Source organism: Nycticebus coucang, chromosome 14 (assembly GCF_027406575.1).
Source record: "Nycticebus coucang isolate mNycCou1 chromosome 14, mNycCou1.pri, whole genome shotgun sequence".
Taxonomy (NCBI): Eukaryota; Metazoa; Chordata; class Mammalia; order Primates; family Lorisidae; genus Nycticebus; species Nycticebus coucang.
In genome coordinates, this window is record NC_069793.1 from 7,956,996 (window position 1) to 8,228,349 (window position 271,354).

At 52.1% G+C, this 271,354-nt stretch overlaps 17 protein-coding genes and 2 pseudogenes across 53 annotated transcripts; 14 read left to right on the forward strand and 5 right to left on the reverse strand.

Moving 5' to 3' along the window:
- Positions 1–1,965: 1,965 nt before the first annotated feature.
- Positions 1,966–4,866, forward strand: LOC128564836 (E3 ubiquitin-protein ligase RNF181-like; annotated as a pseudogene). Its single transcript, XR_008374162.1, has one exon. The product of XR_008374162.1 is annotated as an E3 ubiquitin-protein ligase RNF181-like (transcript).
- Positions 4,867–12,742: 7,876 nt separating this feature from the next.
- STIP1 (stress induced phosphoprotein 1) lies at positions 12,743–29,298 on the forward strand. Its single transcript, XM_053560677.1, has 14 exons — positions 12,743–12,888; positions 17,269–17,478; positions 17,937–18,078; positions 18,390–18,531; positions 20,228–20,396; positions 21,793–21,919; positions 22,001–22,103; positions 22,349–22,469; positions 23,539–23,635; positions 23,774–23,898; positions 27,126–27,162; positions 27,394–27,497; positions 27,711–27,883; positions 28,827–29,298. The coding sequence occupies exons 1-14, from the start codon at positions 12,880–12,882 to the stop codon at positions 28,897–28,899; spliced, it is 1,632 nt and encodes a 543-aa protein (XP_053416652.1). The 5' UTR covers positions 12,743–12,879; the 3' UTR covers positions 28,900–29,298.
- A 1,684-nt stretch (positions 29,299–30,982) lies between these two features.
- Positions 30,983–56,478, forward strand: FERMT3 (FERM domain containing kindlin 3). 2 transcript variants are annotated; one of them, XM_053560674.1, is made up of 15 exons: positions 30,983–31,111; positions 31,691–31,867; positions 35,363–35,596; positions 35,778–35,894; positions 35,990–36,158; positions 36,348–36,450; positions 53,182–53,289; positions 53,456–53,590; positions 53,674–53,723; positions 53,812–53,936; positions 54,150–54,256; positions 54,381–54,614; positions 54,961–55,085; positions 55,671–55,812; positions 55,909–56,478. In XM_053560674.1, the coding sequence occupies exons 2-15, from the start codon at positions 31,708–31,710 to the stop codon at positions 56,086–56,088; spliced, it is 1,989 nt and encodes a 662-aa protein (XP_053416649.1). In that variant the 5' UTR covers positions 30,983–31,111; positions 31,691–31,707; the 3' UTR covers positions 56,089–56,478. The 2 variants fall into 2 exon arrangements, with proteins under 2 accessions (XP_053416649.1, XP_053416651.1); XM_053560676.1 differs by lacking the exons at positions 30,983–31,111; positions 31,691–31,867; positions 35,363–35,596 and having other exon boundaries at positions 35,778–35,878.
- Positions 56,420–62,825, reverse strand: TRPT1 (tRNA phosphotransferase 1). 6 transcript variants are annotated; one of them, XM_053560685.1, is made up of 8 exons: positions 61,770–62,825; positions 59,209–59,289; positions 58,909–58,990; positions 57,365–57,534; positions 57,108–57,282; positions 56,852–56,908; positions 56,666–56,728; positions 56,420–56,553 (listed from the first exon to the last, which is right to left on the reverse strand). In XM_053560685.1, exons 1-8 carry the CDS (start codon positions 62,079–62,081, stop codon positions 56,474–56,476), a joined length of 1,020 nt encoding a protein of 339 aa, XP_053416660.1. In that variant the 5' UTR covers positions 62,082–62,825; the 3' UTR covers positions 56,420–56,473. The 6 variants fall into 6 exon arrangements, with proteins under 6 accessions (XP_053416660.1, XP_053416658.1, XP_053416657.1 ...); XM_053560683.1 differs by having other exon boundaries at positions 56,666–56,776; XM_053560682.1 differs by having other exon boundaries at positions 56,666–56,788.
- A 7-nt stretch (positions 62,826–62,832) lies between these two features.
- DNAJC4 (DnaJ heat shock protein family (Hsp40) member C4) lies at positions 62,833–66,732 on the forward strand. Of its 8 annotated transcripts, none has more exons than XM_053560692.1 (6): positions 62,833–63,451; positions 64,717–64,828; positions 65,197–65,381; positions 65,472–65,605; positions 66,352–66,438; positions 66,532–66,732. In XM_053560692.1, exons 1-6 carry the CDS (start codon positions 63,321–63,323, stop codon positions 66,714–66,716), a joined length of 834 nt encoding a protein of 277 aa, XP_053416667.1. In that variant the 5' UTR covers positions 62,833–63,320; the 3' UTR covers positions 66,717–66,732. The 8 variants fall into 8 exon arrangements, with proteins under 8 accessions (XP_053416667.1, XP_053416672.1, XP_053416666.1 ...); XM_053560697.1 differs by having other exon boundaries at positions 62,837–63,451; positions 65,472–65,633; XM_053560691.1 differs by having other exon boundaries at positions 62,838–63,451; positions 65,469–65,605.
- Positions 66,733–67,024: 292 nt separating this feature from the next.
- VEGFB (vascular endothelial growth factor B) lies at positions 67,025–70,401 on the forward strand. Of its 2 annotated transcripts, none has more exons than XM_053560701.1 (7): positions 67,025–67,329; positions 67,879–67,921; positions 68,212–68,408; positions 68,615–68,688; positions 68,883–68,918; positions 69,115–69,350; positions 69,963–70,401. In XM_053560701.1, the coding sequence occupies exons 1-6, from the start codon at positions 67,270–67,272 to the stop codon at positions 69,326–69,328; spliced, it is 624 nt and encodes a 207-aa protein (XP_053416676.1). In that variant the 5' UTR covers positions 67,025–67,269; the 3' UTR covers positions 69,329–69,350; positions 69,963–70,401. The 2 variants fall into 2 exon arrangements, with proteins under 2 accessions (XP_053416676.1, XP_053416677.1); XM_053560702.1 differs by having other exon boundaries at positions 67,032–67,329; positions 69,216–69,350.
- A 3,244-nt stretch (positions 70,402–73,645) lies between these two features.
- On the forward strand, positions 73,646–76,462 carry FKBP2 (FKBP prolyl isomerase 2). Of its 6 annotated transcripts, none has more exons than XM_053560706.1 (6): positions 73,646–73,797; positions 75,048–75,216; positions 75,529–75,641; positions 75,780–75,826; positions 76,183–76,218; positions 76,311–76,462. In XM_053560706.1, the coding sequence occupies exons 2-6, from the start codon at positions 75,052–75,054 to the stop codon at positions 76,370–76,372; spliced, it is 423 nt and encodes a 140-aa protein (XP_053416681.1). In that variant the 5' UTR covers positions 73,646–73,797; positions 75,048–75,051; the 3' UTR covers positions 76,373–76,462. The 6 variants fall into 6 exon arrangements, with proteins under 6 accessions (XP_053416681.1, XP_053416683.1, XP_053416685.1 ...); XM_053560708.1 differs by having other exon boundaries at positions 73,647–73,797; positions 75,021–75,216; XM_053560710.1 differs by lacking the exon at positions 73,646–73,797 and adding an exon at positions 74,183–74,201.
- A 358-nt stretch (positions 76,463–76,820) lies between these two features.
- Positions 76,821–79,203, reverse strand: PPP1R14B (protein phosphatase 1 regulatory inhibitor subunit 14B). The gene is given in 6 exon segments (XM_053560711.1): positions 76,821–77,153; positions 77,244–77,276; positions 77,576–77,659; positions 78,763–79,044; positions 79,046–79,152; positions 79,155–79,203. Coding segments are annotated over 6 exon segments (609 nt in total). The 5' UTR covers positions 79,189–79,203; the 3' UTR covers positions 76,821–77,084.
- A 3,781-nt stretch (positions 79,204–82,984) lies between these two features.
- Positions 82,985–102,660, forward strand: PLCB3 (phospholipase C beta 3). 4 transcript variants are annotated; one of them, XM_053560649.1, is made up of 32 exons: positions 82,985–84,534; positions 87,197–87,274; positions 87,520–87,588; positions 87,675–87,815; positions 88,009–88,088; positions 88,169–88,222; positions 88,310–88,385; positions 88,489–88,589; positions 89,427–89,593; positions 89,667–89,813; positions 92,179–92,419; positions 92,599–92,683; positions 92,763–92,949; positions 94,127–94,332; positions 94,945–95,041; positions 95,126–95,210; positions 95,470–95,594; positions 95,882–96,036; positions 96,114–96,275; positions 96,881–96,980; positions 97,057–97,161; positions 97,385–97,476; positions 98,783–98,936; positions 99,026–99,061; positions 99,147–99,339; positions 99,684–99,885; positions 99,969–100,045; positions 100,159–100,248; positions 100,340–100,397; positions 100,705–100,791; positions 100,868–101,085; positions 102,053–102,660. In XM_053560649.1, the coding sequence occupies exons 1-31, from the start codon at positions 84,436–84,438 to the stop codon at positions 101,069–101,071; spliced, it is 3,753 nt and encodes a 1,250-aa protein (XP_053416624.1). In that variant the 5' UTR covers positions 82,985–84,435; the 3' UTR covers positions 101,072–101,085; positions 102,053–102,660. The 4 variants fall into 4 exon arrangements, with proteins under 4 accessions (XP_053416624.1, XP_053416626.1, XP_053416623.1 ...); XM_053560651.1 differs by having other exon boundaries at positions 99,732–99,885; XM_053560648.1 differs by lacking the exon at positions 102,053–102,660 and having other exon boundaries at positions 100,868–101,451.
- A 625-nt stretch (positions 102,661–103,285) lies between these two features.
- BAD (BCL2 associated agonist of cell death) lies at positions 103,286–114,122 on the reverse strand. The gene is made up of 4 exons (XM_053560656.1): positions 114,043–114,122; positions 113,552–113,746; positions 104,490–104,677; positions 103,286–103,788 (listed from the first exon to the last, which is right to left on the reverse strand). The coding sequence occupies exons 2-4, from the start codon at positions 113,736–113,738 to the stop codon at positions 103,663–103,665; spliced, it is 501 nt and encodes a 166-aa protein (XP_053416631.1). The 5' UTR covers positions 113,739–113,746; positions 114,043–114,122; the 3' UTR covers positions 103,286–103,662.
- A 746-nt stretch (positions 114,123–114,868) lies between these two features.
- Positions 114,869–118,945, forward strand: GPR137 (G protein-coupled receptor 137). 3 transcript variants are annotated; one of them, XM_053560652.1, is made up of 7 exons: positions 114,869–116,228; positions 116,306–116,355; positions 117,212–117,437; positions 117,549–117,698; positions 117,835–117,963; positions 118,093–118,211; positions 118,497–118,945. In XM_053560652.1, exons 1-7 carry the CDS (start codon positions 115,872–115,874, stop codon positions 118,654–118,656), a joined length of 1,191 nt encoding a protein of 396 aa, XP_053416627.1. In that variant the 5' UTR covers positions 114,869–115,871; the 3' UTR covers positions 118,657–118,945. The 3 variants fall into 3 exon arrangements, with proteins under 3 accessions (XP_053416627.1, XP_053416629.1, XP_053416630.1); XM_053560654.1 differs by having other exon boundaries at positions 118,120–118,211; XM_053560655.1 differs by having other exon boundaries at positions 118,120–118,211; positions 118,603–118,945.
- A 1,430-nt stretch (positions 118,946–120,375) lies between these two features.
- KCNK4 (potassium two pore domain channel subfamily K member 4) lies at positions 120,376–130,060 on the forward strand. 6 transcript variants are annotated; one of them, XM_053559860.1, is made up of 7 exons: positions 120,376–120,760; positions 122,262–122,375; positions 127,201–127,324; positions 127,451–127,611; positions 127,801–127,987; positions 128,435–128,574; positions 129,407–130,060. In XM_053559860.1, the coding sequence occupies exons 1-7, from the start codon at positions 120,563–120,565 to the stop codon at positions 129,785–129,787; spliced, it is 1,305 nt and encodes a 434-aa protein (XP_053415835.1). In that variant the 5' UTR covers positions 120,376–120,562; the 3' UTR covers positions 129,788–130,060. The 6 variants fall into 6 exon arrangements, with proteins under 6 accessions (XP_053415835.1, XP_053415831.1, XP_053415834.1 ...); XM_053559861.1 differs by lacking the exon at positions 120,376–120,760 and adding an exon at positions 120,878–120,986 and having other exon boundaries at positions 122,110–122,375; XM_053559856.1 differs by having other exon boundaries at positions 127,201–127,611.
- Positions 130,061–130,385: 325 nt separating this feature from the next.
- CATSPERZ (catsper channel auxiliary subunit zeta) lies at positions 130,386–133,373 on the forward strand. The gene is made up of 5 exons (XM_053559862.1): positions 130,386–130,450; positions 130,653–130,986; positions 131,866–131,945; positions 132,152–132,218; positions 133,073–133,373. The coding sequence occupies exons 1-5, from the start codon at positions 130,400–130,402 to the stop codon at positions 133,180–133,182; spliced, it is 642 nt and encodes a 213-aa protein (XP_053415837.1). The 5' UTR covers positions 130,386–130,399; the 3' UTR covers positions 133,183–133,373.
- A 623-nt stretch (positions 133,374–133,996) lies between these two features.
- On the forward strand, positions 133,997–142,252 carry ESRRA (estrogen related receptor alpha). Of its 2 annotated transcripts, none has more exons than XM_053559864.1 (7): positions 133,997–134,219; positions 135,636–135,972; positions 139,477–139,593; positions 139,756–139,884; positions 140,258–140,425; positions 140,525–140,756; positions 141,233–142,252. In XM_053559864.1, exons 2-7 carry the CDS (start codon positions 135,648–135,650, stop codon positions 141,255–141,257), a joined length of 996 nt encoding a protein of 331 aa, XP_053415839.1. In that variant the 5' UTR covers positions 133,997–134,219; positions 135,636–135,647; the 3' UTR covers positions 141,258–142,252. The 2 variants fall into 2 exon arrangements, with proteins under 2 accessions (XP_053415839.1, XP_053415838.1); XM_053559863.1 differs by having other exon boundaries at positions 133,999–134,219; positions 140,525–140,794.
- Positions 142,253–142,339: 87 nt separating this feature from the next.
- TRMT112 (tRNA methyltransferase activator subunit 11-2) lies at positions 142,340–143,120 on the reverse strand. The gene is made up of 4 exons (XM_053559868.1): positions 142,990–143,120; positions 142,800–142,901; positions 142,567–142,656; positions 142,340–142,477 (listed from the first exon to the last, which is right to left on the reverse strand). The coding sequence occupies exons 1-4, from the start codon at positions 143,065–143,067 to the stop codon at positions 142,370–142,372; spliced, it is 378 nt and encodes a 125-aa protein (XP_053415843.1). The 5' UTR covers positions 143,068–143,120; the 3' UTR covers positions 142,340–142,369.
- On the forward strand, positions 143,086–146,854 carry PRDX5 (peroxiredoxin 5). Of its 2 annotated transcripts, XM_053559866.1 has the most exons (7): positions 143,086–143,224; positions 143,803–143,947; positions 145,197–145,331; positions 146,038–146,169; positions 146,242–146,280; positions 146,430–146,491; positions 146,611–146,854. In XM_053559866.1, the coding sequence occupies exons 2-7, from the start codon at positions 143,933–143,935 to the stop codon at positions 146,714–146,716; spliced, it is 489 nt and encodes a 162-aa protein (XP_053415841.1). In that variant the 5' UTR covers positions 143,086–143,224; positions 143,803–143,932; the 3' UTR covers positions 146,717–146,854. The 2 variants fall into 2 exon arrangements, with proteins under 2 accessions (XP_053415841.1, XP_053415840.1); XM_053559865.1 differs by lacking the exon at positions 143,086–143,224 and having other exon boundaries at positions 143,715–143,947.
- Positions 146,855–158,499: 11,645 nt separating this feature from the next.
- Positions 158,500–173,254, forward strand: CCDC88B (coiled-coil domain containing 88B). Of its 2 annotated transcripts, none has more exons than XM_053559869.1 (27): positions 158,500–158,602; positions 158,898–159,049; positions 159,718–159,820; positions 159,905–159,974; positions 160,054–160,112; positions 160,194–160,277; positions 160,374–160,517; positions 160,746–160,891; positions 161,042–161,123; positions 161,241–161,426; positions 161,960–162,106; positions 162,556–162,664; positions 162,827–162,963; positions 163,057–164,166; positions 167,651–167,778; positions 167,864–167,981; positions 168,755–168,865; positions 168,940–169,080; positions 169,265–169,521; positions 169,789–169,932; positions 170,109–170,295; positions 170,416–170,561; positions 170,667–170,765; positions 170,961–171,127; positions 171,627–171,833; positions 171,994–172,062; positions 172,869–173,254. In XM_053559869.1, exons 1-27 carry the CDS (start codon positions 158,543–158,545, stop codon positions 172,922–172,924), a joined length of 4,419 nt encoding a protein of 1,472 aa, XP_053415844.1. In that variant the 5' UTR covers positions 158,500–158,542; the 3' UTR covers positions 172,925–173,254. The 2 variants fall into 2 exon arrangements, with proteins under 2 accessions (XP_053415844.1, XP_053415845.1); XM_053559870.1 differs by having other exon boundaries at positions 161,268–161,426; positions 168,770–168,865.
- Positions 173,255–175,143: 1,889 nt separating this feature from the next.
- RPS6KA4 (ribosomal protein S6 kinase A4) lies at positions 175,144–187,078 on the forward strand. Of its 4 annotated transcripts, none has more exons than XM_053559871.1 (17): positions 175,144–175,260; positions 175,347–175,418; positions 176,122–176,340; positions 176,433–176,548; positions 177,063–177,170; positions 177,393–177,473; positions 177,563–177,666; positions 177,772–177,922; positions 181,039–181,203; positions 183,642–183,770; positions 183,946–184,079; positions 184,208–184,301; positions 184,719–184,892; positions 184,974–185,168; positions 185,471–185,630; positions 185,785–185,948; positions 186,171–187,078. In XM_053559871.1, exons 1-17 carry the CDS (start codon positions 175,206–175,208, stop codon positions 186,342–186,344), a joined length of 2,295 nt encoding a protein of 764 aa, XP_053415846.1. In that variant the 5' UTR covers positions 175,144–175,205; the 3' UTR covers positions 186,345–187,078. The 4 variants fall into 4 exon arrangements, with proteins under 4 accessions (XP_053415846.1, XP_053415847.1, XP_053415848.1 ...); XM_053559872.1 differs by having other exon boundaries at positions 183,964–184,079; XM_053559873.1 differs by having other exon boundaries at positions 183,967–184,079.
- Positions 179,434–181,030, reverse strand: LOC128564375 (40S ribosomal protein S26-like; annotated as a pseudogene).
- Positions 187,079–271,354: the final 84,276 nt, after the last annotated feature.

Below are 271,354 nucleotides of genomic sequence, written 5' to 3' on the forward strand. Positions count from 1 at the left end.
GCCTATGAGAAGTGATTAAGTTAAAAGAAGGCTGTAAGATAGGCCCTAATCTAAACTGATATCCTTATAAGACGAGGAAATGTCACACGAGACATAAGCATAGAGAAAAGGCTCTGTGACAACACACGGCTGTCTCCAAGCCAAGGAGAGAAGCCTTAGGAAAAATCAGACCTGCTAACATCTCAATCTTGAACTTTCAGCCTCCAGAACTGTGAGAAAATACATTTCTGCTGCTATGCCCCCCCCCAGTCCTAGACTAATAAAACCTCCTATTCTCAGGCCATGGGGGTGGTTTGGGAGACTTTTTCATGCGTGTATAATCACTTATAAAAATATACACACATTTTATTTTATAAAAATGTATTCAGTCATAAACACTGTTCCATAACTACTAGGGTCTGATTTTTACTCATGTTACTTCTGACACCAAATTTGTAGGTTTTTTTTTCCCCCTCACACGGACCAATTCTGCAACATTAACTGGGTCTTCTACAACTCATTTCCATTCTGATACTTCCAACATGGCGTTAGCATCAGATCCCACAAATCAATGGCTTAGTCCCACAAGAGTGCCTCCACTACGGACGCCAGTAACAAGTCCTGTGTACTCCCATACTTCTGACAAACTGGCTACACATTTGGGGCCCCCATGACCACAACTGAGGAAGACAGTTTATTTGCTATTACTAGTTGATTATAAAGGATACAATTCAGAGGCACCCTGGTCTCACACCTGTAATCCCAGCACTCTGGGAAGTCAAGGCTGGAGGAACTCTTGAGCTCAGGATTTTGAGACCAGCCTGAGTAAGAGTGAGACCCCTGTTCCTACTAAAATAGAAAAAGAAGCTGGGGGTGGCGGCTCATGCTTATAATCCTAGCACTTTGGGAGACTGAAGCAGGTAGATTGCTTGAGCTCAGGAGTTCAAGTCTAGCCTGAGAAAGAGCAAGACCCCATCTCTACTAAAATTTAAAAAACTACCTGGGTGCAGCTCGCCGCCTGTGGCTCAAGCGGCTAAGGCGCCAGCCACATACACCTGAGCTGGCGGGTTCGAATCCAGCCTGGGCCCGCCAAACAACAATGATGGCTGCAACCAAAAATAGCCAGGCGTTGTGGCGGGTGCCTGTAGTCCCAGCTACTTGGGAGGCAGAGGCAGGAGAATCGCTTGAGCCCAGGAGTTGGAGGTTGCTGTGAGCTGTGATGCCACAGCACTCTACCCAGGGCAACAGCTTGAGGCTCTATCTCAAAAAAAAAAAAAACTACCTGGGTGTTGTGGCAGGCACCTGTAGTCCCAGCTACTCAGGAGGCTGAGACAAGGGGATTGCTTGGACCCTAGAGTTTGAGATTGCTGTGAGCTATGATGCTACACCTCTCTACCTAGGACAACAGAGTGAGACTCTGTCTCAAAAAAATAAATAAAAACAAATTAAAATAAGAATAGATAGCAGTGCCCGTAGCTCAGTGGGTAGGGTGCCAGGCACATACACTGAGGCTGACGGGTTCAAACCCAGCCTGGGCCAGCTAAAACAACAGTGACAATTGCAACAACAACAACAAAAATACCTGGACATTGTGGTGGGCACCTGTAGTCCCAGCTACTTGGGAGGCTGAGGCAAGAGAATCACTTAAGCCCAAGAGTTTTAGGTTGCTGTGAGCTGTGACGCCATAGCACTCTACTGAGGGCGACATAATGAGACACTGTCTTAAAAAAAAAAAAAAAAAAAAAGGGGGTAGGGTGCCAGTCCTGTATGCTGGAAGTGGCAGGTTCAAACCCAGCCCCAGCAAAAAATTGCAAAAAAAAAAAAAACACAAAAGAAAAGAATTCTATTGGGCAGCGCCTGTGGCTCAAAGGAGTAGGGCATCGGCCCCATATGCCAGAGGTGGTGGGTTCAAACCCAGCCCTGGCCAAAAACTGCAAAAAAAAAAAAAAAAAGGGCGGCATCTGTTGCTCAGCGGGTAGGGCACTGACCTGCCAAGGGTGGCAGGTTCGAATCCAGCCCTGGCCAAACTGCAACGAAAAATAGCTGGGCATTGTGGCAGGTGCCTGTAGTCCCAGCTACTCAGGAGGCTGAGGCAAGAGAATCACTTAAGCCCAGGAGTTGAAAGTTTCTGTGAGCTGTGACACCACGGCACTCTACCGAGGGCAATAAAGTGAGACTCTGTTTCTAAAAAAAAATAAAAATATCAGTGGAATGTTCTGACAGAGGCTGGTAGTCCCAGCTACATGGGAGGTAGAGGTGAGGTGGCTGTGAGCTGTCATGGAACTCTAGCCTGGGCGACAGAGTCAGACTCTGTCTCAAAAACAAAAAAAGAATACAACTCAGTAACCAGGTAGAACAAGTGGGCGAGGTGTGCCTCCCTATCCCACATAATTGCAGAATCTCTGGGACACCACCCACCCTGTACCCACATGCTGTCACCCATGCAGCAACTCTCCGAACCCTGTCCTGCCTTTAGGAGTTTAATGGCAGCTGCATTACATAGGCATGATTTGCAATCATTGGCCATGGTGATTAGTTTAATCTCTATCCCCTCCCTGGATGTGGAGCAGACAGAAAGGTGCAGCCCTTTAGCCACATGGTTGGTTCCCCTGACTGCCAGCCCCGTGCTCCGACAAGAGTCACGTCATTATCAGGAACTCGGGTGTGGTGGAAAGAGGCGTACTATGAACGATAAAGGACACTTTTCTCATCTGGGAAATTTTAGAAGCTTTGTGCCAGGAACCCCAGGGAAAGCCCAGATCACAATATCACAACCTCTAACTTTCATCATTCCACCGTGTATCATCAGCGTGTCCGTATCTACCCGAATGTTGGGTTTCTTAACACTGGCTAATATTCCATCCCGCGCAGGCAGCTTCACGTTTCCCAGAGTCCTCCATGATTGGACATGCACCTTGTTCCTATTCCCTTTGCCGTCACAGAAAGTGCTGTTGTGTATATCTTGTGCCATCAGGGTGGGGTCACCTGTGGGATAAATTGCTAAGAGTGGAAACACCTTTTGTGTTTTCAGTAGCTATTGCTAAGTGTGCCTTCCCACTGACAGCATACGAGAGCCTCCTCCCCAACACACAAATGCACACTCCACCACTTGGTGTTTTTCAAGAAATAGATGCTGGAAAGCAGATGGTGGGGTTGGGATATTTGGATCTGAGGGGATCCAAAAATTTGGCCCAAAAAAGAAAAAGCAGAATAAGGAATGAGGAAGACCTTCTGGGAGAGGCCGAGGGGTCAGGAAAATGGCGTTCCATTTGCTCACTCAACAAACACTCAGCACTGCCAATGGCCCAGAAGGAGCCCAGCACTGGGCTGAGGATGAAATAGAGTCACTGCCCTCAGGCTGACACATTGGAGAGAGTGCTAAGAGCTGGGAAGATAATGAGTTCTGGGAGCAGAAAGGTTCCTGAGTGAGGCCTGCGGAGTTCCTGGTGTTTGGATTTGGTATCAGATGCAATGGGGTGGCCCTGAAGCTTCTAATGGAGGGAGTGGGTGATCTGATTTGCCAAAGGCTCCTCTGACTGGGGGAGCAGGGCCTATGAGTCCACCAGAGACAGCATGGCTTGGACAAGGCCGGGGAGTTGCACGGTAAGGGCAGGAGAAGAGAAGGTGGAACAAGCACAACACTGGGGCTTGAGAATTTCTAAGAGTCTCTACCATCCTCAGAGAAGGGAAAGTACAGGAAAAAGCTCTTGGGGTGACTTTCCTGGTCACCGATTGCGTGTAACAAACTACCTTTTATGGCTGGAAACAATGGCCATTTGTTCCATGTCACGATTTTATGAGTCAGGAATTTGGTCAGGTCTCCATAGGTGATTCTTCTGTTCTGTGTGTCCTCACTAATGACTGTCCTCTCAGTGAGATTCACTGGAGGCTGGGCTAGGCTGGAGCCCAAGACTCTTTCCCTCACAGGCCTGGAATAGCAGGATTGCCATTGGCTAGCCTGGGCTTCCTCACACTATGGTGGCCTCAGAGTGATCGGACTGATATGGCAGCACAGGACATCTAAGAGAGAGGAGAGAGTGTCCCTAAAAACTGGAAGTGGAAACTGCCCGTTTTACAAAGCTTGGGAACTGGCCCCAAGGCACAAGGAATTCCCAAGGCAAGTAGCCCCAAAGCACAAGAAATTCCAGGGGAGGAACATAGACCTCCCACCTTGCAATGGGAGAGAGGTGTCAATGAATTTCACTATCTTTCATTTCCTACAGTGACCCCTGACATCCTTCTCTTGGCAGTGGGTGTCATATTATGTACTGTGGTCAATTTAACCTGGCTTTTCACGTAGCATGTTACGTTCTCAAGCCCTAGGCTCAAGGAAGAAATGCCACTTTCCTGGAAGCCATGGCATCCTATTTTGATGAACATGACTGTGAATTGCTGGATGTCGAGCAAGAGACACGAACCAACACGCTACTGGAGCTTGCAAGGTCACTTTTCCATAGTGTGGACTTTGAAGATCTGGGGTTGATAGTAGATTGGGAACACCACCTGCCTCCACCTGCTGCCAAGACTGTGGTCCAGAACCTCTCCAGGACAATTATCAGAGGCCCTCAGGCTAAGCTCAAGTGCCGTGTGTCCCTTTTGGAATTCAAGGAGGAGGAGGAGACTGTCATTGAGATGCCTTGCCATCACTTCTTCCATTCCAGCTGCATTCTGCCCTGGCTAAGCAAGACAAATACTTGCGCCGCCATGAGCTGCCCACTGATGATGATGCTTATGAAGAGCACAGACGAGATAAGGCTCAAAAGCAGCAGCAGCAGCAGCAACTGGAGAACCTCCATGCAGCCATGTACATGTGAGGAGGCTGGGGCTGAGCACTGGCCCTCTAAGTCTTCCTCTTGTACCTTAAGTCCTCATTAAAAGTTTCTCTACTAAAAAAAAAAAGCCACTTTTTTCTTCAATCCATATTGATTTATTTATGGTCAGTTGATTTTAGTAAGGGTGCCAAGACCATTGAATGTGAAAAGAAGTCTTTTCAAAAAGTGGTGCTGGGGGCTGGGCACGGTGGCGTAGGCCTACAATCCCAGGACTTTGGGAGGCCGAGGCAGGAGGATCACTTGAGGCCAGGATTTGAAGACCAGTCTAGACAACATAGTAAGATCTTGTCTGTACAAAATATATTTTTTAAATTAGCTAGGCCCATAGCTGGGCGTTGTGACGAACGCCTGTAGTCCTAGCCACTTGGGAAGCTGAAGCAAGAGTATTGCTTGAACCCAAGAGTTTGAGGTTGCTGTGAGCTATGACACCATGGCACTCTACCAAGGGTGACAAGTGAGACTCTGTCTAAAAAAAAAAAAAAAAAAAAATTAGCTAGGCATGGTAGCATGTGCTTATAGTCCCAGCTCCTCAGAGGCTGAGGCCGAAAGATTGCTTAAGCCCAGAAATTCAAGGTTTCAGTGAGCTATGATTATGTCACTGCACTCTTAGGTGACACAGTGAGACCCTGTCTCTAAAAATGAGGGGGAGGCCGGGTACGGTGGCTTATGCCTGTAATCCTAGCACTCTAGGAGGCTGAGGCAGCTGGATCACCTGAGCTGAGGAGTTTGAGACCAGCCTGAGCAAGAGCAAGACCCCATCTCTAAAAAACAGCCAGGTGTTGTAATGGGCACTTTTAGTCCCAGCTACTTGGAAGGCTAAGGCAAGGGGATTGCTTGAGCCCAAGAGTTTGAGGTTGCTGCGAGCTATGGTGCCACAGCACTCTACCAAGGGTGATAAAGTGATTCTGTCTCCAAATAAATCAATAAATAAGGGGGAAAAAGTGGTGCTGGGACAACTGCATATAATACCCACAGGAAATGCCACTTATTAACACTTCTATAGTTCCCTTGATAGTTGAGGCCCAGTAATTGTGGGGAGCTGCCCTGTGCTCCCTAACTGCAGGATGTTCAGCAGCATCCCTGACCACTACAGCTTATCCACACACCATCCCAGCTGTGACAGCCAAAAGTATCTCCAGGGCGGCGCCTGTGGCTCAAAGGAGGAGGGCGCCGGCCCCCTATGCTAGAGGTGGCGGGTTCAAACCCAGCCCTGGCCAAAAAAACTGAAAAAAAAAAAAAAAAAAAAAAACACACACACACACAAAAGTATCTCCAGGCATTGCCAAATGACACCTGGGGACACCCTGGCTGAGGACCATTGCCTTAGATCAGTTTATTCTGCCTCTAAGCCTCCATCCTACCCAGCTGTCAGGGAATTTTGCCCCAGGAAACTGGGGCCCCTTCCCTATCCAAATTGTGACAGCACGTGGCACTCTAACTCAGGAGCGCTCTGATGTACTGTCTTCCACAGCTGCTGCTGAGGCCCTCATCGGCCCCACCTTGATGGTCCCTTGAATTACGTGCTCTCCTCCCTTTCCTCTTCCCCACACCTCACGTAGACTATGACACTGAGTGCCCAGGCTGGGGGCCCCTTGCAGGGTATCTTACAAGATTGTCCCCTCTAACTCTGGATACCTACTAGCTCCCAGAGCACTCCAGTCCTGCCCCCAGCCAGAGGTGGGGATGGCTGCAGAGGGGGGTGTGAGATGGGAAAGAGAAGAGTCAAGACAATTCCAGTTTCCAGCCTGAACCACTGGAAGAAAAGTGATGCCACTGGCAAGAAGAAAGTTAAGGGAGGAACAGGTGTTTCAGAATTATGGGAGTCAGCCGAGGTGGTATTTATAGCTAGGAGACTGGCAGAGATCACCAGAGAGGGGGCGTGGACAGTGAGGTCCCAGCCTGGGCTCTGGGGCTCTCTGATTAATAATTATTAGATAATAATTACCATCATTTTAGTCCTTGAAGCATCTGGCACAGTGCCTAGCTCCCACACGTTCACTGATGTGAGCAGAACTCTGAGGTCCTTTGTCCCACACTCTCCCCGCTGATCAGGATTCAGATTCCATCTCAGCAGAAGAGCTGGAAATTGGGCTCCAGTTTTAATTGTGAATTTAAAATATTCTCTAGGAGTTTCTTGGAACCCAGAGTGAAATTTTGCTTTCACTGGAAGGAGACCCAAGTTGTCTTAAATTGCCACCCCAATAGTGAGAGTTTTACAAAAGCAGAAAGTCCAGGTTCCACAGATCCCAGAATTCTGAGCTGTACCTCGTCCTTGACCCCCAGTCTCCAGCTATGCCAAGCTCCAGCTGTTATTTTTCCCCACACTGAGAGATCTTTGAAGTTGAAAGTTTGCTCTGCAGAGCTGTGGCTACCCTCACTGGCCCTCAGGCTCCTTCATGCAGGAACTGGGCCTCAAGTGGACTCCACATACAGCCCTCACCATGCCTGTCCCCACCCCTGACAGCAGCGGCCCTGAAATAGCAACCTGAATCAGTGTGTGTGTGTCGGGGGGGCTGTCATGTGATGTACAGGCCAGGACTCCTCCTCTGGTGGCCCTCCTGTGCTCCAGGGATCTGGGAAAGGGTCACTGACCAGCCTGAGGCACTGCCTCCCTGCCCTCACTTAGGGAGAAGACTGAGTTGGTGGGAATTACACTATAGAAGCTTAAGCTTCAGGTTTCCCCATTGGCACCCCTTATTTTTCATGCGTATGTTTCTTTCTTCAAAGCAAGGCATTTACATTTTTGTAAGCTTCAGCTCTGACAAGAATGGAGTCCACTCCTGGTGGATTATATTGTTCAATCTGTGTGGTAACCTTGGGAAGTCCCTGGCACATCATCATCCCTAGCCTACAGATGAGGACACTTACAGCACAGAAAAGTCTTTTTTAGATTTCTTGAAAAATCCTAAATTCTGGCCAGGCACAATGGCTGACACCTATAAATCCTAGCACTATGGGAGACCAAGGAGGGTGGATTGCTTGAGCTCAGGAGTTGGAGCTCAGCCTGAGCAAGAGTGAGACCTATCTCTAAAAATAGCCGGCATTGTGGCAGGTGCTACTCAAGAGGCTGAGGCAAGAGGATCTCTTGAGCCCCAAGAGTTTGAGGTTGCTATGAGCTAGACACCACAGCAAATCTACCAAGGGTGACAAAGTGAGACTCTGTCAAAGAAAGAAAGGGAAGGGAGGGAAGGAAATATCCCAAATTCTCAGCCTCCGACCTGTCAGCCTGTCTGGAACTGTGTCCCAGAGGCCTTCACTGACCATTTACCTCCAGGAGCACCTTCCTTCCCTGCTTCTTAGGCCTTCTCTCTGCACCTTGGCTTTTGGTCTTGCCACAGCACTCACTCAAGAATTATCATTATTGGGCGGCGCCTGTGGCTCAGTGAGTAGGGCGCCGGCCCCATATGCCGAGGGTGGCGGGTTCAAACCCAGCCCCGGCCAAACTGCAACAAAAAGATAGCCGGGCGTTGTGGCGGGCGCCTGTAGTCCCAGCTGCTCGGGAGGCTGAGGCAAGAGAATCGCGTAAGCCCAAGAGTTAGAAGTTGCTGTGAGCCGTGTGAGGCCACGGCACTCTACCCGAGGGCGGTACAGTGAGACTCTGTCTCTACAAAAAAAAAAAAAAAAAAGAATTATCATTATTGGCTGGGCGCCGTAGCACAGTGGTTATGGCGCCAGCCATATGCACCAAGGCTGGCGGGTTCAAACCCAGCCCAGGCCAGCTAAACAACAATGACAACTGCAACAAGAAAATAGCCGGGCATTGTGGCGGGCGCCTGTAGTCACAGCTCCTTGGGAGGCTGAGGCAAGAGAATCACTTAAGCCCAAGAGTTGGAGCTGAAATGAGCTGAAATGCCACAGCACTCTACTGAGGGCGACATAGTGAGACTCTGTCTCAAAAACAAGAAAAAAAAATTATCATCATTTGTGCCGCAACTACTCTGCTGTCAAAAACTTTTTTTTTTAGTCAGGGTCTCACTCTGTTGCCCAGGCTGGAATGCAGTGGCATCATGATAGCTCACTGCAACCTCCAACTCCTGCTGGTCTCAAGCAATTCCTCCTGCCTCAGCCTCTTGAGTTGCTGGGACTACAAGTAAGTGCCACCACACACGGCTAGTGTTAAAACTTTTTGTCACCATTTTAAAATGGAGGCAACTGAAATGCATAGAAGTTAAGGAAGTTGCTTAAAGTTACACAGCTGATGAATTTAAGTATCATCTGTCTACCTTGCTAGGAGATAGGGTCCAAGAAAGCAGAAGCTTCCTCTTGGACTGCCATTGCTCACTACTGGCACCTCTGCACCAGACAGTGCATCACACGTAGTAGGACCATAAGAAAAGGTATGTAGGAAATGAGACTTGCGCACATGCAGGGAGGAACAGGAAAGTAGCCCGGAGAGAGGCAATGGAAAAAGGATGGAAGGGGGCGGTGTCCATAGCTTAGTGTCTAGGGCGCCAGCCACATACACCGAGGCTGTTGGGTTCGAACCTAGCTGGCGCCTGCTAAACAACAATGACAACTGCAACAAAAATCAAGTAGCCGGGGGCGGCGCCTGTGGCTCAGTCCATAGGGCGCCGGCCCCATATACCGAGGGTGGAGGGTTCAAACCCGGCCCCGGCCAAACTGCAACCAAAAAAAAAAAATAGCAGGGCGTTGTGGCAGGCGCCTGCAGTCCCAGCTACTCGGGAGGCTGAGGCAAAAGAATCGCTTAAGCCCAGGAGTTGGAGGTTGCTGTGAGCTGTGTGAGGCCACAGCACTCTACCGGGGGCCATAAAGTGAGACTCTGTCTCTACAAAAAAAAAAAAAAAAAATCAAGCAGCCGGGCATTGTGGTGGGCATCTGTAGTCCCGGCTGCTGGGGTGGCTGAGGCAGGAGAATTGCTCAAGCCTAAGAGTTTGAGGTTGCTATGAGCTGTGACGCTACGGCACTCTACCCAGGGCAACATAATAAGACTCTGTCTCAAAAAACAAACAAAAAAAAGAATGGCTGGAAAGGTCACTAAAATGATCTGGGGACAGAAGTGGGACTGGAAAGAGCATCGTGGCCTGAAGACAGTGCCAAGAAAAAATGAAAGGTGTCACTGATGGATTTGATCTACCAGATGAATGAGAAAACCAAAGCCTCAGAGACACCCTTGACCTCCTTCCTCCAGCCCAATGCACCAACAAATCCTATTGGTACCTCCAGAACACACCCAGAATCCCATCTGGTCATCCTTCCTCTGCTCTCACCTGGCCCATGCCACCATCCTGGCTCCCCTGGATTATTACAACAGCCTCCTACGAGGTCTCCCTGCTGTCACCCTTCCCTCTTCAACCACACAGCAGCCAGAAGGATCCTGATAAAACTAAGTCAGAGATTATAATTCTGCTCAAAACCTGCCAGGATGTTCCTGGGTGACAATGGTCACTAGCCCTACAGGACCTAAGCCTGCTTTCCCCTCCCAGCTCTTGCCATTCTGGCTACCACCGGGCGGCTCCCACCCCAGGGCCTTTGCATTCGCTGTTCCCTTTACCGGTGAGGTTCTTCTCCAGATTTCCAGGAATCTTATCCCCTCACTTTCTTCAAGTCTTTTCATGTATTAGCTTCTCATTGGGGTTTGCCTGCCTCCTTACTGAAAATGCAACACCATCCCCCTCACCCAATGCTCTTTTTACCCCTTTCTTGCTTTATTTTTCTCTAGGGCACTTAATCAGACATCCTATTACTATATACTTAAAACTTAAAGTTTGTCTCCCCCATTTGACTGACGGCAAATGATTTTGTGAGTTTTGTTCATTCCATTTTCCCAGTGCCCACAATTACACCTGACACATAATAAGGCATTCAATAGCATTTGATAAATTAACGAACCCCTATTTCATGCCAGACACTGCAGGCAATGCACCTGGATCCTGAGGACAAAGAAAAGCAGACACAAGCCCTTGAGGCCCACACAGAATGTGGCACCAATACCAGTTATTTATTTGTTTGTTTTTTGAGACAAGAGTCTCACTTTGTTGCCATAGCGTCATAGCTCACAGCAATCTCAAACTCTTGGGCTCAAGTGATTCTCTTGCCTCAGCCTCCTGAGTAGCTGGGACCACAGGCACCCCCTCCCACGCCCTTGTATTTTTTTAGAAACGGGGTCTTGCGCTTGCTCAGGTTGGTCTCCACCTCCTGAGCTCAGGGGATCTACCCACCTCCCAGAGTGCTAGAATTACAGGCCTGACCCGCCCGGCTTTACCCCAAGTCACTCATTTAATTTGTAACTGGACATGTGCAGAACTTACAGTGCTGTGAAATCAAGTGGACAGGTGTGAGACAGCTTGTTAGGGGCAGGTTGTCAGGGAAACTTTACAGCACATTTCAGCCTCCAAGATGGGATATTAGCCTGGTAGAGTTGGTGGGAGAGGGATGCCAGCAGCAGGAAGAGTGAAGGGGCCAGCCTAGCTCACGGAGGAGATGTTAAGTGTGGCTGCAGTTCGGTGCTGAAGGTGGGAGTCTGGGCAAAGGTGAGAAAAGCAGGTTAGATAGGCCCTGAGCCCAGCCCTACAGTCTAGAAGGAGGATGACCAGGTATGCGGATCAGCTGTCACTTGGTTGCAGTGTCCAAAATGAATAAGAGATGGCTGAGATGAAGCTCCTGGTATAGAGTGGGCACTTTAAGCAGAGGGAGACAACATGACAGGGGAGAAGAACGAGGAATGGCAGGGCCCAAGACCCCAATTAATGGGACTTCTTTGCTCATGAATCACATGTCATGCCAACCGGGCAGCGAATGCAGCATTTTAATCCTGCAAGCCCAACTCTTTCTTTCTTTCTTTTGCAGTTTTTGGCCGGGGCCAGGTTTGAACCCGCCACCTCTGGCATATGAGACCAGCACCCTACTCCATTGAGCCACAGGCGCCGCCCCAAGCCCAACTCTTCTCTGCCATTCCCCCTCTCTGCCTGCCCTACATCTGACATTTGTGGCTGGGATTTAAGGCAGGTGGTCAAGCGCCTCATATGGCTCTTTGTTTCCTTTACCCCTTTACAATAGAAGGGCGGGAAGGACGTCTCCTCAATAAAGTGCTTCCTCGAGCTAAATAGTCTACCGTAAGACTCATCCTTGCCCTACATTACCAAACTATTTACCCAAGAGCTCAGAGAGGTGTGCGGCTCCACTGAGGCCACCCAGCAGCCCAGCCGGCCCTGCCGCGGTAGGATCTGGGCCTGGGCAGCCCAAGCCCCCGCACCTTCACAGCCACGCAGCGTTTTGGAACATGCTGAACCTCACAGCCAGGAAGCTGGGAGGGCCAGGGCTGAAGCCGGAGCGCTGAACAGCGCGGGCACTTGGCGGTCAAGCGCCAAGTAGCTCTCCTGACGCTAGTGGGGACTGTCACCCGTCGGCTGGGACCCCCAAGGCAGACCCAAAGGGGAAGGACCAGGCCATCTCGTTGGGAAGCAGAGGACCGCCTTGGCTGAACTCGCGGCACAGTAAGGCGGAAGCGGCCTCGCGGCACCCGGACCCCACATCCCCCGGAGCCACAGCGACACACCGCCGCCTGCAGCCGGGGCTGCCCGGAGCCCCCAGCGGCGCGAAGCCCCATTGAACGACAGCAATTCAAACCTATCAGAGCACAGTGTTGGCAAATCTCCGCCCAATTGAAATTCTCTTTATTCTGAGGGACGTTCGGACATGGTAACACGCAACCCAATGGGAGAGGTGGAAATTTCCAGAAAGAACAGGACCAATGGGCGCGGCTGGCGCAGCCACGATGGACGGACCCAGCGACCAATCCGTTTCTTAGAAGTCCATTCCTCCCTCCATTCGGGAGGCCTGAGATAGGCGGAGCTCGAGGTGCGGAGGAGGCAGGGTTGAAGGAATTACTCTCCGCTGTCCAATGAGAGGGAAGCAAAGATGATAGGCTGGACTTCAAGCCAATAGTAGGGGAGCACAGAGAGCCCCCTAGAAGTGTTCGACCAGTGAGGAGGCGAGGAAGGGGCGGGAGCCGGGGTCCCGGCAGCTTCTAGTAGGTTCCAGAAGGCGGCGCGTGCAGTTGGGAACGCGGAGCGGACGGATTCGATTCAACGGGGTTCCGAGCCGGGCTATGGAGCAGGTGAAGGGGGAGGGGCGGCTGAAAACCCCCGGGACCGCTCGGGGATCGGCCGAGGCTAGGCCGCAGTAGAGGGGCAGAGCGGGCATCCGATTGAGGCGGTCAGGGCGGAGTACCGGGCCGGACGGAGCTGCAGGGGGGAGTCGAGTGTGTGAGGGCCGCGGCTGGCGGGCCGGAGGGAGGTTTGTAGCGAGGCCCGGCCCCGGGAGCGCCCATCTCTTCCTGGCTCGGCGAGGAGGCCCCAGTCCGGCGTGAGCCTGCTCGGCGGGAAGAGGGGCAGTGGCTGGGCCCAGGAGGTGACCGAGATGTGGCTTCGGGATAAGCGGGGTCGGGAGGGGTGGAGGTGGGCGAGGGGCCGGAGTCACCGGGGCAGTGGCGGTCTGGGAGAGCAGAGACTCCCGACGGAGAAGCCTACTTGGCCAGGGTTAACTTGGAGGAATCCCGGGAGTGGGGGCGGTGATACCCTGGGAGTAGCTGAGGCTTTTAGCAGCCTGGGACTCGGTTGTGTTAAGTACTACTTTTCTGCATCTAGCGAGGTCGGGGTGGGAGAGTGTTGAGTGGAGGTTTGACGAGCAGCAGACCGACTTTTCCTGATGCAGAAAAGGGGAGGATACTGTAAAAGTCTTTGGAAGGAATTTCATCTCTGCCAGTGTTTTACGAATGTATGTGCTGCCCCTCCCCCTCTGAATGGGATCGTGTGATTGTAGAGGGACTGAGGACTGACGCTGCCGAAAGATCGGTTTCTGGTTACTTGGGGAAGAATTAGTGACTTTAAACAATTTGGATTCTATAGATGAGCAGCACGAAGTTCTGTGCGTCCGCTCAGCATTTTGAGGAGGCCAAGTTTGAAGCTGCTGCTGCTGCTTGCTTGCTCTCAGTGACTTAAGTATGTTTTAAGTGGCCTGTAGTTGTCAAAGGCCTACAGAGATTTTGTTCCATTGGAAGCTGTTATTGAGCTGTAATGATTCATCGGAAATAAAAAAGTTTACTTTTTTTGGTGTGATTTACAAAGCTGAACCTTTGCTGCAGTGTAGCAATGGCTCCTTAGGCAAAAAGCTGGGACCTTTCTGCTCACTTAAAGAGAGTGGAAATGGAGAGGTTAGTAAATTTTTTGTGCCCTTGTAATAAATTATATTAAACAGGCTATATAGTATAGGCAAAGCAGAGATTCTGGAATAAGACCTTGCTCTTCTGCAGTTAAGAAAGGGTGTTCCTGCTGTTACCAAAAATTTTTAAACTCCTGTTACAGAAATGATACGTTACAGGTCAGTGTTCTTTTACATAAGTTGTATGTTGTGTACAAAGTTCGCCTGCAAATTTAACATTTGTATAGGTGACCTGGCATTTAATCCCAAGTGCCTTAGACACTGTCTTGTACCCATTGCTGAAAATAAACCCATTGCACATACTTACTTCTCTACCTTTTGTTTTTATTTTCAACTGATCCACGTTCCAGTTTAGGAAATATTCAAGTTGGCCAAATTTGCATGTCCAAGATTGTATTTTTTTTTTAATAGGGGCCTTTCAAATGAATCCCACAATGCTACACGTTTTACATTTAACACAAAACAGACATGCACCTGTAGAACATTTAACAAAACAGTATTTGCTATTAGTACACAGTGTGCTGATATTTTCTATTCTACTTTTAAAAATGCTGGTCATGACCTACAAAATTGACTTTCTGATCCCTGCAGGTCAGTAGTACTCTGTTTAAAAAATGCTTTTCTGTAGACTAGGCAAAAACTTCAAGCTATTCTTCATCTGCCTCTTGATACCAGTTGAGTTTTGTAACTTTGTTTTCTGGGCTCTAACAGTGCTTCTTTATTTATTTAGAGACACAATCTTACTCTGTGGACCTGGGTAGAGTGTCTTGGCATCATGATAGCTCATAACAACCTCAGACTGTTGGGCTCAAGCAATCCTCTTACCTCAGCCTCCCAGAGTGCTAGGATTACAGGTGTGAGCCGTGGGGCCTGGCCAAGATTGCTTCTTTAATTTGGCATTTTCTGCTGCCTTCTTTGCCCCTTGCCTCTCTAAGATCTGTCTGGTTGGTGGAAGTTCCCGATTGGTGTGTCTCTGGGTTCCAGAATCACTTCTCTTGAATTCTTGCATCTATTTACTGAGTTACAGGTGGATGACAAATGCAACGAAAAAATGATTTAGTAACTTGAATGACGTATTTGAATCTTACAGAATGTTTGCATTCTCAACACGTTTGAAGCTTTTGAGGTATGACCCTTAATTAGGCTGGTGTGGGGCACTTGATGTTTTTTGGGTATCCCCAGTAAGGGCCTTGTTCTGATAGGGCCAACACCCACTTCGCTTTTTTCAACCCTTTATTACAATAGTGTTTCTTTATCTTCCTGTGTCACCTTTGTAATATTTAAGCATTGTGAGACCTTGTGGGGGGCTGCTTTACTTTTACCTATCAAGAAACAACATTCATCTATGTGGTGACATATTACCACACTGGGAAGTGAAGACTGGTTCTTCCTGATGGGACTAAATGGCAGCTGAGGCACAGGTGCACATGTTGCCATCCTAAAGCCTTTGGGTCCCTGGAACAAGTAGAACATGAAACGGTGCACACTTGAGCCATCGTTTTCCTGTGAGGAATAACTAGGAATGTACTCAGTGTTATCATTTGGATGCTTTGGAAATCTGTGATGAGTGAATTTACTTCTAAATGAAAGGAACTTGTGGGTATATCCTGGAGTGGCTTCATCAGTTTTACATGGAGACTTTGGAGGTTTTCGTTTTTTTTTTTTTTGTAGAGACAGAGTCTCACTGTACCGCCCTCGGGTAGAGTGCCGTGGCGTCACACGGCTCACAGCAACCTCTAACTCTTGGGCTTCCGCGATTCTCTTGCCTCAGCCTCCCGAGCAGCTGGGACTACAGGCGCCCGCCACAACACCCGGCTATTTTTTTTTTTATTGCAGTTTGGCCGGGGCTGGGTTTGAACCCGCCACCCTCGGCATATGGGGACAGCACCCTACTCACTGAGCCACAGGCGCTGCCCGAGGTTTTCGTTTTTTTATTTTTTTATTTATGATTACAGTTTTGTTATAAAGGGTACAAATCAGGACCAGCCAAACGAAGCGACATAGGGAAGGTCTCAAACACATGGCTTATGTGCCTCACCAGAGGAATTGGGGCATGTCACCCTCCCAGTACTCTGATGTGTTTACCAACCATGTTTTGTTTTGTTTTGTTTTGTTTTTGGCCGGGGCTGGGTTTGAACCGCCACCTCCGGCATATGGGACTGGCGCCCTACTCCTTGAGCCACAGGCGCCACCCTGTTTTTTTTTTTTTCTAAGATAGGTCCTTGCTGTCACCTAGGCTAGAGTACGTTGGCATGATCATAGCTTACGGTCACAGCTTACTGCAACTTTGAACTCCTGGGCTCAAGTGATCCTCCTGCTTCAGGCTCCCAAGTGCCAGCCAGCACTTGTATAGGTGCCCACCACTGCCATGCCTGGCCTGGAGTTCTTACTAATCCACAAAGGAGCAGTGGAGAGCAGAGAGATAGGCTTTTTGCTCCTGTTTATACTTTCTTTGCTGGCCCCCAAAGGTGGGGGAAATGTAAATAAATTAAGACATAGTTTCTCTCTTCTTATCTGTAAAATAGCCAGAAAAGATTGTCATCTAAAAACATGGGATGGGCTCGGTGTCTGTGGCTCAGTGGCTAGGGCACCAGCGACATACATCAGAACTGGGAGGGTTCGAATTCAGCCTGGGCCTGCCAAACAACAAGGGCAACTACAACCAAAAAAAATGGCCGGGCGTTATGTCAGGTGCCTGTCCCAGCTACTCAGGAGGCTGAGGCAAGAGAATCACTTAAGCCTAAGAGTTTTAGGTTTCTGTGAGCTGTGACACCACGGTACTCCACCTAAGGCCACATAGCGAGACTCTTAAATAAATAAATAACCTGGAATGGTACCAGGTATGGTGGCTCACGCCTGTAATCCTAGCACTCTGGGAGGCTGAGGTAGGTGGATTGCATGAGCTCAGAAGTTTGAGGCCAGCCTAAGTAAGAGTAAGACCCTTTGTTTTGTTTTTAAACAGCTGGGCATTGTGGTAGGCATCTGTAGTCCGAGCTACTGGGGAGGCTGAGGCAAGAGGATCACTGGAGCCCAAGGAGTTTGAGGTTGCTGTGAGCTGTGGCACTCCACTGAGGGTGATAAAATGAGACTCTGTCTCAAAAAAGTAAATAATAGGGTGGCTTCTGTGGCTCAAAGGAGTAGGGCGCCAGCCCCATATGCTGGAGTTGTTGAGTTCAAACCCAGCAATGGCCAAAAACTGCAAAAAAATAAATAAATAAAAACTTGGGATAAAATAGGCATATTATAGAAAAACTATGTGGGCTCCTTTTCTCCTTAGGTAAATGAGCTAAAAGAGAAGGGCAACAAGGCCCTGAGTGCTGGTAACATTGATGACGCCTTACAGTGTTACTCTGAAGCCATTAAGTTGGATCCCCAGAACCATGTGCTCTATAGCAATCGTTCTGCAGCCTATGCTAAGAAAGGAGACTACCAGAAGGCTTATGAGGATGGCTGCAAGACCGTTGACTTAAAACCTGACTGGGGAAAGGTAAGTTGCGGGGAGAGGGGGAATGAATCATCAGACCTTCCTCAGGAATGCCTTTTGAGAGTCACACTCAAGCCTCCTGACCTTCCTGGTTGCCTCTCCCAATCAACTGATAATCACCCACCTGCCACCTCCCTATTGATAAGAGTATACTCCTCAAAAAAGTGGCATGCTTCATTAGATCTGAGATGCAGCGTAATACAGGCTCCATTCGCTATACTACTGATGAAGAAAATACTGCCAAAGAAACTGACGCTACTTGATCAAAGGAATTGGGGAGGGAAGGCTGAATTCTCTGTCTTCTAGGTTGGCACTATATCCTACTCATCTCTTTTTTGTCATTGGCCTTCCTGTGAGTGTCCAATTTGGGCCCTGAAGTGTAGAATAGTTTCTTGAGTTCATCTTCTGGATTTACTTACATGTCTTTTAAAACATTTTGTGGTTTTCCTTGCTGGTTTAAGGGTTATTCTCGAAAAGCAGCAGCTCTTGAATTCTTAAACCGATTTGAAGAAGCCAAACGAACCTATGAGGAGGGCTTAAAACATGAAGCCAATAACCCTCAGCTCAAAGAAGGTTTACAGAACATGGAGGCCAGGTTAGCAGGTAGGTACCACATATACTGTCTTCTTTCTCCTTCCTCCCTCCCTCCGTCACCCTTGGTAGAGTGCGCTTAAGCGATCCTCTTGCTTTAGTTTTTCATTTTTAATAGAGATGGAGTCTTGGGTGAGCTCAGGCAATCCACCCAACTCGGCCTCCCCGAATGGTAGGATTACAGGCGTGAGCCACCACCCCTGGCCTGCTACTTTGTTAATGGCATTAATTTTGAGTTCGTTTTCCCAGTGTCAGTCTGCTAGGGTGCACAGTGATAAGAGTGAACCAATTTCACAGTGACATTCTTTCCTTTGTTTGGATAGAGAGGAAATTCATGAACCCTTTCAACATGCCCAACCTGTATCAGAAGTTGGAGAATGATCCTAGGACAAGAACGCTGCTTAGTGATCCTACCTACCGGGAACTAATAGAGCAGCTACGAAACAAGCCGTCCGACCTGGGCACGTAAGTAGAGGCAGTATGATGACTCTTTAGAAATTGGCAGGAACCTTATGCTGTGTTCCTGGAACCCTTTGGTAGAAGGTAAGGGTTTCCTGATCTAGATTCTGCCTTTGCTTTTCCTGTAACGAACAGTTGGAGATTGTATTTTAGTGCGTGTATTAGCATATGTGTGTGTATATTCCCCCCACCCCGTTTTTAGAGGTGTAATCTGGCATTCTTACCCAGGCTGGTCTTAAACTCCTGGCCTCAAGCAGTTCTTCTGCCTTGCCCTCACAACTAGTGGGATTATAGGTGTGAGCCATTGTACTATTTGCATTTCAGTCCCCTTCTTTTCATCCTCATAGGCCCTACTGTCTCTGTGGATACTTTGGAGTGAAAACTGGGTTGCAAAGAACGTCAGATATATAAAGACCTATCTGTAAATCTGGTGCTGGTATCTGTTTCTATCTGAATTCTTTGGCTCCTGAGATCAGATTGGGATGCATACTTACACCTCTGTATATTTGCTGGGCTCCAGGAATGAATTTGATCTCTGTGACTTCATTTTATTTATTTATTTTTTTTTTTAGAGACAGAGAGTCTCACTTTGTCGCCCTCGGTAGAGTATCATGGCGTCACAGCTCACAGCAACCTCCAACTCTTGGGCTTAGGCTGTTCTCTTGCCTCAGCCTCCTGAGGAGCTGGGACCACAGGCGCCCACCACAACGCCCAGCTATTTTTTTGTTGCAGTTTGACCGGGGCCAGGTTCGAACCCTCCATCCTCCGTATGTGGGGCCAGCGCCCTACTCACTGAGCCACAGGCACTGCCCTGTGACTTCATTTTAGATGGACTCTTGAAGGTTTGCTTATTCTCAGTTATAACTCATGGGTGGTGTAGAATCTAGCCACTTTTGGTGGTTGGGGAGCTTCTATATACAAGAATTTGACCTTTAGCAATAAATGAGCAGCAGAAAGGGGGTGTTTTAGGTTTTTTATGTTTGAGACAGTCTCAGTTTGTCACCGTGTGTTGAGTGCTATAATGTCATCATAGCTTGCAGCAACTTCAGTCTCTTGAGCTTAAGCAATCCTCTTGCCTCAGCCTCCCAAGTAGCTGAGACTACAGGTGTTTGCCACAACACCCAGATAGTTTCTCTATATTTAATAGAGATGGGGTCTTGCTCTTGCTCAGACTAATCTCAAACTCGTGAGCTCAGGCAGTCCACTTGGCCTGTTTGTTTTGTTTTGTAATGTTAGTCTTGCTCTATCTCCCAGGCTAGAGTGCAGTGGCTTCATCATAGTTTACTGCAGCCTTCAACTCCTGAGCTCACACTGTCCTCCTGTCTCAGCCTCCCTAGTATCTGACACTATAGGTGCACGCTGCCATGCTCACCTAATTAAAAAAATTCTTTTGTTTTTTAAAGTTTTTCGTAGAGGTCTTTCTCAACCTCTGTTCCTTGATGGGAGTGACCAGCTTTCAGTTCTCTTTCAAAGTGCTCTAAACTTTCTCTTTGTTCTTTCTAAATAAAATTGGGATGAGATCTCACTGTTGCCTGTGCTGGTTTCAAACTTCTGGCCTCAAGCCATCCTCCTGCCTCAGCCTCTTAAAGTGGTAGGCATATAGGTGTGAGCCACTGCTTCTAGCCATAAGTGAGAGTTTAAGATCAGTTGTGAGGAAGAATAATTGCTTTTTTTTTCTCTTTTTAAAAAAAATCTATACTAGGAAACTACAAGATCCCCGCATCATGACTACTCTCAGTGTCCTCCTCGGGGTTGATCTGGGCAGCATGGATGAGGAGGAAGAGGTTGCAACACCACCCCCACCTCCCCCTCCCAAAAAGGAGACCAAGCCAGAGCCAATGGAAGAAGATCTTCCAGAGAATAAGAAGCAGGTCTCATTTTCTTTTCTCCTCTTTTTTTGTGTTTTTATACATAACCATGGAAACTAAAAATTTGTATGTTGAATGAGAACATATATAGACTTTGGATGGCCATAATTATTTTTGAGTGCTTAGTACATCCTAAGCTTCTTGCTGTTACTAATTAGCAATATGTATGTTGTTTTTTTTCTTTTTTGAGACAGGGTCTACTATGTCGCCCTCTAATAGAATGCTGTGGTGTCACAGTTCACAGCAACCTCAAACTCTTGGGCTAATGTGATTCTCTTGCCTCAGCCTCCCAATTAACTGGGACTACGGGTGCCCGCCACAACAGCTAGCGCCCTATTCACTGAGCCACAGGCGCCACTCACCAGCTATTTTTTTGTTGTTGCGCTTGTCATTGTTGTTTAGCTGGCCAGACTGGATTCGAACCCACCAGCCTTGGTATACGTGGCCAGCGCCATAAGAACTGTGCTACAGGCACCGAACCATAACAGTATGTCAAAAGACTAAGTTCACAGAAGATTTCCTAGTTTTTGATGTATTTCAAAAACTTCTAGCAGCAGGACCTACCCTTCTGTAGTCACCGTAGCGGCTGCATTGCTGCCAGCAAGGGTACTGGTTAGGACAAGACAGTAAAGCTCATGTCTTCACCATGATCCAGAAGAACGTGGTCTCCATCAGTCCTTGGGCTTCCATCTCCTGGCTGGACCAATGCATAGTTGAAAGTTGTCACTTTAGCAGGGTTGTTCCAGAGCAGGAGGCATATGCCAGAACGATTGTATTTCCTTTCTTATAAATGGGAACAACAGATTGTTGCCAAATTTAGCACCTTTAAATGAGTGGGTGAGCATTGGTTGTTCAGGGTGTCTTAAAACTGGAAAAAGGCCCTATAGTGTGGGTGGTAGTGAGCTCTGCAAAAGACTCCTGCCACCACTACAACCCTTCTCTTCCTCTCACCACGCCTCTGCCATTATTCTCTAATAACTAAGAAGATACTGAGAAAGCCCCATTTCAGAAACTGGATTTGCTGCAGCCTCTAAGAATAAAACCTGGTCCACGGGGTGGTGCTCAAGGAGTAGGGCGCCGGCCCCATATACCAGAGGTGGCAGGTTCAGGCCCGGCCCCAGCCAAAAACTGCAAAAAAAAAAAAAAAACCTGGTCCAGAACTATACTATCCTCACAAGTTTCTTCAATTTAAAGGGATTTCTTCTCTCTCTCCCCTAAAGAAGTCTTCTACTTTCTGACAGAGATACAGGGGAAGGAAGGTTTCAGAGGCAGCAAAACATTCTTGACTATTTTAAGTCTGTAGCTGATTGGTGAAGCTTTTTGGATTTGGAGAGCTTGCTTTGCTGTCTTTGTCATCTGGCTTAGATTTGCTCCCTCACTTCTTCCAAACCTTGTCTAGGCACTGAAGGAAAAAGAGTTGGGGAATGATGCCTACAAGAAGAAAGACTTTGACACAGCCTTGAAGCATTATGACAGAGCTAAGGAACTGGACCCCACCAACATGACATACATTACTAACCAAGCAGGTGAGGTCAAAAAACAAGGGGCAAGGGATTTGTTAAGGGAAGAAGGACTTACTGTTTCTCCTTGACCATCCTGCCTTGCAGCGGTGTACTTTGAAAAGGGTGACTACAATAAATGCCGGGAGCTTTGTGAGAAGGCCATTGAAGTGGGGAGAGAAAACCGAGAGGACTACCGACAGATTGCCAAGTATGTGTGACCTTCCTGAATGCCTTGAGTAGCATGGAGGGTTTGTTGTGCAAGGCTTACATTTTCCTGCTCTGGGAGGAGGAGTGCTGGGTACAGAGCCCCTTAATGCTAAGAAGAGGCTGCAAAGGAGGTCACAGGAGACCAGACAAAAAGTATTAAAAGGGCGTAGTGCCCAGATAGTGATGTGGGCCTTGTTTTTAGTTGCAAATGCATTTTCTATATAGGATCCACTCTTGTCTTTACAGAGCTTATGCCCGAATTGGCAACTCCTACTTCAAAGAAGAAAAGTACAAGGACGCCATCCACTTCTATAACAAGTCTCTGGCAGAGCACCGAACCCCAGATGTGCTCAAGAAATGCCAGCAGGTGGGTAGGAAAATAGGGAGTGTTTTGTTGTTCCTTAGTAATTGAGCATCACTACTTACTTTATTCTTTATTGTAATCTTAACTGAAATCATCATTTAATAATGAGCCTTAAATTTTTCTAGGTAGTAGATTTGGCCATCTCATGTGATTCTGCCATTTTTATTATTTTGAGAGGGGGGTCTCTGTTGCTCAGGTTGGGGTACAGTGACATCACAGCTTATTGCAACCTCAATCTCCTGGGCTCAAACAATCTTCCCTCCCTCACACTCTTGAGTAGCTGGGACTACAACTCTGCACTGTAATGCCTTGCTAATTTTTCTTTTTTCTTTTTTTTTTGGTAGAGCTGGGGTCTCACCGTGTTACTAATGTTGATTTTAAATTCCTGGGCTCATGTTATCTTCCTGCCTGGGCCTCCCAGAGTGCTGGGATCACAGGCATCAGCCACTGTGTCCAGCCTCTTGTCTTTTAATGTTGACAATATGTAGGAAATGATCCAGCTTTTTTGTAGCTCTTATTTTCATTAGCCAAGATTTTAACCTTGAATGTATTAATATTGAGAGGACTAGTGCATTAGCAGTGTTATGATTCTTACTGTAACTTAACTTTTTTCTTGGGTGCTTTTTTTTTTTTTTTCGAGACAAGAGTCTCACTCTGTTGCCCTGGGTAGAGTGCTGTGGCATTGTAGTTCACAGCACCCTCAAACTCTTGGGTTCAAGAGATCCTCTGGCCTTAGTCTCAGAGTAGCTGGGACTGTAGGCACCCTCCATGACACCAGCCTACTTTTTCTGCTTTTAGTGACCTCTGCTAAAGACTCACTTTTGCTCAGGCTTGTCTTGGACTCCTGAGCTCAAGCAGTCCACCCACCTTGACTTCCCAGAATGCCAGGATTACAGGTGTGAGCCACTATAGCGGCCTAACATTTTTTCTTGTTTTTTTACAATCAAAGTGATATATTACTCCTTGATAGCAGTACTCTTTTTAAGAATTGAAGTCCTAATCTAGCTTTTTAGCCTAGTATTAAGATGTTTATGGGAGTTTAAATTACTATTCCAAGAATTATTTACCTTAGGCAGAGAAAATCCTGAAAGAGCAAGAGCGGCTGGCCTACATAAACCCTGACTTGGCCTTGGAGGAGAAGAACAAAGGCAATGAATGTTTTCAGAAAGGTACTGCCCCACAGCTCAGAAGGGGGACTCGTTGGATTGGGGGAGGGGTTCTCGCGCCTGACTGTAGGGAAAATAGGGCCTGCTAGGAGATGGGGGATTTTGGCCTTTTAAGAAATAGTCTTTGTTTTCCTTACTCAGGGGACTATCCCCAGGCCATGAAGCATTATACAGAAGCCATTAAAAGGAACCCACGAGATGCCAAATTGTACAGTAATCGAGCTGCCTGCTACACCAAACTCCTGGAGTTTCAGCTGGCACTCAAGGTGAGATCCGGGAATGTGGGGCAGCCGTGATGTAAACCAGCACATGATGAATGGGTTTTCTCTCTTCCTGTTCTTCGGTGATGTGAATATGTGCGAAATGTAGGACCTGTGTCTACCTAGTCCTGGCTCTTGGAGTTATTAGAGGTTGGGAATACTTGGGAAAGTGGATCCTCCACCTCCCCTGAGAACTCCAAACCTTTAACCTCCCCATTATCCTTCCTCACGTTTTAAGTACAGTTTGATGGCTTTAAGTGCGTTCACATTATTGTGCCAACAGCACCACCATCCTTGTCCAGAACTTTTTGTCTTCCCAAACTGAAACTCCATACCCATTAACACTGATTACCTATTTCCCTCTCCCAAATCTCTTGGTAACTACTGTTTTATCTGTTCCTATGAATTTGACTACTCTGGGTACTTCATATAAGTGGAATCCCCACTTATAACAAATATTGTTTTGTTTTCTGTGACTTTTTTCACTTAGCAAAACATCTTCAAGTTCTGTCCACATTGGAGCATGGATCTGACTTTTTTCCCTTTTTAAGGGTGTATGTTCTGTTGTGTGTATTTGCTATGTTTTGTCTGTCCATTCTTTGATTATTTCTCCTTTTTTTGTTTGCTTTTGTGGGGGGCTTTTTGTTCTTTTTTTTTTTTTGAGACAGAATCTCACTTTGTAGCCCTTGGTAGAGTGCTATGGCATCACAGCTCACAGCAACCTCTAACTCTTGGACTTAAGCAATTCTGTTGCCTCAGCCTCCCAAGTAGCTGGGACTATAGGTACCCGCCACAACACCCAGCTGTTTTTGTTTTTGTTGTTGTTGTTGTTGTTGTTGTTGCAGTTGTCATTGTTGTTTAGCAGGCTTGGGCTAGGTACGAACCAGCCAACACCCCTGTATGTGGCAAGTGCCCTAACCACTGACCTATAGGCGCTGAGCCTGTTTTTGTTTTTTGAGAGTATCACCCTGGGTAGAGTGCTGTAGTGTCATAGCTCACAGCAATCACCAACTCAGGCTCAAGTGATCCTTTTATCTGAACTTTTTCTGTTTTTAGCAGAGACTGGGTCTCACTTTTGCTCAGGCTGGTCTCGAACTTGGGAGCAATCCACCCACCTCAGCCTCCCAGAGTGTCAGGATTACAGGCGTGAGCCACTGTGCCTTTTACTTACGGATAATGCTGCTAGGAACATGGGAATGCAAATATCCCTGCTTTTAGTTCTTGTGGGTGTATACCCAGAAGTTGAAATGCTGGATCATACAGTACCTGAGTTTTATTTTCTGAGGAGCCACCATCTTGTTTCTCATAGCAGCTGTCGCACTCTCCTTTCTTACTGTTTCAGTTTTGTTTTTGTTACAGTCTGGCTTTCTCGCCCAGGCTAAAGAACAACTTCAAACTCCTACGTTCAAGGGATCCTCCGTAGCCTCCTGAGTAGCTGGGACTACAGGCAACCTGCCGCATGCCCAGCTTGTTTCTCTATTTTTAGTAGAGGTAGACTCTCCCTCTTGCTCAGGTTTGTCTCAAACTCCAGAGCTCAGGGAATCCTCTTGCCTCAGCCTCCCAGAGTGCTAGGATTACAGTCGTGAGCCACCACACCTGGCCGCTATTTCCGTTTAGGTCAACTAGGTGGTTCTGTCACATCAAGTGTGGTCAGATATGATTGTGCTTAACACTGTGGATGGGTTGTCCCGATTATTCTTTTGAATATGAGTCACTGTGCTTCTATCTTGAGGGTTTTTTTTTGTTTTGTTTTTGTAGAGACAGAGTCTCACTTTATGGCCCTTGGTAGAGTGCCGTGGCCTCACACAGCTCACAGCAACCTCCAACTCCTGGGCTTAAGCGATTCTCTTGCCTCAGCCTCCCGAGTAGCTGGGACTACAGGTGCCCGCCACAACACCTGGCTATTTTTTTTTGTGTGTGTGATTTTTTTTTTTGGCCGGGGCTGGGTTTGAACCCGCCACCTCTGGCATATGGGACCATTGCCCTACTCCTTGAGCCACAGGCGCCGCCCTATTTTGTTTTGTTTTTTACAGCTGTTTTTTGGTGGATATGCCTGGACCATATTGTGGGAAGGGGACAAAATGTGACCTATGTAGAGATACTCAGACCAGATTCGTGTTGGGGGTTTTTGTTTGTTTTTTGGCCCAGCTAGCTTTCTGTCTTTTCTAGGGATGGGGTCTCACTCTCACTCAGCCTGGTCTCAAACTCTGAGCTCAGGGAATTCGCCTGCCTTGGCCTCCCAGAGTGCTAGGATTATAGGAGTGAGCCACCAAACATGGCTGCCATGTTGGTTTTTATTTATTTTTTAATTTAATTTTTAATTTTTTTATTTTTTGTAGAGGCAGAGTCTTACTTTATCGCCCTTAGTAGAGTGCTGTGGCGTCACACATCTCATAGCAACCTCCAGCTCCTGGGCTTAGGCAATTCTCTTTCCTCTGCCTCCCGAGTATCAGGGACAACAGGCACCCACCACAACGCCCAGCTATTTTTTTGTTGCAGTCTGGCCGGAGCCGGGTTTGAACCCACCATTCTCAGTATATGGGGCTAGCACCCTACTCACTGAGCCACAGGCGCTACCCCAGTTTTTAGTTTTGATGAAACTGTCTCCTGGATCTGTATCAGGCCTAGAGACATCACTACTGCTGGTGGAATTGTACAGGCATAACACCAAAAACATTGGTTTATGAAGCAAATAATAGCAGGTTGTCAGTCACCTGGGAGGCAGGATGGCTCTTTGCCAGTTCTGTACCTGGGAAAAAGAATGAATGGAATTGGTAACAGTCATGACTTCATGGTGAAAGAGTTGGGATTAGGCCCAGGTGTGCTTACTCTATCCCATAGCATTTTTTCTCTTCATGATTTCATAATTTCCCATTTTGAAGATATTTAAAAATGAACCCCAAAGTGAAGGTCTGGTGTTTGTCCACCTCTGTTTGACAGTTAAGCTGCTGAACCATTGAAGGGTTCAGGCCATTTGTCTTGTGCGGGATGGTCCATAACCTGTAGTTGTCTGTCCTGGTGATGGTGCCTCACTTTGTCCTGTGTCATCCTCCTGCTTAACTAACCTATTCTTAAGTAACCAGATGCCAGAACTGAGAGGGAGGCAAGAAGAAAGCAGAGTCCTCTGTGGTGATGCTGGATGAGGAGTTTAGAGTCAGAATTCACCTAATGGGGCTGCCATATGGGCTCCTCTAAAGCAGTAAACCTAATACTTTTTTGCTGCTTCCTCCTAGGATTGTGAGGAATGTATCCAGCTGGAACCAACCTTCAGTAAGTGCCTTTCTGCTGCCTCTCCCCTGTCCCCTGCCCCCTGCCTCTGGCCAAAAGATCAGAGAAAGAAGGGGCAAACCCTTTGTCTACCTGCGTGTTTGAGGGCTTTGTTGATTTTAGGACCTAGCATTGGCAGAAGGGAAGGAAGGGTATTGGTGTGCGGTTGAAGAGGTGCAAGAAGCAGCCTTGAAGGCTGTGTTTTTGATACTGCCTCACCTCTCCTGTTTGTAGTTAAAGGTTATACACGGAAAGCAGCTGCCCTAGAAGCAATGAAGGACTACACAAAAGCCATGGATGTGTACCAGAAGGCGTTAGACCTGGACTCCAGCTGCAAGGTGGGCTGCTTCTGGTCTCCAGTCATCTCTCCCCTGCCTGCTGCTCCTTTGAGTCTTGTCCTTGTTCAGTCTCTACTCTTTCCATCACCTCCATTTCTCTTGAAGTCTGTTTTTCTCTTGTGAGCTTTCTTCCCTTCTTGGTTATCTTGGATCTACTGAAGCAGTGAGCCTGAAATGCTAATGCTCTTCTGCTTTGTCTTTTCTGCAACGCAGGAGGCAGCAGATGGTTACCAGCGCTGTATGATGGCCCAGTACAACCGGCATGATAGCCCCGAAGATGTGAAGCGGCGGGCTATGGCTGACCCTGAGGTGCAGCAAATAATGAGTGACCCGGCCATGCGGCTCATCCTGGAGCAGATGCAGAAGGACCCCCAGGCACTCAGCGAGTAAGTAGAGTTGGGAGGGGCAGCCTTGCAGGAAAATGGGGAGCAGAAGCAAATGAGAAGGCGTGAGAGTGGTAGGGGTATGGTCCTTCTGGCTGGAATTAAAAAAAACAAACGTGGCTTAGCGCCTGTAGCTCAAGCGGCTAAGGCACCAGCCACATACACCAGAGTTGGTGGGTTCAAATCCAGCCCGGGCCTGCCAATGACAACTACAACCAAAAAATAGCTGGGCATTGTGGCAGGTGCCTGTAGTCCCAGGTACTTAGGAGGCTGAGGCAAGAGTATCGCCTAAGCCCAAGAGCTGCAGGTTGCTGTGAGCTGTGACGCCACGACCCTCTATCGAGGGCGACAAAGTAAGACTCTGTCTCTAAAAAGAAAAAAGTGTAGAGTGGGTGGTAAGGTGGTAATTAGGGGTTTTTTTGTTTGTTTGTTTGTTTTTTTTGTAGAGACGGAGTCTCACTTTATTGCCCTCCGTAGAGTGCTGTGGCGTCACACGGCTCACAGCAACCTCCAGCTCCTGGGCTTATGTGATTCTCTTGCCTCAGCCTCCCAAGCAGCTGGGACTACAGGCGCCCGCCACAACGCCCGGCTATTTTTTGGTTGCAGTTTGGCCGGGGCCGGGTTTGAACCCACCACCCTCGGCATATGGGGCCGGCGCCCTACTCACTGAGCTATAGGCACCGCCCGGTAATTAGGGTTTTATTTGCATGTTAGTTATGATAACTTAGTGGTCCTTTGGAAAAGCCAGGACTTCTATATTGCTGGGAGAAAAAATTTGGCTTTAAAAGTGTGACTATAGGCTCAAAAGCAGGTGGCACAGCTCATGTAGGAGAGGCCTTTGCAGTGCCTCTGCGGGACTCCTTGACTCTGGTGCCTTCTGGAGGGTTGTGAATTGGGGCCTGCTCTGAGAGCAAGGTTAAGTCTCATAATGTCTCTATGTCCCTAGACACTTAAAGAATCCTGTAATAGCACAGAAGATTCAGAAGCTGATGGATGTGGGTCTCATTGCAATTCGGTGATGACTTGGTCACCCCCCTTCCCTTCATCCTGATGTGGAAAGAGAAGCTGGGACCGCCGCACGCAGCGCAGAGTAGAAGGGAACAAAGGGGGAGAGAACAGCTTATCTCTATATTTATACATACCACGTGGAAGATGCAGAGACTTGTACTGTCATTTGAGCAGCGCTGCCTTGGGCCCTCCCAGCACACGCATGGTCTCTTCACTGCTGCCCTCGAGTTCTGTGTCTCTTTCCCCTCAGTGGCTGCTCTCTCATAGTTGGTTATTTTTTATTTGGGGCAGTGGGCATATATGGGTGGGGGAGAGTGTTCTTCCCAGCCTCAATCCCCAGCTGTCTTCACATTGTTAATTCCACGTCCCCTTCTCCAATAAAGCAAGCCTGTCGGGCGTGGTTACATGTTGCTTTGGCCTTGAGTGATTTTTTTTGCCAAAAAACTGCAGGGATTGCACCCTGAGTTGGGAGAGGTGTGAACTGACCATCCTGGGAACCTGAGCCATCTCTCTGCCCTCTGGTGGGCCTTAGAAGTGGGATGGGTCATGTGAACACTGCAGGGCTCCTAGCTTTGCTGAGGTGCCCACTAGGTGGTGCTGTCACTCAACAGCTGAAAGGGACTGGGGGCTCCCCTGGAGTAAGGTTGCAGAGGTGCGAGAAGATTTGAGGTGATCCTTGTGCTGTTAAATATCCACACTCTAATCTCAAAGGTAGATCCAGAGATCACTAGGCCCAACCCTGAAGGATTCTGATGTGAGAGATGGTCAGACCTCTTGGGAGAGATCAACTTCAGTGTCAGCTGCTGTGTTGGATTTTAGGTGTTTTAAATAACTCACTGTTCTCATCTGATGGCTTAAAGTACTAAGCTTTAAGTATACCTAATAGCCAGGTGTGGTGGCTCAGACCTGTAATCCTAGCATTTGGGGAGGCTAGGCAGGAAGATCACTTAAACCTAGATCAACCTAGACAACATCTCTATAAAAAAATAGAAAACTTAAGGTAGGCATGGTGGGGCACACTTCTGGTCTCAGCTGCTCAAGAGGCTGAGGCAGGAGGACGGCTTGAGCCCAGGAGTTTGAGATTACAGTGAGCTATGGTGATGCCACTGCACTCTAGCCTGGGCAATAGAGCCAGACCTTGTTTCATAAACAAGGATAAATAATAATTACATTTTTCCATGGTTACAACAAATTTATGTAAAACTTCCTGCACTGAAGAGGCTTCTGGGTAGGAGTGAAACTTCCTCATTTGCTCCAAGAGTGCTCCTTCCTAGCTGGGATGGTCCTGAGGCTGCGGCTGGCAGGCTTTCTTTGCCTCTGAGCTTCAGCAGCCTCCAGCTTTTTTCCAGCAGGCCCTCCCCCATCTGGGTGGCAGGGTTGAGAGAGTTGCCCATCCAAAGGGGTTGGGTGGCCCCCAGCACCCAGTGTGTTCTCCCGGAAAGGCTGGTTCCTGTGTGCAGGAGCTGGGTGGGAAGATGTTGGCCACCAGAGATCCTCTGAGCAGGGACTGGACAGGAGTGAGCCTCATGGGCTCTCCAAAAGAAGCACAATGCTAGTGGAGGGGAGGTGGGAGGTGGAGGTGCCATGTTGGAAGCCATGAGCCCTGGGGGTGGGGGTGGGGAGGTCATGAATGATCAGAGCCAAGTCTATTCACTCAAGTCACCTGGGCAGCTCTAAGGTTGACCTAAGAGGGACTTGTTTCCTTTGGGAGGGCCCTCAGATCTTTGGTTGATGAGGGACAGCCCTGGCCTGAGCTGGTTCTTAAATAGCCTGAATTCAGTCCTGCAACTCCCTTGTTCTCCTTCTGGCACCCCAATGATGTTCTGTAGCCCCAAGTCCCCACCTCATGAAATGAGGCAATGGGAGATGTTTTCTACAGAGGCAGAACCAGCCCTGAACTCTAACTGGGGGCTTCTCTAGTATGAACTGAGCTTCCCCCAAAGAAGGGGATACTGTTTTTGTGGTCTTGGGTCCATGAGCCCCACTGTCCTTTGCTTCCTGTGCTCTGTGGTGACAAAGGCGGAGGCCCCACTGGAACACTCTGTGGGCTGGTAGTGAGCTTCCTGCACCCAGCACCAGCCCGCCCTAGGGAGGGGCCAAGCCGTCCCTGCTCATGATAAGGCGAGGCCAGGGCTGCCCTCTGAAGGAAGCTCCAAGGAGAAAGCAGAGGGCAGGAAGCACCCAGCACTGCAGGTAGCCAGACCCTGACCCTTTGCTGTCCAGGTAAGCCGTGGCCAGTGGCTGAAGACCCAGGAACCCTCCCCCACTACCCTCCTGCAGCCTCTGCCCAACGCCTCTCCATATGGCAGCCTGAACTTTCATCTACCCCAGAGAGACTTTGGCTGGTTTGGGATGTTTGGTCTGAGCCATGAACCAGGGTTGGAACTACTTTCTGCCCTGGGTTCATGGCCATTCGCCAGGTGGGCAGCTGCCCATGTGGGTCTGGGAATGAGCTGTGGGCTGGGAAAGCTGACCTGGGCTTGTGCCCAGCTCTAGCAACAAACAAGGTGATCTTGAGAGAGCACCTTGTGTCTGGGCCTCAGTCTCCTATCTGTAGGATAGGTGTAGATTTGACAACGTGGTCTCTGAGTGTACTTTCAGCTCAACCCTCTGTGATGGCAAGAGGGCCTGAGGTTGGCCTGAGACAACTCAGTATCCCGTGATGTGCTGCTGCCACAGCCATCCTGACCTGTGGGCTTGCTCCCTGCCCTCCCAGCTGTGCAGGGCACCTGCTCCCTCTGCTCAAACTGGGACCCCCCAGGCTCCAGCACCTTACCACCTTGCCTCCTTCCACCCTCACAGTAGAAGCAGCCACAGCCATGGCGGGGATGAAGACAGCCTCTGGGGACTACATTGACTCATCCTGGGAGCTACGTGTGTTTGTGGGAGAGGAGGATCCTGAGGCCGAGTCGGTCACCCTCCGGGTCACTGGGGAGTCACACATTGGCGGGGTGCTCCTGAAGATCGTGGAGGACATCAGTGAGTTCTCCACTGCCCCCACCTGCCAAACTCTAGGCACTTCCGGGCCATCCCTTCTGCGCAGCTCTTGATAATGGTGTCACAGTGACTCAGGCACCAGCTTAATCATTTGGTTCCAAAAAAGACATTTCCCCAACTTCCCCTCCCACCCACCATCTTCCCTCCCTTCCTCCCATTCTAGCTGATTCTGCTGAGTCCCTGAGGATGAGACGGGGGCCACGGTCCCCTGTTCATCCCCTTCTAAGGACAGAAGGGGTGGCCCTTGCCTGGGCTGAGCGAGGCAGAAGTCATGTTCCTGAGGTCTGAGGGGTAGTCAGGGGCTCCTGGTGACCTTCTCCCCCCAAGAGGAAGCTCTCAGCAAGCTGGTGACAGGCCCAGCCTGGGTGGGAAGGCCCTGCCCCCACAGGAAGTTACAGCAGGGCAGCCTGTGGTATCAGTCATGGGGAGTTGCAGGACCAGTGACATGGGGGCTTCTCATCATCCTTCCTTGCCAGGGTGTGGACTGCCCCTTCCTGGGAGTGCAGCAGGAAGACCCTGATAGCCAGAGCCAGAAGGCAGATCCATAAAAGCCCAGCCTGGGTCTAGGCTGCCCTGGGTGGGGTGGGGAGGCTTCCTCAGACCCAGCCAACCCTCCACGTGCAGTCCGGGGAGAAGGTCAGCCTGCGGACAAGATGGAGCCCAGGACAGCCCAGCTACCAGACTGAGGCAGTGAAGGAAACTTCTAGAGGCCAAAGAGGCTGTGAAAGCAGAAGTGGGGAATGGAGGGTCCCTTAGAGGACCGGGTGTCAGGCTGAGCCTGAGAGGAGGATGAAGAATGAGGGCCCCCGGACACGCACGTGGGGGATACAAGAGGCTTTGATGTGGAGTCAGACAGGCAAACCCAGTGCTCCAGCTTGTGCTGGGCCCCCACAGCAAGAGAGTCCCTCTGGCTCCATTCATAGAAAGTCCCTTTGGCTTCTTGGCCTCTGTAAGGGGGATGGTGTCCCTACCCCTGCCACTTCTACTCACTCTTAAGGGAATCAGACACCTAGGTGCTTAGCCAAGCCGGCCCCTTGCCGGCCTTGGCCTCCGGCAGCACAGCGCAGGTCAACTGACCCTCTGGGGGCCAAGCTGCCCACGAAGAGCCATCCTGGGATCTGGAGCCAAAGATGGGGCTGCCTCCAGCCCAGAACAGGGAGACTTCCTGGGAGAAGTCATTTAACATGAGTCCTGAGAGGTGGTCACAGGAGAGTGGGGCAGTGATAGTGGGGCATGGGGGTGCTGTAAACTAGGGCCTCTTGGCTGGGAGGATACCTGGAGAGTAGCAAAAAATGAAGTTTGGTGGCCCCCTGGCCAGCTCCACACACCCTTGAAGGGGCTTAGATGTCACCTTTGTGGGTGAAGAATAGCCACCAAAGAGTCTGGCAGGAGGTTGTCGTCCTGAGGCCCCCATGTAGGGGAGGTGCAGGAAGGGGGCCCTGCGGAGGCTGCAGAGGCCTCCTGGGGAGACAGTGAGGGCCCTAAGGTCAGGCAGGGAGGATGGAAAGGAGGGTAATTTTTGGAGGTACTGGCTACAGTGAAAGGGACGATGTTCAGGCTTGTGGTAGAGAGTCCTTGTCACCCAGCCCTGAGACGTGGGGGAGCTAGACAGGGTGCAAGGAGGTGTCTTTGTGCAAAGCCAGTTTAAGCTGAGCACCTCAAAGCTGGGATTGGGTGTCACCACATTTTTTGGTCCCCGTGCTGGGCACATGGCCAGGTGAGCAGAAATTTCTGGAAGGCAGAAGCCAGTGGACATGCCTCAGCCAGAGGCATGTGGGTTGCTGGCCTGGGCTCTGCGCAGGGTCTGGGTCAGAGGGCCACATGTGGGGGTTGGCAGAAGACAGTAAGTGAAGCTGCCGAACAGGGAGACCCCACGGAGAGGGCATGGCCAAGGAGGGAGAAGAGGGTCCTGTGCCAAATCTCGGAAAGGACAGGTGAGGGGCAGGTCAGGAAAGGGGGTCAAGGAGGACAAATGAAAAAGAGCAAAGTCAAGAGAAGAAGGGGAAGTGGGCACCACAGAGCCACGGACAGAGTGAGGGTACCAAGAGGGGAGGTCAAAAGAGATGAAGATGGGGGCGGGGGAGACTTTGGGGACACTCGTGACACTGGGGGAGGGGCACGAGTGGGAGTTGGGGACAGTAATCACACACTGCTCCAGAAAGGCTGGGAAGACTCAAGTAATAGGGACTTTGTAAGGCCAGGCACAGTGGCTCACGCCTGTAATCCTAGTACTCTGGGAGGCCGAGGCAGGTAGCTTTTGTTCACAAGTTCGAGACCAGCCTGAGCAAAAAGTGAGACCACGTCTCTACTTAAAAAAAAAAAAAAAATTGAAAAAAACCTGAGGCAAGAGGATCACTTGAGCACAACAGTTGGAGGTTGCTGTAAGCTGGGATGCCATGGTACTCTACCCAGGACAACAGCTTGAAAGACTCTGTCTCAAAAAATAAACTAAGGGCTTTGTACACTCTGAGGGCGTGCACTTGCAGGGCCGTCAGTCACCCTTTGTAGTGTTCATCTTCCACCAGGGGGGCTGCTGGAGAGAGCCCAGGAGGAGCCTTTGTGTCTTCCACTTCTGTGTCCCCAACTCCTAGCTGGCTGATGAGGGACGTATGTTTCTAACTGCTTGCTCATGGATTATGCGTGAGGATGCCACAAATGCTCAGCACTACCATGTAGCAGACGTTGTTCTATGTCCACAGAGGCAAAATAGTTATTAATCCTACACATGAGAAAAGGAAAACTGGGGGCTCGGCGCCTGTGGCTCAAGCAGCGAAGGCGCCACATACACCTGAGCTGGCAGGTTTGATTCCAGCCCGGACCCGCCAAACAACAATGACGGCTGCAACCAAAAAATAGCCGGATGTTGTGGTGGGCACCTATGGTCCCAGCTGCTTGGGAGGCTGAGACAAGAGAATCACCCAGGATTTGGAGGTTGCTGTGAGCAGTGATGCCACCGCACTCTACCCAGGGCAACAGCTTAAGGCTCTGTCTCAAAAAAAAAGGAAAACTGGGGCCCAGAGAGGTTAAGTGTCTTGCTTAAGGTCACACAGCTAGTGACAAACAAATATTGAGAGAGTAGCTACTGCTCCATGTCAGGCACAGTCCCAGTCCCTGAGGACATACAATAGAAAGACAGACATGGTCTTTGCCTCCTGGAGCTCCTGGGAGTGCAAAGCCAAGAACTCAGGAGGACAGCGGAGGTGCTAACCGCTGGAGAGCAGGAGGTGGGGCACTGAGATTGGGACACCCAGGCTCTGGGTTGGGGGACTTCCCTGAGAAGTGATGTAGCTGCTGAGCCCAGAAGGATGAGTGGTGTCCAGCCCAGAAAAGCCATTCTGCTGTCACCTTGGGGGCTTGGGCAGGGGAGGGGGCAGCCAGCACAGGCCCCTGATCCTGGGCTTGTGCTCAGGGTTGGGGGCAGCAGGAGGAAGGCTGGGCAGGGCTCTCCATGGCCGATGTGCACCATCTGCCCCACAGATCGGAAGCAGGACTGGTCAGACCATGCCATCTGGTGGGAACAGAAGAGGCAATGGCTGCTGCAGACCCACTGGACGCTGGACAAGTACGGCATCCTGGCTGATGCCCGGCTCTTCTTTGGACCCCAGCACCGGCCTGTGATCCTGCGGCTGCCCAATCGCCGTGTCCTGCGCCTCCGGGCCAGCTTCTCCCAGCCTCTTTTCCAGGCTGTGGCTGCCATCTGCCGCCTCCTCAGTGAGTCTCCTGGCTGGTCCCCTCCACTGGCCAAAAGGCTGCTGCAAGGGGGCAGGTCCCCGCCCTGCCCAGCTTGGCCATTGCCACACTGTCCTTGGTGTCTTGTTGCCACTCTATGAGAGAGGGGAGGCCCCAGGCAGGACCTTGACCCCAGCCTTGCTGAGACCCCAGCTCTCCTCAGGTATCCGGCATCCTGAGGAGCTGTCCCTACTCCGGGCTCCGGAGAAGAAGAAGAAGAAGAAGGAGAAAGCGCCTGAGGAGGAGGTGTATGACTTGACCCAGGTGGTCCTGGCTGGGGGTGAGCACAGGCTGGGGCGGGTGGGGCCTGGGCAGAGCCGGCCAGTTAGGCCCGGGCCTGGGGATGGGCCCGGTGACTCCCACCCTGCACCCTAGGCGTGGCGCCTACGCTGTTCCGGGGGATGCCAGCTCACTTCTCAGACAGTGCACAAACCGAGGCCTGCTACCACATGCTGAGCCGGCCCCAGCCGCCACCTGACCCCCTCCTGCTCCAGCACCTGCCCCGGCCCAGCTCCCTGGTGGACAAGACCCAGCTCCACAGCAGGTGTGCGGCGGCCCTGCATCTGGGCTTCACACCCAGGGCCCACCTGACCCTGTGTCCTTACAGTCCAAAATCCACGCTTCCTGCCTCCAGGTCTTGCCCATGCGTGTGTTGCCCCAGCCCCCGGGCAGCCCCCTACCCTAGCCCCTTGTGCCTGGCCGAGCCCTGACTCCTGCCTCTGCTGTGGCCCAGGTGGCTGGACTCGTCCCGGTGCCTCATGCAGCAGGGCGTCAGGGCTGGAGATGTGCTCTGGCTGCGCTTCAAGTACTACAGCTTCTTCGACTTGGACCCCAAGGTGGGCTGCGGTCAGGGAGACATGGGGGTGTGGGGTCTGTGAGACATGGCACCTGGGTCAGAGGTCTGGGCTCTGGGATGAGTGACTTGTAGGGGCCTGTCCATCTGCCCATTTGCCCGCCCATGTCTCTGTTTACGGACTGCAAAAACACAGTGCTGGGAAGACAAGAGACAAAAGTCTCAGGACGTATTTCTCAAGGAACTATCAGGGAGCTAATGACCACAGACTGGTGGAGACAGCAGTGGGTCCCCTTGGGAAGTATGGGGCTTGAGTGGGAGAGGCGCCAGCCTGCAAACTCCGGGAAGACTTTCCAGAGGAAGCAGCACTCGGACCTGTAGGGACTGGGAGAGGAGGAGTCTTTGTAGGCCTGCTCCAGGCTGTCCTGTCCACTCTCCCTCCCTGCCCACATTCTTTTTTGTTTTTTTTTTTTTTTTAGTGATTTATTTACTTATTTGTCTCTTGCCTCAGCCTCCCGAGTAGCTGAGACTATAGGTGCTCACCACGACGCCTGGCTATTTTGTTGTTGTTGTTGTTGTTGTTGTTGCAATTTGGCCTGGTCCGGGTTTGAACCCACAACCCTTGGTATATGGGGTTGGCGCCCTACCCTCTGAGCCACAGGTGCTGCCCCCTGCCCACATTCTTGATGGCTACTGGTGTGTTCCCTTGCATCCGTCTCAAAAACTGCCCAGGAGCTCACAGGCCACTCCCTCTACCTGTGACTCCACCTCTCTACCCCCTTCAATGCAAAATCAGGCAATTGTCTACAAAACACTTGCTCCCCGGAATTCTACCTCCTGTTTGCAAGCTTTCCGCGGGTACCCCTTGGCCCCTTCTTGCGCCCAGCTACATCTATTCTGGTTCCACATAGAAGTGCACCTGCTGAGGCCACTCTGCCTTCACACTGTCATGCAGTCCCTTCCTATCTACTTATGGCACAAACACAGCCGACTGCCCTCCCTCTGGAAATAGCTTCCTCTCACAGCCCTCAGGCTCTGCTCTGTCTACTCTCTCTCGGGTGTCCCCTCTCCCCAAGATGAACTGCTCCAGCTCCTTACCTCCACTCAGCCCTCCTCCTGTCTCTGCCCTTTCTTCCAGTAATCTCCATTCTCCTGGACTTCAACACCCTGGGCAATCTCTTTTTTATTTTGAGTCTCACTATGTCACCCTTGGTAGAGTGCTATGACGTCACAGCTCACAGCAACCTCAAACTCTTGGGCTTAAGCGATTCTCTTGCCTCAGCCTCCCAAGTAGCTAGGACTACAGGCACCTGCCACAATGCCTGGCTATTTTTTTGTTGTGGTTGTCATTGTTGTTTAGCAGGCCAGGCCGGGTTGGAACCCACAGCCTAATGTCTGGTGCATGTGGCTGGCGCCCTAACCATGGAGCTACAGGTGCCGAGCCTGCAATCTCTTTGTATGTACCAGTGTGTCTGCTGCAGTGCAGACATCTCTCCTGTAAGCTCTGGACTCAGGAGCCTTGACTTGGAACGGGGGGGGGTGGGGGGCTACACCTCAAACTTCAGCCTGCCCAGGGGATCCTGTTGCCATTCAGGGATTCATTGCAAAGGCCCTGAAGTAAAACCATTCGGGACCCTGGGCTTTCCCTCCTACCTGCCCCTCATCATGCCCAATGAATCCTCCCTTAAACAAAAATCTCAAATCACCCATTTTCTTTGTGTCTTCATCTGTCCTGGTCTGAGCCACAGGCATTCTATAGTGGGTCTGTCTCTGCAGCCTCCTCCTCCTGGACCTCTCTCCCCTTGGCCTCCCCAGCCTTGGAATAGACATTAAAAAAGGGCCCCCAGCTTGGTACCTGTATCTCAGTGGGTAGGGCACCGGCCACATACACCAAAGCTGGTGGGTTCCAGCCTGGCCCCAGCCTGCTAAACAACAATGACAATTGCAACCAAAACTAGCAAGGCGTTGTGGTAGGCACCTGTAGTCCCAGCTACTCGGGAGGCTGAGCCAAGAGAATTGCTTAAGCCCCAGAGTTTGAGGTTGCTATGAGCTGTAACGCCATGGCACTCTACCGAGGATAGTGAGACTCTGTCTCAAAAAAAAAAAAAAAAAAAAAAAGAGGCCCATCTGGCCCTACTATCCATGGCTCACAGGCCCCGCCTGCTTCTCCCCAGGTCGCCTCTCTGTCCCAGCTCAGACTCACTTCCCCCTGCAACATCTGCTCCTTCACGTCCTGTGCCACTTCCCTCCCTGGGGACTTTGTCGCTCCCCTTGCCTCTCTTCCCACTTTTCTTCGGATTGAGTACTTTTTGTGATTCCATTTTATCTCCTTTACATTATCTTATTAGATCTACTTTGCTTTCATTTTTAGTGGTTGCTTTAGGGTTTAGAGTACACATGCAAATTACCATCAAGTAACATTTTAAGGCTTCTGCCGTTTAAGGACATCACATGAAGATACTTCTCTGTCCGCTCTCTGGTCTCTGTGCTCTTTACTTCTAAGGGTGTCATTGTCGCTGCTATTGTTACTATGACAGCTTTACTGTGAAATCACTCACATACCATACAATCTACCCATTTAAAGTGCACAACTCAGCAGTTTTCAGTATATTCACAGAATTGTGCAACTATCAACCACAACACTTTACGATGTTTCGTCACCCTAAAAGAAACCCCATGCCTATTAGAAATCACTGCCATTTACCCCCAACCCCTCAGCCCCTGGCAGCTCTCATCTACTTTCTGTGTCTCAGGATTTGTCTATTCTAGACACTTCATCATATAAACCATCATACAACAGATGGCTTTCTTTCTTTCTTTTTTTTTTTTTTTGAGATAGTCTTGCTTTGTTGCCCCCTGTAGAGTAATGTGTGGCATCATAGCTCACAGCAACCTCAAACTCCTAGGTTCAAACGATCCTCTTGCCTCAGCCTCCCAACTAGCTGGGATTATAGGTGCCCGCCACAATGCCCAGCTATTTTTAGAGATGGGGTCTTACTCTTGCTCAGGCCTGCCTAGGCCTCACAGAAGTGCTAGGATTATAGGCATGAGCCACCCCACCTGGCTGGCCTTCCTTCCTTCCTTCCTTCCTTTCTTGACAGAGTCTTACTCTGTGGCCCTGGGTAGAGTACTGTGGTGTCATAGCTCACAACAACCTCAAACTCTTGGGTCCGAGTGATCCTCTTGACTCAGCCTCTGAGTATCTGAGACTTCCGTGCCGGCCATGGAGCCCAGATAATGTTTTTTTTCTATTTTTAGTAGAGATGGGGTCTGGCTCTTGCTCTAGCTGGTCTCAAACTCCTGAGCTCAGGAGGTCCACCTGCCTTGGCCTCCCAGAGTGCTTGGATTATAGACATAAGCCACTGTGCCTGGCCTTCGGCACAGTATTTTCAAGTTTTCTTCATGTTGAGGCACATATATATGCTTCATTTCTTTTTATTGCTGAGTAATATTCCATAGTATGGCTATGCCACATTTTATTTATCCATCCATTAGTTGATAGACATTTGGGTTTTCCCTCACTTTTGGCTGTTATAGATAATGTTTCTATGAATATGCATGTACATGTTGATTCATCATTATCTTTAAATTTTTGCTTTAACTTGTCAATTTTTTTTTTTTGAGACAGAGTCTTCACTTTGTTGCCGTCGGTAGAGTGCCGTAGGCAACACAGCTCACAGCAACCTCCACACCTTGAGCTTAGGCGATTCTCTTGCCTCAGCCTCCCGAGTAGCTGGGACTACAGGCGCCCACCACAACGCCCGGCTATTTTTTTGTTGCAGTTTGGCCGGAGCCAGGTTTGAACCCACTACCCTCGGTATATGGGGCCGGCGCCCTACTCACTGAGCCACAGGTGCCGCCCTAGTCGATTATTATTATTATTTATATACAACAAAAAAAAATTTTTTTTTTAAGAATTTTATTATTTTATTTTATTTTATTTTTTGCAGTGTTTGGCCGGGGCTGGGCTTGAACCCGCCACCTCCAGCATATGGGGCCAGCACCCTACTGCTTTGAGCCACAGGCGCCTCCCTATACAACAAATTTTTAATGATGTACTGAAAATAAATTATAGGAAATGATTTTAAAATGCAACAGAGGACAAAGTCACAATAAACATTCCCATTGAATTCCCTTGGGTGGGGGGGTGAGATTGCTGTGCTCAAGGAAGATTAAATATCACAAATATATCAAAAATTTCAAATTGTCAATGCATTCACACACTGACATGAGCCACAAACATTCTTTTCTTTTTTCTTTTTTTTTTTTTTGTAGAGACAGGGTCTCACTTTATGGCCCTCGGTAGAGTGCCGTGGCCTCACACAGCTCACAGCAACCTCCAACTCCTGGGCTTAAGCGATTCTCTTGCCTCAGCCTCCCAAGTAGCTGGGACTACAGGCGCCCGCCACAACACCCAGCTATTTTTTGGTTGCAGTTCAGCCGGGGCCGGGTTTGAACCCGCCACCCTCGGTATATGGGGCCGGCGCCTTACCGACTGAGCCACAGGCGCCGCCCCACAAACATTCTTTTCACAGGGACTGTACTTATTAATGCCTACCCAGAACCAGATTTTGCCACAAACTATAAAACTTTTAATACAAAATTGTATTTATATATTTCCTAGTCAATTGTATTTTATTAAACTTTTTATTTTGAGACAAAGTAGATTCATAGACAATTGGAAGAAGCAATATACAGAGTTCCTAGATACCCAGATGATCTTAAGCCCAGTTCTCCCCAGTGGTAACACAGTATACTGACACAACCAGTATATTGACACTGATGTAGTCAATATACAGAACCGTTACATCAGCCAATTACTATTTATTGTGTGTTTGTTTATTTGTTTTGAGACAGGGTCTCCCTTTATTGCCTGGGCTAGAGTGCAGTGACATTATCATATAGCTGACTGCAACCTCAAACTCCTGAGCTCAACTGATCCTCCTGCCTTAGCCTCCCGACAGGCTGGGACTACAGACATGCACCACCACACCCCGTGACTTTTTGTATTTTTTGTAGTGACAGTTCTTGCTACATTGCTCAGGATGGTCTCGAATTCCTGGCCTTAAGCAGCCCTCCCACTTCGGCCTCCCAAAATGCTGAGATTATAGGCATGAACCACAATACTTGGCTTAACTACTTTTCGAAGATATTTGTAAAAAATGAAATAAGTCTTTTATATTTGCCCACACACTAACCATTTCCTGGGCTCTTTATTCCTGTGTCTAGACGTGGATTTCCCACTGGTATTATTTTCTGTCTTCCTAAAGGACTTCTGTTAACATTTCTTCTAGTGCTGATCTATCGGTGATAAATTCTTTCAGCTTTTGTATATCTGTGTAAGTTTTCTATAGCCTTTGACTTTGAAAGATTTTGTGTGTGTGTGTGTGTGGTTTTTGGCCAGGGCTAGGTTTGAACCCGCCACCTCCAGCATATGGGACCGGCGCCCTACCCTTTTGAGCCACAGGCACTTCCCGAAAGGTATTTTTATAGGCTAGAAAATTCTTGGTTGACATTTTTTTTTCTTTCAGTACTTTAAAGATGTTGTTTTGGGGTGGCACCTGTGGCTCAAAGGAGTAGGGCGCCGGCCCATATACTGGAGGTGGCAGGTTCAAACCCAGCCCTGGCCAAAAAAAAAACATGTTGCGGGCACCTGTAGTCCCACCTACTCGGGAGGCTGAGGCAAGAGAATCGCTAAAACCCAGGAGTTGGAGGTTGCTGTGAGCTGTGTGAGGCCACGGCACTCTACCGAGGGCCATAAAGTGAGACTCTGTCTCTACAAAAAAAAAAACAAACCATGTTGTTTTGTAGGCTTCCGGCTTATATTGCTTTCAATGACAGGTCTACTGTCATTCATCATTCATCTGCTTATAAAGTGTTTTTTTCTTTTTTTCTTTTCTGGCTGTATTTATACTTTTTTTTTTTTTTTTTTGAGTCAGAGTCTCACTATGTCACCCTTGGTAGAGTGCCCTGGGGTCACAGCTCACAGCAACCTCAAACTCTTGGGCTTAAGCGATTCTCTTGCCTCAGCCTCCCAAGTAGCTGGGACTACAGGTGCCCACCACAATGCCCAGCTATTTGAGTTGTGTTGCAGTTGTCATTGTTGTTTAGCTGGCCCAGGCTGGGTTCGAACCCACCACCCTTGATGTATGTGGCTGGTGCCATAACCACTGTGCTATAGGCGCCGAGCCAAGGGGCCATTATTTTTTCAAATATTTTTTCTAAGGCCTAGTGCAGTGGTTCATGCCTATAATCCTAACACTCTGGGAGGCCAAGGCGGGAGGATCACTTGAGCTCAGGAGTTCAACACCAGCCTGAGAAAAGCAAGTGCCATCTCTACTAAAAATATTAATATTAGCCAGGCATTATTGTCCCAGCTACTTGGGAAGCTGAGACAGGACGGATTGCTTGAGTCCAGGAGTTTGAGGATGCCATGATCGAGGTTGAGGCCGTGGTACTCTAGCCTAGGCAACAGAGTGAGATTCTGTCTCAAACAAAAATATATGTATAAATTTTTTCTAGCCCTGTCCCCTTTGGTCCTCAAATTACATGACTATTGGACTGCTTAAAATTGTCCCACAACCCACTAATACTGTGGACATTTTTATTCAGTCTTGCTTTTCTATGTATTCCGTTTCTTTTTCAGCTACTCCATAATTGATTTGATATGTATTCCATTTTTGATAGTTTCTATTGCTATGTTTTCTTTTTTGTTTTAGAGACACAGTCTCACTTTATCACCCATAGTACAGTGCCACGGTGTCACGGCTCACAGCAACCTCCAGCTTTTGGGCTTAGGCAGTTCTCTTGCCTCAGCCTCCTGAGTAGCTGGGACTACAGGTGCCCGCTACAACGCCTGGCAATTTTTTTGCTGCAGTTTGGCCGGGGCTGGGTTTGAACCCGCCACCCTCGGTATATGGGGCTGACACCCTACTACTCACTGAGCCGCAGGCACCACCCTTTTCTTTTTTTTTTTAACAGAGTCTCACTTTGTCACCCATGGTACAGTGCCATGGTGTCATAACTCACAGCAACCTCAAACTCTTGAGGTTAAGTGATCTCTTGCCTCAGCCTCCCAAGTAGCTAGGACTACAGGCACCTGCCACAATGCTTGGCTATTTTTAGAGACAGGGTCTTGAACCTTGCTCAGACTGGTCTTGAACTCGTTAGTTCAAGCAATCCACCTATCTCAGCCTCCCAAAGTGCTAGGATTACAGGCGTGAGCCACCTCACCTGGCTTTTTTTTTTGGGCGGGTACAGAGTGGCCCCAGGTAGAGTGCTGTGGTTTCTAGCTCACAGCAATCTCAAACTCTTGGGCTAAGTGGTCCTTCTTGCCTCAGTCTCCCTAGCAGCTCTCATCACTACAGGCGCCAGTCACAACACCCAGCTATTTTTAGAGACAGGGTCTCGCTCTTGCTCATGCTGGTCTAGAACTCCTGAGCTCAAGCAATCCGCTAGCCTTAGCCTTCTATTTTTTTTTTTTTTTTTTTTTGTAGAGACAGAGTCTCACTTTATGGCCCTCAGTAGAGTGCCGTAGCCTCACACAGCTCACAGCAACCTCCAACTCCTGGGCTTAAGCGATTATCTTGCCTCAGCCTCCCGAGTAGCTGGGACTACAGGCGCCCGCCACAAAGCCTTAGCCTTCTAAAGTGCTAGGATTATAGGTGTTAGCCGCTGTGCCCAGGCTTTTTTTCTTCTTCTTTTTTTTTTTTTTTTTCTTGAGACAGGGTCTCACTCTGTTGCCTAGATTAAAGTGCAGTGGCATCGTCATAGCTCAAAGCAAACTCAAACTCCTGGGCTCATGTGATCTTCCTGCCTTAGAGCATCTGGGACTATGGGCATGAACCAACAGGCCTGGTGAAATTTTTTTTTTTTTAGAGATGGAGTTGCACTAGCTGCCCAGGCTGGTCTTGAATTCCTGGATTCAAGCAAATCTCCTGGCTAGGCATCTCAAAGTACTAGGATCACAGGACTAAGCCACTGTGTCCAACCACACTGCCACTATATTTTCAAGTTTACTAATCTTCTCTTCTTCCAGATATAATCTGTCATTCAGCTCAGGCCCAGAAGTTCAATTTTGACTTTTTTATAGTTTCCTTGTTTCTGTTTAACATGCTTATGCTTTTTTCTACCTTCTAGAACATACAAGACACACAGGTATTAATAACTGTTCTTCATGTTTTTGCCCACTAATTCTATCATCTGTGTCATTTCTGAATCTATTTTTATGAACTATTTCCTCATTATGACTTGTGTTTCTCTGTTTTCATGACTGGTAATTTTTTTTTACTACTTTTTTTTATTTTTTTTGAGACAGAGCCTCAAGCTGTCACCCTGGGTAGAGTGCTGTGCCATCACAGCTCACAGCCACCTCCAACTCCTGGGCTCAAGCGATTCTCCTGCCTCTGCCTCCCAAGTAGCTGGGACTACAGGTGCCTGCCACAATGCCCAGCTATTTTTTTGGTTGCAGTTGTCATTGTTGTTTGGCGGGCCCAGGCTGGATTCAAACCCACCAGCTCAGGTGTATGTGGCTGGCGCCTTAGTTGCTTGAGCCACAGGCGCCAAGCCTTTTTTTTTTTTTTTTTACGATAGAATCTCACTTGGTCACCCTAAGTAGTGTGCCCTGGCCTCTTAGCTCCCAGCAACCTCCAACTCTTGGGCTAAAGCGATCCTCTTGCCTCAGCCTCCCAAGTAGCTGGGATTATAGGCACCCAGCTGTTTTTTTAGAGATGGGGTCTTGCTCTTGCTCAGGCTGGTGTCGTACCTGTGAGCACAGGCAATCCACCTGCCTTGGCCTCCCAGAGTGCTAGGAGTACAGGTGTGAGCCACCATGACTGACCTCATGCCTGGTAACTTTTTTTTTTTGAGACACGGTCTTACTATGTCATCCTTTGTAGGGTGCTGTGGCATCACAGCTCATAGCAACCTCAAACTGTTGGGCTTAAGCAATTGTCTTGCCTCAGCCTCCTAAGTAGCTGGGACTATAGGCACCCACCACAATGCCTGGCTATTTTTTTGTTGCAGTTGTTTAGCTGGCCCAGGCTGGGATTGAACCCGCCACCCTCAGTACATGTGGCTGGTGTCATAACCACGGTGCTACAGGCACCAAGCCAAATGCTTTTAAGTTGATGCCAGACATTGAAATTTTGGGGTGCTGGATTTTTTTGGATAGTCCTTGAATATATGTATATATATTTTGAGACACCCAGGCTGGAGTACAGTAGGAAGATCATAGCTCATTGAAGACTGAAACTCCTAGCTTCTAGATTCTTCTGTCTCAATCTCTCAAGGAGTTAGGGCTACAGGTGTGTGCCACCATACCTGGCTAAGTTTTTTTCTTTTCTTTTTAACATTTTATTTTCTTTTTCTTTTTTAATTTTTTGCAGTTTTGACCTGGGCCAGGCTTGAACCTGCCACCCCTGGTATATGGGGCCGGCGCTCTACTCCTTGAGCCACGGGCGCCACCCTTTTTCTTTATTTTGTAAAGACATGGTCTAGCTATATTGCCCAGGTTGGTCTCAAACTCCTGGCCTCAAGCAATCCTCCTGCCTCACTCTCCCAATTGTACTGTGACTTACAAGTATGAGCCATTGTGCCTGCCCCCTCTAAATTATTTTAAAACCTTGTGGGGATGGGGGTGGTGCCTGTGGCTCAGTGGGTAGGGCGCCGGCCCCATATACCAAGGGTGGCGGTCTTGACCCGGCCCCAGCCAAACTGCAACAAAAAAATAGCTGGGCGTTGTGGCGGGAGCCTATAGTCCCAGCTACTCAGAAGGCTGAGGCAAGAGAATCACCTAAGCCCAAGAGCTGGAGGTTGCTATGAGCTGTTATGCCACGGCACTCTACCAAGGGCGATAAAGTGGGACTCTGTCTCTAAAAAAAAAAAACCTCATGGGGATGAATTCAAGTTAAAAACAGTCTGATCCTTTCAAGGCCTGCTTTTAACCTAAGTAAGCAGAGCTAGAGCATCCTCTAATCTAGGGCTAATTTACCCTGTCACAGAGACAATTTCCTTCCGAGCACTCTATCGATGCCTGTGTACTGGAAGTTTTTCTACTCTGGCTGTTGATGTGAACCACTCCCACCCTTGCGTGGTGAACGGTCCACCGCCTCCTTTGCATTGTTGTTCCCCAGCCTGGGCTTGTTTCCTTTCAGACATATCCTGACCAGAACTCAGCTAAAGACTTAAAAAGAACCCTCTGCATGTTACCAGGGCTTTCCTTCTAGGCATCTTTCTCCTCTCTAGCTCTCTGTCCTGTGAATTCTAGCTGCTTCGGAGTCCCCCAAATTCTCCACTTCATCTCCTCAACTCAGGGAACATGCCCGGCTCTGTTTGGGGTCCTTACCCCTGGGCTGAGACTCTCTCCAGGCTGTGAGCTGGGCTCTTTGGTCTTGTTCTTTATATTTGGTCTTGTTCTTTATGTTTTATTAAATTAAAATGTATTTTTAGACAAAGTAATATATGATGGCTTAAAGAGTTAGATAGTCCTAGCAAGTTGGTAACAACCGCAAGGGAGCAGTTCCCTGCCCCAGTTCTTATCCCTGATCTCCCACTCCTAGAGGATATAAATGTTAACTGTAGCCTTTTATTCTAGTATTTACTTTTACATGCCCATGCTTGCCTTGCTAGTTCTTGATTTTGCCATCTCATGTATTACCGATTGGCTTTGGATGAAAGATAGAGATTTTGCTGCCTTGCAATCTCTCCCCTCCCACGCAACACGCATGTCCTCATGTCTTTCTCAGGGAGTAGTATTTATAGTCTTTGGTTAAAACAGTGTGATGATGGTTGTAAATAGTAACACATATAAATAGTGTTCTTAGCTAAGCCACAGTGTTAGCTATAGTTATATTTCCTTTCTTGAGTCAAATCTTTTAAAATAAATTGTTCAGGGCAGCACCTGTGGCTCAGTCGGTAAGGCGCCGGCCCCATATACCGAGGGTGGCGGGTTCAAACCCTGCCCTGGCTGAACTGCAACCAAAAAATAGCCGGGTGTTGTGGCAGGCGCCTGTAGTCCCAGCTACTCGGGAGGCTGAGGCAAGAGAATCGCTTAAGCCCAGGAGGTTGGAGGTTGCTGTGAGCTGTGTGATGCACGGCACTCTACCGAGGGCCATAAAGTGAAACTCTGTCTCTACAAAAAAAAAAAAAAAATGTTCATAATTGCTATATTTTTATTTACTTATTTATTTTTTTTTTTTTTTGTAGAGACAGAGTCTTACTTTATGGCCCTCGGTAGAGTGCTGTGGCCTCACACAGCTCACAGCAACCTCCAACTCCTGGGCTTAAGCGATTCTCCTGCCTCAGCCTCCCGAGTAGCTGGGACTACAGGCGCCCGCCACAACGCCCAGCTATTTTTTGGTTGCAGTTTGGCCGGGGTCGGGTTTGAACCCGCCACCCTCGGTATATGGGGCCGGCGCCTTTCCGACTGAGCCACAGGCGCCGCCCTATTTACTTATTTTTTTTAAAGACTTATTTATTTATTTATTTTGCAGTTTTTGGCCAGGGCCGGGTTTGAACCCGCCACCACCGGCATATGGGGCTGGTGCCCTACCCCTTTGAGCCACCGGCACCACCCTTATTTACTTATTTTTATATTAATTGTCCAAAAAGGCCATCTAGGTACTCTCTATGTGGCTCTGGCTTGTCCGTGAGGGCCTTCACAGTGATCAGGGGGCTGGCCCTTCCTTAAGCTCCTCCAACATTCTACCCAACTATAATACTCCTTTCAAAATGGGTGATCACTCAGCACCTATAGCTCAAGCAGCTGGGGCGCCAGACACATGCACCGGAGCTGGCGGGTTCCAGCCTGGGCCCATGAAACAACAACAATGGCAACGACAACCAAAAAAAACCAAAAAACAAAATGGGTAATCACATTAGGATGTCAATTAATGTCATTTTGTTCTCCAAACCATGAATAACTCTAGGGTAGTGTTTTTCAACCTTTTTTTTTTCATCTCATGGCATACTTGAACCTATACTTAAACTTCCACAGCACACTTAAAAAAAGAATATACTTCCTGTGCTTTGAACTTCTTTTCATAATAATTTAATGAATGATCTTTAAAAATTTTCCCAGCACACTGCTTGAAAATCCCTGCTCTAGACGCACGCAAGTCTTGTTGTCTCAGACTGCCCTGCACTATTTTCTTGGGAATTCCTACATTGGATTTCTTGTCCCTGGATCCTTATGTTCCTCTTTCTTCACCGAATCCCTGACTTTTTTTTGTTTTTTGAGACAGAGTTTCATTTTGTCGCCCTGGGTAGAGTACGGTGGTGTCATAGCTCAAAGCAACCTTAAACTCCTGGGCTCACATGATTTACTTGCCTCAATCTTCCAAGTAGCTGGGACTACAGGCGCCCAGCTGTAGTCCAGAGATGGTGTCTCGCTCTTGCTCAGGCTGGTCTTGAACTCATGAGCTCAAGCAATCCACTCGCCTTGTCCTCCCAGACTGCTAGGATTATAGGCATGAGCTCCCGTGCCCAGCTGTTTTTTCTTGTTTGTTTTTTTTTTGAGACAGATTCTCCCTCTGTCGCCTTGGGTAGAGTGCTTTGGTGTCATACCTCACAGCAACCTCAGATTCTTGGGCTCTTGATCCTCTTGCTTCCCAAGTAGCTGGGACTACAGGCACCTGCCACAACGTCTGGCTACTTTTTAGAGACAGGGTCTCACTCTTACTCAGGCTGGTCTACAAGTCCCCATAAACCAAGGGTGGAGGGTTTGAACCTGGCACCGGCCAAACTGCAACAAAAAATAGCCAGGCGTTGTGTAGTCCTGTAGTCCCAGTTACTCGGGAGGCTGAGGCAAGAAAATTGCCTAAGCCCAAGAACTAGAGGTTACTGCGAGCTGTGATGCCACGGCACACAGGCATGTGAGGGCAACAAAGTGAGACTCTGTCTCTAAAACAAAAAAAACTTTCATATATAGAACTGTAATCTATCTGGAATTGATATTTATTTATACATGCTGTAATGTAAGGATCCAAATACTCTTTTTTTTTTGAGACCAAGTCTCACTTTGTCACCCTTGGTAGAGTGCCCTGGTACCATACCCCCAGCAACCTCATACTTTTGGGTTCAAGCGATTCTCTTGCATCAGCCTCCCGAATAACTGGGACCACAGGCACCCACCATAACACCCAGCTATTTTTTAGAGACGAGGTCTCACTCTTGCTCAGGCTGGTCTTGAACTTGGGAGCTCAAGCAATCCACCTGCCTTGGCCTCCCAGAGTGCTAGGATTACGGGTGTGAGCCACTGTGCCTGGCCCTCAAATATTCTTATATACAGCATGTCCATAAAATTCATGTGCAATTCAAAACTATTTTAAATAGTTTTTGTTGTTGTTGTTGTTGCTTTGAGACAGAGTCTCACTGTGTTGCCCTCAATAGAGTGCTATAGTGTCACAGCTCACAGCTACCTCAAACTCTTGGGCTTAAGTGATTCTCCTGCCTCAGCCTCCCAAGTAGCTGGGACTATAGGTGCCTCACTATTTTTTTGTTGCAGTTGTCATTGTTGTTTTTAGCTGGCCCGGACTGGGTTCAACCTGGCAGCCTCCGTGTACGTGGCCAGCGCCCTACCCACTGAGCTACAGGTGCCGCCTGACCCAGTAGCATTATTGAAAAGAGCATCCTCTCTGGGAGGCTAAGGTGGGTGGATTGCCTGAGCTCAGGAGTTTGAGACCAGCCTGAGGAAGAGTGAGACCCCATCTCTACTAAAAAAATAGAAAAACTAGCCCAGTATGGTGGCAGGTGCTTATAGTCCTAGCTACTCAGGAGGATCGTTGAGCCCTGGAGTTGAGGTTGCTGTGAGCTAGGCTGATGCCCTGGTACTCTATCTGTGGAGGGAGACTGTCTCAAAAAAAAAAAAAAAGTGCATCTTTTCCCCAGTGAACTTTGTGACCTTTGTCCTAGGTCAGGTGAACACATATGTGTGGGTCTCTTTCTAATTTCCATCGGTCAATTTTTGTCTCCTTGCCAATTCCACACAGCCTTAATTTCTATAACTTTATAGGTATAGTCCTTTAACAAATAACATGCTTGTCTTGTTACGCTCATAAAGCGTAGTGCTTTGTCTCTATAGGGATTTTGATAACAGTTTGAAGTTCTCTTCTGCCCTCTACCTGTCTTTATTTCCTCCAAGCTTTCTTTTTTTTTTTTTTTTGTAGAGACAGAGTCTCACTTTATGGCCCTCGGTACAGTGCCGTGGTGTCACACGGCTCACAGCAACCTCCAACTCTTGGGCTTACGCGATTCTCTTGCCTCAGCCTCCCGAGCAGCTGGGACTACAGGCGCCCGCCACAACACCCGTCTATTTTTTTTTGTTGTTGCAGTTTGGCCGGGGCTGGGTTTGAACCCGCCACCCTCGGCATATGGGGCCGGTGCCCTACTCACTGAGCCACAGGCGCTGCCCTTTCTTTTTTTGAGACAGTCTCAAGCTGTTGCCCTGGATAGAGTGCCATGGCATCATAGCTCACAGCAACCTCCAACTCTTGGGCTCAAGTGATCCTCTGTCTCAGTTTTCCTCTTTTTAGTAGAGATGGAGACTTGCACTTGCTCAGGCTGGTCTCAAACTCCTGAGCTCAAGCAATCCACCCGCCTCGGTGTCCTAGAGTGCTAGGATTACAGGTATGAGCCACCGCATCCAGCCTCCAAGCTCACTCTCTTTCTTTTTTTTCTTTTTGTTCATCTCAGTCTCTGTGGTGAATGCCAGCGCTATCTTTCATGATGGGCAACCCTTGCCTGTCCATTCATGATTAGAAGTGAAGTGTTACGAAGCCGATTGGAGCCCCTGAGTATATGAACAGGGTGAGAGGACCTTGCTGCTGCTCTTTGTGGGGTCTTTTTCTCTGACTGTTTAGCTTCTCAGCAGCAAACCCTCTTATCTTTCAATCGGGGATAAAAAGATCACTGGCATAATACCAGATGGGCTGGGATGTCTCACCCCTCAGAATGCCAACTTTAAAAAACTTCTGGGCCAGGCATGGTAGTTCACACCTGTAATCCTAGTGTCTAGAGAGGCTGAGGCAAGAGGATCACTTGAAGCCAGGAGTTTGAGATGAGCCTGAGCAAACATGAGACCCTGTCTCTATTGAAAATAAGAAATATTAGCCTGTGTGGTAGTACACATCTATAGTTCCAGCTGCTCAGGAGGCTGAGGCAGGAGGATCTCTTGAACACAGACATTTGAGGTTACAGTGAGCCATGATGATGCCATTGAACTCTAGTCGGGTTACAAAGTGAGACCTTGTCTCAAAAACAAAAACAGAAAAAAAACGGCCAGGTGAGGTGGCTCACTTGAGCTCACAGGTTTGAGACCAGCCTGAGTCAGAGCGAGACCCCACCTCTAAAAATAGCCAGGTGTTGTGGCAGGCACCTATAGTCCCAGCTACTCAGGAGGCTGAAGCCAGAGAGTCGCTTAAGCCCAAGAGTTTGAGATTGCTGTGAGCTGTGATGCCATAGCACTCTACCAAAGGTGACAAAGTGAGACTCTGTTTAAAAAAAAAGGAAAAAAAAAACTTTATCTGTTTTTAGCACAGTGCAGCCCCCCGACAAATGCGTACCAAATGCAGGGCTACCTCTGCTTCAGCATCCCAGAGAGTAGATCTTTGGAATTCTGCTAGATGCCAGCTTGCTGTCACTTTGTGGCAGATAGAGCTGGGGAGGGACTAGTCCTCACTTCAGCCTATGCTTGCCTCTCACTCAGAGGGGCCTATCCAGGGGTCTGCCATGAGAACTGGAGGCCTTTGTTCAGAACCATGTTCTTTTTGCCATATGCTTTTTGCCTATTCTCAAAACTCATTGGTAGCTTTACCAGAGAACAGGTAACGGAGAAAAGCGTGAGATCCTACCTTTTTCGTAACCTATTTTCTCCCTAATCCTTTCTTTCCATGTTCCAAAAAAAATTTTTTGACACTCTGCCCTGCTATAAGACCCCTTTCTCTGGGCGGCGCCTGTGGCTCAGTGAGTAGGGCGCCGGCCCCATATGCCGAGGGTGGTGGGTTCAAACCCAGCCCCGGCCAAACTGCAACAACAAAAAAATAGCTGGGTGTTGTGGCGGGCGCCTGTAGTTCCAGCTGCTCGGGAAGCTGAGGCAAGAGAATCACATAAGCCCAAGAGTTGGAGATTGCTGTGAGCCCTGTGACGCCACGGCACTCTACTGAGGGCAGTAAAGTGAGACTCTGTCTCTACAAAAAAAAAAAGATCCCTTTCTCTTGTTTGGGTTTAACTTTTTATGCCTCTTAGCACCCAACCCAGCTTTGATTAGGTTTCCAGTGAGTGTTGGTCTGTGGGGAACCGAGATGCCTTTCTGAGTCTCTGCCCTCCCTGCTTCCTCTCTCTGGAATCCTCTTCCTTCTCTCTTCATGTTAGTGGCTCATTGCCATCCTTCCTATCTCTGCTCAGCCTGTCACCTCCTCAGGGAGTCCTTTCCCAAATGCTTCCCTATGTTCATTCTCTCTTATCACCATCAAACTTTCCATACCCTTCTTGACCAAGGGCGTGAGTGAGCTTCCCCCTGGAAGCTGTCTCCCAGACAGTGTTTATCACACTCGTGAATTATTTTACTTACTTGTTGGTTTGCTCAGGCTCCCGTGTACCCCCAGCAGCATGCTGGCCCATAGCAAATGTTTGTATAACAGAGCAAAGGCAGCAGGGGGCTGGCTGGCTATATGGGCGGAATTGGGAATCTGCTGCCCATGTCCAAGGGCCATGCTTGCAGTAGCTGGGCCAGGGCAGTTGGCATTTGACCAGCCCCTCCCCTGCCCCATGGCTCCAGACAGATCCTGTGCGACTGACCCAGCTGTACGAGCAGGCTCGCTGGGACCTGCTGCTGGAGGAGATGGACTGCACTGAGGAGGAGATGATGGTGTTTGCAGCCCTGCAGGTGCCAGGGGGGCCTGGGCATCCTGGGGCGGCTGGGGTGCAAGCTAGTCCCAGGTTAGGAAGGGCATTCCAGACTGGGATCAGTCTCCGGGACAGCTTGGCTTAGGAGCACTATTGGGTGACTGGGCTGCCAGACTCAGCCCTCCCTGGCCACGTGCCCCACCCAGTACCACGTCAACAAGCTGTCCCAGAGTGGGGAGGTGGCCGAGCCGGCTGGCGCAGACCCCGGGCTGGATGACCTGGACGCAGCCCTGAGCAACCTGGAGGTGAAGCTGGAGGGGTCAGCGCCCACAGATGTGCTGGTGAGTAGGGACTCTGGCAGGCGCGGGGGTCAGGACCAAGCGTGGGGGACCCAGGTGCCCCTCTGACTCCTCTCCTGCCACAGGACAGCCTTACCACCATCCCAGAACTTAAAGACCACCTTCGAATCTTCCGGTGAGTGAGAGGCCAGTCCAGAGAGAGAGACAGGGAAGGAAGGAGGAACGTGGCCTTTCACAACTCCCACCCCCCACCTGCCCCTCAGGCCCCGGAAGCTGACCCTGAAGGGCTACCGCCTGCACTGGGTGGTGTTTAAGGAGACCACACTGTCCTACTACAAGAGCCAGGATGAGGCCCCAGGGGACCCCATTCAGCAGCTTAACCTCAAAGGTGAGTTAACAGGGGTAGGGGCTGGAGAAGTCCCCCCTGGCCCACATAGGGGTTGGACAGGTGAATGCTCTCACCAGGCCTCAGCTTCCTCCTGGGGACCGGAGAAGATGCCCTCTGTCCTGAGGTGGTGTATGGAGTGGCATGCACACAGGGACTGCTAGGGCAGCTCTCCTCCTCCTCAGCCTCTTAGCTCACCCCTTCCTTTCCCTCCAGGCTGTGAGGTGGTCCCTGATGTCAATGTCTCTGGACAGAAGTTCTGCATCAAACTCCTAGTGCCCTCGCCTGAGGGCATGAGCGAGATTTACCTGCGGTGTCAGGATGTGAGTGAGAGCCAGGCAGATGCTGGGGCAGGGGCTGGCACCAGGGCTGAAGGTGCACTAAGGACAGGGAGGGTGCAGGGCCAGAGCTGCTAACGCTGCCCTCTCCTCTGTCCCTTCTACCCAGGAGCAGCAGTATGCCCGCTGGATGGCCGGCTGCCGACTGGCCTCCAAGGGCCGCACCATGGCAGATAGCAGCTATGCCAGTGAGGTGCAGGCCATCCTTGCCTTCCTCAGCTTGAAGCGGACAGGTGGTGGAAGCTCTGGCAACCAGCCCCCGGGCCCTGACGCCTCTGCTGAGGGCCTCAACCCCTATGGCCTTGTTGCCCCCCGCTTCCAGCGAAAGTTCAAGGCCAAGCAGGTGTCACAGCATTTATCCAGCCACCCTTGACCCTTGGATCTTCACTGAGCCTTCCTTGGGAAAACCACATGCTCACTTGTTCCTTCTCCCTCTGTGTCCCTGAGACTGTGTGGCTGGTCCTCACCCTCTGAGAGGGATCACGTCCACCTCAGGGTCTGGCTAAGTCCACATTCGCTAAGTGGTGAGAGGTTGCATCTGGTGACCCTGCATGGGACACTGCCCCTTGGCAGGTTCAGCACCTTGTCTCCCTGACACGGGCAGGTGGGGCAGGGCATGAAAAGTTGTCTAAGAGACCTTGGGGGAAGGGAAGAGAGCCAGACAGCCCCTCACTAGTGTGGTCCCGCAGCTCACCCCTCGGATCCTGGAAGCCCACCAGAATGTGGCCCAGCTCTCACTGACTGAGGCCCAGCTGCGCTTCATCCAGGCCTGGCAGTCCTTGCCCGACTTCGGCATCTCCTATTTCACAGTCAGGTGCGATCCCCAGTCCCTCCCTGCCCCAGTGATACTATCTCTGCCCTTATCTGCTGCCCAGGGAGTTTGCACCCCATCTCAAGAGTGGGTCCTAGGCAGGTGCCCTGAAGCCTCCCGGCCTTTATCCTCTATGGGCAGACCTCACAGAGGATCCCCCCCATTCTGTACCCCCACAGCAAACACAAGAGACAGAGTTCAGGCCAGGAAAGCAGGAGACCTAGCTTCCGCCCTCCTGTGCCATGGACTATTCACTCTCTGGGCCTGAGCTCACTGGTCTGTAGGACAGAGCTAATGGCAGATACTGCTATCGTGTCCTTGATTCTTCTTCCCCAAACTGCAAAGATATGAGCAAGGCAACAGCTGCTGTTGCTGCTGCTAAATGCTGTTATAATAATTATATCAATTAACTCCCATTTTCCAGATGATGAACTTGAGGCCCAGAGAACCTAAATGGCTTGCTCAGGGTCACATAGCTGGTGAGCTGCAGAGCTGGCTCATGCTCTGTCATGCTGGCTCTGGAGCATAGCACCGTGCCCTGGACAATGTAGGGTGGAGCCCTTATTCACTGTCTCTCCTGGGGACCAGGTTCAAGGGTAGCAGAAAAGATGAGATCCTGGGCATCGCCAACAACCGCCTTATCCGCATCGACTTGGCTGTGGGTGATGTGGTCAAGACCTGGCGCTTCAGCAATATGCGCCAGTGGAATGTCAACTGGGACATCCGGCAGGTGGGCTCCGAGTGGGGGTTGGGATGGGACAAGTGGCTGGGCAGGGCTGTGCTGTTATCCCATCTACCTTATTCTCTCTGACTTCCCACCCTGCAGGTGGCCATCGAGTTTGATGAGCACATCAACGTGGCCTTCAGTTGTGTGTCTGCCAGCTGTCGAATCGTGCATGAGTACATTGGGGGCTACATTTTCCTGTCGACTCGGGAACGGGCCCGTGGGGAGGAGCTGGATGAGGACCTGTTCCTGCAACTCACAGGAGGCCATGAGGCTTTCTAAAGGCTGTTCTGCCCCTGCCCTGCTCACCATCTGCCCCAGCCACTCCCAAACCCACACCCACTGGGATTCACTACCCTACACCTGCTCGAGGCAGGCAGTGAGCTGGGAACATTCACCTGCTGTCACTGGCTTTGTGCAGGTCAGGGACCTGGCAGGGCCAAACTCTGCCATCACCCAGGTTGGGTACAGGAGGCCCTGAGCTTGGGCAGCATCCCCCTTCCCTTGTCTGAGGGGCCAAGGACAACACCCCTGGCCTATCTCTAGTCCTGGAGCACACACAGAAGACAAGATATAGTTACAGGATGACAAATCATGGTCTCAAACAAATTTCTTTCTTGTTACTTTTTAAAATTTCTTTTTTATAAATTAATATTTTATCGTTGGATCATCTTTCTTCTTCTAGAGCTGTGCTTGGGGCCCTCTGACCCTCTGTGTCTTTATCATCAGCCAAGGAGAGGGGCTTTCCTAAGACAGAGAAAGGGAAACCTAAGTCAGCCTGGTGTTAGAGGCTAGGAAAGAAGTAAGGGCAGAGGTCACAGGTTTCAGACACAAAGAATGGGGGGTGGGGCTTTCTCACGGGTAGGGCAGAGCTGCAGGGCCTCTTTGAAGTATTTGGGAAGCAGGACACCATCAGCATTCCCTGGAGTCAGGATAACCCCATTGGCAGAGCGGAAAAAGGGTATTCCATCTGTCAATAGGGCTAGAGAGGTGACTCATGCCTGCCTTGAAGGCCTATGGCAGTCCCTGCTGTGTCCAGACTCACCTGCCAGGGCCAGGGGTCCATTGATGAACACAGCTACTTCACAGTTTGACCGCATGCCTGCAGAGACAACTGGAGCTAGGGCAGGGTACCTGAGACTGCAGTCAGCAAACCTTGGCTGACTGGGATCCTGGGGTGGGGGACAGGGGTTGTTGCTTCATGCAGGGCATGGAGGGGCTTCAGACAAGGGAGGCTGTGACCCTTGGAGGGGACCTGGGAGGACATTGTGGGTGGGAGTAACTGGCAGGGGTGAACTGACCACTGATGACACCAGAGTCCCCAGGCAGCCCTGGGGCCAGGTGGATGTGTGTCCTTCCACGGCAGGACAGGCCCTTTAGCAGGATGGATGGCCAGTGCTTCCAGAATGTGCCATGGACTAGAGTCAGGGGCAGGGCTTGTGGTGTCTCTATGGGCATCAGCTCCAACTCAGGTACCTGGTTAACTGACCAGCAGTGAGACTCCCTTCCACAGGCTGGGTTCCCAGCTGGCTCTCGCCCTTGTCTCCTCAGTTCTCACCTGCAGAGAGTGGCCCTGATTGGCCCGGATGAGAGGGCCTGTGCTGGGATCTCCTGGCTGCAGGGCAAACCGCTGCTTCCCATTAGTGTCCACCACGCGCTGCACATCTTCAACTGAGAAGCTATGGAACTGGGGTAGCTGCAGGAGGGCCCCTAGGGGCACAAAGCCATCTGTGGGCAGACAGGGTACTCAGGAGATGATCTTACTCTGGCCTGGGCCAGAGTTAACAGGAGGTGCCACAGGCAACTGGAACAAAGCCTGACCTTGGGATCACACGGGCTTCATCTTTATGACCTTTAAAAAATCTCCTCTTTCTGAGCCTCAGTGTTTTCTTTTCTTTCTTTCTTTCTTTCTTTCTTTTTTTAGAACTCTGTCACCCTGATAGAGTGGTGTGGCATCATTGCTCAAAGCAACCTCAAATTCTTGGGCTCAAGAGATCCTCTTGCCTCAGTCCCCCAAGTAGCTGGGACCACAATGCCTGGCTAGTTTTTAGAGACAGGGTCTCACTCTTGCTCAGGCTGGTCTCCAACTCCTGAGTTCAAGCAATCTACCCGCCTCGGCCTCCCAGAGTGCTAGGATTACAGGCATGAGCCAACCCACCCGGCCCTGTTCTCAGTGTTTTCAACTTACAAGGAAAGTGGACCTGCCTTATGAAGGGTCACCAAGACAAAGGGTTTAGCACAGTACTTGGCCCAGACCAGACACTTGATAACATCGGATGCCAATACCCTCAGTGCGCACCATTGGGAAAGTGTTAAGCCTCTTGGTTACAGGGGACATTACCAGGCTTGGCCCAGACAGGGGCTCCTCTCCCAGTCTGCCATGGGCATGATACAGGGCTTTGGGCCTAAGTCGTCTTCTTCTTTTTTTTTTTTTTTATAGAGACAGTTTCATTTTATCGCCCTCGGTAGAGTGCTGTGGCGTCACACAGCTCACAGCAACCTTCAACTCCTGGGCTTAGGCGAGTCTCTTGCCTCAGCCTCCTGAGTAGCTGGGACTACAGGTACCCGCCACAACACCTGGCTATTTTTTTGTTGCAGTTTGGCCAGGGCAGGGTTTGAACCAGCCACCTCCAGTATATGGGGCCTGCGCCCTACCCACTGAGTGAGCCACAGGCGCAGCCCCCACCCCTTTTTTTTAAATTTAGAGACAGAATCTCACTTTATCACCCTTGGTAGAGTGCTGCGGTGTCACAGCTCACAGCAACCTCCAACTCTTGGGCTTAGGCGAGTCCCCCTCAGCCTCCCGAGTAGCTGGGACTACAGGTGCCTGCCACAATGTCTGGCTACTTCTGTTGTTGTTGTTGCAGTTTGGCTAGGGCTGGGTTCAAACCCGCCACCCTTGGTATATGGGGCCGGTGTCCTACCCACTGAGTCACAGGCGCCACCCTGGGCCTAGCTCTTCTCTATGCATGGGGAGGACTGTGCGCTGTGTGTCTTCTTCATGAGGCAGTGACAGGAGCCGTGAGGGAGGGGTTACAGACAAGATCACATTTCTCCCTGGATGCAAACCACTGCTTCAGCAGTCTTTAAGTCCTCACTTACCGGCTCCCATGGGAAGTCCCAGCTTCAAGGCCCCATGGCGCAGCACATAGGACAGAGCCTTGGAGAGTTGCACATCTCGGTCCTGAAAAAGCCAAGAGATGGTTCTGGTCTCCATAGTGACCCCATTCTGCTGCCCACCCCCATGCTCAACCCTAAGACCAAAGGGAGGAGTCCCAGTATTACCATCAATCTCCCACCTTCACCTCACTAACATTACCCAAGGAAGCCTGGGCGCAGAGTCAGAGAGTCCCCCTTCCTGTCCTCCCACCGTGAGGCTGGAAGGGGTGGGGAGGGGCTCACCTGTTCCCGTCTGTGAACTCTTCTGCCCCTGGGCCCTGCTGCTTCCTGCCTCCTTTCTCCAGAGGAGTTCATGGTCACAAACTGTGGGGAGCAGTGCCCTGTGGGGACTGCCTTAAGGACCTTCCCATAAAGTCACCTCCCCAGAAAATCACAAAGCCTCAGGATGTGAAAGCTGGTAAGGGAATATAGAGCTTACTAAATTCGCTTTCCACCCCCCAAATCCCTGGTGCAGATAGGGAAACTAAGGCCCAGCAGGCAATACTTGACCAAGGTCATACTGTTAGCCACAGAGCCCAGGAAAGCCGAGCTCCTGAGCTCCAGGCTCGCGGCTGTGCCCCGCAAGGTCTGCCTGGGGCGTGCAGACTAACCCAGCGGAAATGTCAGGGCCAGCCGGGACCCAAGAGCAGGCCACACAGACCACAGCCGGCGCCCGGCCCGGCCAATGAGAAGCCACGGAAGAAGGGGCAGGCACTTCCGCTTCAGGAAATGGGCGGAGCTTGAGAGACACGACTGCCGGCGAGTTGCAGTTCCTAATGGTGGCTGGAGCTTCCGGATCCTAGGGGCTCCCAGCGCGTCCCGAGTTGGAGGCAGGACCTCTGGGTGTGGGGAACATGGGCATTGGGGATGACACCCTGGGATCTCTGGGTGGTTGGGGTGCTTGGAGTCCCAGGGATTTCTAGCAGCAGGAGCCCGGGTACCCAGCGGGACTCAGAGCTCTTATGGGGATGACAGGACATTTTACCCCTAAAGAGTGGTCAGGTAATGAAAAAGAGCTGAGGAAAAAGGGCACAGGGAGCCAGCTGCTGGACCCAGGGGTGACTGTGTCCCCCTCCCCAACAGGGCTGGCTGTGCACTCCCGCAGAGCTGCCCTGACTAGACGATGGACCCTGAGGTAACCCTGCTGCTGCAGTGCCCTCCAGGGGGGCTACCGGAGGACCGGGTACAGGCGGAGATGAGCCCAGCCTACGACCGTCGCCCACTGCCAGGTGGGGACAAGGCCATCACTGCCATCTGGGAGACCCGGCTACAGGCCCAACCCTGGCTCTTTGACGCCCCAAAATTCCGCCTGCACTCAGCCTCCTTCGTGTCCACTGGCTCACGGGAGCCACAGGTGCTCCTGCGCCTGGGCCTGACTTTCTACAGAGACTTCCTGGGCACCAACTGGGCCACCTCGGCTGCCTGGCTGCGACAGCAGGGTGCTGCTGACTGGGGTGACAGGCAAGCCTATCTGGCGGACCCACTCGGGGTGGGTGCTGCACTGGCCACTGCTGATGACTTCCTTGTTTTCCTGCGCCGCTCTCAGCAGGTGGCTGAGGCCCCTGGGTTGGTGGACGTGCCTGGTGGGCACCCTGAGCCTCAGGTGAGGTGCCAGGTTGGGCACAAGTCCCAGACAGCTCAGGGAAGCTGTGGCTCTCAGCCCTCCCAGCTTTGGTTTTGTTACTCTTTAAAGAGAATATTGCCCTGGTGTTTGTCTGAAAGTTTGCTCAAGGCTTCCCCACTGACCCCTGCCCCAGACTTGGGGGAAGCTAGGAAACACAAGGTGGGGAGGGGGGAAGGGGACAATGGAAGAAGAAGATGACTCATCCCAGCCCCAACCCTGTGTGACCCATTCCTAGCCGGACCTTTGGTTGTCCAATTAGAAAAGGAAAGCCTGGGTTAGGGTATCACCAAGACTCTTACACTATGCCCACACCAGGTCCTCAGAGCCAGCAAATATAGGGGAACACAGGGCGGGAAGAGGTGGGGAACAGGGGCTGAGCCTGACCTCTTGCAGGCCCTGTGCCCTGGTGACAGCCCCCAGCATAAGGACTTCCCTGGTGAATTGGTAGTACGTGAGCTCTTCTCCAGTGTCCTGCAGGAGATCTGTGATGAGGTGAGTGAGAGTGACCCAGAGTTGTAGGCATGAAGGGAGGGGGTGGAACTTGTCCTAATTCTACAGGTCTGGGCTGGCAGGAGGGTCTGCAGGCATCTGGCTGGCATTAGGGAAAAGATTGGCTTTGCAGCTAGGCACACTCAGAAGGGAATTCTCGCCCTCAATACTCTAAGCCTCAGGTTCTTCCTATCTACAGTGGAGACAATGATAAATGTTTTGCCTGCTTTCCAAGTTTGTTGAAAAAGGAGTAAAAGTCCCAGTTGCTAAACTGACTTTTTGAGCCACCCTGGGTATCTTACTTAATCTCTCTGGTTTCATTTTTCCCATCTATAAAATGAATATGCTTAAGATCTGACATTCTCTGGTGCTGGGCACTTGATCTACAAACTGGAACATACTGTTCAAGGATAATGGGCTGTTTTCCATTGAGAGGGGCAGAGATGTAGAAAGTGGGCACTGACAGGTGGGACCTTTGGCCTCAGGTGAACCTGCCACTGCTCACCCTGAGCCAGCCTCTGCTGTTGGGCATTGCACGCAATGAGACCAGTGCTGGCAGAGCCAGTGCGGAGTTCTTCGTACAGTGAGTGGGCTCTGGGGCACATGATCATGCGGCTTGGGGAAATGGGTGGTGAGGAATGGGACTGAGAAAGCTGGTTCCACAGGGTCCCTACAGGGCCTGTTTACCTACCAGGTCACCTTCATGCTCTTGTCCAGATGCAGCCTGACTTCTGAGCAGGTGCGGAAGTATTACCTCAGTGGGGGACCCGAGGCCCATGAGTCTACAGGAATCCTCTTTGTGGAGACACAGGTGCGAGGAGGCAAACTGTATCTTGGTTGGACACCAGGGTTGGGGTCCACAAAGAGGCCTAGTGATGAAGGCCTTAGGGGAGGAAGTGGCTGGGTTGGACAGGGGACTCCCCAGGTTCTCAGAATTGTCTCCAGAGTCATAGACTTGCCCCTTGCCCAAAGGAAGGTCCAGGCCTGTTCGGCCCTTTAACATGTCTCCCTAGGGATAGTGCAGTGCAATGCAGTGCAGTGGGCTCTGAAGCTCAGGAATTCTGGGTCCCCACAGAAGATGACATCTGGGTCTCATTGTCTACCCACAGAAGGTGCAGAGATTGCAGGAGACAGAGACTTGGGCTGAGCTGTGCCCCTCCGCCAAAGGCGCTATACTCCTCTACAACTGGTCCAGGGATGTCACAGCTGAGTGGCCATAAGGTCTTCAGCCCTACCACCAGCGCTCTGAAGACAATAAAGGACTTTCTTGTTTGATTCCATTGTCATCTGCTATTTCTGTTAAGACAGAGAGGGATGCTGGAGAGTCCTGGGTGCATGAGGACCAATGACATGAAACATACACACACAGACCTGGCATGCCGGCTTATGCGTGTAGTCCTAGCCCTTAGGTAGGTAGAGGCTGGAGAACCTCTTCAGCCCATGAGTTGGAGACCAGCTTGGGAAACATAGTGAGATCCCGTCTCTACAAAAAAATTAAAAACAAAAATAAGGGCGTGATAGTACGTGTCTGTAGTCCCAGCCACTCGGGAGACTAAGGCAGGATGATCGTTTGAGCTTGGGAGTTCGACGTTGCTGTGAGCTATGAAGACACCACTGTACCCCATTAGAGATGAGAACTTTGCCACCCTTGCCAGGATCCAGGAAGGCTCCAGGGCGACTATAGGTGGAAGCACCTCTTGAAATGGGCCTTGCTGCAGGGCGAAGCAACAGCTACGTCCGCTGTTAGCCTCCGTGAACGCTCGGTTAAGTCCGGCCGCTTCCAGGTGGGCGCCGGCGAAAGTCGTCTGCAAGTCCAGAGGCATCGGTTTCCGTGGGTGGGTCGAAGGCCAAAAGCCAATGGGTGCGCGGAGGCGAGGTCGTCGCCGCATCTTCCAGTGTGTTGGGCGTGGCCTTGGCACCTAAGCCAATGAGGGGTGGAGGCGGGGCCCGGATGGGTGCCAGAAATGGCGGAGTCCGTGGGGAGGAGCCTGGCTGTGGCTCCTTCTTCACTCATCCCCCAATCTCTCTAGGAGGGGAGGAGGGTCGTAGCGTCAAAGACCGGTTACACAGATACCGAGGCCACTGTGGCCCCGATGCCCCAGTCAGTGGCGGGGGCGGGTCTAGAACGTGACGATCTGGCCCTGAGCAAAAAGGCCGCCGGGGGCCTGCTTCAGTCTTCTTCACAGGAAAACGGGGCCAAGCCCCTTCCCTGTGCCCTCGAAGTACTTGAAGTCTGGTCCTAATGCACTCTTGGTGGCCTCCTTTCCCCAGATGCCCGCCCGCCACCATGCCCTTCCTGCCGCCGCTGCGCCTATGCCGTCCGTGGCCACGCAGCCCTCTTACTCGGCCCCTTGGAGCGGCTGCCGGGCAGCGGTGAGTTGGGCGCTGGGGGCCGGGTTCGGTGGTTCAGTGGGTTTCTATTGCGGGCTGCTTATGTGCTGAGACAGGTGTGGTTTTTCCTCCGTGTCCCATGCCTTATAGCCTTGTGTCAGGTATCCTTCACCTTCAGGGCTGAGGACACTGAGAATCAGAAATAAAGTCACAACCCCAGGACCACCCAGCGATTTAAGTGGCAGGTCAGGAATTTGAGCCCAGGTCAAAACCAATGTTCTTTCCACAATTCTAGTAGTTGTCAAGCATCTCTGCGCATAACTTACTTGGGGGAGGATGTGAGTTACAAAAATGCACTTTCCTGGGCCTTGCTCTAGAGGTTCTGAACTGGAGGAAAGAGGTGGTTGGGACTCCGGAATGTTTTTTTATTTTTTAATTAATTAATTAATTAATTATTTTTGAGACAGAGTCTCAAGCTGTCGCCCTGGGTAGAGTGGCAGAGCGTCACTGCTCACAGCAACCTCAAACTATTGGGCTTAAGCGATCCTCTTGCCTCAGCCTCCCAAGTAGCTGGGACTACAGGCACCCACCGCAACACATGGCTATTTTTTGGTTATAGTTGTCATTGGTGTTTGGTGGGCCCGGGCTGGATTTGAACCCGCCAGCTCTGGTGTAAGTGGCTGGCACCTTAGCCGCTTGAGCTACAGGTGCTGAGCCCGGAATTTGTTTTCTTTTTTTTTCTGTAGAGCCAGAGTTTCACTTTATCACCCTCGGTAGAGTGCCGCGGCGTCACACAACTCACAGCAAGCTCCAACTCCTGGGCTTAGGCGATTTTCTTGCCTCAGCCTCCCTCCCAAGTAGCTGGGACTACAGGCACCCACCCCATTGCCCAGCTATTTTATTGTTGCAGTTTGGCGGGGCCAGGTTTGAACCTGCCACCTTCGGTATATGGCGTTGGCACCCGAACCTGTTTTTTTAAAGAAGTTTTTCAGGGCGGCGCCTGTGGCTCCAAGGGGTAGAGCGCCGGTCCCGTATGCCGAAGGTGGCAGTTTCAAACCCAGCCCCGGCCAAAAAAAAAGAGAAGTTTTTCAGAGGTTTCTGCTGCTAGTGGTGTGAGGACTACATTATGAGGGGTCCTGATCTGTGCTATGCCTGAAACAGTGGAAAAGAGAGTGTCAGTCTGGAGATAGATGTCTTGGGATCCTGTCTCAGCCCTCAGCTGTTGGTGACTGAGTTGAAAGATGTGGCCCAAGGAGGTTGGGAGGGGCAGGGCAGGGGTATCCTCTAGGTTGCCTCAACCCCTACAGATTTGGGACTTTCCACAGGTCCAGCCCCAGTAACTATTATGAACTGTTGGGGGTGCATCCTAGTGCCAGCACTGAAGAAGTTAAAAGAGCTTTCTTCACCAAGTCCAAAGAGGTACCAGTACCCCTAAGGTGGGAAGAGGAAATATGAGCCCAAGTTCCTAGGAGTACACTCTTGTCTCTGGCTAGTGCCACACCCATTCAGCATGCCTAGGGAGTGGGAGGCACTCAAGGGGCAGGGGCTTGGCCAGATGGAAGGAAAGGCTGGGGACAGGAGCTGGGCTCTGTACTCTTGAGGACTCTGGGCCAGAGTGTATTGTGAGAACAGGGGTCTGTGCTTCCTGACTCTCTGGCCCACTAGAGTGGTAGGCAGGCATGAGATTGAGGGTCACTGACCAGGCAGGGCCTCTGGGAATGATCAGACCCCTTGTGGATGGATGGGTCCTGGGAATGGGAGATAAACAGAGTCCTTCCCCACCCCAGCTGCACCCCGACCGGGACCCTGGGAATCCAACCCTGCACAGCCGCTTTGTGGAGCTGAATGAGGCATACCGTGTGCTTAGCCGTGAACAGAGTCGCCGCAGCTATGACCACCAGCTCCGCTCAGCCAGCCCCCTGAAGTCTCCAGAAAACACAGCCCACCCCAAGTCTGCTCGCCAAACACACAGGTACAGGAGTTCTGCCCCCAGAATGTCCCCAACCCCAGGTCTCTGGAGGAACCTCATCCCCGAACTATCCCTTCCTCTGCCTCCTAGCAGCTCCTGGGCACCCCCCAATGCAGAATACTGGGCCCAATTTCATGCCATGAGGCCACAAGGGCCCAAATCCAGGCAGCAGCAATATAAACACAACCAACGAGTGCTGGGATACTGTCTCCTGCTTATGCTGGCAGGTATGGGCCTGCATTATGTCGCCTTCAGGTACATCCCTGTCCTTCCCTGGGTTGAAGGGCCAAGGGCAGAAGGGTGGGTAAATCCTAGTGTGGTCAGCCATCCATCCACAGCATGCTGTGGCCTGTACTCTTGTGTGGGTTGTGTTTCTCAAGCAAAGAACTGCATAAAACCAGTCTCTGAAGCCTCTCCTTACTTGGTAAAGGCAGCGTTGCATGAAGGGGTAATGCTGTCATTTTCAGTTTTCATCATTTGAATATAAATCTTTTGTGCTGGCTGCCAGGGAGGGCTGTAGCCAACCAAAATCACGTACAAGAAGCAAATGCCAGGTAACTGGCCTCACTAGCAATAATCCTCACTCATTTGGCAGTTGGCTGTCTCCCTACCACTTTCTCACCTGATCTTTAAAGTAGATTTTCTACAACAAAGATATCTAAAGGCCAGTGCCCACTGGTAGCAGCTGCCTAATTCAGAGATAAGAGTTAAGTTTCTTTCTAGTTTCTAGTTTCCTGGGAGGAGCATGCCCATGTGCACAGCTACTGTTAGCCATATTCAGCAGGACAATCAGGGTTTGGATGCCAATGGACCCTGGATAAGTCAGGCCACTCTTTATCCTTTCCCCCAGGCTGGATGGGGATGAGGTCCCCACCAATGTAAAGCTGTGAGACCCTAGAGTGGGGTGGAGTGGGACAGGACTTGAGGGACAGCAGGGATTGGAGTTCCAGAGTTAATTGTAACTCCCTTGCAGGAAGTTGGAACAGATGCACCGGAGCTTCATGGACGAAAAGGATAAGATCATCACAGCCATCTACAATGACAGGAGGGCTCAGGCCAGGTCTGTCCTTGTTCTCTTCTGGCCCCTGCTCCCTGTCCTGACACCACCTTCTGGCAATCCCTGTCGTAACCTCTCAGGTGCTCTCTCCTCCAGGGCCAATAGAGCCAGGCTCCAGGAGGAGCAACGGCAGAAGCAGCAGTAGCCCGCAGCAACCGCCACCACCAGGGCCTCCCCAAGACCCTGGGATCATGTTTCTGAGGAGCTCACCCGGGTGGGACCTGCTCTGTTCCCTCCATACTTCCTTCCTAGGACTCCCCACAAACCAAAACTTGCAATAAAGTGATTTTCAGAGGTCCTGTTCGGCTCCATCCTTCTGGTCCATCGCCCGGTGCCCAGGCCTTGCCTTGGGGCGGAGCCTCGCCCTCCAGGTTCTGGTGGCGGCGACCCGGGAGCCCGGCCCCCTGGGCGGTGCGTCCCCTTTCCGTCCACTACTGCTGGAGGGTGTGTGGTGGGGGGCGGGCCCCGACGGCGGCCTCGCCCCCGCGCCGCTCCGCCCCCGCCCCACGGCCGGGTGGGGAGCGCCTGTCTGGGTCACATGAGCCGCCCGCCCGCCTGCCCCGGCCCGGCCCCCCGCCGTCCCCGCCGTCCCCGCCGCCGCCCGCCACCGCCGTCCGCCCTTCCGCCCGGCTCCTCTGGCCGCCGCCGCCGCTGCGCTGCGCTGCGCTGCCTGCGCCCAGGGCTCGGGAGGGGGCCGCGGAGGAGCCGCCCCCCGCGCCCGGCCCCCGCCCGCCGCGCCCGGGCGCGCGCCATGGGGCTCTGGCTGCCGCCGCCCCCCGCGCCGCCCGGCTAGGGCGATGCGGGTGCCCCTGGCGCGCAGCCCCCACGGGCACCATGAGGCCCCTGCTCCGTCGCCTGTTGCTCGCCGCGCTCCTGCATCTGGCCCCGGCCCAGGTACGTGCGTACCGACATCCCGCCCTCCGGCGATGCCCTCTCTCAAGGTTGGCGGAAGTGGGGAGGCGCTGAGCACCGTCGCCCGAGGGGGTCCGGCCTCGAATGCGGGCACTTCGGGAGCCTGCCCCAGACATTCCCTGAGAGGTGCCTCTCCCCGCCGGCCCGCCAGCCGAGCCCCGGGGCCACTCCTCCGCTCCACCCCGTCCCCTGGGCGCCGCCGGGGGCGGAGTTGCCTCAGTGCCCACAGGACCTGGTTCGGCGCCCACTGTGCCGGCTCCTGACCTGCAGCCCCCTGAACAAGCCGGGCCCTGAGGCTTGGAGATTCGACGCCGCCAGCAGAGCGCGCCTGTCGGGTCTCGGGCCAAGGCAGGTCCCAGGTGCCCAGGAGAGGACAGGTAAAGCTAGAGCAGTGGCCTCAGGAACAGAGCAATCTGGAAAGATGTCAGAGAGGTGGTGAAGCCTCCTGATGTGAGGGCAGAGCCGTGGGGCAGCGACAGGGCTAGCCCCTCCTAGAGTGTACCTTGGGTTCACATCTCTTCTCTCCCACAGGCCCCTGTCTCCCAGCTTGATGCTCCTGGCCACCAGAAGAAAGGTAATGGTTACAATAACTTGGCACTAGCCAGCACTAAGAGTGTTTGCCACATGCCCTGATTCTAGGCTCCTTGTTCCATCATCTTGTGTAAACACAACTCTCCTATAAGATGCAAACTATGATTCTGCCCATATAATAAAGAAGGAAATCGAGGCAATGGGATTACTAGGTTCTGGGTAAACAGGGCAGGGGAAGACTGGTTGGGAGGACAGAGGGGAGATGCAGGAAGAGGGCTAGGGGAGGGTGGCTGCAGGAGACCCGTGGACTAACCCTTACCCATTTGTCCATAGTGGTATCATGGATAGACGTGTATGCTCGAGCCACCTGTCAGCCACGGGAGGTGGTGGTGCCCCTGACTATGGAGCTCATGGGTACTGTGGCCAAACAACTGGTGCCCAGCTGTGTGACTGTACAGCGCTGTGGTGGCTGCTGCCCTGACGATGGCCTGGAGTGTGTGCCCACTGGGCAGCACCAGGTCCGGATGCAGGTACTGGAGCAGGTGGAGCTGCAGGATGGGATGGATGCTGGTGCTCTGGGGGCCAAGCCAGCCCAGAGACTGAGGCAGAGGAGGCTGAGGGGTCAGTGGCCAGGGTCCTGGCTGTTGGACGAGCTTCTCTTCCTCCATCCTTGGAACATTCCCCTCTGTCTCCTTTTCCCTTACTCTCTCTCTCCTCATTCTTCTCCTGAGCACAGATCCTCATGATCCGGTACCCAAGCAGTCAGCTGGGGGAGATGTCCCTGGAAGAACACAGCCAATGTGAATGCAGGTGCCAGCCAGGCCCAACTTCTGAGCTTGCAGAGTCCAGGCTTGGGGGGAGTCGGGTATGGTGGTTCACTGCAGTAGGGACCAGGTTTCTAAGAACAGAGCCAGAGGTAGGCCTCAGCTCTGGGGTGAGAGAGCAGGATGCTTGGATTTTCTGATCCTCCTCCTCTGTCTCTGTCTATCTCCCTTACTTTTCAGACCAAAAACAAGAAAGAGCGCTGTGAAGCCAGACAGGTGAGTTTCTTGACTCCAGCTAAGGGGAAACAAGGGGTGTATGAGTGAGCCAGGAAGTTGTGGTCCCTTCCCCTCCTCCTCCTGCTTCTTTTTCCTCCCCTTTTCTTCTGCTCCCCAACTCAGTATGCTGTGCCCTGACCCCAGCTCCTGGGAAGACTCTTCCTTCCCACCCCAGACATGTTGCTTCTCCTCCTAGGGCTGCCACTCCCCACCACCGTCCCCAGCCCCGCTCTGTTCCGGGCTGGGATTCTGTCCCTGGAGCACCCTCCCCAGCTGACATCACCCATCCCACTCCAGCCCCAGGCCCCTCTGCCCACGCTGCACCCAGCGCCGCCAGCGCCCTGACCCCAGGACCTGTCACTGCCGCTGCCGACGCCGCAGCTTCCTCCGTTGCCAAGGGCAGGGCTTAGAGCTCAACCCAGACACCTGCAGGTGAGAAGCCTGCTGGATGGCATTGGTTTGGGAAAGCATCAAGGCTTTGTTCCAGACCAGGTCCAGGGTGCACCTTCCAATGGGAGGAGAGTCAGTGAAGGGGAAGCTATTGAATGTGTTGAACAAATATTTACCATGAGTCTGCTGGCACTGAGATCAGTGTGAACAAGGCTCATCTTCTAACACAAAGTTGGACAAGAGGGCAAATGATGCCAGCAGAGGATGTCCATGGCTGTGGTGTGGGGCATCTGGCTTCATCTTTGAGAGGTCAGAGATCTGCAGGAAGTGACATTTGCCCATATAGAACTGAGGGAGACAGCTTTTCCAGTTTGCAAAGTTTGGGCCTTCCTAGGTAGACATTTGCTCTACCTTATGGACTCTTTGAGAGGCCAAAAGTCAGGGCAGAATCCTTGTCTGCCTTTGTCTATGGAGGTTCTTGCTACCCCTGCATCCCATGGATGAGGCCACAGGGTGACATCCTATGGGCTAGGCCAGTGGGGGCTTCCTAGGAGTGTTAGACAGGAATGGGGCTCACAGAAGTAAGAAGAGAGTGAAGTAAGAGGAACTGTGGCTGAGTTCAGCCAGCACGAACAGACTCCTTCTTCCCTTCAGGTGCCAGAAGCTACGAAGGTGATGCATTACTTTTCAGACTCAGCGTGGCCACTTGCCTCACAAGCCACACACCAGTGGGGGAAGAAAGGGGAGTGTGGTGAGAACAGTCCAGATCCCAAGATCTCTGCCTGGGTGGAAGCTGCTCCAGGACCTGGGCCTCTTAGAGGGCTTCCCGCCATCCTTTGTCTCTCTGAGGCAGTCAACAGGTAGACAGAGTTGGAGGAGGAGACTTGGAGGCAGCAAAAGGGGTCATATCCCAGCTTAGGGGAGAATGGGGTACTGTCTCAGTTTTTAACCATGCTATGTAAGTAGCTTTTTAGAACTGGCTCCTCCCTCCTCTTACTAAGAAGACCTCAAACCTCTGTGAATAATAGGATTTGGGCTTTGTTACAAGAACTGTGACCTCTTCCCCCCAACCCTGATAAAAAAGATGGAAGGAGATATTCTTGCCTGTATCACTATTTGTCACCATCCAGGCTAGCTGGTTTGGGTATCACTGCCTCTGAGACCCAAAGCTTGTCTTGATCCTTTGTGTGGATGGAGATGAGACCCAAGGCCCCACAGCAGATCCCAGGCAGCCAGAATCATATATTCATCACTTTCATGTTGTTATTGCAAGGCACTGAGGGGTCAGAGATAGCGCAGGCGATGCAGAGTATTTATCTCCTGTTTATCAAAAGAGTTCCTGGGCGGCGCCTGTGGCTCAGTCGGTAAGGTGCTGGCCCCATATACTGAGGGTGGCGGGTTCAAACCTGGCCCCTGCTGAATTACAACCAAAAAAATAGCCAGGTGTTGTGGCGGGCACCTGTAGTCCCAGCTACTTGGGAGACTGAGGCAAGAGAATCACTTAAGCCCAGGAGTTGGAGGTTACTGTGAGGGCCATAAAGTGAGACTCTGTCTCTACAAAAAAAAAAAAAGAGTTCCTGTCTAGGGCCAGGCGTGGTGGCTCACACCTGTAATCCCAGCACTTGGGAGGCCAAGGTGGTTAGATTGCCCTGAGCTTGCAGTTCGAGACCAGCCTGAGCCAGAGTGAGACCCATCCCTAAAAACTAGCTGGGCATTAGGGTGGGTGCCTATACTCCCAGCTACTTGGAAGGCTGAGGCAAGAGAATCGCTTGAGCCTAGGAGTTTGAAGTTACTGTGAGCTATGACACTCTACCAAGGGCAACAAAATGAGATTCTGTCTCAGAAAAAAAAAAATTCCCGTCTGGAAGGAGAGGGCCTCCTATGGCCAGTGTGCTTGAGATGGGACCCATATCTGCTGAGTGACCTTGGTTGTCATTACCTCTGTCTTTCTGAGCCTTTTTCCCTCCACATGTGCACACAGAGGGAATAGGTGATTGCTGTGGTTGGAGCACTTGGGGTCCAGAGAAATTTGAATCTGTCTTCATGTAGTAAGAAAAAAGTACCGGGGTGGCGCCTGTGGCTCAGTGAGTAAGGCGTTGGCCCCATATACTGAGGGTGGTGGTTTCAAACCCAGCCCCAGCTGAACTGCAACCAAAAAATAGCCGGGCGTTGTGGCGGGCGCCTGTAGTCCCAGCTGCTCGGGAGGCTGAGGCAGGAGAATCCCGGAAGCCCAAGAGCTAGAGGTTGCTGTGAGTCCTGTGACATCATGGCACTCTACTGAAGGCGGTAAAGTGAGACTCTGTCTCTACAAGAAAGAAAGAAAGGGCGGTGCCTGTGGCTCAAGGAGTAGGGCCCCAGTTCCATATGCCCGAGGTGGCGGGTTCAAACCTAGCCCCAGCCAAAAACCACAAAAATAAAAAAAAGGAAAAAAGAAAAAAATACCCATTTTCCCTGCTGGGCAGTACTATTTGTTCCCTGTAGCTTAACTCTAACCACATATGTCAGCTGGGTGCGGTGGCTCATGCCTATAATCCCAGCACTCTGGGAGGCCAAGGCAGGTGGACTGTCTTAGCAAGGCCAGACAGCGTCTTTACTAAAAACAAACAAACAAAAAAAAAAACCCAGCCAGGTATTATGGCAGGTGCCCGTAGTCCCAGCTACTCTGGAGGCCGAGGCAAGAGGATCGCTTGAGCCCAAGAGTTTGAGGCTATTACACCACCACACTCAACCCCAGAGTGACTGAGACTGTCTCGAAAAAATAAAGCTACATGCCTCACTCCTACCTCCCTGAAGAGGAAGCACCAAGTGTTTATGGCTGGGTCCCCACACCCCAGCCCAAGAGTGTTCTCCACCTTTACCTCCTTTGTGCTCTCTGGCTCCCCAGGTCAGCTGCTGCCTGAGCCTGGCTTATCTGACCCACACCAAGCTCAACACCCCCCTTCTCCCTGCATCCTCAGTGCTGGTGGCTGAGTGGTGAGGTGGTGGACAGAAGGCCAGCCTGGCACCAAAGCTTTACCCTGCTGAGGCAGGACGTTCATGGGCAGAGTTAACCCAAAGTAGCCACCCTACTGGAGGCTTTCCCTGAGGTGTTGGGTTGAAGGGTGTGGGCCCAAGGCAGGAGTGGGTTACACTGGAAGAGACAGTTTGGGATAGCAATTACTACTTTAAAATTATTTTCTTAGCCATGATGTCACTGATCATACCCTCAGCCAACTAAAGAGGCAGATGAGAGTTAGGCACCTCCCAAAGCCACTTAGCAATGCCAGACATGTCCAATGCTTCATGCACCCCCTCATTTCTTTGATCGCCTCCCTTTTTCAACTAAGGAAACAGACTCAAAAAGGCTAACTGAGGGGCCGGGCGCGGTGGCTCACGCCTGTAATCCCAGCACTTTGGAGGCCGAGGTGGGTGAATGCCTGATCTCACAGGTTAGAGACCAGCCTGAGCCAAGAGCGTGAAAACAGCGGGGCGATGTGGCCGGCATCTGCAGTTCCAGCTACTTGGGAGGTTGAGGCAAGAGAATGGCTTGAGCCCAAGTTTGAGGCTGGTGTTAACTATGACGCCACAGCACTCTACCAAGGGCGACAAAGTAAGACTTTTGTCTCAAGAAAGAAAAAAAGAGGGTGGTGCCTGTGGCTCAAGGAGTAGGGCGCCGGTCCCATGCCAGAGGTGGCGGGTTCAAACACAGCCCTGGCCAAAAACCACAAAAAAAAAAAAAAAAAAAAGAAAGGCGAACTGGCCTGGAGATTTGACATAAAGTCAGCAGTCTTCCTAACCCTCCACCTAGGTCTCTTCAGCTGCAAATTCACTACTTCAGCTGACACGTTCCGTGGGTGCTGGCACGCCTGAAAACAATAGTCCAATGAGGCGAACCTAAACCATTCCTATCATGAAGTGCGCACAGGGCCAAGTAGGCCTGGCTACCTGGGAGAGTAGCGGGCTGAAGCATCCGCTGTAGGCCACAGCCTGTCGGTGCACATCGTCTTGGTCCTACATAGGCCCTGTAGGGTGTTAGCAAGCCTGTGTTGGACGCCAAAGTCAGACAGCCAGTCAATTAATGGCAGATGTGGAATTCAAACCTAGGTCTCAGCGTGAAGTCCAGAGGCCCTTTCCAGAACTCACTAGTGCCTGGGCCCCTGAAGAGGCCAGGGGCAAGCAGGAGCATTGTTGCTGGTGGCAACAAAAAATGGCGCCTCGAGACCACCTCCGAGAACCCACGCCCACCCGACCCTACTGTCATCTCGGCCGGAAGTGCCTTTGACCCTTTTGGTAGTCACCTTTAAAGACTACCTCTCTGCCGGAAGTGGTGCAGATCACGTGGCAGAGCGAAGGTGGGGCTAAGGAAGAAGCCGCGACAGCGAAGGTGTGGCAGCGGGTTTCGCACGGTCCAATGAGGGAGGGCGGCGTGGCCCGGTCTGGTAGCGACGAGAACGCGCCTGCGCAGAGGCAGCAGCACTACCGGGGTTGACTCCGGGGGCGCGGCGAGGAGGTGAGAGGGGGCCACAGCCCGGGCTGGGGGGAGCCGGGGTTCAAGAGGGCAGGCTGGATCAGACCGGGCAGAAGCAGGCCGAGGCTCCAAGTGTCAAAGACAGCTAGGTGACGAGGAAATTGGCGGTTAGGGATCGGAGCTGTCTGGAGATGCCGCAGGGGGAGGGTCCTCACGCCGCACGGGGCGGAGTCCTTGGACTTGGGGCGGGGCGAGTAACTGAGACGGGAGGGACCTCCGAGCTCTTGCCAGTGGAAGGCGGAGCCTGGAGTCTGGGGGCGGGGCTAAAAGGGGTAGAGGGAGGAGTCTGGCTTGAGGAGGAGGGGCTGGAGCAGGTGGAAGGGGAAGCCTCGGGTTTGAAGACAGAAGGGGAGGGAACGCAGGCGCTGGGGGCGGGCCTTCAGCCGGTGAGTGGCGAGGCTACGGTTCCGGAAAAGGGGTCTAGCTCTGTCAGGAGCGGGGCTGCAAGGCCAGGGGCGAAACCACCCTCTTTAAAGGGCGGAGCCAAGGAGCCAAGCGGAGAGCTGGGCCCTAGTAATGGCCCAGGGCGTCCACGCGGGGGCGGTCTCCGTGGTGGTAGGGCCTGGGGACGCGGTAGGCCGAGAACTCCCCCGGGAGAGGTGGTATGGGTGGAGCGGGCTCGACGGCCAGCAGACACAGGGCCAGTCTGGGTGCCCCGGAGACCCCCAAGAGCTCAGAGCTGGGGAGGCGCCCCAGGTGGAGGCACAGGGCCGGCCTGGGGAGTACCTCCGGAGGACCCAGGCTCTTCGGAACCATCCAGCGGGGATGTATGGGTACCTCGGGGCCGACCCCCTGCAGCGGCCACAGAGGTGTTGGTGTGCTGGGCCGGGGGCAACTGGGTGTGGCGTGAGTGGGGCAGCCCAGTTAGGGCAACAGCTTCGCAACCAGATAGGGTCTGGACTTTGCGTAAAGGCACGAGTGGGAACTGAAGAGCGGAGGTGGGAACCGGGAGGGAGGAAAGATGTGGGGGTGAGCAAAGGGGCGGGGCCCTGGCTGCTGTGGCCTCCCCTGACCCCATACCCTCGCTGCTGGGGTCCTCGGCCAAGTCCCCTTCTCTCTGGACTGGTAAGTGTGGCCACGGAGCCCAGGGGAGAGGGCGGTAACCCGGGAAGAGGGGATCCCCAGGGGCAGGCAAAGTACGGTGGGATGGAATCTTCCTGGTACCTGCCCAAGTTCGATGCCTTCCCTGCCCTCCTCCCGGTCAGTCGGTCGGTCGGGGTCTGTGCCTGCAGAGACATGAGGCTGAGCTGGGTCCTGACAGTACTGTCCATCTGCCTGAGTGCCCTGGCTACGGCTACGGGGGCAGAAGGCAAACGGAAGCTGCAGATCGGGGTCAAGAAGCGGGTGGATCACTGTCCCATCAAATCTCGAAAGGGGGATGTCCTACATATGCACTACACAGTGAGTGATGGGGATGAAGTTTTTGGCGTGGGTGGGGCTTCTGGGGATCAGAAAGGACTTAAAAGCCGGATTCCTCCACCAACCAGGTCGGTGACCTTGGGCAATTCCTGTCTAAGCAATTTCCATTCCACCTTGCCCTTCACTGCCTACTCCCCAGCTGGGCATCAGTAAGCAATGACAGTGTGCTTTTAGCTGCCCCAAACTCTGTTCCCTTCAAGGACCACCGGTACTGAGGGGGCTAGCTTGATGGGAAGAGCAACTCAGTGAGGTTGGGGTGGTCCTCTCCTTACTGGCCTTCCCATGGTCCCACAGGGGAAGCTGGAAGATGGGACGGAGTTTGACAGCAGCCTGCCCCAGAACCAGCCCTTTGTCTTCTCCCTTGGCACAGGCCAGGTCATCAAGGGCTGGGACCAAGGGCTGCTGGGGTGAGTTGGGGATGGGATTAGGGGTGGGGTGTGCATGACCACGGTCCAGGAGGTGAACTGTGTGAGGCAAGCCTCAGAGGTGGGGCAGGAGCAGGGAGGCTATGTGCTGTCACTTGCTGAGTACATGTTATCCTGCAGGATGTGTGAAGGGGAAAAGCGGAAGCTGGTGATCCCATCAGAGTTGGGTAAGGGCCCTTCCCAAAGTGTGCAGAAGGCTGGGGTGTGACTGAGAGTGAAGGGCTGCTTCAGCCTCTCATTATTCTCCGCTCTATCCATCTATTACAATACTTGCCTCTTCCATGTCAGACAGTATCTAGAAGTGAGGATAGGGCAAGACCCTAGGGGCACTCTGCTGTAGTGCCCACTCTTTGCCCTCTCCCAAGCCTTTGGCATAACCTTCCCATCTCCATTTCTGCCCTTCTTCCTGGGGGGTGGGGGAAGCAGAAGTCTGGCTGCCTGTGTAATACTCGCCCCCAGCCCCTTCATTTGAGCAGCTGGGGGGGAGCCTGGCTATAGCTGTTTCTTCATGTATCTTCAACAGGGTATGGAGAGCGGGGTGCTCCCCCAAAGATTCCAGGTAATATTATACCTTCTTACCCCCCATCCCCAGCAGCCATCACACATCCTTGTGGCCCTGGCTCACATTCTGACCTCATTTCTCCCCTACAGGTGGTGCAACCCTGGTGTTCGAGGTGGAGCTGCTCAAAATCGAGCGACGTTCAGAATTGTAGCCAGACTGGGGAGGGGCAGTGGGGAGAGGGCCACATCAGGGACCAGACTGTTCAAAAAAAAAAAAACAAAAAAAACCTTAAAAGTCCAAAGAATGACCCTGTGTTTCTTTTGGGGCCTTGAGACATATACCACAGGTCCAGCCTCCCTCTCCTTTAGCAGCCCCCCACTCCCTTCCCCTTTCCTATCTGCAGAATCCTGGGGATCTAGGCTCAATGGCATGGTAGCCCTTACCCAGAGAGAAAAAAGAGTGTTCCTGCCTGTCAATGGCAACACTGCTCTCCCCTCCCCCACAGCTCCCCAGCTCCTGGTCTGGGAGTCAGCACTGAGCTATCTCCATGACTACGTGGCCCTCAGGAAGGCCTGCGGTCACCTGGGGAGAAGCTGCACTGGCAGCAATAGTAAAGTAGCCTGACCCCCCTAAAAGAGACCAGCCAAGCCTGTTAGCTTCACCAAAGGCATATCCTAGCTTTTATTAAAGGGCCCGCGCCGCAGTCAATATAAAAACACAAAAAGTCCCATCAGTTTAATAACAATAAAAAACCCCGAAAGTGGAAAACTGAGGACAGGGGAAGAGGCCCCTGGGCCAGGGGCACAAGGAGCCCTGCTCATGGCACTAGGCCTGGCCACAGGGTCCCTAGTATTGCTGTTGCTACGAGGTTGGGGGGCTGCGATTGTCCTGTGGGAGCCACCATTCACTTGGGTCGGGGACCCTTACTTCTTCTGGGGTGTGCTCAGCTTCTGCATGCCCCGGATCTTGTCCAGCAGGCCAGAGATGAAGGCCTGGACAGGAGGGTGAAGGTTAGTGAGACCAGACCCCAAGATTACAGGAGCTTGGGCTCCCCTCACCTCACCCTCTGGGGAACCACTTACCTCAGTGGGTTTGTAACAGTCAACCAGCAGCTCCTAGCAGGGCATTGGTGGGTGGGCGGAATGAGTACACAGTGAGTTCACAAGAATGAGGCCTAGAGTTTACCTATACCCACTTCCAAGGGACTGGGGTCACCCTGAGGCACGGGAGATGCTACAGCCATGTAGTTAGGCAAGTAAGTAGCATTAGCCTCATTTGCCAGAGACATAAGCTAAGACTTACGGTCACAGAGCTGGCTGACTTAGACCAAGGAAGGCCCGGCTCAGAGCCTTGTTTCCCCTAGGACAGTGCCTCCAGGCAGCCCTATACCCCAGGCCATCACCCCCTCTTTTACCTTGACCCTGGCAGCCCGGGTATCATCACTCTCCATGTCCAGGAGTTCATCCACATCAATTTCCAGCTCTGGGATCTCCTCTTCCTGAGGTGGGGGTGGGGGAGGAGGGAGAGACAAGGGCCTGAGTTGGGAGAGAGGTTGTGAGAGGGGCTCTCGGTTGATGTCCCTGCCTACCTCAGGAGGAGCCCAGCCCTCTTTGCCTGGCAGACAACGCCAGCTGCTCTGAGGAAGAAAACAGATCAGGCTCGTGCCAAGGCAAATTGCCCAATGGAGGGGGAGCTTCCTGTCCCTGCCAGTGGGCACCCAGAGTGCCAGACAAGGCCAGAGAGCCAGAGCTGGAGACCTTGGGCTGGGAACCCAGCAGATGTGTCTCCCCAACATCCGGGCCCCCCATCTCACCAGAGCAATGGTGGGGCCAGCTGTCCCAGCTCGTCACACCCCCCTCCCTTCCCCCAAACACCTGTCACAGCTTCCCGGGAGTGTGGAGGAAGTGAAGGGTGAGGGGTCAGTGGGAAGGACCCAGGCCTGGTAAAGGGGAAACAAAGAACCCATGCTTTGGTGATGGAGGGGGTGCCCACCACCCCACCCCCTGGGAAAGCTTGCTATCCTCTTTGGAACCAGCTGCACTCCAGGGCTGGGCTAGGGTAGGCAATACAGGGCAAGCTCACTCTCCCACCCTGCCCCCCGGGGGCCTGAGTCACCATCTGAGCAACCAGGGAGTCATAGGGTGGAGAACGAGAGACGAGAGAGTGGTCTAACCTGCTCACATGCTAAGATGGAACTCCAGGCTAGCTCCTTAGAACTGCCAAGGCCCTTTCCAGTCCCCCACTAACCAGACTAACCCCTTTCAGCCAAGGTCTAAGTTAGCTGGCAGTAGGCAGGTTAGACCTCCCATTGCCAGTCCAGGCTAGCTCCGTGCCTCTTACCCAAGACATAGGCTATCCCTAGACACTTTTTCGAGGACACTAGATTGACTTGGGGAGTGGCACGAGGGAGAGAGGGTCTGTGGCAGTGAACAAGATAGAAGTGACTTAGGTCAGACAAAAAAAAGAGCATACATTGGGGGCGGGGAGTGCACAGAAGCGGAGCGCCCATTGACTCCGGTGACAGGCGGGCTCACAGTGGGGTTCCTAAGCAAACCGACCCGAGACCGTTTTTAGGGTGTCGGCGTAGGGTGGGGAACACACCTGGCAGTCGTAGAGGCGCGTGAGCTGCTCCAGAATCCACTCCTCCAGGTTGAGGCGCTTCCGTAGCTCCTTGCGGTCGTACTTGACTGTGACCTTCCCTTGGCGTCTCACTGGGCCCTCATCGTCCGTACCGCCCGGGCCCTCACCTGCAGCCCCAGGGGGGCTCTGAAAGTACACGCGGGGCCCTGCGCCGCCACTGCCCGGCCCGGGGGCCGGGGCCGCTAACGCCGCGCCCCCGGCAGGGCCGCTGTCCGCCATGGCGGCCACCGGGGCCACGTGCGCGCGTCGGGCCCCTCCCTGCGCCGCCGCCTCCCGGACGCCCGCCGGCTGGCTCCTGGCCGCTGCCTCGGGTTAGCTCAGGGGATCAGCTCCGCGCGTCTCCGCGGCGAGGGCGGCGGCGGGGGCGCCCGGGGGCAGCTGCAGCATGCGGAGCCCCCGGGCCAGGCCTGGCCGCGCCCCGCCCCCTCCCCGCCGGTCTGCCCGCCCTTTGTCCCCCGCGGCCGCCGCCCGAGCCGCCGCCACTGAAGCCGCTTTCTCTGTCTCACTCTCTTCCTCCGCCCCCCGACCACACCCCCTTAAAGGGCCCGTCTCACTACGGGCCTCTCACCCCACCCCGCCGCCAAGCGGGGGCTAAAGGAGGGTTTAGTCGGTAAGGGCTGGAGCCTGGCTGTAGCAGTTCCTTAAATAACCTTCCAGCCCCAAACCCAGGCGTTCTAAGCACCTAGTACAGGATTTGCACTCCCACTTGAGCCTAGCCCTCTTTGGACCCTTCCTCATTCTGCTCTCATTGAGGCAGGAATAGGAGCCATCTGTGAACAGAGGAGAATGGACACTGTGTGTAGGGAGATAGTCTGGTGAGGACACGTGGAGACCCCCTGATTCTGGGTCCTCCGGCCCTTGGCTAGTAAAGTGCTAGCGGGCTTCTCCGCAAGGACCGACACGTGGACTGGGATCTCAGGGATGGAGGGGTGGAAAGGGCTGGCAGGAGTAGCTCAAGTGCCCAGACGCCCTAATTGGCGGAGTCCTACGCCCTCCACGGGTTGGGGGTGAGCAGAACCAGCCCGCCGGCCGGAAGGGCCAGACCCGAGGCAGCCACCGCCCACCGGCCAAGATGGCGCTGGGAGCGGATTGTGGGAAATGTAGTACGCGGGTCCGAGTCCGCACGGCCACCCCTCCCCCACCTCAGAGCCCGAGCCAGAAAGCGCGAACTTGTTGGGGCGCCCTCCCAGGGCTCACCGCCACCGGTGTGGGCCTCCGTGCTCCGCAACCTCTGTGTGTACAAAGAAGGAAACTAAGGGGCTCAAGAGCTGGGAAGTGAGGGGAACCAGGACTCGTGATAAAATAATGGTAATGATAACAGGAGGCCCCTAATGAGCATTAATCAGGACCCCCACCCAGTTGGTTCCATCTCGAGGACCCAGCACTGGATCTCCCACAGATCGTTGCCCTGCAGTGCCTCTGTCCTTAACATCTCTCTAGCCCACCTCTCTTAAGCCTACTGTGCATCCAATTCCCTCATCCTATTTGATTTTATGCATCTTTTTTTTTTTTTTTGTAGAGACAGAGTCTCACTTTATGGCCCTCGGTAGAGTGCCGTGGCCTCACACAGCTCACAGCAACCTCTAACTCTTGGGCTTAAGCGATTCTCTTGCCTCAGCCTCCCGAGTAGCTGGGACTACAGGCGCCCGCCACAACGCCCGGCTATTTTTTTTATTTTTTGTTGCAGTTTGGCCGGGGCTGGGTTTGAACCCGCCACCCTCGGCATATGGGGCCGGCGCCTTACCGACTGAGCCACAGGCGCCGCCCTGATTTTATGCATCTTTAAATTTTCTCATTTATTGTTCATCATCTGCCTTCTTCTAGATTGAGTTCCATAAGGCCAAGACCTGTGTGGACTTAGTTTGGTGTTCATGCCCAGGCTTCAGTCTGGCTAGTCTTCAAACCCACGTGTATTAGGCAAATAACCTGATACCTGCTGAAGTATGTCAAACTCACAGTAAGCTGCTGGATCCATAGAACAACTGAGAGAGCACTAACAGTTTCCTCTGTGCCTTCATTTCCTCAGAAGGTTGTGTCACAGATTAATATAGGAAAATGTGTGGAAAGTTCAATTATTATGCCACAGAGGTTAATTAAGTCATAGGGCTAGATAAGGCAAAAGCTGAGATTTTGAACCCAGGCTGTGTGCCTCAAAGCCCTGATTCAAAGTCTATACTCATAGCCCCACCTTCCCTTGGACACCACCTAACAAGGTTGTGCAGCCCCCAGTGATGTTTCCAAGGACAGCAGGCTCATGCTTTCCTCACAGGGTCAGAGATGTAGTGCTTCCTTTCCAGCCTCTCACAGACACCCTCTCTTTTGATGCTGGAGGGAGAAGCCATCTGTAGCAATTGGAATTTAGAGAAAAGCTGGGATTGGCCCAAGGTCACACAGCTGGTGCTGCATCCGGACTCAGGACTAGGCTCCTCCTTTATCCTGTAGGGCAGTGGTTCTCAACCTTCCTAATGCCGCAAACCTTTCATACAGTCCAAAGGGGTTGCAACCCACAGGTTGAGAACTGCTGCTATAGTGGGGAGAGGAACCAAGGAGAAGACAGGTTGGGAATGAAGCATGAGATGTTATAGCATTGGTGGGGGATGGGCTCATAGGACCCACTCCAAAGGAGGGTAGAGTGAGCAGGTGCCTCTTGCCTTAATAGTCCCTTCTCTGGCTTCAGCCTTCCTACAGCCAGCCTGGGTGCCAGGGAAGGGCTGACTCTTGCTTTTGCAATTAGGCAGGACCCTTTTGCTCCACTGGGAGCTCCATCCTCCTGTTACAAGCCTGGCCTGATAGGAGGATCACTTTACCCATGTACAAAGGGCAGGTCATCTCTCCCAAGCATTCCTTTGGGCCTTGGGATTAGAGGAGAAACATGCTCAACAGCTCCTAATGCCCAATAACTTCTGTGGGAGTAGGGCTTGCATACCGTGAAGACCTCCAGCCCCAGCTCTGCCTTCGAGATGCTGTGACCCTGACCCTGGACCTTCTATGTCTCCTCCCCTCAGGGTTTGTGTGAAGGTCTCCAAATGTCAGAGTACCCCTCTGGGTCTTCTCTGGGCAGGGAGAGTCTTCTTGACTCTTCCTCTCTTCACCTCGTCCACTCCCACGGCACACCCAGATTCCTGTCCATCCCATCTCTTCCCATGGCCACCCACTGCAAGAACAGATGGGCAGGCTGACCTGTAGCCTTCTTGGAGGCTGGGCTGCCTGCATAGAAACTTAGCCGTGGAGTAGAAGAACTGGGTTCAAATCCTGACCCTGCCTGGTTAGGCTGAGAGGCTGTGGGCAAGTTACTCACTTGCCCTGAGCCTCTTCCAGGAGGCTAATGATCCTGACCTCCCAGTGTTTGGGGGCAGGAGCTCAGAGGCCTGTGCCACCCAACCAGAGCCCTCCATCCTTAGCCCTTTTGGGACTGAAAGTACCTGTTCCTCATCCTCCCAGCCTTGGGCAGTGGCCTCTGAGCCCCACCCCTCACCAGTCCCAGCTCCCTTCCACCAGAGTGCATCCCTGAAGCAGAGGCCCTTGAGAGAGTCTTGTGGGCCAAGACTTCTCCCTTAATCAATAGTAGAGGCCAGAAAGGCAGCCTTCCTTCCACCCTTACTGCTTGATGAGAAACCATATTACCATTACTAAGGCTGGAAGAGAGAGTTTCGGAAGCAAGGAGCCCTCTAATGGGGGCTGCACTGGCCTCAGGAGACACAAGGGTAGCCTGGAGAAGAGATTCTGGCCCAGGAAACAGGATCCCATTCTGTTTATTTTTCAAGGAGCTGCTGCCCAATGCTTCTAGGAAGTACCCCTGTCTAAAACCTAGGGCCCACAGCTCAGATCCCCAGTTTAGGCCCTGATTCCAGGCTCTGCTAACCCTGGCACAGGCTGGCAGAATCGCCTGCCCCAGGGCTGACCTATGTCCTTTCTTCCTCCCTAATGCCCCCATATGCACTCAGATGTCAAACTGCCTGAAAGGGGGGTGGGAGGCATTCTCCACTTCTTTGCTTATTTATCCTCCAACAACCCCTAACTTCTGGAGAAGGTAACTGAAGCACAGAGAGACTATGTTTTATCACTAGCAAGAATTGGATTTGAACCTAGACCTGTGGGAGCAGAAGCCAATCTCTACGCTGCAGAGCTATGTTCTTCCAATAAGGTCTGGTGGTCCCTGGGTCTCTGAAGAGTTTTGCTTTGTAGCCCTGGTAAGAGAGGACAAAGAGGATTACAAGTCTTGTCCCGTTTCTTCAAGGGCAGGGAGTGGAGGCAGGAAGTTGGAGGGTTGAAATCCTCCTACAAGTCCCTTCCCCTCTGGGCCCCAAGTGGAGATAATAATCAGACCCTGCCCTCCTCTTCATACCCAAAGGCAAGGAGATTCACTAGGTTAAAGTTGGAGGAACCCCAGGGCAGGGCAGGACTCTTGGGGAGGGGGGGTGCTCAGAGCCTGGGGCAAAGGGGCCTGCAGGGCAGCTCTTCTTTGGCTGACCCTCCTCCCCTCAGAATCAGCTTCATCTCTTTCTGGGTTTCTAGGTGACTTGGCTGGCCCCTCTGGATGAGTTCTACTTTAAACTAGCTGCTGCTACTGCCTCTGTATTGGGGGGGCTCCCACAGGGGCCCCCAGGCAGGAACCTCCCCCCAGCCAAGCCCTGCGGGAGGGGCTGCAGCCCCCACCCATGCCAGTGCCCATGTGCCTTTCCCTCCTCCCATCCCTGGAACACAGATTTCAGGGCACCTGCTATGAGCCAGGCACTGCAGACAGAGCCCCTCCTCAACCCTTTTCCTTTGGGGACACCCATGAGGCTTCTGACCTCTCTGGGCAGACAACTAGCGTTCCTCTGGCAGTTTTCAGCCAAGAGGCTCACATTGACAAGTCTCAAGTCATGAGGGTCTTCGGCACACGAAGAGGTGTTCTAGAGCCCGCTCTGGAAGGCCGGGATGCCTGGCTCCTCAAAGGTGGTAGCAGGCGCCCAGCCTCCCAGGGATAGGGACGGGGGAGGGGCGCCTGCCGCCCGGAGGCCCATTAGCTAGCTAAGTGCTCCCAGGGAGGGGGACAGTACAGATGCTGGAGACAGAGAGGCAAAGCGAGGGCACTTGGGGAGTGGGAGTGGCCTTTTCAGCACTCAGCGAGGAGCTGGGAGGAGGACAGAGTACTGTGACCCTCGGTCTAAGTTCTGTCCTCCAAGAGTACCCCAGCCTCCATCTCTCAGAAATCTCAGAGAGCTGACCCCGGTCCGCCTTAAGCAGTACCCCCTACACCAGTAGCTCCAGCTGCGGCCCCGCAACACCTGCCGGCCCCAGAGGCCTCCTCCAACCCCTGGTTGGAAGAATCAAGGAGCTGCTGAACCCCCACCTAGTCCCGGTACCCCTGGCCCAATCCCTCCAGCTGCAGTCGCCGCCCCGGCCGCCAGGGGGAGCCGACGCGGAGCGGGCGGGCCGGACGCGGTGGGAGGAGGCGGTGCCGCCCCGGCCCCGCCCCGGCCCCGCCCCACCCGGGCCCCGCCGAGTCTCTGGTCGGTCCCGGACAGACTGGCCGGCGGGAGCTGACGCCGTGGGGCCGAAGCGGGCCGCGCGGGAGGGCGCGAAGAGAGCAGCGGCGCCCACGGTCTCCACTGGGGCTCCGTGGGTTCCCGACCCACCCCTGGCCCGGCTATGGCGGGCGCCAGGCCCAGCGTCCACGCGCTGCAGCTGGAGCCGCCCACCGTAGTGGAGACCCTGCGACGCGGGAGTAAGTTCATCAAATGGGACGAGGTAAGCGCGGCGGCTCCTGCTCCACTCAGATCCGGGGACTCCTTCAATCAAGCTCGACCAGACACTGGAGACCCCCCACTCCAGCCTCGACTGACCATGGCGGCCCCTGTCCCAGCGTGGCGGAGCTCCGGAAACTTGAGTCCCCAGTGATCCCCGTGATGAAGACTTTGTCCCCCTTCTTCCCCAGTTCCTGAGCTCTGGAAAATTTGGCTCTCCACTCCTTGGCGCCGGGACTTTGAACCCCAATAAATCCCCCTCCCCTTTGCACCCTTCCCTCCACTCCCTGCCAGACTAATTCTGGTTCTTAGATTTTGGCCTGGTCCCCAGACCTCTGCCCGGCACTCTACTCCTTGGCTGGAACACCCCGGCCGCCAGTCTGGCTCAGGGCATCTTCATTCTGGGTGGGTGCCGCTGGGACCCTACTCTCGCCGGCGCTCTTGCCTGAACGATCCTTTTCCATTCATCACTTTCTTACCTTGTTCTGGCTGCACCCCTTCGCCCTGCTTCTGGATCCCAGCCCAGCTCCCTGCTCAGGTGGTAGCACCAACTCATGCCCTAGTGGAGACTTTGTCCCCCTAAGTTTCTCCACAGCCGGGAACTTTGCTCCCCATTCCTTAGCCCGGAACATTTAACCCCAATAAATCCTGCCCCTCCTTTCTACTTGTCCTGACCCTGGTGCATCCTGGACGCCAGAGCCCCATCTGCGGCTCCCTACGCCCGTCCTGTCCCCTGCCCCTGCCCCCTGGGCCCGTCCTTCCCCAGGGCCTCCACCGGGCCTGCTAGAGCTTCCTTGAAGCTCCTTCCCAGACAGGCCACAGGCCTGGAAGACTCTAGGCTCCTTTCCGGCTGGGTGGGGCGGGTAGGCGTGGGAGCCTGGGGGAGGGGCTGGGGGCGTGGCCTGAAGCGGCAGGTGTGTGCGGAACGGTGCTCACGGTGCCTGGGGCCACTGAAGACCCGTCCCACAGGCCTGCCTAAAGGGAAAAGTTTCCCCTTTTCCTTCAAGTGTGATAAACCCAAATAAGGAAGTGGGAACAGGGAGAGAGGCTTGGGGGTGGGGGGGCGGTGCTGACAAAGGCTTGGGAATGGAGAGCAGGGGGCCTGGGCTGTTTTTGAAGGCCAGACCCTGGGGAGGGAGGGGCCCTGGGGGCAGTACCCACAAAAATTCCCCCTTAACTCAGCCTTGGGGGGAGCTCAGACCCAGGACAGGGTGGGAAGTACCTTGGGGTGCTGGGGATGGATGTCAGCACACTGAGGTAAGTTTGGGGGCCTCTTGTCCCTTCAGTCCCCAGATTCACTCCTGTCTTTTGTAAGCAAAACCTGCAATGGGCGGGGCTGGTTCAATCCCCATTCTCCAGAAGAGGAAAACTGAGGTCTGGAAAGTGAAGACTTACTCAGGCCCCATAGTGGGGTGTGGCAGAGGACAGGAGGCTGGCTGGAGTCTTGGTTCTGTACCTCCCAGGTCACAGGACACTGGATGCACAGTGCTTGCATACAAGTCCTGGCTCCTCTTCTTGACCTTGGGCAAGCTAAGGAGCATCTTCAGTTTCCTTGTCTATAAAAGGGGAATGACAAAAACTTGTACCTCATAGGGCCGTCAGGAGGCCTAAGTGGATTCACACTTGTTATGTGTGTACTACTGTACTCAGCACACAGTAGTGATAGCATGTGTGAGCTGTTATATTAATGATGACAGCATTGTCCACCAGACAGTGAATAACAGTTTGGGGTTAGGGTTAGAGCACTCAGGGTGAGGTGGGGTCCTCTTCTGGCTAGAGGAGCCTGGGTCAGGACAATTCTACTTATGGTCACCTGGTTACTCAGGCCCTAGCTGTGTCTAAGCCTTTGAGCTCTTGATGACACCCCCTCTGGCTGCTTCCCGAGTCACACGGGTGGCCCTGGGAGGGTGCCAGGGACTGGGCTCTCCTCAGAAAAAGGGGCTGGCACATACTTCCCTGCCCTCTGCCAGCTGCAGAGCTTGCTGCCTGGTCTTGAGACTAGGGGAAATCTCTTTTTGGGTGGACTCTGTGCTTCTGGGGGTGAGCCTTGAGGCTGTGAGGATCCCAGGAGGTGCAGGGTGGTAGTTAATGGACTTTGAAGCAGACTGAGAGGTGGCCAGTCATCATGGTGTCCCAAGGGATTTAGAGCGCTGTGGGGGTCAGACTTCTGAACCCTCTGCTTTCACCCCATGAACATTATGCAGTGAGCTGAATTAGGGGGATATAGGAGGCTCCAACCATCGCGATACCAGAGCTTCTGAGGAAACCAAGCCCAGAGTGGGGGCTGGGGATGCTTCTCAGGAGCTGGGTCAGATTTTGTGGGTAGAGAAGGAAGGAAAGGACGTCCTAACAAAGGGGATAGTGAAGCAAGGCTGGGAGATGGGGAGAGGGTAGGTAGAATTGTCCATGTAGCAGACACTTAGGGTGAATGGGAGGCGAGGCTGGGAAAGGTATTGGGACCAGAACTTGTAGGCTCTGAATGTCATGCCGAGGACATTGGCTTTGTCCTGAGGGCTGTAGGCAACCGCAGAGAACCTGACGGCTGGATAAGGCTTCATCTTAACTCACTGGCACTAACACTGGGGTGGATGACTGGAGGTGCCCCAGTCCTAAGCCTGGGCTGCTGCCCTTACTCCCTGACCTCTGCTATCCTATGCTGTCCCCAGGAGACCTCCAGCCAGAACCTGGTGACTCTGCGTGTGGACCCCAATGGCTTCTTCTTGTACTGGACAGGACCTAATATGGTGAGGGCAGGTGCTGATGCAGCTTGCTCAAACCAAGGGCCCTGCCCACACCCCCTGTCCTGCCCACAGGGCCCAGCTGCTGGTCAACCTCTCCTGTGGTTTCCCAGACAGGAAGTGCTAAGGACAGGGGCTGAGGCTGGTGCTGCAGCCATAGGGTGGCTACTCCCTCCTGGGTGGGGAGCTCAGGGGCTGCTAGCTCTCAGCCGGTGGCCTCTCAGACCCACCCCAGCATCTGGTTTCCCCAGGAGGTGGATACACTGGACATAAGTTCCATCCGGGACACACGGATGGGCCGTTATGCCCGCCTGCCCAAGGTGAGTGATGGGGCCCAAGTCTAAGGACCAGATCAAGGCATGGGGTCTGAGACACCCCTCTTAACTCTTGGCTCTCACCTACTCAGGACCCCAAGATCCGGGAAGTGCTGGGCTTTGGGGGCCCTGATGCCCGGCTAGAAGAGAAGCTGATGACTGTGGTGGCTGGGCCAGACCCAGTGAACACAATATTCTTGAACTTCATGGCTGTGCAAGATGACACGGCCAAGGTAGGCTGGGGCAAAGGGGACAGCCAGGGGTCACTGTCTTACTTGCTGAATCGGTCATCACTTACTGGGCACTTGTGTGTTCTGGGTTGCTCTCTGGCTTGCTGTGTATTAGACCCAGGTCTGGGCCTGGGCTATGGCCAGGCCAGCCCCTTGATCCCCCACTTGTCCCCTTCCTATGTATGCTGTGCCCTAGGTTTGGTCTGAGGAGCTGTTCAAACTGGCTATGAACATCTTGGCTCAGAATGCCTCCCGGAACACCTTCCTGCGCAAAGCGTGAGCCCTGGGCTACCCTGGGGAGTGTCTGGGTTCAGGTGGCCATTCTCAGGGTGTGACCCCTTCACTTATGTCCCCAGATACACAAAGCTGAAGCTGCAAGTAAACCAGGATGGACGGATCCCAGTCAAGAAGTGAGCACCCCTTCTCAGCACCTTCTCTTCTGGCCTGACCTTGGTGGTCTTTGCCCCTCCACTAACCCTGTCTCTCACCTGCATCAGCGTCCTGAAGATGTTCTCAGCAGACAAGAAGAGAGTGGAGACTGCACTGGAATCCTGTGGCCTCAATTTTAACAGAGTGTGTGGTGCAGGGGCAGGCATGGGTAGGGCATTGCAGTGGGCACTTGCCTTTCTGTGGCTTACTGCTCCTGGGGTCTCACCCCATACCCTTTGGCCCCCAGAGTGAGTCCATTCGGCCCGATGAGTTTTCCTTGGAGATTTTCGAGCGGTTCCTTAACAAGTTGTGTCTGCGACCAGACATTGACAAGATCCTGCTGGAGATGTGAGTAGGGCTGGGCTCCCCTCCTGCCCTGTGCTCTGGGTCTGGCCTGTGTTCAGTGTGCCTGGAAGCCCAGTGTGGAGGAGAGGAGGCTGGAGGCCAGGGAGGGGCAGGCGGAGAACCTGTCACTGATCACTGATGTGCCCTTGCTTGGAGCCACCATTTCTGCAGCTGTTATGGACAGCTGTGGGCCAACCCTTTGCCAGGGCTGTTTTTTTTTTTTTTTTTTAAGAGACAGAGTCTCACTTTGTCACCCTCGGTAGAGTGCCGTGGTGTCATAGCTCACAGCAACCTCCAGCTCTTGGGCTTAGGTAATTCTCTTGCTTCAGCCTCCCGAGTAGCTGGGACTACAGGTGCACACCAAAATGCCTGGCTATTATTGTTGTTGCAGTTTGGCTGGGGCCGGATTTGAACCTGCCACCCTTGGTATATGGGGCCGGCACCTGAGCCACAGGTGCCACCTGAGCCAGGGCTGGTTTAATCAGCCCACTGTGCTGATGAGAACCAAGGCTAATACATGGTCTGGGACCCACCTGACCTCACACAGCAAGTGAGGGCTACAGCTGAGATTGGGTCTGGAATCTGGAAGCACAGGGTCGTGGGCTGAGCACTTGGCAGTTTCCAAAGCCCTTCGCTAATATTAGTGCCAGCTCCCTCTGCTGCCTTAACAGTGCCAAGTAGCCAGCAGAGTAGAGGGGGAACAAACGCAGAGGGGGCAGTGACTCGTCATAAGTCTCACTCAGAGTGGCAGAGCCTTCTGATGCCTTTGTCCAAGTGAGGGCTTGGAGAGGGGGTGGCAGATGCTGAGGCTGCAACCTCACCTGGCTTTGGCTCCTCCAGAGGTGCCAAGGGCAAGCCGTATCTGACACTGGAGCAGCTCATGGACTTCATCAACCAGAAGCAGCGGGACCCCAGACTCAATGAGGTGCTGTACCCACCCCTGCGGCCCTCCCAGGCCCGGCTGCTCATCGAGAAGTATGAGCCCAATCAGCAGTTTCTGGAGCGAGGTAAGCAACCGGGATACAGGTGGTGAGGTGGTCAGGAAGTGCCCTAGTTGACCCTGGTGTCCCCCAACCCTAGACCAGATGTCTCTGGAGGGCTTTAGCCGCTACCTGGGAGGTGAGGAGAATGGCATCTTGCCCCTGGAAGCTTTGGATCTGAGTGCAGACATGACCCAGCCGCTGAGCTCCTACTTCATCAACTCCTCCCACAACACCTATCTCACAGGTGAGTGGGGAGAGGGTAGCACCCATGACCTCTGCCCTCTTGCCTTTGCACTGCTCCCCTTCCTCTTGGGATACAATTCTTTCGGGTCATCGCTCATTTGTCAGCCAGTGCTTAGGAAACAGGGCTTCTTGGCATGCCTCACGGTGCTTGAGGAAGCTTCCATGGGGAAGAGCTGAGTCCTGCAACAGCTGGCAGCCAAGAGGAACAGCCTCTGTTAAGGCCTGGAGTAGGACTGCTTGGGTGTTTTTTAAGAGACAGTCTTATTTTGTCACCCTCAGTAGAGTGCAGTAGCATCACAGCTCACAGCAACCTCCAACTCTTGGGCTCAAGCGATTCTCCTGCCTCTACCTCCCAAGTAGCTGGGACTACAGGTGCCCGCCAAACGCCTGGCTATTTTTTGGTTGCAGCTGTCATTGTTGTTTGGTGGGCCGGGCTGAATTCGAACCTGCCAGCTCAGGGAAATGTGGCTGGCGCCTTAGCTGCTTGAGCCACAGGTGCTGAGTCCCTGCTTGGTGTTTTTAAGAAGCAAAAAGGGATTGGGTGTGGTGACGCATGCTGTAATCCTAGTTTTCTGGGAGCCCAAGGTGGGTGGAACTCCTGAGTTCAGGAGTTCGAGACCAGCCTGAACAAAAGTGAGACCCCATCTCTACTAAAAATAGAAAAACTAGCCAGGCCTCATGGCAGGAGCCTGTAGTCTCAGCTGCTCAGGAGGCTAAAGCAAGAAGAGCTCTTGAGTTCAAGAAGAAAAAAAAATAAAAACAAGGGCGGCGCCTGTGGCTCAGTGAGTAGGGCGCCGGCCCCATATGCCAAGGGTGGCGGGTTCAAACCCAGCCCCGGCCAAACTGCAACAAAAAAATAGCCGGGCATTGTGGTGTGTGCCTGTAGTCCCAGCTACTTGGGAGGCTGAGGCAAGAGAATCACGTAAGCCCAAGAGCTGGAGGTTGCTGTGAGCAGTGTGATGCTACGGCACTCTACCGAGGGCGGTAAAGTGAGACTCTGTCTCTACAAAAAACAAACAAACAAACAAACAAAAAAAAATGAAAACAAAGCAAAACAGAGGTGGGATGAGGAGTAGGCTGGAGGCAGGTGCATGGTGAGAGAGGTGCTGGGGAGAAAGGCAGGGCTGGAGCTGGAGGGATGGAAGGCTTTTTTTTTTTTTTTTTTGAGACAGTCTCTCTATGTCACTCTCTGTAGAGTGCTGTGATGTCATAGCTCACAGCAACCTCAAACTCTTGGGCTCAAGTGATCCTCTTGCTTTAGCCTCCCAAGTAGCTAGGACTACAGGTGTCCACTACACCACCAGGCTGGTTTTTCTTTTTTCTTCTTTTTTTTTATTTTTCGAGACAGAGTCTCACTGTCTCGCCCTCGGTAGAGTGCTGTGGCATCACAGCTCACAGCAACCTCCAACTCTTGGGCTAAAGCAATTCTCTTGCTTCAGCCTCCCAAGTAGCTGGGACTACAGGTGCCTGCCACAACACCCAGCTATTTTGGGGGGGCAAGGGTAAGCGGTGGGGGGGAGGGGTTGCAGTTGTCATTGTTGTTTAGCAGGCCTGGGCTGGGCTCAAACCGCAAGCCTCAATGTATGTGGCCAGTGCCCTTCTAGAAGAGACAGGGTCTTGCTCTTGCTCAGGCTGGTCTCCAAGTCCTGAGCTCAAGCAATCCACCTGCCTTGGTCTCCCAGAGTTCTAGGATTGCTGGTGTAAGCCACTGGGCTGACCAGACCTTTTAGATTTATCCTGAATGGGAGGGAAAGGCTTTGGAGGGTGTAAAACAGAGAAGGTGATGTGACCTGATTTGTTTTAGAAAAATGACACCAAGTGCTCTATAGAGAATGGATTAGGAGGGTGGCGCCTGTGGCTCAGTGAGTAGGGCGCCGGTCCCATATGCCGGAGGTGGCGGGTTCAAACCCAGCCCCGGCCAAAAATCACAAAAAAAAAAAAAGAGAATGGATTAGGAGAAGGAAGGGCCCATGGTCCCCCGGGCAGGAGGTGGAGGCTGTGTTAAGGCAGAGTAGGCGGAGGGAGAGAAAAGAGGGAAAAATTGTCAGGGTCCTGGGGAGCTATAGTAAGCGGCAGGGTTGACTCCCCTGTTCAGGGTGGTGGGGTAGGTGGGTGGTGGGCATTCATCTGAGAGAAGGTGAGCCTCAGTGTAGGAATCCATCTGATAGATGCCTGGACTGTGCCCACTTAGGGGCTTTTAGGGGAAATAGTGGTGGTTCCATGGTGAATTTGAGTGATTGAGGTTGGCCAGACCATGTGTTGGGGATGAACTGGGTTGTCGCAGGGGCCCCTGTGTCCCCAGCACAGCCTAGTTATACATGGAGCCAGGCTGGCAGGCAGCCACAGTGACGGAGCCTCACCTGCAGCGGGGCAGCTGGCAGGGACCTCGTCGGTGGAGATGTACCGCCAGGCACTGCTGTGGGGCTGTCGCTGTGTGGAGCTGGATGTGTGGAAGGGGCGGCCACCTGAGGAGGAGCCCTTCATCACCCATGGCTTCACCATGACCACGGAGGTGCCCCTGCGAGATGTGCTTGAGGCCATCGCAGAGTCCGCCTTCAAGACCTCACCCTACCCGGTCATCCTCTCCTTTGAGAACCACGTGGACTCGTGAGTGCCTGTGTTTTGGGGACACTATGAACTCAGGGATGGACCTCCTACCATAGCACTGTGGCGCTACTCTGGTGACCCACAACCCTGGGACTGTCCTCCAGCCCTGTGGTGTCTAACCTGCCCCATGGACCCCAGGTGCCCCCAGGAACCTCTGACCTCTGATCTTGGCACCACAGTGCAAAGCAGCAGGCCAAGATGGCTGAATACTGTCGCTCCATCTTTGGGGACGCACTGCTCATTGACCCACTGGACAAACACCCGGTATGGGGGCTCATAGCCAGGGAGGGGACATGGGGATGAGTGGTATCCAGTGGACCCTGACCTGCCCTCATCTGCCCAGCTGGCCCCAGGGGTCCCACTGCCCAGCCCTCAGGACCTGATGGGCCGTATCCTGGTGAAGAACAAGAAGCGACACCGTCCTAGCACCGTTGCCCCCAGTAGCTCCGTGCGCAAGCGGCCTCTGGAGCAGAGCAACTCAGCCCTGAGTGAAAGCTCCGCCACCACTGAGCCCTCCTCCCCCCAGCTTGGTATGGCGTGACCTTCAGCCCTGTCCTGCCCTAGCCTTGCCTTGCCCTCCTGTCTCCCTTGAGTCTGCCCCAGCCCTTAGCCCCCAGTCAAGCCACTCTCAGCTGCGTGCGGGACCTCTGACCCCTGGCTCCAGGTGCACACCTCAGGAGCCACTCCCCAGTTGCCGTTGTCTCTGCCCAACTCCTGACCCCTCAGCCTCCCACCTCACAGAGCCTGCCCCAACCAGGTTATGGCCTTGAATTCTGACCTCTGACCTCAGTGACCCATATCCCTTACTTTGGTGAGACTCTTAGACCTCAGCCCCTGCTCTATGACCCCCACCAAGTCTCTTCACTCACTTGCTTATAAATTAATCTTTGAGCTGGGCGTGGTAGGTGGATTGCTTGAGCTCAGGAGTTCAAGAGCAGCCTGAGCAAAGTGAGAGACTCTCTACTAAAAATAGAAAAACTGAGGCAAGAGGATCGCTTGAGCCCAAGAAGTTAGAGGTTGCTGTGAGCTATGATGACGCCATGGCACTCTACCCAGCTTGAGACTCTGTCTTTAAAAAAAAAAAAAAAGAAATTAGAAAAACAAGCCATGGTAGGTGCCTGTAGTCCCGGTTACCTTGGAGGCTGAGGCAAGAGGATCACTTGAACCCAAGAGAGTTTGAGGTTGCTGTGAGCTATGATGATGCCATGGCGCTCTACCCTGGGCAACAGAGTGAGATCTTCTCTCAAAAACAAAACAAAACACTAATCTTTGACCTCTCACTTTATTTAGGTACCTCTTGCATCCGATCCCTGACCCCTTCTTTGGATATGGCTTTGACTGACCCCTGACAGTACCCTACCTGGTCAGGTTACCCTGACCTGTAACCCTACCATGTCATCTTTTATTCCCACTTTTAAGGCTACCATACCCTACTTTTTTCTCATCCCTTTGAGCCATCCTACATACCTTCCTTTTCTGTATGACTCCAAGCCTTCACCTTTGACCTGTGATGCCTCTGAATTGCCACTGGGTTTAGTACCATCTGACCCCTGACCTCTGGCCTCTCTCCAAGCCACATTGCCCTAAGAGTACCACTTGACTGACCCACTGATAAACCTCTGCACACACTGGGAATAAGCTGTCTGGGTTTCCTACACATCTATGTATAGTTTTGGCCCCTGACCCCTGTGGCCCCATCTTCTGCAGGGTCTCCCAGCTCTGACAGCTGCCCAGGCCTGAGCAATGGGGAGGAGCCGGGGCTGGAGAAGCTTAGCCTAGAGCCTCGTAAGTCTCTGGGTGAGGAGGGCCTAAACCGGGGCCCCGATGCTTTTGGACCTGCTGATCGTGAAGAGGAGGAGGAAGATGAGGATGAAGAGGAGCAGACAGACCCCAAAAAGCCAACAACAGATGAGGTCAGGCCCAGAGGTGGGAAGGTGGGGTGGTAGCATGTATTCTACCTGAGGCAGGCCTGAGGAAGCAGGAACGGCAGGTGCAAGGACCCTGTGGAAGGGCCAGAGTGTGCAGGAGGGGGCCAGTGCCAGATGAGGGACTGTTGCTTTGAGGGGAGCACTGAAGAGTTATTAAGGAGTGGCCCAGAAAAGACCGATCTGGTTATCCTATCAGGTTAGGTTTGAGACGGTTCCAGAGTCAGGGAGGTGTGGGCAGGGTAGGCCAGAGGTCATCATCAGAAAGCCTGATTTCCAGGCTCCTATGAGCCACTGAGGGGTGATGGCAAGGTGGTGACCGGAAGGAATGGCTGGAATGGAAATCACATGCATGTGGGCAATTGAACTCCTGGGCTTGAGTTGAGGGGTTCCAGTGTCTGAGGATCAGAGAGGGGAGGAGTGACCAGGAGGCAGGAGGTGAACTGGGCAGGGAGGGGCTCAGGGTGTGTTAGTAAGGCCCCAGGGAGGAGGCTGTCTGGGTGTGCCAGGGTAGCATGATTGCAGCAGAGGGTCAGTGCTTCCATCCTGAGGGGTCTGGTGGTAGGGGCAGCCTTGTTGATCCTGGGTTTGGGGCCTCAGGGCACAGCCAGCAGTGAGGTCAATGCCACTGAGGAGATGTCCACACTTGTGAACTACATTGAGCCTGTCAAGTTCAAGTCCTTTGAAGCTGCTCGAAGTGAGTAGGGGGTGGGTGGCATGGGTGGAATCTGGCATGCCTGCCCCTGCCAGGCCTGACTCCCTCTCATTGCCCACTCCCCAGAGAGGAACAAGTGCTTTGAAATGTCATCCTTCGTGGAGACCAAGGCCATGGAGCAGCTGACCAAGAGCCCCATGGAGTTTGTGGAGTATCCTTCTGAGGTGCTGGGAGCAGGCGAGCCAGGGAAGGATGCCCAGGGGCTGGCCCAGATGTCCTGCTCCCACTATGCCACCTGCACATTGTCCTGGCCCCTACACCCCAGGCTGGGGCTTGGGCAGGTCCATATGGTCTCTGGGGGAGAAGCAGAGGCCGAAAGCAGTGGGAGTCCTGGGAAGGCTGGGTAGGAGTTGGAGGCCACCAGAGGGCTGGGCACTGGCACCCCAGTGGCCCCTGACTACCAACCTCAGATACAACAAGCAGCAGCTAAGCCGCATCTACCCCAAGGGCACCCGAGTGGACTCCTCCAACTACATGCCGCAGCTTTTCTGGAATGTGGGCTGCCAACTCGTCGCCCTCAACTTCCAGACCCTAGGTGAGCTCGGTCCTAGTCTTACTGAATTCTGACCCCTAATCCTGCTAGTCCTGCCTGAATGGACTTATGACTCTGTCTAATCCCAGGTGCTCTGGCCTAACCCAGACCTTGACTAACCCCAGCTCCTGGCCACAGCTGACTCTAGCCCCCTCATCTGTCTGATCTTTGTGCCTTTTGGTCCTACCCCAAACCTAGACCCTGGACTCCACTGACCCCTGATGACCCTGGTCCTCCACGACCCACAGCACTGTCCTGCCTGACTCTTGCTCTCCCCATGGCACCCCCAGACTTGGCGATGCAGCTCAACGCGGGTGTATTTGAGTACAATGGACGCAGCGGGTACCTGCTCAAGCCCGAGTTCATGCGGCGGCCAGACAAGTCCTTCGACCCCTTCACTGAGGTCATCGTGGACGGCATCGTGGCCAATGCCTTGCGGGTCAAGGTGGGCCCCAGAGGGCTCAGGCTGGGGTGTCCTGGGGACAGGACTCTGAGCAGCTGCCTCACCTTGCGCACCCCCAGGTGATCTCGGGGCAGTTCCTGTCCGATAGGAAGGTGGGCATCTACGTGGAGGTAGACATGTTCGGTCTTCCTGTGGACACACGGCGCAAGTACCGCACTCGTACCTCTCAGGGGAACTCATTCAACCCTGTGTGGGACGAGGAACCCTTCGATTTCCCTCAGGTGAGCCTGGCCCCACCTGGCACAGGCAGATCCAACCCAGACCTGCCCTTGGCTCAGTGTGGGAGCAGGAATCAGGCATGCTAGTGGTGACTGGGATCACAAGTAGGGGCACTGAGGGACCTCCCTGGCCCTGCACGTCCCAGAGAAAAGAGTGGGAGGGGGGTTCTAGCAGGTCTTATGGCCCTCTGTGAGGAATGGACACAGTCTGCCTCTCTCCAAGCAGGAGGGCCTTACCTGAGATCACAACCCCAGACTCCCACCGGCTCTTCAGGCCTCCCGTGGTCCCACACAATGGGGCCTCTGCTCCCGACCTAGACTAGAGTGTTCTCAGTTAAGACCCTTAGCTTACTCTATAGTTTCTAAGCTGGCAATGACCAGACCTGCCCATGATGGCTCTGAGGGTGTCTGGCTGTGCTCTTGGCTCAGGGCCCTGATGGCCACTGGTCACTGTGGGCCAGGCCACAGAGATGTGAATCAGCCATCCCCTTAAATATGATGGTGACTGATGGTCAGTTGTTGGTCAGCTCACCCGAAGGTCTCCTCTGAGTGTTTGTCCTCGGTGGCTGTGGTCAGCTCCATGGCTCAGCACCAGTTTGGGCCCACAGGTGGTACTGCCCACGCTGGCTTCACTTCGCATTGCTGCCTTTGAGGAGGGCGGCAAATTCGTAGGGCACCGCATCCTGCCTGTCTCTGCCATCCGCTCAGGTGAGGCCTTGGTACACACAGCAGGTGGTGTGTGGGGATCTGGCTGAGCCCAGTGACCCTCCCTCCTGCCCTCCAGGGTACCACTATGTCTGCCTGCGGAATGAGGCCAACCAGCCACTGTGCCTGCCAGCTCTGCTCATCTACACTGAGGCCTCAGACTACATTCCTGATGACCACCAGGGTAAGCTGAGGGCAAGCAGGGCAAGGCCAGGCTGGGAAGAGTGGGGGACAATGCTGCCACCTGCCACCAGGGCTTGGGTGTGGCCAAGCCAAGTGGCCCTGATTCAGGGTGGCAAATAAACCCAAGGGCAAGTTCTTCAGTTTCTCATTCAGACCAGAGCTGGTGGGGACCATATGGCCTGGGGGCCTTTGTTTCTGGGACCTTTGCCTCTGCTTCCTCCTAGACTATGCCAAGGCCCTGATCAACCCCATTAAGCACGTCAGCCTGATGGATCAGAGGGCTAAGCAGCTGGCTGCCCTCATTGGGGAGAGTGAGGTGAGCCAGGCAGCACCATGGACAGGCCTACCTGGCTGGGTAGGGTGCAGGTTCACTGTGACCCAAGGGATCAGTGGACATGACTGCTGTGGGTGTGGGTGGAGTAGGAGGTATGGGCTCCTGGGCCCAGCCCTGGTGGAGAAGTCCATACAGTCCCCATCACACCATCTTAGATGACTCCCAACCTCATGGCCTGGCTCCCCTGGGGTGGGCTGTTCAGGGCCCTTCCTTCACATGCCCATTCCCCTCTGCTGGGGGAGCCTGTACCCCTTTCTGGATTCTTGTCTCACTCAAACCAGAATGCAAAGCCAAGTGAATGCTGAGCATCAGCTCTCTGCCAGGCTTAGTATGCACCTTATGACATTCTTGGCTCAGTAACCCCCACCACCCAGTTTGGGGGCTGCCATCCTCAGTGTAGGGGTAGCATACATGGAGGCACTGAGTTGCTTGTGTGAGGTTGCTCAGCTCAAAAATGGCCTGGCCTGGCTTGGGTCTTGAACCTGCATCTCTCTGTCACCAACACTGATCCTTATGCATGGGGCAGGGGCTTTGGATTCTCTTGCTCAGTAGCCTTTGAGGCCTTAGGATTTTGAGGAGATGGAAATCACCCATTTGTATTTGAGAAGCTTTCAGGTCAGACCTGGACTAGAATTCCTCTAGCTGCAAGCAGGGCCCAAACCAGGCCCACAGATGCTCCTGCCACTTCACTAGTCTGGTGTGAAGCCACAGCCTTTAAAGTGTGGGGTTCTAGGAGGGCACATGGAGCGTGGTGGCTTCCGTGGGGAAGGGTCAGGAATAGAGGCTCACCAGCACAGCCAGACCCAGTCCCATGGGGCCTGCGGCAGGCGGTGAAGAATGACTGCAATTAGGGCTGCTTAGAGCTGTTAGCCGAGAGGCTGGTGCCCGCTCTGCGGTCGCTTCCTTCATTGATTTAATCAGGAGCTGAGCAACAAGGAAGATATGCAACTGTGAGCAAGGGTGGAGGGACATGGAGACGGGAAGAGACTCCCCGGGGCTGGCTCAGCCCTTTCCAGAAGAATCTGGGAGTTCTTGAACACATGCAGTGGGCCTGGCATTACATTATTTTCTCACACTTCACATGGAAAAGGGGTGTAGAAAGCTTTAGTTTGTGCTGGCTTATTTCTCATGTGGGTGTCCAGACAGCCCTAATTACAGTGAGTGTAGCAGCCACATGGGCTGGAGAAGGCTGACCAGAGCGCTGGGGAGCTCTGAGAGGTTGTGGAGGATAGAGGACCCAAAGAAAATGCCATTTCTGGAAAGGAAATTTCCACTTTTCTCCCCACAGGCTCAGGCTGGCCTTGAGATGTGCCAGGAGAGCCCATCTCAGCAGCTGGGGTCCCAGGTGTCCCTAAACCCCACACCTAGCCCACTGGTTGCCTCCCCCCGCCGACCCCCAGGTCCCACAACCTCCCCCACCAGCACCTCCCTCAGCAGCCCAGGTAAGGAACAGTTGGGGCCCCGGGGGCTCAGGGGAGTGGTTCCCGCCACCATGCCCTCCAGCTTCTCACAGGGAGCCTCTGCTCTCCAGGGCAGCGGGATGACCTCATTGCCAGCATCCTCTCAGGTAGGGTAGGTGGAGGTGGGGCTGCCTGGTGGGAGTGGGACTGCAGGTGGGCCCACCCTGCCCACTTTTGCTCTGCTGCTTCCAGAGGTGGCTGCCACCCCACTGGATGAGCTCCAAAGCCACAAGACTCTGGTCAAGCTCCGCAGCCGGCAAGAGCGAGACCTACGAGAGCTGTACAAGAAGCATCAGCGGAAGGCTGTCACCCTCACTCGCCGCTTGCTCGAAGGCTTGGCCCAGGCCCGGGCTGAGAGCAGGTGCCGGCACCGGCAAGGTGTCCTGTGAGTGTCCAGACTGGTTGTATGCTGTGTTGACATGGATGTTAGGGGTGTGTGCACACGGGTCACCATACCACGTGGGCAGGGAGAGATGGCAGGGTCTGCTTCTTGATCCCCAGGGGGAAGGTTTGATGCAAGGAAGATAGAGGAGACTTCTTGCAACAGGGTCCACCCTTTCCTTAGGAGGTGACATCTCTTTGATGTCCCCCATGAAAGGCATGTTCTCCAAACAGGCTCCCATCAATTGAATGGAGTTAACAGGCCTCCTGGTTTGCATAACAGACCTGGCCCCATGGGATGGCATCTGCCATTGCCTGCTGGGATATGCCCTCCCTCTACCCTCCCAGCCCAAGTCCAGGTGATGGAGCATCAGCCCAGAGGGGTTCTCCCCACAGGGGTGGGGCTGGTGACGTGGAGGACATGAAGGAGGAGGAGGAAGAGGTGAAGCGGTATCAAGAGTTCCAGAACAGGCAGGTGCAAAGTCTGCTGGAGCTGAGGGAGGCCCAGGCAGACACAGAGGCTGAGCGGAGGCTGGAGCACCTGAAACAGGTGAGGGGCAGCATGTGGCGGTGAGGAAGAGTCTTCTTCCTGGCATCAGCTCTATGTCACCTCTTGGCTACCTATGTCAACAGGCTCAGCAGCGGCTCAGGGAGATTGTCCTGGAGGCACACACAGCTCAGTTCAAGAGGCTGAAGGAGATGAATGAGAGGTGAAGGCAAAGGATTTTTGGTGGGTGGGGCAGGGGACTCCCTGGTACCAGGAGGAGGGCAGAGTCCCTAGTCCTGCCTCTGACCCTTCCTCCTCTCCCACTGGCTTCTCCAGGGAGAAGAAGGAGCTACAGAAGATCCTGGACAGGAAGCGCCACAACAGTATCTCAGAGGCCAAGACAAGGGAGAAACATAAGAAGGAGGCGTAAGGGCGTCAGGACTGGGAGCCATTTGGGCACTGGGGAGGCAGGGCAGGTGCCTGGGCACTGAGCCCATCCTGACTTGCTCCTGCGCAGGGAACTGACAGAGATTAATCGTCGGCACATCACTGAGTCAGTCAACTCCATCCGTCGGGTGAGTGAGGCCACACTAGCCCCACCCTCTTCCTTCCTTCATTAGACACCCATCTCCTTGGTGGCTGGCCTGGTGCCACATTGCCGTCAAGGGACTTCTAGAGGCTTTTCTGAGGCCCAACAGCCCCCTCATGCCCACATTATATTCAAAGCAAACCACCTGCTCCCTGTGGCTTTGGAGTCTTTGAGCCTGGCCATCTCCCAAACCTGGCACACAATCCTGGGACCCTTCACCTGCATGATTTCTGTGCCCAGCCAGAACTGTATGGTCCGGGCCTCTTCAGCTGAGCCCTTGCCCACCCCCATAGCTGGAGGAAGCCCAGAAGCAGCGACATGACCGCCTTGTGGCTGGGCAGCAGCAGGTCCTACAACAGCTGGCCGAAGAGGAGCCCAAGGTGAGGCTGCGGTGAGGCTGGCAAAAGGCAGGGTGCTGTGGGGCCTGGCCTTGCCTGTGACACCTGTCCTCCACAGCTGCTGGACCAGCTGGCCCAGGAATGTCAGGAGCACCGGGCGAGGCTGCCCCAGGAGATCCGCCGAAGCCTGCTGGGCGAGACGATGGAGGGGCTGGGGGACGGGCCTCTGGTGGCCTGTGCCAGCAACAGTCACACACCCCAGAACAGTGGGCACCTGTTCGGTGCTGACTCGGAGAGCCAGGAGGAGAACACGCACCTCTGAATTTTGAGCAAGAGGTGGCCACAGGGCCAGGGTGGGCACTGGGCAGAGGGCAGGAGGTGAAGACACTAATGCTTTTTTTTTAAAACTTTTTATCTTTAGAAATTTTATTTTTTTAAACCTGGGCCAAGTATCCCACACTAACCCCCTTCCTTCATCCTCCTGGTGCCCCGTTAGGCCCCGGCCTTCCTTTTTGCCCTCAGTCCTAGCGAAGGGCCTGGTTGAGTCTTGCTCCCTGTAGAACCCAAACCCCAGAGTTTGGCATCTCCCACACTTCATAGGGAGCACAGGATGGAGACTCAGAACTCTGGGAAGTAGGGGTCACATTCTTTCTCTATTCTTTGGGGAATTTTTTTTACATGAATAAAAGTGGATTTCAGGGACCCTGTGTACAGTGTGGTTTAAGATAAGAGGGCTCTGGGTCTGGCTCTGCCACCTTCTCTGGGACCTCCATTTCATTCATAAAATGAGCTGTGGCCATTTGGTGGGTTTAGTCAGGTCCCCAGGCTGCTGGTTTGAACTTGAGGTGGCCTTGCCCAGGGCCTACAAGTCTTCAAGTGGCCTTCCTCACTGCCTGCTTCTGTGTGCCCCTATCCCAGGCCATTGCTCCTGGTTCCCCTCCACCCATTGCCTTTCTCCCTCCTAGGCTCTCTCTTCAGAGGCTTAGGGCTCTGCTTCAGAAAGCCTCCCCTACCCCCTTTCCTGTTGCCTGATATGACCCAAACACCCAGCATCTTCCGCGGGGGCTGCTCCGGGGCTCCCCCCATGCAGATGACTACCACAGGACAGATGGGCTGGGGTAGAGCTAGAGAGCTCAGGACTTGCCCAACACCAGGGGACCTGGCTTTTCAGAGATAGGTGGGAAGTCAGTCTCCTGGAAAACTCCTGACAGAAGGGAAACTGACAGTCACAGACATACTCAGGGGCTGGAACACCCAGCATCCATCTCATCCTTGTGAGGGAGATGTTGTGCCTGTTTTACAGATGAGGAAATGGAGGCCCAGAGCGATGTCACGTGTGCCAGGCTACAGCTAAGAGTCCTAACCCGGAGGCAGGGCGGGCCTGGACCCTCTATAGCAGATTGTCTTCGGCCAGCCTGGAGGATCTGCTCCATACCTCAGAACCAGTGCAGAGCCCACGGAGAGGGAGAGGGCGCGGCTGGGCAGCAGGAGGGTCAGGCTGGCACCTCTTCAAGGCCTCGCCCAGCTTCCTGGCAAGCAACAGACTCCCTCCTCCAGAGGAAGGCAGCCTCTTATCTGGGCTTATCTCCTGCCAATTGAGTGTTTGCTTTGCTTTGTTTTTGTTGCAGCCTCAGGCAAACAGATGGAGTGGGGAGGCTGGAGAAACCTGTCTGGAGTAAGGCCCTTCTCCCTCAGGGTCAATACCACTGCCCAACCTTCCTCCCTTCTGCTGTAAGATTTGGTCCTATCCCCAAATCTGCCTACTCCCCTGTATTCAGTGTCTAGGCCCTATAATAGCCAAGGCCCACCTTCCTGACCCGGCTCCCCTCCACTTACAAAACATTCCATGTTGGTTCCTGGGTCCTCAAAAACCAGCTAAACTCCCAACTCCTGGGTATGACCTTCCAGCCCTTCTGAAGTCTGGCCTGTGCTGCTCCTTTCATGGCTCCACTCTCCTGCCGGGAGTGATGGCCCAATTTTCCACCTCACTTGCAGGTCGCAGCTCTAGCTCTCCTCCTCCCACCAGAGAGAGCCTCCCTCTCCCCAGCCCTAAACTCATGTCTGTGTACTCAGTAAAAGCCCTGGCCTGGGCTACGGAGGGCGCCAATAAATCTTTCTGGAGCTGAGCCCTAACTCCGCGCCAGGTCCTCGTGTGAAGCTTCTCTGTCCCCAGTCTTCCGCCGGCTCCCGCCTGAGCGTCCTGCCAGGTCCCTGAGCAGCACTGGCCCAATGCCGGCCACACAGTAGCTGCTCGCAAGGACTGACCCAAATAGGAACAAATGACCCTCCCCTGGGAACCCTGGCACGGTTTGCAGAGTGTGGAACTCCACCTGCAGGACGGGCTGCGGCTCCCAATTACCATCCTAGAGATAAGCAACAGCCCGTCCCTCCGCTTGGTGCCCAGAGCCCTACCTGGTTTCCGTGGCTGGGTGCCACTCAAAAAGAGCCTGTTTCCCTTACGGGTAAAACAGAAATATCTTTTGAAATTATCCATGTACCCCAGCCTGCAGAGCCCTAAGCGGCTGACAGAGGAGACTCGGCGGCACAGACGCGGGCTTTATTATCACGTTTACCCACGAGCTTCGGTCCACAGGGCACTGCAGAGGAATCGACTCTGGTGAAGCAACGGTTAATACCAGCTCGCAACTGAGCGCAGGCGCCTCGGGGCAGCCCAGCGCCGGTGGGCGGGGCCTCGGAGCCACTTCCTGCGGCTATGAGCGAAAAAAACTTCGAAACTTCGGATGGGCCTAACTTTCCGTGGCTCTCTCACGCACCGAAAGGGAATCTGGGTCACGCCATTTCTCTCCGAAAGAGAACGGATCCTCTTTTGCATAAAACTTGCGGAAAAACTTCCGCCCATACCCAACATGGCCACCAAAGGAGCTGGAGGGGGCGGAGTCTCAGGGCCAAAGGTTACTGGCAGGGGGCGGAACCTCCCCTGCCCACGTTCCGATCCCACCAGGACTGAATGACGCGCGTCCAGCTGGAGCTCTGTCGCATCTGCGTCGCTGTGCCCGCGCTCTTCGGGCGAGGAAGTCCCTTCGGGGTGAGAGGGGAAAAGGGTTAAATGAATTAGATTACCCTGGCAGCTAGAGCCATGCTCCACCTGTTAGATCTTGAGGCAATAATCAAGACCGTAACTCTCAGCCTGCCCTAAACTGGGTGGTCTGGAAAGCACCAGAGCACGTTTGGGCCTTCAGGAATGGGGACAGTGTAGATCCCAGTAACTCCAAACTGGGGATGGAGGGAGAGGACGTCTAGGGCCTTATATGGAAGGCCAGAGCCGGAAACCCAGCACCCAGAAGATGGGACCGCAATTCAAGAATTAAGTAGCTCCGAAGTTGGGGCTAAAAAGCCCAGACACCCGCAAGGGGTTGCGCCAAGACACAAACACCGGCATGCCTCGCGCTCTGTGTTTTGGGGAAGCCCGGGGCTCTGGCTTGGAGCGGAATCTGACTACAATCCCGGCATGCCCTGGGACAAGAATAAGAAAGGCGGGGTGGTGGTGGCGTGTGCCCTGGGACTACAGGTCCCGGCACACGCTGGGACACGGGGGTGGGGACAAACTGCGTGGTGGGAACAGATCTGAAACTATAGGCCCCACCATGCTGTGGACTCGGAGGGGAAAGGAACCTAGGACTAGCCCATGAAAGTGGAAGGATCCTGGACCATTAATACGGACATCGTATGGGACAAGAAAGGGACAGACCGGTGGAAAGCAGCCTAAAACCAGCGCTCACCTTGAAGGAGTCTTCGAACTCGTCGCTCATCCTCCGGAGTTCGCGGCCATAGCGCTGTGCAGCCCAGAGGTTGGGGGGCGCCGAGCGTGAGCGGCCCCGGAAGGGGCTGGGCTCTTCCAATTCTTCATCCTCCTCTGTCCCTGCCGGGTACGAGCTGTGGCGACTCCGGGTCTCCACTGCCCCAGCTCCTGCAAAGAGAGTCAATCAGGGGTTGGGGGGCGTGCTGACTCTCAGCTTCTCTGCGCCACTGGTCACTGCTGTCTTCGCGGACAAGTCACAGTCTAACTCTCAAGGCCCCAGCTCCCCAATGCAAATCGAGGTTAGCCCAGGGCTTTGGTGAAGATTCAAGTTACCTGATTGATCCTACAGATCCTTACTGAGTGCCAATAGTAGATGAGGCCCTTAGACTATAAAGTGAACTTCCAAAAAAAAAACCAAGAATATAAAATGAACTTCCACTGTGCCTGGCACACAACAAGGCCACAAGGGCACAAGAAATAGTAGCTAGAATTATTTGTATAAGACTGTCATGAGGCCTAGCAAGTCCTGGATGGGTATCTAGTATATCACCTCCATTCTACAGGAGAAGGAGATTCTCTGGATAGGGAGGTGTCCTGCCCCAGCAGGCAGGACAGAACTCTAGCTCTGCAAAGGACCTGCTCGGGCTCCTGAAGAGCCGCACCATTATGTTACCTATCTGCATTCCTCACAGAACATGCTTTGGAGAAAATGTCTGTGGACTATATATATATATATATATATATATATTTTTTTTTTTTTTTTTTTTCTTTTTGGGCTGGGGCTGGGTTTGAACCCGCCACCTCTGGCATATGGGGCCGGTGCCTTACTCCTTTGAGCCACAGGTGCCGCGCCCCTCCCCCCTTTTTTTGAGACAGAGTCTCACTATGTAGAGGGTCATGGCTTCACAGCTCACAGCATCCACAAACCCAAGCTTAAGTGATTCTCTTGCCTCAGCCTCCCAAGTAGCTGGGACTACAGGCACCCCCCACAACGCCTGGCTATTTTTCGGTTGTAGTTGTCATTGTTGTTTGGCAGGCCTGGGCTTGGTTCGAACCCACCAGCTCCGGTGATGTGGCTGGCGCCCTAGCCGCTGACCTACAGGCACTGAACCAGTGGACTTTTTAGGTAATATTTATGGAGTACTTATTATGTGCTAGAGCTTGGATATTCCCTCATTATCCTCCTAACCACCCTGGGAGGTAGATAGTACCATTGCCTTCACTTTACAGATGAGAAGACAGAGTTTTAGGAAGGTTAAGATTTGCCCAGGGTCACATAGCTGTGAGTGCCTGAAGCTGGAAGTCTAAAGTTTTGGTGGAATCCAGAGTCCAGTGACTATCTGTTGAGCTATGGACCTCATCCCTTGTACAACCAGCCTTCAACTCTGGCCCTTACTCCTAGTGGTTGTGTAAAGGGCACATAAAATGAAGAGTGTGAAAGTGCTTTGTAGGCTGCAAGTGCACTACAGGTATTACTTACAGGCACCTCCACTGTGGTCTGTTTGTCTGATCTGTGTACTGGTGCCATCCCTGACTGCTGCCAACTACCCATACCCAGCCCAACAAAAACTTAGAACCACTCCCAGGAGCAGAAAACCCAGAGCTAAGTAACAGGAGGTGGGAGGACATGCTCAATATTCCTGGCAAGGTGTATCTGTCAAGGAAGACTTTTTGGAGGAGGTAAGAAATTGAGTTGGCTAGGAATTGAAGCTGAGAATAACAAATAGAGTGTTGCCTTCTCCTTGAAAGGACCTTAGGCAGAGCACTGTAGACTAGTGCTTGAGAAAGCCAAGAAGGAAATGAGAGGACCTGGAAAGGCTAAGAGGGTCTGATCAGAGCACCTGGCAATTCTGAGCTGTACCAAATGTGAGACCCACCCAGAGGTCAGGTGGGGCCATCTCAAGACCCTAGAGGAGTAAGGTAGGAGTTGGGAAGGGAGCTAATTTGGAATCAGGCCCGGGATGCAGGCTGTAGAGCAGAGAATGGAAAGAGCCCTGCTGGGAATATGGGCATGGGCTGTCTGTGGAGCACTTTCCAGTCCTATGGGGTTTGGACAGTGCAGCAGGGGTCAGTAGCTATGTGTGCCCATTCTCCAACCCCTTGGGGCCTCAGTGTCTATGAAATGGGGCAGTCTCCTACCTCCTAGGACCACCACAAGAACAAATAAGACCAGGAGAGCATCCTGCCCTGCCCCTTTTATATCCTGGGGCATCTCAGCTTTCCAGCAAGGCAGATACCAAGTTCTTCCTATTTTACAGATGGGAAAACAGAGGCACTATGAGGTTAGGAAGGTGCCTGAGGTCACACAGCTGGTACAAAAGTACTCAGAAGGGTGGCGCCTGTGGCTCAGTGAGTGGGGCGTCGGCCCCATATACCGAGGGTGGCGGGTTCAAGCCCAGCCCCGGCCAAACTGCAACAAAAAAATGGCCGGGCATTGTGGCGGGCACCTGTAGTCCCAGCTACTCAGGAGGCTGAGGCAGGAGAATCGCCTAAGCCCAGGAGTTGGAGGTTGCTGTGAGCTGTGTGATGCCATGGCACTCTACCGAGGGCCATAAAGTGAAACTCTGTCTCTACAAAAAAAAAAAAAAGTACTCAGAAAACAGCAGCTGTCCTCATCTACCAGTTCTAAGTAGGAAGACAGGACCACCGACCACACTTGACGGTTTCAAGGGCCCACAGAGAGCGAATGACCTACAGGTGGACATTGGTCTGGACACTGGCCCTTGCCCAGGGAACAAGAGAGAACAAGCAGAAGAGTACTAGCCAAGTCAGTTTGGAAGCAGCTTCCATGTTTAGTCCTCACCATACTCTATCAGGGAGGTTTTTTATGAGACAGTGTCTCACTTTGCTGCCCATTGATAGAGTGCTGTGACATCACAGCTCACAGCAACCTCAAACTCTTGGGCTCAAGCGATTCTCTTGCCTCGGCCTCCCAAGTAGCTGGGACTACAGGCGCCCTCCAAATGCCCGGCTATTTTTAGAGACAAGTCTTTCTCTTGCTCAGGCTGGTCTCAAACTCCTGAGTTCAGGCAATCCACCCACCTTGGCCTCCCAGAGTGCTAGGATTACAGGCATGAGCCACCTCCACTGGCCTTATCAGGGAGGTTTTTAGAGAGGAAGAAACTAAGGCAGAGAAGGTAACTTGCCCAAGGTCACACAGCTAGTAGGTGGCACAGCTGGCATCCAAACTCAACCAGATGGGGCGGTGCCTGTGGCTCAAAGGAGTAAGGTGCCGGCCCCATATGCTGGGGGTGGCGAGGTTCAAACCCAGCCCCGGCCAAAAAACCCCCAAAAACTGCAAACTCAACCAGTTTGGGTCCAGGAGTCCTGGGCTTAAACTTCATGCCTCAGGCTTCCTCCAGCTGCACAGAGGGTGCTTAGATTAGGGAACGCCCCCTTAGGCCTTTTGCTAGTGCCAGCTCTGCTGGGGCCTGTCTGTGGGGTGGGGCATTCTTACCAAAGTCATGCATTTAGCAATGCTAAGCCAGCCATCACCAAAATGACTTCCATTTGTGTAAACTGAATTTTTTTGAGACACAGTCTCTCTATGTCACCCTGGGTAGAGTTGTGTGGCATCAAAGCTCACAGCAAGCTCAAATTACTGGGCTTGAGCAATCCTCTTGCCTCAGCCTCCAGAGTAGCTGAGATTACAGGTGCCTGCCACTATGCCTGGCTACTTTTTCTGTTTTTAGAAGAGATGGGGTCTCTTGCACAGGCTGGTCTTGAACTCCAGAGTTCAAGCAATCCACTAGTCTTGGCCTCCCAGAGTTCTAGGATTACAGGTGGGAGCCACCTTGCCCAACCTGTATAACTGAATTTTTGTTGTTGTTGAGACAGGGTCACTTTGTCGCCCTTGGTAGAGTGCTGTGATGTCATAGCTCATAGCAACCTCCAACTCTTGGGCTCAAGAGTTCCTCTTGCCTCAGTTTTTCATTTTTAGTAGAGATGGGGGTCTTACTCTTCCTCAGGCTGGTCTCAAACTCCTGAGCTCAAGCAATCGCCTGCCTTGGCCCCCCCCCCCCCAGAGTATTAGGATTACAGGTGTGAACCACCGTGCCTGGCCTGTAAACTGAATTGTTTTTTTTGTTGTTGTTGTTTTTTATTTGCAGTTTTTGGCCAGGGGTGGGTTTTGAACCCGCCACCTCCGGCATATGGGGCCAGCACCCTACCCCTTTGAGCCACAGGCACCACCCCTAAACTGAATTTTTAAAAACACCTGAGAGTCGGGCGGCGCCTGTGGCTCAGTGAGTAGGGCGCCGGCCCCATATACCGAGGGTGGCGGGTTCAAACCCAGCCCCGGCCAAACTGCAACAAAAAAATAGCCAGGCGTTGTGGCGGGCGCCTGTAGTCCCAGCTGCTCGGGAGGCTGAGGCAAGAGAATCACGTAAGCCCAAGAGCTGGAGGTTGCTGTGAGCCATGTGACGCCACGGCACTCTACCCAAGGGCGGTACAGTGAGACTCTGTCTCTACAAAAAAAAAAAAAAAAAAAAACCTGAGAGTCTTGGTGCTCATAGCACAGTGGTTATGACACCAGCCACATACACTGAAGTTGGTGCTTTTGAACCCAGCCCGAACCAGCTAACCAACAAAGACAACTGCAACAAAAAATAGCTAGGCACTGTGGCAGATGCCTATAGTCCCAGCTACTTGGGAGGCTGAGGCAAGAGAATCACTTGAGCCCAAGAGTTTGAGGTTGCTGTGAACTGTGACAACATGGCACTTTACCGAGGGTGACATAGTGAAACTCTGTTTCAAAAAATATATAAAAAATAAAAACAGGGCAGCGCCTGTGGCTTAGTGAGTGGGGCGCCAGCCCCATATACCGAGGGTTGCGGGTTTGAACCCAGGCCCGGCCAAAACTGCAACGAAAAAATAGCCAGGCGTTGTGGCAGGTGCCTGTAATCCCAGCTACTAGGGAGGCTGAGGCAGGAGAATTGCCTAAGCCCAAGAGCTGGAGGTTTTTTTTTTTTTTTTTTTTTTTTTTTAATTTGGCCGGGGCTGGGTTTGAACCCACCACCTCCGGCATATGGGACCGGCACCCTACCTGCTGAGCCACAGGCGCCACCCAAGAGCTGGAGGTTGCTGTGAGCTGTGATGCCATGGAAAACTCTACCAAGGGCGACAAAGTGAGACTGTGTCTCTAAAAAAATAAATAGGGTGGCTCCTGTGGCTCAAGGAGTAGGGCGCTGGTCCCATATGCTCGAGGTGGCAGGTTCAAACCCAGCCCTGGCCAAAAACCACACATACACACACACACACACACACACACACACAAAATAAATAAATAAAAACACCTGAGGGTGAAGGTTCTGTGAACTCCCTAGAGGAAGGTGATGGGTGGGTGGGGCGGGGCACTGCCAGACTCTCCCCTCTCTGGGGAAGGAAAGGGGTGTAGGTGTGGCTCTGCTCTAATGAGCAAGGTTGAGTGCCTAGGCATGCCCATTCTTGCCACCCTTCCAGAGAGCCTGCCATGGGGCTGGGGTGCAGGAAGGGAGTGAGGCGGGTGAACACTTTCCCGTTTATGCTTCTAGGAGCACCCTTGCACACTTACAGCAGTGGTGTTCTAACAATTGGGCCAAGCACGGTGGCTCGAGCCTGTAATCCTGTCACTCTGGGAGGCCAAGGTAGGAGGATCACTTGAGCTCAGGAGTTTGAGCCCAGTCTGAGCAAGAGCGAGACCCCATCTCTACCAAGAGAAAAACTAGCAAGGCATTGTGGTGAATACCTATAGTTCCAGCTACTGGAGAGGCTGAGGCAAGAGGACTGCTTAAGCCCAAGAGTTTAAGGTTGCTATGAGCTAGGCTGATGCCACACTTTAACTCCTGGGCTCAAGTGATCCTCCTGCCTCAGCCTCCCAAATAACAGACTACAAGGCATGCACCACCACACCTGGCTGTAGCCTGAGCAACAATGTGAGATTTTGTCTCAAAATAAGTAAATAAAAACCAGTCATAGTATAACAATTCAAAAAGCTGTGAAGCTGTGCCAACCAGACAGGACTAGGTTTGGATCCTGCCTTTCCACGCAAAGCCTACACAGAACTCTGCTGCCAGAACATCTGGGGCAGCCTATGCTGCCACTGCCCCAGCAGACATTCAGGACTGTCAGCTTCTAGCACTTATAGGCCTGGTTTTGACTGAAGTGTTTCAGTATACAAGCCCCTTGGCAGGCTGGTGAAGAGCATACCCCACCTTGCTCAGAACTGATAACATCAGAAAACACTCTAGGCTGGGTACAGTAGCTCACATCTCTAATCCCAGCACTTTGGAGGATCTTTGGAGGACAGGATTTCTGAGACCAGCCTGGGCAACATAGTGAGACCCTCTCTCTACAAAAAATTTTAAGGCTGGGTGTGGTGGCTCACAACTGTTATCCTAGCACTCTGGGAGGCTGAAGGGAGCCTGAGCAAGAACAAGACCCTGTCTCTAAAAATTGTGTTTGGGTGTTGAATCGGGCGCCTGTAGTCCCAGCTACGTGGGAGACTGAAGCTAGAAGATCACTTGAGCCCAAGAGACTGAGGTTGCTGTGAGCTATGACAACGCCACAGCATTCTACGAAGGGTAAGAAAGTGAGACTCTGTCTCAAGAAAAAAAAAAAAAAGTTAGGCTTGGCGCCCGAGCCCAGTCCGGGCCAGCTAAACAACAATGACAACTGCAACAAAAAAATAACCGGCAGTGTGGTGGCCGCCTGTAGTCCCAGATACTTGGAAGGCTGAGGCAGGAGAATCGTTTGAGGCCAAGAGTTTGAGGTTGCTGTGAGCTGTGATGCCAAGGCACTCTACCCAGGGCCACATAGTGAGACACTGTCTCAAAAAAAAAAAAAAGAAAAGAAAAGAAAAAGAAAGAAAAAAATAAGGCAGATTGAATTAATTAACCTGCTTAAACTCAACCTACTCCTAAAGGGCAGAGCTGCCTTTGAACCCTGCAGTCTGACCCAGAGGCCAGCACTGGGCTGCTTCTCCCACCCAGAGTCCTTTAACCCCTCTCTACCACTCATCCCTTCCCTGATGACACTTACAGTCCAGCAGGGGCCTAATGGCAGACAGCATGAAGAGTGAGATGCCTTGTTCACATGGAGGGGGCAGAGACCCTGCGGCTCTGACAGGTCATTGGTATTTGCCAAACTTCTAGGGGAACTCATTTGCTTTTGAGACATGTTACTCCCATTCCCTACCATGCTCTCCACCACCACTCCTGTCTTTGCCATGGGATCTGAGCAGTCCTACATCTCCTAGCCTTTCTGTGCCTTCCCCTCAGAATCTTATTCCCATGGCCACAACTTAGACCTTCTTACCATCAAATAACTCTCACAGGCTGTCCACTGCCTCCTTCCTGTCCAGATTGTCCCTTCAGTTCCCCAACTCAAATTACTATTCCCCTGTGCCTAACCAGCCTGTACCCCACCCCAACCCCTCCTTCCCACACACCCTACAGCTCTGGCCCTCCACATTGGGGGACAGCTCCTACCAGCACCCTACTGGAAATCCCATCCAGATGCCTAAAAGGCACCTCTAGGCTGATGCGGATCAAAGGGGGTCTGGGTCTTCCTCTACTTCTCAATGTTCCATTTCTGTCAAGGACAATCTCATCTTTCAGGGTGATCAGGCCAAACTCCTTGGTGTCATCCGGGACTCCTCTCTCTCCCTGTCACCCCACATCTAGCCTGCTAGCAAATCCTGCCAGCTCTACCTTCACAATAAACCCAGAGTTTTGTCCCTGGTGATTTCTAAATCAGTGCCGTCTCTGCCCAAAGTCAAAAGTCAAAGCCAAAGTCCTTACAATGATATTCAACTTCAGGTTGGTCCCCAACTACCCTTCCCCTAACTCTCTCCAGGAACAGGTGGTGCCCCAGGCCATTTGCACTCACCCTTCCTTCTGCCTGGAACTCTTCTCACCTGTAGAGGAGTGGCCCCTCATCTCCTCTTTCCTTGGCTCCAGTGTTGCTTCTCACCAAGGCTGGCCCTGATCCACCTTAGTTTAAATCACTCCCCAGCCCCCATGACTCTGGATTCTCTTTACCTTCTTTTACCCACCACCCACAGCGCATGTCATCACCTGACAAATTATAGGATGTCCTTTTTTGTTTGCTCCTAGCCTCATCTCCCCCACCTCACTAGAAGGTAAGCTCCACAGGGGCAAGTACTGCAAGTATTCCTGAATCTTTTCAGCCTGTAGCAAACTATAGGCACTCACTATGTGGAGGAAGTGAGTGCCATGTGGGTCAGATCAGCCAGGTAGGAGTTGTGAGTAGAAAAACAGTAAGTGCAAGTTCTGGAAGGTGAAGCTGTGGGATCCAGTCTGAAAGAACAGTATGTGTAAGAGAAAATGGGGAAGGGGGAATCACTTAAACTTCAGTGGTCAAGTGACATGACCTGATTTTTGTTCTCAGAAGATCTCTGTGGTTGTTCCAGGAGCCAAGGCCAGTTTTGGGCATGGGGGAGGTGAAGACTACTGAAAAATGGCTACTGCCTTTCCATGCCTGTCTTTCCATCTTGGTGCCTATGCCTTCCACCCTGTAGCCTAGAAGGGCTGTCTACCCCTTAGGGTTACCTGCCCCTGACACCAGGCAAGGACAATCCTTCTGGGGGTGGGGAAAGCCACAGGGTGAGAAAGAACACACCCAGAAGCCGGAAGGCCCAATCCCAGGGAAAGTATGTAGTCTGGGGCAGGGCACCGAAAAGGCTTCCAGCCCTGCCTCCTAAGAAAGGCAATACCAAGCAAGTGTGACCTTAGGCAAGTCAATTTTCCTTTCTAGATCACTGCCTGCCTTTCATTAATTTCTGTCCTGGCCTAGAATAACAGCTACCTTTTCTGAGCATTTACCGGGCACCAGCTATATAATCAAGTGCTTCCTATATACTCCTGCCAATTAACCTGATTGTCCTATAATGGTGGTATGTCAACTACTCTGTTTTACAGAAAAGGAGACTGAGGCTGAGAGAAGTTAAAGACTTACCCAAACCCATCAGTGGGTGTGGATGCAGCTGGGGTGCAGGGGCTAATGGGCTAGGGGTAAGGTGGACAGGTAGATGGGGGTAATTACCTCCATGGTGGCTGCTGCTGGCCGTCTGCCCCTGTTGGTGACTGGCGTCCGCCAGGAGACTTGGAGACGTGCAGCGATGCTTGCTGGGGCCTGAGGGCCGGTCCCCTGAGGGGCTGGGGCCCAAGCCCCTATCTGAGGAGCTGGAGTCTTCCTGCTCACTCGGCTCAAACTCTGGGATCTGGAACATGCTCTGGGCTGTGCGAACAAAATGGTAGGTAATCAGGGCACAGCTGGGGCAAGCAGCGGTGGTTGGAGGCAGAAGTAGATGCCCCTGGCTCCCTCTCCCACCCTAGGGTTCCCAAGCCCGGCAGGCCTCCAGGGCCCTCATCTGTCTACTGAGTCTGGCCTGGCCAGGAGCTCAGGTTGTCCACCCAGGTCCTAAATTTCCCCTTAGAGCCTTTGTGCTATAGGGCAGACCCAGGCTCCTACCTAGGCACCGTCCCGCCCCGCCCTGCCCTGCCCTGCCCGTGGCGACGGCACCCAGGTCTCACCCCAAGCCCGATCTCGAGGCCCCTGACCCGGGTCCGCTGCCTCCCTCTGGTACTGAGGGCGCCCAGCCCTAGTTACCTGAGCAACAGGAACTGTCACGGATCCAGCCCAATCAGCTCTCGAAATGTCACTCGGGTTGGCCTGAAGGCGGGGCCACCCCGGCCCGGCTCCACCCCCACAACCCAAGCTACTCCGCGCCTACCGCCTTCCTCTTCTGTCCCTTCCTAGTCGCCTCTAGGCTTCCTTAAGCCTTGGGCATATGTAGGGGCAGGTGAGGATTTCTCAAGGGTCCCCATTCAAAACCTGGAGGTTCGCTTGTTCTGTCAAGACCTTCAGCCGCTCTGTGCCTTAGTTTCCTCCCATGTAAAATGGGGGTTTATGATACCTCCCTTGGGAGCCAGTGAAAACTGGTAAAAGGAGTGGTGATGACTGTGAGAGAGCACTTTGCAGAGCCACAAGTGAAGCTCAGCTGTCGGATACAATTATTGTTACTGTTGTTACTACTCCCGGACCGGGTGACCCAGTCGGGAAGTCCCGCTCCCTCCTCCTCCTCCCCAGCAAGGAGGCTTTGCGCAGCCTGCATCAGGGACATCTCTCCGCGCCATCTCGGGGACACTGGAGATAAGAGAGGCCTCCCCCGGTGTAGGATGACTGCCTGGGCGCGGGGAAGGAACGGGGGCCCTTGTGAGGGTGGACCGTAGGACTCGCGGGGGCTTCGCGCCCATCCGGGAGGCGCTCAGGTGAGCGGGAACCGGGGAGGACGCACCCGCGGATCAAGGCCCAGGGGGCGGGGCCTGAAGGCCATCTTGGCTATGGGCGGAAGTTTCCTTCAGAGGCCGAGTGAGGGGAAATTGTTGCCGCCCCCGCCGGGCGAAGCGATCCCGATTCTGGGATGCAGGAGAGAAGTGTGGTAACTGTCGGCCTCCTGAACAGGCGTTGGCCAGTGGCCCAGGGCACAGCACTCCCTAGAGCTGGCTGGCTGCAGCACAGCCCCCACATGTCGGCCACTCGCCGCCTCCGGTAACCCCAGGTGCCCGCCGGCCGCGCAGCTCGCGCCAATTCTCAAACAGCGCCACGCCAGGCGCAGCGTTGGGTTACGGAGTAGGGTCTGTCCCTGCGCAATTTGCGTAGCGAACCGCGCCCGCGCATGCGCAGGAGAGGGCGGAGCCGCGGGAGCCGCGGGAGCCGCGGAGCCGGATTCCCGGGTCCTGGCGACCGGAGCCGGCTCCCCAGCTGCGGCCTGAGGACCAGGCATCGGCCTCCTCCCGCTCCTTGCGGCAGAGAGTGGACGGGGTGGGGGTAGGGTGGAGTCGGCGTCCTCAATCCCGAGGACAGAAGGCAGACGCCCCCATCCGGATTATTGGAGGGGAGAGAGCGCCCCCCTCCGCTTGAGGAGGGGGAGAGCGGGGCGTTGGGCGCCCCCAGTTGCGGCCGCTGCCCTAAGCCGACGGGCATCGGCCGGCTCTCCCCCTCCTGTCGGGACAAGACGAGCGACCAAGGCCAGGAATTCCTCTCCTTTGGCCTCTGCATCCTCCCAACCCTGGCTCTGGGGTGGGCCCAGAGAGGAAACACCCTCTAACTCCTACCCTGTCTGCCTGTGAGAGAAAAGACTGCCCTTCCACTCCCCTGAGTGATAGCCCGGAGGCCCAAGCTGCCTGTGATCCCCCGGGACAAGGGTCTTTGTCAAGGAGGGCCTGGCAGCCACAACTTCTTTCCTCCCGAGCTCCCCATCTCTGTCTCTGCACTGTGTAATTCCCACCCCTCTGTATTTCGCTGGCCCCCTGCTGGCCCCTCCATCTCTGTCTCCGGGATTCAGGCCTCCCTTCCTGACATGGAGAGTAACCTGTCTGGCTTGGTGCCTGCTGCTGGGCTGGTGCCTGCGCTGCCGCCCGCCGTGACCCTGGGGCTGACGGCTGCCTACACCACGCTGTATGCCCTGCTCTTCTTCTCCGTCTATGCCCAGCTTTGGCTGGTGCTCCTGTATGGGCACAAGCGTCTCAGCTATCAGACGGTGTTCCTGGCACTCTGTCTGCTCTGGGCCGCCTTGCGTACCACCCTCTTCTCCTTCTACTTCCGAGATACTCCTCGAGCCAACCGTCTAGGGCCCTTGCCCTTTTGGCTTCTCTACTGCTGCCCTGTCTGCCTGCAGTTCTTCACCCTGACGCTTATGAACCTCTACTTTGCCCAGGTAACCATGGTAATGGGTAGGGGGTGGGGGTGGCAAGCCCCAAGATCCAGGTGAATGATGGGCACCTTTGCTCCTAGGTGGTGTTCAAGGCTAAAGCAAAGCGTCGGCCGGAGATGAGTCGAGGCTTGTAAGTACTCGAGACACTGGTGGGCTCAGCCCCCAGGTCAGGGACAGGGAACAGCCCTGTGTAGATCCCTTCCTGCCTCTCAGGGCTGAAGCAAGGACTACCCAGGGAGTATTTGTGGAAAAGCTTGGAAAAGTTAAAGCACTGGGAACAGATGGCTCAGCAGAGGCATTACATATATGAAGGGCAACAATAATAGAAGCAGTCGTGTTACTATGAAGGGACAGGGCACCAATGTCATTCATGATGGAGAAAGAGCTGGGAGACTCCAGCCTATGGAAGCACCAAAGCCAAACTGCACTTCTTGGTGACCTTGGGGAGCAATACCTTGTCATTTGTACAGTGTCTTTTTTTGTGTGTGTGTGTGGTTTTTTTTTTTTTTTTTGGCCGGGGCTGGGTTTGAACCTGCCACCTCCGGCATATGGGACCAGCGCCCTACTCCTTGAGCCACAGGCGCCGCCCTGTACAGTGTCTTATAGTTTATAAATACCTTTCACAAACATCTTTCATTTTTACAATTTACCTGAGAGACTGTTATTATTCACACTTGGGAGGTGAAGAAACTGAGGTCCAGTAAGGTAAAGCAACATGTTGAAAGTCACAGAGTTGGAAGGAGAAAGAGCCAGAGTTAAAACCCAGATTTCTGACTCCCAATCTGGTACTTTTTCTGAAGTACTGCAGCTGTCAGTCGCCTTCCGACCTTTTGGACCTCAGTTTCCCTATCCGTAGACTAGAGAAACAGGGTTCCCACTGGATTATTTCAGTTCTGATTGATACTGGGTCTCCTGGGGGAGGTAGGATAGTTGGTGAGTGCCAAAGGCAGTCAGTGGTCTGGGGCTGACTTTGCTGTGGGCTACAGGCTGGCTGTCCGAGGGGCCTTCGTGGGGGCCTCGCTGCTCTTTCTGCTGGTGAATGTCCTGTGTGCTGTGCTCTCCCGCCGGCGCCGGGCACAGCCCTGGGCCCTCTTGCTGGTTCGCGTCCTGGTGAGCGATTCCCTCTTCGTCATCTGTGCACTCTCTCTTGCTGCCTGCCTCTGCCTTGTTGCCCGGAGGGCTCCTTCCACTAGCATCTACTTGGAAGCCAAGGTAGGGCCACAAGCCCTGATGCCCTTAGAGTATTTGGGTATTGGTCTTCAGGATATAGAGGAAGCTGGAAGCCTTCTTTCCCTGAGGATGCTCTATTGTCATCTGTGCCAGGGGACCAGTGTGTGCCAGGCAGCTGCAATGGGTGGTGCCATGGTCCTGCTTTATGCCAGCCGGGCCTGCTACAACCTGGCAGCCCTGGCCTTGGCCACCCGGAGCCGGCTGGACACCTTCGATTACGACTGGTACAATGTATCTGACCAGGTGGGCATTTGGCAAGTCTCCCACCTCCTTAGTAGTCATGATACCTGGCCTCTAGCTGGCCTGGGTGGCCCTCTCCCCTTTCCAGGTGCCCCATTAGCATGACTGCAGACTGGCACAAGCCCTTGCCTTCTCACAGGCGGACCTTGTAAATGACCTGGGAAACAAAGGCTACCTGGTGTTTGGCCTCATCCTCTTCGTGTGGGAACTGCTGCCTACCACCCTGCTGGTGGGATTCTTCCGGGTGCACCGGCCTCCACAGGACCTGGTGAGGGCCTCCAGCCTCCTCTACAGGGCCAGTGGAGAGGACTGGACACTGGGAATCCTGGCTGGGGTCTGGACTGTGGGATGCCAGTGGGGGGCAGGAGAAAGCACCGATGGCAGCTTCTCCCCCCAGAGCACCAGCCGCATCCTCAATGGGCAGGTATTTGGCTCCCGTTCCTACTTCTTTGACCGGGCCGGGCACTGTGAGGACGAGGGCTGCTCCTGGGAGCACAGCCGGGGAGAAAGCACCAGGTAGGAGCCCTGGCCCTGCCTCAGGACCCCTGGGCCCCTGCTTGGCTCCATTGAGCTATGTGGACAAGAGCCAGGTCTTGCCCTCACCTCCTACATGGCCTTTGTTTCCCCATCTTTACTAGGTGAGGTGAGGTCTCCTCTGGGTTCCTAGTGCTAAAGACCCCACCTCTTGCTCAGGATGTCCAGGTCATAGGGGTTCTGTTCTAAGCCTCTCTTCCTCCCCCAAATCTTGGGATTGTGACTCAGGTCACTGCCCTGGGACTGACTCTGTCTCTCTGCCTGCAGCATGTCAGGCAGCCTAGGCTCTGGCAGCTGGTATGGAGCCATCGGGCGTGAGCCAGGCTGGTGTGAGGGCAGCCAGACGAGGACCACTCCTCTGCTCTTCTCCCAGGTGCCAGGACCGGGCGGCCACCACCACAGTCTCTACTCTACCCCAAAGACGTGATTCGCAACCTTCCCTTTGACTACCCATACCCCAGTCCCCCTCACCCCAGGTCCCTGTGCCAAGTTCATCTGCTGCTTCTAGCCCAGGTCCTGGGGACGTGGCCACCCCCTCCTCTGGCTGGCTCCTTGCTCCTCCTGTCTTAGTGAGCTTACGCCATCCCTTAGGATGGGGGTCAGGGCCCTGGCTGCCAGATGCCCACAGCACCCTGGCATGACCTGCCACCTCTGCTTCCACACTGGAGCCAGCTACCTCTCCTGTGCCTGCCACTCAATAAACAGTGTCTGCGCCCTTGTCTAGTCACTTGTCTGCTGGTCATGTGCTTTGTGTTCCCCTCTTCTTTGTCTGTTTAGCCTAAGGCTGATCAAACACTGGCCCTTGAAGTGGCTGTTGGGCTGGGCAGGGGCCAACTTATCCCCATGAAAGCTGGGGAGCCGGGTGGCGCCTGTGGCTCAAAGGAGTAGGGCACCAGCCCCATATACCAGAGGTGGTGGGTTCAAACCCAGCCCCGGCCAAAAACTGAAAAAAAAAAAAAAAAAAAAGCTGGTGAGCCAAGAGAGGGAAGGGCCTGCAGTCTGCCATGGGAAGGAGACCACACAGGCCTTTGTTCTCAAAGCTCTCCTGTCCCAGAATAATCCCACTCATTCTAGACTCTTCCCCACTCCAACAATTTCTACTCTGTCCTCAGGACCTGCTTCACACGTCAACTTGGTGAGACCTCCACCTTCTAGTCAGAGAACTGTGGCCCTTCTCCGGGGTCCCATAGCTCTGTGGTTAGGTAGCTATTATGAGTCTTAACTCCAATGGACAAGGCTTTATGGAGGCCCCAGTTCCCTGTCACCACCCTGACCTGGTCTCCAGATGCAAAGGGATCGTTGCTGTGTCTGATTAGTTACCATCTTCCTACCAGGGTGTGGTTTGCCCAGGTGAGGAGATGGCCCCCACACACTGTGTCTGCCTGATGGTCTGGGTGGGAGGGAGTCCTTTTCCCAGCTGCCTCCAATAGCACTATCACTGCCTTTGGTCCCCACAACTCTGGGAGATCCATCCTGTGGCTGGGAGTTGTTTTTTAGATGGTTTGTCTCCTACCCACATGACCTGGCTGTCCCAGCTCCTCAGAGTTCCCTGGGCTTAGTACTGGGTCCATCTTCAGACCTTTCACTTGGGATCATCTTGAGCACTAAGCCCATGGGGCCTCTACAGAAGGCATCCGAAACTCACAGAAAATCAGCCTGAAACTGGACCATCATTTTTTGTTGAAAAGAAAATTGCTTGCGTTTGTAGGGCACTGTATTGTGCATGCCAGACTCTGTTTTGAACATTTATAAACACTGACCTCTTTAATGCTCAGAACAGCACCCTGAAATGATGATTAATCATCTCTTTTTTGTTAACGGGAATAGGGAGATGCCAGAGCATCTGGTAATCTGTCCAGGTCCCCTACTGGAAGGGATGGTCAGCCTTATAGCCCAGGCTTAAAAGGACCCACAATGAGGGCAGAGGATCCCAAGAGGCAAGAGGGTCTTTGGGGAGATCAGAGGTTGTAAATAAGTGGGTGAGAGCAGCAAAGGGTGGGTTCAGGACCCAGCAGGGCCTTGGCTGTTGGGCAGTGGGGGAGAGAGTGCTGACTCTAGCTCTACAGTGGGATTGGCAGGAAACTCCCACCCAGCTCACCCTCCTTCCTCCTCCCCCTCCCCTAGGGCTGGCTCCTGTGCTTAGAGGTGAGAACCAAAGGCTGGGAATATGGGAGTGGGGGCAGGAGGTACCCCAGCAATGACTTCCCAGAGCTGGGTGCCAACCCCCACATCAGCCAATTCCAGGTGGCCTCAGAGAGATCCCCGTAGCCCTTTTCCCCAGGGGACCCTTCCCTGAGTGCTGAATCCAAGGACCAGGCTGTCCCTATCCAGTAATGCGCCCAGGAGATGTGAGATTAGTATGGTGCCTGTCCGAAGCGGTGGGCTCTGTGATGCCCAGGTCGGGCCATGCCTCTGGCTACTCTGGGCTGCAGCCGGAGACTAGGAGGTTGCACTCAGCTGCAACCCGGTTCTGGCTCCTCTGCCACCCACCGCCCCGGGCCAGCCACGACTGGGGAGCCGCGCGGCCGCAGGTAAAGGATTTGAGGGTGGCGCCTGCGGCGAATGCGCAGAACGGAGGAAGGCGCGGCGATGGGGGTGTTAAACGCGGGAGGAGGGGGGCTCCGTGGCGGGAGGCGGGGGGTCCCAGCCCCGGCCTGGCGGCCGCCCGCTCCACCCCTGCCGCCTCCGCGGCTCAGCCGCCACCGGCGAGGCCGCGCGGGAGCCGGGGCCGCAGCCGCTGCCGCAGCGGGGCCGACAGTAAGTACAGGGCGGGTGTGGACGAGGGCAGGACTCCGGGGCAGGAGGCCTCAGGGGCAACGGGACCCGCCGGCAGCCCACCTCCCGCGCGTGGGCGCCTCGGGGAGTGGTGCCACCGAGCGTCCCGCCGCCCGTCACGCTCCGAGGCGTCGGCGTGAGGACGCGGGGGAGGCGGCGGCGGCAGTGGCCCTATGGTTTGGCGTGTGCACGGCCGGCACGCCCAAGAGGGTCGGGTGCGGGGAGCGTGTGGGAGCGTGCGGGTGCAGGGTGAGCAGGCAGCCGGAGCTGCGCGGCCGGCTGGGGCCGCAGGGTGGAGCGTGGGCGCGCGGGGCTCGGCGCCCCCCGAGAAGGCGGCGCGTGTTCGCGGCGTGTGGGCGCGTGGGTGCCGCCGCCCGGGGTTCCGGGGACCGATAGCTGTCACTGTTCTGGGCCTTGCCGACCCCTGTCCCACTCCTTCTCCAAATCCGGAGTTCTCCCTCCCTCCGGTCCTCGCCTCTGAGCAGCGCCCGGGACCTGCCCCTGGGTTCCTCGAGAGCACGGCTGGGCGCGGGGGAGACCTTGGAGGCGTCGCGTTCGACCTGTCGCGACTAGCAGTGAGCACAGACAGGCGAGAGGGGAAGGAGAAGCCGCGGGAATACTGCAGCAGCCGCAGCTGGGCAGCCGGCGAGCCGGGACCCGCCATCCCGCGTCCCCGCCCAATGTGCTCCGGCCTCTCTTCCCGTCGCGCGCCTCCACGCCCTCTCGGCCCTCTCATTGAAAGCCGGTTCCCAAGTCCCCTCCAGGCCCCCCACGCTTCCTCGCCGCTCTGCTTCCCCCTAAGCGAGCCCGGTCTCTCTCTCGCCCTCCCACTCGCCTTCCTTTCCCTTCCGGGTGCCCTCTTTTCTTCTCACACCCGGAGTCCCCGAAAGGTGCTGAGGGCCGGGCAGTGGAGGTAAGGGGGAGGCCCCGGGTGGGGAAGCTGGGTGTGACCTGATACCACGTGTCTGGTCAGAGGGCTATGCGGGGCATCTGTGGAAAACAGGGCTGGGGGCACCAGGGATCTTTGGGTGTGTAGGGGATTGAGGAGGAGGGTGTGGGTGTCAGGCCATCTCACTGACCTCCACATCCCTGGTTCTGCACACAGTGACCACAGCTCCCCAGGAGGCTCCCACCCAGCCTCTCCAGGCCAGCAGTGGAGTTGACCTGGCCCCCAGCCGCACCATGCGCAGCACCACGCTCCTGGCCCTGCTGGCACTGGTCTTTGCTTACTTGGTGTCTGGTGCCCTGGTGTTCCAGGCCCTGGAGCAGCCCCAAGAGCAGCAGGCCCAGAGGGAGCTGGGGGAGGCCCGAGAGAGGTTCCTGAGGGCCCATCCATGTGTGAGCGACCAGGAGCTGGGGCTCTTCATCCAGGTGCGTGGGTGGGCCAGAGCCCCTTTAGCAGTCACTGGTGACCCCCCCTGGCACTAGCTGCATGTCAGTGCGGCCCTGTGCCAGGGTGCTGCTTTCTCACCAGGACCCCTGATGGACAGAACGCAGCTGGATGTTGTGGGCAGAGGCTAGGATCCAGGTCTCTGTATTTTCAATGTGACAGTCATGGGGTCATTTGTTTTCCTTGCAGGACTCTGGGGCAGGGGCCCCGGTGTGTTCCTAGAGTGTCTCCTTCAATGTGTAATGGTGGGTGAATGAAGGAAAAATGAATGAATGGCTGGGGCACATGGGATATGTTACATTTGCACAGGTCTAATTCACAGGCATAGCTGGCCAGATTAAATTTGGGATGCCCAGTTCACTGTGGTTTGAGCTACACCACAAATGCCTTTTTAATTTAAGTATGTCCTGTGCAATACTTTCATTTGATAAATCTGGTAACCCTGTCTGCACTTGTTCTATATTTTTATGGCATCACGATGGCTTAGAAAAACTCAAGAACACTGTGAAGATTCCCTCTCTCTCCTAGAAAAGTGTGCATATAAACATGTAAAGATGATTTTGGAGGATTCCAGGATCCCTAAAGCCCAACCATGCCACCATAGATGCCAAACTGGGCACCTCTTCCAGCACAACACAAGCTTACCATGCAGTGGTAGCTCCCTTTCCTTCCCTCCCCTCCCCTCTCCTCCCCTTCCCTTCCTTTCCCTTCCCTTCCCTAGGGCCAGTCCAAGATGCTGCAGTCAGGCTTTCCTGAAGCACTTTTGTTCAGCCCCCATTAGTGACTGCAGAAAGTGCTGGGTTTCGGCCTTCTGGGGTGCAATTGAGAGAGTACTTTTGTTGCAGTCTCTGATTTGGAAGTCACTGTCAAACAAGAAAAAAACAAGATTTAACGTTAATAAATTAATGTTTGTTACTTGATTGAAGAGTACCCCTTGTTCCCTGACTGTTCTTTGTGGAGGGAGGGGTGGGGCCAAGTCACTGGTCACCTGACATTATCTCTGATACTTCCACAATGTTGGAGGAGGCTCAGAGAAGCCTGGGTGGAGAGTGTGTCTGGCTAGACCACATGGCAGAAGAGGGAGGGAATCTGACCTATTTTATCTTCACAATGGTATAGCTTTTTTCCTGGACAAGGAAAAATAAGAAAAAGAGGGCTAGGACCCAGAAGGATAGGTGATAGCTGCTTTATTTCTCTTCCATAGTAAGGTTCACTCCCTGAATGAGTTGTGCATTAGTTGTGTACCTACTATGTACTGGGTGCTACAGTGTTATATGCCATGGGATGGGAATATTGCAGTGCAGCAGATAGTTGCAGACTCTTCCCTGGAGAATGTCACCTTTATGTGAGGGGACAGATCCATGGACAGACAGATCACTGTAGGAGGCAGTGGAAAGGAAGCTTTCCTTCCTTTTCCATTAAGCACCTATTTTGTGCTGGGCTAGGGACTGGGGCCAAGGAGAGAGATGCCAGGGGCTTTTGGGAAGAGCTGGTAATTGAAATGAGCCAGGTGAGAGGGTAGAGTGTAGAGATGGGGGCAAGAGACGCCCATGCAAAGGAACAGCATGGGCAAATGCATGGAAAGCTCTGAAGAGTTCTGCAGAACCTGGACTTAGCAGATGCCTAGTCATTTGAAGCAAAAATTAGAACACACAGGATGACAAAGGATTTTTTCCCCTAAGTAGAGAATTTAATTGGAAAAAGTGTTGCAAAATACAAATGAAACCACTTTTTTTTTTTTTTTTTGTAGAGACAGAGTTTTACTTTATCGCCCTGGGTAGAGTGCTGTGGCGTCACACAGCTCACAGCAACCTCCCACTCCTGGGCTTAGGCGATTCTCTTGCCTCAGCCTCCCAAGTAGCTGGGACCACAGGCGCCTGCCCACTGCCCGGCTATTTATTTTTTTTTTTTGTAGAGACAGAGTCTCACTTTACTGCCCTCAGTAGACTGCCATGATGTCACACGGCTCACAGCAACCTCCAGCTCTTGGGCTTATGTGATTCTTTTGCCTCAGCCTCCAGAGCAGCCGGGATTACAGGCGCCCGCCACAACACCTGGCTATTTTTTTTGTTGCAGTTTGGCCGGGTTTGAACCCACCACCCTCGGTATATGGGGCTGGTGCCCTACCTACTGAGCCACAGGCACCACCCCAATTAAACCACTTTTAATCAGATATTCCACTTCTTTCCCTTATTAGAAATTATTACAGGAAGTGGAATTGACACAGACAATCTGAGGGGAAGATTGTTGTAACACGGGGTGCCAAATTGGGAGTCCCAGCAGAGAAGACTGGGGAAAGGGAGGTTGGGACCAATTTGGAAAAGGGATTGAATACTGGGCTGAGGAGTTCAGACTCTTCTGCAGACAGCAGGGAGCAGGGAGTAGTCACTATAGGAAGATTAACTGGGAATGGGTTCTGCTAATAAACTATAGTCAGGAGGAAAGAGGTGGCTTATGATATTCCCACAGACTTGGCCTTGGGGAACAGGCCCTCTGATCTCCTATTACCTCAGATAAAGCGCTCTCAAAACACAGACCCTAGTCAGCTTACTTGGAAGGCTGAGACAGGAGATCACTTGAGCCCAGGAGTTTGAATCCATCCTGGGCAACATAGGGAGACCTCATCTCTACAAAAAATAAGAAAAATTAACTGGGCATGGTGGTGTGCACCTGTAGTCCCAGCTATTCACAAGACTGAGGTAGGAGGATTGCTGAGTCCAGGAATTTGAGGTTGCAGTGAGCTATGATGCTGCTGCACTACAGCCTGGGTAACAGGGCAAGACCCTGTCTCTAAAATAAACAGACTCGGCACCCGTGCTCAGTGGTTAGGGCGCCGGCCACATACACAGAGGCTGGAGGGGTAGAACCCAGACTGGGCCTGCTAAACAACTGCAACAAAAAAATAGCTGGTAGAGGCTGAGGCACTTTACCGAGGGCGACATAGTGAAACTCTGTCTCGAAAAAAATAAATAAATAAATAAAAATAAAAAAATAAAATCAGACCCTGCGATTGAGGGACCTGTAGGCTGGCGAGAGTGGCAGATACATGGACATTTCATCCATTTAATAATACTGAGCATAGGGCAGCACCTGTAGCTCAGTGAGTAGGCCGCCGCCCCCATATACGGAGGGTGGCAGGTTCAAACCCGGCCCCAGCCATACTGCAACAAAAAAATAGCTGGGCATTGGGCGGCGCCTGTGGCTCAGTGAGCAGGGCGCCGGCCCCATATACCGAGGGTGGCGGGTTCAAACCCGGCCCCGGCCAAACTGCAACAAAAAAAATAGCCAGGTGTTGTGGCGGGCGCCTGTAGTCCCAGCTACTTGGGAGGCTGAGGGAAGAGAATCGCGTAAGCCCAGGCGTTGGGGGTTGCTGTGAGCTGTGTGACGCCACGGCACTACCGAGGGCAATAAAGTGAAACTCTGTCTCTACAAAAAAAAAAAAAAAAAAATAGCTGGGCGTTGTGGAGGACACCTGTAGTCCCAGCTGATCGGGAGGCTGAGACAAGAGAATCACCTAAGCCCAAGAGGTGGACGTTGCTGTAAGCTCTGACACCGAAGAACTCTACCGAAGGCGACAAAGTGAGACTCTGTCTCTAAATAATAATAATAATAATAATACTGAGCATATAATATAAGCACAGGATTTGGCTTGGACTTTATTGCATTGGGGCAGGTTGTGTGTACCTCCTATAGTTGGATGCTAAATTTGATGCTTTACAAACCTTCTTGGAGGGAAAGTCCTTAACTTTCATTAGATTTTCTTTTTCTTCTTTTCTTTTCTTTTTTTTTTAGAGACAGTCTCACTTTGTTGCTCTCGGTAGAGTGCTGTGGCATCACAGCTCACAGCAACCTCCAGTTCTTGGGCTTAGGTGATTCTTTTGCCTCAGCCTCCCAAGTAGCTGGGAGTACAGGCGCCCGCCACAACACCTGGCTATTTTTTTGTTGCAGTTTGGCCGGGGCTTGGTTCAAACCCACCACCCTTGGTTTTTTTTTTGGCCAGGGCTGGGTTTGAACCCACCACCTCCGGCATATGGGACCGGCACCCTACTCCTTGAGCCACAGGCGCCGCCCCCACTACCCTTGGTATATGGGGCTGGTGCCCTACTCACTAAGCCACAGGTGCCGTCCTTTCATTAGATTTTCTAAGGCAAAGGATTCAAACTCAGCTTCCACAGGGGCAATGAGAGTAGTGGGGTCTGTGGAAATCACAGGGCATGGTCACTGGATGGAAACTTATTTAACAGACACACAGAGCTTACTTTGTTGCAAATGCTTTAACTCTTCATAATAAATCTATGAGGTAGGTGCTATTACCATCACCACACCTGATATAGTAACTGAGGCAGAGAGAATTAACTTGCCCAAGGTCACATAGCACCAAAATTTGAACCCAGGGTGGTGCCTGTGTCTCAAAGGAGTAGGGTGCTGGCCCTAAATACCGGAGGTGGCGGGTTCAAACCTGGCCCTGGCCAAAAACAAAAACAAAAAAATTTTTTTTGAACCCAGGCCGTGTGGTCCCAGAATCTGTGCTCATGATCACTATACAATTGGAAATCTGTTATCTGAAATTAGGGGGCAGACAATTCAAATGTTTCTAAAACATCATAGAGGTTAAACATGCTTGCCTGCAGGTGGATTAGGCCAGCCAATTTACATCCTCTGTTGTAAGGGACTATGTTCTGGGAAACAGAGGAAAGGGGTGAGCTGAGGGGCAGAGAAGGGACCACCCTAAAGACTAAGGGACAGGGAGTTGACCAGGACAGGAGGGAAGAACTCAGGTTCCTCCTTCTGCACTTTGTCCTGCAGGAGGTGGCTGATGCCCTGGGAGGGGGTGCGAACCCAGAAACCAACTCGACCAGTAACAGCAGCCACTCAGCTTGGGACCTGGGCAGCGCCTTCTTATTCTCAGGGACCATCATCACCACTATCGGTGGGGAAGGGTATGGGGCACGTGGAGGGTGGCAAGGGGCAAGGAGCTTCCTCAAGGGGGCAGGTGCAGGGAGAGGTAGGGGTTGCCAAGTGGCCCCTAGATTTCCTGCATCATCCCTCTGCCCAGGCTATGGCAATGTGGCTCTGCGCACAGATGCTGGGCGCCTCTTCTGCATCTTTTATGCACTGGTGGGGATCCCGCTGTTTGGGATCTTGCTGGCAGGGGTTGGGGACCGGCTGGGCTCCTCCCTGCGTCGAGGCATCGGTCACATCGAAGCCATCTTCCTGGTGAGCTGCTCCATGCCATACAGACTCTTGTGCTGGGCTCTGGATACCCTTCTTTATGTCTCTGGCACTTGAGTGCATATCCCCAGACCAAATGAGCCCCTCTTGTAGGCTCCTGGGGGTGGGAGTGGAGAGTATGGCGGTGGAAGGTGTTGGTCTCTCCTCGGTCCTGCCCTATTGCCCTCCCCACAGAAGTGGCATGTGCCACCTGAACTGGTGCGAGTGCTATCAGCGATGCTCTTCCTGTTGATTGGCTGCCTGCTCTTTGTCCTCACGCCCACATTCGTGTTCTGCTATATGGAGAACTGGAGCAAACTGGAGGCTATCTACTTTGTGATAGTGACGCTCACCACAGTGGGCTTCGGCGACTATGTGGCTGGTGAGGTTGCCCTTCTTGCACTGCACTTCCCTATCTACTTTCCTTAGTCCAACCAGGTGTTCCATATTCTTGCCTCTCTTTCAAATTCCACGTGGCCTTTGTGCACTTAGATGAGATTGCTCCACTACCTACATCCACTAGGATGTAAATCCTTGCATGAATGCAACATCTCATGCACTTAGATTCTTGCATGCCTGCATCTCATGCATGCTCACATATATATAAGTGCACCTCTCATACGTGCCACATTCTTGCACGTGAGCACCCTCTTGCATGCACATCTTGCACATCTTCAACTCACTCATGCACACTCATTTGCCTGCCAGCATTTGCACATCGTAGGATCTGGGGAGGGCAGGTCCTTTCAGTGAGCTGGGAAAGATAGTGAAACAGTGGCTCACAGCCTTACCCCTCACATTCTTTCCACCTTTCTTCGTGGTATCCCAGGCGCTGATCCCAAGCAGGACTTTCCAGCCTACCAGCCGCTGGTGTGGTTCTGGATCCTGCTTGGCCTGGCCTACTTTGCCTCGGTGCTCACCACCATTGGGAACTGGCTTCGAGTAGTGTCCCGCCGAACTAGGGCAGAGGTATGTGCCCCTGAGTTGGCCACATGCATGCACTGTGGGCCTAATGCACTATATACTAGCAGCTGGTTGACCAGTCTGTCTCCCTTCTAGAGTGTGGGCTCCTTGAGGCAGGTACAAAGTGAGCCCCCTACCCAGGAACACAGGGGTAAGCTCAGATAGGTTTGCCATGACTCCACCGCCTCTGCTGTCATGGGTTGCCAGATTTAGCAAATAGCAAATCACAAAGCTAGGCTGGGTGTGGTGGCTCAGGCCATTAATCCCAGCACTCTGGGAAGCTGAGATGGGTGGACTGCTTGAGCTCAGGAGTTTGAGACCAGCCTGAGCAAGAGCAAGACTCCATCTCTACTGAAAATAGAAAAAATGTAGGGGCGTGTGGCGGGAACCTGAAGGATTGGGAAGCTGAGGCATAAGGATCACTTAAGCCCAAGTGTTTGAACTTGCTGTGAGCTACGATGACACCACACACTCAATCCCAGAGTGGCAAGCAACAATCTCAGGGCGACAGAGTGAGACTATGTCTCAAAACAAAAAACAAACAAAAAAAAACCTCCACCCCTGTTGAGAAGCTGGATAAAGGTGCAAAGGTGTTGGAGCATGAGAGGGAGAGCTAAAATAAAACTGGGGATTTCTAGGAGAAATGCCCCGGGAGAAAGGGGCATTTTGGTGCAGATAGGGGAGAGCCTGCCGCCGGGTTAGGAGCCCTTCCATCTCTGACGGCTGAGGCTGGAAGCCACGCCGAAAACAGCTGGCGCCTGGCTGCAGGGGCAGGTTCCTGGGGCTGCGGAGGCAGTCAGGGAGCCCTGGTCGAGAGCTGCCTTTCTTCCCTGAGCAGATGGGCGGCCTCACCGCGCAGGCCGCCAGCTGGACCGGCACAGTGACGGCGCGAGTGACCCAGCGGGCCGGGCCCACCGCACCACCTCCAGAGAAGGAGCGGCCTCTCCTGCCACCTCCGCCCCGTCCAGAGCAGCCGGTCGGCAGGCCCCAACCCCCTGTATCCCCAGAGAAGCCAGAGCCGCCTTCCCCGCCCACTGCCTCGGCCCTGGATTACCCCAGCGAAAACCTTGCCTTCATCGACGAGTCCTCCGACACGCAGAGCGAGCGAGGCTGCGCGCTGCCCCCTGTGCCGCGGGGTCGCCGCCGCCCCAACCCCTCCAGGAAGCCAGCGCGGCCGCGAGGCCCCGGGCGCCCCCGGGAAAAGGGCGTACCCGTGTAGGGTCAGGATCCCACGCGGGCCCCTCAAAGGGCTTCGTTCCTCCTTTCTCCCCGGCATGCTTGCCTTGTTTGACCAAAGAGCCTTCTGTCGACGTGACCGAAACCTGGGGTGCAGGCTACAGGTCGCCTCTCTGTCCCGCCCCCGCCCATACCCTCACTTCCACCAATTTCCAGACATCCCCCCCCCCCCGGCCGGACCTGTCCCTCACACCTCACGACTGTGCCTCAAAACCTGCACCAATAAATAAATACAGTCTGCACCGCTGCAGCGTGAGCGCGAGTGGGTGTGGGAGTGCTTTCCTCGGGCCAGCGCGGGGGCACGCCGAGGGTCCCCGGCTACCCACGTTGATCAAGTCATGGCCCTCAGCTATACTCAGGCCCCCAGCCTGTCAGCCTGGAGGCGTCTGGGTAGGGTCTGGCGTCAAAATATATGTAGTGCACACATATTGGGGGTTAGGACAGAAGGCAGAGGGGTGGGGGAGAGAGAATGGGGTCTAGTGAGGACTGTAGTTTGAGTTCTCCCGGCGCTGATCCCAGCATCGTTCGGGAGATCTTGCCCCTCCCCCACCCCACCCTGAGCGTTAACCCCGCCCCCACTCCCAGCCCGAGGCCTATGGAGACTGCGTCGGTTGAGGGCAGAACTATGGAGGATAAGCCTAGCAAAGTAAGAACTCTTCCAAGGCCCCCCTACCTTCAGCCCCCGCACTCATCCTAGGTTCGATCTGGGCCCCCGGTGTAACTCTCCAAGCCTTGGTTTCATGCAGTTCCCACTCGGGTCTGGCTCAGGACTCCCACCCCCAACGTGCTGTTTCTTCCCGCTCCAGCTCCCCGCGACCCTTGGCTTCCTCGTTGTATGTGGCTCATAGGTGTTTCCCGAGTCTTCGGACCACCGTGGCTCAGGCAATGTGAACCCGAACGACATTCGTAATCTGTGGACCACTGCCACACTGTCGGAGCCAGAGCTGAACATGCCGCTGTCGGAGGTCTGCGAGAACTTCGACGAAGAGACCAGCAGCGCGGACAAGAGCCGGTGGTACAGCCAAAACGGCCACTGGGAGGATGATGAAGAGGACAAGGTCGTGAGCAAGCCAGAGATTCTGGACGAGGAAGCCTGGGTGGAGGTGGAACTGGACCAAGTCAGCACCATGGAGCCCCAAGTAGGGGAGACGCGAGAGGCAGAAGATTCCAAGATTCAGACAGGTTAGTGAACCCTCGCTCGGCCGTGGACGCCCACAGGGCAGGGGGCTGGACAGGGCCTCACTTTTTTTTGAGACAGAATCTCACTCTGAAGCCCTGGGCAGAGTGCGGTGGAGTCATAGCTCACTGTAAACTCAAACTTTTGGGCTTAAGCAATCCTTTTGCTTCAGCCTCCCAAGTAGCTGGAACTACAAGCGTGAGCCACCCTGCCCACCTAGGGCCTCACTTTCCGTTGCTATAAAATGGGAGGAAGCTGATAGGATCCAAGTTTCTAGGATTGCCTGGGACAAACACCAGCGCGAATCTTTCACGCTTTCAATCAACCAGACGTTCTTGGAGCGCCCCCTACCGGGCAGGCGTCATACCAGTTCCTCCAGCCGAAGGCAAGCACGAAAATGCGCAAGGGCGGAGCGGTCATACAATCATCCCGAGAGTTGACAGGAAGATGTTAAGTCCCTGCCTGAAGATTTGCCTTGGTTGAGGAGGTGTCTGTCTTTCATTAAGTCAGTCATTGGTTATAATTTTTAAGCCCCTACTACTTGCTGAGCGCCGTTTGGCATTTGGTCCCCCCTCCCCCCGCCTCTTCATCAGGGGATTGGAATCCATAACACCACAACAATCGCCACGCACTGAACGCTGATTTGTGCCAGGCACTGGCCTTCCCTTGCATTATCACCTTTAAACTTCACACCCTTTGTTTTACTGATGAAGAAGCTTGGGGCTGGAAAGTTTCAGTCATTGGTGTGAAGTCTCACACAGTGGGGAGTCAGACTGGATAGGACCTGGAACTGGTCTCTGAAGATCATCCCTCCCACCAAGTGCCTACCCACTCGGGACACAAGAGTTTGAGGATGACTAACCTCTTTTCTCTTCTTCTCCCAGAAAAGTCTTCCTCAATGTTATCAGTTGAGACCGTGAGGCACACACCCCATCGAGCCTACTGGGTAGAGCAGCAGAACAGGGTAGGAGGGGCCCAGGGACCCTAGGGGTTTTAGTAGCAGGGGGGATAGGCAAGGTGGGGATTGCAAGGAGTAAAAGGATGGAGTGGATAGCAGGGTAGAGAGGCAGGTAGGCTGGCTGGGGTCTTAGAGGGGGCTGCAGGGAGCAAGTGGGACCTTTCAGCTGTGGGGAGAGATGGAGTTACTTGAGCCTCTTGTTGCTTCTCCAGCTGCCGCTGCCCTTGATAGAGCTCATGGAGAATGAAGCTCTGGAAATCCTCACCAAAGCTCTCGGAAGTGAGTCCTCCCAAGCTTCCACAAGAGATCCTCAAGCAGGGCTTGAGTCCATGAGATTGGGGTTTCAGGATCCCCTTAGCTTCCACAATATTTCAAGAGTTCCACAAAAGATAAAAGTTGAGATTCACACAGGAAGACCCTGTGGTGAGGACCTTGGGTGACAGGACAGGCTTGAGCTCTAGCCTATGTGGCTTTTCTTTTTTTTGGAGATGCCTGGCGTCACAGCTCACAGCAACCTTAAGTTCTTGGGCTCAAGCGATTCTCTTGCCTCAGCCTTCCGAGTAGCTGGGACTACAGGCATCAGCCACAACACTCAACTATTTTTAGGGACAGGATCTTGCACTTGCTCAGGCTGGTCTTGAACCTGTGAGCTCAGGGCAACATACCTGCCTGGCCTCTCAAAGTGCTAGGATTACAGGCATAAGCCACCTCACTGACCTCCTTATTCAACCTTGCTGAATGCTGTTCAATGGCATGACAGCCTTTGTATGGCCTTGTCTTCCTTTCGGTGGGGAGAGCTGGGAGGAGTCTTTGGACTGAATTATTTGGGTAAATTTCTGCTTATGATATGAACGTCTAGCAGAGAGAAAGGGCCAGTTGATGGCTTAGAGTGGGTGCTCCCGAAGGTGTCCAAAACCTGCTTCCTACCACTGCCTGCAACATCTTCTCTATCCTTGCCCTCATTCACCCTCCACCTTAACACCCAGTACCTTTAATGATCGAAAGTACCCCAAACTAATACAGAACTGAGGTGCCACCCCAAATCACCTAGAGTTCCTCGAATCACAAATGAGCCGTTGGGGAGACCTTGCGTGGTGCCCACTGCCCTCACCTGAGCTCTGCCCTTCTCCTAGGTTACCGGTCAAGAATCGGAAAGGAGCATTTCCTGACAAAGGAGTTGCAGCGATACATCGAGGGGATCAAAAAACGCCGAAACTTAAGGCAGAATGTCACAATAAACTAAAACCACCACCTCGGGCTCGAGCGGCGGCACTACTCCAGCACCAATCCCTGCCGGATCCCAGACCCAAGCCCGACCCTGTCCAGATGGAATTTGAGCCCTAGTTAATTAAAACAGTGTATATGGCATCCCGCGTGAGGCGGGCGCACATGGCTCCGCCTTTTCCTGTGACCTTCATTCGGTCACCGCAGTGACCTTCAGCTTTCTCCGTCCGGGCCCTATAGGCCATACCTTATAGGGACTTGTAATCCAGGGTTTCTTGCATGTTTTAGGTCTGCTTCTCCCACCCGGGGTTCCGCAGGTTGGTGAAGACATTGGGACTATGGCTCAAGTGCCCGGTTGGTGTTACCTTGGGGGAAGGGGAAAAGGGAAAAGGGCAGCACCTCCCCCGCTTGCGAGGCGGTGCTTAGGCTCCGCCCCTCAAGTTTAGGTAGAAATTCCAGCCTCTCTGCTCGTCCCGCCCTCTTCATTTTCATATGTACGTTGTTTCCAAGCTCCGCAGCTACCGCCACCCAGCGACCTCGTTCACTTCTGTGTTGCAGCTCCTGGGTTACAAAAGAGCTCTTCTGACCGCACCCCCTCAACACGCTCTAATTCCGGGCGACCCTCCTCTCTGTCCCCGCCCTCTCCGCGGTTGTGTACGCTTGTGCGCCGCAGAGGCTCCGTTTCTGCGGGGCGGGGCCTTTGAGAAGACCCACCCGCTGGTTTTGCCGGCTCCGCCCTAACTCCTCCAGTCACGCAGGCGCCGCCCGCTACACTTGTCTGATTAGCATAGGATCCCGGCCCCGCCCCTGCTTTGCATGCGCACCGCCGGCCCCGCCCCCGCTGTCAGCTGGAGGAAGCCGAGTAGGAAGCGGCCGCGATGTCCTTTTGTGTCCTACAAGCAGCCAGCGGCGCCGCCGAGTGAGGGGACGCGGCGCGGTGGGGCGGCGCGGCCCGAGGAGGCGGCGGAGGAGGGGCCGCCCGCGGACCCAGGCTCATCCCGGCACTACGGGCCGCTCGGCCCTCATGCCTGCCCGCCCGCCCTGCCGGAGCCCCAGGTCTGGGGGCGGAGGGGAGCGCCGCTGCGGGGGCCATGTGCGAGTGCCGCAGGGAGGCGGACAGGGAGGCGGGCTCCAGGCGGGGTCCGGTTCTGGGGCCTGTCCAGGTCACGGTCGGGACCCGGTCTAGGGCCAGACGGGGTCAGGGTCCAGGCGGGATCGGCCTCCACGTCCTGGTAGGCAAGCCTGGGTCACGGTCTGGCTGTGGCTGGGTCCCGGCCTGGATCAGGATTGGGCCTCGAGCTTGCCCAGGGGCAGGGTTCACTGGGCAATGGGAGTAAGCTTAAGTCTCGGGGGTGGGCCGGGGTGGGAGATGGGTAAGGTTCCCTGGCGGGGAAGGGGCTTCGTAGACCACGTGGGGGCGCTCGACAGGGCCTTGGGCCACCCTCCTCTCTGGGTCAAAGGTCATCACGCCGGCAAGGGAGAACTTCCTCCTCCTTGGCTCTCCCCATTTACTTCCTGATAACCTGATAGAGGTCCCCCACAGGCCAGGGGCCGGGGCGGGGGTGCGGGGGAGGCGTTGTAACTTTAGGCAACTTCCCATAGGTGTGCGCAGGTTGGGGGGCGGGGCGCCCCGGGAGGTGTAGGACTCTGCCGTGCAGGCCTGGGTGCCAGGATTTGGAGCCGCAGCTGCTGGTGCGGCAGGGATTGGGCTTGCTGGGTTAGGAGGCGGGCTGTGTGTCAAGTGTGGAAAGCTCTGAAGGGGTTTTCACGAATCTGTGCCTGTGTGAAAGTGAGAGTTCAAGTGTGAGTGTGTGATTATGAGCCTTGAATGCGAGTTTGTTTATGGAGGGTGTGCTTCAGGAGGAGTGTGTGAGGGCAAGTGTGAGCAGGAGTGAGGATTGGGGTTACACAAAGGCCATGTGTGTGAAAGTCCCCAGCAGATCAACATGTATGGACATGTGGGGATACCTGAGCATGCGTATGGGAGTAGTGAACATACTTGTTTGAACATCAGGTGCCCTTGGGTCTGTGTGCCTCAGTGTGCTCTCTTGAATGGATAATACCTAGGTGAGGGGAGATCACTGAGGTTCCTCCCAACATCTGCAGGAAACTGGGAAGTATCTTGCTTTGGCAGGGAATTCCAGGTGGGGTTGAAGATTGCCTAGGGTCTAAGATTCCCCTGTTCCCCAGCCTAAGTGGGAGCAGGAGCCTTCCAAGCCTCCCTAGGTTCCCAGGTGGAAGACCTATTGTCAGTTACTGGCATTGGAGGCTCTGGAGACTCTGTTCCCATGGCAACAGCTGGGAGGGCCTTCTTCGTGGGCAGCTTTTCCTTGGACTCTGTCCCCCATTCCACCCCCTTGCTGAGTCTGGAAGCCTGGCCTCAGGCCTAGGGTTAGGCAACCCATGTGGCAGGGTGTCTCCCCACCCCCCATCCTGGTGCTTCCCTGTGAACTGATGGGTTTCTTCCTGCAGGTGACCAGCGCCATGTCCAGCCAGGTGGTAGGCATTGAGCCTCTTTACATCAAAGCAGAGCCAGCCAGCCCTGACAGTCCAAAGGGTTCCTCAGAGACAGAGACTGAGCCTTCTGTGGCCCTGGCCCCTGGTCCAGCTCCCACTCACTGCCACCCAGGCCACAAGGAAGAGGATGATGGGGAAGGGGCTGGGCCTGGTGAGCAGGGTGGTGGGAAGCTGGTGCTCAGCTCCCTGCCCAAACGGCTCTGCCTGGTCTGTGGGGATGTGGCTTCCGGCTACCACTATGGTGTGGCATCCTGCGAGGCTTGCAAAGCCTTCTTCAAGAGGACCATCCAGGGTGAGCCTCCATCCCACTCCTGTGCCCTTTGCCCTGTACCCTCTGGGCCTGGCACCACCCAATGGGTACACTGCTGGGTACCAGTAGGCCCCCAGACTGACATGGTACTGCTTGAGGTTGGCAGTCTAGTATTCCCAGAAATACTACCTCCTACCCCCCAGAAATACTCTCCCCCCCAAAAAATACTCTTTTCCTTAAAAGTTAGATAAAACAACCAGGATGTGTTGATGGATTGGAATGGGATGGGAGAGCGGACTCAGGACACCTCCTGTGTTTCTGGTACAATAGGCCCAGCATCTTCAACAGTGGCTCTGCAAAATTCTAAGGCTTTGTTCTTGCTTCTGCCAGTTGCTGACCTCTCCCCAGCATAGCACACACCCCCTTTTTCTTGATTTCTCCAAAGCTACACCAACACAAGGCAGGTTTTTATGAATATCTAAGAGGGGCCACCTCAAATATTAGCACCTGTCTCTGCTCTTAACAAACACTGATTTTTTTTCTCACCCAGGAAAGCATATAGAAATTCGAGGGCATGAACAAGATGCTTATATAAGCATTTTTTGGGATGGACCTGTTATTTATGTTTTTACATGACCATCAGTGACTTCTGGGCTATATCACATATAATTTAAACATATTTTTTTTCTTGAGTGCTTATTGCTAGGCACTGTGCCCTTTTATGTTCTTAGTCCCCTACCACAAACCTATAAGTTGTCAGCACTATTATCTTTTTCTGATTTGTTTGTTTGTTTGTTTGTTTTGTTTTTTTGGCCGGGGCTAGGTTTGAACCCGCCACCTCCGGCATATGGGACCAGTGCCCTACTCCTTGAGCTATAGGCACCGCCCGTCAGCACTATTATCATAAGTGAGGTTTAGAAAGGTTTTTGAAACTTTGTTCAAATCTCACAGGTAGAAAATGGCAGAACCAGGATTTGAACTTGGGTCAATTTAGATCCAGAGCTGAGCTCGTAAACACCAGACTGCTGCCTCTGCTTAATACTAGTAACAACTTCAGACAGATGCCTCATGACTTACTGTGACATTGCAGTGAGTTTTGACTTGGCTGATACCCACTGGTCTAAAAACTCTGTGCTCCCTTCTGGCTCTGAAGACCAGTGAGCCAACAAGTCCAGGTGTGGGTGTCTCCTACACACCCTGGAACACTTCATTGTATGTTGGTTGTTGACAAATATTTACAGAGTGCTAGCTATAAACAGTTATTGTTTATTGAGCATTTAAATGCCATGGACCATGCTAAAAATTTTACCCATATTTTCCCCCTACTTCTCAAAATCTACCTTTGTGGGTCAGATTTTTATCACCCCAGTTTTACAGCTGGGAACACTAAGAGTCCAAAAGGTTAGGTTTGGGAGTTGCCCAAGGTCACAAAGTTGGTGAATGGTAGCCAGAGCCCTTGGCCCTTCATATACCTGTGCTTTCCTGCCCCAGCCAGAGTTCCAGGTCCTGGGGACATAGCTGGGACTGAGGTAGAACCATCTCAGCCCTTGGGCAGTTTATATTCTAGCAAAGGGGAGAATGAGGAAACACTGAATTGCACAGAATTGTCTGATTACTGCTGTGGTCTTTACTAAGAGAACAGGCTGGGGCGAGACCATGGAGGGGGAGCTTCTTGGGGAGGTGTCTTTGGCTGAGTGCAGAAGCCCCAGTAGGAGAAAGCACACTGTGAGGAGAAGCATGCTAATGGCCTGTTGCTGATTGTGTCATTTGGTCCTTGTGGGACCCTGTGAGGCTGGGAGGGCAGCTATGTGCTAGGCCCTGTTACTAGTGCTAGGGACCGTCCTGGCCCTGGTGGAGCTGCCACTGAAATGGGGAAACAGGTAATATATAAGATAAATAAGTACATTTATAGCATATTTGATAGTGCTGAGAGCTTAAGAGAAACTACAAAGCAGGGTTCAGAGGCTGGGAGGTATATGCAGAGGGATTTGGCTTTGCCATAGGGTGGCTAGGGAAGGCCTCCCCAAGGTGACTATGAGCAGAGACCAGGGGGAGGTAATGGAGCCTGTGTGGACCTCAAGGCCAGAGCTCCAGGCTGGAGCAGCATGCTCTGAGGCAAGGCCTGCTTAAGAAACACGGAGGAGGCCAGAGAGGGAGCAGAGGTCAAAAAGGTGACAGGGAGCAGGGGTGCAGGCCTTGTAGGCCATGGTTTCACTTTGGCTTAATACTGTAAGAAGGGAGGTCACTGGAGAGTTTTGTTCACAGGATGGATAGTATCTGACATAGATTTTCTTTTTTTCCCCCAGAACAAAGTTAGTATGTATGACATTGATTTTTTTTTTTTTTTTTTTTTGAGACAGAGTCTCACTTTGACACCCTTTGTAGAGTGGCAAGATGTAGCTCACAGCAATCTCAAACTCTTGGGCTCAAGCAATCCTCTTGCCTCAGTTTTCCAAGTAGGTAGGACTATATGTGCCTGCCACAATGCCCAGATATTTTTAGAGACAGGGTCTTGCTCTTGCTCAGGCTGGTCTTGAACTCCTGAGGTCAAGCATTGGTTTAGTAAGAACTTTCTGGCTGCTGTGTTGAGAATAGATTGAAGGGGGCAGGGACAGCAAGAGGCCAGTGAAGGCTGACATGACAGTGACTCAGGTCAAGGGTAGAAGCAGTTGCTGCGGCAAGAGTTAAATTCTGGACATACGAAGAGGTAAAGGCCTCCAGAATCTGTCAGGGGGTTTGTGAGAGGAAGCAAAGCTATCACTTAGGTTTCTGCCTGGGCAACTGGACAAATAGCATCTGTTTAGGACATAATAAGGTTGAGCTGCCTGCTAGATGTGCAAAATGTAGAGGCAGCTGGATATGTGAGTCTAGAGTTCAGGCTAGAGATACGGATTTGAAAGTGCCACCACTGGGTCAGATTGCCCGGAGTGAGGGGAACAAGGCACAGACAGCCCTGGGGTTCTTCAGTGGGAGAGCCTGGGGAGACACAAAACCCAAGAAGTAGCCAGTGAGGTGGGGAAAAAAACAGGAGGGTGTGGTGTCTCAGAAGCAAATGAAAGTGTTTATAAGTGTTTCTAGGAGGAGGAAGTGATCAGCAGTGTTAGATGCTCCTTTTAGGACAGCAGTTCTGAACCTGTGGGTTGCGGCCCCTTTTTAACAATGAAAATACACCACAGCATTAAGAAGGTTGAGAACCACTGTTTAGGATAAGTAAGATGAGCAAAAATTGAACATTGGCTTTAGCGATGTAGAGGTCATTGTGGCTCTTGAGAGCAAAAGAGAACATTGTGGCCACGAGAAGTGGGTTGAACAGAAGCTTGGGGTCGAGGTACACCCTGTCCGCTTGGTCCCAGCCCCTTCCTTGTCCAGACAGGGCCTCCGCCCAGCAGCCATTCCCCTCTCCACCTGCTCATGGCATCCTGCTCTCCCTTTCCTCCCCATACCCCCAGACCTGTGCTTGCCCTGGGCCAGTCAGGGCTCTCCTGTCAGCTGGGCCCCCTCCGGGCCCTGGGAGGCCGCCACTGGAGCCCTGCCTCTTCCTGGCAGGGAGCATTGAGTACAGCTGTCCGGCCTCCAACGAGTGTGAGATCACCAAGCGGAGACGCAAGGCCTGCCAGGCCTGCCGCTTCACCAAGTGCCTGCGGGTGGGCATGCTCAAGGAGGGTGAGCACTGGGCAGGGGCCTGGGCAAGGGCTGGTGGCACTGGGTGCACGTGCTGGGTGGGGGCAAGGTCTGGGAAGTTCTAGTGTATGGACTGGGGAGGATGGCTCAAGCAGAGCCAGCCCATGGCAGTGCCATGGTCACAGTCTTATCCTACAATTCAAGGGGTACGCCTGGACCGCGTCCGGGGTGGGCGGCAGAAGTACAAGCGGCGGCCAGAAGTGGACCCACTACCCTTCCCAGGCTCCTTCCCTGCTGGGCCCTTGGCAGTAGCTGGAGGCCCCCGAAAGACAGGTAAGCACTGTGGGTCCCTAGGACTCTAGGGCTAGGGCTCGGGTGGGGCTAGGACATGGGAGGCCTATCTGTGGTATTGTTCACCCAGCATGATAGTCATCTTGGGCACTGGGACCCAGATTTCCTCTTTATCTTACTCCTTTCCCCAAGAAATGTGAAAAATGCCTTTTCTCGCATCAGATACCAAATATTACAACTTGGGACAGGGAAAGGTTTAGAGCGTGTCACAACCAGACTGCCTTTCCTTGGGAAATAGTGAACCCTCTTCCCTGCAGAGGAAAGCCACAAGGGAATGACTCTGGGAAGATGTGTGGCCCCTGAGGCCTGATGGATGGGCGTGCTCCTGACTCTAGTCCTCCAACTGTCACTGTAGCCCCGGTGAATGCACTGGTGTCTCACCTGCTGGTGGTTGAGCCTGAAAAGCTATATGCCATGCCTGACCCAGCCGGCCCTGATGGACATCTCCCAGCTGTGGCTACCCTCTGTGACCTCTTTGACCGAGAGATAGTGGTTACTATCAGCTGGGCCAAGAGCATCCCAGGTAAAGGGCCTAGGTGACCTGGGGCTTCCCTGAGTGGGCCAGGCCATGCCTGGCTCTGGTGCACTTGCTCAGCCAGGCCTGCTCCCCACTGCTCTCTAGGCTTCTCATCGCTGTCGCTGTCTGACCAAATGTCAGTACTGCAGAGTGTATGGATGGAGGTACTGGTGCTGGGTGTGGCCCAGCGTTCACTGCCACTGCAGGATGAGCTGGCCTTTGCTGAGGACCTGGTCCTGGATGAAGAGGGGGCACGGGCAGCTGGCTTGGGGGAACTCGGGGCTGCCCTTCTGCAACTGGTGCGGCGACTGCAGGCCCTACGGCTGGAACGAGAGGAGTACGTCCTTCTGAAGGCCCTGGCCCTTGCCAATTCGGGTGAGAGTCCAGGGCAGGCATGAACGGTCTCTCCATGAGGCCTTTAGTTTTTAACTCTGTGATGGTGGCACAGTCCCATTTTGCAGATAAGGAAAACTGAGGCTTAGGGAAGAACAATGACTTGCTGAAAGTCACAAAGCAAGCCAAGGGCAGGCCCTGAACTGCACACAGGATTTTGAACTCTAGTGCCATGCTAACATGGAAAGGTAAACAGTTTAGGGAGAGGGAGGGAAGGGAGGGTAAGAGGTGGCCATAGTTAAGGGAGAAAGGGTGGGCCCTGGCTTATGGCAGGAGCAGAGTGGTGCCTCTCAGCCAGCCTATCAACATATCTGTTTGATATACCCTTAGGCCCCATCTGGCATTGCCCAAGCAAGGTGTGTGGGTTCTGCCCTTTCCAGAGATGGCCCAGGTCAACAGTTCCATTTCCTCTCCTTGCAGACTCTGTGCACATCGAAGATGCTGAGGCTGTGGAGCAGCTGCGAGAAGCCCTACATGAGGCCCTGCTGGAGTATGAAGCTGGCCGGGCCGGCCCTGGAGGGGGTGCTGAGCGGCGGCGGGCAGGAAGGCTGCTGCTCACACTACCCCTCCTTCGCCAGACAGCAGGCAAAGTGCTGGCCCATTTCTACGGTGTGAAGCTGGAGGGCAAGGTGCCCATGCACAAGCTGTTCTTAGAGATGCTTGAGGCCATGATGGACTGAGGGAAGGGGTGGGACTGGTGGGGGTGCTGCAGGACCTGCCAAGGATGAGGTCAGCCCCAAGAGGGCAAAGCTGGAGTCTGGGCAGTGCCACAGCCTGCTGGCAGGGCCAAGGCAATGCCATCAGTCCCTGGGAGCAGGCCCTATGCCCTCCCCTCCTAGGGAGTATCAGAAGCTGGGAAGATACATGCCCAGGCTCTGGGCACAGTGCTGTCCCTTGCAAGCCATAACATGCCCCCAGAGTGCAGGGGTACTTGCGGAAGCCATAGGGGACTGCAGGGGATGTGTGGGAGGCAGAAGCCTGAACTCAGGGAGGGAAGGGGATAGAGGCCAGTTTCCCAGTGGGTGATGCTTTTGCTGCTGCTTAATCCTACCCCCTCTCCAGAGCAGAGGGGCATTTGGAGAGCAAAGGCCCCTTCCCCCTTCGCTCCTCATCATTTGCATTGGGCATTAGTGCCCCCCCTTGAAGCAATAACTCCAAGCAGGCTCCAGCCCCTGGACCCCTGGGGTGGCCAGTGTCCCCCCATCAGCTCCCACCCAGCCTCCTCAGTGGGCAGGGAGAGCACTGCCTCTATGCCCTGCACAGCAATAACACTATATTTATTTTTGGGTTTGGCCAGGGAGGCACAGGGACATGGGGCAAGCCAGGGCCCAGAGCCCTTGGCTGTACAGAGACTCTATTTTAATGTATATTTGCTGCAAAGAGAAACCGCTTTTGGTTTTGAACCTTTAATGAAAAAAAAATATATACTATCAAGCTCAAGAACACCATGTGTTCAGTATGTCATTGGAACAAGGGTTGGGGATATACATGGTAAATAGCATGTATATCAACAAAGATACACGCAGTTACAAAACGTTAAACTGGTGCCTGGCATGATCAATTCTCGGTTTCCTCATCATTCAGCAGCATGTTGGGGATTCCACGGGTGATGGGGAACAGACGTCCAGACTCTGGGCATTGCAGGGTGCCCTCCAACACATCCACCTGCGGGTGGGAAGGGGCAGACCTGAACACTGGCAGCCTCAGTGTGGGAGGCAGGTGGGAGGGGAAGGAAGCGATAGGCTGGTTCTCACCTCCAACAGGACGTGGTGCATTTTCCTCAGAAATTTCTCATCATGCTCATATCCCTCAATCGGCTCTTTGGGCACCTCGACCAGGTGCAACTGTGGGTAGGCAAGAGACCTCTGTCAGCTCAGGGCATCCGCGACCCTACACCTCAGGCCGGGATCGGGATCGTGCTTCCAGAGGCTGCAGTGTGCCCGTCCCCCCTTCCCAGGGCGTGCACGGGCCGGGGGAGGGTTCTCACGGTATCCGCCGCCTCCAGGAGCGCCGCCCACTCCACCTTGGGTATCATACGCGCCACGAACTCAGGGTTGAACTCCACGGGGTTGATGCGGACCTCGGTGGCCTACAGGCGGAAGGCTGTAGCTACGCGGGGACCGAACCCCAGTTCCCCACCCCACCCGGGAGAGGGGAGTGACCGCCCCGGATCTTACCTGGAGGCGCAGGGGGAAGCCACGGGGCCCCACCCCCCGCACATGCGAGCTCAGCAGATTGTGGGTGAGCAGTTTCATCTCGCCAAAAGAGCTCTCGCCGGACCGGAACCGGAAAAAGTTTGCCTTTCTGTCCCGGTCACTTCCGGGGCTGCTCCGCTCTCTATGTTATCCGAGGGCCGGAGGACCGGAAGTGGCGAACTTGCTGGAACTTCTCGCGCTAGCCGGACCGAGGCAGGTAAGCGAAAGACCTGTGGGATCATGCGTTGCTACCGGAAGCGTCTGCGCGAGGTTGCTGCTGCGCGTGCCCACTGGCTTTGACTCAGCCCCCATTCTCTACAAACCAAATGTAAAATGCATGTGATAGGTGGGGCAGCTGCAATGCGGGGGCTCTCATTGGATGCACAGTAAACATGTTTTGTTCATACATAGGCCCCGGAGACCATCGTCTTCCTCCCCTCCAATTAAGAGACAGGAACACCATCCTGTCTGTAAATTAGTCCCAGAAACACAGCAACACCTCACCCTTGAATGCAAATTATCTGCGGCACTGCCGAGGCCTCGCCCCATTTGTTATTGCGTCAGCGGCTCAGCTCCCAATACAAATGAACCTAGAGTGCCCGCAGCTTGGTGGGTGTGTAGCGCCTCACGCCTGCGCAGTGGAGGGACTCGCCCGGGGGCAGGGCCCCGTCTTGTGCGCCGCTATCCACGTAGCGGCGGAAGCCAGGCCCCGCCTTCTGGGGCGGCCCCGGCTGGGAGGCGGAGTAGTTGCGGTCACGCTGCGGGGATGGGAGTGAGCCGGCTCTGCGTTTTGAGACGCCGAACTGGCTCTGTACTCGCTGGTGCTGTAGCGACAGCAGCAGCGGCGGCAGGAAGACAGCAGCAGAAAGGAGCAGAAGGGTGGGTGCCTGGCAGGGCCCACAGGTTCAGCAGCGCCGCCGCAGCCATGGCTCCGATCAAGGTGACCGCTGCCCAGCCCTCCGACCTCCCCACTCCTCCATTCTTTTCATTGCCGCCCCTTGTCCAGCTCCTCTGGGGGTGTCGCCTTTTTTTCCTGGCTTCTGGACCCCTCCCCGCCGCCCTAGAGACCCGTCTGTCCCACTCATCCCCTCGGAAAGCCCCCTTAGGTCCAAGGCCGAGCTCTCCCCTGGGTTCCCTTCACATCCCTGAGACACTCATGACAGGTTGCCACCATTTTCAGGCAATTGAATATCGCGGCCTCCATCATCTTCTAGAACCTGCCAGAAAGAAAGGCAGGCCAGCTGCATCCACCTCGGGCCCCTTTCTACCTCCCTACTTTTTGTCCCCCACGGTACCTTCGCCCCGTCCCCACTTTTGTGTTAGTACTGGGCATCATTCACCCCATCTTCTGAAACAGTTGTCCCTTAGTGCCGCCATGGTGTCTTCCCCCATTCCACTCCACGATCTTCTTTCTTGCTTTTTTTTTTTTGTAGTTTTGGCTGGGGCTGGGTTTGAACCTGCCACCTCTGGCATATGGGGCCGGCGCCCTACTCCTTTGAGCCACAGGTGCCGCCCTTCTTTCTTGCTTTTATGGCTAATTCCCACCCTTCTGGAACCATCTCCAGCTCCTTGGACCCTGTCCCCTTGCTCTCAGTCTTTTCTGAGACTCTCCCCCCACTTACCTTCTACTTCTTCTACTTCCAACCTCTGGGATCCTCAGACTCTCCTTCACCTCTGACTCTCCCTCTTGTCTACTGTCCTGGCCCCTTGAAGCCCTCACACACTCCGAAGCAGGTGGGTGGGAGATTCCTTCTTTATTCTACATCTCCTGGATGTGGGGGCCCTAATTTTCCCTGTTCATCTTCTTCATGAGGATGAGACACTTGAGCCTGCCCAGGATCCTCTCCCTCCCTGTTGTCACAGCCGCCTCTGTCCTCCTCCTCTGGCCACTTATCCAACCCCTTTCCAGTAACTTAGCTTATTGTGCAACCTCTTGCAACACGTGGGGAGGCCTTCTCTCTCTTTCTCTGTTGTCATCAATGGGTTCTTAAGAGGAGCAGGGCCTCTTGAAACCTTGAGGATGTAGGGTAACCAAATGTAGGGGAGAAAGAGAGGGACCTTTGGAAACTCTGACAGGGCTGGAATTTTCTGCTGGATTTTAACCTTCTTTCCAGCAGGCTAAGCTACCAGGCTTTCTAGTTCCCTCCTGGCTCCTTTACCCACCCTCATTGTGGAGTCCTTCCCTCTAGGTAGGAGATGCTGTCCCCTCTGTGGAGGTGTTTGAAGGTGAGCCTGGAAACAAGGTGAACCTGGCAGAGTTGTTCAAGGGCAAGAAGGGTGTGCTGTTTGGAGTTCCTGGGGCCTTTACTCCTGGCTGTTCCAAGGTGAGCCCCTTCCCCTCTAAGGATCAGGAATTGAGATCTTTTGTATTCTTCTTAAGTCCTCCACATAGTCCTTATAAGATAGTTACAAAAGCATTTCAGTGTGATCAGAAAATAAGCAGAAGGACTGGAAAGGTAATAGTACCAAGAATGTTGGAGAAAGGGTATTGCAGTTAAATCCAGCACTTCATATTGGTCCCGTTGAGTAGTGATGGGCACTGTGGAAGGCACTTGGGACTCAAGTAAATAAGATATAGTTGTGCACATTAGAAATTCATGGTTGGCCAGGTGCAGTGGTTCATGACTCTAATCCTAGCACTCTGGGAGGCCTAAGTGAGTGGATTGCTTGAGTTCAGGAGTTTGAGACCAGGCTTAGCAAGAGTGAGACCCCATCTCTACTAAAAATAGAGGAAATGGCCAGGCATGGTGGAGTATGCCTGTAGTCCCAGCTACTCAGGAGTCTGAGGCAGGGAGTTTGAAGTTGCTATGAGGTCGGCTGACACCATAGCAGTCTAGCCTAGGTAACAGAATGAGACTCTTATCTCCAAAAAATGAAGTTTATGGTTTATTTATTTATAGAATGGTCTATGCCATTCTCTGTGTCTGATCAAAGAAATTGAGGCAGGGCAGTGAGCAGGGCCTGGAGATGAAGGGTGGGCTGAGAAGCAGATGCAACTGTCCTTTTTGACTCTTCGTTTCCCCTTGTCAGACCCACCTGCCAGGGTTTGTGGAGCAGGCTGAGGCTCTGAAGGCCAAGGGGGTCCAGGTGGTGGCATGTCTGAGTGTTAATGATGTCTTCGTAGCTGCTGAGTGGGGACGAGCTCACAAGACAGAAGGCAAGGTGAGCTGTGGGGCTTAAAGGGGGTTGGGGCTTGGTAGGAGATTTTTCTGTGACCTTTATTTTCTCTCTCAGGTTAGGCTTCTGGCTGACCCCACTGGCGCCTTTGGGAAGGTGAGTGTGCCCCCAACCTCCACCCTACAGAATAGTTCCTGTGCTAGGGCTTGTAAGCAGGGACTTGGAGGAACATGGCAGTGTGGGGAGCAGTGGGGGCCTTCGCCAGTTCTGGAGGTTCTTGATACTTTCGTCTGTTTTTCTCTTAGGAAACAGATTTATTACTAGATGATTCATTGGTGTCCCTCTTTGGGAATCGACGGCTTAAGAGGTAAAGTGCTGGGTCCTCCGTGGGGTTCTCTGGAGACTCTGGCTGCTGCCTCCCTTCCTGTCTCCATCCCAACCCCCAGGCCCAAGGTGATGCAGCTGGCCTGCCTTTCTTTCTGGCAGGTTCTCCATGGTGATAGAAGATGGTGTAGTAAAGACCCTCAACGTGGAACCCGATGGCACAGGACTCACCTGCAGCTTGGCACCTAATCTCATGTCGCAGCTCTGAGGCCCTGGTCCTAGGCTTGTTTCCTCTACCCGATCCCATCTCACTTGCCAACCCTGGGCAGAAGGGCCCGGCCCAGCCTCTGCTGGGGCTGCCCATTGGAACCTTGGCAAAATTTCTACAATAAACACTTCTCATTCATGCCTGTCTCCTTGGTTTTGAACTGTTGCCTCACTGCAACACTGCCTCACTGAGCACCAGGCCTCATGACATAGTCACACGTTAAGCAGTGAGCCATAAAGGTGGCAAGTAGGGGCTAAAGGGGAGAACGTGAGAGACCCTAACTTAATTAAGGAGGGGTCAGAGGAGGCCTCTTGCTGGAGATGTTACTAAGCATCAGTCAGGGAGCTGGGAAGGAGCCAGGGGCCTGAAGGGCAAGAGGAGGAGCAGTCTATACAGAGAGAGCGTTTATGTCCAGGCCCAGGCAGGCATGAATTTGGCACACCCTGGGGCTTGAGTACTTGGTCTCTGGGTGCTGACTGATGTCACTGAGGCTAGTAATCCTAAAGTAGAAACCTTGGCTCCAGGAACCTGCTGTTGGGGTGGGCCAGCCCCACCATCCTTTCAGGTTTGAATCTCTCCCTGGGAGTACCCTGGTGCCTTGGGACCATTTGGCAGGAGGGACTCAATGGGGGCAGCACTTATTTAGTCCAGGAGGGCACCCTGGAGGAAAAGTCTGTGAGCTGTGACAGTGAGAAAATACTGGCAAGGCCTGCCCAGTGGTGGGTATGGGTGAGAGGGCAGAAGCCAGGATGTTTGGCATTCATTTTGGGGTGTTGAGGCCTTGCTATTTTGGGGCCTCTGTCTCTTGGCCCTGGGAAGCTGTGAGCATGGCAGAGATTGTTAGGCCCCCACTGTGTTTAGGGGCTCACAGTTGGGAGGTCAGTGCTTGTAGAGCACTTATTACATGCCAGGCACAGGGCTCTGTGCTTCAGGTGTGGTGACAGTCCTCACAGAGGTCCATTCAGACGGGGTTAGGGCATGTGCTTTCATCACTGTGCAGAGCTGCCCTGCATGTGTCAGGCTCTGAGGGCCCTCCCTTCCTTGTGTTCTCCAGGGGCTTAGGCCCAGAGCTGGCTGTGGCAGGCCACATATTCATGGGCCTGCCACAGCCAGGCAAATGACCCTTAAGGCAGTGGGAACAGCTGCAGGGATGGAGGAGTGGATTGGCCCTAGGCTGCCAAGGGTGGCAATGGCAGCTGGGGTGAGAGAGGATGCTGGCAGATCAGTGGGCATCTTAAGCCTATAAGTGGTTGGCCTTCTACCTTACTGGCACCTCAGCCATGAAGATTTTGGGGCTCAAAAAACAATACCCCCAAATGAAGGCCTCAGAAGTAGCCTCAGAAACAAGTTTTTCTCTGACCTCCAGCCCACTTCTCCCTCAATCTCATTCTCCCAGCAGGCTGGCCATCAAACTAGAATCCTAATTCCCCAAGGCAGATCATCAAAAACAGCCTCTTTTCCCCAAAGCCAGCTATAAAACCTAAAAAGACTACTGTTAATTTTCCCTCTGCCTTTCTCTGTAAAAATGGCCATAAAGAAATTATCTGACCTACCTTGTGTGATTACAAGTCATAAGATCCTCATTCCAGTGAGAGCCCAGCCCATACCCAGAAGGAAGAAGAGTGTGTTCAGAATACAGGCCTTGCTGGGTTTCCCCACTCAGTCACACCTTTTTTGTCCAATCATATTTCTTTCTATTTTTTTTAGACAGAGCCTCAAGCTGTTGCCCTGGGTAGAGTGCCATGGCATCACAGCTCACAGCAACCTCCAACTCCCTGGCTCAAGCGATTCTCCTGCCTCAGCCTCCCAGGTAGCTGGGACTACAGGCACCCACCAGAACGCCGGGCTATTTTTTGGTTGCAGCCATCATTGTTGTTTGGTGGGCCCGGGCTGGATTCGAACCCGCCAGCTCAGGTGTATGTGGCTGGCGCCTTAGCTGCTTCAGCCACAGGCACCAAGCCTGTCCAATCATATTTCTATATAGCTAACTATACTTGAACATGAGCATAAAAATGAAAAATTTCCCTTTGGTCCCAACCAAGGACTTCAGTGGGGCAGGTCATATTTATACCCTGTCTGCTGTGTGCAGCTGGGCGGCAGGGAGAGGCACCAGCTGGGCAGCAAAGGAAGGATCCATGATCAGAGCACTGCTCAGGAGGTGGGGGTGGGCGGGATGTGTTGGGAGGGAGCAAGAGTCCAGGGAACACCCCTACAAGTGTAATTGGCTGGGTGGTTAATGGTGTGTCCACTGATGGTTGGGGGTGGCCTCCCTGCTTGGGTTCCAAGTGTTCAGCCTGCTTGAGTTGACGTACCTGCCAACCTTTGTCCCTCAGTTTCTTTCCTGTGACCTGCCACCCTTCAGGGGTCTGGGTGAGGGTCGGGTAGGGGGCTGACTGTGCCTGTAGTTTCTCTGGTATCCTGCCAATCTCTTCTCCCCCAGCCGAACTGTGGGTCACAGTGTTGTCCTTGCTGACATGCGGTGCAAAGGCCCTTTCTTTCTCGGTTACCTTCTCCCTTTAATCCTCTCCTGGTAAAAAATGAGGAGACTGAGGCGTGGAGCTTCACAAGGGGACTTGTGAGCTTCAGTGTCTGCATCAGTAAATGAGGAGATAGGATTACCACCCCAGGGGCTGTGCATCCTTGTTCTTTGTCTCTGCAACTATGTGATGCCTAGAAACTCCCCCTGCCAGGGCAGCCCAGCCTCTGTCTCTGTCACTCCATCCTCTCTGCTTCCTCCGCTCCCTGGTTCCCATCTGTGGTGGCTGAGAGCCAGGGAGGCCTCTGAAAGGAGGTGTCTCCTTCAGAGTCCATTGCCATTGCCTGGGCCTCTAGGCCAAGATGAGGAACCTTCAGGGCCTGGGTAACCCTTCGGACAGCCCAGGGTATGGGTGGAGGGAGGCTGGAGCCTCAATGGCTCCAAGTATTGAGTGAGGGGCCAGGGCCAGCCCTGGGAGTGGCTCCAGGCCCTGGGCGGTCCTCGATCAAATAACAATGTCTGGCACAGTTATCTCCAGGGTGCACAGGCTGAGCTTCAGGCCTGGAGACAGGGCCCGCCTGGAGCTGCCCCCTGCAGGGCTACAGGTGTGGCCTTCTTGGGCTGTGGATGGCCAAGGGCCAACATTAAAAAACTAAACAAATGAACCTGAAACATTCACCCAACACATGCCCAGATAAAACTCACTGTACCTGTTCTGACCTGCCCAAGGCCATAGTAACGTGGACTCAGAAGGCCAAGGATTTTACTCAGCATGGGTAGTTCTGGGCCTTCCTGGGTCCCAGTGGTTCTCAACCTTCTTAATGCCTCCTAATGCCACGACCCTTTAATACAGTTCCTCATGTTGCGGTGACCCCCAACCATAAAATTATTTTCATTGCTACTTCCTAACTGTAATTTTGATACTGTTATGAATCGTAATGTAAATATTTGATATGATTTTCATTGTTATAAAGGGGTCGCGACCCATAGGTTGAGAACCGCAGGTAGAGTCTCTTTGAAGGACTGATGAACACATCCCCACATGCTCCTTAAAAGTTTTTTTTTTTTTTTTAGAGACAGAGTCTCACTTTATCGCCCTTGGTAGACTGCCGTCACAGCTCACAGCAACCTCTAGCTCCTGGGCTTAGGCGATTCTCTTGCCTCAGCCTCCCGAGTAGCTGGGACTACAGGTGCCCGCCACAATGCTCGGCCATTTTTTTGTTGCAGTTTGGCTGGGGCTGGGTTCAAACCCACCACCTTCAGTATATGGGGCTGGTACCCTACTCACTGAGCCATAGGTGCCGTCCCTCCTTAAAGGTTTCAAGGAACACTTGGAATCCTTTCAAAATCTCCGAATGATCCCCTGCCCCCACCTGGCAGGCATCTAAGCATAGTGGGTTCACTGGGCTTTGGGCTCAGACCACCAGAGTGTGAATCTCAATCTGCTGCCAAGAAGCTGGGTGACCTTGGTCAGGTTGGTCTTCCTTGACCCTACTTCCTTCTTATGTATTTATTTATTTATTTAGACAGTCTCAGTATGTCGCCCTGGGTAGAGTGCTGTGACATCACAGCTCACAGTAACTTAAACTCTTGGGCTTAAGCCATTCTCTTGCCTCAGCCTCCCAAACAGCTGGGACTATAGGCGCCCGCCACAATGCCTGGCTATTTTTAGAGACGGGGTCTCCCTCTTGTTCAGGCTGGTCTCAAACTTGTGAGCTCAGGCAATCCACTTGCCTTGGCTTCCCAGACTGCGAGGATTACAGGTGTGAGACACCACACCCGGCTCCTACTTTCTTCATCTTTAAAGTGGGAATAGTTCGGGTGCAGTGGCTCATGCCTGTAATACCAGCAATTTGGGAAGTGGAGGTGAGGAGATCTCTTGAGGCCAGGAGTTTGAGTTTACAGTGAGCTATCATTGTGCCACTGAGCTCCAGTCTGGGTGACAGAGCAAGATCCTTTCTCTGAAAAATAAAATAAAATAGGTAGAATTCAACACCCCTCATTGGGTTCTTTTGGGGAACAAACGAGACAATTTATGTCAAGCATTTGGCATAGTGCCTAGAACACTCAATACATAAGTGTGTTTTTTTTTTTTTTTTTTAGACAGAGTCAGTTGGGTTCTCTTGGTGGACATCTGGGTGGCTCCAGTATTTGGCTGCAGGCAGCTTCAGACACATTTCTATTTTTGTTTCCTCTTGGGCTCCATCCTTAGGGCATGTTCCCAAATGCCAGAGTGCCGATTCGAAGGGCTCTGGTGGTTTTATTGGTCTCTGGAAACTCTGGGACCATTTTGAGGGCCGCCTATGATGTGTGCTCTCTCCCGACATATGCCTACCCAAGCTTTACGTCTGGATTTATTTTTGCTGCTTAATGGGTGGGTTTTTTGTTTGTTTATTTTGTTTTTTTGAGACAGGGTCTTGCCCTGTCACTCAGGCTAGGGTATAGGCACACAATTTTAGCTCACTACAGCCACAAATTCTTGGGCTCAAGTAATCCTTCAGTCTTAGCCTCCTCAGTAGCCTAATTTTTTATTTTTATTTTTTGTAGAAACAGAGTCTTGCTGTGTTGCCCAGGCTGGTTTTGATCTCTTGGCTTCAAGCAATCCTGCTGCTTTAGCTTCCCAAAGTGCTAGAATTACAAGTGTGAGCCACCATGCCTGGCCTTTTTTTTTTTTTTTTGTAGAGACAGAGTCTCACTGTACCGCCCTCGGGTAGAGTGCCGTGGCATCACACGGCTCACAGCAACCTCTAACTCTTGGGCTTTCGCGATTCTCTTGCCTCAGCCTCCTGAGCAGCTGGGACTACAGGCGCCCGCCACAACGCCCGGCTATTTTTTTGTTGCAGTTTGGCCGGGGCTGGGTTTGAACCCGCCACCCTTGGCATATGGGGCTGGCCTCCTACTCACTGAGCCACAGGCGCCGCCCACCATGCCTGGCCTTAATGAACGTTTAATATGTGTTTAATTAGGGGGGCCGCTATGGGCTTGACCCTGGGTCTTGCTTTGTTTGCTAGTTGGGTGCTGGTCTCTGGCCTTGCTCTCCCATCAGACGCCAACAAGGCATGAAGTGTGTGAAGAGAGAGGGCAGGGAAGCAGTGCCACCTCAGAGCTCGAGGACTTCAGTTTTACCCTCAGCTGCCCTACTTACCCTCTGACTTCACTTTCCTTGTTTCTGAAACACAAGCTAATTTATTCAAAAACATTAATTTGGCTGTCATCTGTATCTTGGCTCTACCACTTCCTGTGGCCTTAAGCAAGTGACTTAACCTCTCTGTGGGTCAGTTTCTTCATTGTGAAATGAAGCGCTTGTATTTTATGGCAGAGGAGAGAATTAAGTGGTTAATACTATTGAAGTACTTTAAATAGAGCACAGGTAAATGGGCAGCAAACACTGGCATTGTCATGGAGCCAGCACCACAGTCAGGGATGACTCCACACTAGCTTCCACTCCAGTGGGTAGAGGGGAACAGTGAAGGTGCAGGGCAGTTACAGAGTGGAGGGATGCTGTGGGGGGAAGATCTGGGGGCCCCTTTAGAAGGGAAAAGATTTTCTGAGAAACGGGCAGTTGAACAAGACCAGTAGGATGAGACAGAGCCCGTCTTGGAGAGTCTGTGCATGTTTGGAGGCGGGTCAAGAGGGAATCCAGGCTGAGGGAACAGCAAATGCAGAGGTGTCGAGGTGCAGAGGAGGAGAAATACTAAGGAACCTTGGTGACAGAGTGGCAGAGGAAAGGCTAGAAGGAAGGATAAGGTCAGGGTGGTGAGCTGGGGCTCCTCTCTCCAGGGCCTTGAAGTCAAGGTGAGTGGTTGGAACTTGATTGAAAGTGCAGGGAGAAGCCACTGGAGTGTTGTAAGCTGGGAAAGGCCATGAGCCAGTTAGTGCTTTTTTTTTTTTTTTTAAGCTGGGGTGTGGAAAGGAAAGAAGAAAGAAGGGACAGGAAAAGGAGGAGAGTGTGAAGAAGGGAGGAAAGAAGACAGGAAGCCCATTAGTGGTTTTGGATGACTCTTCTGGCGCTGGGTGGAGGCTGCTGGAGACAGAGGGATATCTGTGACCCAGTGTTGCTCAGAGGCTCAGGGAGAGGGCAGGGAAAGTGCCTCCAGGAGTGTGGGGATGTGGGAGGAGAATGGGAAGGGAAATCTTGCCAAGTGTCAGGTAGTGGGGCCTGGTCTGGACCTCATGCTCTGGCTGCTGGAGGCTTTGCAGGCTGTTCTTTGTGCTACTGGGCACCTGGCTGGGCACTGGCCAGATGGCCCTGGGCCCCACTTCCTTGGCTTTGGCTACCTCCTGCCACTCTGCTGGGCATTTCCACTTTTGTCCAATTTCAGCTTCATTATTTCCACCCTCAAATGGTGGGTGGGGAAACAATCCCTTTTCAGACATTTGGGTGGGGGGAAGGGGGAGTTCTGCACACCCAGCACCAGAGGACTAGGTACTCCGAAGGCCCTGAAGGCTGGTATTTCTTTTCTTTTCTTTCTTTCTTCTTCTTTTTTTTTTTTTTTTTTTTTTGTAGAGACAGAGTCTCACTTTATGGCCCTCGGTAGAGTGCCGTGGCCTCACACAGTTCACAGCAACCTCCAACTCCTGGGCTTAAGCGATTCTCTTGCCTCAGCCTCCCGAGTAGCTGGGACTACAGGCGCCCACCACAACGTCCGGCTATTTTTTGGTTGCAGTTCAGCCGGGGCCGGGTTTGAACCCGCCACCCTCGGTATATGGGGCCGGCGCCCTACCGACTGAGCCACAGGCGCCGCCCTTCTTTTTTTTTTTTTTTTGTAGAGACAGAGTCTCACTTTATCACCCTCGGTAGAATGCTGTGGCATCACACAACTCATAGCAACCTCCAACTCCTGGGCTTAGGCAATTCTCTTGCCTCAGCCTCCTCAGTAGCTGGGACTACAGGCGCCCACCACAATGCCTGGCTATTTTTTTGTTGCAGTTCAGCAGGGGCTGGGTTTGAACCTGCCACCCTCAGTATATGGGGCTGGTGCCCTACTCATTGAGCCACAGGTGCTGCCCCTGGTATTTGTTTTGTTTTTTGAACCTGGGGCCCTGAACCATCTGGTTAGCAAGCTAGGCCCTAGCCAGGCTGCTGAGGTGCCAGGTGGGGATCTGGGGCTGCCTCCAGCAATGAGAAAAACCCTCACTCTGACTCAGCCCTGGTTGGCTTGAGGCTCTTGCTGGACCTGCCCAGGCCTCCCTATTTCTGGCCTTTGAGGTGGGACAAGGGCTTTCTGGAAAATTCAAACTCAAACCACAGAGCTATCCTGTTTTAAGACTTTGGGGTGGGGCTTTCTGGAAAATTCAAACTCAGGTGAGGCGAGGTGGCTCACGCCTGTAATCCCAGCCTCTGGGAGGCCGAGGTGGGAGGATTGCTTGAACTCAGGAGTTTGAGACCAGCCTGAGCAAGAGCCAGACTCCATCTCTAAAAAGTAGCCGGGCATTGTGGCAGGTGCCTATAGTCCCAGCTACTCAGGAGGCTAAGGCAAGAGGATTGCTTGAACCCAAGAATTTGAGGTTGCTGTGAGTTATGGCATGGCACTCAACCCTAGGGTGACTGAGTGAGACTCTGTCTCCAAAAAATTTAAAAAAAAAAAAAAAGAAAGAAAGAAAGAAAATTCAAGTCATAGGAGAAGTGGAAGACAGAGTCCCTCCCCCAACCCTGCCTGGGGTGGATGGAGAGGCTGAACCCCTGAAGGAGGAGTCTGTACATGGTTGACTATGTGGTTTATCTATCAGTCTAATATTTGTCAACAGGAGACTGTTTAAGTGATGATGGGATAGCAACATGCTAAAATATTATGCAGCTGTTAAAAACGTCAAGGCTAATGGTTCTGAACAGAAATGAAACAGCTTGCAAAATATATTGCGAAGTAAGGAAGGTACATGGCCGGGTATGTGGTTGCAACCACTTGTTGCAGGCTCACATATGCAGCCATTTGTATCTTCAGGAAGGACACACACGCACACAAAATGGTGCCAGTGGTTGCCTCAGACCTGGAGATCAGGGATTGGGGGTTGGGAGTGATGGGTAAGAGACTTGGTTTTTCTCTTTATTCTTTTATGCACTCTTAACATTTTGGATCATGTGCCCATATCTGAAAAAAAAAAAATTAAAGGATAAATCTAGCAATGGAAAGGGACCACAGCCAGCCTCTAATGAATACTCCTCACTGCCTCAGTGTCAGTTGCTGAGGGAGGCTGTCCCCAGCCTCCCCCACCTCCCCTAGCCTCCTCTGCCTCCCCCAGCCTCCCTCTGCCTGACTCAGCTGAGGCGAGTCAGAGAACCAGATGGAGGGGCAGCCAGGCTTGACTAGAGTGACGAATGTGATTGGAATCTGTGACACGGCCCCTGCCTCTGAGTTGTGAGGAAAGGCATGGTTCAGCAATGTTGAACCAGACGGAGGCCCTTGTCACTACATTTGGCTAACCCTGCAGGACCTGCTGGTAGCTTAGACCAGGTGCTCCTTGGGAATTCCTGTGCAGGAATCCTTGGAAGATGAAAGGGGCCATCTCATGAACCCTTGTGCTGGCCTTCAGCACATGGGATCCTCAGAATAACTCTCTGAGAGGATTATCCCCATTTCCAGATGCATTTCAAGAGAGTGGAACAGCTAGATATGCTCCTCTGCTAACAATCCTTCATGGTTTCCATGGCCTGGTCAGGCTCAGGTCACCTTGACCACTGATGCCCCTTGCTCTTTGAACTCTGGCCCCACTGCCTTCTTTTAGTTGACTCTAACTTTAATAGCTGTCTGACCTTAGGCAAGTTACTTAACCTCTCTGCACCTCAGTTTCCTCCTCTATAAAACAGAGATAATCCATTGCCCTTATTTCACAGACTAGTCCAGAGCAAATATAAGAATAAGCATAAAGGGCGGCGCCTGTGGCTCAGTGAGTAGGGCGCTGGCCCCATATGCGGAAGGTGGCAGGTTCAAACCCAGCCCCGGCCAAACTGCAACAAAAAAATAGCCGGGTGTTGTGGTGGGCGCCTGTAGTCCCAGTTGCTTGGGAGGCTGAAGCAAGAGAATCACGTAAGCCCAAGATTTATAGGTTGCTGTGAGCCGTGTGACGTCATGGCCCTCTACCCGAGGGCAGTACAGTGAGACTCTGTCTCTACAAAAAAAAAAAAAAAGAATAAGCATAAAGGTATCCCATGATTGCATTAATGTACACAGCTATGATTTAATAACAAAATAAATAAACATGAAATAAAAGACTAAAAAAAAAGAATAAGCATAAAGTATTTATAACCCTGTCTGTCTCATTGTAAGCCTGTGTGTGCTATGGTTGTTATTATTATTACCCCATATTTCATCAAACCTAAGATGTCATCAATTGTAAAAAGTGTCACTAAGAAAAAAAAGAATGTTGCCAGTTAACTATGTCCCAAGCCTCTTTCATCACTAGAATTTTTCTTTTATATTTCCCCAAAGAACTCTGTTTGACTTAGATGTAGATGCTCTTCATATATAATGCTCATGCACACATAAAAAGGATAATAGAAGCAAAATAAATTGGTTGCTGTGTTTGGAAAATTTCTTCACATTTAGAGTCTGACTCCCCAGAATTATTTCTGGTCTGAAAGTTGTGATGTCTGTGTGTTTCCTTCCCTAAGCTGTCAAGAGTACTAGAAGGAGCTGTCCTCCTTCAAACATTCCATAAAACAGTCAGGAGCTCTTAAGGCAGCATTGCAATTGTGCAGAGGAGCAGAATCGACTTTTCCTTCTGCTTAGGGAGTGTTGCTGACAAATTTAGTTCCCCTCACCCGGGGGCTCCCACCATTTCGGTCCTGGGGCTAAAAAGTGCTCCACTCTTGCCTCTGGGTTTTTCTTCCAAGCTGCTGACCCCTTTCTGGAGGATTGGATTCTGGGGCTTTCCAGTGTGACCATGTGCAGGCAATTGACCAGAACTACAGCGGGCCTGCCAGCAGCAGATTATAGAACTGCCATGTAATCTGACTTCTGAGATGTGAAATGTAAAAAATAAAGTGTATTGGAATAAAGAAAACATGAATAATTTCTGATCTTTACACTGACCATGCTCCTACCTGCCTGAGCCCATGTGTTCTGTTTCTGTTCCCTGGTGTACTTTTCTTTCTTTTTTTTTTTTTTTGAGACAGAGTCTCACTATGTCAGCCCTGGGTAGATTGCCATGGTGTCACAGCTCACAACAACCTCACACTCTTGGGCTTAAGTCATTCTCTTGTTTCAGCCTCCCAAGTAGTTGGGATTACAGGCTCCTGCCACAATGCCTGGCTATTTTTTTTTTTTTTGAGACAGAGCCTCAAGCTGTCCCCCTGGGTAGAGCGCTGTGGCATCACAGCTCACAGCAACCTCCAACTCCTGGGCTCAAGCGGTTCTCCTGCCTCAGCCTCCCAAGTAGTTGGGACTACAGGTGCCTGGCTATTTTTTGGTTGCAGCCATCATCGTTGTTTGGCGGGCCCGGGTTGGATTCGAACCCGTCAGCTCAGGTGTATGTGGCTGACGCCTTAGCAGCTTGAGCCACAGGTGCCGAGCCACCAGCTATTTTTTTTTTTTTTTTCTTTGGTTGCAGTTGTCATTGTTGTTTGGCAGGCCCAGGCTGGGCTCGAACCCGCCAGCTTTGGTATATGTGACTGGCACCCTACTCGCTGAGCTATGGGCGCTGAGCTCCCTGGTGGACTATTTCCTTCTCTATTGCCTAGTTAACCGAGTCACTCCCTATCTCATGCCTCCTCCAGGATGTTTTTCCTGCCAAGGTCAAATCCCTTCCTGTTACAGTACCTAGTACAGCTATACTGCCCTCAGTCCAATGTGTGTAGAGTATGGGGGTGGGGCAGGGCCAGAGGAGGGATGTTCTCTTCCATTTGGGGTTTGGAGGAATCTTTTGGGGGGAGGTGGCATCTGAACCAGGCTTCACAGGGGAGGGCAGTTTGGACAAGTTTGAGAAACATCAAGGGGAAAGGGAAGGAGGTGCTAATGAATGAAGCCTGGCACATCAGAAGATGCATGTGTGCGGGCACCCAAACTCACCCACAGTTGCTTTAGAGGCCCTGAGGTCGTCCTCTCCAATTTCAAGTTGGGAAAACAAGTCCCAGAGAGGCAGAGGACTCACCTACTATTGCCTATTGGGTCAATGGGTTGTGGGACTCCCCTGGTTAACCTCTGGGCCGGCCCTCCCTGAGATGCTGGGAGGATGCAGGGTGGTGAGGTAAGGGCTGAGGCAGGACTCCGGGGGTGTACAGGCTCGACTGAACCCGGAAGGAGGAAGCTGCATAGTGTGTCTGTGGCTGGGCCCAGGATCCCCCACTCAGGGACTTCCTCTTCCTCTCAGGGCAGGTGCAGCTGCCACAGCGGGACCTGCACCCTGACCCTGACATGGAGGGGGGCAAGAGGCCCAGACTCAGAGACTTCCTGAGTGGGAGTCTGGCCACCTGGGTGAGGGGGCAGGTGGGAGGGGAGGGAGAGGGAAGTGAGCCCTATTGTGGGCTTGTGTTGGGGCTGAGGGAGGGTGGGGCAGAGCTGGAGCCTGAAGGGAGGGCTGGGCTCCAGTGTTGGGTGATGAAGCCATCCAGGGGCCTATGGTAAGGGGAAGAGGGTCTAGACCAGGGCTAGAAGGTTCAAGGGATTGTTGAGGGGTCGGGGGCTCATTGGGGCAGCTCAGAGGGCTTGGGATTCACTCTGCTGTTGGGGGTTCCCATCAAATTCCACTCACCCCTCTGGTTCCCCACAGGCACTGGGACTGGCCAAGCTGGTGGGGGAGGTGGAGGACCTGGAGGAAGAAGAGGAAGAAGAGGAAGAGGAGGAAGAGAGGCCTCTTTGCCTAGAGAAGAGGTTCCTTCGTCTCAGCAATGGGGCCCTGCTCCTCCGGGTGCTGGGCATCATGTAAGGCAGTGGTCCCCAACTTTTTTGCACCAGGAACTGGTTTTATGGAAGAGATGAGGGGTGGGAATATGGTTTTGGGATGATTCAAGTGCATTACATTTATTGTGTACTTTATTTCTATTATTACATTGTAACATATGGTAAAATCTCACCATAATATATCTCACCATAGTGCAGAATCAGTGGGAGACCTGAGCTTGCTTTCTGGCAACAACACTGTACACAGTGCTAGCATCAGCTCACCTCAGATCATCAGGCATTACATTCTCATGAGGAGGGAGCAAACAAGATGCCTAACACGTTGGGCAGTTTATAGTAGAATTTCTGCTCCTAAGAGAATCTAATGCCCCTGAGCTGATAGGAGGTGGAGCTCAGGCTGTGATGCAGTCTCTGCTCGCCTCCTGTATTGGGGCCTGCTGGCCTGAGGGTTGGGGACCGCAAATCTAAGGGGCACTGGGGCAGGGGGGAATAGCAGAAGAGGGGAGGTTGGTTGGGGGGGAGCCTGGGAGTGGGCGGGGCCTGGTTGGTGGGAGGAGCCTGGTTGAAGGGGGCTGGTTGATGGGAGGAGCCTGGTTGAAGGGGGCTGGTTGGTGGGAGGAGCCTGGTTGAAGAGGGCTGGTCTTTGCTTTGCCTCCACCGACCCCACCCCCACCCCGCCCTGCCCACAGTGCCCCCAGTGCTCGAGGGAGACCCCGGATGGTGCGAAGACCCGAAGCTTGGCGAGTGTGGAACCTAAACCATCTGTGGTGCAGACTGAGGGACTTCTACCAGGTAAGGGGCGAAGAGGGGAAGGCGGAGACCGGGAGACCCCTACAGGAAGGCTCCTCACATGTCATCTGTCTCTTGTGAGTCCAGGAGGAGCTGCAGCTGCTGATACTGTCGTCACCCCCTGACCTGCAGACGTTGGGGTTTGATCCTTTCTCAGGTGCTCACTCCCACCATATCCTCCTGCTGCTACCCCTGCACCCCCTACCCATTAACTCCTTGTGGCTTGTGCTCCGCAGAGGAGGCGGTGGAGGCACTGGAAGGCATCCTGCGGCTATTGTTGGGGGCGTCAGTGCAGGTAAGCTGGGAGGGTACAGCAGAGCTTTGGCAGCAGAGAGGAAGAACCTGTACCAGCCTCCCCACTCTTGTCTCCCCTCAGTGTGAGCACCGGGAACTCTTCATCCGCCACATCCAGGGCCTCAGCTTCGAGGTCCAGAGTGAGCTGGCTGTTGCCATCCAGGAGGTACTGAGGCGGGTGGAAAGCCTGGGACTGGCACAGCCACCTGGGGACATCCTCACCGCCCTTTTCTTCCTCTGAACTGCTCTCTCCTTAACTCAGGTGACCCAGCCTGGGGCTGGCATGGTGCTGGCTCTGGCTAGGCCAGAGCCTGGGGAACTGGCGCTTCCGGAGCTGGAGGTGCTGTCCAGGAGCCTGATGGGGACACTGTCAAAGCTGGCACGGGAGCGTGACCTGGAAGCTCAGGTAGGGGGCAGCAGGGGCATTGTGGACACAGGTTGAGGAATGGGAGAACCCCTGGGGAGCCAGATGTGTGGAGGAGATGGAGGTTTGGGGCCCAGGTGTGGGTTTGGGTTCTGAGGTCCTGGGCCAGCAGGGCTGTCACCATCTGACTCATCTTGTGGTGACTGGGGGGGGCCAATGTGTAGTGGCAGGGTAAGGATTACCCCGGACGTTAACTTTTACCTCCTTCAGAGGCTGGCCGAACTGATGCTGGAGCGAGATCCAGTCCCCTTCCCCCCTGAAGCTTCTACTAGGGCTCCCGCAGAGGGACCCTCGCACCATCTGGCCCTGCAGCTGGCCAACACCAAGGCTCAGCTTCGGCGCCTGCGGCAGGAGTTGTAAGTGTGCAGGCCGGCCAAGGGACCCCAGGGGAGAGGGGAAGATTATACCTGCATGGGGCCCAGTCGCAGTGGGTACCAGAGAGGTTAGGCTTAGGAAAGGCTGGGGGTCGTGAGCTCTAGACCCTCTCTAGTGTCCTTTCCCATCAGGGAGGAGAAGGCTGAGCTCCTGCTAGATTCCCAGGCGGAGGTACAGGGTTTGGAGGCTGAAATTCGGAGGCTCCGGCACGAGGTAAGCACAGACGCTCCCGCCATCGCCGCATTCCCTAACTCTCCCCGACCTGGTCCCATTGCCACTCTCCCGACCCGACTCCCCTGGCCCCTAATCCCCTGGGTTCGCGGCTGGCAGTTTTCAGCTCGGCACCGTCTGGCCCAGGCCCAGGCGCTCACGGGAAAGGCCAAGCGAGCAGAACTGTATCGCGAGGAGGCAGAGGCGCTGCGGGAGCGGGCGGGCCGCCTGCCCCGCCTGCAGGAGGAGCTGCAGCGCTGCCGTGAGCGGCTGCAGGCTGCGGAGGCCTGCAAGGGCCAGCTGGCGGTAACGCGTGGGGCGGGCCGAGGGGCGGGGTCTGGAGGCGGGGCCTGCGGTGGGGGCGGGCTGAGAGAAGGGACGAGATGGGGCCTAGAGAGAAAAGAGGGTCAGGCTTTGTGGAGGGACTAATCCCTGCTAGGAGAAATGGGTGAGGATAATCTAAGGGAGGTGGTGCCTGGGAAAGGACCTCTGGAAATGGGCAGATGGAAGGGGTAGGTTCTAGGGAGGAGGGTGGGGTCAAGTGCATTGGGTAGGTCTGGAGATCCTAGCAAGTGGGGATACTGATGAGTAGGGGCTGGGCGGATGGAGCCTTGGATGGCAGTTCTAGGCGAGATGAGATGGGACCTGCCTGGAGAAGGGCAGGCCCAAGGGCTGGGGAGACCCTGGAGAGAGGGAGAAGAGAGGTGATAGAGGTGCAGGGGCAGATGGGGGAGGGGAGGCGGGTTCTGTAGCAGTCCTAGGTAAGGGGTTTGGGACCCCTAGGCCCTGGATCATGTGGGGCTGCATCACACAGCTGTCTCTTTCTGCTTTCCCACCAGGAGGAGCAGGCGCTCTCAGGGACTCTGGAGGCCTCCAAGGCACTGCTGGAAGAGCAGCTGGAGGCTGCCCGAGATCGCTGTGCCCGGCTTCACGAGACCCAGCGTGAGAATCTGTTGCTGAGGACCCGGCTGGGCGAGGCCCATGCGGTGAGCTCACTAGACTGATCCCAGCTGGTTTGCCTTGTCATCCCTGGTGACCCCAATGATCCCTCAGGGTTCTTTTTTTTTTTCTTTTGAGACAGAGTCTCACTTTGTCACCCTTGGTAGAGTGCCGTGGTGTCATAGTTCACAGCAACCTCCAACTCTTGGGCTCAAGAGATTCTTTTGCCTCAGCCTCCCAGGTAGCTGGGACTACAGGCGCCTGCCACAACGTCCAGATGTTTTTAGAGATGAGGTCTCGCTCTTGCTCAGGCTGGTCTCAAACCTGTGAGCTCAGGGCAATCCACCCACCTCAGCCTAGGATTACAGGCGTGAGCCACTGTGCCCGGCCTCCCTCAGGGTTCTTAGTAAACCGGTCACCTATAGTGACCCTCTAGCTTACACACTTGGCCTGGCCACAGTGGGGAGAGCGTGTATGACCCTGCCCTTGCCTCCAGGAGCTGGACTCTCTGCGGCATCAGGTGGACCAGCTGGTGGAGGAGAATGTGGAGCTGGAGCTGGAACTTCAGCGGAGCCTGGAGCCACCCCCAGGCTCCCCTGGGGAGGGTGAGTGGGGCCCAGTGAAGCACCTGAGGGAGGCTGCCAGTGGTTTCTGGCAGCTGCAGTGGGGAAGGCTTATGACTTTATCGCTTCCCCAGGTCTCTGGGGGTGTATGTGAAAAGCCAGGGAGTATGGGGGGAGGTCCTGACATCCGCTCACACCCCTCAGCACCACTGCCAGGAGTGGCCATATCACTGCAAGATGAAGTGAGGGAGGCAGAGGCTGGGAGGCTGCGGAGCCTAGAGTGGGAGAATCAGGAGCTTCGAGGGCTGCTTGGGGTGCTTCAGGGGCAGCCAGGTGGCCAGGTAAGTCCCCCTCTCTGCCCTCCCTCCCCCTTTTGTCAGGTCCCTCCCCCCAGTCCTTCCCTGGGCCTGACTGTGCCTCTTATGTGTCCTCAGCGCCCCCTGCTGGAGGAGCAGAGAGAGGTTCCCAGGCTTCCCATCCTCAATGAGACTCTCCAGCCTCCCCTGGCCTCAGAGCTTGGTCCCCAAAGCTTGCTCCATCAGGCAGGGCATGGAGAACCCCAGGCCTTGGATCTTCCTCCCTCAGCATCAGACTCAGGTCTCAAGAGGTTATCTGAGTGTCCCCAGACATGTGATTCAGACCCACAGGTGACAGAAAGGCCTCTCCAGATGGCTGCACTGGCCCCCCAGTCCTCAGACTTGACCCTCCAAGAGTCAGACCCTGCTGTGGAGACACAAGAGTTCCCTCTCCATATCCCCATCTCTGTGTCCCAACGTCAGGGTCCACTGATCAAAATTCAGGCCCAGCAGTTGCTGGGAGGAGAGACTGAGGGGAGAGAGTCTCCCCAAGGCGAATTGGTGCCTGAGTCTTGGGGGCTGAGACCCTCAGAATCCAACCTCCATGTGCAGCTGGAAGAGCAGGAAAGCCCAGGCCAGGGCCAGGGCCAAGACCTGTCCAGAGGTCGAACAGGGGCAAGAAAGCAGGAACTGAGGCTGGAGGGGACAGTGCAGGACCCAGCCTGGCAGCAAGCACAAGAGAAGTTGAAAGAGGCTTCTGAGGCCCAGGCTTGGGGGGTGCCAACCCCAGAGAAGATACGGGCCAGTGGTGTCCCAGAGGAGGAAGCCCTCAGGGAGGAGGTGGCACAGCTGAGGAGAGAGACTGAGGCCTTGGGAGCTGAGTTGGAGACCCAGGCCCGAAGACTGGAGGCCCGGGGCAAAGAGGCTGCTCGCCTCTCAGAGGAGCTGGCCCAAGCACGGAGGGCAGAGGCTGAGGCCCACCGAGAGGCAGAGGCCCAGGCCCAGGAGCAGGCCCGGCTGCGGGAGGCAGTGGAGGCAGCTGGCAGGGAGCTGGAGGCTGCATCACGGGAGCGGGAGGCCCTGGCAGAGGCTCTGGCAGCCGCAGGCCGTGAGCGGAGGCAGTGGGAGCGCGAGGGGCCCAGGCTGCGGGCCCAGGCTGAGGCTGCTGAGCAACGGCTGCAGGCGCTGGAGAGCGAGGGCCAGCAGTACCTGCAGGAGGCTGAGAAGGAGAAGCAGGCCCTTAGGGAGGTAAGTGGGGCTCACAGCTGGGGGGCAGGAAATTGGGTTCCAGGCCAGTTGCTGGGGGTTGGGGTTATTGATTCTACTGGCAGCCGCTGAGTGCCCTGCACCAAGTGGGGCTAGAGACAGAAAGGCCAAGTCCACCCCTGCCTTCCTAAGGTGCACCTGGCTGGGGCACACAGCCACTGATGGGGGCACTGCAGGAGGTGATGAGACTGCCTGGTGCAAATTGTGGCCCTCTGGCTGTGGCAGTTTACTCACCTCCACCCCAGGGCCACCTTCTATAAAATGGGATATATTCATAGCCACCTCTGTGGTCTTTGGGAAGGCACCTGGAGATAATGGTAAAAAGGGCCTGGTTCATGCTGGGCCAAGGGATATTATATTGTAAGTGTTCAAGAAATGGTTATTCACAGGCGGCGCCTGTGGCTCAGTGAGTAGGGCGCCGACCCCATATACCGAGGGTAGTGGGTTCAAACCGGGCCCCAGACAAACTGCAACAAAAAATAGCCGGGCTTTGTGGCGGGTGCATATAGTCCCAGCTACTGGGGAGGCTGAGGCAAGAGAATCACCTAAGCCCAAGAGCTGGAGGTTGCTGTGAGCTGTGATGCCACGACACTCTACCAAGGGGGATAAAGTGAGACTCGGTCTCTACAAAAAAAAAAAAAAAAAAAAAGAAATGGTTATTCAGAGCGAAGCGCTCTCAGAGCCCAAGGGAGGCAGGGCTAATGCCTAGAAGGGGGCACGGAAGTTTTAGGGAGAAGGGACAAAAATTTCACTGGGTGAAGAAGGACATTTAGTTAGAGGGAATAGCACGTGCTAGGACTTTAAGGCATTGAAAACACTCAGGGGCCTGGGAGGAGTTGGGAGCTGGGACCAGCTAAAGATGTTACTACTCCATCCCCAGATGGGGAAAGCCACCCAAGGGTGTGGGCAGACCTATGTGGGGCTAGGTTTGAGGAGGGTTACCTCATCAGGCAGGGGATCTTGGGACCATCAGAAGGCTAGCAGTGGTGCAAGTGGCAGGTGAGGCTGGCTAGGCTGGGATGGGGTGAAGGGAAAGGAGGCCTGGAACACTCATTTATTCAAGCTTGTTTATGGGCATCTCTTTGGTGTCAGGCCTGGCTCCAGACTCTGGGCACACAGTGGTGACCAGGAAGCTAACACAGCAGGACTAGGAAGGCACTCACAGTCCGGGTGGGGGCAGGGCAGTGCAGTGCAGGGAGCTGTGGGGCATCCAAAAAGAGCCGTGGACTCAGGCTGGGGCATAACCAGAGGCTTCCTGGAGAAGGAGAGAGAATGGCAGGTCCAGGCATGAGTTTGGAGAGGGAATGTGAGGTGGATGCAGAGAAGAAGGCTGAGCATCAGCTAAGCAGGCTCCTACTGGGCAATTCTTAAGCCTCCTTCTGAGCTGAAGAAGGAGTTGGGGTTTTTTTCTTTGCGTGAGTAGCATTTCATGCCACTGAAGGGTTAAAGTAAGCCTAGTGCTCAGGTCCCATGTTGAGAGGCACCACCAGGGAAGCGGAGGACAGAAGGAGGTGAAGGGAAGGGTGTTGGGCCAATGTGACCCAGTGTTAGGAGTGAGAGTGCCATGCAGGCGAGGACTTCTAACCCGAACCCAGGGTGAGTCCAGTTCAGTTCAGTCCCTGGTACTAAGACACTGAGATTCAGAGAGGAAGGGTAATTTTCTCAGAGACCCTCCTGATGGTGGAGAATGGGGATCACACTGCTGGGTTGGCATTGTGCAGGGCATGCCAGGGGCATGGGAGGTCTGGGGAAAGTAAGAATTGGTGAGAGTGTTGTTGAGATGCTGTCAGGCCATCTTGCCTGCTTTTCAGCTGTGTGGCTTTGGGCAAGTTACTTAACCGAAAAACCTATAAAAGTAGAATATAAAAACTGTATGTGCCCTGCAGGGTCCTGTAATTTAAGGAGAACAGAGAGCTTGGGGCAGTGCCCAGCACCTAGCTCAGGAAGGCTTCCTTGGCAGAGAGGGAAGGCCAGCAGGTGGGGAGTGAAGTGAGAATAGGGCTGGCAGGCTGGCTGAGATCATCCTCAGAGCCAAGGATGAGAGGGTGGAAAAAGCTGTGGACACGGGATTTCCTAGTTGGAGCAATTCTAGTGCTACCTAGGTGTGGCACAAAAGGAGATGGCACAGGAGGGGGAGGTCAAGGAACAAGGGGCCTCCTTGGTGGAAGCCCCTTGGGCTGGATGGAGAGGGCCCAGTAGGAACCTTGCTTAACTAACTGTCAGCCTGGGAGGGCTGTGGCCAGGGCCTGGAGGAGGGCAGGGCAGGGTCTGCACTGGAGGTTCGAGTCTCAGCCTTACAATTCTGCCCTAGTATTTAGGCTCTAGTGGCTGCTGGCCAGCTAGGCAGCAGGGCCCAGCGGGACTTGTAGTTTTTTTTTGAGACAGATCCTCAAGCTATCACCCTGGGTAGAGTTCCGTGGCATCACAGCTCACAGCAACCTCCAACTTCTGGGCTGAAGCGATTCTCTTGCCTCAGCCTCCTGAGTAGCTGGGACTACAGGCACATGCCACAATACCCAGCTATTTTTTGGTTGCAGTTGTCATTGTTTGGTAGGCCCGGGCCGGATTCAAACCCGCCAACTCTGGTGTATGTGGCTGGTGCCTTAGCCGCTTGAACTACAGGCACCACCCTGGACTTGTAGTTTTTTATTGGGAAGCTTTGGCCAAGGGTGTTAGGAAGTGTGATGCTTGGGGGAGCCAGGCCTGGGTGTGGTTCTTTAGCCAGGAAGATAGTTTTCAGCAGAAGAGGCTTGTAGGCTTTGTTTCCACACCCAGGATTTGGCGGACCCTTCCCCATGGCTTCATTTTGCCAGGGCCCCCGCATGCCAGAATGGTTTGGCCTACCTCCCTCTGGGGTCTGCAGTCCAGAGTTGGCCTTCCGCCCCCTTTCAAAATGGTGTGATCCAACTGCCAAAGGCCAGGGCCACCCAGATGGCAGCAACCTGGCCTTTATGCTTCAGCACGGTCCCCACTATGATTATGCCTGCCAGTCCCTAAGTTCCTATCCTGCCAGCATCCCCAAACCATCCCCCAGTAGCTGAGGACACTCACCAGACCCACCTCTGCTGAGGCCCTCTTACTATCCCAGTGGCAGCTCATCAGACCCTCTTACCATCACAGTGGCAACCCATCGGGCACGACCTCCTCATGTGCGCATGAGGAACCATGGGCTCAAAGAGGTGAAGGCACTTGCTCAGCATGTGTGTCTCACTCCTCACCTAGGGCCTCTCTTATACCCTACCAGGCTTCCAACCTCTAGCTCTTTCATGCTCCATGTGCAAGGCCATCAGGATTTGCTCCCATTTTATGCACGGGGTGTAGAGGCCCAAAGGGTTAAAGGTATCTACCCAGGGTGGCAGAGCAAGGACAGAAAACAAGATCTCCTGATTTTCAGGCCTTTGCCTCTGGCTCTGCTCAGCCCCCTGGGGCAGGGCCCCCACCCTGAGCCTGCTCTGCCTGCCCTCAGGAGCTCGAGAAGGCTGTGGTGCGGGGTAAGGCACTGGGAGCCCGGCTGGAGCATCTGCAGCTTGAGCTGGAACAGGCAGCTCTGGAGCGCCAGGAATTTCTTCAAGAACAGAAAAGCCAAAACCAAAGGTGAGGGTGGTACTAGGAGGGGAGCAGAGGGGGTCAGGCAGGGGCTTGGTGGGGTGGGGTTGGATGCCAAGACTTTTTATGGTAGGTACCAGGGCTTGGAGCAGCGGCTGGAAGCTGAGCTGCAGGCGGCAGCGACCAGCAAGGAGGAGGCGCTGATGGAGCTCAAGGCCAAGGCCCTGCAGCTGGAAGAGGAGCTGTTCCAGGTGGGGCCCTTGTGGTATAGCCCTGGGAAGTGGAGCCTGTTCTGTCCCTTCCTCCATCCCACAGTAGAATCCTGGGGCGCCTGTGCTCTTGATCTCATGCCTGGATTCTTGGCCAGCTACTCGCCCACTCAGGGCCATGGGAGAGAGCACTGTGCTGGGGGTCCGGGGGCGGTGTGGCCTTCTCTGGGCCTTTTGCCTCCCTCATTCTGCACATGCACAGAGCCTCTGCTGTGAGGTGACTGCTCTGTTTCCCTTGCCCAATTCCACTTCCTAGTGAGCTTAGCTTGTGGCATTGACTTGTAAGTCAGTGATTGTTTCTGATGTCCTACTGTGCATGGGCTCAGTGCAGAGTGTAGGGTGGAGGGGTTGGAGGGGACCATACCAGGCCACCACCCTTAGGGAACTCACAGCCCAGTCAGGACGGAGGCAAGAAAACAAACAATGATAACACAGAGGTCATGCAAGGCTGGGTGGGGGTGCCCAGCAAGGCTCCTGGTAAGGTCAGTCAGGGGAGGTTTTTTGGAGCCAGCAGTGTTGGAACTGGGGCTTAGAGGAAGAGCGGATGGAGATTGTTAGGTGCAGGAGAAACAGTATGGGTGAGGCAAGGCTCTGCTGCAGAGTGAGAGAAGTTGAGAAGCACAGGGTGGAGACCGAGGGAGCTTTGGGAACCTGGAATGTGGGCTTGCGGGATGGAAGGGAAGGTATGGGCAGTGTCAAATGCTGCTGAAGGGACATCCCCAAGCTGCCCACTGCTGGCCTGTGTGACTTCACAGGGCTTCTCCTTGCAGCTACGCCAGGGCCCCTCGGGACTAGGGGTCCGGGAGCCAGCCAACCCTCAGATGGTGGAAACCCCGAATGTGCGACTCATCGAGGTGGAGCGCAGTGTGAGTGTTGGCTTGATGTGTGTGCTGGGGGTGCCCGCCCTCCTGGCCATTGCTGACAACCCCCTTCTGGACAGAATGCTACGCTGGTAGCTGAGAAGGCAGCTCTGCAGGGGCAGCTGCAGCAACTGGAGGGACAGCTAGGGAGCCTGCAGGGCCGTGCCCAGGAGCTGCTGCAGCAGAGTCAGAGGGCTCAGGAGCACAGTAGCCGGCTGCAGGTGGGTGGTGGCCAGGATGCCCCATTCCCGGCGTCCACTCACCAGTGCCTCCTGCCCCAGCCCTTTGCCTCCATAGGTCTTTGTTTCTCTTTGTTCCTGGCCTTTCCCCTGGGCTCCCTATCCCTCAGCTCCTTTATAGCCTGGGGTTCTACCCACTGGTCCCTGCCCACCTCCTCTGCCCTAGGCCGAGAAGTCTGCATTGGAGATACAGGGCCAGGAGCTGCACAGGAAGCTAGGGGTGTTGGAGGAGGAGGTGCGGGCAGCACGGCGATCCCAGGAGGACACCCGTGAGCAGCAGCAGGCCCTGCTGCGGGACCATGAGGCCCTGGCACAACTGCAGAGGCGGCAGGAGGCTGAGCTAGAGGGACTGCTGGTGCGGCATCGAGACCTCAAGGCCAACATGCGGGCTCTGGAGCTGGCCCACCGGGAGCTGCAGGGCCGGTGAGCCTCCCCAAACACTGCCCCTCTTCCACACCCCTCCCTGCCAGTGCAGACTCCCTTGGCAGGCCTGACCCTACCAGGAAGCACATCCACTTTGCTTTGTGACACCCCAGGTGCTGCTGTGCCCCTGGGATGGCAGTGCTCCCCACACTTCTGGGCTGGGACTACTTAGGAGATGACAGACCCTTCCCCAGGTCCAGATAGTCTAGCTACCCACTTGCTGAGGTCCCAAACCCCAGCAGCCCTTTAACCCTATGTCCACTGCAGACATGAGCAGCTGCAGGCCCAGCGGGCCAATGTGGAGGTGCAGGAAATAGCTCTGCTGGCAGAGCGTGAGCGCCTGATGCAGGACGGACACCGGCAGCGGGACCTGGAAGAGGAGTTACGGAGGCTGCAGAGCGAGCATGACAGGTGCCAGCTCTGGCGCAGCCCTCCCCCCCCAGGCCGGCTCCCAGTGTTCCCTCCTGTGAAGTGGGTTGTTGGGGTGGGGTCCGCCACGCCTCCTCTCCCTGACATTACTCCTCTGGCTGGCATGAGGGCACTGGGGAGGGAGGCTCCTTGGAGAGCAGCTGTCCTTGCCTCTGAAGGGCTCAGATACTGCTGGCGGAAGTGTCTCGAGAGCGGGGTGAGCTGCAAGGTGAACGTGGGGAGCTGCGGGGCCGGCTGGCACGGTTGGAGCTGGAGCGGGCACAGCTGGAGATGCAGAGCCAGCAGTTGCGTGAATCTAACCAGCAGCTGGACCTGAGCGCCTGCCGGCTAACCACACAGTGTGAGGTGTGGTGTGGCATGGACACTTAGTAGCTGAGGCTGGTGGAGATGGAGAGGGGCTGGGGAGCAGAGGCCCAGGGTGCCTTGAACCTGGTTCCACTCCTAAACCCCGCTGCTGCCCACCAGCTGCTGACACAGCTGCGGAGTGCCCAGGAAGAGGAGAACCGGCAGCTACTGGCTGAGGTACAGGCCCTGAGCCGAGAGAACAGGGAGCTCTTGGCGCACAGCCTGGAGAGCCGGGATCACCTGCACCGCGAACAGCGCGAGTACCTGTGAGCAGGTGGCCCAGGGGTGGGGCGGCCGGGACTCCCCTATGGTTGACTTGTGCTGGGCCTCTCAGAACCTCATGCCTATCTCTCCCCTCCCCCTCCTCCCAGGGACCAGCTTAATGTCCTGCGCCGTGAGAAGCAGAAGCTTGTGGAGAAGATCATGGATCAGTACCGTGTGCTGGAACCTGGGCCCCTGCCCCGGACCAAGTGAGTGACCCCACACACCGAGGGCCAGGCATCCTGCCAAGCTCTGTCCTGCCCTGCCCTCTGACCCCAGACCCATCTCATGTCCAGGCCCCAGTGAGGGTCGGCCTGGCCTTTGCCATCCCTGATATGATCCTCCTCTCCCTCCTTCCTCCCTCTCCTTACCCCCCCGCCCCTGTTGTGCATTCTTGCCCCCAGGAAGGGCAGCTGGCTGGCAGACAAGGTGAAGAGGCTGATGCGGCCCCGGCGGGAAGGGGGCCTCCATGGGGGGCCACGCATGGGGGCCGATGGGGCTGGCAGCACGGAGAGCCTGGGGAGATCCCTGGAGACAGAGCTCCCCGAGGGCAGGGAGGCAGATGGGACAGGTGGGTCTGGGGTCCAGGTGACCAGCATGGTCCCCTGCCTCACTGTCTGGCCTACACACATGCCCCCCAACCCCTCGTGCTTTCCCTGATGCCTTCCCTAACCTACCCAGATGCTTCCTGTGGTTCTCTGCCCTGGGCCCTGCAGGGTCCCTCTTGACTGGCACCTTCCTGCTGCCTCCCTGCCATCCACTCAGCCTACCCTATCTGTAGCAGTGCCTAGGACCTCGGAGTAGCAGGGAACTCTAGTGAGGAGTCATTTATCCTCGATCCTGGATAGCAAGTGAAGAAATTGAGGCCCAGGGAGGGGATGTGCCTTTCCCAAGGTCACACAGTCAGTTAGTGTCAGAGCCAGCACAGGGCCCACTCAGTCTCATTTGCTTGTCCCTCACCTCTGTGCCTCTGCTCCTGGGCTCTGTGTAGCTTTACCCGCTGGCCCCTCTGCTGCGACTGGCCCCTGCATGCCCTTCTCTGATACCCTCCCGGCATGTGCCTCTTGCAGGGTCCCCTTCACCAGCACCCATGCGCCGGGCCCAGAGCTCCCTCTGCCTGCAGGATGAGACCCTTGCAGGGGGGCAGCGGCGGAAACTCAGCTCGAGGTTTCCTGTGGGGAGAAGCTCTGAGTCATTCAGCCCCGGGGACACCCCCCGGCAGCGATTCCGACAACGCCGTCCAGGTCCCCTGGGAGCACCCAGCTCCCATGGCAAAGGTGAGGGACGAGGTCCCTGTCCCTGCTAGCCCCCCAAACTCTCCATGGACCCACCAGCTCCTTGGGGGAGAGGGCTTTCTTCCTGTCCCCTCTGTCTCCTCCAAGCCCTGCCCATTCCTGCACCGGTCTCCGGGCCTAGTGGCTGCCTTGTGTCCCCTAGGACTTGGCGTGGCATGGGATGGCTCTGGCAAGACCCTCCAGGAACACAAAGCAGATGCCAACCGAGAGGGTGAGTGGGGGCCTGGGGAAGGAGTGGGATTATTTGTCCTGGCTGGGGCCCCTGACAGACCTCATTCATCCATTCTCTGATTTGACAATGATCCCTTACCAAATGCAGGTGGTGTGCTAGCTGAGGATGCAGCAGGGAACATTCTGGTATGGGGAGGCAGACAGTAAATGCATAAAATAATTATTATCTATGACAGCTCTGACCAGTAGAAATATGATGTGAGCCACATATGTAGCCTTTACTTTTTCGAGTAGCCTCATCATGACAAAAAAAAAATACAGGTAAAATTAATTTTAATAACACATCTTATTTAACACAACATGCAGTCAGCATATGAGCTATTGGATGTGATTTTCCATGCTAAGTCTGTGAAGCACATCACAGTTCAGGCCACCCACCTCCCACCTGCTCAGCCCTGTGCCAGGCAGCTTGGCCCTAGAACACCAGGAGGTGCTAATGCTCTGGGAGGAAAGGAGGGCAGGGGATGGGATGGGTCAGGAGCTCTGGTGGGTGGGCTGTGATTTTAACTACGGTGTTCAAGGTCAGCCTTGGAGGAATGAAGTTGGCGCAGAGATTGGAGGTGAGGGTTTGTTGTGTCTGTCTTGGAGATGGAATAGTATTCCAGGCAGAGGAAAGAGCTGAAAAAAGGCCTGGCACAGTCGAGGACTGAGGAGGCTCCTGGTGCCCCTGAAGGGGGGGAAATTAGAGGGGTGGAGGGTGTTCAGAAGGTGTGTGGCTCTGTGGGGCACCTGGAATGCTGGGAGTCCTCCTAGGGCAGTGGGCCTGAGCTAAGCCTTTTCCTCCAGGCCTCGAGGTTCAGGAACCGGAGAAATGTCCACTCACCCCTTCCCTCAGCCAGTGACGCCATGGGGACAGGGGAATTGGAAGTGAAGCCCTGTCACCGCAGGAGCATCAGTGGGGTCCCCAGGCAGCTCAAGAGCTTGGGGAACCAGGGTCCCCAAGGGGAGTCCTTGGACAAAGAGGTCTGGGTTCCTGGATCCTCCATGGTTAGCACTGGGGCCCTGAGATGGATCTGTGACAAGTTTGTGGACGGGGGGATGGCTGGCCTCCACAAGTGGCTGTAGGCCAGGGCTCAGGCTCTGCTATGTGGCCTCCACCGAGGAGGCAGTCTCTAAAGGATCCCCCAGCTGAAGGAGGCTGGAAGGAGTCAGCAAGAGAACGCCCTGCCTGTTCCAGGTTGGAAGCTGGGTCTCATTCCTGGGGTATTGTAGATGGGGCTGATAACTGAGCCTTAGGTGGGATATGAGGGGCATGAGAATAAAGCTGAGATACAACCATTTGAGTCATGCTCTGTGTCTCCTGGCTGCACCTGGGAGTCTCAGGCCACTAGGAACACATGTGGCCCAGTCTTCCTCCTGGATGGAAGGGGTCTGGCCAGAGGGTACCTGCATGGACAGGACAGTGAAGGGCTTCTTCTGGGGCTTGGTTAGGCAGGCTGGCTAGAGCCTGGATGTTCCATAGGGGCAGGGAATGGAATTCTGGGCAGCTAGTGGTGGGTGGGGCCTGAGGTCTGGGCTCAGGGGTGAGGGGCAGGGAAGCCCCTGTGGCCTTGCCCCTACCCTCACCATTTACATCTTCTGCTTCCTTATCCTCTCTTCCACTACTGTAAGTTAAGTCCCTTCCCAGGGAGCTCATGGCCTGGTGGGGCATCACCTAGTACCAGGACCTGCTTAAGGAGGTGGGAAGCATGCTGGCTTCCTGACTAGGGCTTTTAGTATGATGCCTGGGAAGGGGACAATTAGGCAGGTTGGCAGGATGTGAGTCAGGGCACCTGGGGCTGCCCAGGGGAGGGTGGAGATGCCCAAGGCTGAGATGAGGTAGCCTGAATTTGGGGATGGGCAGAGCTGGGAGGGGCAGCCAGTCCAGCCTCCCTAGTGTAAGCTGCAATCTAATTCCTTCTTCCTCTCTGCCATAGTTTTAAAGGGCAGTGAGGTGGGGGAGGAGCTCCTGGCCTCCAGCAGGTAGAGCAGCTGAAAGCCCCTGCCCTGGGGTGGGGGCTCTGATGACTGTCCCTCCTGACTTTGTGGTCCCTGTTAGTGGTCAGGGAGGATGAGGCAGGGAGAGGCTCTGGAGGACCCACCAGTGTGGGGCTTTGGGCCTGATGGGGAGAGAGGACTGCCCACATGTGGTTTGGACATCCCTTTTTGAGGCCAACTCTGGGCTCTGGGCTGCGGACAGAACTATATGAGGTGTGCGCCTAATCTGGTGGGCTTCCAGCAGTGGCTGGGGGATGAACTGCTCTTTGCAGGCTTTCTCTAAAGAGAACTGGTTAGAAAATTAGCCACTAGTCCCTGCCATGGGGTCCCAGCTTGGCTCCAGCCCTCTTTCAGTGACAGGGCTCCTTCCCTGCAAAGGCAAGTCCAGGGGAGAGGGGCTGGGCAGGGTTGGCCCCACAGCTGAGAAACACTGACTTCCAGAATCCAACCCCCCCTTTAGCCTGCCCAGCAGCACTAGGGGTGCCTGGGGCCATGGAGGCTGAGCCTGTGCCTAGCGGTGGCCTGAGGCAACTCCTCTGTCTAGGGGACATACTAATTCCTTCCCCTATTTGCCGCTGTCAGGGAGTGATCAAAAAACGAGGTGGATGGGGTGTGATTTTCCTTAAACTCCTTACTTTGGACAGGAGGTGCTTGGCTGCCCTTAGGACTGGCACAGGCAGCCGGGAGGGCTCAAAAACACCCCGCGGGCACCCTTCTGCTCTGGAGCACAGGATCCTGGTAGCCCCAACAACACTGGCTGCAGCATCGTCTTGGGGGGCAGACACCTGGCTTGGGGGCCGTTGGCTCAACAGGGGCTCCAGATTGTCCTCTGGCGCAGGCATGGCTCCCGCGGGGTGTTTCAGTTCCCAGAAGCTCAGTTGAGGTCTCCAAGAGCACAGCCTTGACGACGCACGCTCGCTCAGGGGTCGGGGACAGGGATGCCCCTGCCGGGGCCCACCCGTACCCCAGCGCTGTCACGTTCCAGCCGCCTGACTCAGGCCCAGCGGGGCGGGGAGCCGGGAGGCGGCGCCGGAGCCCGACTCGGCCCCGGAGGCGGCACCAGGAAGCGCCCGCCCCGGCCAGATCCGCCATGTAACCGGCGCCGCCCGGAGCCCCAGCCGCGCGGGCCCCAGCGACCCGCCGGCCATGGGGGACGAGGACGAGGATGAGGGCTGCGCCCTGGAGCTGTGGATCACGGAAGGTGGGTGTGGGCCCTGGGGACTGCTACCGCTGTTGGGCTGGGAGAGGTCTTGGGCTAGCTGGGCTCATTCGCCCCTGTGCCCATAGCCAACCTGACCGGGCATGAGGAGAAGGTGAGCGTGGAGAACTTCGAGCTGCTCAAGGTGCTGGGAACGGGAGGTGAGGACCCTCTTCCACCAGGCACGTGTCCCAGGCCCGGTGCCCTGGGCCTTCTGCCTGCTCACCAGCCTGGGCCTGGGCCAGGCCGCTGGGAAGGCCCCCCACCCTTTCCCGTCAAAGCCTGCCTTGCCTGCCCCGCCCTGCCCAGCCAGGGTTTGCATGCCCACTTCCAGGGCACTTCATACTGACATCATTCCTCCTTGCGAGGTCCTGGGTGTGCATACAGCCCCCAGGGTTTGCCACCCTCCTTTGGGGCTTGCACCCCTCCCAGGTGATTTGCACAGCTCCTCCCCTTCTCCCTATATGAGAGCCCCTTCTCACATTTTGCAAACTCCCCAGGCCTGGTTTGCACATCCTTCTCCTGGCCAGGTGCACACCTCTGCCTGCCTTCCTTGCCTTTTCATCCTTTCCCATCCATCTGCTAGTTCACAGGTTTGCACATGCCCCACCCCCACCCCTCGTTGCAGGCCTGCTGGAGTTGCATGCTCCCTTAGCCTGGTTTGCACATCCCTCTCTGGTTGTACCCTCCCGGGTGTGCACACCTTTTCCTTAGAAGGTTCTGCCAGCATTTTGCACACTTGCTTCTCATCCCAGATTCTTCCCCCAAGTTGCACACCCTCCTGGGTTGGCTTCGCTTCACCCCCCCTAGTGTGCACCACCCTCCCACTCACAGCCCACCCCCACCCACTCGCTGCTCCCACAGCCTATGGGAAAGTGTTCCTGGTGCGGAAGGCAGGCGGGCATGACGCGGGGAAGCTGTATGCCATGAAGGTGCTGCGCAAGGCGGCGCTGGTGCAGCGTGCCAAGACGCAGGAGCACACGCGCACCGAGCGCTCGGTTCTGGAGCTGGTGCGCCAGGCGCCCTTCCTGGTCACACTGCACTATGCCTTCCAGACTGATGCCAAGCTGCACCTCATCCTTGGTGAGTACACACCACAAACTGACAGTGTGAGGGAATGGGAACAGGTGAGGCCACCCCACGGGGATGCTTCCTAACTTCCGCTGCACCCCCAGACTACGTGAGTGGCGGTGAGATGTTCACCCACCTTTACCAGCGCCAGTACTTCAAGGAGGCTGAAGTGCGCGTGTATGGGGGTGAGATTGTGCTGGCCCTGGAATACCTGCACAAGGTGGGTGAGGACCTAGTTGTAGGCTGTTGCCATGGGAACTGGGGCTGGACCTTATAAGGGTGTCCTACAGGCATGGCAGCCTTGAGTCTCTTCCTGGGCTCCCTGGTACAGGTGCTGACCTCAGTGGGGACTCAAGCTGCTCTCCCAGGCTTCTTGGCAGGAAGCACCAGCACTGCCTGGTGGGGGGTTTCTTCTTACGGGGAACTTGGGCCACATTCACACAACTTCCTCAAATGGGGACCTCATGCCTTGGCTCCCAAGGCCTCCTTAAAATGGGGCTCTTCACAGACTTTACTCTCTCCTGGACATTTGGGCTGGTCCCATGGGGCCCTCATTCCTTGCTTTATATCATAAGTGGCCTTTCTTCTCCAATGGCCCAGCTCTGCCTTGGAGACCCCTCAGCAGGCAGATGACCTTCTCCAGTGGGATCTCCTTATCTAGAGCAAGAACACAAGTTATAGGAGCTGGGAGGGTCTTCGGGGAGGAAGCCTCAGTGCCCCTCTTGTCCTACTAGCTTGGCATCATCTACCGAGACCTGAAGCTAGAGAACGTGCTGCTGGACTCGGAGGGCCACATTGTCCTCACGGACTTTGGGCTGAGCAAGGAGTTCCTGACGGAAGAGGTGAGTGGACGGTAGTCTCTGACTGTGTCCCATTCAAGCCTTCTTCCTGCCTCTTCCTGCTCCATATCTGTGTTCTGGGGGTGCAGGAATGAACAGATGCGGGAAGTCCCCACTGTTTAACTCCCTAATGTCACAAGTCCAGCAAGCCCTACTTTGATGTCTGGGGGCTGCTAGGGCGTAAGTGAGGCTTGGATGTCCAAATGGGTCCTCTTGCCCTCCCAGAAAGAGCGGACCTTCTCCTTCTGTGGCACCATTGAGTACATGGCCCCTGAAATCATCCGCAGCAAGGCGGGCCATGGCAAGGTGGGTTGGTGGGGAAGCAGGGGGTGGAACTGGCTGCGGGGGGAGTAAGGAAGGCCACAGGCCCTCACAGTCTCCCCACTCCCTGGTAGGCTGTGGACTGGTGGAGCTTGGGCATCCTGCTCTTTGAGCTACTGACGGGAGCCTCACCCTTCACACTGGAGGGTGAGAGGAACACGCAGGCCGAGGTGTCCCGGTGAGTAGGGATGGAGGTAAAGGGCGGCTGAGGGGCTGCAGAGCCTGCCTGGGCAGGGCTGTGGGGAGGACTCGCTGCCCCTGACGCCCCCCCCAATCCTCCCAGACGGATCCTGAAGTGCTCCCCTCCCTTCCCCCCACGGATCGGGCCCGTGGCGCAGGACCTGCTGCAGCGGCTGCTTTGCAAGGAGCCCAAGAAGCGATTAGGTGCGGGGCCCCAAGGGGCACAAGAAGTCAAGAACCACCCCTTCTTCCAGGTGAGGCTCCTGACTCTGGGGCCCCCACACCTCTAAGCCAGACTGCTGCTCTGGGTTGGGGGACACTGGAGGGAGGGTCTGAGCCTGGCCAATTTCACTTTATCTGGAAAATACCTCAGATAAAGAAAGCAAGTGTGTGTAAGTCAGGTCTTATTTTCATGTCATCCCATTGAAACCTTTCCCAAAGGAAAGAATTCTAGGTTCATCAGTTGTCAGACCTGGCAGGGACTTGAGAACAGATTGGTCAGTCCTTTTGTTAGACCCAGAAAAGGCAGGTAACCTGCCCCTGATGGCACAGTAAATGGTGCATTGCTGGGAGCAGACCTCAGCTTTAAATAGGTCTCCTGTTGGCTCATATTACCCTGTTTCCCCCAAAATAAGACAGTGTCTTATTTTAAGGTGTGCTCCCAAAGATGCACTAGGTCTTATTTTCAGGGGACGGTCTTAGCTTTCCTGTAAGTAGGTCTTATTTTCGGAGGATGTCTTATTTTCAGGGAAACAGGGTAGTACTAAACAATCATGCTTATGGCCCTCAGCTTCTACCTAGGCATTCTGTTTGTTGTCCCTGTACAGTCTGTGTGCTTGTAATTCAGAGGGATGATTGATGAGCCCACATGGATTTTTGCTCACTTGTTAAGAGCACACACATGTTAGAGTACAGCACAGGGTGGATTCTGCCTTGTATGTGGCCAGCAGCAGTGCCTAGCAGGGCTCTGTGACAATGGCTACCTCCTTTGCTCACATTATTTCACATGGCCCTCAGAACCACCCTGATTATCCCCATCTTTACAGTTGCAGAAGCTGATGGTCTGAACATTCATTTGCCCAATGTCACTAGGAAGTGATGGAGCTCAGATTCAGACTCTTTATTACTACTTTCTTCTGTTTACACTTGAGAAGCAGATTTGCCACTTGCCTGACATCCTAACATAAGTGCCCATTTATGAGCTAGGTACACTGTTACCCGTGCTGTGAGTGCCATCTCCTTGAATCTTCCTACAAGTACCAACCTGGAAGGACCTTCCTGAGATGCCTTCTCAGACAGGAATCTAGGTGTCTGAGGTGAAGATATCCCTGTCAGGAGTGTGGTGGGAGGAGGGGGGAGGGAAAAGTGGCAAGCAATGTGATTTTCCTTCAGCAAGCCCACCCTCAGCTCATGCTGAGTGCTATGCTGGGTGCTGGAGGGGTTGACCACTCATACTAGAGAGCCCTCAAAGTCTTTAAGGCCTGATGCTTGGAAAGGGTGCTCCCTCCCTTCTGCCTTCTTTTGGACAGCCTCTTTGGTGATAGCAGTGCTGAGGTCTCTAGTGGCAGGACTGGAGACTTCAAGCTCAAGTTAGTCATCTTGACTGCAAGGGAAAAAGCCCAACTGAAAATAGTGGTACCACTGGATTAGAGGTTGGCTGATAGCAACAGAGATCAGAATGAACAGTGACCTAAACAAGATAGAGGTTTACTTGCCAGAGCTGCTGTGGTATTGTCATGGTGTCACGCTGTCACCAGGAATTCAATTTTTTTTTTTAAGTATAATTTCCATTTTATTTTTTTTCCCAAAGGATAGTTATTCTTCAGTCCTTAAGAACTCAACTCCTTACATGGGTTTTGGTGGAGGTCTTCGGGCAACACCCGCAGGTCTAAATCTGGGTGGAGGTGTTTGGTCCTGGCGGCTTCTCGAGAACGGTTCCTGACTACCTTGCTGTGAACGGCACAACTCACGCAGTAATGTAGCTTCACATAGAGCTTGGGAAGCACATAAGCGTTGAAGACACTCGCTTCAGAGATATCCCTCGCAGCCGCGGCCTCCACTATGTTCCGAATGACGAACTTCTTTATAGCTTTGTCTTTGGGAACACAACAGGTGCAGTTCGTGCAGCGAATAGGTTGCACATGGCCACGAATAGGTTGCACATGGCCACAACCCTTTTTGGCACGACCGTTGTTCCTTCTTTTCTTTGTCATCTTTGAAGCAAGGACACGAAAGAGCCAATTTTTTTTTTTTTTTTAAATATTCCTTCATTCTTAGCACATAGCCTCTATTCCCCATGGTTGCTTCATGCTCCAAAGTGGCTGCTGGAGCTCTTGCCATCTAGTCTGCTCCCTAGGTAGGAAGCAGGAGGAAGAAGAAGGGCAAAATGGGCACTTGCCAACTATCTACCTTCCTCTTAAAGATCTTCTCCTGGAACCCTGCCTGACAGTTTTTGCTTACAAATTATTGGTAACTTCTAACTATAAGGAAGTTTGTAATATATTCTTTTAATTGTGTATATTGGTTCCTACAATAAAATTTGGGACATTGGTACTAAGTAAGACAGGGAGAATAGATATTAGGTAGGCAATTAACAGGTTATACCACTTTAATGTTTATTAGCTTAAACGTAAAAGGGCATTATTTTAACTGCCATAAGTGAAAAGTCCAAGGAATAGTGGTTGGACTTCAGGCAGGGCTGCATCTGGGTGTTGAAACTGTCTCTTGGTCCTGCTTTTCTGTGTGCAGATGTCATTAGACCCCAAGAGGGTCCCTGGCCAGGTACGCATGCCTGTAATCCTACCACACTGGGAGGCCAGGGCGGATGGATTGCCTGAGCTTACAAGTTTGAGACCAGCCTGAGCAAGAGTGAGACCCATCTCTAAAAATAGCCAGGAGTTGTGGTGGGTGTCCGTAGTCCCAGCTACTTGGGAGGCTGAGACGTAAGGATTGCTTGAGCCCAAGAATTTGAGGTTGCTGTGAGCTATGACAGTACAGCACTCTACTAAGGGTGACAAAGTGAGATTCTGTCTCAAAAAAAAAAGGGGGGGGGCCTTCCTGGCAGATCTAGATCCACATTCTCTCAGATTTAAGTCCTACTAGGAGAAAGATTTTTTTTTTTTTCACACCAATTCTATTAAAAGTTCCAGAACTGGCTAATTGTGGTGGAATGAGGTTCTCCAAGGGGAACAGGGTTTCTGATAACAGAAGGTGGCAAATGGAAGCTGGGGAGGCAGGAAGAACAGCTGCCCACCCGAATGCCAGATGGGCCTCTGTTTTTTTGAAGAGCTGCCTAGTGAGAGTGGCCTGAGTGGAAAGGGGGTTCCAGTTCCTGCCCTGTGACACTTAATCTCTGATTCCTTTTCCCCAGGGTTTAGATTGGGCTGCTCTGGCTACCAGGAAGATTCCTGCCCCATTTCGGCCCCAGATACGCTCAGAGCTGGATGTGAGCAACTTTGCAGAGGAATTTACTCGGCTGGAGCCTGTCTACTCACCTCCTGGCAGTCCCCCTCCTGGGGACCCTCGAATCTTTCAGGTAAGTGAGAACTCACAGAATCCCAGATGTAGGACAGGTGGGGTGCTGTTGCTGGCCTCAGCCGTTTCCTGGTCAGCCCTCAGCATCTCTCCCAGAATTCTGTAGGGTATCTGGTATGGGCTGTTATCAACCACCAGGGAAGGATATATGTTTGGTGATCCATGGTTTATATTTAAACTTTGTGTTAATTTCCCTTTATTCATTATTTTTTTTATTTGAAAATATTGTTTTAAATTATTTACTTGTTTAAGTGGACATCTAGGAAGAGATGCCATGTTTATACTATGGCTTTGCATGCCCTTAGCATAGTACAGCAAAGTCCTAGAGGCATAGGTCCCCTCCATCCAATTTTAGAAGCTTAGGCCTATTAGACAATCCACACTCCTTTGCTCAGCATTCGAGGTCCCACATAATGTGGTCCTTACTCTGCGTCTTAGCCTTAGTGCTGTTTTTTTACTTGATGCTCTGGAAAGCGGTTCTGAACTGTTCAGAGGTTCCAGAACACACCTCTGTGTCTTTGCACACACTGTTCTCCCCTTCCCTACAGTAACCCCCCTGGCAAGCTCCCACTCATCTTTTAGGCCTCCTTGTCCACAGAGGGTAATCCAGCCCTCCGAATTACCTTTCTCTTGTGTATTAGTCCTCTGTAAACAGCATGTCTTCTGAACAGTTTGTCATGTTGTATTCTGAGGCTGCCTCCTGTGGTCTAGAAGACCCCAGGGGTGGAACTGTATGTTTAACTCCTGTGTTCCCAGGCCCAGTGTGGGGGTCTGACTGGTAGGACAGGGTATATAAATATTAAAGGAGAACAGACTAATATCAAGTATGGATGGATCAGTCCTCTCTGTGAAGCTCTTAGAATTGCCAGGTATGTCTGGGCATGGTGGCTCACACCTGTAATCCCAGCACTTTGGGAGGCCAGGAGTTGGAGACCACATGGGCAACATAGGGAGATCTCCATGCCCACAAAAAGTTGCTGAGGTGGGTGGACTGCCTGAGCTCACAGGTTTGAGGCTAGCTTGAACCAGAGCAAGACACCGTCTCTAAAAAACTAGCCTGGCATTGTGGCGGGCGCCTGTAGTCTCAGCTACTCAGGAGGCTGAGGCAAGAGAATCGCTTGAGCCCAAGAGCCTGAGGTTGCGGTGAGCTGTGATGCCACAGTATTCTACCGAGGGCGACAACGTGAGACTCTGTTTCAAAAAGAAAAAAAGAACCCAAATTGACAACTCTGTGCTTAAAAATCCCTCCTTCCATTGTCTCACAGAAGACATGCTGTTCACAGAGGGCTAATGAGGAAGTTCTTTCTTCTGACTAGGTGTTTACTTCCATTCATTCATTCAGTGATTCAAAAATGTGTACTGAGTGCCTACAATGTACTTGGCACTGATCTAGGCATTAAGGACATCTCAATGAACCTAACAGACAAAAATCCCACCTACATGGAGCTTGCATTCTAGGGCACAGAAGGGCTACACTTTTTTTTTTTGAGGCAGAGTCTCACTGTGTCGCCCTCAGTAGAGTGCTGTGGCATCACAGCTTACAGCAACCTCAAACTCTTGGGTTTAAGTGATTCTCTTGCCTCAGCCTCCCAAGTAGCTGGGACACAGGCACCCACCACAGTGCCTGGCTATTTTGTTGTTGTTGTCATTGTTTGGCAGGCCTGGGCCAGGTCTTGAACCCGCCAGTCCTGGTGTATGCGGCCAGTGTCCTAGCCACTGAACTACAGGTGCTGAGCCAGAAAGGCTACACTTTTAAAAGAAAATGACACACAGTTAAAATCACCCTTGAAAGCCCCTTACCTGGATCTTTAGGAAAAGCAAATAATTAACTTTGGTTTCTCTGCATTTCCTGGTAGCCCTCCTTGCAGAGGAAGACAAAGTCTGGTTTGAAAGGGAGGAATAAAGTTTTTTAGAGCTGAATTCTCATAAACTTAACACGAAGTCAGGAACAGTCCTGCATTAGGCCCATCATTTTCTGGGCCTTGGCACCCGGTGGGGAGGAAATAAGTGTCACTGTGATGAGAAAGGTGGGGTCACAGGCTGGCGGAGGTGGGGAGGCAACGACATGGCCCCAGGTGATTATAAGACAAGGCGGAGGTGGGGTGCAGTGGCTCACGCCTGTAATCCTAGTACTCTGGGAAGCTGGGGCAGGAGGATCGCCTGAGCCCAGGAGTTTGAGGTTTCAGTGAGCTATGATCATGCCACTGCACTCTACCCAGGGTGACAGAGCAAGACTGTCTCAAAACAAACAAACTGAAGATGGAATAAAATGTGTGCACACATCCTGTGCACCAGGATGCGACAGGAACACCCCCACCGCCCCCTTGTTGAGGGGTTTTGCCCTGCCCCTCCCCCACCCCCCGTCTGGGCCTTTCAGGGACTCCTCAGCTATACCCCCAGCCCCCATGCCCAGCCACCCCTGACTCCCGTCCTGCGCAGGGATACTCCTTTGTGGCGCCGTCCATCCTATTTGATCACAACAATGCGGTGATGACTGATGTTCTGGAAGCGCCTGGCACTGGAGACCGGCCGGGTCGGGCAGCCGTGGCCAGGAGTGCCATGATGCAGGTGGGCTGGCCCAGGTGGAGGGAAACTGGTGTTTGGGGGGTGGTTTATTCCGGGACTCTGAGCCTGGATCAGCCGGTGCCAGCGGTGTGATCTCGCGAGGTGCAGAGGTGGGGCGTGGCTCGGCCGGGCTCCCGGGTGGGACTTATGACTCTCAACATTGGTCTTTGCCTCCAAGGACTCGCCCTTCTTCCAGCAGTACGAGCTGGACCTGCGGGAGCCTGCGCTGGGCCAGGGCAGCTTCTCCGTGTGTCGCCGCTGCCGTCAGCGCCAAAGCGGCCAGGAGTTCGCTGTGAAGATCCTCAGTCGCAGGTGGGCAGTCTCGGCGATGGGGGGCATGGGGGCTGAGCGGGCGGGGCACAGCAGAGCGGCATGGGGCAGAGCCGGAGGGCGGCCATCCTAACCCTGCCTGCTCTACCCGCCCCCCACCCCCGCCCCAGGCTGGAGGCGAACACGCAGCGCGAAGTGGCAGCCCTGCGCTTGTGCCAGTCACACCCCAACGTAGTGAATTTGCACGAGGTGCACCAGGACCAGGTGATGCCTTCCTAACCGGGTTGGAGCGCAGGGACGCCTGAAGCGTCTGTTGGAGGGTGGGGGAGGTGGGCAGAGAAGCGCGGTTGGAGGCGGGACCTGCGGACAGTGGCCGGGGGCCGGAAAGGACCAGACAGACCTCGGAGGTGGGATTTCAGGGAAGTAGGACGCGAGGACCGAAAGGCGGAGCTGAGGAGCAGAGGATGGCCGAGGAAACGGAATTTGAGGAGGGCGTTCATGGGGTAGGGCTTCTGGGGGCGGAGTTTTATGGTGGCCCTAAAGGAGAGGGGTCTGGAAGGCTGTGGGGTAGATCCTGAGACTCCGAAGTGGCGACTGAGGTGATTTTTAGGGTGGTTGAGGCCGGCTGGTGGGTAGCCCGGTTCCACGGGTGATGACAGCGGCCCGCTGCTCTCTGCACAGCTGCACACATACCTAGTCTTGGAGCTGCTGCGGGGCGGGGAGCTGCTGGAGCACATCCGCAAGAAGCGGCACTTCAGCGAGTCGGAAGCCAGCCAGATCCTGCGTAGCCTCGTGTCGGCCGTGAGCTTCATGCACGAGGAGGCGGGCGTTGTGCACCGCGACCTCAAGCCAGAGGTGGGTGCAGGGGCAGGCCAGGGCTGCAGCGCGGGGTGGGGGGAAGTCCCGTGCCTGACCGCAGCCCCGCCGCCCTCTCAGAACATCTTGTACGCCGACGACACGCCCGGGGCCCCGGTGAAGATCATTGACTTTGGTTTCGCGCGGCTGCGGCCCCAGAGTCCAGGGAGGCCCATGCAGACACCCTGCTTCACGCTGCAGTACGCGGCCCCCGAGCTGCTGGCGCAGCAGGGCTACGACGAGTCCTGCGACCTCTGGAGCCTGGGCGTCATTCTGGTATGGGACCTGGTCCTCGAGGAGGGTTCAGGGTCACCCGGGTCTGGGGGCAGAGGTCTTCCTGATGCAGTGAAGACCGAGGCGGGAGACAGGGTCATCTTGGCTGGATCAGGGGCCATCCTGATACAGAGACAGGGTTCCTCTAGTGCTGGGGTCTGGGCATCCGGGCCTGCTCATCAACGTGGGTCCCAGGAGTTACCCTGGAGGAAGGGGCGAATGGTTCTGTGGGTGCGCTGAGGAGTCAGGCTCCTTCTAGCTTGGGACAGTCTCATTCTTCCCCTCCTCCTCCACCCTGTTCTTAGTACATGATGCTGTCGGGGCAAGTCCCCTTCCAGGGGGCCTCAGGCCAGGGCGGGCAGAGCCAAGCGGCCGAGATCATGTGCAAGATCCGCGAGGGGCGCTTCTCCCTTGACGGGGAGGCCTGGCAGGGTGTGTCAGAGGAAGCCAAGGAGCTGGTCCGAGGTGCGGAGTTGGAGGTCGCAGATTATGGGTGGGACGGGGATGGTCTCTGAGTCCGTTGACCTGTCTGGGAGATGGGAAGGGAGGAGAGTGGGGAGATTAGGCTTGCACTGGGGCGCAGCCTCCACGACTTCGCACTCTCTGGTCCCACCCCCAGGGCTCCTGACTGTGGACCCTGCAAAGCGGCTGAAACTCGAGGGGCTGCGGGGCAGCTCATGGCTGCAGGACGGCAGCGCGCGCTCCTCGCCCCCACTCCGGACCCCAGATGTGCTCGAATCTTCCGGGCCCGCAGTGCGTTCTGGACTGAACGCCACTTTCATGGTAAGGGGCGGGGCCCGCAGGGGGGCGGAGCCTCAAGAGGCCAAGTGAGTCTGGCCTCTGGTCTGTCCGGACCCTGACCGGGTGGGAGGCTGGATGCCAAGGACCTGTTGGTCTTGACCCAGAGGGGTGGGGTGGGGTCTCCACGGTGTGGAAATGGGAGCCGAAGCTAGGATCTGGTAGATACACGCCGGGGTAAGGAGGACTCACCCACTCCTTTCCCAGGCATTCAACCGGGGCAAGCGCGAGGGCTTCTTCCTGAAGAGCGTGGAGAATGCGCCCCTGGCCAAGCGGCGGAAGCAGAAGCTGCGGAGTGCCACGGCCTCCCGTCGCGGCTCACCAGTGCCCACCACCAAGGGGCCTCCCCGCAGAGCCAACGGTCCCCTACCCAATTCCTAGCTCCTGCCACTGTGACTTCTCCTCCCCATAGGGGCTGTGTCCTGGGAGCCTGGCTCACTGCCCCAGCCCTCTGCCAGCGGCTCTGCCCTGATCCCCAGGGATTGTCTTTCCCCTCCCTCCCTACTCCCAGACAGAGCAGAAGTATTTTTATAAGCAGAGAATTTTTTTTATGTCTTACCAGATAGTTAGAGATGCAGGGAAGGAGGGGGTCTGCTGGAGAGTGGGGCGTGAAAGGCCCTCTCCTAAGCCACTGCCTCATCTGGGCAAAAGACTCCTCCCAGGGGGCTACTCCAACGGGAACAGGCCCTCTCATTTATAAGCACTGTTGCTGCAAGGGAGAAACTGGGACCCTCTCCCTATTCTCTCTTGAGGCCCTGCTCCTGGGAGGGGGCACCCATCAAGCTGTCACTTTATGGACTGTCTGTGCAATTATGTCCACCAAAGACCTGTGGGGAGGGGGGGTATTGAGGAAAAGGGCTTGGGGAACCCCCTGAAGCATTTCTGCCTCACTTTATGTCACATGCTTCTCCCCCTATTGGGGCTAAGGAAGGAAGTAGGCAACCCCCTAAAAGTGGAGGCCCCCATCCCATCCACCCCTCCCCTTTGGCATAGCTGCTCCTGGCTGGGGTTGGGGCCTTGGGGGCTTGGGCTGGGCATCTGTGGTCACTGCCTCAGCCCATCCAGGCTGTGCCTTTGATTTTAAAATAAAAGTCCACCCAGTGCTGTGTGTGGCATCTTGTGCGCTAGTTCACGGTGTGGATTTCTGGAGCAGAGGTGCTGGGCTCTGGGACCTCAGAGGCGAAGAACTGGTAGACCTTTCTGGGATAAGAAGGTCCTGTGTTCTTGGCTTTTGACATGGGCAGTAGAAGGGCCAAACTCTCATCTTGGGTGTGTATCTAGACAGCTCTGCCATGTATCACTCAGGATTCTTTTGGTTGTAAGTACGGATGCTTCTCTGTTTCTCATGGAGCTTTATCCTGGTAAGTTGAAAATGCATTTAATGCTGGTAGCACAGCAGAAAATTCCCAACTTACAATGGTTGAACTCAGATTTTTCTTTCACTGGTAGGATAATGGCCAAACTGACAGGCATTCTATAGAAACAGTAACTGTCAAAAACTATAAGGAGCTTCTTGACTTATTGATGGGGTTTTGTCCATAAACCAATCCTAAAGTTGAAAAGTAGTAAGTTGAACCCTCCTAAAGCAGGGTTGTCTATATAGAAAATGCAAGCTAAACTTGCTTAAGCAAAACACAGGATTTTTTTAGGTTCTCATAACTATGCAGTGCAGTGATATTTGGACTCAAAATACATGATCAGGACTCAGTTTCTGAGTCTACATTTTTTTTTATTTTTTGAGACAGAGCTGTCGCCCTGGGTAGAGTGCTGTGGCATCACAGCTCACAGCCACCTCCAACTCTTGGGCTCAAGTGATTCTCCTGCCTCTGCCTCCCAAGTAGCTGGGACTACAGGTGCCCACCATAAGGCCCGGCTATTTTTTTTTTTTGGTTGCAGCTGTCATTGTTTGGCGGGCCTGGGCTGGATTCGAACCCGCCAGCTCAGGTGTATGTGGCTGGCGTCTTAGCCGCTTGACTCCACATTTTTAATGTTTTCTTGGTAGGTGGTCCGGTCTGAAGGACTCTGCTTATGACCCCAAGACAGGTACAGGAGACTAAAGGAGCTACCAGGGTTACAGATGGAAATCTGGTGATAATCTTGGTTTCAGCATTCCTAAGGCAAGTCCTGAGATTGGATCTCCTGAACCAATCACTATGGCCAGGAGTGCAGTGAGTGCACTGATTGGTTTAGATCTGGATCATGGCCTCTACCTCTGGAAGTTCACTGGGTGGAGAGTAGAGGAAGGGGTGGGCCCTAGAGGAAGGTCAGCGGCTCCTGGCTTGGTCAATGAGGGAGAGAGTGAGGAGACAACCTTGTTCTTTATAGCCATCACAGGGGTCATAGTGTGGCCCCTGCTCAAAGTGTGTCTGAGACTCCTCCTGGTGTGATCCCTCCCGTGGATGATCCCACAATCTTCCATGATTGTGGCCATACAGTGTTTGCAGCCTGATGACCTTTGCTGGCCCCAGGTCCTGGGACTTTTTGCACAAATAATGAGGGTGCTCTCACAGTCCTCACCTCAGGCCCTGCCTGAACACAGCAACCTCCTCCCCCGCTCTTATAGTCTTCGACTTTTGAATCATCTGAATTTAGTATCTTTTCACAAATACATGTATAACCTAAATTTAAATTTTGGAACAAACAAAAAAGTACATAGTTAAATATCTTCTTCCACGTGCTCTGGCCCTCAGCCTCCAAGCTCCTGTTACAAGAGGCAGCCAGTAGCACTGGTTCTTATGTAGTTTTACAGTCATAATTTATGTGTAGTCAAAGATAATAATATGTATAAATAACCAAAAAGTCACATTGAGTATTCATGTTAGAAAAAAGCTCAGAAGGGCAGCGCCTGTGGCTCAGTGAGTAGGGCGCCGGCCCCATATGCCGAGGGCGGAGGGTTCAAACCCAGCCCCGGCCAAACTGCAACAAAAAAATAGCCAGGCGTTGTGGTGGGTGCCTGTAGTCCCAGCTGCTCGGGAGGCTGAGGCAAGAGAATCGCTTAAGCCCATGAGTTGGAGGTTGCTGTGAGCTGTGTAAGGCCACGGCACTCTACCGAGGGCCATAAAGTGAGACTCTGTCTCTACAAAAAAAAAAAAAAATAAATAAATAAATATATAAAAAAAAAGAAAAAAGCTCAGAAAATACAAAAAGAAAAAAAAAATTTGTGTCAATACTCTCCATAGATAACCTGTGTTAGTTAACATTTTGATGCATTTATTTCCAGATCTTTTATCTCTTTCTTTCCTTCTTTCCTTCCTTCCTTCCTTGCTTCCTTCCTTCCTTCATTCTTTCTTTTTTTCTTTCTTCTTGACAGAGTCTTGCTCTGTCACCCTGGCTAGAGTGCGTGGTGTTATCATAGCTCACAGCAACCTCAAACTTTTGAGCTCAGGTGATCCTCCTGCCTTAGCCTTCTAAGTAGCTAGGACTACAGGTATGTGCCATAACACCCAGCTAATTTTTCTATTTTTTGTCTCACTCTTTCTTAGGCTGGTCTAGAATTCTAGATCTCAAGTGATCTTCCTCCCTTGGCCTCCTGGATAGCTAGGATTATAGGCATGACTCACCATTTCCAGTCTGAGATTTTTCTTTAGTGATAAAGAGTTTTGATTGAAATAGTAAATGGCATCAGCATGCAGATAGGTTATTATTTTTTTTGAGACAGAGTCTCAATATGTTGCCCTCTGTAGAGTGCTGTGGCATCACAGCTCACAGCAACATCAAACTCTGGGGCTTAAGCGATTCTTTTGCCTCAGCCTCCCAAGTAGCTGGGATTACAGGTGCCTGCCACAATGCCCAGTTACTTTTTTGTTGCAGTTATCATTGTTGCTGGCCTGGGCTGGGTTTGAACCCACCAGCCTGGGTGTATGTGGCTGGTGCCCTACCCACTGAACTATAGGCGCCGCCCTGAAAATAGGTTATTATAGCCTGTCTAAAACTCTGAAGTAGATCGCAACTATCTTCCTATTTTTTTTTTTTTTTGTGACAGAATTTCATTATGTTGCCCTCAGTAGAGCACTGTAGTGTCACAGCTCACAGCAACCTCCAACTCTTGGGCTTAAGCGATTCTCTTGCCTCAGCCTCCCAAGGAGCTGGGACTACAGGCACCCACCACAACGCCCGGCTATTTTTTTAATTGCAGTTGTCATTGTGGTTTAGCTGGCCCAGGCCGGGTTCGAACCTGCCAGCCTCGGTGTATGTGGCCGGCACCATAACCACTGTACTATGGGCGCTGTGCCTGACTGGCTATTTTTAGAGATGAGGTCTCACTCTGGCTCAAGCTGGTCTCCAACCAGTGAGCTCAGGCCATCCATCTGCTTCGGCCTCCCAAGTGCTGGGATTATAGGCGTGGACCACTGCGCCTGGCTATTCACAATTATTTGTTGTAGCTGTGTGTGCACTGTTCCATTATATGGGCATGCTATGATTTATTGCATGGATTTGACAATTTGGGCAGTTGTCAGTTCCTTAATGTTTTACACAGTACTGCAGTGAATGTCCTTGTACCTACGACTTTGCTCACCTGTCCAAATATGTCCTTAGGACACATTTCCTGGAAGTGGAGGTCCCGGAGTCTCTGAGCCCAGGCATGCACATTCTAAAGGCTTTTGACTTGTATGATCCAACTGCTTTCAGAAAGATCTTGTCATTTTATGAGACTCACAGCAGTAGGGGCAAGAACCAAGGAGCGCTGTCTCCTTTAAAACAAAATGGTGGGTTTCACCAGCTCACTGGTGTGTCCTTGCCCTTGTTTTTTTGTTTTCTTGGCAAAGTTCCTGGAGGTTGAGCTACCCAGAGGTTGCCTCCAGAGCGGTGTGCTCCTTCCCTGTCCCATAGTCTGCCTGGGCCTGTGAGTGGAAGGGTGTGGTGGGGTATGTTGGACAGAGGTTGTGGATCTGACCTCCCTCTCTGCTGGCATGGGCTGGGGCAGAGTCTATGTAAGGGAGGTGGAGAGTGACCCCATGGATGTCACATGGAGTCTCGAGGGAGCAGGTGTGCAGGGAGGGCAGGGGGCGCCGGCAGGGACAAGCCTTGGAGCTTCATAGAGCTGTGAGCTGTGGGTGTAAACCCCAGCTCTGCCCCTCCCAGCCCTGTGATCATGCCCAGAGCCACTTGGGCCTAAACCTCTGCAGCCTCTGGACTGAAATGGGGCTACGACTGCACCCACCTTGGCTTGCCAAGGGGGTGCACAGCTGAGCCCTTGGCATACCAGATTCTTTCACAAAGGGCAGTTTACAAAAAAAGTTTTAAGAGAACCTGGGAAAATCGGGATCAGCTCAGACATACCCTGGAATGGACCCATGTCCAGGCAAGAAAGGGAGGGCATTTTCCTCCCTCCCTTGAGCTCTCCTCCCCACTCCAGGGCAGCCAGCCCTCCTTCTAGCATCAGCTGGAGCTGAGTGTTCCAGATCCTCTTCCAAATAGTAAGCACCAACCAGATCACCCTCCTCCCCATGGGGTGTGCATTCAGCTCCTACCTGGCTTGGTGTCAGTTGCTGCCTGGGAGCAGAGAAGATGGGGGTGGGGACACTGTGCCTGTGGGTACAGGAAGGCATGTGCATGTGAGTAAATGTGAATGTGAGGTTGGGTGGTGTATGAGCATGTGTGTCTACACGAATGTGCAAAGATGTGTGATTGACTAAGGATATTAGCAGGCATGTGAATGTATGTGAACACATGGGTGTGCATGAGCATGAGAATGTGAGAATGTCTGTGAGCATACGAGAGTGTGAAGATGTGTGAGTGTGAATGTGCGTGTAAACATGAGTGTGCGTGCAAGTGTGATGTATTGTGTGAGGATGTGTGTGTACAAGCGTGAGTGTGAGCATGTGTGACAGTGTGTGTATATCTGAGAGTGTGTGTGCATACACGCTCCCGGGTGACACAGAGCAAATGCTTCATCCTTCCAGTTTCCTCCTCTCCTGCTGGAGGACCAGGCTCTGCCAGGAACTTCCTATAACTGGGGATTCAGACGCCACCAGGTGGGGCTGCTCTAGCAGCTGCAGAGGTGAGCCCTGGGTAGGTGGCACAGGTGGCAGCTGGCTGTGGAGTGATGGGTGGGGCACAGGTGAGCTGAGACTGCCAAGGGAGTGGAGACAGAACTGGGGCCTGGTGGGAATGAGTCTCCAAGGTCTCACTGTGCCAGTGAATAGAGAAAGAAGGGCTGTGGGAGGGAGCCAGCAGGACTGAAGCTGGGGTGATAACTGGCAAGGAGGGTTCTTGCCCTCCAAACAGGAAGGAATTCAGGAGTGTTCAGACAGCAGAGGTGAGCAGAAGCAGAGGTTTATGGAAAGCAGAGCGCAGTCTTCAGGAAAGGCAAAGGAACAGACTGACCCAAGGGGGAACTGAGCCACCCCATAGTTAGGTCCCTCCTTTTATACTAATCCCTAATAATACGCTAAACTAGGGTTAGAATATCCATGGATTTTCTGGGAAAAGGGTGGGAGTTCCTAGAATCAGGAACCCTCCCCTTTCTTGACCTTACAGGGTAACTTCCGGGAGTTGCTATGGCATTTGTAAATTGTCATGGTGGGTGTGATTTTTACTATGTTAATGAGGGTGGTTCATTTAGGAACACTGTTGCTTCAACTGTGCACATGCCCCAATTAAAGGAATCCCCCTTTACCTGAGATAAAGATATGGTGGCTAAAGTAACGAAGGGGTCCTTGTTGGTTACATTTATCTTTTTTTTTTTTTTTTGTAGAGACAGAGTCTCACTTTATCACCCTCGGTAGAGTGCTGTGGTGTCACACAGCTCACAGCAACCTCCAACTCCTGGGCTTAGGCGATTCTCCTGCCTCAGCCTCCCGAGCAGCTGGGACTACAGGCGCCCGCCACAACGCCTGGCTATTTTTTGTTGCAGTTTGGCCAGGGCCGGGTTTGAACCCGCCACCCTCAGTATATGGGGCCGGCGCCCTGCTCACTGAGTTGCAGGCGCCGCCCCAACATTTATCTTAACTGAGCATACTCACATCCTTGTGACTTTCTCATCCTTCGGTTGCCTCCTCTGACTCCTGTCCTAACTGCCTGCATGGCATCTGACTCCTATCTTAGGGGGACAGAGTTGGGAGGTGACGGAGCAATGGGCCTGGGACTGTGTATGAGGGTCCTGGTGTAAAGGGGCAGTGCTTCCTCTCTGCAGTCCTCACCCCTGAAGTGATGGAGCCCAACCCTTCCCAGGGAACCTAGAGCAGTGAGTGGGGGCAGGTGTGCCCTATCACAGGCCCACATGGGCCCTGCTGACTCACCATGCACACCCCAGCTCTCGAAGCCCATCTGCTCCTTCTGGGGCACACATTGGGCAGGGGACCCATGGGGAAGCTGCCATTGTTCCCCTGCCTTTTCCTTGGCAGGCTGCTGTGCTGCGGTAGGGGCAGAAGTCTCCCGTCTCACGATGCCCAAGTTTTTTTCTCTTTCTCTTTCTCTCCTTTAAGATCCATAGGTGGCAAGTGTTTTAACCCTAACGAATGGCACGCCTCCCCTAAGGCCAGTGCTACTTGCTTTAATGGGAGGCAGCTTAAGGAAAAGGGGTGAAATATATGGAGAAAACCACCAGATTAATAGCTCAAAGAATGAGCAGGCATGGACATGATGCATGAACAATACTAACGTGGGAGTGTTTATAGATTCCCCTCTCCTAGCCTGCTTCTCTGCTCTAGAGAAAAAGATTCTATTGGAGAGGGGCCAGGTCAGTTTCTGCCTCTTGGGTGGGTGGATGTGCTGGATCCCTCTTGGGTGGGCTCAGGGACCTCCAGGCTGAAGAGACTAGGCCCTAAGGCTCCCAGGCATTACCATGGCAGGGTGGGGGTGAGAGAGAGGGTGGGGATATTCTGGAAGTGGTGCATGTTGCTGCTGGCTGCTGGCCATGTCGTTGGTTAGATTTGTCACCGTCCCCCGTCCCCCCTTCATCCCCCGTGCAGAGGAGGCTGGGAAAAAAATGCTGAGGACACTGTGTCTTCCCTGGATGCCACAAGTCCCTTCTACCGGTCCTCGGCATCTCCCACCTCTCCTCCATACGAGCCTCCATAGTGTAGCCTGGGATGGCACACAGTGAGAGCAACTTTCATCCAACCCCTGCAGGCTGAATTCCACGCCCCACGGCCCACACAGCAGCCTTATTCCCTGCCACCTCCTGCTGCATCAAGTCTCTTCTGGATCCTCAAAAGCACTGTGCTCATTCTTTGCACATGCTATTCCCTTTGCTGGGCACACCTTTCCCTTCTCTTGGCCAAGCTGATGCTGTGTCATCCTTTAGTGCACAGACAGAACCTGTTTTTTCAGAGTAGCTTCTTCTGACGCCCTTGGGGAGCCTAGGAGCTCCCCGCCTTGAGCTTCTAGAGCAGGCTGCAGTTCCCAGGAAAGCAGGCATCCCTCTGAGGGCTGTTTTTGTCAGTCTTTTTCTCTGGTTGTGACCGGGGGGAGGGACAGGACTGTTTGCACTGTACCTTTTGTGCCACATCATGTCTGGCTTGTGGTAGCCATTTAGCTGATGTTTGTTGAGTGAGCAAGTGAACACACTTGTGGATTCACCCGTTCCCTAGCCACCCATTGGCTGAATTTATAACTCTCCTGCTGCTCTCCCCACCCAGGCGCTCAGGGTGGACTGACCAGGTGAGCAGGGCCACTTCCCAAGCTGCCCAGCAGGTCCTGTGTTTGTCTGAGTGCTGCCTTATGTCACAATAGCTCTGCCACCTACATGCTGTGTGACCTTGGGCAAGTCATGCACTCTCTCTGAACTTCTGCTTCTTTATCTGTAACACAGAATACGAGGAGATCCCTGACTCTCAGACCCAGTTCTGCATGACCCCAGTACTCTGAGGAGGTCTGTCTGGGCTGGGAGAAGGACAGGCAGGACAGCCGGATAGTCCCCCTTCTTCACCCAGAGAGGCTTTGCCTTTGTCTGTTTCTTATACTGGGGTTGAATGTAAGATTCCATGTGAAAATTGGCTGTCCTGCTAAAAGTAGTCAGCAAGTCCCTAAACCAGAAGACAAAGTGGGTCATAAGCTCAGCCTGGAGGCCTGCCGCCTCCTCCCAGTGCAAGCCCCAGCTTGCCAATTCTCAGCTGGGGGACCTTGGGCAAATTATGGAAACTTTCTGTTCCTCTGTGAGTTTATATGTGAAATAGGGGTAATAATATGGGGGCGGTTGTGAGGATAAGAGCAGGTAATACATGCCAAGCACTAGGGCACCTTCCAGGTGTTCCCTGAATGCTGGAGGGAGGCTGCAGAGGGCCGGAGGGCACTGCCATCCAGGCTGATTCAGGCCGGCTCCACTGGATGATGCGTACATGTTTGTGTGCAGTGGCTTTTCAGCATTTTCAGCATGTTTTCATTGAAAGAAGATATTCCTTTTAGATCTCAGAAAACCTCAAAGGTAAGGACTGTTCAGCAGGGGAAGCAAGGAAACCAATTTGCCTGAGTATATCTTACAACAGCCTCTGACAGCCTCCCTGACAGCTCTGGCCGGAAGTCTGTGGGGGTCCAGGCGGGCAGGGGGCATCCAGGTGGGCAGTACAGGTTTGCTCTGAGTGATCAAAGACTGTATGTACCAGGCTGGGGCCTCTGGGTTCCCGTCTTCCCACCTGCTCTCCTCTGAACTCTTTGATTCTCTCTGGGGCTTAGAGACAGTTGCCCTGGGACACTTGAAGCCATAGGTTGAGAGGCAGACAGGGGAGCTGATGTCCTGGGAAGAAGTACAGGGGGGTTCCTGGGCCCCCTGTATCCTGTATTGAATCAGAATTTCTGGGGACAGGGTCTGAGAATCTGTTCTTTAAATAGATTTAATGCACATCTTCCCTGATGTGCATTCAGGGTTTAGAAAAATGGACCTCTTTAACCTCCAGAACTTTCCTAATATGCAGACCGGGACACACAGAGGGGAAGAAACCCAGAGCCACAGAGCTGCCAACCAGCAGAACCAATTCCCCTGATGCCCACAGCAGGGGCTTCCTTGTAGGCCTTGGCTCCCATCATGTGGAATTTTCCATAGGGACACAGATCCAGTTTCACGCTAGAGGCTCTCAGAAACCAGTGTTCTCTGCCAGAAACTCAGGTCATCGCCCACTTTAGTGGAAAGGAAATAGTCTGTGGAGTAAGGAGTGTCTGCCCCGCCCCCTGCCCCCCACCTTCAGATCCTTTGAGCTTCTGCGTATTACTTTTCTGTCCGGTGCTGGTCAAGGTGCCCAGCAGGGCCTGCTCACCAACAGATGTCCCTGCAAACCTGCCACAAGGCAGGCTGCTGGGAGGATGCGGGGCATGGAGGGAGGGAGAAAGGCTGCCTCTGAGCTAGGTGAGCACTAGCCTGTTAGCAGGGAGCAAGGCATTTCTCTACCAAGAGAGTCATGGACGCCAAGTAGACTGTGCTGCTCTGAGCTCTTCAATCTGCCGCAATGGGGGCCTTCCTTCCACGTCCTGCATCTCCCCCTGCTGAGGCTCAGAAGCTCAGCCCAGAAGGTTCTTCTTGTCCGAGCAAGCCAAGCCCAGAGAAAGTGTCTGTGGTTGCCTGTGGAAAGAGGAACCTCTTTGTGGGTATTTCCTTCAACAACAAGGACAATGAGAATGCTGAGCTCGTTTATGGAGTCTCAGTGTGTGCCCATGTCCGTGCACACAGATACAAGGTCACACCTTTTTTTTTCTTTTGCAGTTTTTGGTTGGGGCTGGGTTTGAACCCACCACTTCCGGCATATGGGGCTGGCACCCCACTCCTTTGAGTCACAGGCGCCACCCCACACCATTTTTTTTTTTTTTTTGAGACAGAGTCTCAAGTTGTTGCCCTGGGTAGAGTGCTGTGGCGTCACAGCTCACAGCAACTTCCAACTCCTGGGCTTGGGACTACAGGTGCTCACCACAACGCCCGGCTATTTTTCGGTTGTAGTTGTTATTGTTGTTGGCAGGCCCGGGCTGAATTCAAATCCACCATCTCTGGTGTATGTGGCTGGCGCCTCTGCCTCCCAAGTAGCTGGGACTACAGGCTCCTACCACAAAGCCCAGCTATTTTTTTTGTTTTTGCAGTTGTTTAGCTGGCCTGGGGCCGGGTTCGAACCTGCCAGGTATATGTGTCTTGTGTTGTAACTACTGTGCTGCGGGCGTCGAGCCAAGGTTACACCAGTATTGTCTCTGTTTTTGCTGCTATTGTTGGACATGTAACCGTAACAGCAGATAGTGATAGCAATCAGGCACCTGCCCAGTGCCCACAGCCAGGCACCGGGCCAAGCACTGTCCCTGGATGATTTCATCTCACAAACAGGTTCTACGCTACCAGGATCTGTTATTATTCCTTTTTTGTGGGTGAAGAAAAAGAGGCTCAGAGAGATAAAGTAGGTTGTCCAGGGTCACACAAAGGCATGCACGAACACAGCCCTTGAACCCAGGCCTCCCTATTCTAGAACTAAGTTCTTAGCCTCAATGTTATGCTGCCTCTCACATTTATTTCTCTCTGCCAGATGTGTGGGCATTTGCTTTTCTCTGCTACACATTTTAGCTGTCTTTGCCTGAAGCTCTCTGGGTGCAGCTCTGGACTTTCTTCCTCAGAGGCAGACATAGCAGCTCCATCCGCTGCCTTTTTGAACTGAAGTGTGTCAGTCATCACGGGACATCAGGGTATCTCTCGCCTCAGCCCAGTTTGCCATTCTGATCAATGAGTTGGTCCCACAATGGAAGGACTATGGTCCACGCTACTAGGAACATGATTCCATTTTTTTTTTTGAGACAGAGTCTCAAGCTGTCATCCTGGGGAGAGTGCCATGGTGTCATAGCTCACAGCAACCTCCAACTCTTGGTCTCAAGTGATCCTCTTGACTCAGTTTTTCTATTTTTAGTAGAGACAGGGTCTTGTTTTTTGGCTCAGGCTGGTCTTGAACTCCTGAGCTCAGGCAATCCACCCATCTTGGCCTCGCAGAGTGCTAGTATTACAGGCGTGAGCCACCTCACCTGGCCCTAGGAACAGAATTCTAGAACACAGTTTTGCATTGCCTAACCATGGGGATATATTCTGAGAGATGTGTCATTAGGCAACTTCATCCTGTGTGAACATCATAGGGTGCACTCACACAAACCTGGGGTGGCCCACACACCTGGGCTACATGGTGTGGCCTGTGGCTCCAACGCTACAAACCTGCACAGCATTTACTTTACTGAGTGTTTGTGTATATAGCGCACTGCACTCTGACGTCACTTGGCGACAATAATTTTTCAGGTCCCTTATAATCTTCTGGAGACTACTGTTGGATATGTGGTCCCTTGTTCAAAACATCATTATGTGACTGTAGATTGTTTCGAGGAGAAAATCAAACAACACAAATGAAAGATGGATGAATGCCTGGAATCCCAGCGCTTTGGAAGGCTGACATGGGAGAATTGTTTGAGGCCAGGAGTTTGAGGCCAGCCTTGGTAATAGAGAGAAATCCTATCTCTTAAGAAAAAAAAAAAATGGATGAGGAAGAATACATTTTGTCAAAATTTAGGAGAAAAGGGCGGCGCCTGTGGCTCAGTTGGTAAGGCGCCAGCCCCATATACGGAGGGTGGCGGGTTCAAACCCAGCCCCGGCTGAACTGCAATCAAAAAATAGCCGGGCGTTGTGGCGGGCGCCTGTAGTCCCAGCTACTCGGGAGGCTGAGGCAAGAGAATCGCTTAAGCCCAGGAGTTGGAGGTTGCTGTGAGCTGTGTGAGGCCACGGCACTCTACGGAGGGCAATAAAGTGAGACTCTGTCTCTACAAAAAAAAAAAAAAAATTTAGGAGAAAAGACATTGAGGTCTTAGAGGGCTACCAGCGGAGCATTAATCAGCTGCTGTCTTAAAAACCTCCTTAGTGAAAAAGAGCTCTGCAGAAGGTAAAATAAAAAAAAAAAAAAGAAATAAAAACCTACTTAGCAATGGAATATAATAGTAGATTTGGTAAGATAAGCCCCATAAAACAGTGCTGTATCTCAGGTATAGAATGGGCAGAGAACCTTGACACTGCCTGCTCTGTTATGATTTCACCATAATCACTGTGGTTTGTTATTGTTGTTGTTTATTTTTTTGAGACAGAGTCTCACTCTGTTGTCCAGGCTAGAGTGCTGTGGTGTCATAGCTCACAGCAACCTCAGACTCCTGGACTCAAGCAATCCTCTGGCCTTAGCCCACCTCGTAGCTGGTACGTACCACAGGTGCCTGCCCTCACGCCTGGATAACTTTTTTATTTCTAGTACAGATGGGGGTCTCACTCTTTCTCAGGCTGCTCTTGATCTCTTTTTTTTTTTTTTTTTGTAGAGACAGAGTCTCACTGTACCGCCCTCGGGTAGAGTGCTGTGGCGTCACACGGCTCACAGCAACCTCTAACTCTTGGGCTTACGCGATTCTCTTGCCTCAGCCTCCCGAGCAGCTGGGACTACAGGCGCCCACCACAACGCCCGGCTATTTTTCTGTTGCAGTTTGGCCGGGGCTGGGTTTGAACCCGCCACCCTCGGTATATGGGGCCGGCGCCTTACTCACTGAGCCACAGGTGCGGCCCTGCTCTTGATCTCTTGAGCTCAAGGAGTTCTCGGACCCTGGCCTCCCACAGCACTAGCGTTATAGGCGTGAGCCACCGCGCCTGGCCATAATCACTGTTTATGGACTTGTTTGTATCATTTCCATCTTGTGGCTCTCACAAGAAGCCAGGTGAGAGAGTCATCTGAAGCTGTCTGCACTTACCTTCATTCAGCTCTCAAGAAAGTGTAGCTGAGGCTGCTATTTGCATACCCAATATCTATATCCCTATCTTCCTAGCAACAGAAAGTCTACAGTGCTGGGTGTGTAGTGGGCTTTTTTTTTTTTTTTTTTTTGAGACAGAGCCTCAAGCTGTCACCTGGGTAGAATGCCATAGCATCACAGCTCACGGCAACCTCCAACTCCTGGGCTCAAGCGATTCTCCTGCCTCCACCTCCCAAGTAGCTGTGACTACAGGCACCTGCCACAACGCCTGGCTATTTTTTGGTTGCAACCATCATTGTTGTTTGGTGGGCCCGGGCTGGATTCGAGCCCGCCAGCTCAGGTGTATGTGGCTGATGCCTTAGCCGCTTGAGCCACAGGCATCGAGCTGAGTGTAGTGGGCTTTTTAATACTATCACACTTACTCGCTGCTCAGGAAGAGGCCAATAGGAAGTAGGTAAAGGCTACTGGGTGGGGTTTCTGGGAAAGCCCACTACACACACAACTTTATTGGCTTTTTTTTTTTTTTTAACATGAGAGAAGATTCCTGTAGCCATTGTTACTTTGGTTCTCTGTAACTTGTAGCCAGGTGTAGTTCTTTTTTCTTTTTTCTTTTTTATGAGACAGAGTATCAGATTGTTGCCCTCAGTAGAATGCTGTGGTGTTAGAGCTCACAGCAACTTCAAACTCTTGGGCTCAAATGACCATCTTGCCTCAGCCTCCTGAGTAGCTAGGACTTTAGGCACCTGCTACTATGCTGGGCTATTTTTTTTTTTTTTTTTATTGTTGGGGATTCATTGAGGGTACAATAAGCCAGGTTACACTGATTGCAATTGTTAGGTAAAGTCCCTCTTGCAATCATGTCTTGCCCCCATAAAGTGTGACACACACCAAGGCCCCACCCCCTCCCTCTGTCCCTCTTTCAATGCTGGGCTATTTTTTTAGAGACAAGGTCTCACTCTTGCTCAGGCTGGTCTTAAACTCCTGAGCTCAGGCAATCTACCCTCCTTGGCCTCCCAGAGTGCTAGGATTACAGGGAGAGCCACTGTGCCCGGCCAGCCAGGTATAATTCTTTTTTTTTTTTTGTAGAGACAGAGTCTCACTGTACCACCCTCGGGTAGAGTGCTGTGGTGTCACACGGCTCACAGCAACCTCTAACTCTTGGGCTTACGTGATTCTCTTGCCTCAGCCTCCCAAGTTGCTGGGACTACAGGCGCCCGCCACAACGCCTGGCTATTTTTTTCTGTTGCAGTTTGGCCGGGGCTGGGTCCAAACCCGCCACCCTCGGCATATGGGGCGGGCGCCCTACTCACTGAGCCACAGGTGCCGCCCAGCCAGGTATAATTCTTAACTGATATCAAAGGCTTTTGAGCACAACCAGGGCAACACCTCCCACTTCTATTCCTGAATAAAGAAGTTTGATGTGGATGTAGGTGCGTGTCCCCAAGATGTCCATAGTGGGAACAGAGCCTGGTCTTTGCAGGGCTGGAGACCTTGTGTTGGCTCAGTCCTATTTGCAGGGATGGACATGCATGCTTATTTTATTTCAGAACCGGAGGAAGAGAATAAAGGTGTTTGTGCAGACAAGGAGAGGAAGGGGAGATGAGAACGGTGGGGGAGGGTGCTGCAGAGCCAGAGCTGGGGCTGGAGGCCTGCAGGGCTGCTTGTAGGAAAGGTATTGAGCCTCTGGGATCAGGCAGGGTCCCTTCTAGGCCTGGGTGACAAAGGACAGTGCAGCTATGAGGATGGCACAGAGCTTTGTGTTTCCGCCTAGCTGTAGCCTGACCCCGACTCTTTAGGACTGGTAGACTTGGTCAGCAGAGACGGAGGATGAGGCTGGGGGAGGGCAAGTGTGGCTTGTGACACTCAAAGGGCTTCCTGTAGTCCCTGGGGCATTGGTGCTGAGCGGGGCTGGGGCTGTGTGGGTGTCCAGTCGGGTGCTAAGAACCTTGGCAGTTTAGCCAGAGACCTCATTTGTGCCCCTTGAATGGCCAAGGGGACACAGAGTTCCACGGGGAGTCGGAATCTGAAGAACTTAATTAACGCCGTAAATCCTACAGCACTCCTAGAGCTCTCTCTGGCCTTCGGTTACCTGGTGGGACTCACCCCAGCGGTTTCAGCTCCTGCTCCATAAACATCACTCTCTGCTGTCTTGTGGCTCACACCGCATTTTCTGTCTGCCCCACGTTTGCTTATTAAATCAGCAGTTCAGCCTAATGGATTTAAAGGCATATACAATCTTTTTTTTTTTTTTAAAGCAAAAGCTTTTCCCTTAGTTTAAGCAGCTCTGCCTGATCCAGAGGACTCTATTCTCAGAAACAGCCCTTTGCTAGCTGATGCTCATAATCAACATCTGAGGATCAGCAGTGCGGTGGCCGGCCTCTCTGCATGCACAAGGCGCACTCTCTCCGTGGAGTCAAGTGGAGAGGTGTTTTAACCCTGGTTTTACAGATGCAAAATGTGAGGTGAGGACTTGCTTGTAGGGATGAGGCCAATATGTGGGGGGAGAATCCAGGGGTCTTTTTATATCCTCTCATCACCTCTTTTTTTTGAGGCAGAGTCTCAAGCTGTCACCCTGAGTAGAGTGCTGTGGCATCACAGCTCACAGCAACCTCCAACTTCTGGGCTCAAGCGATTCTGCTGCCTCTGCCTCCCAAGTAGTTGGGACTTTAGGCACCCTCCGCAACGCCTGGCTATTTTTTGGTTGCAGCCGTCATTGTTGTTTGGTGGGCCCAGGCTGGATTCGTACCTGTCAGCTCAGGTGTATGTGGCTGGTGCCTTAGCCACTTGAGCCACAGGTGTCGAGCCCCTCTCATCACCTGTTAACTATTAGCGTGAAAGGAAGATGGGCTTGGCATCACCCCCAAATTCGCTTAAATACAATAAAAGTGTTCACGCTCAGTGCCTGTGGCTCAAGTGGCTAAGGTGCCAGCCACATACACCTGAGCTTCTGGTTCGAATCCAGCCTGGGCCCGTCAAACAACAATGATGGCTGCAACCAAAAAATAGCCTGGCATTGTGGCAGGCACCTGTAGTCACAGCTACTTGGGAGGTTGAGGCAGGAGAATCACTTGAGGCCAGGAGTTGGAGGTTGCTGTGAGCTGTGATGCCACAGCACTCTACTCAGGGCGACAGATTAAGGCTCTGTCTCAAAAAAAAAAAGTTTTCACTGATCTTTGAGCATCAAGTCTCAGCCTGGTTCAGTACCAAGCGCCTTTGATGTGTGATCTCTTCTGATGTGTAGCATCTGTCCCTCCCACTTACACTTTCTTTTTTTTTTTTTTTGTAGAGACAGAGTCTCACTTTATGGCCCTCGGTAGAGTGCCGTGGCCTCACACAGCTCACAGCAACCTTCACCTCCTGGGCTTAAGCGATTCTCTTGCCTCAGCCTCCCGAGTAGCTGGGACTACAGGCACCCGCCACAACGCCCGGCTATTTTTTGGTTGCAGTTTGGCTGGGGCCGGGTTTGAACCCGCCACCCTCGGTATATGGGGCCAGTGCCTTACCGACTGAGCCACAGGCGCCGCCCCCCACTTACACTTTCTTAAAAACTCCCAGTTTGGGTGGTGCCTATGGCTCAGTGGATAGGGCGCCAGCCCCATATACTGAGGGTGGCGGGTTCGAAACTGGCTCCGGTTAAACTGCAATGAAAAAAATAGCCAAGCATTATGGCGGGCACCTGTAGTCCCAGCTACTTGGGAGGCTGAGCCAAGAGAATTGCCTAAGCCCAGGAGTTGGAGGCTGCTGTGAGCTGTGAGGCCACGGCACTCTACCAAGGGCGACAAAGTGAGACTCTGTCTCTAAAAAAAAAAATAATAATAATAACAAAAATTACCTCCCAGTTTTCTTCCTTACTTTCCTCCCTCCCTTCTTTTCTTTCATTCTTCCTTCTTTCCTTTTTCCTTTCCTCCTCCCACCTCTTTCTTTTTTTTAGTTAGAGTCTTGCTCTGTTGCCTAGGCTAGAGTCATGGCACCACCCTAGCCCACAGCAACCTCAAACTCCAAGTGATCCTCCTGTCTGCCACAACTCCCAAAAGGTTGCTCTGTGGAGTACCAAGGCTCCCTGGAAAGCAGTTTGGGAAACAGCCTGGACATGGCCTACTTTGAGCCTGGGCATTCTTTTGGGAAGAGGCTTGTCACAGGAAGAGATTTACGAACTGGAGAGTCAGTTCCTTACTTGCCAGGGAAGCCATCTCTGGCCTTGCACACCACTGTCCTGGGTCCCTCAAGCCCTGGGCAGGTCCCCTTACTCACTCCCACCTCTTAAAGCAGTTACTACAGCTCTGCTTCTGGGGGTTTCTTTCTAGGAAGGAGACCTTTTTCCCAGCACTGCTTCTTCTGTGTGGCCCTTGCAGGTTATTGGATGAGAAAGGGACGAAGGGTCCTGCATCTCTGGCAGATCTTGAAAATTCCATCCTTGCTCTGGTTCTAGATTTCCCTTCCAGGATTGTTTACGGCCTTTGCCTCTGTGGTGCTGGGCACACTCAGGGCCTGGGGATGCTCAGTCTCCACAGATGCTATCTCTGGGGTCTCACTGCAGGGTGAGGCCTTTGGGTCAACCCCCTCTTGGATTCTGTTTCTGTTTCCAAAGAAACGGACATTCATTCCACAGCAGAAATTTTTCCCATGTGTAAGGCTGGAGCTGGGGCCGAGGATGGAGAAGTAGCCGAGGTGGAATGTGGCCTCTGCCCTCAGGGTCTGCTGGTCTGATGGGGGTGGGGGTGGGGCAGAGATGACAAAATGACATGCTGGAGGTGGCTCCAGAGAGCACGGAAGAGCAGGCACTTACCTTTGTCCACGGGGGCTAGAAGGGATTCTTCTGGATATAAGCAGGAGAAAGGCTGGAGAACCATGGAACAGGGGCCATGTCACAGAACCCAAGGCAAAACCATGTGCGGGACTGGTCTGCTGCCCCCACCACTGGGGATCCCATCTGGCCCCAGTGCACCCTCTGGCTCTGTGCCCCAGATAACACCACTGATGCTGCAGCTGCTGCTGTTTCTGAAGTGGGACACAGTGGCCACAATAGACTCCACTGTCCCTGACCGTGGGGCAGTTGTACCCATTCCCATGTGGCAGGGAGCCAAGGGGAGTAAGGATGCTTCTCTGCTTTCACAGGGGGAGGTGGCCTTTGCCTCTGACCAAACCTTTATGGTGAGGGAGGCCCCAGAGGTAAGGCTGGGGGCCAGTGTCCGTCTGCTGTTCCCAGAGTGAGTCAACACACTTGCCTCCAGGTGTGGGCTCTGGAGGCACCTGCCCCGTGAGCAGTGAGAGAGCAGGCAGGTTTCAGTGGGCCAGTCTCTCGCACCCTTAGGGCAGAGCCTTATCCACTCTCATGGCTTCAAGGTCACCTTGACACTGATGCCACCTGAGTGTAACTCTAGCCCAGTCCCCACAGATGGACTCCAGACCTTGGTGTCCCGCTTGTTCCTGGACACCTCCTTTAGGAGGTCCCACAGGCATTTCCACCTCATCTGGCTAAAGTGAATCAGGATCTTCACCAAGCTCCTGACTCCTGTCTTCACAAACGACACTGTCCTCCCAGAGATGTCCAGGTAGGAACATGAAAGTCACCCCCACCTCCCACCTTTACAAGGTCACCAAGCCTTACCCTTTTTGCTGACTGAATATCTGCTGAATGTGTCCACTTTTCTCTGTTCCCATCGCCACCGTGCTGGGAGCAATCCATTAACTTATCTCTGTGCTGCCCCAGCCCCTCCCATGGACTCTGAACACTGTGGTTGGCCCCAGTGATCCTGCTCAATGGCCTGTCAAGTCCTATACTTTCTGCTGGGGACCTAAACCCCAGCTCCGCTGCCTGGCCTTGCACCAGTAGATGCCACCTACTGCCCCTGTGAGGGCTGCTTCTGGCTAAAAGAAGAAATGGTGTCCTGCTGTGTTTATAACTGGCATTTCTCTGATGACTTGATGTTGAGCATTTTTTTATATGTTTATTAGCCATTTGTATATTTTCCTTGGAGAAATACCTATTCAGATTTTTTGCCCATTTTAAAATTGTTCAAAAATATATCTAATTTAGTTGTATTGTGTTTTAAATTGTGGTAAACTACATGTAACAAAATTTGTCATCTTAACTTTTTTTTTTTTTTGAGACAGAGCCTCAAGCTGTCACCCTGGGTAGAGTGCTGTGGCATCACAGCTCACAGTAACCTCCAACTCCAGGGCTCAAGCAATCCTCCTGCCTCCACCTCCCAAGTAGCTGGGACCACAGGCGCCCGCCACAATGCCTGGCTATTTTTTTGTTGCAGCCATCATTGTTGTTTGGCGGGCCCGGGCTGGATTTGAACCTGCCAGCTCAGGTATATGTGGCTGGCACCTTAATCGCTTGAGCCACAGGCACTGAGCCGAGACAGAGTCTTAATATATTGCTCTCAGTAGAGTCCCATGGCATCATAGCTCACAGCAACTGCAAACTCTTGGGCTTAAGTGATTCCCTTGCCTAAGCCTCCCAAGTAGCTGGGACTACAGGTGCCTGCCACAATGCCTGACTATTTTTTGGTTGTAGTTGTCACTGTTGTTTGGCAGGCCCAGGCTGGGTTGGAACTTGCCAGCTCTGGTGTATGTGGCTGGTGCCCTAGCCGCTGAGCTATATCTTAACCTTTTTCAAGTGTACAGTTCTGTAGTATTAAGTACATATATATATATATATATTTTTTTGTAGAGACAGAGTTTCACTTTATCGCCCTTGGTAGAGTGCTGTGGCGTCACACAGCTCACAGTAACCTCCAACTCCTGGACTTAGGCGATTCTCCTGCCTCAGCCTCCCGAGTAGCTGGGACTACAGGTGCCTGCCACAATGCCGGGCTATTTTTTTTTTGTTGTTGCAGTTTGGCCGGGGCTGGGTTTGAACCCGCCACCCTCGGTATATGGGGCTGGCGCCCTGCTCAGTGAGCCACAGGTGCCGCCCCTAAGTACATATTTTTTAAAGTGAGTAGCCATACAAATGGATAAAAGGTATTTTTTGTTTGTTTTTGAGACAGTCTCACTCTGTTGCCCTGGATAGAGTGCTGTGGCATCATAGCTCACAGCAACCTCAAACTTTTGGGCTCAAGTGATCCTCTTGCTTCAGCCTCCTGAGTAGCTGGGACTATAGTGCCCGTCACAATGCTCTCTGATAATTTTTTCTCTTTTTCTTTTTAAGTAGACGGGGTCTTGCTCTTGCTTAGGCTGATCTTGAACTCTTGAGCTCAAGCAATCCACCCACCCGGCCTCCCAGAGTGCTAGGATTACAGTGCTAGGAGCCCCCACGCCTGGCCTTTTTAAGGTGGTTTTGATTTGTGTTTTGCTGATGATTAGTGATGTTTCAGGTGCCTGTTGGCCATTTGTGTTTCTTCTTTGGAGAAATGTCTACTCAAGTTCACCGCATACTCTCTAATTGTTTTTTTTATTGTGGTTGTTGCGTTGTAGGAGTTGTTTATATATTCTAGTTATGGAAACCTTCTCAGATATGTGATTTGTAAATATTTTTTTCCATTCTGTAGGTTGCCTTGGGCTATATCTTTTTATTCTTGAATTCCTCACAAGTTTTTGAAAGATGACAGTATAGGACTTTAATAGCCACAGTGGCAGATATTTGTGTTTTGCTCTTGCCAAAAGAACCCTGGTTTTGTGTGGGGAGGCAAGATGCCCAGCCCCCAGTCATGACAATACAGTTTCTCTTTGTCACATACTCACTTTCCCTTGCAGAGGGGTGGCCCTGTGGTGTGGCTATAGCAGGGAGGAGGAGGTGCTTCTGGGAAACATTTTCCTTCTTTTGAAAGCATTTTTTAGAGATAAGGTCTCATTTTATTGCCCAGGATAAACCTGAACTCCTGGGCTCAAGAGACCTGCTTCAGCCTGCCAAGTAGCCAAAACTACAGGTGCTACTGTGCCTGGCTTGTTTTCCTTCTTGATAAGGGGAACCTCATTTCTTCTGACAAAGAGCCAACAGAAGAGGACAACATCTCTGAACTGCTTCCCCACACAAAACCAGGTTCAGTCTTAGACCTGCTACCTCTTACCGCAGTGTTCAGTCTCTGATATATAGATTTCAAAAATCATTCCTAACTGGGAAAGCCAGGAAGAAAAGTCATTTCCAAAATTCAGAATCATTCCTTTTTTTTTTTTTGTAGAGACAGAGTCTCACTTTATGGCCCTCGGTAGAGTGCCGTGGCATCACACAGCTCACAGCAACCTCCAACTCCTGGGCCTAAGCGATTCTCTTGCCTCAGCCTCCCAAGTAGCTGGGACTACAGGCGCCTGCCACAATGCCTGGCTATTTTTTGGTTGCAGTTCAGCCAAGGTCGGGCTTGAACCTGCCACCCTCGGTATATGGGGCTGGCGCCTTACTGACTGAACCACAGGCGCTGCCCCAGAATCATTCCTAACTGGTAGAGCCAGGAAGAAAAGTCATTTCCTATTCATCTTTTTCTTTTTTTTTTTGCAGTTTTTGGCCAGGGCTGGGTTTGAACCCTCCACCTCCAGCATTATGGGGCTGGCGCCCTACTCTGTTGAGCCGCAGGCGCCGCCCTCCTATTCATCTTAAATTAGGTCGAATAGCATTGTCCAATAGTGCTCGCAGTGGGGTTTGAACATTGAGAACCATTCACAAACCTGCAACCCAGGTTGGCCCAATGAGAACAAGAACTCCCATTATCAAAGTCCCTAATTGCAATACCTTTCCTCTTCTTTTTTTTTTAAATGCTTTTGTTTTTGCAGTTTTTGGCTGGGGCTGGGTTTGAACCCGCCACCCCAGGCATATGGTGCCAGCGCCCTACTCCTTTGAGTCACAGGCGCCGCCAATACCTTTCCTCTTCTAAAGCAAAGCCCAGATGAAGCAGAGTCAAGAAGCCCTTCTCTGCAGTATTCCCTCACATTGGGCCTCTGCTGCAGGCCGCACTCAGCTGGAGTTTGGCTTCTCCTGCGGGTGGCTGTGGCCTGGACTCACCAGCTGAAGTGGATTCAGCTCTTCTGCACCTTCAGAGCAAACTTGATCCAGTTCTATGTCTCCAGAGAGGCACAGGCTCTGGGACACATGAGATGATCCTGGCACCAGCCCCATACCCACAAAATATACAAAACAAACAAATGCCTCCAACATCCCAGCAGCAAACCCAGCTATGTTGTTCTGGAATCCAGCCACAGGCCGAGGGGGATGGCTTAGCTGGAGAAAGGAGAGCAGACAGAACATGTGAGAGGCAAGAAACATGGGTTTCAGCTTCATCATGAGGGCCCACACCCATGAATTTAAACTCCATGGGGAGAGGTTGCCCACCAGAAGGAAATTGTGTCCCCTGCTTCCCGATCCACCCAGACTCACACCTTGCTCTCAGAGAGCGGCACTGGGGACAATCTTCTCCTTTCATAACTTAACATTTCAGCAGCTGCCGGGATTACCCGGGCCTGAGCACCCCCTTCTGAGGCCTCTTGTCCTGCAGATGTCTTAGCTGGAGAATCACGGAGGAATAATCCCGATCCAAACCAGCTGCTTATCCTTCAGATGTCTGTGTCTCCTGAGGCCCAGGGGCAGCAACGTGTCTTTTTCCACGGCTTTTGAATTTTCTAGTAACACATGTTATTTTTACAGCGGTGGCAGAAGCCTTCCTTTTTGCCGCTCCAGCTCTGCGGCAGCAGGTCAGCTGGCAGTGTTTATTTCCATGGTGCATCCTCCCCCACTGAGCTTCCCACCTCTGCAGCTCATTGGAATCACAAATCTCCTGGTGCACAGCCCCACTCCAGGGGATCCTGATGGATTGATCCCGAGTGGGAGCGCAGAGGGCCTGCGTCAGCATCTTAGCAAAGTTCCCCAGATGGCTGTGGCAGCCAGATGGAGAACTTGGGCTTTCTCATTGGCCCAGCTAGATTATTAACATAAAAAGTCATATTGGTCCTTTGCTTTCTTTCTACACAGTCTTCTCCTATCTGTGGTGTTATGGAGCCTTTCTTTCTTCTTTCTCTTTTTTCTATTGCAGACCATCAGTTACAGTGGGCTCACGGTGGTCCAGTGATAGATGGAGTTTCAGCCCCAGATTGAATCACTGTGGCCCAGAAAGACCCATGGACTTACCCCATGGTTATCTCCTCAGTTCTCGAATGTACAGCTGGAGCAGACATCCTGGTGACAGGCAGAATCTCCACGTCAGCTGTCTGACCTGGAAAAGTCTCTGTGGGAGTCCCTGGGAGCTTCCCTCCCCCTCTGAGATAGTAAATCAGAGCCTTGTGCTCTCCTGGGCAGCGGTGCAGAGGTTACACAGCCAGCAAAGATGTGAGGGTCGCAGGGAGGTGATTCCCAGTGTCTCCAGTCCGGTCTGTACAGGAGGAGGACCTCCAGTTGCTGTAACCAGGCCATGACTCACCGTAGGCGTTGCTCTAGGTGTGGCATTGTCCCTGGAGCAAAACGGATACCCGTGGCCCCTGACATGCAGCTTTTGATCTGTCCAAATCTTTTTTCTCTCTAGCAATTTTCAAGGACCATGAGAAGTAATTTGCTCTTACCTGTTACCTTCAGGGTCTTGCCTCAGGGCCCCGTCAACCCCCCACTGCTTCCTGCCACAGTGTAGTGGGCAGAGATCTTGATTCTGAATTCCATAGAACATGACACTGGCCTGACACCTGGCCTGTGCTCACGGGGCTCTCTGGGGCCAAATGTATGTCCCCTCCAAAACTCATGTTGAAATTTAATTGCCAAGGTGGTGGCATTGGAAGGTGGAACCTTTGAGAGGTATTTAGGTCAGGAGGGCCCCACCTCCTTGAAAGTACTGATGCTGTTGTCGGTGGAGTGGGTTTGTTACTGTGGGACTGGATTTCTCTTGCTCTCTCTTTGTCCTTCTGCCAAGGTATGAAGCAGTAGGAAGACTCCTGTTAGATGTCTGCCCCTCAATCTGAGACTTCCCCGCCTCCAGAACAGTGAGCCACAAACTTTCTCTTCATTATAAGTTACCCAGCCTGTGGTATTCTGCTTTGGGAGCGTGCAATGGACACACACGGGGCCCAGGAAGCAGGAAGAAGCAGGCATTATTTAGGTGCAGTAATAAGACAAATGCAAATAAGACGGAGGGATTAGCTCCATAGAAATTCAGGGTCCTTCACGCCTGTAATCCTAGCTCTAGGAGGCCGAATCAGGGGATCGCCAGAGCTCAGGAGTTCGAGACCAGCCTGCACAAGAGCGAGACCCCATGGCTACTAAAAATAGAAAAACTAGCCTGGTGTTGTTTTGGGAGCCTGTAGTCCCAGCTGCTCAGGAGGCTGGGGCAATAGGATCACTTGAGCCTAAGAGTTTGAGGTTGCTGTGAGCTGTGATGCCACATCACTCAACCTAGGGTGAGAGAATGAGATTCTGTCTCAAAAAAAAGAAAAAAAAATTTTCAGGGTCCTGCTACCTCAGTGAAGTTTCTGGAACTCCAGTTGTTTGAACCATGTCGAGATATTTCTGCCAAGGCAAAAGACAAGTTGCTGCCCCTGGCATCACCTACCCGGGAAAGAATGGAGGTTTGTGTATGCTGCATCCAAATGTGTTATTCCAACCCATATAGCGAGGGATCCGAGAGGAGCCATTTTGGAGTGGGGACCAGATCAGGAAAAGACTCTGCAGTAAGCCCAACTGCCCAGCAAGCCGCCCCTCCTCTGGGCCTGGCAGGGTGTGTGTGGGGAGGTGGATGCTGTGTGGGCTGCAGGAGGAGGCCGCTGCACAGGCCTCTAAGACATTGGAGCAAACCCACACCCTCTTCTGCAACTGCCTATCCTGCTCCAGAGAAATCCTGGCTTGTAGCTGGGCCCTGGTAGGGCCCCGATACTGGACATCCAGCGATCATATGGCCCGAGTGTCTCAGAAGGTCAGGCTCCCCTCAGACATGCTCTGGCGTGGAGGTGTGTGGGCAGGAGGTTTATTGGGAAATGCTCTCAGAAATAAGCCCTGTAAGGGAGTGAAGGAGGTGGGATTGTGAGCGACAGGGGGCCAGCTGGTCCCCTGGGAGGCTCTGGGACTGGATTGGCTTCTCAGCAGCATCCCCAGAGAAGGTAGAGGAGCCCATCTTTGTAGCTGTGCACCGACAGTTTCCCCTAGGTGGGGTCATGCCAGGAGGAGGCAGCTCCCTGCTGCTGAGGGCCCTGAGGTGATCAGTCAGGAGCCTTGGTCCTGGGGCCAGGTCTCCCTGAGCACCTCAGTATCCTCTAGAACAGCGGTTCTCAACTGTATTAAAGGGCCACAGCAACATCAAACAGAAATTGGGTGTTATAGGCCAGCCTGCACAGCAGCCATCTGTTGTCACGAGGGAATGTTCTCAGGCACAGGGACGCTGCAGGAATAGGTGGCTCAGGTGCCCTCAACACTGCTACAGTGTCCTCTGCTCCCCACCATGGCCTTAGGGACATTTGATAGGAGAGAAGATGTGCAGGTGTAATGTCCTGGCATTGACTGGCAGTGGGCACCTGTAGGGTGGCAGCCTCACTCAGGTGTTGCCCTGAAGGCCACTCAAGGGCAGATATTTAAGCACAACATAGGTGTTCCCACCTTCTTTGGGCTGATGGAAGGTCAGAACGACAGATATTTACAGTAATTCCTGGGCAGTCGCTAGTGGTTTAGTTCAGGGGTTGGCAAACCATGGCCCTCAGACTAGGGCTGGCCACTATCTGATTTTGTAAATAAAAGCTTTTCTGGGCAGCCGGGCCCATCTGTTTGCTTATTGTCTATGCTGCTTGCATGCTATGAGGGCAGAGCTGTGACAGAGGGTGCAGGGCCCACAAAGTCTAAGATTTTTTTTTTTTGGCTGGGATGGGTTTGAACCCGCCACCTCAGGTATATGGGGCCGGCCCTCTACTCCTTTGAGCCACAGGTGCCGCCCAAGTCTAAGGTATTTGCAAACTTGGTAGACAAAGCTTTCTGACCCCTAGTTCAGCTGGACAGCCAGGGATTTGGGAAGAACAGGATGGGAAGATGTGTGACCACACTGAGTGGCCAGGAAATATGGGAGCACGCAGATGGTCCAGCCTGGAAGATGTTCGTTTCCAGTGAGGGTGCTCCCCACAGGGAGTCTTGTGCACAGGGGGATCCAGTGACAGGGGAAGGGAAGGACTGCATTGCAAATGTGGGTCATTCTCTTTCCCTAGCCAGCCTGGGAACCCGCCCAGTGAGTCTGTGTCAGGGTGGCTGTGGTGGCAGAGGGGGCAGTTACACAGGGGCTTAGTGACCAATGTGTGCTTCCTTTCACCAAAGCCAGCTTGGTGATGACGCTATGGCTGAGGAGCCCCTGATCCAGGGCATCCAGGGGACCAGGGGACCTGGCAGCAGGTTGGATACTCAGAGCCCTTCTTTTATGGAAGGGACAGAGATCTGTGTTCACTGGGAGAGACATATTCTGAAAATGGGATTGCCATCCCTGGTTGTAATGATTCTGCCAGCACTGTGATCTGTGTACTTGTGAGTCTTATTCACCACCATGGTACCACATTGCTTCTAACAGAGGAATTCATTTCATAGCAAAAGAAGTGTGGTGATGGCTTTCCGTTCATGGGACTCTAGTCTTAGCAAATATCCCCGCACCCAGAAGCAGCTGGCCTCATAGAGCGGTGGGGTAGCCCATGGAATCTGACTTGTGGCACCAGTTTGGAGACAACCGTGAGAAGGTGGCTGCCTGTGAGCTTGGAAGCAGCCCCACTCCACTAGAGATCAACCCTGACAACACCTTGATCTTGGACTTCGGGCTTCCAGAACTATGAGAAAATAAATTTCTGTTGTTGAAGTCACCTGCTCGGTATTTTTGTTATGGCAGCCCAAGCAGACTAGTACAGGGTGAGACACATCTCTTTTGTATGAAGGATAGTTTCTCCTGGTTAGGTAGAGATCACAAAGTTATTTCTGTTGTCTTACAGAAGTTGAAAAATGCATGTGGAGGGATGTGTATGAATGCTGAGTATCCAAATGGGTGGACCCTGTCAGTTATCATCTTCTGGCTTCCAGCCCAGCCTTGTGGACTCTGTGTGTGACGGTGGAGTTGGGACTCTGCGAACAGACAAATTTCTACTTGGCCCTCTGTCTCCTTGGTGGGCTCTGATGATAGGGGACACAGAGGGAGCAGCTGTAAGGCTGCAAAGGGAGGAAGGGTCTGCTCCATTCTGTGTCTGCAGGCGTCTCCCCACAAGCTTCTTCACCCTGCAGTGGCTGCTGGATCCAGTTTGCAGTTTTTCTTTTCTTTCTTTTCTTTTCTTTTTTTTGAGATAGAGCCTCAAGCTGTTGTCCTGGGTAGAGTGCTGTGGCATCACAGCTGACAGCAACCTCCAACACCTGGCCTTAAGCGATTCTCTTGCCTCAGCCTCTTGAGTAGCTGTGACTACAGGTGCCCACCATAACACCAGCTATTTTTTGGTTTCAATTGTCATTGTTGTTTGGCAGGCTGGGGCTGGATTTGAACCCACCAGCTCCGGTATACGTGGCTGGTGCCTTAGCCTCTTGAGCTACAGGGGCCGAGCCCAGTTTGCAGTTTTTCTAGATGGCAGTCCAACTCCATTATGCACCCGCCCTGGGAGACATCGGCACACGCTGGCCCTGTCTGCTCCTGAGAGGCATATGTTCCAGGCCTATTGGGGCCCTCCTTCAGGCTTCCAGGTTTTAATAATACTTTTTTTTGAGACAGAGTCTCACTTTGTCGCCCTTGGTTGAGTGTTGTGGCATCATAGTTCACAGCAACCTACAATTAGGGGTCAAGCAATCCTCTTGCCTCAGTTTTTCTATTTTTAGTAGAAAGGGAGCTCGTCTTTGCTCAGGCTGGTCTCAACTCTGAGCTCAAGCAATCTACCTGCCTCGACCTCCCAGAGCCTCAGGGCTCAGGCCACACCTGTCTTCTCATCTAAAATCACAGGGTCACCTTGAAACTCAGGGGCTGGTCTTGTTCTTCTGGGCTTATCTTCCTGGCCTTGTCTCAAATTCTCCAAGTTTTCTACAACCAAGTGGGGCCCACAGCATCTTAAGGGAGGGGTCCCTAGCTGCAAGTGCAGAAGGAGGGAGCCTGTTGATGGCCACCTGCCCTGGACCCTCCTGGCTGGGCCATCTCAGTCAACTCTGGGGATGGCCTAGTTTTTCTGAGAGTTACCAGCAAAGATTCTTTGCATAGCCAAACTTTAGTCAGGCTTCTGAATCTACCCCTTGGACCATCTGTGAATTTCCTTATAAAGTCCAGTTTTAGCAGAAGAACCCTGGCCTGTTGCAGTAAGAATCCTTTCAGGTTGCTGTAGCTAGAATCCCCCTTTCCCCTGAGGTTTCTTCTTAGTTTTCTACCCACTGAGCCTCCCCCTGCTCCTTGGCTGTGAATCCCTAGTGGTCCAAGCTGTATTCGGGGTTGAGCCCCATTTCTCCTCCCCGACAAGACCTGGTTACAGCGTTCCCTGCACTTACCTCAATGGCCCTGAAGGAAGTCGGCCTTAATGTGCTTGAACAAGCATCGTGTAACAATTTTTTTTTCTCAGAGGGCATCTCGGAGTTGGGATGAAGGTAGTGATCACTCAGCATCTGCTCCTCTGTGGCCACCTGAGAAAAGACGCAAGGACCCAAACGTGAGTCACGGCCTCTTACCAGAAACTTGGCGTCAGGAGCTGGAGGTCAGACTTTGGCATCGTTGGGTCTGGGGTCTCTGCCGGGACTCTGAGCTGAGTGACCCTGTTCACTGGCAGGGGCATAGACGGCTCCCTTGGAGTTGAGGCAGGTCCCTGGAGAGGCCAGCGATTGTGGTCTGGCCCAGCCTCCCGTGTAGCTCCTGCCCCAGGGAGCAGGCTGGTGTGGTCAGACTCCTGAGTTTGCCATTGGGTAACCCACTGCTTCTTTTCGGTCGGGCATGGTGACACTGTGTGTGTGTTTCTTCTCAACTATGGCCCAGGCATTTGCAGGAAAACTTTCACCCCTCCCCCACCTGTTTACCCACTGAGCCGCCCCTGCTCCATTCCTGGGCTGGATCTATTAAACTCCTCCTCGCCCTTCAAGAGTCAGCTCGGGTGCCCCTCCTCTGGGAAGCCTTGCCCTCCTTCCAGCCGACTTAGGGGCCCCTTCCCTGTTCTTACCCTTTTCTCCCTTTCGCTGGCTCATTTCATGTAGTTCCCATTTACTTTATTTCTCCTCATATAACCTTTTCCAATTCATGTTCTCTTGCTGTATTTTAGGGGTCCTCATTAAGCCACCTTAAATCCCATCTAGAACGATGTGGGAGAGGGCCAGAAGCTGGTGCTCTGAGATTCTCGGGAGTTTGGCAGGACACCCACAGCCCACGTCCTCAGAGGGCAGATCTTCTGATTAGCTCTCCCCGTGCCCCCCCCACCCCCCCCCCGTCCCCACACACGACACACATGCTGTGGCAGGTCTGGGGAGGGAGGAAGTGGACCAGTTGCCTGAGAAACGTGAGCCTGCTCAAGCTGCCTCCGTGAAATATCTGTCCATAAAGACGTCTTTAGGGGAAATCGCTCCGTGGTTCAGAAATGAGATTGACACCTTAGCTGGGCTCGTGCATGTAGGACACCTAGGAATTATCTAGAAGGAGGCTGCAGCCACAGGGCTGGGGTTATGGCGAGCCAGGTGCCCAGGGTGAGAGATCTAAGGAGGTCCTGGCTCTCAGGGCTGCACCTCAGAGGGTCTCCTCCCCTCCGGCTCCCTGTCTGAGCAATGGGAAGGCTACTCCTGTCACAGTGGTGCCACACCTGCTGTGACACCAGCCTAGTTCCTCCTATATAGTCCCGCCTCCTGCTGGGCAAATCTTCTGAAATTATCTTTGTGTTCTTGGTTTCCTTCCCCCACAGGCAGTTGTCTAACACGTAGACACACACACACTCACTCACACACCCCTCTGCAAAACAAATGTGACCACATGAGCTTAGATGAATTTGAATCCATTCCTTGGTCAGTTATTTATTGGGTATGTTCTCTCTGCCGGCATGGTGCTCCGCATTGAGAACATAGCAGGAAATAAGGGGAAAAGTCATCCCTCATGGCGTATATGTTGAGGGGAGGGGACAGACCTGCGGGCAAGGTTAAGAAATAGAACATGCTATAGAGAACTCAAATTAATCCACATGAAAAAAGCCAACAATCCCATATATCAATGGGCAAGAGACATGAATAGAACTTTCTCTAAAGATGACAGATGAATGGCTAACGAACACATGAAAAAATGTTCATCATCTCTATATATTAGAGAAATGCAAATCAAAACAGCCCTGAGATATCATCTAACCCCAGTGAGAATGGCCCACATCACAAAATCTCAAAACTGCAGATGCTGGCGTGGATGTGGAGAGAAGGGAACACTTTTACACTGCTGGTGGGACTGCAAACCAGTACAACCTTTCTGGAAGGAAGTATGGAGAAACCTCAAAGCACTCAAGCTAGACCTCCCATTTGATCCTGTAATCCCATTACTGGGCATCTACCCAGAAGGAAAAAAATCCTTTTATCATAAGGACACTTGTACTAGACTGTTTATTGCAGCTCAATATACAATCGCCAAAATGTGGAAACAGCCTAAATGCCCACCAACCCAGGAATGGATTAACAAGCTGTGGTATATGTATACCATGGAATACTATTCAGCTATTAAAAAAAAATGGAGACTTTATATCCTTCGTATTAACCTGGATGGAAGTGGAAGACATTATTCTTAGTAAAGCATCACAAGAATGGAGAAACATGAATCCTACGTACTCAATTTTGATATGAGGACAATTAATGACAATTAAGGTTATGGGGGGAAGCAGAGGGAGGGAGGGGGGTGGGGCCTTGGTGTGTGTCACACTTTATGGGGGCAAGACGTGATTGCAAGAGGGACTTTACCTAACAATTGCAATCGGTGTAACCTGGCTTATTGTACCCTCAATGAATCCCCAACAATAAAAAAAAAAAAGAAAGAAAAAAAGAAATAGAACACGCTGTGTGCTGGACGGGAGCAAGTGACTGAGCTAAAGCCACAACCAGGGAAGGGTGGGTACTGGGTGGAGTTGACCCTTCAGGAAGGGAGGCCAAGGAGGCCCACAGCTGGGAGGACGTGCGGGGAGAGCCGCAGGTGTCAGGGGACAGAGCCCCAGGATGAGACTAGTGAGGAACTGCAGAGAGCCAGGGGTACCCAGTGTGTGTGAAGAGCAGGAGGAGGCTGCTGGTGGCCAAGGCAGGACAGGTTCAGGAAGTGGCATCAAGCCGGAAGGCCGTGGGAAGGGCTTTGGTTTTGACCTGGGTGTGATACCGATTTGTAAGGTCTGGAGCACAGGCAGGCCTGATCTGACTTGTGTTTTAAATGGATTCCTTGATTGCCTTGAGGCGCTCAGGCCTTAGGGTAGAAAAGCTGGATGCCAGGAGAGGTTGGTGGGGTGCATCCTCAAGTGAGAGGTGGCAGCGGCAAGCACCTGCATGGTGGTCCCAGCCGAGGAAATGACCCAGTCTACGTCTGTTTTGTTTTTGAGACAGAGTCTCACTCTGTCACCTAGGCTAGATTGCCACAGTGTCAGCCTAGCTCACAGCAACCTCTGACTCCTGGGCTCAAGTGATCCTCCTCCCTACCTCCTCCCTCAGTCTCCCCAGTAGCTGTGACTTTGGCTAAATTTTCTATTTTTAGTAGAGACAGGGTCTCACTCTTGCTCAAGGCTGGTCTCCTACTCCTGAGCTCAAGCAATCCATCTGCCTGGCCTCCCAGAGTGCTAGCCTGCGTCTGTTTTGAGGGCAGAGCTGAGGAATTGGCTAGTGGGCTGGACATGGGTGGTGGGAGGAGGAGAGAAGCCTGGGAGGAGCCAGGGGTGGCCGATTAGTGTATTGATTGAGGTAAAATTTACATAATGTAAATTTAATTATTTTAAAGTGTATTTAAAGGTACTCAGTACATTCACAATGTTGTTCGAACATCACCCCTAACTTTAAAACATTTCTATCACCCTGAAAGGAAAATCCAGGACGTAGGCAGCAGTTGGTCCCCCACCCCCTCCCTGACGTTACTAATGTCCCTTCTGTCCCTACGGAGTCCCCTCTATTCCAGACATTTCCTATAAACGGAATTATGCAGTCAGTTATCTTTGTCACTGGTTCCTTTCACTCAGCATAATGTCCTCCAGGTTCATCTACGATGTAGCCTGTGTCAGGGTTTTCTTCCTTTTTAAGGCTGTGGAATATTCCCTGGTGTGGATAGACCTCACTTTGTTTAGCCATTCATCCATCACTGGACGTTGGGGACGTTTGCTAATAGTGCTGCTATGAACACTCAGGCGCTAGTTTTTGTCTGAACCCTTCTTTTCAATTCTTTTGGGTATGTGTACCCAGGAGTGAAATCTCAGGGTGACATGCTGATCTATGCTTAATTTTTTGAGCACCTGCCAAGCTGTTTCCCCTGGTAGCAGTACCATTTTATATCCCCACCAGCAATGTACAAGGGTCCCGCCTTCTCCTCATCCTCACCCACACTTGTTATCACGTGTGTGTGTGTGTGTGTGTGTGCGCTTTTGTGCTTTATGTGTAAACTACAGCTGTCCTGTGGGTGGGAGGTGGTATGTTGTGGTGACTTAGATTTGTATTTCCCCAATGACTAATGGCATCAAGCACCTTTTCAGGTGCTTCTTGGCCACCGGTGGGGCCAAGGTGCTTGGCCGGAGCAATCAGAGGATGGGGATGTCAATAAACGAGATGGGGAAGTGGAGGGAGAGGAGCTCAGCTTGACATTCCTTAGCAGAGAGGTCCACCTAGCAGTTGGCTGCGAACTGGGGCTCGGGGGTGGGGGGGGCCTGGGATGGAGGTGCGAACTTGCATGTGGTCAACATTCTGTGGGGTTTAAACAATTTGGTGCAAGGGTGAGTAGAGGAAGAAGCCTGGCAGCAGTGGGGAGGATGGTGCCTGGGCCCTGGAGGCCCCTGGGGCAGTGATCCAGGGAAGTGCTGGGGGTCCAGTGCAGGGCTGTCAGCCACCTTGGTCACATCAGAGTGAGGAGACCTTGACAAGGGCAATGTCAGCTGCAAGTCCACCTGAGGTGGGCTTGAGGGGGGATGGGAAAGGTGAGAATGGAAAGAGGGAAGAGAGAAGAGATGACTCTTCAGGGGGCTTCCAGGGGTTTTGCTGTACAGGGAGAGATCAGATGGCATTTGGAAGAGGAGAGGAGGAGAATGAAGGGCTGCTGGGGATGTCTGGGCTGAGAGGGGAGACACCATGAAGCCGGAGGAGATGGAGGCTTGCTGGGAAGATGTCTTGTTGTCCTGGATCCTGAGAGAGGGGATGGATGTGGGGGCTGAGAAAGTTTTCAGTGAAAAAGGACGCAAGGTCACAACTAAGAGGGAGGGTGGAAGAGACAGGAAAGGGTCTGAAGAGGAGGGAGGAAGAGGAAGAGGGTGCTGGCTGCGGGCAGTGTTTGAGGTTAGCCCAGGAATCTAGATGAGGAAAAGACATTTGTCCTTTTTTTTTTTGAGACAGAGCCTCCCGCTATTGCCCTGGGCAGAGTGCCGTGGCATCACAGCTCACAGCAACCTCCAACTCCTGGGCTCAAGCGATTCTCTTGCCTCAACCTCCCACGTAGCTGGGACTACAGGAGCCTGCCACAATGCCTGGCCATTTTTGGTTGTAGCTATCATTGTCGTTTGGCAGGCCCGGGCTGGACTCGAACCCACCAGCTCTGGTGTATGTGGCTGGCGCCTTAGCCGCTTGAACTACAGGCACTGAGCCAAGACCCATTTGTCTTAAGTGTGCAGAATCTTAAGTGCGCAGGTCTGCCCGCACAAAGCCACTTGTTTACATTTGTAAACTGAACCCTGTAAACCTAACTCACTCTAGAAACCTCCACACCACATCTGCCTAACTCAGGGTTCCTAAGCTGAGCTCCCTGGGCTCCTCACACATACTTTCAAGATCCTCAAGTTCTTTACAAGAGTTCTTAAAATTGGGGGTTTCGGGCGGTGCCTGTGGCTCAGTCGGTAAGGTGCCGGCCCCATATACTGAGAGTGGTGGGTTCAAACCCGGCCCCGGCCAAACTGCAACCAAAAAATAGCTGGGTGTTGTGGTGGGCGCCTGTAGTCCCACCTACTCGGGAGGCTGAGGCAAGAGAATTGCTTAAGCCCAGGAGTTGGAGGTTGCTGTGAGCTGTGTGAGGCCACGGCACTCTACCGAGGGCCATAAAGTGAGACTCTGTCTCTACAAAAAAAATAAAATAAAATAAAATTGGGGGTTTCACATCACTAATAATTTTATTTTTTCAGAGACAGAACTTTGCCCAGGGTACAGTGCTGTGGTGTCATAGCTCACAGCAACCTCAAGCTCCTGGGCTCAAGTGATCCTCCTGCTTCAGCCTCCGGAGTAGCTGAGACTATAGTCATGTGCCACTGTGCCTGGCTAACTTTTTTTTTTTGAGACAGAGCCTCAAGCTGTCACCCCTGGTAGAGTGCTATGGCATCACAGCTCACAGCAACCTCCGACTCCTGGGCTCAAGTGATTCTCCTGCCTCTGCCTCCCAAGTAGCTGGGACTACAGGCGCCCACCACAACGCCCACCTATTTTTCTTTTTGGTTGCAGCCGTCATTGTTGTTTGGCAGGCCCCAGGCTGGATTCGAACCCGCCAGCTCAGGTGTATGTGGCTGGCGCCTTAGCTGCTTGAGCCACAGGCGCCGAGCCCCGGCTAAATTTTTTATTTTTAGTAGAGACGGGGTCTTGCTTTTGCTCAGGCTGGTCTTGAACTTCTGAACTCAAATGGTCCTTCTGTCTCAGCCTCCCAGAGAGCTAGGATTACAGGCTGAGCCACCATGCCCAGTTCATGTCACTAATAACCACTTTGTCCTGGCCCACCTAGATCAGTGGTCCCCGACTTTTTTGGCACCAGGGACTGGTTTCATAGAAGATGATGGGGGGGGCAGCTGTACAGATAAAGCTTCCATAGATCACCCACCACTCAGCTCCTGCTGTGCGGTCCAGTTCCTTATAGGTCATGACCAGAACCTTTTTTGGCACCAGGGATTGGTTTATAGAAGACAGTTTTCTATTCTTTTTTTTTTTTTTTTTTTGAGATAGAGACTCATTTTGTTGCCCTTGGTAGAGTGCCATGGTCTCACAGCTCACAGCAACCTCAACCTCTTGGGCTCAAGTGATTCTCTTATCTCAGCCTCCCAAGTAGCTGGGACTACAGGTGCCTGTCACAATGCCTGGCTGTTGTTAGAGATGGGGTGTCGCTCTTGCTCAGGCTGGTCTCAAACCAGTGAGCTCAGGCAATCCACCCGCATTGGCCTCCCAAGTGCTGGGATTACAGGCGTGAGCTGTTGCGCCTGGCTGGAAGACAGTTTTCCACAGAGGGTCGGTGGTGGGATGGTGTGGGAGGAAGGATGGCACAGGAGCCAGAGCTCAGGCGGTGATGCCATGATGCTGTGATGCTGTTCTGCCTGGTTTCTAACAGGCCACAGACTGGTACCCTTCTGGGGTCAGGGGATTGGGGACTGCAAACCCAGATGAGCACGTGTGAATGCACATTACCATGGGCTTCCGTGGTCGCGTGTTTGTTATCACATTGGAGTAGTTAATGCATCAGCTAATGGGAACAAACAGATGTGACTCATACAGATGCATTTGGCCACAGTTCAGGTGGACATCCATGGTAGGTCAACCAGCAGGGCTTGCTGTGCTATTGCTGAGCATGGTTCAGTACAGTTTGAGTTTTACTGGGCGTTTGTTTTGTTTGCATTTAATTTGTGTATTTGTTTTGGCTTATACAGTTCTGTAAGAACTACAGCATAGATTTTGTGTTTGTCCATATTTAAGTAAACGAGAAAAAATAATTTACTCAACAAATGGTACTGGGAAAATGGATATCCTTATACAAAAGAATGAAGTTGAACCCTTTCCTTATGCCATATATAAAAATTAACTCCAAATGCATCAAAGACCTAAACATAGAACTGAAACTGTAAAACTTTTAGAAGAAAAGATAGAGGAAAAACTCTACAACATTGAATTTGGCAATGACTTCTTGGCTATGACAACAAAAGTACAGGCAACAAAAGAAATAAGTCACGGTATATGGCATACCTCTTGGGAGCAGGACACAATTACAAGAGGGACTTTATCCAACAAATGCAATCAGTGTAACCTAATTCTTTGTACCTCAATGAATCTCAAACATTAAAAAAAGAAGAAATAAATTGGACTGTACCAATATTAATTTTTTTTTTGGAGACAGAGTCTCAAGCTGTCACCCTGGGTAGAGTGCTGTGGCATCACAGCTCACAGCAACCTCAAACTCTTGGGCTTAAGCTATTCTCTTGCCTCAGCCTCTCATGTAGCTGGGATCACAAGTGCCTGCCACAATGCCCAGCTATTTTTTGGTTGCAGTTGTCATTGTTGTTTAGCAGGCCCGGGCCAGGTTTGAATCCACAAGTGGCGGTGTATGTGGTTGGCACCCAAGCTACTGAGCCACTGGTGCTGTCAAAATTACATTTTTTTGCATTATCAACAGAGTAAAAAGGCTGCCCATGGAATGAAAGTAAATAGCTGATAAGAAGTTAATTCCCAAAATATATAAATAACCTACAACTCAACAGCAAAAAATGGGCAAAGGACTTGAATAGGACATTTCTCCAAAGAAGAACACGAAAGCAGATGAGATCAACATCATGGATCATTAGGAAAATGCAAATCAAGACCATAATGAGGCCTGCAAAGCGGCTCACACCTGTCACCTCCACATTTTGAGAGGCCAAGATGGGATATTGCTGGAGGCTAGAAGTTTGAGACCAGCCTCGACAACATAGTGGGGCCCTATTTGAACAAAAAAGTCTTTAAAGAATCAGTTGGGTGTGATGACACACACTTGTAGTCCCAGCTACCTGGGAAGCTGAGGCAGGAGGATCACTTGAGCCCAGGGGTTGGAGGCTGCAGTGAGCTGTGATCACACAACTGTACCACAGCCTGGATGACAGAACAAGACCCCATCTCTGAAAACAAGGAAACAAGTAAAGAACTCCCCCCACAAAAAAACTCACAATGAGATACCACTTCACACACAGTAAGATGCTCATAATCAAGAAAACAGAATAGCACATGTTGGTGGGAATGTAGAGAAATTGGCCCTCTTGTGCCCTGCTGGTGAAAATAAAAAATGGCGAAGCTACTATGGAAAATGGTATAGCCGCCCCTCAAATAATTAGAATTCCCATATAAGCCAGCAATTCCACTTCTGGGTATATACCCCCAACAAAGGAAAGCGAGGTCTTGAAGAGCTAAGTGTACCTGCAGGTTCACAGCAGCTTTATTTACATAGCTGAGAGGTGGAAAGTCAGGGGATGGATGGATAAACCAAATGCAGCCCAGCCACGTGATACCCGAAGGGAATTCTGACCTGCTACACGTGAGTGAGCCTTGAGGTTATTATGGCAGATGAAACAAGCCAGTCACGAAAGGACAAGCAGGGTATGAGTCCACTTATTAGGAGGCACCTCCAGCTGTCAGACGCAGAGTCAGGATGCTGAATGCAGTTCACAGGGGCTCTAGGGGAGGGGATGGGGAGTTTCAGTTTGGGAAGATGAGAAGGTTCTGTTCTGGATGGTGGTGCTGGCTGCACAACGTGAATATACCTAAGGCCACTGACCTGAACACTTAAAAATGGTTAAGTGGTAAATTTTACCATAATACAAATATAAAAAACAATTTAAATCAACCTTGGGAGGATGTCCATCAAGGATTCCAAAGTCCTGGGTTGTTCTGGTCTTAGCCAGGGTATCCGGGTGGAGCCTACCGGCTGATCCCAGCCCCCTCTGTCTGTCCATGACCACCTGCAGTGTTGGGGCCGGGACACTGGCTGCCCACATGGCGTCTGTCTGAGGGGTAATGAGCATCTGCTGACCTCCCTGGAGGTGATGGGGTGAAGGAACCTCTGGGGTTCCTCTCTGACCCTCCCCAGGAGGCAGGACGTGAGTGACGGCCAAGATGACTGAGACTGGAAGAAGGGTCCAGAGCTGGACATTGGCACCAGTCTGTCACGCCTGTCTCTCTTGACTCCTCCTGCCTGCAGGCTGCTCGTTGCTCTCCTCCATGGGGCAGCCCCCAGGTACCCCTCCCTGGGAGCCCTACAGTTGTTCAGTTCTTGTGTCTGGCCCCCGACTGAGAAGTCCAATTCAGGGGGCATGATTGTTCTGCAGTCCAGCTTGGCAGCAATAAATCCGGCATCAGATGTCCACCCTGGTTCATTTATGTGTCCCAGTCTGGTCAGACTCCCAGGCCTCAGCAAGCAGTCATGCCAGAACCTGTGTGCGCCCAGGGGAAGCAGTGTGGGGCGGTGGTCAGGTCATGTGGGCTGGCCTGGGGCTCAGGTACCTGGGGAGGACAGGTTCTAAGGAAGGCCCTCTTTCGGTGTTGGGGGGATGGTCTTCCTGGTTCCCTCAGGATCCCCTCCTCCCTGTTCCCTACTCTTCTATACCTGGGACCTTGTTCCACTGAAAAGCTTCTGCTGTCCTGGCCCGTGTCTCTCTCCCCACTGGCTCTTTCCCCATAAACAGCATTGACGGCAAAGTCAGCACAGGAGCGCCGTCCCTATCACATCTGCCACGCGCCAGCTGGAATCCGCATTGGCAAGCTGCTGACCTTTGGCAACTGAGTCACCTCTCTGAGCTTCAGTTTCCTCTCCATAAAATGGGCACACTGGCATCTGTGCTGCAGAGGCGCTGTGAGAGGAATCGCGCCTGACGGTGCTGGGCGCTCCGCAGCTCTTGTTTCTTTCCTTGATTCTGTCTGATTGCCTGGTGTTTTGATTTGTCTCTCATGTGCATCTTTGAATCTCCTGTATACTTGGCAACCACCTCACCAAGCTCATTAGATTGCAGGTTAGGAAGTTTAATTAGGCTTGGAGGGGGTTGGAAGGCCGCCCTCCGGGTCAAGTTCCCAAGCTTTGGAGTGTGGACTTAATGACGTCTTTTTGGTCCCCGGAGACATTCTTCTTAGCTATAAGCAGGAGGTTTCTGTGTTTCAGACTGTGAGGTTACCATAGAGCAGAGTTTTCCAAGCTTTGGGAAGCTGTGGAGTGCTTGTATGACACTCAGGTCTGTGGGGGAAAAGGCTCTTGTGTCAGACGTAAATGGTGTTGAGCCAGGGACCCATATTTTGAGGACCAATGAGGATCCAGGAGGCATCCAAGGAGGGAAGTCAGGATAGAGAAAGTTTAGAGAAAAGCATCCTGTGAGGTCTCCATGTAGTGTGACTGTCCCCATCAGCTTGTGGTATATTATGCTAAAAACAAACAAGCCCCCAAACTCACTGGTTTATAATAACAAAGGTTTGTTTTTGCTGATGTTACCTGTTGCCAGCGGTGGCTGTGACCCTCTTCCATGTCTTCTTCATCCCAGAATTCAGGCTGAAGGGTCAGCTAGGAAATTGCTGTTTTTGAGGCCCAGGGAGAAGAATGATGGCAAAACTAAGCCATGGCTCTGAAGCCTCTGCTCAAAGAGGCTTATAGCATTCTGTTCACATTTCATTGGTCAAAGAAAGTCACATGGGTCAGGTGGTTCACACCTCTAATCCTAGCACTTTGGGAGGCTGAGATGGGAGGATCACTTGAGGCCTGGAGTTCAAGACTAGCCTGGGCAACATAGAGAGAGCCTATTTCTACAAAAAACTTGAAAAAATTAGCTGGGTGTGGTAGTATATGCTTGTAGTCCCAGCTTCTCAAGAGGCTGAGGTAGGAGAATGGCTGGAACCCAGGAGTTTGAGGTTACATTGTGCTCTGATGACACTACTGGATGGTGAAGGGAGCTTGGGTTATGAAGGGAGACCCTGTTCCCCCCTCCCCCCAAAAAAGTCACATAGTCAATGGGGAGATGCCGTGCTCCCACAGGGAGGTGTGGTGATTGTTTGGCTGGTGCAGAGTAGATGCTAAGTGACTGTTTGTTGAATGAATGAATAAATGAATTCTCTGCTCTTAGAAAGACTTAAAGAATGTGAATGGCCATTTAGTATTGGTTATTTACTGCTGCATAACAACTCATTAAAAAAATTTAGTAACTTATGGGGGCAAGACATGATTGCAAAAGGGACTTTACCTAACAACTGCAATCAGTGTAACCTGGCTTATTGTACCCTCAATGAATCCCCAACAATAAAAAAAAAAAATTAGTAACTTAGAGCAACAATAAACATTTGTTATGTCACATACTTTCTGTGGGTCAGGAATTCAAGAGTGGTTTAGTTAGCTGATAGCTGGGATTTGAGGTTTCTCATGAGGTTGTGGCCAAGATTATGGTCAAGGCTGCAGTCACCTGTAGACTTCACTGAGCTCTAATTCTGGGATGAGTCACTGGCATAGCTAGTGGACTGGGCCTGGCTGTTAGCAGGAGGACCTCGGTTCCTCGCCGTGTGGACTTATCCACAGAGCTGCTGGAACGTCCTGACAACACTGCCTGGATTCCTCCAGAATGAGTGCTCTAAGAGAGACCAAGCTAGGAGCCATGATGTCTTTCAAGCCTCAGAAGTCACACATCATCATTTTTCCAGTATCCTGTTAGTTACACAGGTCTTCCCTATTCAGTGTGGGAGGGGGCTACTCAAAGGTGTGAACACCAGGAGGGAGGACATTGTGGGGGCCATCAAGCAGGAAGCCCATCATAGTCTAACCCTCTGACCCCCTCCTAAAAGTGAGTACTCTTACCTCCTCCAAAGGTCTCCAAAAATCTCATCTTATTCTTGCTCAAAGTCCAGAATCTCTTCATTTAAAACAGGCACAGACAAGGCTTCTTGGGTAAAAATCCTTAAATATAGCTCTTTGAGAACAGTTTCTTTGATCTGAAGACATGTGACTAACTCTTTAGACAGTTATCTGTCTCCATGGGCCCCCCGACATACAATGTCTGACGTTGGAAGGGTAAGATAGCCATTATAGACACTCCCAATTCAAAAAGGGAGGCACACACTAGTAAACAGCAATTCTGAAATCTGTTGGGGGCACTTGCTGGAGGTTATCTCATTAGGACTTAAGGGCTGAACATAATTCTCCAAGGCTCTTGGCTGTGCCCTATGGGCTATTCTTTTTCACCTCTGAGCTATCTTTTCTTTTCCATGAAAATTAGCTTATATCAGCAGCTGACTGGTATTCTCAGCTTTCTTCCGGCCCATAGAAGTTTGGGAGTTGAAAGTCTTTTTATTTTGCATAGTTTCCATCCCTTATGGCCCAAATGAACCATGTTTCTGCCAATACAATTCTCATAAAGCTTTTTTGGATCTCCTGTGAATCTTACTGAGATGGCTTCACTACACAAGTCTCTCTGAGTGAAGTCTTCTCTATCTTGGTATTCTGCTGACATCACTGAGTGATAATATCTCTAAGCTCTATAAAAGCCTTATTATCTGAATGATTCTCTAAAGAACACTTCCTAGTTTTTGAGAATACAATAAAAGTTTATAGTCACTCCTCCAACTTCATTGTTAGACTACCTTTTCCTGAGATTGTCCTGAATTTTATCTTTCCCCAGAAACTATTTCCTAATTTAAGCATCATTTGCCCTCTAGAGAAGCTGGAATTTTCAAAACCAGGACAACCTGTGTCCTTCTTAAACATATTTCTCTCTTATTTCATTTTACTAAAATAGGTAAGAAAAAAATGAGATGGCCCTTCCAACACATTGTCTGGAAATCTCCTTAACTAGATCACGGAGCACATTAAGTACATTTTCTACTTTCCACATTACCACAGTGTTGCTAAACTCTCTGGCACCGTAACAAGAATTTTCTTTTTTTTTTTTTTAATTTTCTTTCCTCCAGATTCCAATAGCATTTTTCTCATTTTCCTTCAGTCCTCATCTGCAACGTCTTCTAAGGCTTCAATGAACAGTGGAAGTTTCTTGCTCTATATCAGAATTGCTATGATAAGTGGCCCAATTTCTCCCCCTTCCTCAAATATGGGGGCCTGTTTCCTACTTAGGGCATTTGAATTTGCTTTTCTGTCTGTTTTCAATGCTGCCTTCCTGATATCTTCATGGCTTGTGTTGCCCTTCAATTCAGGTTGCCACTTAGGTGTTACCTCTTTAGAGTAGCCACCTGAGACGCTTCATCAAAAATATCTACCTAAAAGAGAAAAAGTCATTTTATCACAAGGACATTTGCACTTGAATATTTCTGGCAGCACAATTCGCAATTGCAGAGATGCGGAAACAACCCAAGTGGCCACACCAACACATGAATGGATTAATAAATTGTGGCATATGTGTATCACGGAATGCTGTTCAGCCATAAACAAAGATGGAGACTGTATCTTCTGCAACAACCTGAAAGGATTTGGAGAACATTCTCCTAGGTAAAGTAGCACAAGAATGGAAACTCAAGCATCCCATGAACTCAATACTAAGTTGAAACTAGCAGATGAACAACTATATCCCCACATAAGAGAAAGAAGCAATTAAATGCAAGGAGGGGGAAGGCGGGGAGAGGGTTCAGTAAGTTTCTGTCTACACATTAGGTACAGTGTACGGGTATACGGCATACTTCCTGGGTAAAAGAGCAGTAACTTGGACTTTACCTTACAAATGCAAACAATTTACCCTAATCGCATGTACCTTCGTATGAACATAAAAAAAGGCACCTCTCTTCTGTCTTTATACCCTAACTCTGATTTATTTTTATTCACAGCATCTTTCACCACCTGACAATGTAGTATACATCTATTTATGTGTTTAGTATCTGTCAAGCTCATGTGAACGTGAGCACAGAGCTTTGTTTTATTCACAGCTACAATCCTAGGGCCTGGAGCATTTGCGGCATGTATTACAATAGACGTCTAATAAATACATGTTGAATGAATGCGTGAAGTAGCCCTTGAAGGGGCGTCCAACAGGCCTATGGTGTATTTCTTTCATTTCACTTTTTGCCTAATGTCCTTGGCTAAGCCCCCAGTGCAGTGTTGAACTGGAACTGCGGAAGCAGACATCCTTGCCTTGTTCCTCATCTTAGGAGGGACATTTTCAGTCTTCCGCCACTAAATACAATATTGGCTGTGAGCTTTTCATAGATACCCTTTATTAGATTGAAGACCCACCTTTTTATTTCTAGTGGGTTGAGTGCTTTTTATCACTAAGGGGTCATTATTATGTCAATGTTTTTTTCTGTATCTATTGAGATGTTCATAGATTTTTGTCCTTTGTTCTACCGAAAGAGTGACTCACATTAATTAACGTTTGGATGTTAGAACAACCTCATACTGCTTGGTCATGGTGTGTAGTTTTCTTCTCTTATGATGTTTTTGTTGGTTTCGGGATCAGGGTAATACTGACCTCAGAGTGAATTGGTAACTAATCTCTCTTCTGTGTTTTGCAAGAATGTGTGAGGAACTTATATTTCTTTACATGTTTGGTCACCCAGGAAGACAGGGGGGCTGGGCTTTTCTTCGTGGACAGCTTTCTGATTGCTACACCAATCTCCTTGCTTGTCATAAGTGTATCCAGATTTTCTATTTCTTCTAAGAGAGTTTCTGTTGCTTATGTCTCTCTAGGATTTTATCTATTTCACCTACACATGGTGCTCCTTAGGGTCCAACTATGGGCAGCTCCTTTCTTCCGGAAACCCTCCCCTCTTGGTTTCCATGATGTGATTGCTCAGTTGTCCTGTGCTGTGACCTCACCAGGAGGAGGAGGATCACAGGGGCTCCCCATCAAGTTCTTGTGAGGTTTATACGGTGACGCCTGGGAAGCACGGAGCAGGTGCCGGGTGCTTGGGAAGGGCTGAGACCTGCCCCCACTTCCTACTTCCCTCCGCCCTCTGGCTGCTCATCCTCAGTCTCAGCTGGTACACTTTAGACCAGAAGCTTTTGACTGGGGATGGAGGCTTTACCTCCCTGGAGACATGTCCGGCTGTCACTGTCACAAGTGGGGGATCCCACTGATAACCAGTTGGGAGAGCCCAGGGTACTGCTGAGCACCTCATAAGGCACAGATCAGCCGCCAGAAGCAAGGAATTATCTGGCCCCAAGTGGCTAAAGTCTCCATGGAAACCGCTATACCTTGTTATTGTAGAAAGAGTAGAAAGTATAGATACACAGATAAGCAAAAATAATGATAATAATAAAAAGCCCCTACGATCCTGCCATGTTGAAGGAACGTCTGTTAGGAAAGATTTTTGTTTAAATAGAAATGTTTGTGTATCAAGAATATTCTGGGCTCGGTGCCTGTAGCACAGTGGTTACAGTGCCAGCCACATACACTGAGGCTGGTGGGTTCAAACCCAGCCTGGGCCAGCTAAACAACAACGACAACTGCAACAAAAAATAGCTGGGCGTTGTGGTGGGTGCCTGTAGGGTGTTGTGACAGGCGCCTGGAGTCCCAGCTACTTGGGAGGCTGAGGGAAGAAAATCGCTCGAGCCCAAGAGTCTGAGGTTGCTGTGAGTTATGACACCATGGCACTCTACCAAGGCAACATAGGGAGACTCTGCCTCAAAAAAAAGAATATTCCGGCTCTTTTCAATTTCCCCCCAGCTATATCACCTGCTTGGTTATGTGACACAATATGTTTGGTGCTGTTTCAGAGCTAGTAGGCCTTGGACAGACAGTAGATGTGTTTTCCCTCCCTTCCTGATGAGAGGCATGACCAATGTCCCTGCTCCCTATTTATAGATAAGCCCCTGAGAAAAGGTGACTCTCGGCGCTGGTCGGGTGGGGCTGAGCCCCCTGCTCCTGAATCTCAGACCAGCGATCTGCCCTCTTCCTTTTTTCCCCTCCTGCCCTTCTAGAGTCCACTCCCCCTGAGTCTGAGTGTCCAAGGGAGCCCATCTGACATGCACACAGATTCCATACACTTGGGCCCCAGGGCCCCCAAAGGCTGATCTGGGAACATGACCTTGGAATCACCAGGGAATTTCAAAATCAGGCAGGTTGAAAACCTTCAGTAGAGACATCTCTTGGGGATCAGCTAGGAGGGGGACACCCACTGATCTTGCCCCATCTCTTTACAGAGGGAGATGTAACATCCAGCTTGAAGGAGGTCTGGCCACAGCCAATTAATCCCGCATTTCTCTCTCCCTTTCTCGTTTGTGGAGGACATGTATATGTGGACTTGTACGTGCTGTGTATTTGACCTTCTTCCCTTTGTCTGCTTCAAACCTTCCCTGTTATAGCATGTGCCTACAGTGTCCACTTGATGCTGATGTCACCCCCACAAAGGAGACAGAACCGTGGGGACATGTGATCCTGAGGTGGGGAGGGGCCTGCTGTTCTTTGGGAGCTAAAATCAGCCAATTTGCTGAGCAAAGCCCCAGTTAACAATAGGAGGGGCGGAAGCCCATGGCTTAGAAAGGCGGCCTCTGGCTTTATGAAAGGTGACTTTGAAAAGCTGCATTTGTTCTTGATGAGGTCTGGGCAGCTGAGCTTTACTGTGACAAATGATTCCAGCGAGAAGCCACACTGTCAGGAGCAGCAGGGAATAAAAGGCTCCTTCTCAATGGCTCCCCTTAAAATTTTTTCTTTTTATCACAAACTATTTCAAACTTACACACGAGTGGAGAGAATAGTACAATGAAGTCCCACCTACCCGCCACTCACCTAGATTTGATCATTAGCAAGATTTTGTCAGATTTGCTTCCTTCCTATTTCTTTCTGTTGAAGAATTTAAAATAAATTCTCAATCATAATGCGACTTTACCTTTAAATATTTCTCTTAAAAAAGACATTTGCTTACATAACCACAAAGCCATTATCACACTTAATAAATATTGACCACTTGGGATCATCTCATATTCCATCCATAATTAAATTTCCCTATTTGCCTCCAAGTGTCTTTTTATACTGTGGTTGGTTTGTTGGTATCTGGGTTTAGAAAAGGCCCACATGTGGCATTTGGTTAGGTTTCTTTTTTTTCCTTTTTTTTTTGACACGGAGTCTCACTTTGTTACCCTCGGTGGTGTGCCGTGGTATCATAGCTCATAGCAACCTCAACTCTTGGGCTCTAGTGATTCTCTTGCCTCAACCTTCCAAGTAGCTGGGATTACAGGTGCCCACCACAATGTCTGGCTATTTTTGTTTTAGAGATGGTGTCTCCCACTTGCTCAGGCTGGTTTTTAGCTCGTGAGCTCAGGCAATCCACCTCAGCCTCCCAGAGTGCTGGGATTACAGGTGTGAGCCATTGCACTTGGCCTTGACTTCTTGTGGAAACCTGGCTATTTCTTCTGGGGATTGTCCATTCTGGACTTCTGTTTGCTTTGCCACCATGGTATTGCTTGGCTCCTGCCCCTACACGTCCTGTAAAGGGATGTTAGCATGACGGGCTCAATTAGAATTAAGTTCAGCTTTTCTTTTCACAAGAAGTTTCCATGGGGGGTGCTGGGTGCTTCCTATTGCATCTTATTAGGGGTACATGTGATCAGCTTATCCCTCTTTTAGGGATTCTAGAAAGGAACCCTTTAGGGGTTCTGTGGGCTTGGGTGGTGACAGCCTGACTCCTCTGTGATAAGGTTCCTTGTTCCATAGCTAGTTTGCAAAGATGGCCCCCCAGTATTCATGCCCTTCTGGGTCTACTGCCCCTGAGTCTGAGCTGGTTGTCTGACTTACTTTTGGACACTAGGTAATACGTGTGACGGCATGTGATTTCCAAGGGTAAGTCATGAACAGCCTTGTAGCTTCCCCTTTAGTCGTTCAGATGTGCACTCTGAGGAAGCCAGCTGCTGCGTAGGGAGTGTGACTATCTGTGGCCACTGTGCTAGGAAGCACGGAGGGAAGTTCACCATGGAGAGATGTCTGCCCTTCCCTACTATTCCCGCCATGCCAGCCAAGGCACTGGGCATGAGAATGATGAAGCCATCTGGGTGCCCTGCCTAGTTGAGTCCCCAAGTTGCTTCAGCCCCAGCTGCCATTTAAGTGAGGTCTGCCCAGCTGAGCCCCATCACCTCATGCTCCGACAGCTCTGAATGCAAAAGACAACACAAAATTGTTATCAATTACTGCATTTAAGGATAGCTTGTTATTATCTGGGACACCCATCAACTTTTCCTCTAAATATTTCAAGCACTGTCTGAATCAATTATTTTATTAGAAGTGACAAAATGATTTTCTGATTCTAAAATTCCTCCTGCATTTATTTACAGGAATTCTTTTCTTCAGTAACTAGGGTTCCTTTGCTACCCTGAAATACGGTTCCTAGATGAAAGACAAGGAAACTGTGGGATTCTTTTCTCTTTGCTGATGGCTCACTGCTCTTGTAAAGCAAGGACTCTTCTTGAATTCCTGGCCCAGATCAAGGCAGGAGAGAAAGATGAGACAGATAAGAGAGGTCTGAGGAAGGTGAAGTTGGTTTCCAAGGAAACTGCAAGGTAATCATCAGGCCCCTCTGAGGATCATTGCTTCTTTGTCTTGCTAAAAGCCAGATGCTGTCACCTTCTCAGGCATCTCAGATGCTTGGGTAGGCACAGAAATGGGTCCCAAGGGTGGGGGGGGGGTGGCAATCAGCCTGGAGAGCCTCGGGAAGCTACTCCCTCCCCTGGGCCCGATTTCCTCCCATATGGCTTGTATGTCCTCACCCCTTTCTCTCAAAGACAGACGCTTTACCCCAAATCTCAGGCCACAAGGTGTGCGTGGGGTGAGGGCTACAAGCGAAGCTCTGTTCCCGGAAGTTGCAAGCGACAGAATGATTTTGCTCAGAGTCCTGTCCTGGGCCTTCCTCTGTAGGAATACCAGTGTACAGTTCGAGGATCCTGCTGGTTCCGGGGTGAGGGGTGGCAGCCCTGAATCCAAATCCTCCAGGAAGAGAACGAACAATGAGCCCGTCCGTGTACAGTGATCAGAGGTGACTCTGGAGCAAGCTGGCTGTAGGGCTCTACTGGGGCAGTTAAGAGCTACCATTTAATGAGCACTTACTATGTTTCTGATACACTCAGGGCCGGCCTAGCGCGGTGGGCAGGTAACGTCACTGAGGTGACCGCTTTTCACCCACTTTTACAGATGGAGGGATGGGAGCCCAGCAAGGCTGAGTGGCTCATCCAAGGTCACCCCGAGCGCCCCCTGCTGTCCATTTGTGGAACGGAATTCAGATATTCTGCCCTTGCCACGTTCCCTCCTGCTAGGAGACATTGTGGCGATGGGTACAACCTTGTGCTTTTATTATTCACCACCAACTGTGTATCTGGCTTTTTTTTTTAAGCTGACCCAGAATGTATATAAAGGATCAACTCGGGTCCTACCCCCACCCCAGCCTGGAATCCGAGTTCTGATCGTGCGCCGGGTGGAGTGGGGGTTCTGAGTTCTGATTGGCTGGATTGGTCTGGGCGTGGCCTGCAGCGCCGGCTCCTGGAAGCGCTGAGCGCTATGACTGCCCCGCGGTGGAGCAGGTGCAGTCTTTGCTTTCTCCCCAATGTAGGAGAGGCTTTATTTGTTCTAGAATAATATCTACCAGCATCCAGTTCAGTGGGTCTATGGAGGAAATTCCTCTAAACACAATGCCTCCCTGATCAGAAAAAATGGCTGGACACACAGGAACATTTACATGGTGTTGCATAAACAAACCAAGCTCTCACCAGTGTGGGAGGGAATGTCATTCCCCACAGTAAACGTGCTGTCTGAGCTCTGGTTTGAAGAGGAGGGGTGTAGTCCAGAGGGGTTCTTGTTCTGGTGCAGCCTGGTTCACGTTAGGGCAGTGTCACCTACACCCAAGGTGGACTTGCTGAACACCTCTCACAAACCCAGAACAGTGCTGGGTGCTTTTGCCTAGGATTTTATGCACCCAGTAAACTTGAGAGATAGGAACCATCATAACACCCATTTCACAGGTGAGGGAGGCTCAGCTCAGCTCATCTGGCTCCTTCAAGGTGGCACAGCTGGTTTCCTAAATTAGGCCAGGATTGACATTCTGGTCTTGGGACCTTCTGTTCTCTTCCCAGATGACCAACTGACAAGGAAATCTTACATCGCTGATTATATTTTGTTTGATCACAAAGATTATACTTAGTTAAATATAGAGTTTTTAGAAAATAAAGAGAAAAGGAAAAACATCAGAGAACCTGCTCCTTCCATCCAGAGACAAAATATATATTTTTTCAGGCCAGTGGTCTTCCCACTGGAGCATGCATTACAATTACCCAGAGAGCTTGTTAAAGATACAGATTTCTTGGCCCCATCCCCAGAATGTTTGAGTCAGTAGAGCAAAGGTAGACTCAGGGCGGGCCTAGGGGGCAAGTAACGTCATTAAGGTGGCCGCTTAGTGGCTTAGGGGCTAAGAATGAGCATTGCTAGTGAGTTCCCCAAGTGACGTTCATGCTACTGTTTTGAGGACCCACTTTGGGACCACTGTGTCGGTCAAGGTCTCCAAACGTCGGCACTATTGGCATGTGGCACTGCCTTGCGCACTGTAGGGTGATTAGCAGCATCCTGGCCTCCACCTCCTAGACGCCATAGCATCTTCCCCCTACCAGCCAAAAAATGTCTCCAGACATTGCCAGATGTCCCTTTGGGGGGGGCAAAATTGTCCCCAGCAAGAACCCCTGTTTCATTCTTGTCTTCTATGTCCATTATATTTGTACGGCGAGACGCCCCTCTGACATGTACACACACACATGAACACAACATACATGAAAACACTTACACATATTTCCTTTTCAGCAAGAATAATGTCAAACTATAAATACAGTTTTATAACTTGCTCTTTTTCACCTAACAACACATTGCCAATTAACTCAGCAATTAGCTGTGCTGGCAGCAAAGAGAAACAGGTTGTCTGCACAGATGATTCAGGAAGCATCGGTTTGAGCCTACCACGTGGCTCCGGGCCAGGAAGCAGGCGGTGGAGGGGGTGTCTTTCAGATCCACAGTCCTCCCCCAGCTCAGGTGCAGGAACCTCAAGCTTTGGGCTGGCATGTCCATGCCTTGCAAAGCTGCCTGTCTTTCCAAAGCCCCTGGCATAGCTTGTAAGAAAAATGAACCATCTGACAACATGGTGGTGAATTCCGACAGAGGTGGTCGGAGACACAGGGCTGTTCCCTCTGGCCTTGCACCTTCTTCCACCCTCAGTGGGCTCCAGAGATGGACCAAGAGACCCTGAGCTTGTGCAGACTGGGGAAGGAGGGCTCCTGGCTGTCCCTCAGGGGGGTGGGGGGACAGGCTGTGATCACGACAGGCAATGGCTACTATTATTATCAGGCAGGCAGACTGCTCACCACATAGCCATGACAAAGGCGGTTCCTGGGGCCTTCTATGAGATGCTGGCTTTTGCTGCCCTGGTTATCTCTGAAGTCCTCCTGTCTGTCAGCCTCATGGCTTCATTGTCCCTACACCAGGGATCAGCCACTACCCACCACCACCTGAGTGGGCGTGCTTGTGAGGCTGCCAGCCAGTGTTGTGGTTGCTGCTGGAAGGTGCAAGAGGCCAGCGGGGCAGGAATGTCGGGCGGGGAGTATTAGGAAGGTGAGAGGGCCACGTCCTGCTGGGTCCACTGTGGCTTTCTCTCCAGACATCCTCTGCTCCTTCCTCTTGCCTCCTGCTGCTGATGGTATGGGTGAAATTGACTCAGGCTCCAGGGATGGTCCCCTGATGGGTCTAAACCAATCCATGTCATCCCATGCTCTGTGCCGGGGAACTCTTTATTTGCCACAGAGGAGGATGCTTCTCTGCTCCTGGAGTGCGCAGGAGCTGTGCGAGGATGCAGTGTGTGCCTCTATTGCTCACTGTGAAGTCCAGTTGGTAGTGTGAAAGCAGCTACTTTGGATTCTCACACCACAGAAATTGGCAAATGCTACAAATCAGGGCTTTCTCTCCCTCACACTCCCAGTGTGGCAATCCACTGATCCTCTCCCACTAATTGTGATCAAGGAGCCAGGAAGCCACCTGTGGCTGGTGGCCACCCTGTGACCACAGAGGTATGATGGTGGGAGGAGGCCAATGCCTTGGAGGAGAGCAGAGAGAGAGATGAACCTATCTGATCACATCTCACATCTGAACTTTTTGGTTACATTTACCCACATTCTCAAGAGCATCCTAAATGATACAGCATGGTAGCTGAAGTGGACATCAGATGCCAACCCAGGTTGTCAGGACCTTCAGCCCCAGGCCACTGTGGAGCAACTAGGTCTTGTTTTTGTCAAAGAGCAAAATTCTCTGGCTTGTGAGTGTTCCTAGGTAGTCCTTCCTCCCTTCCTCTTGCCTCCTGGGGGGAATTCTGTCCTGACTAGTTCATTCCTCTCTCTCCTCTGCCCTTTGAGATGAACCTTGGTTCCTGGACTCTGCAATGCAAAGTTAGGAGTATGGGAAGGAGAAAGAGAGACAGACAGACAGACAGAGAGAGGCAGGCCCAGAACAACCACAGTCCATGAGAGAATAGGAGAGGTAATTTCACACATTGGAATTGGAGTTCCTTTGTTGTTTTTTTGAGACAGGGTCTTGTTCTGTCACTGAGGTTAGAGTGCAGTGGCCTGATCATAGCTCACTGGAACCTCAAACTTCCTCACTGAAGTAATCCTCCTGCCTTAGCCTCCAGAGTAGCTGGGACTGCAGGTCACAGCCACCAAGCCCAGCTAATTATTTTGGTTTTTTGTACAGACAGGGTCTCACTGTGTTGCCCAGGCTGGTCTTGAATTCCTGGTCTCAAGTAATTCTCCTTTTCGACCATTCAAATTTCTGAGATTTCAGGTGTGAACCAAGGCCCCCTTTGTTATTTTTGTAAGAGCTAATAGTTGGGTAAATTTTAACAACTTCTAAAACACAAATCTGGCCCTGCAGAAACTCAACTGGACATTTTGAATCCCCTGATGTCCCAGGGTTGGCTCCTCTGGTGTCCCACCTGTGCAAGAGCTCAAATATTTGGGAGCAAAGGTGGGACTGCATGAGTCTGCACAGGATTTTGGCTTATTCTTGTGGGATTTTCCAGGAAAAGAAATGATGGGCCTGGGTAGTTAAGAAGCAATGATTTCACAGCTATAGAAACCAAAGTACATTTTATTTTTTTTTCCTGGGAAATCTCCCAACCCTATTCATATGCTTTGGTCGCTTTTGTACTAGAGAATGTGGAGCAAAGAACACAGTGTCCTGGAGAAAAATGGAGGAAACAGCTCAATTTTGGGAACATTTCTGGAAGGAATGGAGAGCCCATTTTCTGTATTCTCTCCGAGAATGTGCACAGTCAGTGGCTTTGGACCAAGCCCCAAAACACATCCAACTAGCTGTGGGCAGCTCACTTAGAGCCCTCAGCAGCTGGTGCTGGTCTTTACAAAAAAACCCCAGGCCAGGTGTGGTGGCTCACACCTGTAATCCTAACACTCTGGGAGGCCAAAGTGAGTGGATTGCTTGAGTTCAGGAGTTCGCGACCAGCCTGAGCAAGATTGAGACACTGTCTCTACTAAAAATAGAAAAACTAGCCAGGCATCATATTGGACACCAGTAGTCTCACCTACTAGGGAGGCTGAGGCAGGAGGATCACTTGAGCCCAAGAGTTTGAGGTTGCTGTGAGGTAAAATGATGCCACTGCACTGTACCCAGAGTGACAGAGTGAGACTCTGTCTCAAAAACAAACAAACAAACAAACAACAACAACAAAAACCCCAAAAACCCAAAACCAAAACCCCCCACCAAACCCTTTGCAGTCGGGCTTCTTACCCTGTTGTGCCAGGAAATCAATATTCTTAAAGGTCATCAAAGGAAAGGTCAGGCCAAGCCGCTGTGGCTCACACCTGTCATCCTAGCACTCCGGGAGGCCGAGGCAGGTGAACTGCTTGAGCTCACAAATTTGAGACCAGCCTGAGTAAGAGTGAGACCCTGTCTCTAAAAAATAGCCCAAGAGTTTGAGGTTGCTGTGAGCTATGGACACTGTGGTACTCTACCGAGGGTGACAAAGTGAGACTCTGTCTCCAACAACAAAAAAGGTCATCGAAGGTTAAGTTCGCCCTTCTGCTGTCCAGTGCTGGGCAGGGTCTCTGCTGGGTGCTTCTCTCTCAGCCCCTTGGCAGCTTCCTCTGAACACCCCTCGCCTGGGAGCAAAGCTTTCTCCCAGCCTCTGGGACATTTCTTCTTCTGTCTTGGGCTCTTTCTGTTTCTCTCCTGGGAGGCAGGGGTCACCTCCTTCCCTTGAAGTCTCCTCTGAGATTCTGTCTCTCGTGCGACTGTCTTCTAGGGGGGATTACCTCACCCATTTCCTCTTTTCCGTGGTTTCAGCGATCATGTCTATCTGGTATGAGGGGGGCAGCCTTGGGATGCTGTGAGTCCCCTAGCTCCATGACTGTCCTTCCCCTGAAAGACAGCCACTTGCTGCAGGGCTGGTAGAGAGATTCAGGGGCCCACGCCACATGGTGAGTCTCAAATCGCAGTGCTGGGAAAGGCCTCAGCAGTGATATGGAGGAGTGGTTGGGGCCAGGTGAGGACAGTCGGTAGGGGTGGGCTGAGGTCAGCTGGATGGAGGGGTGCTGGGCAGGGATGACCTAGCTCTAACTGGCTGTTGCTACATGGGAGTGAGGAGGCTCAGCAGCACCAGAATAGTGACTTCTTCCTTGCAGGGATGTTGATGAGGATGAACAAGAGCTGCGTACACAGTACCTGACAAGCAACAGCCTGCTGGCATGTGTAGCGGCCTGCTGGAGGAAGCTTTTTTTTTCAATTAATTAATTAATTTATTCACAGATATGGTCTCCTCTGTCACACAGGCTGGAGGGCAGTGGTACAATCATAGGTAACTCCTGGGCTCAAGTGATCCTCCCGCCTTGGCCTCCCTAAGTGCTGGCATTACAGGTGTGAGCCATCATGCCTGGTTTAGGGAGCTTCTCAATTCTTCCACGATAAGCTGTCCCTCCTCTGGTTGTCACAGTGTTGTGCCTCTCTCTCATGTGGTCCTTATCAAATAAAGTATTTCTTGAGTGCCGAGATGTAGCAGTTAGCTATTGCCCAACAGCAGTATGTAACAAATTGTCCCAAAGTCAATGGCTCACAACAACAATGATTTAGTCTCGGGCAGCGCCTGTGGCTCAGTGAGTAGAGCGCCGGCCTCATATGCCGAGGGTGGTGGGTTCAAACCCAGCCCCGGCCAAACTGCAACCAAAAAATAGCGGGGCATTGTGGCGGACGCCTGTATGCCCAGCTGCTCCTGAGGCAGGAGAATCGCGTAAGCCTAAGAGTTAGAGGTTGCTATGAGCTGTGCGACGTCATGGCACTCTACCCGAGGGCGGTACAGTGAGACTCTGTCTCTAAAAAAAAAAAAAAAAAAACAATGATTTAGTCTCACAATTTTGTGACTAGTCATTGGAGCCTGGCTGGTCCAGGCTGGGCTTTGGCTGGGGCAAATGGGACAGGGCTGCTTCTCCCTGGTGGTCTGTGGCTCGGCTGCACCAGGGCAGCTCCACATGTCCCAAACCTCGCTGGGCAGGAGGGGTACTTAGGGTACGTTTCTCTCACAGCAATGGCAGAGGTACAAGAAGGTGAGCGGAATATATGAGAATCCTTGGGATGTGGCTGATCGTCACTTTTGCTCATGTGCCATCAGCCAAAGCAAATCCCACAGATAACCACAAAATCAAGAAGCAGGGAAGTACCCTCGCCTATGACAAGGTGGCAGTGGCAGCAAAGGTGTGAATGCAGCAAGCAGTGGAGAGTTCCTGCAAGTACCTCTTTGCAGTACTCATGGGACAGGACCCTTCCTGAGTGGCCCTGGATCCTGTTAAGAGCCATCGCCAGGGAAAGGGTTCGAGCAGCCCAAGCCACATGTATTAGCAAGGATTAGAGGCAGCGCTTCTGTGCAGAGGGGTAGGGAGGCGACAGAGGACACATTCTGGAGGTGTGGAGCCTGCAGTAGGTAGGTGCCTACTCCGTGTTTGATGAAGGAATTTAGACTATCTTCTGTTCAGAGGGAAGTAGGTTCTGTCTGGGTTGATGCAGGGAGGAGCCAGGGATGGAGACCTTGGAGGCTTTCAAGGTCCCCTTGTTGTTGCAAGGAGGGGCTGGTGACTCCCAGAGAGTGGAAGCCCTGCCATGGAGGGCAGACAACACAAGGAGCATATATTTGGTCTTGAGATGTATTCCTTCAGGGGTTTCTTTTTTCTCAAGCAGGTTATTTCCTTTTATTTTGTCTTAAATATATGTTTTTAGAAATAGAATGACTAGATTAAAACATGTATTGAGGTACAAGGAATACATGGTATAGTGTTCAAAATGTGCTGATCTTCAGCGGACAACTTGATGGCTTCTGACCACAGCTATACCCATGCGACCAACACCCAGATCCAGGCACAGGACGTGCCTAACCCCTGGGAGGCTCCATCATGTCTTCCTCAGAGGTTACCTCTATTCTGACTGCTGTTGCTATTGTGTGTTCTTGAACTTAATATACCTTGATTCCCACCGTATGTGCTCTTTCGTCTGGCATTTTTCTCCTGATACTATGTTTGTGAGATTCATTCATGTTATTATGTGTAGCAGTAGTTCTTTTTTCTTCTTGGTTCTGTGTAGTCCACTGTATAAATATACCAATCATTATTTATCCATGCTACCATTGGCAGATATTTGGCTTTTTTCTAGTTTGGGCTATACTGAGTGGCCCTGCTATGGACATTCCTATACATATCTTTTATTGGGAAGTATGGGTTCATTCCTCTTGGTTATTTACCTAGGAGTGGAATTGCTGAATCATAGGGTGGACATATGTTTAGCTTTAGTGGAGAGAGAGGGCAAATGGTTTTCCAAACTGGTTATAATGGGATTTTCTCTCTCGTCCTCCTTCCCTTTCTTCCTTCTCTTCTTTTCCCTCCCTTTTTCTTTTTCTTTCTTTCCTTCTTTGTTTTCCAATTCGAAGTTCAAAGTAGATAGGAGAGTTTAGCCCATTCATGTTTATTGTTATAATTGACATATTTATTTTTATCCTTTTCATATTATTTTATCTCTACCATTTTTATTAGTTATGGTTCAGTTGCAAGTAACAGAAATCACTCAGTTTAAGCAAAGAGAGATTTATGTATGGAATTAGGTGCTTAGAAAATCATTGGGATGGTTGGAGGGGCAGATTTGGAGCTGAACTTTCTGACTGCCTGACTGGAACCACAGAACTGGCCTGAAAACAGCCACGATTTTTGGTGCAACCAGGAAGCCAGGAACTCAGCCTGCCATCACCATGGATGCCAGTCCATAGCCACACCATCCCTCCTGGACACAGAGGTCAGGACGCAGCTGCCATGACCGTAGGCTCCAGGACTGCATGGTCTAGCTGTGATTTACCCAGCTGATGCAGCTTCATGCTACCTCTGCCCTGGGACCCTGACTCCACCACTGCCACCCACGTTTGCATCTTAAATAACCTTATTTAATCCTTTAATTCTCTTTTACTGTATCCAAGTTAAATATAAAAATACCCAAACCCACTAACGTTTCCCTTGTTCACTCTGCCCACTTCTCCCCAAAAGAGAACTCTGGAACTTTTACTTCCCCTCCTGCCCTCCCTTGCTGCTGCCCTCAACTCAACATCTGAGTTTTGCAGCTGCATTTAGAATTTTTAGTTCCAGTCTCAGGCTGTTTATTATTAAGTTTACCCTTATGTGTGTTTCCCGCATTTCAATAATCCCTCCTTCATCATTCTATTATGTTTCTCAGAAACATCATCATCCATTGAGATCTAACTATGGCAAGCTTTGTCGCTCACTGATATTTCTTATCTTTCACTCTCTGGAGACTTTTGTTCCAATCTGATTTTTGACTCTTAAGGTGTTTTCTGGTCTGTTTCCCTTGGTTTCTTTTCCTGGTCTGCTGCTTTTTCTCACCAGTCGGTAAATTGGTTCTCTCCCTTCTCATTTCCAGGGATGCAACATGAAGCCCGTCTCTCTGTGGTTGCAGGGGCCTTTCTGTCTGGCAGCTCCTAAGACTTTATCTGTGGAGTTCAGATGTCTCGCCTGGCTGAGTTGAGGTGTGTATTTTCTATTCATCACTTCTGCCTGGAGCCCTTTCACATCTCAAGATTCATGTCTCTTTTCTACTCTATTATTTCCTAAATTATCATGTCTCCTTTTGTTCCTTTCTCTCCTTTTAGAAACACTATTACTTACAATTTAGGGTCCTAGATTTGATTCTCCAGCCTCTTATATTTTTATTCATGGCTTCATTTCTTTGTGTTTTTGTTTGATATCGTGAGTGAGCTCTTCCATCTGGTCTTCTGGAATGCAGCTTTTGTTCTCGAAGGATCTTTCCCTTTTTCGCTTCCCGTATTGAATTTTTAATTGTGAATTGTGTGTGTGTGTTGGGTTCTTGAAAGCTTTCTGCATCTGTGTGCACCCTCCTGAAGGTTTTTATTCATGTCCTAAAGACCTTGTCCCTTCCTGCTGAGAGCAGAGGAGGCCCTGGGCCAGCTGGGCAGTCACTTTTCTCTGTCTGCCCAAAGAAGCATTTCCCTTGGCATCTATGCAGGCCCAGTGGTGGGCGTCTCATGGTTTGGTCAGACCTACGGGGGGCAGAAGACAAGGTTGGAGCCAACACACCTGGCCCAATGGCACCCTACACCAAGATGTGTCATGGGATGGTAATTTGTACTTTTAGGTCTTGATAGTGGGAGCAGAAGGCCAGTGGCAAACAGCCCCTCCACCCACCAAAAGGCATAACTCCCATTCCCCGTATCAGGCACAGCCAAATTGGTTAATGCAAAAGGACTGTAGGGGCAGGGCAGAGAGCAATGGAGAGGGAGCTTTGCCAAGAGAGGAAGATTAGTGCCCACAAGAAGTGTGTCCGTTATGTAGCAGGAAGAACCAAACAGATTATGTGGTAACCAGAAGGGGAACTGTGGCAAGGACAGTGTTCAATGCTCACTAAATTTGGCTCATTTTCTTCCTGGAACACAACTAAACTATAGTTCCAAGCTTTCTCTGCAGCTAGGTGAGTCCCTGTAACCATGTGACCTGTTCTGGCCAATCAAATGTGAGCAAAAAGGCACATGTGCTACTTCCCTGACTTTCCCGTTGTGCAGTGATTTGAGAGGCCACATATTGAGGATGGCAGAGTTACACTGTGAAGGGACCTTAGATTTCTGAGTCACTGCTTGCAGGAGAACAGCACCACAGAAGTACTCAACCAGGAACATTCATGCTGGATTTGCATGAGCAAGAGATAAACTTGTTAAACTACAAAAATTTGGGACATGTTTGTTACAGCAGCCAGCCTATGCTGACTAATACCCAAGTCTTTCCCCCTGGCAGACTCACCCCCACAGCTTATTGACCAGAAGGAGTTGCATGCTCTCCTTTGAGTCATTTGCAGGTGGGATTGATATCTAAAAAATATCAGAGTTCTCCCAGCAAGGAAAAAAAGTGAGAAGTGATTTGGGGTAGACAACCACTAGCAGCTGCCATGTGAAGCTAACCAGCTTTTTGTATATTTATTGGCTAATTCCACTTGTTTTATCATTTGCCTCTTTATGTCATTTGCCTATTTGTCTACTGTTTCTTTCCTTTTATTTAATGAAGTATAAGGTCTTCTGATGAATTGGGGATTGTAATGCACATCTGTCATTATTTTTGTCTACCTTAGCATCTGAATCCCCTTCTTCTTTTTGGGGGGATTGCGCCTCCCTTGCAGCTTAGGATGCAGGCCCGTGATTGAGAAGCTGCCCTTCATTCAGAAGTTCTTGCCTCTCAAATGGGATTGCAAACTAGTGATCAAAGGTAGCAGGAACAGTGTAGAATATTCTGGTGAGGGTGGAAACAATGGAAGCTGATCTCACCCAGGGCCAAGGGCCCAGCAAGGGGTAGCCATAGTGTCATTATAAGATCAGTTATAGCGGGCGGCGCCTGTGGCTCGGTGGGTAGGGTGCCGGCCCCATATACCGAGGGTGGCGGGTTCAAGCCCGGCCCCGGCCAAACTGCAACCAAAAAAAAATAGCCGGGCGTTGTGGCGGGCGCCTGTAGTCCCAGCTACTTGGGAGGCTGAGGCAAGAGAATCGCTTAAGCCCAGGAGTTGGAGGTTGCTATGAGCTGTGTGAGGCCACGGCACTCTACCGAGGGCCATAAAGTGAGACTCTGGCTCTACAAAAAAAAAAAGAACAGTTATAGCACAGTTGCTGTCCCTGTCTGGGGAGCCTACAAGCCTAGTTCTCCATCCTGCCCAGCAAGCCTGTGTAGTATTCAATGTCTATCCCTTTTCCACTTAAATTGGTTAAGGTTAGTTTCTGTTGCTTGCAACAGTGACAAAAACAAAACCTGCAAGATTAACTCTTTGTACTATCTGTTCTGAATCTTTTCTCCATTTGTCGTTTGTCGTTCAACCTTATCTTTATAATAGCTTCCCTATAGAGACATTTTAGATTCTTATGCAGCAAGTAGTTCAATCTTTAGTTGTTTCTGATTTTCAGGTCATGTTTAGAAGGGCTTTAAAAAACCAAAACAAAACAAAAGAACAAAAACAAAAAAACTAGCAACATCAAAAAAGAAAGGCCTTCCATAATTCAAGATTACGAACATATTCATCCATATATAAAGTGAAAAATTTTTAATTTGTCATAATGAGTTTGATTCATATATTTATATTCAGATATTTTGTTTAAACATACATATAGTTTGAAAATTCAAACACTACCACTATGCTTAACATTTAAAAACAAATGAGTATCCTCCTTCATTTCTCTGACTCTTGAAACCCCCTCACTAGGGGCACCCAATTTCAGCCTTTTTTTTTTTTCGAGACAGAGTCTTACTGTGTTGCACTCGGTAGACTGCCGCAATTTCAGCTTTTTAATAGATGTTTCCTCTTTTTTTAAAAACCTCCATTTCTCCCAGTTATAACCTAAGAATATGGGGAAAGGGAAGAGGGAGGGGAGAGAAGGGAGGATGGACGGAGGGAGGGTGATTGGTGGGCTTATACCTGCGGTTAATGTACACAGCTATGATTTAATAAAATAAATAAATAAAAACCAAAAAAACCCAGCCATTTCTGTCTCGGTGCCTGTAGCACAGTGGTTACGGCGCTAGCCACATACACTGATGGTGGCAGGTTCAAATGCGGCCCAGGCCAACTAAACAACTGCAACAAAAAAATAGCCAGGTGTTATGGTGGGCACTTGTAGTCCCAGCTACTTGGGAGGCTGAGGCAAGAGAATTGCCTGAGCCCAAGAGTTGGAGGTTGCTGTGATGCCATGGCACTCTACCCAGGGTGATATAGTGAGGCTCTGTCTCAAAAAAACAAAAACAAACAAAAAAACAAACAAAGAATGAAACCCTCCATTTCTAAGTGAAATGGTTTATGCTATGAATTCCTGATTTTCAGCGTTAGGTATAACTCTTCACTTGCCACCATGGAGAAGGAGGCTTTATGTTCTGTTGTTGCCCAGCTCCTTTTAAATCTATAGGCCCTTCTATTTTTTCTTTTTATTTTTGATTATTGTTGCAAATTATGTATTGCAGAAACTGATGATTCGTTCCAGAGTTTCCTGCAATCTGGACTCCGCTGGTCGCCTCCCCCAGTGTTGTTGGACGGCTCCTCCGTCCCTGCGTTTCTTGTAATTTCCTAGTTGAGTCTCGACCAAGGTTTGACACACTTTTTCCGTAAAGAGCCAGAGAGTAAATATCTTAGGTTTTGTGGGCCATAACAATCTCTGTGGCAATTCCTCAACTCTGTCATCGGAGCAAGGACACAGCCAAAGACAACTTGTAAACGACTGAGCGGAGACCTGTCCCGGTAACACACGCTTGAGGGTAGTCAAGTTCAGGCTTGTGGTCCTTCCATTTAGAGGCACGCAATGTTCCATTGTTCCCAAATACATTTTAACTAGAAAACTGTAAAAAGAGGTCAAAACTGATAGTGCAGTTTACTTATGACCCCACCACATTTTTGGGGAAGTGTATAAATTGGGAAGTGAAAGCTTGCCCCTAAAAGAGCCTCTGGGAACAGCTGGGTACAGTTTCTTCCCAGCTTTTCATACACGGATAAGACCAGGTCTCTGCACCTGTGTGCCGCCCATGTTTCTCCCCCACAGCTGTGTCTGGAGCTGGGAATATTGCAGTGCCTACCCCCCACCTCTACCTCTGGGCGACCCCTGGCTCTTAATCTCCGCAATTACCCCAAAACCCCTATGTGGAGGGGTGTGGGTCAGTGCCCCACAGGCCTCAGTGAAGGGGGGAGAGCCTCTCCTCTTTCTGATTTTAAAAAAATTTTTAATGTAATTCAATTTATTTTCATTCCTCTTCTTATTTGTTGACTTTTTTGTTGTTGTTGTTGTTGCAGTTTGGCAGGGGCTGGGTTCGAACTCGCCACCCTCGGTACATGGGGTTGGCACCCTACTCGCTGAGCCACAAGTACCACCCTCTGATTTTTTTCTTATCCCTTTCCTTGGAATAAAGGAAATAGCAGACCCAAATGGATTTTAAGAGACGCCTAGGATTTGCCGAAATTTTCCCCAAGAGTCAGGGCTGGGGACACTGGCTGAACATTGTGTGTCCTAGTTGAGCAACTAACTTCCTTACGGTGGTCAGAGGCAGGCGGGGCAAGGTCACGGCGTTCCTCCGGAGCGCTGGGCTCCTCGCCTTCCCTCGTCCCGCCTTTACGTCTTTCGGTGTCCAGCATGCTGGCCCGGGCACCCCGGGCACTGCCGGCAGCTCTATAGACTGAACTACAGAATTACACCCTGCCGGGACACTCCGTCCCTCTCGGGACTCGGCCCCGCATCCACTAGAGGGCGCGCCCCGCCACGCGGTGCCTCCTGCCGCCTTTGGGCGGAGCTGGGACGCGGGGGCGCTCAGGCCTCTTGTTTCTGCCCGAACGCAGGCGGGGATGGGTGTGGGGTAAGCCCCAGGGCAGGGGATGAGAAGTGGGGGAGTAGCAAGCTGGACGCAAATGCCGCGCCACGCTGGAGGGACGGTGTTAGCCTCAGACTCTTCCTGGCTCCTTTTCGGCTGAGGCTTAACAGGTGCCCCAAGTCCCACGTGGGAGGAGGAGCCCTGAGAAGCTGGTCATGGAGCATCGGCTGTGGAGCTCCTGGATGACCAGCCCTTGCAGCCCCAGGAGGTCAGAGAGGCTGGGCTTGGAGGGTTTTCTTCTCAGAGGGTGGAGGGGCCTGAAAGTGCCCCACCTCTAAGCTTCAAATCAGTATGGAGACCTCTGGAGTGGGGGTTGGAGAGAGTTGTGTTCCCTGCAGCTGGTGAGACACTGCGGGTGACTGACAGGCAGTGAAGTGGTGACTGGTCACTGAATCAGCCCAAACGGGCAAAGGCTGGGCTGTGGTTCTGGAATTATGAGTTGGTCTGGCTGCTGCCGTAGGCGTCCAGGCCAGATCCCCTGTCCTGGGCACCCTGCCCCCTTCTCTGGAGAAGCATCCTCAGGTGATGGAGCCAGCTGGCAGGTTGGCGGGACAGCCGTGGCTGTCCATACTCTGAAGATGGGGGTATGTCTGTGGATTCCAGAGCCCCCTGTAGACCCAGCGAGGGCTAGACTTAACCTGATACCTCACTCTGCCTCAGCCCCTTCTCCTTCCCTGTCCTGATGCCCTCATGCCTCAGGGACTTGTCGCTAGTACATCCTTGTCTTGGGCTTTGCTTCCAGACACCTAAAGTCAAGGAGTACCAGGAAGTGGGCCCCAAGGGTGGGATTCTGCTGGGGATGCCTTGCTGGCCTCTGGCAACGGGGATCATCTGTACCAGCATCTGAGATCAGCTGCTCAGATTTCCACCTGTGGCCACGTGGAACCAGCAGTGGATGGGACGCCCCTGCTCCTGTAATATCACTAGCTTTGAGAGATGCAAGGGGAAATAGTAATTATACGGACTGCAGAATGGGGAGTTAAGTGCTGAACACCACTGATTCTTTGAAGAGAAAAAATGACCAGGTTAAAGCAAAGTCATGATGCCCTGGCAACCTTTAAGGAAATCCTTCTCTTCTGCAGCCAGAGGGCAGACAGCAGAAGATGGGGTACAGGACACCAGAGAAGGTGGAATTCCCAGCCTGGGGAAGTTTCCTTTCCAAAGTCAGGGCCCCAAGGGGAGGTTGGGGTCCCAGAGATCTGAGATGGACTATCTGGGGAAATGCTCTTGAGAACCTTGAATACCCAGATTCTCCGGTACCCACTGACCAGCAGAAGCCACCCGTTCCCCCTGTTGGAAAGACTTAGACTATGCAGAGACTACATAAGGGCAGGTGCCATGCATGACAAGGCTTCCACCTTCAGGATCCAGCCCCCATCTCCTGACTCAAAGCTGAGATCACATCTCAGCATGACCTGACCAGGGAAGTGCTTTGCCTGCCCAGGGACAGGAGGGATTAACCACTAGAAGGGCTATAGGCTCAAGCCAACGGGACTGGCCAGGACTGGGATCAAGGGGCACCACATCTTCTGCGGGGCGAGTTGTCATTATGGAGAGACTCTCTCAGATTTGAATCCTAGGAAGGCCCTGGAAGCATCAATGGTTCTAGTAGGTTACTGTGAGGGTTCTTAGAAGCTTGGGAAAAGTGAGAGTGTGCAGTTGGTGAGGTGGGGATGACAGAGAGGCTGTGGAGGAAGATATGCAAAGGCCTGGGGAGGTGGGAAAGCTAAAATGCACCTTTTATTGTAAGCTGCGTAGGAGAGCAGCCTGTTGCATGGCAAGAGTGACACCATCTTGAAGCAAAGCCGCGACAACGACCGTTTGACTCCTGTATACCAAGGTGCTCTGCAGCCAAATCTCTAAACAATGCCTGCAGCGTAGACACCCTTCATAAAGATGCTTATCTAACCTCTCCAGTGGTCACGAGTTTTGCAAGAAAGTCTGAGACGTGACCAGCTGCACATGTTTTACCAAAAAAGCCTGCTATATAAAGGATATCTTCTGGAGAGAGAGTGTGGGGATCCACTGTCTTGTGGCTGCCTGAGACTTTCTGTTCATAAGTCCCTATTAAATGTTTCTTTCTGGGAAATTGGATTTTTTGGTCCCTCATCTCCCTTGGCCTTTGGGCGTCTGCATAGACCTGCTTCCCATGGAACAAGGTGGAAAACCCACTGGTTGCCTGATTTCTTAGGGAGGGCCCTGCTCTTCACCCAGATGGCACGGTAGGGCTGGCAGGAGACCATAGCCTTGTTGAACACCCCGAGGTGGCTATCCTTGGGGCTGGGCCCCACAGGGGGGTGGGGGGTGGTGCTGCTCCAGAGCTGAGCTCTTGAGTAGCCACCAGCACCATGGGATTTCTGAATAGCTATGGCCAGAGGCTGGCACTTCACTGTGACTAGCAAGGTGGGTGCAAGGACAGAATGGACAGTGAGGCTGGGACGGCAGTCAGGGCCTGACCCACAGGTCCCCATGGAGATGGCTAATAGGACATGGCTTTTCCAGAGACAAGGTGTCAGGGCAGCTATAGAGGGTGGTGTTTAATGTATATAATCAAAAGTAGCCAAGAATGAATCCGCAGAAGGCCAAGGTCAGATGCCCCAGCATGACCCATGGCCCAGTTTCCAGATAGAACCTGTTCTCAGATTCAGAACCCATCAGCAAGAAGAGGGGTCAATCCCATGAGGAGGGACCTGTAGTGCCACAGCACAGACCCCATTCTTCCCTACAGGGCCTGCATTCGCCTCCTAGGGCTGCTGAACACCTACCACAGACCAGCGGCTTAGACAACAGAAATGTACTGTCTCATGTTCTGGAGGCCAGAGGTCCAAAGGGAGACTCCATTCCTGGCCTCTCCTGGCGGCTGGTGGCTGCAGCCACCTTTGCTGTTTCCTGGCTCATGGACGCATCACCGTGAGCTCTGCCACTGTCTTCCTGTCACATTACCCCCATGTGTCTGTTTGTCTCTGTGTCCAAATTTTCCCTTTTCATAAGGACACAGTCTTGGATGAGGACTTCTCCTAATGACCTTGTCTTAGCTTGCTCATCTGCAAAGACTGGGGCTTTGGACTGCAATGTCTTTTGAGGGGAGGGGCACAATTTAATCCATTACAGGGAACTTAGATTTTGTCTCTGGGAAGCACACACTGGGGAATGGCATGGTCAGGTCTTTTCCTCTGGGAAGCGGATGGAGCTAGAAGTGCAAGGGATTTATGGGGGTGGCACCCGTGACAGTGGGCTGGAGACTCTCAGGCTGTGATGTGGGCCTGGTACCTGGGACAGGAGCATGGGAAGGAAGGAGTGGGGCAGGAAAAGCCTCTGACTATGGGGCTGCTCTCAGGGAGTCTCAGCTAGCCCAGCAGGGGCTCTAGAACAAAGATTGCCCCACAGAGGGGGCCCATGCTGAGAAGAAAATGCTGGGTCCTGACACCCCTGCAGTCAGGGACTTTACTCAAGCACTGTGGTCCCCTGTGGAGGCCGCCAGCTCACCACCCATGGCAGCCACTCCCTCTTGAAGAGGGAGCTGTGTGGCACCTCTCTAGGGTGGCCATGAGGGGCTTCCCAGATCTTTCAAGGGCTGTTGGATGTAGAATCTAAATTGACACTGATTCCTAGAAACCCAAAGGCCATGATGTTTCAGTGGAGTAAGGATGTAGGGGAACCAGGTAATACATGAGGTCCCAGCACACATCCATCTCGCAACAGGTCTGCTGTGTCCAGGGATCTACTGTGTGCTTGTTCTCCTGCTTCCTGAATGTAACAATGAAATAGGAATACTTAGTGGTCTGCAGAACCTTTATATCAATTCCTTGACCTGTGAATTTTCATGTTAGGAAAGGCCAAATGGAAGCTTCCTACAACCTCCACTACCTCAACCCAGCTAAGGTAAAGAATCAGAATGAATATTGCACTTTGGAGGAAAATTACAGAGATTAGTGCCATCTTCAGAGGCCTAAGAATGGCAGGAGTGGGCATCTTTATCATAGCCATATGAACTCATGTGACAGCAGAGAACCACGAGCTCAACTGAGTTGTAGCCCAAGTGCATCTTCCATGACGAGTGGGTGATGCCAATACCATGTCAGATATCTGAGAGGCAGCCATATACATCCCTGGCTATGTCAGTTTCCCTGCTGTCTACTACTGGGTACTCTGGAGGGACTCGGCCCACCTGGTCAGCCAGCAGGCCACTGCCCTGGTCAGCTCTATCACAACAGCATGTTAGTCAAACTTACAGAGCAGGAAGTAGCAGGTCTCTGGAAGCCCTGGTAGAATATGTGTGCCCCAGAGGGAGGGAGGTAAGCAGAAAGACCCAAGGGCTGCCATACTGGGGAAGCTTGAAAGGGCCTGGGAGTCTGGGGCTGGTGGGCCATCTCCTTCAAAGTGGAGGGTGGGTTTGTAATCTGTACCTTCTACCACTGGGAAGGAAGCATGACTTGGGTTTGGGGGCAGCAAACTCAGCACTTGGCAATCCTGCTTTGGCCCAATTATTGGATGACACACAAGGCTCTAGTTCAGAGCTGCACTCATATAAGCCACTATGCTTGGGACACATGACTCTGCAGACCCTATGGTGCTAGAGGTATCTGCAGTAGAAAAGGTCACCATGTGGTGTCTCTGGCAAGTGCTGATAGGAAGCCACAGTGCAAATCCTGAGGGCGTTGGAACTAGGCCATGCCATCTGCAGCAGAGAAGGACTCCGGACGTGTCCCCGGGCCCTGGTAGAAACTGAGCATCTGATCAGGGAACATCAAGTGACTGAGTGGACACCACTTTTCTCCATGAGCTGATGAGTCATTCACCAAATCACAAGGCCAGCCATCCCTCACAGGGCAGAAGAGGCACTTCACGGACTGGGCTCCCAGAGGTCCCAGAGGCTTGAGCAGGGGGTCCGGACTCCCGTGGCACCGGCCACACCGTACGGAGGCCTCTCCCTCAGCTCACACCTTGTGGTGGTTTCCCTATGACCACAGCTGTGCTGATGGCGCATGTCAGTGGGCCGTGTGGCACGAGGCGAAAGGTCTGACATGGCACCACAGCCCTCCCAGGTGGTTCTAACCACAGCAGCTGCACAGTGTTAGACGGTGACCCTGCCCTTTATCAGGGCTCCTGGTCGGTGGCTCAGCTGGTTGGTCAGGGGTCTATAAGGAACCAGATTGGAAGTTTGGGAACAGGGAGTGCTGGGGAAAGGTGTGTGTGGGTCTGGGGTTGTGCACAAAGTGCACAGATCTGTGTCCCACGTTACCTCCAGAGAGTTTTCTGTGTGGAGGAGACTCTGAATGGCTGAGTGGCAGGATGTCCGTGGCATCCTGGGGCAATGGACTCACGGCTACTCATGGCCGGGGGGCACGTGCTTCTGCTTAGGGCTGCTGTGGTTACTGCCACCTCTGTGTGTCTGACCTGTCAGCCGCCGAGGCCAACTCGGAGCTCCCAGGACAGAGCCACCACCTTGCAGTGGCCAGCCACCACTTGGTAGCAGATTGATTTTGCTGGACCCCTTCACCCTGCAAAAGGCAGTGATTCTCTCAGGTCAGCGACTTGGGTCTGGGGATGGGCTTGGGTTTCCTAAGCCACCCAGTAAGGGTTCATGGTCTCTGCGGTGGATTTGCTGACTCGAGATTCTCAATAACGTCACCCGTGACGGCAGGATTCACTTTGCAGGACAGGAGGTGTGGCAGTGGGCATGTGATCGTGGGATCTACTGGCCCTGCTGTGGACGGCACCATCCAAGATGCCACCTGTGGGTTGTGGAATGGACTCTTGAATCACAGCTTCAAGATGACACCAGGTTCTCCAGGGTGAGATTGCTCCTTAAATTAAGCCGTCCAGCTGGTTCGTGTCCACTCTAGACGGCAGAAGGGGTAGAAATAGGAGCTGGTCCTTTCTCTTACTCTTGTAATCCACGTGGGGGTATCTGTGCCTCATGTCCCCACTTTTACGCTTTGTATGTCTAAGGTACTAGTCCCTGAGGGCACATGGCTTCCAGAGGGGACAGTGTAAGAGTCCCACCAAAGTTGAAAGCACAGCACTGCCTGGTGCTTTTGGGTACCCGCCAGTCCCAGCAGATGCAGAATGGAGTCACTACACACGGGGCCAGAGACCTTGACCGAGGGGGTACTGCTACCTGATGGAGCAGGGCGGGGCTGTCTGGCACTCAGGAGGTGCACTGAGGTGACTCTTGGGACCCTGGTGCCCAGTTTTAAGTGTGAGAGGGCACACACAGCAACCTTGGCCTGAGAAAGGCATGGCAGCCAGGGTCTCAGAGCCCTTGGGGATGAGAGTCTGGGTCACCCCCCAGGCTGGTCACTGCCTGGCGGAGTAAGGGTGGAGCTCAAGCAGGAGTCAGGGCCAGGACCATTAGAGCCTCAGGATTCGCTGAATCAATGGGGCCTCTAGTTTCTCCCACTAACACGCCTCTTGGAAGTTTCCCCAGGAACTGCGGCTGCCCCTCCCCACAGCAGCTGGGCCAGAGTGGAGCAGACACAAAGCAAGAAGCAAGGGGGTCTGCGTGATGTGAGGGGCGACTGTGGTGGACACCTGGGAGCCCAGTGCAGACCCCTTCAACAGGCCAGCAGGGGTGCTTATCAGCAGAGCAGCAGTGCAGAGACCCCAGGCCCGGGGCTGCCTTTCCTGGGAGGTCACATCCCCTCCCCAGCACAGTGGTGGCTCCTGGCCAGTGGCTGATTAATAAAGGTTTACAAAAGGCAGGTTGCATCGCTTCCAGCTGGGAACAAGCCTGCAGTGTGTTCTAGAGCCTTCCCTCAGGTCATAGTCCCTGGACTTGACCTGGGAAGTGCCTGATCCCTGTGCTGCTTCCCTCCTGCAGAGCAGGAGAGTCCACAGGGACAGACAGCTGGTGCCTGGGCTGAGGGAGGGGACCAGGTAGTGACTGCCTGACCGGCTTTCTTTGGGTCATAAAAATGTTTTGGAACTTGATAGAGGTGGTAGTTGTACAATCTTCTGAATATACTAAATGGCACTAAAAAGAACACTTTAAAATGGCTAATTTTATGTCATGTGAATGTCACCTCAATTTAAAGAAACACTAAAGAAAGAAAAAGCAGCCCCCGTCCCTTCCGCCCCCAGCCACGGCAGGCTCCCTGCGGCAGCGGCGAGCCCCAGTCTTCAGCTGTGTGGAGCTGGGTGCTCACTTGGCCTTGGGCATAGTAATGACTGACCCGAAGCTGTTCTTGCTTCTGGAAGTGAGGAGTTGACTTGTATTACCTAAGACCAGGCGCCTGCCTAGAGTTCTCTAGAACAGGGACGTCGGAAAGGAGCCTGCTGAGCAAGAACAAAGCAGCGCTACCTGAGGACCCCTGCCCCCTTCCTTCTTGGAATGAGCTGTACTGGGGTATCACGGTGCCTACGGTTTTCCTTTTGTCAACCCCGGGTTCCTTTACAAAGTGTATCTCCAGGGGTTTCCTGGGCCCCATCAGAAGGGGAAGAGGAGGTTGAATGTGTTGGTGGTGACAGGCAAGAAGGGACTCTCAGGAGATGTCATTGGTCCTTAGGCCCTGGGGACATCGCCTTCTTGAACCTCAGGCCCTGTTATGTAAATATAACATAAAACTGACCATTTTAACCATGTTTAAGGGCACAGTTCAGGATGTTCACAATGTTGTGTGACCACCGCCATCCACCATCTCTAGAGGTGTGTCGTCTTCCCAAATTGAAACTCTGTACTCATTAATGCTACCGCCCTTCTCCTCCCAGCCCCGCTAACCTCTTTCTATTTGCCGACTCTGTGACTCTGACTACTCTGGGCATCTCCTAGAAGTACAATCATGTACTATTTGTTGCCTTTTGTGATTGGCGTATTTCACACTGCAGCATGTGAAAGAAGGTTGTTCCTTTTCCTCTCCTGTCCTCTCCCGTCCCCTCCCCTCTCTTCTTTCCTTTCCTTTCCTTTTTTCGCTTTTCTTAACTTTTCTTTTCTCTTTCCCTCCCTTCCTCCCTCCCTCCCTTCCTCCCTTCCACATATAAGGTCTCTCTATGTTGCTCAAGCTGGCCTGCAACTCCTAGGCTTAGCCTCTGCGCTGTTGGGGACTGCAGGTGTACCACTGTGCCCACTCAGTTGTTTCTTTTTAAAGCCAAATAATATTCCACTGTCCTTACAGACCACACTTCACCCTTTGCTTTTTAATGGCTGAGTACTACAGCTTCATTTATTTTAAAATTTCTTACTGGGAGGCATTTAGGGTTTCTTTTTAATTTTTATATTTACTAACAATGTAGAAAAACATACTGTTTAATATATTTTTATATACTTATGCTATTATTTCTGTAGGGTACATTTCTAAAAGTGAGGTGGCTGAATCATAGGACATAAGTACAGTACAACTTCTGTAAGTTGACCACTCAAGGGCTGTGACAAACTGGCCAACATATGGAGGTGATTGACAAAAGGAACTAGGCCTGCTATCCTGATACCCACATGTACTTTACTTTCTCGTTCAGCTTTTATTGGAGAATATCATACGAAATCATACATAATCAAAACACAGTGAAATTATACAGGCAGCATCCTACAAAATCAATACGTGTACTATTTTCTCATGGTTTAATCATTCTTTCTGAAAAAGGTCAGTCTTGGTCTGTTTCTTATTCTTGTTGCAGACTAAGTGGAGAAAGCACTCTCACCGCTGGCCACACCACTCAGGACCTCTGGGCATTTTTCCACAGCAAACGACTTTACCTGCATTATCAGATACTCTGCCATTTCTGTGTCATCCTCACTCGCTTCTTCCACTTCATCAGCCGCTTCATGCACATTTATACTGGTCTGCACTTCGGTCAATATCGCTTGGAAAATTGCTTCTGGGTCAGCTTTATTACAGGTTGCCACCCCATCATCCCTTGCTAAAAAAACCCTTGAAAATCTACTCCCTCCAATTCAGCCATGGGGGATGGACCGTCTGATGGGGCCAAAACATGGTGCTCTTGGGTTGTTACAAATGCAGCTTTCTTGAAACACTTGTGTATCATTTCTGGCTGAACTTTATTCCAAGCAGAACTGACCCAGAGGACAGAGTGTTAACTGATGCAGCAGATGACGAGGCTTCCACAGGCGACCACAGGTTGTTTAGTAACAACCCACTGCAGGAGCTGGGCTCCGTAGTGCATTTTAAATGTTTTGATGATATCTTGGTCAGGAGGTTGGATTTCTGATATCGAATTTGGAGGCAGAAATTTCAGTGTCACATTTGTGAGATGGATGATTCCCTTGTGGTGGCCAGGACAGTTGTCTGCCAGTAGAATAGACTGTTTTTTCTTCTTCATTTCTTGGTCGATACCCCTTACCTCATTCTCAAATAGGACACCTGTCATCCACGCACATTTGTTTGATCTCCAAGTGACAAGGAGGGATTCAGGTTTCAGGTTCTTGAATGCGCGTGGCTTTGCCAATTTACCAATCACCAACGGCTTTAGTTTCTCTCTGGTTGGGCTAGCGCAAAACAGAACCATGAAACTTTCTTTGGAAAAGTCTTCTGCTTTTACATTTGTCACCCTTGGTGACGAGGCTCCTGTCAGACATCACCATGAATAAGAGTCCACAGCTGGGTGCAGTGGCTCACGCCTGTAATCCCAGCACTTTGGGAGGCCGAGACAGGTGGACTGCCTGAGCTCAGGAGTTCGAGACCAGCCTGAGCAAGAGATCCCGATCGCTACTGAAAATAGAAAAACTAGTGGGGTGTGGTGGCCTACGCCTGTAGTCCCAGCTACTTGGGAGGCTAAAGCAAGAGGATTGCTTGAGCCCGAGAGTTTGAGTTTGCTGTGAGCTATGATGCCACAGCACTCTACCGAGGGCAACAAAGTGAGACTCTGTCTGAAAAAAAAAAAAAAGGAGTCCACACTTGTCACCATTAAAGATGTGGTCATCTTTGAAGCCTCTGGCAAAGTCCAGGAACTTTTTGATGAACTCTTCCACAACTTCTTCTGGGACTTCATTGGACTCACCACACAAGACTTTCTGGAAAATCTCACGTAACAGTTTAAATTTCTCAAAAGCCACTACTTGATGCTTGGAAATCTGGCACCCCGAATTCCTGTGTGAGTTTTGTAGCAACTTCTTGGATCATTGGCCCAGAGATTCAGGCGTTAACTGCCCTCGTTTGTTTGAACTGGATTAACGTGGCTTCACTGACTTCACAGAGGGTCGTGTTCCTCCTTTTCTGCAGTGGGTCCCTGCTTTCCTTACCACGTCTCTCCTAGGGCACTTCCACATGTTTGCACGCTGCCAACTGTGCTCTTGCTAACACCGAACGTTCTGCTGTCTTTCTTTGGCTGCTGCTTTCCAGAAAATGTAGAAGAGCAACCTTTTCCTTCAGTGTCAGCTCTTTGAGTTCTTTCCTTTGGGAAAGATGAGCTGCAAAATTTTCCAGTAATTGTAGGATGTACCTACAATCCAGACTAGTACTTCATGTTGAAAAAAATCTTTCTTGACATGCGACACGTGGTAGGTGTGAGGCCCAATCCATCATGTGGTAATAATAAAACATGAAGAAAGGACTTCTACGAAAGAAAAAATAATACAACCAAGGGGCAAAGCCCACACCTTCTACCCCTTGGTATAGAGTGGACTCAACTGGCCAAATTATACAGAGTAAATTAATAGCGTGTGCTATGGTCCAAGTGGTCAAGACAACTTATAGAGGTGGTCACTATATAGAGGTCAGGCTTCCACTGAGTAACTTGCAGTACATGTCTGGTCTATAAAAATTAGGGGCTCAGCACCTGTGGCTCAAGCGGCTAAGGTGCCAGCCACACACACTTGAGCTGGCGGGTTCGAATCCAGCCTGGGCCTGCCAAACAACAATGAGGGCTGCAACCAAAAAATAGCCGGGCGTTTTGGTGGGTACCTGTAATTCCAGCTACTTGGGAGGCGGAGGCAGGAGAATCGCTTGAGCTCAGGAGTTGGAGGTTGCTGTGAGCTGTAATGCCACAGCACTCTACCCAGGGCAACAGCTCGAGGCGCTGTCTCTAAATAAGTAAGTAAATAAATAAATAAAAATTAGGAGGTGGTCAGTGAAGGGAGGTGGTCTGGTATGGAGGTTCTACTGTATTTCAGAAGTTTCTACATATTGCCAAGTTGTTCTTCTAATTCCTGTCTGCAATGAAATGGTTTGAGTGTGCCCTTTCCCCAACACTGCTTCAATTTTCTTAAAATTTTCCAAGCTGGTGGATAACCTATGATTATTTCATTGTTTTAACTCGCATTTCCTCATACATTATTGAGATAGAATATATACTTTTGTTTCTCATTCATTTCTAAATTTTGAGAATTTCTTATTTCTCTCCTTTGTCCATTTCTCCATTTGAATTTCATTTTTATTCTTTTCAGGATGTTCCTACATATCCTGGTCATGAGCCTTTACTGCAATTCAAATACCTTTTCTTAATCTGAGGCTTGTTCTTTCTTTCTTTCTTTCTTTCTTTCTTTCTTTCTTTCTTTCTTTCTTTCTTTCTTTCTTTCTTTCTTTCTTTCTTTCTTTCTTCTTTCTCTGTCTCTCTCTCTTTCTTTCTTTTTTGAAATAGAGTTTCACTATGTCACCCTCAGTAGAGTACTGTGGCGTCACAGCTCACAGCAACCTCCAACTCTTGGGCTTAAGCGATTCTCTTGCCTCAGCCTCCCAGGTAGCTGGGACTACAGGTGACCACCACAATGCCCAGCTATTTTTGTTGTTGGTGGTGGTGTAGTTGTCATTGCTGTTTAGCAGGCCCGGGCCGGGTTCAAACCCGCCAGCCCCAGTGTATGTGGCCGACGCCCTAACCGCTGAGCTACGGGCACTGAGCCATGAGGCTTGTTTTTTCACTTTGTTAACGGTGTCTTTGTTGAACAGAAATACTATATCGTAATGTAGTCACATTTATCAGTCTTTTCCTTTTTTGATGCGCTTTTCACATCTTGTTTAAGAAATCCTTCTCTACACAGAGATCAAACGCGGGTCTTCTGTATTTTCTGCTGTTCATCTTTGGAAATTCTATGCATTTTCTTTGGGTATGACGTTATCTTAGGCTTTGTTTCCCAGCAGTGTATCCTGAGACCAGGATTTGGGTACAGGAAGAGGGAAAGGGAAGGAAGTCAGGGGGTGTGTTGAGGAAAAGGTACCACTATGGACAGTGGGGACTCAGCCCACAGGGGACCTTGGGAACTGTCCTTCTTGAGTGGTTGGGAAGTGGCGGTGGTATCATTCAGCCCCTGCCCACTGCCTCTGGTGCCACTGGGCACTATTGTTGGGGCATTAGCTCCCTGCACTTCCAGCTGCTGTTCTTACAGTGTGAGCAATAGCCCTTGGGATGCAGAGGACACTTTTGTAAGTACTGGATTGGGGTGTGTGAAGAGGAGTGGCCAGTGTCTACTACAAATTGAAGCTGGAACCAACATTTATTTTGTTCCAAATGGGCAGCCAGTTGGCCCAGCACAATTTATTTTTTCCATCCATTTTCTTACTGATATTATTAAATTAATTTCTCAGTTCGGTATTTTGGGTGTAGCCACCTATCCCTGTATGCGTCATCTTTTTTTAGTAATCACAGCTTTATAAGTCTTGATACCTGATAGGGAAACTCAACTCATGGTTGTTCTTCAAAATCGTTTCAGAAATTGTTTTAAATTTCCTTTTATTGTGCAGTCTCTGTCTAGTTTCAGAGATACTGAATTGTTTTGTATTCCTGCCCTTTACTTTTGCATTTGCATTTTAGGATCAAATCATTTAGTTCCTCAAAAGCCCCATTTGAAATTTGATTGCCATTGCATTAACTTTATAGATTAATTTAGTAAGCACTGTGGCATTTATGACGTTGGGGCCTTCTGTCTGTGAACTTGCTGTATATCTTTGTTTATTCGTGTCCTCTGTGTTCTGCGGCAATATTTTATAGCTTCCTCCGTAAAGGTCTTTCCTATCATTCTCTCTCTCTTTTAATCTCAACTCCTAATGGATTTTACCACCATTGTAAGTGATGGCTTCTTATATTCCTTACTTCGTTATTTCTTGGATAGGAATATTATTGATCTTTTACAATATGCATTGATCTTATATTCAGCACACTGGGGAGTGTTTGTCACTTTTCAAAGTGTGTAGAAGCTCTTGGATTTTCTATGTAGACAAACATATTGTCAGCAGAGAATCACAAGGGGTTGGCTTTTTCTTTCTTATTGTTATACTATTTATTTCTTTTTCTTGTCTTACTGAATTGGCTAAGGGCTCTACTAAAATGTTGAATAGAGGAGTGGCTGCTGTAATTTTTATTTTATTCCTGACTTCTAATGTATAATGTTTCAATATTATGTATCTTACCTGCTGTGAGTTTCTGATAGATATCTTTGATCAAAGGGAATTCTTTTCTATTTTTAGTTTGTATCGTGAATTAAGTGTTAAATTTTATTACCTTTTTGGGTATCTATGAAGATGGCGATGTTTTCTCTTCTTAATATGAATGTGGCAAATTCTATCTAAATATTTTTCTAAAATTGACCATTGCAATCCTGGGATAATACCAATTTGGTGATGATGTATGTATTTTAAAAACATGCCAGTGAATTTGTTTTGCTTATATTTACTTAGGATTGTTTTATGTCACTTTATTTTATTTATTTATTTTTTTGAGACAGAGTCTTACTTTGTCACCCTCGGTAGAGTGCCATGGCGTCACAGCTTACAGCAACCTCAAACTCTTGGGCTCAAGCAATTCTCTTGCTTCAGCCTCCCAAGTAGCTGGGACTACAGGCACTGCCACAATGCCCAGCTATTTTTAGAGACAGGGTCTTTCTGTTGCTCAGGCTGTTCTCAAACTCATGACCTCAGGCAATCCACCCACCTCGGCCTCCCAGAGTACTAGGATTATAGGCGTGAGCCACCGCAACCAACCGGCTATGTCACTGTTTAAAAGTGGAATTGTTTTAAATTTCCTTTTCTTGTGCAGTCTCTGTCCAGCTGAGATGTCAGTTATGCTAAATTCCAAAAATAAATGGGGGTCTGGCTTTTATTTTAAAACTCTGCTTACCATTTCCTCTAAGGTTTAACATTATTAGCATAAAATTGTTCATCATCTTCTCTAATGGTTTTAAAAATCCGTGCTATATCAATAGTCATGATCTCTTTTTAGGATAAATATTCCTAATGCTATGTCTTCATCCTTTAAATTGACTGGACTTGCCAGAGGTTTGTTCATTTTATCCGTCTTTTTAAGGAATCAGCTTTTGGCATTGTTGATTTCGGGGAGCTTTAGGGAAGTCAATAAATACCATCTGTTTTTCTTATGGAATTTATATGTCATTTGAGAAATAAGACCAAAAGGAAAACACACGAGAGACCAAGGTATCACCTTGGTTACTGATGAGCTTGATGCAGGAGAGTGAAGCTGGGAGGAAAGGGCTTCCCAGAGCTGTAGCCCTCAGCAAGGCAGACCCACCCAGTTACACGGGCTGGGAAAAACAACCAGCCCTGATCCCCCGGTGACAGGGTTTCTGTGCCCAGTTTATTGGGAGATAGAGAGAGAGAGAGAGCTGGACAGCAGGTCCACACATGCTTAGTTTCTCTGTCTAGTCAGGGGAGCCCCAGGTGTAGGGAATCAACGGCCTCCCCAGCACTAACCTCCTACAATATTTTAAAGTTCCTATTAGGTTTTTCTTTTGCCATTTTTATTTAATTCCTTCTACTTTTTTAGCTTTCTCTTTAATATTTTTCTAGCTTCATGAGTTAAATGCTTTAGTCACTGATTTCAATGTTCATTTTTTTTTTTTTTTTTTTGTAGAGACAGAGTCTCACTTTATGGCCCTCGGTAGAGTGCCGGGGCCTCACACAGCTCACGGCAACCTCCAACTCCTCAGCCTCCCGAGTAGCTGGCACTACAGGCACCCGCCACAACGCCCAGCTATTTTTTGGTTGCAGTTCAGCCGGGGCTGGGTTTGAACCCGCCACCCTCAGTATATGGGGCCGGCACCTTACCGACTGAGCCACAGGCGCCGCCCCTCAGTGTTCATTTTTTAAAAAATATAATATAGTTAAGGATATAAACATAGAACTAAGGGCCCATGCACCTTAAGTATGTTCTGCAAGTCTGGAAAAGTAGTACTTTCATTGACACCCAGTTTTAAATATTTTGTCATTTATGTTGTGGGCTGTTTTATAATCCATAGTTATCTAAGGCTAATTTCTTATTTCTAAAGGACCTCAGAGGGCTGCAGCCTGTGGCTCTCTGTTTTAACTGCATTGTGCTCAGAGATTGTAGCCTGTAAGGGTTAGAGTTTTCAACAGTTTTTATGACTCTGTGAACTCATAAATGGTCAATTTTTGTAGATGTGCTGTATGTGCTCGAAAAGAATAATATTGTCTATCCGTTGCATTTAGCGTTCTAGATAAAGCAGATTATGCTTCAGAATTATTGTTCAGACATTATCCATTATCACGCTATTTTTAATCTACCTGATCTATTAGTTTCTGACAGATAAACATCAAAGTCCTCCTCCATGTCCTCCTCCATGCCTGTGGCTATTCAGTTTCTGCTTGTAAATGAGTCAGTTTTTGCTTTGTGCGTATTGAACTTATATTGCTAGGTACGTGCAAATTCATGGTTTGGAGGACAGTATGCTTTATCATTATGCTGTATATGTATTATGCCTAATAATGCTTTCTACCATAAATTCTTATTTTACTATTGCCAGGCCAGCTTTCATAGGTTATTATTATATTTGCCTGATGTGACTGAGATTTCTACTTGCCCCCCGCTATTAATCCCCCTCTTTTTATTAGTAGGACACCCAAGTTGTATTTGTAAAGAAAATGCGCTAGTTAAAAGACTACATTAAGAAAAATCACTTAAAGCAGGGTGGGACCTTATGAATAGATGCCTGCCCAGGACAAGAGAGCGGCATGAAGGAAGTAATCCAGAGGAGAGGGCACCCCTTTTGTTCTGGGTCCCTTTCTCCTTTCTGCCACCTGGAATGCTGATTGGATGGCTGGTGTTCCAGCAGCCATCTTGGAGCATGAAGTTGCCTTGAGGTTGACATCAAGTACTGGAAAAGTGGAACAGAAATAAAGAAAATGCTGGATCCTGTTGACAAAGAGACTGTTTTACCTAACATACATCAGAGATATCTTTGCCGTGTGTGTACTTTTATTTATAGTTTTTCTGATGTTTTGCTCTAGATGTATCTGTTCACATATTTTGGATCGAAGCCGTTTGTTTAGTCATACATATACTCATTTGGGAAAAAAACATGCAAATTTGTGAATATTCTACAAATAACTTTATCAGCATTCAGCATTGTGCCTCAGACATAGTAGATACTAAATATTTGTTGAATGATGAACAAATGTGCTACAAATATTTTCTCTCATCAGTCATTTATCTTTTGACTGTAATTATAATACCTGTGCTGTACTGAAATTAAAAATCTTATGTAGCTAAATATGTGGGCCTTTTGTTTTTTTGGCTTTTAGGTTTGTGCATTATGTCTCGAAAGATCCTGCTTTCCTCAAACTTACAGGTACTTTTTATTATGTTTTATATTACTGTTATATAATAACATGTTATATGTAAAAATAAATACATGTTGAATACATAAATAAATATGGAATCAATTAGGATTTTCATGCATGATATGAAGTGGACATGAAACTTTGTTTCCTTCTAAATGCAAAGCTTATTATACCAAAGTTTTCACTGAATGATACATCCTTTTGCCAGTGAATTGAATTTTTTTTTTATAAATTAAACCAGCTGGTTTCATTAATATTGGTCGAGAGGATCAGCGACCATCTTTACGTAGATAAACTCCCTGCTCAGCATCCTGGAGTGCGCTATAAAATGTACCATGGGAGAAACAACTCAAACGGCTGCAAACGTGAGTCTTCAGTGTAGAGCGCTTTCCTTGCCTGATGTTTGACAGCTGCTCCATGGTGACTGCCCTTTGGTGACATTTCCAGAGGTCACAGGGATCCTCATATCCTGTGTGTGTTCCGAGACACCCACCCCAGACCTTCCCCAGACCTCCTTGACACCAATGCTCCATTGTTACTCCTCCCTAGTCCTCAACTGTGGCATGGTAAGAATTATAGATTTGGTCTCTGTCCCTGGCTTCTGGCACAGATCTCCTAAATTCCTTCCTGAGAGATGAGAGGGGCAGAAGTGTCTTTGTTTCTAATGAGGTGACCCCTAGCCAGTCCCGGATAGCTTCAGGATGGAGGCTGGTGGCCGAAAAGAACAAACTTTGATTAGGAACATGGAAATTTCAGTCCCTCCTCAGCATCTGGGGCTGGGTAGGGGCTGGAGATTGGGGACATAATTGGGCATGTCTACATGATGAAACTGCATACCCCCCTCAATTTCCAGATTGGCGAACACAGGCAGGCGGGGAGGGTGGCACACCCGGGGGGTGGAGGCCCCGCAGCCTACCGCACCCCTTATTGCCCTGTGCATCTCTTCCGCTTGGCTCTTCCCGAGTTGTACCCCTTTTTAATAAACTGTGACAGTAAGGAAAGCACTGTCCCGGGTTCTGTGTGCTCTTCTGGTAGATTACTAAAACTGAGGAAGGTTTACAGAAAACCCCGATTTAGAGCCAGTTGCTCAAAAGTGCAGGTGGTTTGGGACTTGTGATTGGCAGGGCAGTCTTGTGGGAGTGACCCTTAAGTTGCAGGCCCTGATGCTACATCCAGGGACAGAGCGTTAGAGTGTCAGAATGGAATTGAATGGTTGGACACCTAGTTGGTGCCCACCAATTGGCTGGATGTGAGAAGAAAAACCCACATATTTGGTGGCAGGAGGATAAAAAAAATCTCCCAGGCTGACCGTCCAAATCACCAGCTTCTGCCGTGAATCAGCAGAGATCCACACTTCTGGAGATTTCTCCTTCCAGGGAAAGTGGACAACCAGGGGTTCCCCTCTAATTTCTGCCCAGTGGGAGGATTTTCCTTCTCCACTGTCTTCAGGGCCCCTCTGAGAGGAGCTGTGCTGCTCCCTCAGCCCACACGCCAGGCTCAGGGTCCTTCTTCCTCAGGCAGCTGGTTGGCAAGAGGCTGCTATATGTTTTCAGACACCCCGGGTAGGGCTGGGGGTGGTGCCACCTCTGGTGAGACCCCATTCATAGGGATTTTCTTAGCGGGATCCCACAGTCTGTTCTGTTGACATGGTCCCGAGGACACAGTAGGTGCTCACAGAATTAGTTGACACCAGTATTAGTACAAAGCTCCCTTTGCAGAGTGGGACAAACTCGCCATCGTTAGGACTTGATTGATGCTGTCAGTTTGCTGGCCCCTTGCAATTTGGCTTCATTATGACACTTCTATCTGGGCAGGGAATGTGTCAGTGCCAAACCGGCCCTGGCACGGCAGGAGGTGGGAGTGGGTCTTCCCACACTTGGTGGGCCTCAGGCAGCTGGTTGACACAGAATCTCCGCGGGGCTAATGGGCCTTCGGACCTGGGAGTGGCAGGGCCGGGGCTGATCGCCTGGTGCTGCTACAGTTGCCCCTCAGGTCCCTGTCCGGGGTTTGCTTCTTCCTTAATGTCGCTAGACTTCGTGTGTCCTGTCTGCAGCTGCCAATAGCATCTCTGATGGGTGAATTGTCCCCCCTCAAAAAAGATATGTTGAAGTCCTCACCTTTGGCACCTCAGAATGTGACCTGAATTTGAATCAGGTTCTTTGCAGATGTGGTTAAGCTAAGCTTAGGTCACCGGGTTGGCTCTAATCCAATAGACCTGTGTCCTTATAGGAAGGGGACGTGTGGACCGAGAGGTGGGCATAAAGGGAGAAGCCGCGAAGATGAAGGCAGAGTCTGGGGCGATGCATCTCTAAGCCAAGAAATGCCAAAGATCTCAGCAAACCACCAGAACCTGAGAGAGAGGCCCTGAACAGATTGTCCCTCACAGGCCTCAGAAGGAACAACCTTGCCAACACTTTGATTTTAGACTTCCGGGCCCGGGACTGGAGGCAGCATGTTTCTATTATTCCGAGGCACCCAGCCTGTGGTATTTGTTATGACAACTCCAGGAAACAAACATACACAGTGCACCCCTGTCCACTTGGCAAGTCCTTCCCTCGGCCCTGAAGTCTCTTCCTTAGCCCCTAGGGTAGGCCCCTGCATCCCACATTGGGACTTTTCCTTTTAGCAGTGAACAAGGAGCCAAGCTCACATTGTGGCCAAGTGAGGCTAGAAGCTGAGAGGGCCCTGTCCTGTCCCCCCAGACTGGCCGGCCACATCTGGGCTTTACTTTGCCTGTTGTGTGATCGCCAGGTTGGTACAGGTGAGGACAAAGCTCAGCTAAAGATTGAAGGTCAAGAACAAAAGGCTGGAGACAGGATGTTGGGCCCTCTCTTCTGTCTCATTTTAATTGTCAGCTGTCAAAATCATGATGCTCCAGCTGCAGGCGTGTGTGACAGAAGGTGCCAGATCTCATTCAGATCAGGGAGCATAGTATTACCAATTTTCTTCTTACTAACATTAAAGAAATTCTCCGAGATTCCAAATTGGTGTAGGCAATGGGAAAATGATATCCATTTTTGAGAAAATGTTAGTCGCGACCCACAGGAACTGTATTAAAGGGTCGCGGTATTAGGGAGGTTGAGAACCACTGTGTTAAGGCTTCGTTTAATGAGTCAATTAAAGCACAGCTGGGTGGAAGGATAAATTCTCTTTTCCTTGAACTAGTATTGTCAGGAGGAAATGGAGAGAGATTGCAGCCTTTCATCCTGAAATGCCAACAGCAGCACTCGCAAACTTGGCTCTGGTAGGTTTGTTGGTGGAGGGAGGAGGGAGTGAGCGGGTTGCTTCCCCCACCTCCAAATAACTTATTATTTCTGTATTTCTATGATTTTGTTAAAAAGTCATGCTTATTATAAAAATATTAAACATTACAGAAAAGTATTAAGGAGAAAGCAAAAATCGTGTGAAATCTTACCATGGTGGCGTGACCAACCTGGCACTCTGGAGGACATCACTTCACATAATTCTCTACCCAACTATTCACACCAATACATCATTTTGCATACATTGGATCATGTAAACATGTTTTTAATTGTTGATCCCTATTTCATTTTCCTTTTTAAAGTTTTTTTCCCCACCTTCCACCCCAGATATTCAGTGGTGACACATTTTCTCTGGGCGCATTGAATTGTGCATAAAGTCCCTGTACTGCAGAGGGGCTTTCAACAAAATCAATGCTTATCTTTTTTTTTGAGACAGAGTCTTACTATGTTGCCCTCGGTAGAGTTCTGTGGTGTCATAGCTCACAGCAACCTCAAACTCTTGGGCTTAGTGATTCTCTTGGCTCAGCCTCCCAAGTGGCTGGGACTACAGGCGCCCAGCACAATGCCCAACTATTTTTTGTTGCCATTGTCATTGTTGTTTAGCTGTCCAGGCCGGGTTCGAACCTGCCACCCTCAGTGTATGTGGCTGGTGCTGTAACCATTGTACTGCGAGCGCCGAGACAATGCTTGTTTTTTTGATCAAGTCATACACACTTCTCTGCATCTTGCTTGCTTCACTCCACGTGTCATAAGAAGCCCCTTATCAGAGAAGTAACACACTTGCTTTTTCTGGTTGCACAGGAGTTCACGGCATGGGAGAGCTGCCCCTTACCCACCCCGTGTGACAACCCTTCATGGTGACTCAGGCAGACTCACTGTCCATGATTGTATCCACATAGCCTGAAGTACGCTGCTTTTGTGTCCACAAGATAGATTCTATCACCCCCCAAAAAGGGTATGCACACCAAAGTTTTTATACATACCAATGAATTACTTTCCAAAAAGATTGTATTACTTCATATCCCCACCAGAAGCTTGTGAGAGAGTTCTTTTTTTTGAAACAGTCTCACCATAGCTCGGTGCCTGGTAGACAGTAAGAACTTAAAATAAAGTTTTTGTCTACATGAATGCACGGGTTCATGTAGAGTGCTCAGTAGAGTGCAATGGCGTTACAGCTCACAGCAACCTCCAACTCTTGGGCTTTAGTGATTCTCTTGCCTCAGCCTTCTGAGTAGCTGGGATTACAGGAGTCCGCCACAACGTCCGGCTATTTTTTGCTGTTCTCATTGCTGTTTTTGCTGACGGAGGGCCAGGTTCAAACCTGCCACCCTCAGTATATGGGGCCGGTGCTCTTACCCACTGAGCCACAGGCACCACCCTGTGAGAGCGTTCTTTGACCCACACTGTCTCCAGTCCTATATACGATCTGTCTTTTTTTTTAGAGACAGTTTCATTTTGTCGCCCTCGGTAGAGTGCTGTGACGTCACAGCTCACAGCAACCTCCAGCTCTTGGGCTTAGGCTATTCTCTTGCCTCAGCCTCCTGAGTAGCTGGGACTACAGGCACCCGCCACAATGCCCAGCTATTTTTTGTTGCAGTTTGGCCGGGGCTGGGTTTGAACCCGCCACTCTCGGTATATGGGGCTGGCGCCCTACCCACTGAGCTAGAGGCGCCACCCATGATCTGTCTTTTTTAAATTTCTGCCTAAACCACCTATAAGCCATTCATTTAACTGTGAGACTTTTATTTTTTGGAAAAGTCAACTGAGGTGCCATTTGTCTTTTTATTTCTTTAAAAATAGTGGTTATTACTTTTTTTAAAGAATGAAGTAATGCCTGTTTAATGCAGATAAATTGAAGAACACAAAAAAAAATGAAGAAACGTAAATCCCAAATCCATAATCACAAAATCATGTGCCCACTGTTAGCATTTTGATAACTTTTCTTCTAATTGTTTATGAATATTTTCAGATATATACAGTAACAAAAGTGTGTTTTTACATGTGATTCTGTAAAAATCAGAATCACAGGTGTTTTTTCTCTTATCAACATACTATGAACATCTTTCCATCCTGATATTTATTTTATTTTATTTATTTTTGGAGACAGAGTCTCACTGTGCTGCCCTGGGTAGAGTGCCCTGGCATCGTAGCTCACAGCAACCTGCTCTCCCCATCTCCAGTGTGTGTTACTGCTCTGCATCTTACAAAGGGCTTTTGTATCCATGATCCCAAAGGACTTCCAACAGTGACCTTGTGAAGTTGAGACGGCCAGAACCCAGCCCTATGGCAGATGGGAAACCTGAGGCCACACAAGGTCAAATTACTTGGATTATGTCTGTGCTGGTCCCCTCCGGCTGCCTCAACAAAATACCAGGTCGCTTTAACAACAGAAATTCATTTTCTTAGAGATCTGGAGGCTGGACATCCAAGATCGAGATGTCATTGGCTTTGGTTTCTGCTGAGTCCTCTCTCCTTGGTTTCCGGATGCCACCCTCTTACTGTGTCCTCAAATGGTGCAAGTGCCTCTTTGGTGTCCAAATTTTCTCTTCTTATAAATATGCCAGTCAGATTGGAGTAGGGCTCATCCTAATGGCCTCATTTAACTTAATCACTTCTTTAAAGGATTCATCTCCAGATACGGTTGCATTTTTTTTTTTTTTAAGACAGACTCACTCTGGGAGAGCAGAGAGAGAAAGAAGGAGGGAGGGGTGGGGAAAGGAAGAGCAGAGAGAGGGAAGGAGGGAGGGAGGTGGGGCCTTGCTGTGTCCCACACGTTTTGGGGGCAAGACACGATTGCAAGAGGGACTTTGCCTAACAAATGCAATCAGTGTAACCTGGTTTATTGTACCCTCAATGAATCCCCAACAATAAAAAAAAAGACTCACTCTGTTGCTCTGGGTAGAGTTCTATGACATCATAGCTCACAGCAACCTCAAACTCTTGGGCTAAGTGATCCTCTTGCCTCAGCCTCCCAAGCAGCTGGGACCACAGGCACCTGCCACAACGCCCAGCTAGTTTTTCTATTTTTAGTAGAGACAGGCTAGTCACTCTTGCTCACTCTTGCTCAGGCTGGTCTCAAACCCCTGAACTCAAGCAACCCACCTGCCTCAGCCTCCCAGACTGCTAAGATTACATGAGCCACCGCACCCAGCCTACAGTCTCATTCTGAGGAGCTAGGAATTGGGGCTTCAACACATGAACTCAAGAGGGGGACATAATTCGGCCCACGCCAGCAGAACTGGGGAAATCCAGGTTTCTCGTCCACCTTACCTGAAACAAAACATTCCAAGGCAGTCCACGCCGGAACCCTCTAAGAACTAGCTGTGCTT

Bases quoted from the DNA above. Each gene is read 5' to 3' on its own strand.
- FERMT3 (XM_053560674.1), top strand. From the start codon at position 31,708: ATGGCGGGGATGAAGACAGCCTCTGGGGACTACATTGACTCATCCTGG. The intron at 31,868-35,362 runs GTGAGTTCTCCA...TCTGCCCCACAG, and splicing joins GAAGATCGTGGAGGACATCA to ATCGGAAGCAGGACTGGTCA. The intron at 54,257-54,380 runs GTGAGTGAGAGC...CCTTCTACCCAG, and splicing joins TTTACCTGCGGTGTCAGGAT to GAGCAGCAGTATGCCCGCTG.
- PRDX5 (XM_053559865.1), top strand. From the start codon at position 143,774: ATGGGAGTGAGCCGGCTCTGCGTTTTGAGACGCCGAACTGGCTCTGTA. The intron at 145,332-146,037 runs GTGAGCCCCTTC...TCCCCTTGTCAG, and splicing joins TTACTCCTGGCTGTTCCAAG to ACCCACCTGCCAGGGTTTGT. The intron at 146,492-146,610 runs GTAAAGTGCTGG...TCTTTCTGGCAG, and splicing joins GGGAATCGACGGCTTAAGAG to GTTCTCCATGGTGATAGAAG.
- DNAJC4 (XM_053560691.1), top strand. From the start codon at position 63,321: ATGCACTCTTGGTGGCCTCCTTTCCCCAGATGCCCGCCCGCCACCATG. The intron at 63,452-64,716 runs GTGAGTTGGGCG...CAACCCCTACAG, and splicing joins GGAGCGGCTGCCGGGCAGCG to ATTTGGGACTTTCCACAGGT. The intron at 65,606-66,351 runs GTATGGGCCTGC...ACTCCCTTGCAG, and splicing joins TCTCCTGCTTATGCTGGCAG to GAAGTTGGAACAGATGCACC.
- ESRRA (XM_053559863.1), top strand. From the start codon at position 135,648: ATGTCCAGCCAGGTGGTAGGCATTGAGCCTCTTTACATCAAAGCAGAG. The intron at 135,973-139,476 runs GTGAGCCTCCAT...TCTTCCTGGCAG, and splicing joins CTTCAAGAGGACCATCCAGG to GGAGCATTGAGTACAGCTGT. The intron at 140,426-140,524 runs GTAAAGGGCCTA...ACTGCTCTCTAG, and splicing joins CTGGGCCAAGAGCATCCCAG to GCTTCTCATCGCTGTCGCTG.
- PLCB3 (XM_053560649.1), top strand. From the start codon at position 84,436: ATGGCGGGCGCCAGGCCCAGCGTCCACGCGCTGCAGCTGGAGCCGCCC. The intron at 100,398-100,704 runs GTGAGTGAGGCC...CCACCCCCATAG, and splicing joins CAGTCAACTCCATCCGTCGG to CTGGAGGAAGCCCAGAAGCA. The intron at 100,792-100,867 runs GTGAGGCTGCGG...TGTCCTCCACAG, and splicing joins TGGCCGAAGAGGAGCCCAAG to CTGCTGGACCAGCTGGCCCA.
- FKBP2 (XM_053560704.1), top strand. From the start codon at position 74,332: ATGGCCCAGGGCGTCCACGCGGGGGCGGTCTCCGTGGTGGTAGGGCCT. The intron at 75,642-75,779 runs GTGAGTTGGGGA...GTTATCCTGCAG, and splicing joins TGGGACCAAGGGCTGCTGGG to GATGTGTGAAGGGGAAAAGC. The intron at 75,827-76,182 runs GTAAGGGCCCTT...TATCTTCAACAG, and splicing joins GGTGATCCCATCAGAGTTGG to GGTATGGAGAGCGGGGTGCT.
- GPR137 (XM_053560652.1), top strand. From the start codon at position 115,872: ATGGAGAGTAACCTGTCTGGCTTGGTGCCTGCTGCTGGGCTGGTGCCT. The intron at 116,356-117,211 runs GTAAGTACTCGA...TGTGGGCTACAG, and splicing joins CCGGAGATGAGTCGAGGCTT to GCTGGCTGTCCGAGGGGCCT. The intron at 117,964-118,092 runs GTGAGGGCCTCC...TTCTCCCCCCAG, and splicing joins ACCGGCCTCCACAGGACCTG to AGCACCAGCCGCATCCTCAA.
- RPS6KA4 (XM_053559871.1), top strand. From the start codon at position 175,206: ATGGGGGACGAGGACGAGGATGAGGGCTGCGCCCTGGAGCTGTGGATC. The intron at 177,171-177,392 runs GTGAGTGGACGG...TTGCCCTCCCAG, and splicing joins AGGAGTTCCTGACGGAAGAG to AAAGAGCGGACCTTCTCCTT. The intron at 185,631-185,784 runs GTGCGGAGTTGG...TCCCACCCCCAG, and splicing joins AGCCAAGGAGCTGGTCCGAG to GGCTCCTGACTGTGGACCCT.
- CCDC88B (XM_053559869.1), top strand. From the start codon at position 158,543: ATGGAGGGGGGCAAGAGGCCCAGACTCAGAGACTTCCTGAGTGGGAGT. The intron at 160,278-160,373 runs GTACTGAGGCGG...TCCTTAACTCAG, and splicing joins TGGCTGTTGCCATCCAGGAG to GTGACCCAGCCTGGGGCTGG. The intron at 170,766-170,960 runs GTGAGTGACCCC...TCTTGCCCCCAG, and splicing joins GGGCCCCTGCCCCGGACCAA to GAAGGGCAGCTGGCTGGCAG.
- KCNK4 (XM_053559856.1), top strand. From the start codon at position 120,563: ATGCGCCCAGGAGATGTGAGATTAGTATGGTGCCTGTCCGAAGCGGTG. The intron at 122,376-127,200 runs GTGCGTGGGTGG...TTTGTCCTGCAG, and splicing joins AGCTGGGGCTCTTCATCCAG to GAGGTGGCTGATGCCCTGGG. The intron at 128,575-129,406 runs GTATGTGCCCCT...TTCCCTGAGCAG, and splicing joins CCCGCCGAACTAGGGCAGAG to ATGGGCGGCCTCACCGCGCA.
- STIP1 (XM_053560677.1), top strand. The intron at 27,163-27,393 runs GTAAGTGCCTTT...TCCTGTTTGTAG, and splicing joins CCAGCTGGAACCAACCTTCA to TTAAAGGTTATACACGGAAA. The intron at 27,884-28,826 runs GTAAGTAGAGTT...CTATGTCCCTAG, and splicing joins GACCCCCAGGCACTCAGCGA to ACACTTAAAGAATCCTGTAA.
- VEGFB (XM_053560701.1), top strand. From the start codon at position 67,270: ATGAGGCCCCTGCTCCGTCGCCTGTTGCTCGCCGCGCTCCTGCATCTG. The intron at 67,330-67,878 runs GTACGTGCGTAC...TCTCTCCCACAG, and splicing joins TGCATCTGGCCCCGGCCCAG to GCCCCTGTCTCCCAGCTTGA. The intron at 68,919-69,114 runs GTGAGTTTCTTG...TTCTCCTCCTAG, and splicing joins AGCGCTGTGAAGCCAGACAG to GGCTGCCACTCCCCACCACC.
- TRMT112 (XM_053559868.1), bottom strand. From the start codon at position 143,067: ATGAAACTGCTCACCCACAATCTGCTGAGCTCGCATGTGCGGGGGGTG. The intron at 142,902-142,989 runs GTAAGATCCGGG...TTCCGCCTGTAG, and splicing joins GCTTCCCCCTGCGCCTCCAG to GCCACCGAGGTCCGCATCAA. The intron at 142,657-142,799 runs GTGAGAACCCTC...GCCTACCCACAG, and splicing joins TCCTGGAGGCGGCGGATACC to TTGCACCTGGTCGAGGTGCC.
- TRPT1 (XM_053560682.1), bottom strand. From the start codon at position 62,081: ATGTTAAAGGGCCGAACAGGCCTGGACCTTCCTTTGGGCAAGGGGCAA. The intron at 57,535-58,908 runs GTAAGTGAGGAC...GTCTGCCCACAG, and splicing joins GGGACTTCCCATGGGAGCCG to ATGGCTTTGTGCCCCTAGGG. The intron at 57,283-57,364 runs GTGAGAACTGAG...TCAGTTAACCAG, and splicing joins ATCAGGGCCACTCTCTGCAG to GTACCTGAGTTGGAGCTGAT.
- BAD (XM_053560656.1), bottom strand. From the start codon at position 113,738: ATGTTCCAGATCCCAGAGTTTGAGCCGAGTGAGCAGGAAGACTCCAGC. The intron at 104,678-113,551 runs GTAATTACCCCC...CTCTCTTTGCAG, and splicing joins CAGCAGCAGCCACCATGGAG to GAGCTGGGGCAGTGGAGACC. The intron at 103,789-104,489 runs GTGAGCGCTGGT...CTCACCCCGAAG, and splicing joins AGTTCGAAGACTCCTTCAAG to GGACTTCCTCGCCCGAAGAG.
- CATSPERZ (XM_053559862.1), top strand. From the start codon at position 130,400: ATGGAGACTGCGTCGGTTGAGGGCAGAACTATGGAGGATAAGCCTAGC. The intron at 130,451-130,652 runs GTAAGAACTCTT...TGTGGCTCATAG, and splicing joins TGGAGGATAAGCCTAGCAAA to GTGTTTCCCGAGTCTTCGGA. The intron at 132,219-133,072 runs GTGAGTCCTCCC...CCCTTCTCCTAG, and splicing joins CCTCACCAAAGCTCTCGGAA to GTTACCGGTCAAGAATCGGA.